Genomic DNA, 229886 nt, shown 5'->3' with positions numbered 1-229886 from the left:
TCTTCAGTTCCGGCCTAATATTGTTATAATTAGCCTACCCCCAATTTAGCACCTTCACCCGAGGACTACTCTTATCCTTATCCACAAGTACCTTAAAACTTATGGAATTATGGTCACTGTTCTCAAAATGCTCCCCTACTGAAACTTCGACCACCTGCTCTGCAGAGACCCGGCATGAACTCCTTCTCTGCTGTAAATGACTCTATGACAACTGATCACGCTGTTGCACTGCATTTGTAAACTGCTCAAAGACTACATTTCACTATCTGATTCCGTATTCAAATGTGTTGAACACCATGAATTTCTTGTACTTAGGTCATAGATATGGATTAAACTCACCACAGAAATTTAGGGCTCGTCCATTTCAGTCTAAGTACCCATTTTAATGGCGAATTAGATCTTAGTTACTACCAAACAACCTCTCTGACACTGAAAATTAACTTTTCCAAGTGAGAAGTCTCATCCCTTCAGCTTTTCATTGTTCTTGGATATTTAAAAAAAGTTAAGTTCAAACTTTTTTATCTTTATTCTGTGTTTTGTTTTCTCTCTCCTAAACAAATCTTTCTTTTCCTCTCCTTATTTTACATTCTGTACTTGATTTTGACATTGAATTCGCTATTATAACTTACACTTCCTGGTTCAGAAACTGCCCTGTTCATACAGGTTTCAGATGCCCTGTAGAGGGCCGTGCTATTAGATGTCTGATTTTCAGCACCTTGCAACAGGTCATAGAAATTAAATGGACAAGGGCAAGTCTAACAAACAGTGCTGTCTACAGTAAATTCTGTCCCCAAAATTTTTCTGTTAGTCTTTAAAATGCCCTTTTCCACCTCTAGCAATTAAAGAAATGCTTTTCAAAATTCATTGATTGTGGCAATATCTTTTCCTTTTGGCTCAGCTCAGGTCAAAACTGAAGTATGTTAATTTGATTCTGCAATAATCCTTTATGAATCTATCCACTCAAAGAGAATACAAAAGATATAAGAATATTTATGTTAAATAATTTATCAAAGTTAATGTTTCCCTCCTATTGAAAATTCTTTAAAACACATCTAAATGTGTAGTGGATTATAATCCTAGCCCCTTTTTGGCACTATCCCGGATCAGGCATACTTCTCAGATGAGGCACTCTCAACTGAAGGTTGAGAAAGACAGACCCCCTAAAGACATTGAATGGGTCTGAACGACTGATCTAACTCTCCCTGAAGGAAGGGAACCAGCTGGGAATACTTGCTGTACTCTGTTCTCTCAAGTTTAACCCCGACATTGTGATCAAACTTGCTGACAAGGGTGGTGCTGTTGTTGTCTGGCATACTGACCTCTACCATGCAGAGGCTGAGCGTTAATTCTCAAACACTTTTTCCTACCTTCTCCTGGTCCATGACCCCACCACCAAATATCAAGCAACTGTCCACAGGACTGTCACTGACCTCGATTCCTCTGGAGATCTTCCCTCCACAGCTTCCCACCTCATAATCCCGAAACCCTGGGCAGCCTGCTTCTACATCCTTCCCAAAATCCACAAACAGGACTGGCCCATCATTTCAGCCTGTTCCTGCCCCACTGAACTTATTTCTTCCTATCTTGACTCTATTGTTTCTCCACTGGTCCAGTCTCTTCCCACCTACATCTGTGACTCTTCTGATGCCCAACGTCATTTCGAGAATTTCCAGTTTCCTGGCCCTAACCGCTTCCTCTTCACTATGGACGTCTAATCTCAATATACCTTCATCCCCCACTAGGACAGTCCGAGGGCTCTCCACTTCTTCCTTGAACAGAGGCTCAACCAATCTCCATCTACCACCACCCTCCTCTGCCTGGCTGAACTTGTTCTCACATTGAACAATTTCTCCTTCAACTCCACTCACTTCCTCCAAATTAGAGGTGTTGCTATGGGTACCCACATGGGTCCTAGTTATGCCTGTCTTTTTGTGGGGTATGTCAAACACTCCTTGTTCGAGTCTTACTCAGGTCCCTTCCCCCAACTCTTTTTCTGGTACATTGATGACTGTATCGGTGCCGTTTCCTGCTCCCGCCCCGAACTGGAAAACTTCATCAATTTTGCTTCCAATTTCCACCCGTCTCTCACCTTCACATGGTCCATCTTCAACACTTCCCTTCCCTTCCTCAACTTCTCTGTCTCCATCTCTGGGGATAGGCTGTCTACTAATATTCATTATAAGCCCACCGACTCCTATAGCTATCACCACTACACTTCCTCACACCCTGCCTCCTGTACAGACTCCATTCCATTCTCCCAGTTTCTCTGTCTCCGATGCATCTGGTCTGATGATGCAACCTTCCACAACAGTACTTGTGATACATCTTCCTTTTTCCTCAACCAAGGATTCCCCCCCCCCCACTGTGGCTGACAGGACAGTTGACCATGTCCGACCCATTTCCTGCACTTCTGCCCTCACCCCTTTCCCCCCACCGTGACAGGGTTCCTCTTGTACTCACTTTCCATCACTCCCCCCAGCCTCCACATCCAAAGGATCATCCTCCACCATTTCTGCCAACTCCAGCATGATGCCACCACTAAACACATCTTCCTTTCCCCTCCCCTGTCAGCATTTCGAAGGGATCATTCCCTCCGCAATACCCTGGTCCACTGCTCCATCATTCCCGACATCTTGTCCCCTTCCCACAGCGCCTGCCCATGCAATCACATGAGGTGTAATACTTGCCCTTTCACCTCCTCTCTCCTCACCCCCCAAGGCCCCAAACACTCGTTCCAAGTGAAGCAGCGATTTACTTGTACTCCTTTCAATTTAGTGTACTGTATTCGCTACTCACAATGTGGTCTCCAATACACTGGGGAGACCAAATGCAATTTGGGTGACTGCTTTGTGGAACACTTCTGCTCAGTTCGCAAGTAAGACCCCAAGCTGCCGGTCGCCTGTCATTTTAATTCATCGCCCTGCTCTCATGCCCACATTTCTGTCCTTGGCCTGCTACAGTGTTCCAATGAAGCCCAATGTAAGCTTGAGGAACAGCACCTCATCTTCTGATTAGGCACTCTACAGCCTTCTGGACTCAACATTGTGTTCAATAATTTCAGAGCATGACTGTCATTTTATTATTTTTAATTTTTAATTTAATTTATTTTAGTTTAATTTTTTAACCATGTGCCTATCTTAAGCCTGTTTTTCATGCTTTTGCTTTTGGACAGAGCTGTTCATTATTCTGCCATTAACACTCTCTTTGGAATAATGCTTTGTCTTTTACTATTAGCACTCTCTTTGACTTTTTCTCTGTTACATCTCTGTCGTTCATCTTCCCCCCTCCCCCCTTTCATGTGCTCAAAGCCCATTACATTTCTAACTTTTGCCAGCTCTGATGAAAGGTCAATGACTTGAAAGGTTAACTTTGCTTCCCTCTCCACAGATTCTGCCAGACCTGCTGAGTATTTCCAGCACTTTCCGTTTTTATTTCAGCTGAGAATATTACCATCCTCCAGGTAGCCTTTACAACAAATTTCAGCCAGATTATAATAACCCAGATATTATGAGGGTCCGGGAATCTCTCCTCAGTAATGTACCTCCCCACCAAGGAGTGTACGGAGATGGGTTTGTGAGTTAGTGAGACAATATAAGTTCTAATTTATATAAAAATTTATTAAAAAACCGAACAAGCAATTTGCAGTTGGTGAGACAGTCAATCGCAATGTTAATAGTTCTAGGAAAAGAAAGAAAGTACAATGTTGTTTCTAGTAGAGAATTCAATTTTTAAATCTAAATATTGTTACAGCAAAATATTTAAGTAGGATATCCACAAATTATTAAGTAACATTTATCTTAAATCCCCGAGTAGAAGACTATAGAGTTAGCAAGATATTTCTGCCCCAGTTAAGCGGATAATTATCATTGCCTTACTCCAATAGTCATACCTTTACCGTGACACATGTTGGAATGAATCTAAAAATCCAATGCGTGTTTCCAATATTTATACTGTTTTCAAGTTGCATAACCAATTTCTTATGTATGGGGGTGTTACCTCAACTGTAAATAAGTTCAAGAAATGCTGGAACCACTCAGCAGGTCTGACAGCATCTGTGAAAAGAGAAGCAGAGTTAACGTTTCGACCCGAAACGTTAACTCTGCTTCTCTTTTCACAGATGCTGCCAGACCTGCTGAGTGGTTCCAGCATTTCTTGAACTTATTTCAGATTTCCAGCATCCGCAGTATTTTGCTTTTATGTAAATAAGTTCATCTCCCTTTATTTCCCTAATAAGGCTGTATAGCTGTTAATTTCTAGGTAAGGTCTGTCCTGTTTGACTCCGAAGAAAGGCAAGCTGCAAGCACTGTGATGGTTAATATCTCATTAGTCATCTAACTGTGTTTCATGCTTATAATTCAGTTTTTGGGTTTGGTTAGCTTTGACAAAAATTAAGCACTATCAGCATAAAACCATCTTATCAACTGTGACACTGTGGTATCTTTTGCAACAATTTGCAAAACTATCTTATCAATGTTTTGCTGTGTGGTGAGTAATGTTACATTCAGGAGTAAGCCCCTCTTATCAGAGCTGGCTTTATGCTCTAAGATGAGCAAGCTTCTTCACTGAGGCTTTTAGTATTATAGAGATGAATGTTTTTAACCTTTTCAGAAGATGAACCCATTTTAAAACTTTTTTCTATCCCTCATTCATAGAAAAATAATTCTTGTACCCTTATAACCTCTCTTATGGCTGGATTCCTTCACAAATGGATTGGACATTCTTCCACTATTTTTAAGAGAGAGGTACATTTTATATAAAATATTTAAAAATTGACATAAAACAATTAATAATAAAAAAATTTGGTAGAAAAAAAATCTCTTTACGTTGGCAGCTTCTAGCATTCCATTTAAGGATTGCTGAAGAACCCATGCCCTTGCATGTTTTGCTCAGTATTAACCAATTTTGGGGATTGGTCCTGAAACAGAAGTCAGATCCCTCATTAACATATGCAAAAGGTCGAGCACCTGGTTTAGGGGTTCAGAGGCACCTGTGTATCAACTGACTCAATACGGTGTGGACATACTTCAGGTACCCTGGGAGCACGAGAGACGGTGACTGAAATTGCTGCTTTTTGCTCTCCCCACCCCTCTTCTGCGCCCAAAAAGCACAATGGGGTCCAATTTCGAGGCCTTGGTCTTTTGTTTTATATTAATTGTATCTGCACTGCACCTGACAAACCCTAGCTTTTGAAAGAAATGCAATGAACTGGACTTTTTCTTAATAAACTTTCTTGTACCTACAATACCTGATACAAAGTAATGTAATATTTAATATCACATACAGAGATTTAAAATCTATCAGCTTTAAAAGGTGTTCCACAATTAACCAGACAATGGCCTTTATTTGCAGTCAGAAGTGAAGGAACGCCAGCAGCTGTCAACAGACTTTTAGTGGGCTTTTGAGTATCAAATTATGATATTTAGAGACCCGTTTCAGTGCTGTACCTTCTACGGGTCACCTGGGACCTGTGTGAACAGGGCAAGAAGCAACGTATCTCTCCAACCGATCAGACTGAAGAATCCTCACTGAGATACACAGGATGGAATTTTTCTGGCCCCGGGATGGCAGGCTCCACATCGGGACAGCCCCCCGATGCTTTCCTGTCAACGGTGATGTTTCCCGGGGGCCCGTTCAGTGGAGGCAGGCAGCCAATTGAAGTCATTTAGGGCCCCAATTATGGGTGAGTTAGAGGACACAGCGGCATTTTGCAGCAGAGACATGCCCCTACCCCCATATCCCTCCAGGGCGGAAGACACCAGCTTTATGGAGGTGGCTTCTCTGTGGCAATCCGGCAGACCATCAAAGCCAGAGGCTCCATCCCTCAAAGAGGGGGCTGCTGCCAGCAAAGGCCACACTGAAGACTCATAAGCTGCTGCTGGACCCAAGGGGACTGACGCCTTCCCACTTCTTAAGTTTTTTTTTTATTCATTCATGGGATGTGGACGTCACTGGCTATGCCAGCATTTATTGCCCATCCCTAATTGCCCTTGAGAAGGTGGTGGTGAGCTGCCTTCTTGAACCGCTGCAATCCATCTGAGGTAAGTACACCCACAGTGCTGTTAGGAAGGGAGTTCCAGGATTTTGACCCAGCGACAGTGAAGGAACGGCGATATAGTTCCAAGTCAGGATGGTGTACATCTTGGAGGGGAACTTGCAGGTGGTGATATTCCCATGCATCTGCTGCTCTTGTCCTTCGAGGTGGTAGAGGACGCGGGTTTGGAAGGTGCTGTCTAAGCAGCCTTGGTGCATTGCTGCAGTGCATCTTGTAGATGGTACACACTGCTGCTACTGTGCATCGGTGGTGAAGGGAGTGAATGTTTGTGAATGGTTTGCCAATCAAGCGGGCTGCTTTGTTCTGGATGGTGTCGAGCTTCTTGAGTATTGTTGGAGCTGCACCCATCCAGGCAAGTGCAGAGTATTCCTTCACACTCCTGACTTGTGCCTTGTAGATGGTGGACAGGCTTTGGGGAGTCAGGAGGTGAGTTACTCGCCACAGGATTCCTAGCCTCTGACCTGCTCTTGTAGCCACGGTATTTATATGGCTACTGCAGTTCAGTTTCTGGTCAATGGTAGCCCCTAGGATGTTGATAGTGGGGGATTCAGCGATGGTAATGCCATTGAATGTCAAGGGGAGATGGTTAGATTCTCTCTTGTTGGAGATGGTCAATGCCTGGCACTTGTGTGGCGCAAATGCTACTTGCCACTTATCAGCCCAAGCCTGAATATTGTCCAGGTCTTGCTGTATTTCTACACGGACTGCTTCAGTATTTGAGGAGTTGCGAATGGTGCTGAACATTGTGCAATCATCAGCGAACATCCCCACTTCTCACCTTAATATTGAAGGAAGGTCATTGATGAAGCAGCTGAAGATGGTTGGGCCTAGGACACTACCCTGAGGAACTCTTGCAGTGATGTCCTGGAGCTCAGATGATTGACCTCCAACAACCACAGCCATCTTCCTTTGCACCAGGTATGACTCCAACCAGCAGAGAGTTTCCCCCCGATTCCCATTGACTCCAGTTTTGCTAGGGCTCCTTGATGCCATACTCAGTCAAATGCTGCCTTGATGTCAAGGGCAGTCACTCTCACCTCACCTCTTGAGTTCAGCTCTTTTGTCCATGTTTGAACCAAGGCTGTAATGAGGTCAGGAGCTGAATGGCCCTGGCAGAACCCAAACTGAGCATCACTGAGCAGGTTATTGCTCAGCAAATGCCGCTTGATGGCACTGTTGATGACACCTTCCATCACTTTACTGATGATTGAGAGTATACTGATGGGGTGGTAATTGGCCGGGTTGGACTTGTCCTGCTTTTTGTGTACAGAACATACCTGGGAAATTTTCCACATTGCCAGTTAGATGCCAGTGTTGTAGCTATACTGGAACAGCTTGGCTAGGGGTGCGGCAGGTTCTGGAGCACAGGTGTTCAGTACTATTGCCAGAATATTGTCAGGACCCATGGCCTTTGCAGTATCCAGTGCCTTCAGTTGTTTCTTGATATCATGCGGAGTGAATCGAATTGGCTGATGTCTGGCATCTGTAATGCTGGGGACTTCAGGAGGGGGCCGAGATGGATCATCAACTTGGCACTTCTGGCTGAAGATTGTTGCAAATGCTTCAGCCTTCTCTTTCGCACTGATTTGCTAGGCTCCCCCATCATTGAGGATGGGGATATTTGTGGAGCCACCTCCTCCAGTTAGTTGTTTAATTGTCCACCATCATTCACGACTGGATGTGGCAGGACTGCAGAGCTTAGATCAGTTCCGTTGGTTATGGGATCGCTTAGCTCTGTCTATTGCATGCTGCTTATGCAGTTTAGCATGCAAGTAGTCCTGTGTTGTAGCTTCACCAGGTTGGCACCTCATTTTGAGGTATGCCTGGTGCTGCTCATGGCAGGCCCTCCTGCACTCTTCATTGAACCAGGGTTGGCCTCCTGTCTTGATGGTAATGGTAGAGTGGGGGATATGCCAGGCCATGAGGTTACAGATTGTGATTGAGTACAATTCTGCTGCCGCTGATGGCCCACAGCGCCTCATGGATGCCCAGTTTTGCATTCCTAGATCTGTTCGAAATCTATCCCATTTTGCACGGTGACAGTGCCACAGAACACCCAACTGATGTTGGGGCGGCACTGTGGAGCAGTGGTTAGCACCACAACCTCACAGCTCCATTGACCCAGGTTCAGTTCTGGGTACTGCCTGTGCAGAGTTTGCAAGTTCTCCCTGTGACTGCATGGGTTTCCGCCAGGTGCTCTGGTTTGCTCCCACAGCCAAAGACTTGCAGGTTGATAGGTAAATTGGTCATTGTAAATTGCCCCTAGTGTGGGTAGGTGGTAGGAGAATGTGGTAGGGATTATGGGATTAATGTAGGATTCGTATAAATGGGTGGTTGTTGGTTGGCACAGACTCGGTGGGCCAAAGGGCCTCTTTCAGTGCTGTATCTCTAAATAATTAAATACGATGGACGGTATCCACAAAGTGAAAGCAGGACTTCATCTCCACAAGGACTCTGTCGTGGTCACTCCTACCAATACAGTCATGGACAGAAGCATCTGCAGCAGGTGGATTGGTGAGGACAAGGTCAAATATGTTTTTCCCTTATGTTGGTTCCCCCACCTCCTGCTGCAGACCCAGTCTAGCAGCTATGTCCTTTAGTACTCGGCCAGCTTAGTCATTCGTGGTGCTCCCGAGCCACTCTTGGTGATGGACCTTGAAGTCCCCCACCCACAATACATTCTGTGCCATTGCCACCCTCAGTGCTTCCTCCAAGTGGTGTTCAACATGGAGGAGTACTGACTCATCAGCTGAGGGAGGGCAGTAGGTGGTAATCAGTAGGAGGTTACCTTGCCCATGTTTGACCTGATGCCATGAGACTTCATGGGGTCTGGAGTCGATGTTGAGGACTCCCAGGACAACCCCCTCCCTACTGTGACCACTGTCCTGCCACCACTGCTGGGTCTGTCCTGCCGGTGGGACAGGACATACCCAGGGATAGTGATTGCAGTGTCTAGGACATTGTCTGTAAGGTCTGATTCCATGAGTATGACTATGTCAGGCTGTTGCTTGACTAGTCTGTGGGACAGCTCTCCCAACTTTGGCACAAGCCCCCAGATGTTAGTAAGGAGGGATTTGCAGGGTTGACAGGGCTGGGTTTGCCGTTGTCGTTCCTGATGCCTAGGTCGATGCCAGGTGGACTGTCTGGTTTCATTCCTTTTTATTGACTTTGTAGTGGTTAGGTACAACTGAGTGGCTTTGCTAGGCCTTTTCAGAGGGCACGTAAGAGTTAACCACATTGCTGTGGGTCTGGAGTCACATGTAGGCCAGACCAGGTAAGGATAGCAGATTTTCTTCCCTAAAGGACATTAGTGAACCAGATGGGTTTTTACAACAATCAACAGTGGTTTCATGGCCATCATTAGACTAGCTTTTAATTCCAGATTTATTAATTAAATTCAAATTCCACCTTCTGCTATGGTGGGACTCGAACCCATGTCTCCAATTCAATACCCTGGGTGTCTGAGTATTTTTTTTTGTCTCCGAGGGTGGATCCATTTTGAGACACCTTCGCGTTTTCCAAGCTGTCTCATGAATGCTCACCTCTCTCGGTGGGGCTGCCAAGGCTTCATGGCAGCATTGGGGGCCTACCCACCGTCCTTAATTGGACGACGAACATGGAGGTAGCCAATTAGGAGACTGCATCCAGGAATATCCCTATGCTGGTCTCACTCCTGGCAAGTGTGGGCCCAGGACCCCTATTTGGGCCTGATGTCAGGGTCCCAAAGCCTGTGGGAGAATCCACACCAAAGATTCTAAACTAGGAAGTGTAAGTTAAATTATTAAATTCAATGCAAAATCATGTACAGAAAGTGACATAAAGGGCTGAATTTTACCAGCCCCTCAATGTCGGGGGTTGTGGTGTGGCGGGCCCGTAAAATACTTGTGGGAGCAGCCCGCCACGACCCCCGATGCCGAGAAGACCCTGCAGCAATTTACTAGTGGCGGTGGGGCCTTGGTGCGGACTCCCACCGCTGAGCGGCAGGGCCTTCATTTAAATATTAAAATCAATGCAATTAAATTTACATCTACTTACCTTGTCCCGGCGGCCGCCCCATGCCGATATTACGGCCGCCAAACGGAGGTGCCGCACCTTCGGAATTCTGTTCGGAATTCCGAGGTGAGACACTGGTGGGGACGGGGGAGGAGTGAAAATTTCAGAGTGGGAGCGGTGGGTATGCAGTGAAAACTGATTCAATTGGCTGAGGGGATGGTGGGAAGGGGTTGAAGGGCAAAGTTACAAAGTTCAGGTGGCAAAGTTGATGATTAGGAAGAAGAGGTTTTCTGGTGTGGAAATATCATGAACTGGCCATTGGGGGGCGGGGGGGGTGCTGGTGGAGAAGTACCGGTAAACGTTTGAAGCCCTTTGAAAATGGCATTGGCGCCTGCACGGTGGTGCCGGACGCCATTGCCGGGCATGGGGCAGCTGCCCCCTTTACGTCATCGGGAGTGGCTGCTCTGCCTCCTCCATTTAAATGAACCCCCACACAAAATATTGTGGGGGCTTGGTGGGGTCCTAATAAACTTCAGCCCAAAAAGTGGGTAAAAAAGATGGGATTAAGAGAAAGCGAAAAGAGACAGAAAAAGAGAAAATAATTATTTTAAATTTAAATTTTAAAAAAATCTCCAACAATAATTAAATTCTGAAAGAATGTGACTTCACATTTGTAAAATTACATTTTCAGGGCTAGAGAGGTTGTTTGACAGTAATTAAGACATGTCACGCCTTTAAAAATTCACTTACACTTCAGTGAACAAGCCCTAACTTTACCTAAGTGCTTTTCTGGTGTTTAGTGGTTAGCTCGTGGACATATACCACAACTTCACTCCCTTCATGTATTTTAATGCTGAATATATCAGTGAAATACTGATGAGGTGAAGTGTGTGGACAAGCAGGCAAATCAGACAGCAACTTCTGCATTTCCACATTTAACTACACGTTGCGGACTCTGGAAGTTGCTGTCCGATTTACTTCTTAATAACAGTGAGCACTGATACCCTCACTGTTATTTCTATTGCAAAATCCAGGCCATTGTATCATTTTAGATGTACAATTTAGACTTTCTGCAAAAGATATAGGATGCCTACAGATCTCACTTCCTTTGAATGTGGGAGGCTGGTATTTTGAAGGAGTATGCACAATTTAACATTTTTGGCCTTCTGGATGCAGTCATTAGCCTATCTGTAGGCTCCTAAAATCCCTTTTGTGTAGATCACCTAACATAACAACAGTCACTGCATTTCAAAAACTTTGCTGAGTGAACCTTTTTGAGAAGTTTCAAGCTGGTAAGGTACTATATAAGTGTAAATACAATAGTTATTAAAATTCTTACATTCGTACAAACTTCCTGTCAACTTTTCTATTATAAATTTCTATATCTGTATTTATAATAGGAACTCCCTATATAAACTCATTGTACTGTAATTACACTTTCCGACCAGTATTCCCTCGGTTTATGTCTCCCAGCTCCTTAACCTGGACTATAGAGAAGACTCCTATACTCTCTCTAATCTGACTTCTCTGCTTCCAAGTTGTCGTACATTTGGCTAATTAACTATAAATGATGTAAAATTTGAGGTTTAAATGAAAACTAGTTGATTTCTTGTACTGTTACAGGTGAAATAGTTGTAGAAACCGACAGATAATTGGCCTAAGTTGTGCAGATGTAATTCAGGAGCTGAGGGGACAAGCCTCGAGAGCATTGTGCCCCAGTCTTGGATGCAGTGCAGGAAACGATTTAATGAACTAACCAGGTCAGGAAAAGTGAGTACATTTGCTGATTCACCTACATCCTGTGGTTTATGCCATTCACTCTGTTTTGCCAAGCATACTTCATTACATTACTCCTCACGCCCTCTCAACTTTCAGTTTCCCAGCTCAGCCTTCACGTTCCTTGCACGTCATCATCTCCTAATTTATCCATCCACCATTGCCACTCACCCCAATGCTAATGCAATGTGATGCATCTTTTGCATAGTCACCCTCACCAAATGCACTGCATCCATTGAGTGAATACCTGACCTTCTCTCACAAATCTGTTTTTTCACCCCTTGTAGGAGGAAAGCGCAAAACGCAAGGGAGAGATAGAGTAGAGGTGTACCATTACAAATAGTGCAGCTAACTCATGCAGAGGAGGATGCCGTGGAGATAAGTGGCACATCTGTGTCCCTCTGAATCGGAGATGAAAAGACAAGGAACTCGTAGATAGCTGGTGACCAAATTACAAATATCCCTGACACACACATGCTAATTTTATTTCATCAATGACTAAACTATGAAAGGACTGAGTATGGTGATTGTTAATTTTGTTACTTTGCCATAACTAATTCATATCCCTTTCTTTTGTTTTCTAAGGTCTTCATGCAAGTGTCAATGGACATGCATCAGAGGATGTCATCCCTTCTGAAAGTGCACTATATAAGATGTACAGCCATGCACCAGTGCAAATACTCGTACTTTGGTGGGTCCACTTAGACAGTTATTTGGGTTTTCACCTGGTGTTTCACAATTCATAAGTGATCATGAGAAGAAACTGGTGGGACAACTGTGGAGAGTACATGCGGGGACAGGAGGCACAATCCCCTCCAAACTCTATTCAGCTGGACATAGATTCTGAACCCTGGGTGCTGTCACTGAGAAGGAGAATTCTAGAGGTGCACCGGCAACTTAGCCATGTAGCGACAGACATGCCATGCATATTGCCCACAACAGTAGCGAGGATGGAAGAATCCAATTTGATCACTAGTGGATTGATGAAACAGGCAATTGTGAGAATATCTGCCATGGAGACAGTGGCTGTGACATGGAACTTCAAGGTCCATACAAGCCATGACCATAGCTGAGCAGACTTGGATTGCCAACATTTCTGCCTCTTAAAACAGGATGACAGATACCTTATTCATGGCCTTACAGCACATCACTGATCTTCACCAAGCTGGTCAGCAGCAATGATGTAGCACTGGTCCAGGAGAGGAATGATGGTGAATGGGGGCATGGAAGTGGGAACTCCATTCAAAGCGCTCACATTTCTCACCTGCTGTCCTCCCCTGGCTTCTCTCAGCCAGTACTCAATATGCTGCCTTGTCTCGCAATGGCTGTGTCTGCCCCTACACAAGTGCAGGTGCAGCAGTCTTCAGCGAGGACCACATGGGTTCCGAAATCTAGATCATAGACCAAAAGCCTCTCGGCTGCAGGGCAGGGATCTGAGTGGCCTGCCTCTACCTCTGCTGAAGCCATACAGAATGTAGCATGTAGAAGCAGTAGAAATCATAAGAGAAAGCTATTGTAATTCATCATGGATATTTGACAATATGTTATGTTGTTAATATAATAAAATCAAAATACTGCAGATGCTGGAAATCTGAAATAAAAAACAAGAAATGCTGGAAATACTCAGCAGATATGGCAGCATCTGTGGAAAGAGAAGCAGAGTTAACGTTTCAGGTCAGTGACGCTTCATCAGAACTGGCAAATATCATCACATAAATTGATTGACTGGCAACATTTCCATGTCTTTTCCTTTATTGCATCCTGAGTATCTACTGGCCCTTTCATTTGTTTCATGATGAAGATCTTTACATGACAGGACCCATTGAGCAGATGTGCAATGCAAGTTTGATGGACTGTTCCGTGGACATTGTTGGGAGAAGTTGATTGGTGCTGGTGGTGGGAGTGGGCAGGAGGATTCATATTTTATTTTTCCTGTGTGAATTTTCCAGCTATTAGGACATCCTGGGCATTCCAGTCAGCAATGTACACAGCCTGATGAGCACCTTTGACCTCCTGCACTTGCAGTCCTTGCTGCTGCACAATATTATGTGGGGGGTAAAACACCACTATTATTCTGGACACTCTTGCTGGTGAGTACTGAAGGGTGCCTCCAAATGTATCTAGGCACATAACATGCATTTTCAATATTCAACTGGCTTGTTCTATGTTGCACTTAGTGGTCATGTGACTTTCATTGTAGTGCTCCAGGATATTGTTGGGATACCTCACTAGTGTTGTAAGCCAAGTTCGAAGCATCTCCTAAAACCCAGCCATTAAGTCTGCAGCTTGGAATGGAAAGGTCCAGAATGTTGGACTATAAAAGCATCATGGCTGCTCCCAGCGAATCTGGTATGTACCTGGATAAACCTCTTCTTGTGTTTGCACACCAATTTGGCATTGATGGAATAATATCCCTTGTGGTTGATAAAAACTCCTGGTTACTGTGGTGATGCTTGGATTGCCACATGTGTACAATTGATGGTATCCTGTACCTGTGGGAAGCCAACCTTGGGTTGGAATCCTTTCATCTACAAATGATGGACACACAGCAAACAATCCATTTAGGTGGGGTGTCTTCTCTTGGTGCACCTTTGCTGATGGCTGTGAAGGCCAATCCTTGAGAGGCAGGCTCTGCCACAAGTGTTGCACGTGAAGCTGCCAAGTGACGCTGTGAGTTGTTGTTTTCGACGCTGGCACCTGCTGCAAAACTGCTGTAGTAACTGGTCATTGTGGTAGTGCACACCAGTCCACAGGATGTGTCGCCATTTCCCTCTTTCACCACCTACTGACTCCCAGGTGTGATAGTTGGCATTTAGGGCCTTCATGTTATGCTTACAAGATCCTTGAAGCGGAGCTTTGGGCGCCCCACTGGTTGTCTGCCCTGGCTACCTCACAATACAGAAAGTCCTTGGGTATGCAACCGTCTTCCATCCTGCAGACGTGTCCAAAGACGTCCACCAAAGCTGGCTCTGTTTGATTAGTGCCAACCAGAGAGGCAGATATGAATGCCTACTCATTTTGGCCACAAAGTGACTCCTGACAATGCAGTGGCCCACTGATGTCATCAGAGCGCTCCAAGCTGCGCACATGCACAAATGGTCTCCTGCTGTCAGTGAGATGCTGCGCATGCGCAGCCTACATCTTGCCAGGACTAATTGGTGCATGCGCGGGAAAACGTCATCGCATAATGTGAACGTCATCGTGTAACTCCAACGTCATCGAGCAGCTGAATGGAGCACTTTGAGGCTGGAGCTCAATCCTCACCACTTGCTCCTCCCAACTCAGCTACTTGCTCCCATACCCCCCCCACAACTCAGCTACTCTCTCCTGCCCCACTGGCTGTTCTCCCTCCTCGGCCACTCGCTCCAGGCCTCGAAGCTTTCTCCCCCTCCCCCCACAGGCTGTTTCCCCCCCTCAGCCGTTCACTCCAGACCTCACCACTGCTCCCCCCCGCCCCCACTCCCCTCGGCCGATTGTTCCCTCTCCTCACTTCCTGTCCCACCCCGCCACCCTGCCCTCTGGCTGTTCGGACCCCACTTCCCCCCTCCAGCCCCTAGCTTTAGGCCGCACCGCTTCCCTCCTCTCGGCCACTCGCTCCTACGTCGCCTCATCACCACTCGCGGCCCGCCTTGCTTCTTCGAGCAGTGTGCAGAGAACGATCGAACATAGCAGCGAGTGGCTGAAAGGAGGGAAGTGGCATGGTCTGGAGCTAGCGTCTGGTGGGGCGGGGAATGGGGAGTGAGTGGCCGGAGAGCGGGGTGGCGGGTGTGGTGGGGCGGGAAGCGAGGAGCGGGGAACAATCGGTTGAGGGGAGGGGGAGTGGGGGAGCAGTGGCGAGGTATGGAGCAAGTGACTGAGGGAGACAGCAAGGCTGTAGCGACAGCTTAAGGGAAGGCAGCAGGGAGCCAGCGGTGAGAAGACGGGCACAGGAGGGGCTGATAGAGAGAAACGCAATGGCAGGAGGGAATGGGGGACTGTTGGGGGTGGGATGGAGGCGGTGATGGCAGCCATTGTGGGGATTTTCAGGTTGAAGTTGTTTTTCTGTGATAAATTGAGCAGCGCCATCTTTAATCCTGGCAGCTGCCTGAACGTCGCAGACTGACATTTCAGTGGAAGAGTCTGCATTTGCACCTGTGCTAGTACTGCGCCACCTAGTGATTGTGTTGTCAGCTTTTTGGCTATTATCGTCACAGGGGAGTTTACATAATTCCCAACCTTGGCAAACATCTCCTGCCTTGTGCAATTATGTGCAGTGGACTCGATATTTCTCTGGCAGTGCCCTGGAAGGACCCAGAGGCAAAACAATTGAGAGTGATGGTCACTTTCATTACTACTAGTAATGCATGGCTGCCAGATCCAGTAGGTGGCAGGTCTTCTTCTAGGAGGCTGCAGCAGTCTGCGACCGCCTGATGCAACAACCTCAGCCTGCAGAAGGACTGCTCTTCCGAAAGGTTAAGGAAGCTGAGTACCCTGTACATCTGTGTACGTGGGTTGTACCCATCCCCCCCACCCTCACTCCAGCGATCTCAGCTGCTCTCTGTTTAATAGCCTCCAAAGTCCTCCAAAACCTGTATGGTGACAAGAACTGTCTGCTAACTTTGACAGAGGGAACTGACTAAGCAGCTGTAAGAACTGAATCTTTATTGAGTTTGGGCAATCTTAAGTTGATAGTCCCCCATGAAGTGCTGCTGAAACTCATTGCCTTTACATTGTTCAGTTTCGCGAGCCCTGGGAAACCCATGCTGAAGCATTAACTCTGAAAGAAGACTTAATTCTATCAAAGACCCTCATTTGCCTGCAGTTAGCACCTTAAATGATGTCTTCATTGCCCATCCAGCTGTGCTCATGATTGTGCCAACTCCAGCAAAGAGGTTACTTGCAATGCAGCCAAACCTACAGTTCAGTGAGTTGGAACCGGTTTGCTGTTGTGATCCACTTTTCTTTAAATTTAACTACCCAGCCCCAACCCACCTGTTCTTGCCTGTAAATATTCCCCCATTCTGCCCTTACTTTTACATTTTGTTATGACCAGGTGGGAAAGGTGTCTAGGGGTCCCTTTCAGCCTTCACTTGATCTTGTTGTAACAGGGTTTAATTTTTAAACACACTGTGTTTTGAGCTCCCCCTTGGTGAATCCTTGTTCACTGCTTTCAGGCAAATAAATGAACACAAACAGGTTTCCTTAGGTTTAAAGAAGAAAAGTGAAATTTATTAAAACTTAAACTTTTTGGTTAACGCCTACGGATACATGCCATGTCCCACGCTGGCATGCATATGTGATAAACACATGCAAATAGAGACAGAAAAGAGCAGAAGAAAAATAAAGTAGAGAAGTTTGAGGCAACAAGAAGAGTTTCTTGTTTCTGTGCTTCAAGCTCACTGTAGTCCTTTTGTAGGCAGTCTTGCTTTTCGTTGCGGCACAGTATTCTTCTTAAAACTTGTTCACTGTAGGAGACTTTTCTCTCTGGGGGTTCATGTGTCTTCAATGGGTCTTCAGTTCCATGAGAAAGAGATGGGAGCAGACAGGAGAGAGATCTTTTCAGTCCAGGAGCAAACAGCTTTCTCAGTTTCAAACACTCTGTGGCAAGTTCAAATTCAAACAGCCAGTTAGTCATGTGACTAAAATGGTCTGACCAGGTTTTCTGCATATTGGAGAAGCAGGGACTGGGTCCTTTATTCCAACACTGTCTGCTAGCATGCAAAAAAGGTCTTTCTGGCGAGGGGTATGGCAATTCCTTGTGATCGGCCCTCTTTTCTTCCCAGTAACAAATTTAAGTTTTTAATGTTCATGTGGCGAAATAATGTGTCTCATTCTTGGCAGGCGGGGGCCTGCATGACAATTTCTACTATATTTTTATATTGTAATGGAAACTAACCACTGAATAATTGCCCAAGGTGTGCAGATGTAATTCAGGCTCTACTTTAAAATCATACATGCAGTTCTTATTGTTATATTGCCATTAGATGCTCCCATTATAATGGAAAATGCTTAGGTAAACTTATATAATTGGGAGGGGACAATATCTGTCAGTTTATTATTGTAAACATAGTACCAATAAAGTGTCCACCCCTGTAATTACAGTATGACAAACTTGTATAGGCAGTTTGCTTTATAAATGTGGAGAAAGGAATTTATAATGGGAATGTTGACAGAAGGTGCATGTGGAAGTTAACTTTTTAATATATTATAAAGATAAGAACAAAATGAACAACTTTAAACTGAAAGGTTATCGATCTGAAATAGTAACTATTTCTCTCTCCACAGATGCAGCCAGACCTGCTAAGAATTTCCAATATTTTCTGGTTTTATTTCAGACTTCGAGCATCTGCAGTACCTTGTTTTTGACTTTAAAATGGTGACTAAATTAATTCTGCCAGCCCTAGTCCAATTATCACCTGTCCACTAACACTGGAATTTAGAAGGTTAAAGGGTGATTTGATTGAAGTTTTCAAGATATTAAGGGGAATAGTAGAGTAGGTAGCAAATAATTTGGCTGGTTGGGGAGTCTATGGCTAGGGGGCATGTCTAAAAATTAGACTTTTCACCAGTGAAGTTATGAAACACTTCTGCGCAGAAAGGGTTTGGAACTCAATGGATGGCTGTTTGTTTACCAAAGGTATTAAGGAACATGGGACAAAGCTGGGTATATGGAGTTAGGTCACAGATCAGCTATGATCTCATTGAACAGCAGAACAGGGTCGAGGGGCTAAATGGTCTACTCCCTATGTTCACTGTTGCACCTGAAAATTACACTTAGTTTTGACTTGGCACTGTCATAGGAAATGGATTATGTGCATCATCCTGCCTGGTACCTTGTTTACAGTCATAAACTGACAGATTTTGTAATTCCCAGGAAAGTCACAGGATGGCAACATTCAGACGTAAACTGTTTCCATAGATATCGTCATAAACTAACAAAATAAATTAAGATTAATAATAATTAAAAGTGAAACCGTGCACTGAATCAACACAATTTGACACGATCTCTCGCGGAACGGCCTAATTTTAAGATCATAGCACTTTGAAAAACAAGGAGTAAATATGGCCAATTTAAATCGTTGACAGTATGTTCGCAAACAAACGCATGCTGGTACATTATATAGATTCAGATGAAAGAAATGAATAACTTGTTGACGCTGAAGTTGCTTGCTGTTTATGTCTGCGGTCAACAGAAGGAAATGACATGCAAATCACAGAGGGAAACGTAACAATCAGGCGTTGGGAGCCATAAGCATCCCTGTTGAAAATATTTTCTTGTTTAAAAAATAATAAAAGCGCAAACAAACAAAAAGCAACAAGCAAAGATGAACTAAGTATCAGACTGTGCAGAGTCCCGGCCGGGACAGCTCGTGCCGCTGCTCCTCGCGGTCGCCGCGCGCAGGAAATGGAGCGGGAGCCATATTTGGAGGCAGCGCAGTGAAGACGCAGAGTGAGAGGTTCGCGGCGGAGAAGCAGCGGTAGCTCCCGGTTCGTCAGTCCCGGGGATCTTGTTGTCCTCTATTAGAGTGAGCGATGAATTCGCAGAGTCGTGCGACTGCCAGCGGGGATATCCTGAGGAAGAACCCGCAGCTGGATTTTGAGCTAATTCAGAGGGTCGGCAGCGGCACCTACGGCGATGTGTACAAGGTCGGTGTTGGAACGGTTTTTACCGTCCTCCTTACCACCCCCCGGACCACCAACCACGATCAGCGGTTGTTGGCGGCGAGTCCGAGGCTGGGCGAGCGGCCTTCCTACCGGCGTATGTCTGTCAGTTAGGCTGCGGTGAATGGTTGTCCCCAGCCCGGACTTCTCAAACTTTACCGCTTCAGAATAGACCGGTTCCTCAGTTTGTGAATAGTTGGACATGGGTAACGTTCAGTTTATAGGAACAACAATTTGACAAAAGGCAGTTTTTTTTTACAAGAACTGTGTAGCCTTTGGATTGCCGTGTAAGTGAATTTGGGTATCGCCCTCGATTGAATAAATATTGTTGATAGACTAACAGTCGATGCATGTTGGTTTCACGACGAAAAGGCTAAATCCATATTGAAGTATAAATTGACGTGTTTTATAAAACAAATACTCGGCTACCTGGTGGGTCACAAAGGAGGATATGGAGTTAAAAAAATAGAATGATGGAAATTACTTGTTAGCCTTCGGGTTCATACTAACTCGTTCTTCCTCTCCCTACCCCACCACAAACCAAAAATAACTTGTTGCTTGTTCTAACCGCAACAGGTATTTCAGACGTGTCTTATTTTTGTGACGTCGCTGTACTTATTTTTTTATTTCGAGGGTCTTCATTTGCTAAAAGTTAAACGGAATTTTTCAAAATTTGCTTTTCATGAAATCAAGAGGCATTGAAATAGTGTCCATCCTGTAGTAAGGGATTGAGCCTGATGCTCTGTTAAAGAAAACCGGTTCCCCTTATGTCTAGTTTGTACATTGTTTAAAAATATTTGGGAGGTGATTGGAATTAATTTTAATACTAATTGTTTTTGTACTACAAGGGATGATATCATTATAATAGTGAGAAATAATCTTGCCTTAGAAGATCAAGATGTAGAATCAGTTTGGGTGGAGATAAGTAGCAAAGGAAAGAAGTCACTGGTGGGCTTAGTTTCTAGGCCCCCTAACAGTAGTTGCACTGTAGGATAGAGAATAAATCAAGAAATAATGGGATGTATAAGAAAGGTACTGCAATAATTGTGGGCAATTTTAATCTTCAGATCGATTGGATGTATCAAATTGGCAGAGGTTGCCTAGAAGATGATTTCATAGTGTATTTGGGACAGTTTCTTAGAACAATATGTTCTGGAACCAACCAGGGAACAGGTTATTTTAGACCTGGTAATGTGTAATGAGACAGGATTAATTAACTACTTCATAGTAAAGGATCATCTAGGCAAGAGTGATCATAACAACGATAGAATTTCACATTCAGTTTGAGGGCGAGAATCTTGGGTCTGAAACTAGTGTCTTAAACTTAAATAAAGGATATGAAGACAGAGTGGCCAAAGTAGACTGGGAAAATAGGTTAAAAGGTAAAATGATACATAAGCAGTGGCAGACATTTAAGGAGATATTTAATAATTCTCAACAAAGATATATTCCATTGAGAAAGAAAGATTCAATGAGAAGAGTGCACCATCTGTGACTGACTAATAAAAATGGTATCAAATTGAAAGAAAAGGCATACAGTGCTGCAAAGATTAGTGGTAAACTGGAAGATTGGGAAACTTTTAACAACTAGCAAAGGATGGCTTTTAAAAAAGGGGGAAATTAGATTGAGGGTAAACTAGCAAGAACTATAAAAAGACAGTAAAAGCTTTTACAAATATATAAAAAGGATGAGAGTAGCTAAAGTAAGCATTGATTCCTTAGAGAATGAGCCTTGGAAGTTAATAATGGGAAACAAGGAAATGGCACAGACTTTGAACAAGAATTTTGTATTGGTCTTCACAGTAGAAGATGCAATAAGCATCCCAAGGATATCACTGGAGAAAATGTACCAGGAAAACTAATGGGACTAAAGGCTAGCCAGTCCTCTGGATCTGATGGCCTGCATCCTAGGGTCTTAAAAGAAGTGGCTGTAGAGATAATGGATGCATTAGTTGTAATCTCCCAAAATTCCCCAGATTCTGGAAAGTCCCAGCCGATTGGAAAACTGCAAATGTAACACCTTTATTCAAAAAAGGAAGGAGACAGAATGCAGGAAACTATAGGCCAGTTAGCCTAGCATCAATCATTGGCAAAATGCTAGAATCCATTATTAAGGAAATAGTAATTAAGGACATTTACAAAATCGCAGTGCAACCAAGGCAGAGTCAGCATGGTTTTATGAAAAGGAAATGGTATTTGACACATTTTATTAGAGTTCTTTGAGGATGTAACAAGCAGGGTGGATAAAGGGGAGCCAGGAGATGCAGTGTATTTGGATTTCCAAAGGGCATTGATAAGGTGCCACATAAAAGGTTACTACACAAGATAAGAGCTCATGGTGTTGGGGGTAGTATATTAACATGGATAGAGGATTGGCTAACTAACAGGAAACAGTCAGGGTAAATGGGGCATTTTTAGTTTGGCAAACTTTAACTAGTGGAGTGCCACAGGGATCATTGCTGGGGCCTCGACTACTTGCGATCTATATCAATGACTTGGATGAAGGGACCGAGTGTATTGTAGCCAAATTTGCAGAAAATACAAAGGTAAGTAGGAAAGCAAGATGTGAGGAGGGCACAGAGTCTGCCAAAGGATATAGATAGGTTTAGTGAGTGGGTTTTATCTGGAGCACATGTGGAAGAGTCTGTCACTCTAGAATTGGCCTTTATAGCCATTCCAGGCGCTGCTGCACAAACCACTGACTACCTCCAGGCGTTTACCCATTGTCTCTCGAGACAAGGAGGCCAAAGAAGTGAGTGGGTGGAAATTTGGCACATGTAATATATAATGTGGGAAAAGGTGAAGTTGTCCTCTTAGTTGGAAGAATAGAAAAGCAGAATATTATTTAAATTGAGAGAGACTGCAGAATGCTGTGGTACAGAGGGATCTGGGTGTCCTTGTACATAATCACAAAAAGTTGGCATGCAGTTCAGTGAGTAATTAGGAAGGCAAATGGAATGTTGGCCTTTGCAAGGGGTTGGAGTATAAAAGTAGGGAAGTCTTGCTATAACTGTGCACCTAGATGAAACTGATGAAACACCACCTAGAGTACTGTGTATAGTTTTGGTCTGCTTTACTTAAGGAGGGATATACTTGCATTGGAGGCAGTTTGGAGAAGGTTTGCTAGGCTGATTCCTGGGATAAAGGTTGAGTAGGTTGGGCCTATACTCATTGGAGTTTAGAAGAATGAGGTGATCTTATTCAAACATAAAATTCTGAGGGGACTTGACAGGGTAGATGCTAAGAGGATGTTTCCCCTCGTGGGGAAATCTAGAACTAGGGGAAATAATAAAAAAAAAAAAGGGGTCCCATTTAAGATGGAGATGAGGAGGGATTTCTTCTCTGAGGATCATTAATCTTTGGAATTCTTTAACTCAGAGCAGTGGAGGCTGGGTCATCGAATATATTCAAGGCTGAGTTAAGCAGATTCTTGATCTACGAGTGAGTCAACGGTTACGGGGGGAAGGCGGGAAAGTGGAGTTGAGGCCATGATCAAATCAGCCAATATCTTATTGAATGGTGAAGTAGGCTTGAAGGGCTGAATGGCCTACTCCTTTTCTTACAATCTTATCTATTATCAGAATAAAGTGTAGCTTTTCATATTGATGTTGAATGCATCAATTGCTTAAATATCAACACAAACTAGGGGGTGTAGTAACTTCTTGCTTTGTACCTTGCATATTAAACTACTCAGTCATGCTGTTACAGTTTTTGAATTTTATCTGATTAGAATTGATGGTTTGGAGTTTGTTGTGGGGCTGAAGATGATAGCTTTGGTCTTCCCAATATCTAACTGGAGGAAATTGTGGTTTATCCAAAACTGGATGTCTGAGCAGTCTTACAACATAGGTAGTGAAGAGATAGATCTGGTGTTGTCAGCTTACATGCAGAAACTGATCTCCTGTCTGCTGATGTAATCAAGGGGCAGTATGTGAATGAGGAACGGATCAAGGATAGATGGTGTGGTGTTGGATAGAGAAGCCATTGCAGAAGATGCTGTGTCTATAATCAGATAGATGAGAGTGAAACCAAGGAAAGACATTCCCATTCATTTGTGCAGTGGAGAGTGAGGCATTGACAGAGGATAGTGGTATTGACCGTGTAAAGTACTGCAGAGGGAATAATGCATCTTGGTCATGTAGGATGTTTGTGACTTGGACTAGGGTTATTTTTGTGCTGTGGTGGGAGTGGAAACTTGATTGGGAAGATTTAAATAGGGAATTGTGGGAGAGATGGGCACGGAGTTTGGAGAGGAAAGGGTAGTTGGAGATGGGCCTGTAGTTTGTAAGGATAGAATGGATGGTATTTGTGTTAAACTGTCGTACAATAGGCTATTGTTTGCTTTTATCTTGTGTACCTACTGTTAGCATAAGTCTCTACAGAAGTAATTTTATTATTTTTTAAGGACTATGTTCTATTTGTGGACTGTTGTAAGGAATGTTCTAGTATATGTTGTGCTGCGATGGGTGTCTTGGCAGCATCCTTTAACTTTTCCCAGCCTAAAGTACACAAACATTTATGCAGTATGTTACCATAAATAAATCAGTGACTGTAATTTCCAGTTTTATTGTTGGCCTGTGATCATTTTATGCTTTTATTTTATACAAAATGTGTTTTCAATATTTTCAGGTTTTAATAACTAATCATTCGAAACTCGAGTATAGTAAAATAAACATGTACATAAAGATAACTATTTGAGCATTTCTTAAAACTATTTGTGGCATAGATTAATTACTTAATGTCTGAAGCATTAACCCGAGTAGTAGTCCTCATTAGTTTACAGGACTAGTTGCCCTGAATACCGATCTTGATATTCTGTAGAGTCCATCAATAATAATTCATGTTTTTATAATTGCAACATAAGGTTTAATATTCCTAATGTTTTTCAATGAATAGCAGCCTGTTGAAAAGCTATTACCCCAGTGTGCCAAGTATTACGTTCCCCCCACAGTTTTTTTAATTCTTGGGATGTGAGCATCTCTGGCAAGGACAGCATTTATTGTCCATCCCTAATTGCCCTTGAGCAGATGGTGCTGCTTTGAACTGTTCCAGTCCATCTGGTGTAGGTACAGCCATTGTGCTGTTAGGGAGAGAATCCCAGGAATGTAACCCAGTGACAGTGAAAGAAAGGCAATATATTTCCAAGTCAGGATGGTGTGTGACTTGGAGGGGAACTTGCTGGTGGTGGCGTTCCCATGTGTTTGCTGCCTTTGTTCTAGGTGGTAGAGGTTGAGAGTTTGGAAGGTGCTGTCAAAGGAGGCTTGGCGAGTTGCTGCCATGCATCTTGTCGATGGTAGGGGTGCCAATCAAGCAAGCTGCTTTTGTCCTGGATGGTGTCGAGCTTCTGGGGTGTTTTTGGCACTGCACTCATCCAGGCAAGTGGAGAGCATTCCATCATACTGCTGACTTGTGCCTTGTAAATGGTGGACAGGCTTTAGGGAGTCAGGAGGTGAGTTACTTGCTGTAGGATTCCCAACCTCAGTATATATGTGGCTGGTCCAGTTCAGTTTCTGGTCAGTGGAACCTCCAGGATGTTGATGGTGGGGGATTCAGCGATGGGAATACCGTTGAATGTCAAAGGAAGGTGGTTAGATTCTCCTGTTGAAGATGGTCATTATCTAGCACCTGTGTAACTGAAAGCATTGATTCCTGCTTGGTACATTTCTCTCTGGTATTGTGTCCATGCTCCTGTGTGGGACTAGATAGTTTACGAGGTTGCTTGATCATAAGGGGCATCACAGCCAGGTGAGAGTCTAGCCCTGTCTGATGTCCACACTTTCTAGCTGTGCTTCAGATAGCAATTTAGAGCAGCAATACTGTCTGGCTCTTTCCAGTGCAGAGATGTTGAGGCCAATTGTCCTCATATTACCACAGCCTGGATGGCATCAGACAGTTCATCACTGACTAGGGATCAAATCTAGCACCTTCCTGGTTTTTATGCTTCAGCACCACAGCAAACAATGCAGTCGTCACATTCTGAATGAGTAGACATTTAGTCTTAACTCATTTTATTATGATATTGAGGGTTAGTGCAGTTTCACATAATGTAACAAATATTATCTGTGATTGGGATCATGGTAATTATTTTGTTTGGCAGACAGTTGAGGTGCTAAGCATTTACATCTTTGATCCTCAAAGGAAAGGTGAGCCTTCTAGGTAGCTGTGAGGATGGGTGAATAATCAAGCACCTTAACTGAAGAAAAGTAAATTGCTTGATTGTCTCTCTCAATCATTGTGTTTGAGAACAACTTGGAAAATGGCTTCATTTTGATTTTTCTCCCCTCCTATTCACTCTTTTGGTGTGCCTCAACTCATCTGCTCCAGAAACCTTCGACCATGCCTTCATTACCTCTAGAAAGAAATATTCCAGTGATGTCCTGGCCAGCCTCTCATCTTGCACCCTCAAACTTGAGCTCAACGAAAACTCTGCTGCCCGTACCCTAACTAGCTCCCAATTCCCATTCACCCATATAATAAAAGCAAAATACTGCGGATGCTGGAAATCTGAAATAAAAACAAGAAATGCTGGAACCACTCAGCAGGTCTGGCAGCATCTGTGAAAAGAGAAGCAGAGTTAACGTTTCGGGTCAGTGACCCTTCGGAACTGTTCCGAAGAAGGGTCACTGACCCGAAACGTTAACTCTGCTTCTCTTTTCACAGATGCTGCCAGACCTGCTGAGTGGTTCCAGCATTTCTTGTTTTTATCCCATTCACCCATTATCCCTGTGCTCGTTGACCTAAATTTGCTGGCAGCAACCTTGAATTCTAAAATTTTCATTGTTATTTTCAAATCACTTCATCGCCTTGTTACTCCCTATTTCTGTAACCTCCTCTTGTCCTACAACCCTCTGAGGTCAATGAGCTCTTTCAATCTGGCATTTTGTACATTCCTGATTTTCTTTGTTTCACTATTGGTAACGTACCTTCAGCTGCCTGGGCCATAAACTCTGGAATTCCCTCACTGAGCACCTACCTACCTTTCCTCCTTTAAGGCACTCATTAAAACCAACCTCTTTGTCTAAGCTTTTGGTCACCTACCCGAATATCTCTTTATATGGTTGGCTCGGTATCAAATTTTGTTTCAGTATTGTTCCTATGACATGTTTATTTAGAGATACAGCACTGAAACAGGCCCTTCGGCCGACCGAGTCTGTGCCGACCAACAACCACCCATTTATACGAACCCGGCAGTAATCCCATATTCCCTATCACCTCCCTACACTAGGGGCAATTTACAACGGCCAATTTACCTATCACCTGTAAGTCTTTGGATGTGGGAGGAAACTGGAGCACCCGGCGAAAACCCACGCAGACACAGGGAGAACTTGCAAACTCCGCACAGGCAGTACCCAGAATTGAACCTGGGTCCCTGGAGCTGTGGGGCTGCGGTGCTAACCACTGCGCCACCGTGCCTTGTGACATTTTGCTCGGTTAAAGATGCAAAATGTTATCAATGCAAAAAGTTTAACTTCCTCCAGTATTTTTATGGTTCTGATGAAAGGTGACTCAGACCTGAAATATTAAATCTGTTTTTCTTTCCACAGATGCTGCCTGACCTGCTGAGTATCTCCAGCATTTTCTGTTTTTGTTTCAGATTTCCAGCAAGTAATTAGTGTAATGTGGAGAGTGGTACGATGGAATGGTACCATAAGACTAGACAAAGTCGTTCTATTTGTGTCGTGTTATTCAAAGGTCTTGCTGTTAAGATGCATAAGAATGATACTGCTGTGTAAATCATTGACCATGGAAAAAGAAATTTCCTTTTGTAAGATGTAATGCAAGAGAATGAATTTATCACTTTACCAATGTGATAATGTGCAGTTGCTTACCTCCTGTTTGAACACAGTGTATGTAAATGCTATGTGCTGCCAGCTGTAGTGTTTACATTGGTCAATGTATTGTGTTCTGCAGTTGATTTGGAAATAGAGTAAGTAAAGTGTACAAATAATCCATAATTTAATTCTAAATGCAAAAGCTATTGTAATCAAGATTTTTATTGCACTATATGAATGTACTATTTCTCAAGCTCATTTTTATTATACTCTTGTGCACACACAACCCCACACCTTTCTTCTGGGAGGGAGAGAGAAGAGCTGGTCTCAGTTGTACATTTCTTCATAATTATTAGTACCACTGTGCTCGTAATAAGGTCACTACTCTTTTTTTTTTTTCCCCTTGCTTCTCCCCGACCAAATCAAAAACAAGTGCCCTGTTGTAACATGAACTCTTGTATAATGGCCCAAGTGAATGTTTGTTTATTTTGAAAAGTATCAGAATTGAATGAGTGACCGCTGTAGTTTTTGGGGTTTTGAGAATTCTACATTTACTCAGTCCTATACATTTTATAAATCCTAAGGATCTTTCATCAGGATTTGATGTCAAAAACAATAACGTAGCTGTTTCATGAATGATATCTTGTCAGTGCCACATACCAAGAACAAATAATATATTCAAAATGCAATGCCTTAATGTTTCAAACATTTTCAAGATACAGGAAGTTTATCTCAAAAGTCCACAATTAAAATCAGTGCTGTAGAAATGGTTGGCTTGTTTTGCCTGTTTTTGGCTGTGTGGCAGAGTACAATGTTCTTGTCTAAAGTGATAAGTTGGTAACCATGCAATTCCTTTCATCTCAAGCCCTCAAAACTAAGAAGGTGGAAGAGTCTTGATATAGAAAGGGGCACATAGGGAGCATACTAAGGGGTATTTGGATTGCAGGTGGGTCATCTAACGAGTGGGATGTGAAAGTCCTCTCATCAGTGGAGAGGTTAAAAAAAGTTGTTTGGAAAACTGCCGATTATCCACCCTGCAGAGATAGCGTTGAGAGTGCACTTCAGGATTGGGAGTTGTGAAGTTTTAGTTGAATCGTTACTGCATTCGTATGTTATTTTAGAGATACCAAATAATTACAGTTTGATTCATTTGTATCAGTCCAAGATCAGATTTATCCAAACTCTTAGGCACAACGTAAAATTTTCTTCAAGCTCTTTCAATAAAGAATAATGTATGTATCTTATCTAAGTACCACTAGTGTATTTTTGACAAAACTAGGTGCTTGTAAATGAGGATTGGAGATACAATAATGAACATGTTGTTAACACCACTTAGTGGTGATTTAAGTATGATAGATTATTGCACTGTAACAAGTGTGCTAACTTTGTTTCTGCCCGAAATAACCAGTGTGCTAAATACGCTATAATTGGCAACTTTGTAATTGACAACAACAAATGGTTTACTGAATTTGCACAATCTAAACAATTATCCAATGAGTGGTTTAAGTAGTGAGAAGTTTGCAGCATGGAAATGGACCAATTAGCCCACCAGCTCTCCATATGAACCAACTAACCCCACACTTGTTCTGGTAGTTAATATTTCTCTGTCAAGTAACTATCTAATTTACTTGTAAAGAATTTATGGAATCTGTTTCCAGAATAGTTTGCCACAGAGAATTACACATTATAATACTCTGAAGAAATGTTTTTCTGATCGCCCCTTGAATTTCTTTTGTGATTATCTTAAATTTGTGTCGTCTTGTTACTGTCTCAGTGCTGTGGAGACAATATCCCTATTTATGTTAACCCTTCATAATTTTCTAGACCCTGGCCACACCCTAACCACCTTCTTGGTTCTAGTGAGAAAAACCTGTCTTTGCAAGTCTATCCATGATTCTAACCCCTCATCTCAGGTAACCTCTTTGCGAATCTATGTTGTGTCTTTACCATGTTTTAAAATGTATTTTATATTTATATAACATGTTCAAAAATGTACACAAATCAGCTGTAGCCCACCTGAGGTCTTCTACAAGTTTGACATCTTTATCATTTTTGTATCTGGGCATATAAGTATAAAGACTGTTTTGCGTGCTTATCAACTTGCATTTGTCACATTTTATGACCTGTATGTCTGCATGCCAAAGCCCCTCTGTTCCTCTACTCCATTTAACATCTTACCATTTAAGTTATATTTGCATTCCCTGCCCATGCTTAACACAATGTACTTGCATTTTTCTACAGAAACTACATCAGCTGCTCCTGCTACCCCATTTATATCCCCTTGCATTTGCTCGGAACAGAAATCACAATTCACCATACTTCCTATAGAACAGTACAGCACAGTACAGGCCCTTCGGCCCACGATGTTGTGCCGAACCTTTAACCTACTCTAAGATCAAACTAACTACCTACCCTTCATTCTACTATCATCCATGTACTTATCCAAGAGTCGCTTAAATGCCCCTAATGTATCTGCTTCTACTACCACCGCTGGCAGCGTATTCCACGCTGTGTAAAGAACTCTCTGTGTAAAGAACCTACCTCTGACATCTCCCCGAAACCTTCCTCCAATCACCTTTAAAATTATGCCCCCTGGTGATAGCCCTTTCCACCCTGGGAAAAAGTCTCTGACTATCCACTCTATCTATGCCTCTCATCACCTTGTACCCCTCTATCAAGTCACCTCTCATCCTAGTTTAATGTGACAAATCAAAATTCAGTATTGTTTCTTCCATTCCTTAAATTTGTATCTTTTATGTATATAATAAAGGCTGCTGCAAAATGGACTCCTGTGGAATATCACATCTTTGCGTTCCACAAACTTTTTTTAAATTGCTATTGATATCTGCCCTCCAATCATCCATCTCTATCCATGAGTCCATGTTCTCCTTAATTCTGTTTTTCTTTCCCTTACATCTGTTGTATAGTACCTCTGTCAATGCTATTTTCAAATTCCATGTAAACCACGTCATTGCATTTCCTTTAATATCTATCTTTCTGAAATCTATGCCGACTACAACAACTTGTATTTATATGGCATCTTTAATGTCATAAAACATTTTAAGTTGCTTCACTGGAGCATTATGAAGCAAAATTTGACACTCGGGAAGTATTAGGATAGTTGACCAAAAGCTTTGTCAAAGAAGTGGGTTTTAAGGAGCATCTTTAAAGGAGGAAAGAGAAGTAGAGAGGATTAGGAAGGGAATTCCTGAGTGCAGGGCCTTAGCAACTGAAGACTCAACCACCAACGGTGGAGCAATTAAAATCATAGATGCTTAACAGGCCAGAGGTAGAGGAGGGCAGAGTATCTCGGGTTGTGTGGCTGGAAGAGATTAGAGATCCCACGGAGGGATTTGATTGAAAAGAGGGATGAGACTTTTAATATCAGTGTTGCTTAACCATGAGCCAATGTAGGTTAGTGAGCACAGGAATGATGAGTAAATGGGACTGGTATGTGAGCTTTGGTGTTAGTCCCTTTTATAAGAACATAAGAAATAGGAGCAGGAGTAGGCCATTTGGCCCCTCAAGCCTGCCTCGCCATTCAATAACATCATGGCTGATCTGCCTCCGACCTCAACTCCTCTTTCGTGCCAGCTCGTGGCCCTCAACTCCCCGATATTTCAAAAATCTATCTACCTCCTCTTTAAATAATTTGTGATCTAGCCTCCACAACTCTCTGGGGTAGAGAATTCCAGACATGCACTACCCTCTGAGAGAAGAAATTCCTTTGCATCTCAGTTTTAAATGAGTGTCCCCTTATTCTGTAACTATGTCCCCTCGTTCGAGATTCCCCTACTAGTGGAAACATCTTCTCGACATCTACCCTGTCAAGCCCCCTCAGAATCTTGTACGTTTCAATAAGGTCACCCTTCATTCTTCTAAACTCCAATGAATAAAGGCCTAACCCGTTTTTAGCTGTTGAATCTTTTTTGAATTGCCTCCTATACCAGTATATCCTTTCTTAAATATGGGGACCAAAACTATACACAGTACTCCAGGTGCGGCCTCACCAACACCCTATACAGTTGTAACAAGACTTCCCTATTTTTAAAATCCAACCCCCTGGCAATAAAGGCCAAAATTCCATTTGTCTAAATTACTTGCTGCACCTACATGCTAACTTTTTGTGTTTCATGCACAAGAACACCCAGATCCCTCTGTGTTGCACTTTTTTGAAGTCTCTCCATTTAAATAGTAGTCTGCCTTTTGATTCTTCCTACTAAAGTGCATGCATGACCTCACACTTTCCTACTTTAAACTCCATCTGCCAAGTTTTTGCCCACTCACTGAATCTATCTATATCCCCTTGCAGATTGCACCTATATCACTACTGACCACCGCACTGATACCTTCCTTTATTAACAAAGCTACCCCAACTCCTTTTCCTTTTTGCCTATTTTTCCAGAACATCGAATACCCTTGAATATTGAGTTCCCAGTCTTGGTCACCCTGCAACCATGTCTCTCTAATAGCTATCAAGTCATATTTATTTCTATTTGTGCTGTCAACTCATCTATCTTGTCACAAATGCTGTGTGGATTCAGATAAAGAGCCTTAAACTTTGACTTTTTAACCATTAATACTCATTCTGGTTCTAATTTCTGTTGCACTCTTCTGCTTATATTTTCTGCCCCTTCCTGTCACATTTTGATTACTGTTCACCTCTTCACTACCCTGCACCTCTGCGCTCTTGTTACTTTTTGATTTTTTAAAAACTTCCTTTCAATTGAACTCTTCTTTTTCCCACTCCACCCCTTAGTTTAAAGTCCTATCGACAACCCTTGTTATGATTTGTCCCAGCATAGTTCAAATGAAGCCCGTCCCAACGGAACAGCTCTCTTCCCCAGTACTGGTGCCAGTGCCCATTAATCGGAACCCATTTCTCCCACACCAATCTGTGAGCCACGTGTTTACCTCTCTAATCTTATTTACCCTACGCCAATTTCCATGTGGTTCAGGTAGTAATCTGGAGATTATTACCTTTGAGGTCTGCTTTTTAATTTAGCCTCGAGCTGCTCATAGTCCCTCAGCAGAACCTCTTTTTAGCTCCTGTTTTTCCAGATGACTGGTAATTTCATCCCATATTGTAAACTCTACAACTTTGAAAATTGACAGGACATTTAACTGATGCATAAGTACCTGGATTAGCCCACTAGTGGCTTTTGGAGTGACACTGACAAAGTTAGCAGCTTTGGGAAATCGCCTAATTTCCATAATCTGGGCTAATGCCTTTGTAAGGGGTCAAAGAATATGAACTTACAAATTCTTCAGGGCACAGGCCATTAAGTAGGCTTGGACCACCCAGTTGGGCACCGCTTGTGCCTGCCTTCACTGGGTGTATTGACCCAGTGACAGATTCTCAGGCTGGGGATAAAGGCAGCCATTGCCTGGGAGTCCCCTCCCCTATCCACACACTCTTTTGCATCACTGTCCTTGTTCAGAGTAATTAGTGAGCTTGGCACCAATTCTCTAATTTGTTTACAAATTTCATCCTTTTATTTCATTTTCATTGGCAGTGTATAATAAGAACATAAGAAATAGAAGCAGGAGTAACCCATTCGGCCCTTTGAGCCTGCTCTGCTATTCAAGAAGATCATGCCTGATCTGATTGTGGCCTCAAATCCACTTACCTGCCTGCCTGCCTCCCATAATCCTTGACTCCCTTGTAGATCAAAAATCTGTCTCTATGTTGAATATATTCAATGACCCAGCCTCTACTGCTCTCTGGTAGAGAATTCCAAAGGTTTAGGACCCTCCTGAGAGAAGAAACTCCTCCTCGTTCTTAAATGGAAGAGCCCTTATTCTGAAACTCTGCTCCCTAGCTCCAGATTCATGCACGAGGGGAAACATCCTCTCAGCATCTACCCTGTCAAGCCTCCTCAGAATTTTATATGTTTCAATAAGATCACCTCTCCATTTTCTAAATTCCAATGAATATAGGCCCAATCTGCTTATCTTTCCTCAAAAGACAACCCCTTTATCCCAGGAATCAGCCGAGAACCTTCTGTAACTGCTTCTAATTCAAGTATATCCCTCCTTAAATAAGGAGACCAAAACTGTACATAGTACTCTAGGTGTGGTCTCACCAATGCCTGTACAGTTATACCAAGATTTCCCTGCTTTTATATTCCATCTCCCTTGCAATGAAAGCCAACATTCCATTTGTCTTCCTAAGTACTTGCTGCACCTGCATGCTAACGTTTTGTGATTCATGTAGAAGGACATCCAGATCCCTCTGTACCACAGCTTTCTGCAGTCCCGCTCAATTTAAATAATCTGCTTTTCTGTTCGTCCTGCCAAAGTGGACAACCTTATACATTTTCCCACATTGTACTCCATCTTGCAATTTTTTTCCCACTCACTTAACCTATCTATATCCCTTAGCAGACTCAGTCCTCCTCACAACCTGCTTTCCCATGTATCATTGTATCACCAGCAAATCTGGCTACAGTGCAGTTGGTTTCCTGCATCCGAGTCATTAATATAGATCTTAATTGGTGAGGCCCCAGCACCGACCCCTGTGGTACTTCACTAGTTAAAGTTTGCCGACCTGAAAATGCCCTGTTCATACTGACTCTATTTCCTGTTAGCCAATCCTCTATCCATGCTAATATATTGCCCCAACACCATGAGCTCATATCTTGTGTAGTAATCTTTTATGTGGTACCTTATCAAATGCTATGTAGAAATCCAAATACATTACACCTTTTGGTTCCCCTTTATCCACCCTGCTTGTTAAATCCTCAACTTTAATAAATTTGTCAAACACTGTTTCCCTTTCATAAAACCATGTTGACTCTGCCTGATTGCATTATGGTTTTCTAAAGGTACTGCTGCTACTTCCTTAATAATGGATTCTAGCATTTTCCCAGTGACGGATGTTGAGCTAACTGGCCTGCAGTTTCCTGCTTTCTCTCTCCCTCCTTTCTTGAATAAAGGTGTTACATTTGTGGTTTTCCAATCCACTGGGACCCTTCCAGAATCTAGGGAATTTTGGAAGATTACAACTAATGCAGTCACTTCTTTTAAGACCCCAGAATGCTGGCCATCAGGCCCAGGGGACTTGTCAGCCTTTAGTTCCATTAGTTTTCCGAGTACTTTTTTCTCCAGTGAAAGTTTGAAGTTCCTCCCTTAAATATCCTGTACTCTCAGTAAAATAAAAGCCAAATACTGTGGATGCTGGAAATCTGAAATAAAAACAAAGTGCTGGAAATACACAGGAGGGTCTGGCAGCATCTGTGGAGAGGGAAACCGAGTTAATGTTTCAGGTCTGTGACCTTTCATCAGTTCTGTATGTAGTGTAGCAACAATACCAAACCAAAGGATGTAAAAACCTGCTGTAAATACACCGAGCAAAAGATTGCATATCATTTGTAATCTGAATCATTAACCTCCAGCGCTATTAAAAATTGTAAGTGTTGATCAGTGAGTTTTATTTTTACGTGTTTCATAATACATCTAACATTTATTGTGTTTTATTTTTATTGAAGCACAAGTAGGCTGACATTGGAACTTGTGGTAAACATTCCCTAGCTGAGGTCAAGGTCATGACCAAAAATTAATTGAGAATTTTGGAACTCTGGCAGTAAATTTGTCTACAGTGTGTTGACCTAGGTTTTGAATTTCTATTTGTTTTCCATGTGGTTGTTAAGAGACGCTTCTCCTGTCGGTAATTTTACTGAAAGCTGATGAGTTCCATGTGTCACATCTTATGTATGCAAATTTATCTGTTTGGCTCAAATTTTGCATTCATAAAGCAGCAGTAAATTGCAAATGAACTGGACATAATGCAAATATTGTAAGTGAAATTGTTCTACCAGTAAGCATGAATTGCAAGCATAATGTTTTATTGCAGTGAAGCAAAACTGAACGCATTCAGAGGTATACTAGCATTTACTATTAAAAGATTTTAAGAAAAAGGTTGCAGATTATCACATTTTCAAATAATTTAGGAAGTGCTTCACAACAAATTAACCTTTTGAAATGATGAATGACCAGTTAATCTGTTTTTGGTGGTGGTTGGGAGCAGATTACGCTCCAAGATGACTCCCTGTTCCTCTTTGAAAAGTGCCAAGGAATCATCGATATCCACTTGAGGGGGCGCACAGCTTAATATCTCATCCAAAAGACAGCACCTACAATAATGCAGGTTTTCGAATATTCAAGTGTTTGTTTAGCTTGCATGCTCAAACCTTGGAGTAGCGATTTGAGTGAACAAGTTTTTGACTGATCATTGATGCAGCGAACCAAAATGTCACGAGGACTAATTACACACAAAATAATCAATGTTATTAGACAAGTTAAAGAATGACAATTGAAGGATAACATTGTACTGAAAAAAATCTTTGATTTGGGGACTGTAAAAATTTGATTTATCTGGGAATTTTCAAAAAGTTACATTTTATTAATTTCTTCAACTCTGTATAGAAGGAAATTACTGCTGATTTATTGGAGGGGGGGTGGTGGGGTTGTGCTGGTGGAAAAAGACATTCAAGAGCTTTGTCATGATGACTGTTCCTCATCCATACATATAAGGTTGCGTCATTGCCTCATTTTCTTTGTATTTAGTGTGTATTTGACTGGAGATTTTACCCGTACTAGAATCACAGAATTGTTACAGCGCAGGAGGAGGCCATTTGGCCCATCGTGTCTGCACTAGCTCTCCGAATGAGCAGTTCACTTGATGCCATACCCCTGCCTCCTTCCTGTAACTCTGCACATTCTTCCTATTCAGATAACTGTTTAATTCCCTTTTGAATACTTCTTTTGAACCTATCTCCACCACAATCTTAGGTAGTGCATTCCAGACTTTAACTACTCGCTGCATGAAAAAGTTTTTCCTCATGTCGCTATTGCTTCTTTTAGCAATTACTTCAAATCTGTGTCCTCTTGTTTTCGATCCTTTCATGAGTGGGAACAGTTTCTCTCTCTTTACTCTGTCCAGACCCCTCATTATTTTGAATACCTCTATCAAATCTCCTCAGCCTTTTCGAAAACAGTCCTAACTTCTCCGATCTATCTTCATAACTGAAGTTCCTCATCCCTGGAACCATTCTCATGAATCTTTTCTGCACACTCTCCAATGCCTTCAAATCTTTCCTAATGTGCGGCACCCAGAACTGGACGCAGTACACCAGCTGAGGCTGGACTAGTGTCTTATGCAAGTTCAACATAACTCCCTTGCTCTTGTACTCTATTCCCCTATTAATAAAGCCTAGGATACTGCTCTCTCAACCTGTCCTGCTACCTTCAATGACTTATGCACATGTACACCCAGGTCCCTCTGCCTGTGCACCCCCTTCAGAATTGTGTCCTTTATTTTATATTGTCTCTTCATGTTCTTCCTACCAAATGAATCACTTCACAATACTGAAATACTCAAGCAACTTTTAAGGTTAGTGTCTGCAAATACATTGTCTGTCATTTCTGGGTGAACTTCCCACCTCACCTCCACTTCTGCCTTAAACAATGACTTGAATGCAATGGTGAATCAGGAAAATATAATTTGTGTCCCTCCCATTTGGTAGGCTGCCTCTGGCAAAAATGTTTTCAACTCAGTTATCATGAATCATATAGATTTCTGTGCAGAAAAGGGGCTTTAATCTGTAAGATACTTCATAGTCTGAAAGGGTAATGAAAGGACTTTACCTGGAACTCCTTGCTGGAAGCCTGGTATAAAGTCCAAGCACTCCTTGCAGTTGTGAGGGAAGAGGTTTTGGTGTGAAAGTTTGGCATAGTAAAAGAAATGTACATTGTTCTTGCTCTGGAGGATGATGCCAAAGTAATAGAAAATTTGATCATAAGTGTGGGATGGTGTGGTAATGTCTAGTGGTGTGGGCAACAAGAGTAGTTGCAAAGCAGCCTCACTCAGACTTGAAGGTGAGGGCTATATCAATGGGGGATGTTGACTGACTTGGGGTTAAGAGCATTAAAAGCATAAGTAAGAGAACTGTTTAGTAGGTCAACAGGGATAGTGGTGAGGTAATGGATGGAGAACTAGAGAGAGAATTGAGAGTTGATGAACTGTGCTTTTATTGTTCATAACTGAATGAATCTCTAGGCATGTTTTTGATTTACCAGACTAATGATTGGAAAACCCAAAAATAAATTGCAACAAGTTTTGCATGATCAGATGGGTGTACAGTAATGTGCTTTATCCATAGATCAAAATATCAATTATGTTGGTTTAACTTGTATATATGTGTATGAAGCATAATTACAGTTCCCACCACTTAAAATGTTTGTTTAAAATGGGCAGTCTTTTGGGCCAAAAAACAGTAATCAATCATTTATTGGCAATATCAAAGTTCTTGGTTAGTGTCTTAAATGCTCAGTTTATTTTGGTTGGAAACAACTGTGCCTACTCACTAGTTCGCACCTCCATTAAAGTACACTGTAAGAACAAACCGAAGAAGCAAGTTATATAGTAGAGTACTGTACTAGTGCTACCACATTATACTGGCCATCAAGTATAACAAGCAAATTGTGTTCATACAAGCATGTTCACTATAAGGGGGTGGGAACTGTACTGCTTTGGAGAATATTGAGTTGTTTTGATGTCGTTTGCTTTTCTAGAAATTGGTCCCTGTGCAATTTTGAAGGCTCATTCTTGTTTTGTTCAGTGGCCAGATGTGGTTTGGTTATGGTCAGTGAAACAAAATTCAAATATTTAAAGCCCATTTTACACAATTGGGGATCAGAATAGGCATGGTTTTTACCTAAATCTGAATTGCTCTATCATTTATTCTGCAATCAATTCCAGCATAAAGTGAAGCTACCTTGTGTAGGTTTTATACGAAGACCAATTCCAGGAATGTCAATGTCAGCAGTTGCTGGACTCTGTTTTCTGTGCTCCATTGTCCATAGAATTTAAGAAAAAGGTGAGCATAGGAGAGTGCTGCATTATACATGCTTCCTAGTATAAATAGAACAGCATTGGCATAAATGCTTCAAAATAACAGCCACAGTGCTGCCCATTATGAGTTGGAGAGTTCCAGTCAATCTGCCCACACATTTGGCTTCTGAGCTTGAATTAAAGCATCAGGAGTCTGTATAAGCAAGATTTAAGACCTTCTAATTGGGTATGTTGCCATGTAAGGGATTACTTGGGTTTCTGTGTTTACTTTTGGATGTTCAGTGGTTCAGGCTAAGAAAAGAAGTCTGTTGCACTCATGTGGTTCTTTGCATGCTGACTAACGGGGCTTTGGAGAGTGAGGCAATGCAGATATTTTCCTCCAAATGTACTGTACTGCAAAGCAACGCATGTTTGAGTAGAATAAGTAGAAACAGATATAATTAATTATAAGCTGCTTTCAAGCAATAGTCAAAATTGTTCATGTCCAGGGGCGCATTTGTTATTTACTTTTCAAATTAGCACTGATGAATCTTGCATGAATTGCTTACAATTCGTGCTGGTTTGAAATGAAAAGTGTATAAATGGAAAGTCTCTGATGTTCTGTGCCCATCCTGAGGTAGAAACAGCTGATTTGCTAGGCAATAGTGTTCATGGTTGATTATTTGATTCTGAAATCTGATGGAAGGAACACAGCAGACATTCATATTTCCAGATTGCCTGAAATGGATTGTTATCTTACAGTTAAAGTATTGTCTACACTTTTGAGCACCCGAACTTGGGAAGGGTATAAAAGCTATGGAAAAGATTGTATAAATCCATTGGAATATTATTAGTGTGGTCATGAAAAAGACAACGTTAGAATAGCCGAAGTTTACAGCATAGAAGGCGGCTGTTCAGCCCATTGTTCCTCCCCAGCTTGCTGATTGTCATGCACAACCTGATAAAGCTATGTGCTGTCAGTGGGACAAACACATAGTGCGGTGCCCTCTACAGGGCTTCTGGGATACAGGCCAAACAACTGTATCTCTTAACCAATCAGATTGAAGAATGGTAAATTAGCAATGCAAACTCTGAACCAAAAGGTGTATGAAGTCACTATTCTAACTATGTCAAATAAGGTACAGAAAGCAAAATAGAAAGGGAAAGAAAAATTGGATTGAGAAAGATGTGATGGAAAGAAAAGGTTTGAAAAAAAACCTAATTTAAAAAAAAAGAATTCTAACAATTAAAAGCTGAATGAGACTCTGCACTGAAAGTTAATTTTCAGTGCCAGACTGGTTGTTGGGCTGTAGTTAAGACTTCTGTATCACCTGTTAAAAGGGTACCTAGGCTGGAATGGACAAGCCCTAAATTTTTGTGATGAGTTTAATCTGTATCTACAACATCATTACAAGAACTTATCACCTTTCAATTTGAGTGGGGATCCAGATAGCGCATTGCCACTTTCAACAGCTTATGGAGGAGTGATGCATTGCAGACAGGATTTCCTTGTTTAACTGCACATGCCTGCTCACTGGAGGTTGCTGTCCGATTTGCCCATAAATAACAGTGAAAGTTGTTACTTTCAATGTAGATTGTTTCCACCGTTGTTTATTCAGTCATTCCATATCTTAAAAAATACACTGTGTAATCAACATTCTCAAAACTTCCCTCTTGTTTTGATCTAAAATTTGTGTTTTCTAGTCATCAGCTCAACCAATGAGAATAGGTTTTTCCTAATTTTTGCGTAAACAAACTCAAATATGAGCACCCCAATTAGATGTTCTCTTTAACTTTTTTGTTTCTAGTTTCTCATAACTCTAGAGATGAAAGGTTTTAGTTATATTACTTGAATCTATTTTTGCACCCTCTCTACCAACTTGGTTATCTTTCCTACTGTAAAGCATTTAAAACTGGACGCAATATTCTAACTGTACTGCGGCATTGTCTGCCCTCTCAGATGGACGTAAAAGATCCCTTGGCACTTCTTTGAAGAAGAGCAGGGAAATTCTCCCAGGTGTCCTGACCAATATTTATCCCTTAGCCAACATCTGAAATAGACTATCTGGTGATGATCACATTGCTGTTTGTGGAACTTTGCTGTGTGCAATCTGGCTACCATGTTTCCTGCATTACATCAATGTCTGCAGTACAAAAACATATTTCATTGACTGCAAAGCACCTTGGAACATTCTGAAGTTGTGAAAGGCACTAAATAAGTGAAGTTCTTTCTTTAACTGCCTTGACCAATGATTTATACTAGATTAACATTGTTTTGGCTTTTGTGCTCTATGTCTCTGTGTATGACACCTAGTATTCCAAATACTTTATCTTGTACAGATATTTAACAACTTGTTCTTATTTTTGAAATCTTACAATTCAGTGTATTTATTTTATTCCTCTCTGTTTCATATTTTCTCCACATTAATTTTTGTGACTTATTTGCCCTATCTAACTTGTCTAAATCCTCTTGAAGTTGCTTACAGTCCTTTTCGCAGTTCATCACTACCTATTTTTGTATCACTTGAAAATTTTGATATTGTGCCCTTTGGCCAAGTTCAGATATAATTAATTTAAAATGAATAATTTAAACAAGATGCTAACTAGATTCTAAGAGAGAATAGGGATTTTTTTTTTAAAATCATGGCTAGGCAGTTGAGATCTGTTGCTTGCAATTCTTCCAGTATGTGGGAACATTGGGATAATTCTTGTGTCTTGGGGGACCATGTGTGTAGGAAGTGTCTCTGGCTGTTTGAGCTCAAACAGAGCATCAGGATGAGAGTTTCCTATATCATACGTTCCAGGAGGTGGGCACCCCACAGGCAGTGAGAGCTCGGGATAGTAGATGGATGGCAATGCGGACCAATAGAAGGCAGGAGGTGCAGGAGTCTTCGGGGTGTGTGCCACTCTGAAACTGGTACTTAGTTTTGCAGACTGCTGGGAGTGAAGATACCTTAAAGGAATGCAGCCTAGACCATGGCAGCAATAGGCAAGGGATTGCACAGGAAGGAACAGCAAAACGTGGAAATGCAGTCATTATAGGAGATTCCACAGTTAAGGAGACAGACGGGCATTTCTGTAACAGTCATTTACGGCACAGAAGAAGGACATTCAGCCCATCAAGTCCGTGCCAGCTCTCTACAGAGCTATTCAGTCAGTTCCAGTGCCCCGCTCAATCCCTGTAGCCCTGCAAGCCTATTTCTTTCAAGTGGTCATCCAGTTTCCTTTTCTATTTATTCTTATTGGCCCGCAATTCAATCGAAGAAAGTAGAGCATTGGGTCTGATGGGCTTGAGAAGGTAGAAAGAGCGTTGTAGTTTCTAGTAATTCTACCCAGATGAAAGAGTAAGCAAAATATCCAAGCCCTCTGAAGGGATTAACCAGAATACTGGGACATGAAGGAAAAGTGACATCGTATAATGTTCATCGTGAGTCCTGTGTGGTGTGTTGGCCTCCCTGGTGCCAGGGTACAGAACATCAGAGGATGCAGAATATTCTGCTGAGGAAGGGAGTAAGTCAGAAGTTGAGGTACAAGGTACCAACAACAGAGAAAGCAGGTATTGAGGCCCTATGGTCAGATTTTCAGGAGCTCGGGAGGAAGTTTAAAAAGTAGGACCTCAAAGGAAGTAATCTCTAGATTACTCTTCGTGCCATGTGCTAGTGAGAGTAGAAATAGTAAGATGGGGAAGACCGATGCATGGCTGAGGCATGGGCAGGGGGGAGGGCTTTAGATTCTTGGGACATTGGGACCAGTTCTGGGCAGGAGGCACTTATTTAAAAGGGATAGGGTTGTACCTCAATAGGACCGGGACCAATGTGCTCGCGGGGAAGTTGGCTGCTGTGTTTGGGGAGGGTTTAAGCTAAATTGGCAGGGGTTAAGCATCAGCATATAGAAATAGAAAAGAGGAATAGGCTGCATAAAGGAATAAGGATGTTGGATAGTTCTAGAGAAAGGGGTAGTACCATATTAGATAGGAGCAGACCAAGAAGGACCACGAGGAATACAAAGACAGCTTTTACAGTGCATGTATGCAAACGTACAAAGCATGGTGAATAAAGTTGGTGAGTTACAGGCACAAATAGCTGTGTAGGAATTTTATGTAGTGGCAATAATGAAAACATGGCTTAAGATGCTGAGGACTGGGCAAAGTGTTCAGTAAAGATATGGAAAGAAAAAAGGTGGGGGTGGCAGTACTGACTGGGGAAGATTATTGTATTGTTGAGGGGGCAAAGACAGGATCTATTTGGTTAGACTTGAGAAGCAAAAAGGGTATGATTACACTACTGGAGGTGTTCTGTAGGCTACCAAATAGTGAGAGAATGAGATAAAGAAGCAAATCTGCAGGGAAATCTGATGTGCAAGAACTGAGTGGTGATATTGGGGGACTTGAATTAGCCACATATTGATTGAGATAATGTTAGAGTAAAGGGTAAGGAAGGGGAGGAATTTCTGGATTGTGTTCAGGAGAACTTCCTTGACCAGTATGTTCTAGGTCCAACTAGGAAGGAGGCATTGCTGGATCTGGAGAATGAGGTAGACCAAGCGTCTGTCAGGAACACTTGGGTAAGAGTGATCATTGTATCAAGGTTTAGATTAGTAATGAAGAGATTGAAGCAATCTAAAGTATAACTTCTAAACTGGAAGAGGGCTAACCTCAATGGGATTAGAGGGATCCAGCCAGGTTAAAATGGAACCAAAGACTAATGGGAAAAACTGTGATGGGTGATCTTTTAAGGAGGAGATGTTGCCGGTATAGGCTAGGTACATTCCAACAAGGGTGAAAGGTAAGGGAACCAAAAACATGGCTCTTTGGATGATTAGGTAGATGGGGAAATATGATAAAACAAAAAAAAGGGTGTATGATGCATGTCGGCTAAGTTATTCAAGCGAAAACATGGTCAAATACAATAAGTTGAAAGGGAAAGTGAAGAGGAAAATGAGATTGGCAAAGAGAGAATGAGAATAGAATGGCAGTTAACATAAAAGAGAACCCAAAAATCATCAACTGACAAGTAAGTAGTAAGTGGGTATTAAGAGTGGGGTGAAGCAGTAGAGGCATAACGCAAGACTAGAATACTTAATGAGTACTTTGTGTTTACTAAGGAAGAGGATGCTGAGAGAATATAGGTAGAGGTTGCAGGGAGGTACTGGAAAGGTTGGTTATGCTTGGAGTAGATCAGTTGCCTGGTCTGGATGGCTTGCATCATGGGTTGCTAAAGGAAGTGGGAGTGAAGATAGTGGCAGAGCTTACCATAATCATCTTTCCTAGTTATGGGGGAGGTGCTTGCAGATTGGTGAGTGGCAAATGTGACACCCTTGTTCAAGAAAGGGTGTACAGACATTCCTAGTAACTACAGGCCAGTTAGTTTAACATGAATGGTGGGTAAGGTTTTAGAAACAATAATCGGAAAAAATCAACAGGCACTTGGAGCGGTTTGAGTTAATTAAGGAGAGCCAGCACAGATTTGTAAAGAGGCAGATCATACTTGACTAATCTAATTCAATGTTTTGATGAAGTAGCAGAAAGTTGAAGGAAAGCAATGGATGTTGTCCATATGGATTTTAAGAAAGCATTTGACAAAGTACCACATAAAAGGCTGCTTAACAAAATTTAGTGTTCAGCGTGGATAAGAAATTGTCTTAAGGGCAGAAAGTAACATTGTGGTAAATTGTTGTTTTTCAGATTGGATAATGGTAGATAGTGGTGTTCCCTAAGGTCCAGAGCTTGGGCCACTGCTTTTTTGATATATATAAATGACTTGGATATTGGAATGCTGAGTAAAATTTCAAAATTTGTCTATAATACTGAACTTGGAGATGTGGCAGACAGTGAGGATGCTGCCAGTTGACTGCAACAGGACATAGATAGGCTAGCAGAATGGGCAGATGGAATTTAATACTAACAAATGTGAGGTGATGCATGTTGGCAGAAGGGATAGGGTGAGGCAGTATAGACAAATGGCATCGTTCTAAAGAATGTACAGGGATAGTGACATGGGGGTTCATGTGCGTAGAGCTTTGAAGGTGGCAGGACATATTGCGAGAGTAGTTAACAGATCTTGGTCTTCATAAAGAGAGGCATTGAGTTCAAAAGCAGGGAAGTTATGCTGAACCTTTATAAAGCTCTGATTAGGCCCCAACTGGAGTATTGTGTCCAGTTCTGGTCACCACACTTTGGGAAAGATGTGAGGGTCCAGAGGAGATTTTGGGAAGGTGGTGGCATGGTGGTAATGTCACTGAACTAGTAATCCAGAGGCACAGAATAATTCCCTGGGGACACTGGTTCAGATCCCACCATGGCAGCTGGTGGAATTTAAATTCAATTAATTAACAAAAATTTGGAATTGAAAGCTAGTCTCAGTAATGGTGCCATGAAACTATCATCGATTGTCGTAAAACCTGGTCTGGCCTACGTGTGACTCCAGACCCACAGCAATGTGGTTGACTCTTACCTGGGCTCTGAAATGGCCTAGCAAGCCACACAGGGTAATTGGGGATGGACAACAAATACTGGCCTTGCCAGTGGCTCCCACATCCCATAAGAGAATAAAACATTTTTTTACCAGAATGGTTCCAGGAATGAAGTTGGGTTGGAGAACCTGTGGTTGTTCTTGCAGCAAATGAGATTGAGGGGAGATTTGATAGAGGTGTACAAGACAATGACAGGTTTAGGTAAAGTAGACAAAGAAAAGCTGTTTCCATTAGCTGATGGTGCAAGGACTAGGGGAAATAGATTTAAGGCTTTGGGCAAGAGATGTGAGGAAGAACTTGTTAATGCATCAAATTGTAATGACCTGGAACCCACTACCTATGAGGTTGGTGGAAGCGGAGGCGATTAATGATTTCAAAAGGAAATTGGATTGACACTTGAAGGAAATAAACTTGCAGGTCTACAGGGATAGAGTAAGGGAATGTGCAAAGACCCGGCATGGGCTCAATGGGCTAAATGGCCTCTTTCTGTGCTGTTATGACTAACACAAAAGTCTGAGTGTTTCCAGCCTGTGTCCTCAATACTTTGCTCTATGGCAGCGAGGCCTGGATAACGTATGTCAGTCAAGAGCGACGTATCAACGCATTCCATCTTCGCTGTCTCCGGAGAATCCTTGGCATCAGGTGGCAGGACCGTATCTCCAACGCAGAAGTCCTTGAGGCAGCCAACATCCCCAGCATGTATGCCCTACTGAGCCAGCGGCGCTTGAGATGGCTTGGCCATGTGAGCTGCATGGAAGATGGCAGGATCCCCAAGGACGTATTGTACAGCGACAATACTGTATCAGACCCACCGGCCGTCCATGTCTCCGCTTTAAAGACGTTTGCAAATGCCACATGAAGTCTTGCGACATTGACCACAAGTCGTGGGAGCCAGTTGCCAGCGATCACCAGAGCTGGCGGACAGCTATAAAGGCGGGGCTCAAGAGAGGCAAGTCAAAGAGACTCAGCAGTTTGTAGGAAAAGAGACAGCAGTGTAAGGAGAGAGCCAACTGTCTAACAGCCCCGACAGACTATTCCACTCTAGAATTGGCCTTTTATAGCCACTCCAGGTGCTGCTCCACAAACCACTGACCACCTCTAGAAGCTTCTCCATTTGTCTCTTGAAACAAGGAGGCCAAAAAGAAAGGAGGAGGAAGGAAAGATATGACTATGTACTATGGTCCTAACTGATCCCTGGGGGCCAACACTTTAGATCCCTCTAATCTGAAAAACATCTATTAACCACTTTTTTTCTGTTCCTTAACCAATTTCCTATCTATGCTGCTGCACTCTCTTGAATACCATGTACCTTAATTTTACAGTAACCTCATGACTTCTATTTGAAAATTCAATTACATAACATTCATTGCATTTCCTTTATGAATACAGTGTTAGTTCTTCAGACTAAATTTGTCAGACGTAACTTGCCATTTATAAGTCCATGCTGGCTGCTGTTAATGCATGCTTTTTTCTCCTTCCTACCCTGTGTGTGGTGTTATGACCGAGGTGGGAGGGGTGCACTGTTTATTCTAGTTCCACTTCTCCATAGGTCACAATTTTCCCACTTGCTGATACGGTCAATCATATACTCTTTTTTTTCCAGTCTAAAACACACTAACCAGGTTTCTTAAACTGATAATTTTGTTGTTCATTAATTATAAAAGTCTTAACCAGTAATGAAGTAAAGCATAAACACACAGATTGAAATTTTAAAGTTCCCTTTTTACCTTAGCCCCTCACATTCACACACACACACATACACTGGTTAACTGGGGGAAAAAGGGATTTGTGTTCAGAGCTCTGTTACAGATAAAAAAAAAAACCCACTTGGGCTGAATATTGCTCATTTTTGAAGAAAAATAGCTTGTTGTGTTCCAAAACTAGCATACAGTCTAGCCTCCGAATACGTGTAGATGGGTCGCTGCGATCTTTTAGAACAATTCTTTTCAGGTGACATTGAAAATTAATTTAGCAGGCTTTTCTTCAAAGACAGGAGACAAGATGAGTTGACACAATGGACTTCTCGGGGTCTTTGAGAGGTGCTGGAAAGTTGAGCTGTGTTGTTGTCTTCTCTCCTTTCTTGGGAATTCTCTTCGCCTTCTGCAGTCTTGACTCTTTAACATTCAGCAAGAATCTGGTTTCCTCTTCTGTGACACCATTTCAACAGACTCTAATTTTATCTCATTCCAGAAGGTAAACGCCGACTCTACAACCAAACGCTTGCGAGTCTGCTGCTGTCAGGTGTGTGCTGCTGCTCCCGGGCTTGTCCTGTCAAGGGGCGTGCGACTGTCACTTCTCTGACTACATCTTCCCTAGTTACCAGGGTTTCTGTTCTATTTTTTACTTTTCATGTGACAACCAGTAAACGTTGTTACCAAACCAGTTCTTTCAGTATCCACTTGATGACCCTCTTGGAAAAAAAAAGTCTGGTCTAACATTACTTCAGTTTGACTATGAATTGTTTTTAAAAAAAATATATTTTTAACAAAATACAGAAGCACTTTCATAACAGTGGGGGATAAAGTGCTTCCTGATTTCACTCCAAAATCACTGATTGTGCCCTCTTGTTTTGCATTCTCCCACCAGAGAAAATATTTCTCTATCTAATTTAATGAATCAATTATTTATTTAAACACTTCAATTAGATAATCCCTCAATCTTATAAACTGAATGGAATACGCATCCAGTTTATGCAACCTGTCCTTATGATTTAATTCTCAGCCCTGGTATCATGCTGGTAAATCTGCACTGTATATTCTCCAATGCCAGTGTATCATTTCTGAGGGTCGGTGCTCAAAACTGAGCACAGTACTGCAGATGGAATCTGACCAAGTCGCTATACAATTGAAGCGTTATTTTCTCACTTTTGAATTGCAACCTCCATGTGATAAAGACCAACATTCCTCAGCCTTTTTAATTATTATTTGTACTTGTCAGTCAGCTTTTTGTATACATGGACACCTAAATTCCTCTTGCTCCTCCAGAGCTCCTAATCTCTTATTTTCTTTTTAAAAAATCCCAATTTCCATTTCTCAGATCCAAAGAGCCCCTCCCCACAATGAACACCTTCAGCCATTGCTTTGCCTACTCATTTGGTCTGTCTTTGCCCCTTTTGTTATTTAAGTTTGCAGATGACACGAAAATTGGTGGTGTCGTAAATAGTGAGGAGGAAAGCCTTAGATTGCAGGACGATATAGATGGGCTGGTAAGATGGGCGGAGCAGTGGCAAATGGAATTTAATCCTGAGAAGTGTGAGGTGATGCATTTTGGGAGGACTAACGAGGCAAGGGAATATACAATGGATGGTAGGTCCCTAGGAAGTACAGAAGGTCAGAGGGACCTTGGTGTACTTGTCCATAGATCACTGAAGGCAGCAGCACAGGTAGATAAGGTGGTTAGGAAGGCATATGGGATACTTGCCTTTATTAGCCAAGGCATAGAATACAAGAGCAGGGAGGTTATGATGGCACTGTATAAAATGCTAGTTAGGCCACATCTGGAGTAATGTGTACAGTTCTGGGCACCACACTATAGGAAGGATGTGATTGCACTGGAGAGGGTGCAGAGGAGATTCACCAGGATCTTGCCTGGGCTGGAGCATTTCAGCTACGAAGACAGACTGAAAAGGCTAAGGTTGTTTTCCTCGGAGCAGAGAAGGCTGGGGGGAGGGCAGACATGATTGAGGTATACAAAATTATGAGGGGCATTGATAGGTTAGATAGGAAGAAACTTTTTCCCTTTGCGGAGGGGTCAATAATGAAGGGGCATAGATTTAAGGTAAGGGGCAGGAGGTTTAGAGGGGATTTGAGGAAAACTTTTTTCTCCCAGAGGGTGGTTGGAATCATGAACTGCCTGAAGAGGTGGTAGAGGCAGGAACCATCACAACATTTAAGAAGTATTTAGATGTGCACTTGAAACGCCATAGCATACAAGGCTACGGGCCAAGTGCTGGAAAATGGGATAAGAATAGGTAGGGACTTGATGGCCGGCACAGACACGATGGGCCAAAGGGCCCGTTTCTGTGCTATATGACTCTATGCTCACATCCACACATATTGCTGTGCCTCCTAAGTTTTGTCATCTGCAAACTTGGATATGCAACTCTCCCTTCCTTTATCCAAATCATTAATCATAGAATTGTTGCAGCACAGAAGGAGGCCATTTGGCCTGTTATCTGTGCTGGCTCTCTGCAAAAGCAACACACCTAGTCCCACTCCCCTGCTTTTCCCTATAGCCCTGCAAATTTTTTCCCTTCAGATAATTGTTCAATTTTTTATTCAGGCCTCAATCCTCAATTGAATATGCCTCCAGTACACACTCAGGCAGTGCATTCCAGATCCTAACCACTTGCTGTGTATATATTTAAAAAAAAATTTCCTCATGTCGCTTCACCTTAAATCGGTGTCCTCTGGTTCTGGATCCTTCGGGCATTGGAAACAGTTTCTTCTGAACTACTCTGTCGAGACCCCTCATAATTTTGTTATACTCTATCAAATCTCCTCAATCTTTTCTCCAAGGAGAGCAGCACCAACTTCTCCAGCCTATCCAAGTAACTGAAGTTCCTCATCTCTGGAACCATTCTCGTGAATCTTTTCTGCACCCTCTCTAATCCCTGAACATCCTTCTGAAAGTCTGGTCCCCACAACTGGACACAATACTCCCAGTTGAGGCCAAACTGGTGGTGTAGACAGGTTTATCATAACTTAATTGTGTTTGTACTCTATGCCTCTTATTGATAAAGCCCAGGATCCCATATGGCCTTTTAACTGCTTTCTCAACCTGCCTTGCAACCTTCAATAATTTGTGCACATGTACCCCCAGATCCCTCTGCTTCTGCACGCCCTTTAGAATTGTACCCTTTATTTTGTATTGCTTCTCCTCGTTCTTCCTACCTTCACACTTCTCTGCATTAAATTTCATCTGCCACTCTCCCATTCCACCAGCTTGTCTATGTCCTCTTGAAGTTTATCACTATCCTTCTCACAGTTCACAATATTTCCAAGTTATGTGTCATCTGCAAATTTTGAAATTGTGCCCTGTTCACCCAAGTCTAGGTTATGAATATTTAACAAGAAAAGCAGGGGTCCCAATACTAAACCCTGGGGAACCCCACTACATGCCTTCCTCCAGTCTGGAAAACAAACATTCACAACCACCTTCTGTTTCCTGTGACTCAGCCAAGTTCATATCTGCCACTGCCATCTTGTAATATTACAGTTCACATACCAAATGGATAAGTAAGATTCACAGGACTACAAGTAATATCCAAAGCAAATGTAAGTTTTATTTTAACATAACTAGAACACACATCTGACTCTGGGCTCCACCCACAACTAACTGGTCATGTGTGACACAGCATCACTTCCTCTGGTGATTTTCACTTATAGCTCTTAAGGTGATTCCTTTTTCAGGTTGTCCCACAATCGTCCTTGCTTCCTTTTTTGAACAAGTTTGGAATGTTTGCAATTCCCCAGTCCTCTGGCACCACACCTGTGTCTTAGGAGAATTGAAAGATTATGGTCAGTACTTCCGCATTTCCACCCTTAACTCCCTAAGTATCCTTCGATGCATCTCATCCGGTTGTGGTGATTTATCAACTTTTAAGTACAGCCAGCCTATCTAATACCTCTATCAATTTTTAGCCCATCCAGTGTCTCAACTGACTCCTATCTCACCACAACTGGGGCAGCATCTTCCTTGGTAAAGACATGCAAAATACTTATTTAGTACCTCAGCCATGCCCTCTGCCTCCATGGGTAAATCCCCTCTTTGGTCCCTAATCGGGTCTATTCCTCCTTTTACCACCCTTTTACAATTTATATGCCTTTTGGATTTTTGGATTCTCTTTTAGCCACGAGTCTCTTCTCATACTTTTTGCTTCTCATTTTTTCACTTTCCTCTCTAAACCTTCTACATTCAGCCTGATTCTTGTTTGTATTATCCACCTGACATCTGTCATTTGCACTGTTTTTCTGCATCATCTTGCTTTTTATCTTTTTCGTTATCCAGGGAGCTCTGGATTTGTTTGCCCTACCTTTCCCTCGTGGGAATGTACCTTGACTGTACCTGAGCTGTCTCATTTTTAAAAGCAGCCATTGTTCTGTTACAGTTTTGACTTCTAATCTTTGATTCCAATTTACTTAGGCCTAATCCATTCTCACTCCATTGAAGTGGCCCTTCCACAGTTAATTATCTTTACTCTGGATTTCTCCTTTTCCACAGCTGACCTAAACCTTATGATGCTATGGGCACGGTCTCCTAAATGTTCCCCTACTGTCAGTTGATTCAATTGACCCACCTCATTCCCCAGAACCAGATCCAGCAATGCCTCCTTCCTTGTTGGACTGGAAACCTACTAATGTAGAAAATTCTCCTGCGCACACTCTCCAGAAACTCTTTTACACTATTACTTTCCCAGTCTACAGTAGAATAGTTAAAGTCCCCCTCTCTGTAGTGTAACTAATATATAATGGGATCAATTGATCCCTGGGAAAATGCACTTGTCATATCCCTCCAATCAGAGAACAAACCCTTTACCCCTACCCAGTATCAGCCATGACTCAGTTGGTCACACACTCACCTCTGAGTCGGAAGGTTTTTTTTAATTTCCAAAATATACTTTATTCATAAAAATCTGCAAAAATTACATTGCCAAACAGTTTCAAACAGCACCAAAAAAATAGAAACATTGCAAGGGAGATCAGTTTCCTTCTATACTATCATGAGTTTCTTCACAACCCTTCCATTTCACTATTGTCATGCCAATTACAGTTTCACATTTACAGCAAAAGAAAACATCAACAATACAGTTCGAGGGGTTTCCCATGGATCCAGCCCCTTAGTTCAGCTTGGTGGGGGGACCTTACACTGTGGTCTTTCCCCATTGAGCCTTTGCTGCGGCTGCCCCAAGCTTTAGTGCGTCCCTCAGCACGTAGTCCTGGACCTTGGAATGCGCCAGTCTGCAACATTCGGTGGTGGACAACTCTTTGCGCTGGAAGACCAGCAAGTTTCGGGCGGACCAAAGGGCGTCTTTCACCGAATTGATAGTCCTCCAGCAGCAGTTGATGTTTGTCTAGGTGTGCGTCCCTGGGAACAGCCCGTAGAGCACAGACTCCTGTGTTACAGAGCTGCTTGGGATGAACCTCGACAAAAACGACTGCATCTCTTTCCACACCTGCTTTGCAAAGACACATTCCAGGAGGAGGTGGGCGACCGTCTCTTCCCCACCACAGCCACCGCGGGGGCATTGTGCGGAGGGGGCGAGACTTTGGGTGTGCATGAAGGATCTGACGGGGAGGGCCCTTCTCACCACCAGCCAAGCTACGTCTTGGTGCTTGTTTGAAAGTTCTGGTGATGAGGCATTCCGCCAAATGACTTTGACGGTCTGCTTGGGGAACCATCCGACAGGATCCACCGTCTCCTTTTCCCGTAGGGCCTTGAGGACATTCCGTGCAGACCACTGCCTGATGGACCGGTGGTCAAAGGTGTTTTCCCGCAGAAACTGCTCCACGAAGGATAGGTGGTACGGCACGGCCCAACTGCATGGAACGTTCCGCGGCAATGTGCCCAGGCTCATCCTTTGCAACACCGGGGACAGATAGAACCTCAGCACGTAGTGACACTTGGAGTTTGCGTACTGGGGATCTACACACAGCTTGATGCAGCCGCACACAAAGGTGGTCATCAGGATGAGGGCCACGTTGGGTACATTTTTCCCGCCTTTGTCCAGAGATTTGAACATCGTGTCCCTCCGGACCCGGTCCATTTTAGATCCCCAGACGAAGCGGAAAATGGCTCGGGTGACTGCCACAGCGCAGGAGTGGGGTATGGGCCAGACCTGCGCCACGTAGAGCAACAACGTGAGTGCCTCGCACCTGATGACCAGGTTCTTACCCACAATAGAGAGAGATCGCTGCCCCCACATGCCCAACCTTTGTCGTACCTTCGCTACTCGCTCCTCCCATGTTTTGGTGCACGCCCCGGCCCTTCCGAACCATATCCCCAGCACCTTCAGGTAATCTGACCTGACGGTGAAGGGGACAAAGGATCGGTCAGCCCAGTTCCCAAAGAACATGGCCTCGCTCTTGCCGTGGTTAACTTTGGCTCCTGAGGCCAGTTCGAACTGGTCGCAGATGCTCATCAGTCTGCGCACGGACAGTGGATCCGAGCAGAAGACGGCGACGTCATCCATGTACAGGGAGGTTTCAGCATGAGTGCCTCCGCTGCCTGGGATTGTCACCCCTCTTATGCTCGCATCCTTCCTAATAGACTCAGCAAAGGGTTCAATACAGCAAACAAACAAGACCGGGGAGAGAGGACAGCCCTGTCTGACTCCAGATTTGATCGGGAAACTTTCCGATTCCCACCCGTTGATTGAGACTGCGCTACTGATGTTTGTGTAGAACAGTTGGATCCAATTGCAGATTCCCTCCCCAAACCCCATTTTGGAAAGCACGTCCATCATGTAGGTGTACAATATCCTGTCAAAAGCCTTCTCCTGGTCCAGGCTGATGAGGCAGGTGTCCACCCTCCTGTCCCGTACGTAGGCGATTGTATCCCTGAGTAGCGCGAGACTATCAGAGATCTTCCTGCCGGGTACAGTACAGGTCTGATCGGGGTGAATCACCAACTCCAGAGCAGATTTGACTCGACTGGCTATGACTTTGGACAGAATCTTGTCAACATTAAGCAGTGAGATGGGCTGCCAATTTCTGATTTCTGCCCTCTTCCCCCTTCTGCTTGTAAATGAGGGTGATGATGCCTTTCCTCATGGATTCTGACATGCTGCCGGCCAGGAGCATACTCTCGTATACTTCCAGCAGGTCCGGGCCGACCCAGTCCCACAGGGCCGAGTACAACTCTACCGGTAAGCTGTCGCTCCCGGGAGTTTTACTCGTCTCGAAGGACTCGACGGCCTTTGTCAACTCGTCCAGAGTTAGCGGCTTGTCCAATCTCTCCCTCCTGTTGTCATCTAAGACCTCTGTGATAGATGACAGGAAGGACTGGGTGGCTCTGCTGTCTGTGGGCTTTGCGTCATACAGCCCAGCATAAAAGGATTTGCTGATCCTTAGTATGTCGGACTGCGAAGACGTTACTGAGCCATTTTCTTCCTTCAGGCTGCTGATAACAGAGCTCTCTGTGTGTACCTTTTGGAAGAAGTAACGCGAGCAAGTCTCATCCTGCTCAATGGAGCGGACTCTGGACCGGAAGATGATCTTGGAGGCCTCCTTGGCAAAGAGCGAGGCCTGCTGGCTCTTCACCTCTTGGAGGTCCTCTTTGACCTCGACCCCCATTGACTGCAACCGGAGTAGATTTTGCATAATTTTCTGGAGTCGGGACATTTCCCTCTGTCTCTCTCTCGCCCTCTGAACACCTTAGTGGATGAAGAACCTCTTGATGTTGTCCTTGATCGCTTCCCACTAGTGAACTGGAGACTCAAAGAGGGGTTTCACGGTCCTCCAACCTTTGTAATCCCTTTTGAGTTCCTCAACGTTCTCTGGGGTCAGCAGTGTAGCATTGAGCTTCCACGTCCCTCTGCCAACCCGCTGGTCGTCCTGTAAGTGACAGTCGGCCAGTAAGAGGCAGTGGTCGGAGAAGAACACCGGCTTGACGTCGGTGGATCCGACCGTGACAGCACGGGACACAAACAGGAAGTCAATCCTGGAACGTGCAGACCCGTCCGATCTTGACCATGTGTATCTGCGCTGCGCTCCGTCTGCAGGTTTGCTGAAGACGTCGTGCAGTTTGGCATCTTTAACTGTTTCCATTAGGAATCTGGACGTAGCGTCCAGTTTGCTGTCGTCACTGCCGGATCGTCCAGCCGCATCGATGATTCAGTTGAAGTCACCGCCTAGGATGACCGGCCTGGACATCGCCAGCAGCAGAGGGAACTGCTGAAAGACGGTCAGCCGCTCGCTGCGTTGTACCGGGGCGTACACGTTGATCAGCCGGAGCGGAGCGTTGTTGTACATCACGTCTGCTACGAGGAGGCGACCGCCCACCACCTCCTTAACTTCGGAGATGGTGAAGTTACCTCCCCGCAGCAGAATACCCAGGCCGGAGGAACGGCAATCATTACCCCCCCGACCAGATCGATGGCCCGTGGGACCACCATCGCGACCACTGCCTGTAGGTGCTGAGGTGTGGTATTCCACACTCCTGCAGAAACAGTAGGTCAGCTTTGAGCTTGGCAAGGTAATCCAAGGTTGAAACACATCGCGTAGTAGATTTAATGCTACGCACATTAATGGAAGCAATTCTTACACCCATTTTTTAAAAGTTATTTGTTGCTTCCCATACCATTTGTCCTCGCTAGTCCCAGTCCTTCGGGATGTTCCTGCATACCCATCGTGTGCGCAAGCAGTTTCACGTTGGTTGGGCTCAGAAACCCCTCCTGCTTTTTCATGCAGGGTTTGTGCCGCTCGGGTGACATCGGGGGGGGTCTTGTAGGCAGAGGGGATTGGATTGTCCTCAGCTGCTTCCATCTGTTCCTCCTCGAAAACATCACTGCGTCCGGCTTCCTGGAGCTCAGGTGCGCCAGACGTGTCTTTGCTCCCAGTGTCCCGGAGCTGAGATGCGTTGGCCACGTCATTTCGTGTGGCGCATTGGGGGTGGGGCACGCCGGGCCCATCACAGCTTCCAGTGCCCGGGGGCTGGGATGCTTTATCATCCATCTCGGAGTTCTGCCGCCTCTTTTGAAGGGGCTGTCGTTCCAGCATTCCCCCGTCCAGTGAAGAGGAGTTGTTGCAGTCTGATTCAGAAGATAGCCTCCTCTTGCCACTGGTTTGGGTGGTGACTTGTTGCGCTTTGGGGTGTTTTTTCTTTGCGGGTTTCCTCTGGACCACTTGCCACTGACCTGAAGGTTGAGAGTTCAAGTCCCATTCTTGGATTTGAGCGCACAAATCAAGGCTGAAACTCCAGTGCAGCACTGTCAGAGAGTGCATCTTTTGGATGAGGCGTTAAGCTGAGGCCCTCGCAGGTGGATGTAAAAGATCCCATGCAACTATTTTTTTAAAAAAGAGCTGGTGAATTATCCCTCGTGTCCTCATCGATATTCATCCCTCAATCGACATCACAAAAAGCAGATTATCTGGTCGTTATCACATTGCTGTCTGTGGGAGATTGCTGTATGCAAATCGGCTGCTGCGTTTCCTACATTACAATACTTCAAAAGTACTTCATTGGCTGTAAAATGCTTTGGGGTATCTGGTGAAAGGTGCTGTATAAATGCAAGTCTTTTTTTGCTCTCCGACTTCTACTTCCCAACCAATTATCAGCCCATGTCACAAGGTTGCTTCCAATTCAGTGTACTTTCATTTCTGCTGTTCTCCTGTGAGGATCCTTGTTAGATGTATTGGTTGAGTGTCAAATGCTGACCAAGCCACTGACATATCCCCTGTTCTTTGAATAAAGGTATGGAGTCTTTTGCATTTACTTGAGCAGGCAGATGATACGTTTGTTTAATTTTTCTTCTGAAATAATGGCTTCTTTCAGTGGAGCCCTCAGTGCTGCATTTAAATTATGCTGAGCAAAGTTCTCTGCATTTTGTGGTTGGATGTCTATCCATTCATTCCTAGATTGGCCATCTAGAATTAAAATGTATTGTACATTAGGAATATTCCATACAACATATATTCTATCTTGGTAACTGGTGTGTTTCAAAAATATAATGGATTAATATCATTTGCACTGTATTTTTTTAAATTAAAGTATTCTCGTTTTTATTACAGGCAAGGAATCTACAGACTGGAGAGCTGGCAGCAGTTAAAGTTATCAAATTGGAACCAGGTAAATCATAAATTTAGCAAAAATATGCCTTGAATTTTGCATAAATCAAATAAAATGGGTTATTCTTTTATAGGAAAACTGATGAGATTATGTAGGGTAATTTTCTAAATTTGCAAAGATAAAAGCTAATTTTTGTTTCTTTGATTCTGCAGCAGCTTTGGCAAACATTTACTAATATGGTTTAATTTTGTAGGAAACCTTGTAAAATATATGGGGAAATGTACTTTACTAAATTTTGACGGGTACATTTACCTAAATTTAGTTCTTAAAGAAAATAGTTTAAAACATAAACTATGGCATTCCTAGGCATATTCAGTAATTTGTTAGAAAAAGGTATAGAGCGAGAAGACTGGCAGATAGCTAACATAATTCCTATATTTAAGAAGGGGGACAGCGCATGCCCAGTCAGTTTAATATCGGTGGTTTGAAAAATAATGGAATCCCTACTAAAGGATCAAATAGAAGAACATCCAGAAAGGAAAAATATAATGAATTGTCAGCATGGATTTTGAAAGGGAAAATCTTGTTTGACAAACCTTATTGAATTTTTTGAAGAGGTAACAGAGAATAGACAGTGTAAGTGCAGTAGATGTAATTAATCTGGATTTTCAAAAGGCCTTTGATAAGGTGTCCCATAATAGACTAATGAATAAGGAGTGAATGTGGAGTCAGGGGACAAGTGGCAGAAGCTGGCTTCAAGACAGCTAGATATAGCTCTTGGGTCTAAAGGGATCAAAGGGTATGGGGCAAAAGCGGGAACAGGTTACTGAGTTGGATGATCAGTCATGATCATAATGAATGGCGGAGCAGGCTCGAAGTGCCAAATGGCCTACTCTTTTATTTTCTATATTTCCAAGACGAAGTAGAGTGGGGATTTATTCAGAGTGGCAGAAGGTGGAAAGTGGTATTTCCCAAGGATCAGTGCTGAGACTACTGCTGTTCAATATTTACACTAATGATTTGGACTTTGGAATCAAAACTACAATTTCTAAATTTGTGGATGACACCAAATTTGGTGGGTGGGGGGGGTGGGGTGCGATAGTCAATGCTGATGAGAACTGCAACAACTTACTGGAGGACATTAATAAACTTGCAGACCAGTTGGGCTGAATGGCCTGTTTCTCTGCTTTTGATCCTGTAATTACCTGAACTTCAGGCCTCCTTGGTCTCCTTATGTGATGCTCTGATATACTAAATTATCTTAGGGAGATGATGGGGAAGAGGAACAGTTGTTTTGCAAACACTTTTGAGTGATATGCTGCAATAGTATCCAGTAATCAAGTAAAGATATTGAACTGTACCAGCTATGGCTAATCAATTGAATTGAGTTCTGTTTCACATGGATTTGCCATTAAATCTTTCTTTTACAAATATAGTACAATGTCTTTGTGACAAATATCCAATTGCAGGTACAGTAGGAAGCTGTAAGGCTAACTGTATTGATATGTGTAACAATTCAGCAGTCATAACCAGTAAACTAATGGCTTTAACTTAAGAGTGCAGTGTTTTTCCTTGAATTTGGCATATCATGGTTGCTACTTGATGAAACATTTCACTGGGGAATCAAACCTTATGTCTGAAATTACACAACAGATAAAAGGCTCCTGTAGACTCAACATAATAACTTGCATTTATATAGCACCATTAGCATAGTAAAACATCCCAAGGGACTTCACAGAAATATTATCAAACAAAATTTGACACCTAGCTACATGTGATATTAGGACAGGTAGCGATGGGTCTTAATGGAGGAGAGAGGTGTTGGATAGGGTGGGAATTCCAAAGCTTGCCATCTAGTTGGCTGAAGGCATGGCTGCCAATGACGGAGTGATTAAAATGAGGGATGTGCAAGATGCCTGACTTGGAGAAGCTCTGAGATCTCCGATGATTTTAGGATTGGAGGACGAGAAATAGGGAGGGGTGAGCCCACCTCTTTTCTCTTTTACTCTTACCCCCCCCCCCAATTCTTATGTTCTTGTATTCTTAGAAGGCCATGGATCGATTTGAAAACGAGGGTGAGAATTTCAAAATCGTGGTGGTGTTGGGCTGGGAGCCAATGTAGGTCAGTGAGCACAGGGCTTGGTGAGAGTTGGGATGTAGGCAGCAGAGTTCAAGTCTATGGAGGGTGGAAGATGGGAGGCTGGCCAAGAGACTAGAATAGTCAAGTGTAGAGGTAATAAAGGCATGGGAGGGTTTCAAGTAACTGATAGGTTGAAACGGACGAAGAAAAGCGACGTGATGGAAATAGAAGTAAGGCGGTCTTAGTGACGGCATAGATATGTGGTTGGAAGCTCAACTTGGGGTTAAATGTAATGTTAAGATTGCTAATGGTCTGGTTCAGCCTCAACAATGACCATGGAGTTGGTGGTGGGGACTGAAGACAATGGTTATGGTCTTCCCAAAATTTAGTTGGAGGAAATTTCTGCTTATCCAGGACTGGATGTCGGACAAGCAGCTTGACAGACCAGAGACAGTGGCAGGGTTGAGAGGTGGTGGCAAGGTAGAGCTGGGTGTGAATAATAGGGTACTGCAAGGATCAGTGCTGGGGCCTCAACTATTTACACTCTGTTAATGACTTCTCTGAAGAGACAGAGTAATGTATTTAAGTTTGCTGATGATACTAAGCTCAGTGAAAAGTTAAGCTATGGGATGCAGAGAGGTTACAAAGAGATATAGACAGGCTGAGTGGGAAACAAGATGACAAATGGAGTATAATGTAGGGAAGTGTGAAGTTGTTCACTTTGGTCATAAAAATAGAAAAGCAGAATATTTTTTAAAAGGTGTGAAATTGGTAAGTATTGTTCAGAGGGACTTGGGGATAATCGTACAAGGAACACACAAAGTTAACGTGCAGGTGGAGCAGGTTATTAGGAAGGCAAATGGCATGTTGGTTTTTATTGCAAGGGGATTGGAGTACAGGAATAAAAAGTCTTAATAAAATTGCACAGGGCTTTGGTGAGACTGCACCTGGAATACTGTGTGCAGTTTTTGTATCCAAATTTAAGAAAGGATGTACCACCCCTGGAGGCGGTGCAACAAAGATTTACTAAATTGGTCCCTGGAATGAGGGGATTGTACTATGATGAGAAGCTGAGTAAATTGGGTCTATATTCTGTGGCATTTAGAAGAATGAGAGGCGATCTGATTGAGACATACAAGATTCTGAAAGGGTTTGATAGGGTAGAAGCTGAGAGATTGTTCCCACTGGTCGGGGAATCTAGAATGCGGGGGCACAGTTTCAGGATAAGGGGCTAATCATTCAGGGCTGAGATGAGGAGAAATTACTACACTCAAAGGATTGTGAATCTTTGGAGTTCTCTACCCCAGATGGTTTTGGATGCTCCATCATTGAGTACATTTAAGGCTGGGCTGGATCGATTTTTGGTCTCACAGGGAATTGAGGGATATGGGGAGTGGGCATGAAAGTGGGATTGAAGCCCAAGATCAGCCATGATCGTATTGAATGGCGGAGCAGGCTCGATGGGCCATATGGTCTATTTCTCCTATTGCTTGTGTTCTTGTGGGTGTCCCTTACTGACATTGAAGTTAATTTGCCACTTTTTAGCCCATTTTCCCCATCTTGTCAACATCCCTTTGCAGCCTCTTTTTGATCTTAAAAGAATTAACTATGCCTCCTAAATATGTATCATCTGAAAATTTTGACACCCCTTCCTTTTAGGCTTAAATTCAAATTCAAACCACCACTCACTTCCAACCACTCTGAAAAGGTGCCCATAACTTCTGTTTTCTTTCTTCTGACCAATTTCTAATCCAGAAGCAAAATACAGCAGATTTTGGAAATCTGAAATAAAAACTGAAAATGCTGGAAATATTCAGCGAATCAGGCAACATCTGAGGAGAGAGAGAGAGAGAGAGCACGCTAACTTTTCAGGTCAATAATCTTTCATCAGAACTCTCTTGTATAGTTCCCACAAGGTGTGAGACAGTGATCAGAAGCACCATTTGCCTTGACAGCCACAGCATAGCCCAATTTCTAAACTGGTTTACTGTCCTTGCACCCCCACTTCCCTCCAAATTACATATCCTTTAATCTTCTAGAGTAATTCTTGCATGGTATTTGGTCAAAGGTTTTCCTACAACAAATGCAGTACATATGATTTATTTCCACATTTCATCTCCTTAAACAATTCCATAGGGATATTTGAACATGATTGTCTCTTTTGAAACTTTGGCTGGCTCCTCTAACTAGTTCTCCTAATCTGGCAATGTGCAGACATCTGCACAAACACACCAAAGGCCTTTAATACTGCAGCATGCAATAGTCTAAACTATTGCTGTTGCTCATGATTGCTGCACAAAATACTTGTCACCTAATAGTGATACTTTCCAAATTTACCTGTAGTTCATGAAACCTACGCATAAAGACAGGCTGCACAAAGTCTCCCATGTTTATGGAAAAATGAAAAGCACGGTAAACTCAAGAAATTAAATAATAACCAGTCATTTGCCACTGAGCACGTGTTTGTACCTTTTCGGTACCAAGAAACACCAGTATCATCCACTTGCCCAGTCAACATTGGTAAATTTCCAGTATCAAATAACAAATAACACTGCAATGTAGCTGGCAACTTGTTATAAGATTGTGCTAACATTCATCAACATTGAAAGAGCATCGGTACTACATTCTATATAACTGTAGGGCAGATTAGAGATCATCTTTGTTCATTGTATAGTAATTGAGTATTTAATTGTATTCAGGTAGTGAGCATTAATTGGGGATTCACTTGGACTCCTGCATATAGCAGACTGAAATAGTGGTTGTTTGGGAGGTGCATGTTTGTCTCTGTAAATAAAAGCTTATATGTAAAGATTAGGATCCAGTTCTATCCTTCATTGCTTGGCTATCTGAAATAAAATATACTTCGGTCCATAGTGGAGTCCCACTTCCTTTGCCCCACCCATAGACAATGCAGATGCCAACCTGCTTTATCTAATCACAACTAAATTGGATTGTGGTGGGGAAGGGAAAATACTGCTCTAAATTGGAGTGTGGAGGGGATAAGAAGGGAGTGGAGAATAAACTGCTTGGTGGAATATTGTTGGACCAAAGGACTGTACACAGATATTTAACGTGAATCACCAAAAGCATTAATTATCAGCTCCTAGTGACTGCATAAGTGAAACCTTCCTTTTTTTAATTGGTCAGATGTTTTGAATAGGGTTCCTCATGGTTGCATCTCTATTCAGTGTGGTAATCAAGGTTGTGCTGACGTATGTGACTTATCAATGGCTAAACCTAAAATAGAGCGGGCATAAAAGGTCCACTAAGCCTTGTAGAACTATTGTATCATACACTAGTTGCAAATTTAGGGGTTGTGTTTCTGATCCCCTCCTGGCATGGGAAATTTTCTATACTTCAAGTGTACCCTCAGTTTTGCAAATAAGAATCCAAGCTTTAATTTAAAAAAAAATAGTATTGAGTAAGCAAAATAAAGTGTTTTAATAACTTTTAGTTAAATAGTTTTGACTTTTTAAATTGCGAAGATTTATTTGATAAAAATTGGACTTTCTATCTTTTTTATGTATTAGATGTTAAAATGTAGACTTCTTTGCTATCGCATGTTTGGTTATGTATGTTGGCAAGGTTGCAAAGGGAAGTTCATTTTAATCAAGAATTGTTTGAGGATACTTTGCCGATATATCCATAAATGTAGTTTGACAGACATGTACTTTCTGGTAAAAGCAAAATGCTGGAAATCTGAAATAAAAACAAAGTGCTAGAAATACTCAGCAGGTCTGGCAGCATTTGTGGAGAAAGAAACCGTTAATGATTCAGACCTTTCATCAGAACTCATGTACTTTCTTGTGTGTAAAAGCATTCACGGCTATTTCATACAGCTATTTTATGTGCTATTGCATTGTTTACTAATATTCGATAAATATGTCTTCTGATCAGTTTAGTTGGGATGAAGATTCTACAGGCTCTGGGCACTGGAAAGTTGTGTAGCAGGTTGTTATGAAAGGTGCATTTCATGACTGCATACAAAAGAAAGGGATAGCTCTGCTGACTTTTAAAGTACTGTTGCATTGCAAGAAACTACAAAAGTCAGATTTCTAAATAGAAAGCATTAACTCCTTGATTGATCCCCATTCTCTCAAATGGTGACAAATGGACATTTGTCCTGTCATTTAATCAGGCGTCATTTTAATATTTGAGAATTTATAACCTCCTTGTGTTGTAGCCACTTGAAAATGAATGCTGCAACTTCATGTTAGGAAAATATCTGATGGCCTTGTCGCTGCATAGGGAAGGTAAGTATACACCTTAAAGATGTCAACATCGTGTAATTGATTGCCAGATACATGCATCTAAGCAAACAGTTGACCAGTTTCTCAGGTGATACAAACAATTGATATCCCCGTAATTCTTTGTGCAATATTCATAGCCATTGCAATTATGCCTTCAGAAGGTTCTGATGACAGAACTTTCTCAGTTTGACTATTCATTGCTTGGCAGATATCTGTCTGTCAGTCTGTGTTTATTTGTGATTGACTAAAGTTTTCAATCTTTGGCAGAAAAGTGTTACTCTGACAGGTAATAAATGAGTTGGGGCTAAAAGGCTGTTGCATGAGCATCCATTCTTGTGTAAAATTCCTCAATCATGAATGTTTAGTCCAACCAAAGTATTATTTGAGATCTACTAGAGACTTATTGGCCTAGATTTTGTGATTAAGAATAAAGGAGAAACTATCCGTGCTCACTGTTGTTAAAGAGTAAATCGGACAAAAACTTCCGGCGACGGCACTTGCCCATTTAAATGTGGAAACTGGGAAGTTGCTGGTCACGTTTCCCTGCTGCCCCAGAAGCATTGCTGTAACAGTATCTTGCTGAGGGACTCAACTTTGAAATATGTGCAATGATGCGACATTAGGGTACTTATCCGCTAAACATGCTAGGAAAGGTTAGGGCTTGTGTATTCAAGTGTTATTACATTTTTAATGGGGTGATAAGCTGTCTTCATTGTGAAAGAACTTCTCTGGCACTGAAAATTTACTTTTACAAGTGTGGAGTCTCATTCCTGCAAATTTTAATTATTGGCGATTTTTGAAGAATTAAATTCGGATTTTTTTTTACTTTGGCTGAATTGTATGGCCCCCAAACGAGTGGACTGGTGGTTGGGGGGGGGAGGGGTCATAAAATTGAGTGGGAGGCGCGGGTGGCTGTTCCGACACCCTCCCGCCCCCACAGCAATTTTATGTAGGGCGACGGTGATGAGAAATGGCCTGCCCCACCCCAGGCCAATCAAGGCCCTTAAGTGGCCAATTAACTGGCACTTAAGGGCCTCTTCCCGCCGCTGCAGGTATTTTACCCTCAGTGGCTGGACGGCAGAAGCCTCAAGAACCCCGCCTGGTAAAACCAGGCGGCTTTCTTGCGGGGTGGGGGGGGGGCGGCACTCTGCTGATACCTGTGCCCCTATCGCCCCCAGTGGGTTTGCCACCAACTTTTGTGGTTGAGGCTTCCTGCCCAATGAAAAATTCTGGCCTTTGTCTCTCATCACTCAGTCATATCTTTGTTTCCATTTCAATCTCTGGATGTGACTTGGTGTTGTATTAACTATTCTAACCTGCAGTTGCTGGTTCAGAGTCTGTGTCTTAGCAAAGTTTCCTCAATCTAATTGGTTAAGGGGAGATGCAGTTTCTTGTCCTGTTCACACAAGTCCCCGATCCCCTGTAGAGGATGCTGTGGTATTTAATATTTCTAGCAAGTTCTAGTGCAAATTTCTCCTGTTATGTAATCAGGCTTCATTTTAATATTGATGGGAATTTATAACTTGCTTGAGTTCAGACCAATTGAAGCATGTCCAAAAGTACCTGCTGGGAGGAAATGCTGCTAGAGTCTTCAGTAAGGAAATATAAACCTCTGTGAAAAACGTTGCAATGAAACCAGACGTGACCGCATCTGTGTGGTTGCATGGTGCTGAAATATGACCTTTTGCAGGCAACCTAGAATTGGCAATGTAATTTTAAACCTTTTTTGGTGCCGTAACTACTTCATCATACTCTATTGTAGTGTTACCTTAATTGAAAATTGAGAATTTTGTTCTGTAACCACTTCTCAAAACAACAGTTTCTATATTTGCAATAGTTTCTGGTTGAATTGCTTGAATAGCTAAAGTGAATACAAATCCTAATTTTAGTTGAACTGGTTGGCTTGACCTAACAGTAAACAATTAAGGAGGTCATTTAAAACTGTTCTTTTCACTCGGGATTGTAAGTAATTTTGTAAATTTATTGAATAAAACTACATGTCACTTGTGCTTCAAGAGTTCGTTGAGAATAAGTACAAGCGTTTACAGTTGGTCAATGTAAGGGCTGGGCTGTAACTGGTAATATTAAAAGCATGATTGAATTGTACTTGGGAAGTGTCTCATCAAAAGCTCCAAGGACATGTTGAGAACATAGTGGCTCATTCCCACTGACCGATCAGAATATTTTGTTTTCCCACAGGGGACAGTTGTAGGAACTTGCATAATGTTTCCTACATTTTACTGTTGGTCCAGTTTCTTTGATTTAATAATATTGCTGACATATCTTCTGAGCCAAGATAGTAGGTAGTGTGTGAGAACAACTCAGATTGACAAATAAAAACAGTGCTAGAAATACTCAGCAGATTGACTGACTATTGATTTAATTTTTCATACTGAAGCTGAGACAATGGCCTCAGTTTTTTTTTGTTTTTTCTTTGCATGGGGCAGCGGGAAAGGTGTGTGGAAGTAGGGGTAACAAACCCAGCCAGGTCGAGCAAGTAGAGGCCCTGATAATCTTAATGGCAGAGCCTCCTATTTTATGGGCCTCTCTGGCCCCGATCAGGCTCCTGACAGGACTGACCTGATAGGGAAGTAATTGCATCTCTCTTGCTCAGGCTTTCAACTAAATTTGCAGATCTGACCCTGTTGATATAATTGGGTCCAATCTTCATATTTAAAGTAGTACCCCATTTCCTTCCTTCTCAATAGACCAGGTTAAGATCGAAACATGGGAAGGTAGCTCTGTCAGTCAGGTTAAATTACTGACCTTATTTCGACTGCCCTTCTACCCAGTTTCTGTCAGTCAGGGGCAGTATAGATGTTGGAAGGTGGGATTAGATTGGGTGGCTAGTTTTTTCAGCCGGCGCAGACCCGATGGGCTGAATGGCCTCTTTCTGTGCCGTAACTTTTCTATGGTTCTAGTTAAACTCCAGACCATTATGTGGATAATTGAGGACATCAGTATCACATTCCATCATTCTATTGCACACAGCAATTTACTGAATTTATTTTGTTTACATTTTGAAACTTTTCTGTTCGCTATATTACCAAAATATTTGTCATTTATGCTTAGTAGCTTAATTCAGCGTTAGATCAGACCGTTATCCTCTGTCATGACTATGCAGCAATTATTCCTTTTCTTTGAGACTCTTGTGCTAAGACATATAAATAGAATTACTTTAGCCTTAAATGACAAATACACATTTAACTAATAAGAATTCATTATGAAAAATTGCATGGGGAAGTGCTTTGAGTCTGTGTTTGTGACTCCTTTCCCACAGTAATGAACAAAGTAATGTGATGTATTTAAGTATTAATTTTCATTTTTGTAGTTTAGTGAAACTTGTCATCTCTAGAAAAGGTGCAGTACCAGCTGCTCTTTTATGTACGTCTATCGGCTTCATTTGCTGAAAGGCAAAGCAGTGTAATTTAGTTTGCTCTCTGCAGCAATTTTGTAACACCAGATTGCAGATAATTCCTTGAGATAGCGTTATTTCTTTAAAGTTTTATACAGTGGTTAGTTTTCATTGGTAATCTTTAAAACTTAAATAGAAAAAAAAAGAGGTCTAATCAATATTTTTCAGTATGGTTTCCTGGGACTAGACAGTTCAGGCCAATTTGAAATTACTTTGTTCATTGTCTTGGGAGTGGTTCCACTACATTAGAGAGGCCACCAGAAGAATCAAGCATGGTGGGGGAATCCTGCTCAAGGATCTTCATTCCAGCATGAAAATTGAATTTTTTTAAAACAAAAAGTTAAAGAAATTTCAGACAAAGGTGTTCAATGCTCTTCTATAAGAGATTGAGGAAGAGAGTGCTTCGAAGAAAATAAATTCTCTTTCCACAATCTTCCCTCCCTTTCCCTTCAGGCATTGTTTCCCTCTCAGATGAGGTGTAATCTCATTGTCTGGCTTCTTGAATTGATTGCATTTTCTCAGATTCAGTCTGCATCTGGACATTTTTTTTGATCAGCTTTGTTTCAAAATGAATACAGTAGTGTAGCTGGTTTTAGCAACTCCAGTATGAATAGTGTTCTGTCTCTATTTATTAGCAGGCCAGCATTGCTCAAGCTTCTCTAGTCTGAACAATATCTTTCATTGGTTTGAACATAGAGCATTGTTTTAAGTATCTGACTGCTAATGCACCCCTTTGTATTTGAATTCACATGCTTTTAAATGTCAGAATTTTTTGCGCATTTTTCTTGACTCTACCGCATTTTATTTTTCTGTATTTCACCCCTATCCCTCAATCGTTAGAACAGAGCAGCTAATAGCCCACCTCTTTTAGATTTAGTAGTTCTCCATTTTTTTCAGCCTGAGACCCTCTGCCTTCAGAGCAGGCTCAACAAGCTGAATGACCAACTCCTCCTGTGTTCAGCTTTTTCTTTGCACTCTCATTTTCCTATTCATCGTCTGTAGTTGCCTCATTTCTACTTTTTTTTTTGTGTATAATTAGCCCATCGCCATTGGTGCTGCTCATGATGAGTCTTTTTCCTATAATTGTGTCTCTGTTTTGCAATTCTTTATGTCCATAATTACTGCCTTTGTGCTTCCCTAATCTGTGTCTCTGGCACCGATCTGTCTATGCAAATAGTGATTGATGCCATATTTTCTTCCGTCCAATGTTGCTACCTCTCCTGCCATATATTTGTTTGCTATGAACTATTTATGGTTATAGGCTTTTCTGGCAGTTGTGATCTGTCTTGCTGATGTGTCATTATCTTGATGTGTTGGGGTAAGTATACTTCTACTTCGAATGTGATACATATATATGATATTGATTTCTATCCGTCACCCATCTGAGACTGCAGTCTCCTTGTGCGCCATTTATATATCTGTATCTGCTACGTAATGTGTTGTCCGTTCGTGATCTGCTATTGCTTCAAATGTGTTTCTCCCTTGTGTGTAGTCACCCCCCCCCCCCAATTCTGCCACTAACCGCCCTCCCCCCCCCTCCCCACCTCCCCAAACAACGTGCCATAAATCCATCTCTGTGCATCTTTGTTTTTTTACCTTCCCTTTGTGATTATGTGCAGGCATCATTTCTGGTGTGTGGCCCCAAGTTCTGCATGCATTGTGGCACTGCTGCAATTTTCAGTGATATCTTGATGTTTGCCAGAAGGCTGCAATCAAACAGGTGAACAGAGCAAAAATTCGATTGCTGGCTTGGACAAAGAATGTGTTTGTCTCGAGTACCTATTCACTGATCTGTCATTTTGGCTGTCTGTTCTGTATTTTCTCCACTTGTTTTTGTATTCTGTGTCCTGGAGCTGCATCTTCATTTTGACCAATGCCTGGAATTGTGTTCAATGTTTATGGTCCTGGCAAATGGGTATGAAGTGAGGCAGATGGCAGCAGGGGGTGATTTTTGGGGTTGGGGATGGGGAGGGATGGAAAAGGGAACAGCAACACACCCATTATTAACTTGTCTTTTTAACTTAAAAATCCCATACTTATGTCAGTATACTGCTATGTCCAGACTTGCCAAGAGAGTGTGGGAAAATGGCGCACTGACACGGAACACAAAAGTCCGAGTGTATCAGGCCTGTGTCCTCAGTACCTTGCTCTATGGCAGCGAGGCCTGGACAACGTATGTCAGCCAAGAGCGACGTCGCAATTCATTCCATCTTCGCTGCCTCCGAAGAATACTTGGCATCAGGTGGCAGGACCGTATCTCCAACACAGAAGTCCTCGAGGCGGCCAACATCCCCAGCTTATACACACTACTGAGTCAGCGGCGCTTGAGATGGCTTTGCCATGTGAGCCACATGGAAGATGGCAGGATCCCCAAGGACACATTGTACAGCGAGCTCGCCACTGGTATCAGACCCACCGGCCGTCCATGTCTCCGCTTTAAAGACGTCTGCAAACGCGACATGAAATCCTGTGACATTGATCACAAGTCGTGGGAGTCAGTTGCCAGTGTTCGCCAGAGCTGGCGGGCAGCCATAAAGGCGGGGCTAAAGTGTGGCAAGTCGAAGAGATTTAGTAGTTGGCAAGAAAAAAGACAGAGGCGCAAGGGGAGAGCCAACAGTGTAACAGCCCCAATAAACAAATTTCTCTGCAGCACCTGTGGAAGAGCCTGTCACTCTAGAATTGGCCTTTATAGCCACTCCAGGCGCTGCTTCACAAACCACTGACCACCTCCAGGCGCTTATCCATTGTCTCTCGAGATAAGGAGGCCAAAGAATGTCAGTCTAATTCAAAATTTGCAGTGAAGACAAAAACAAACTGGCAAACTGACCTAGGCAATTTAGCTCAGTGCCACCAGTGATGAAAGTATTGAATGGCAAGTTTTACAGTGTTACTTATTAAGACTAATAGAATCAAGCATTACTGTTGGATTTTAAACGCGTCTCCAGCTATTACAAAACCATTACTAAATTGTGACAGCAGTATATATGTGTGACTGGAAAAAGTTCAAAATGGATAAGAGCATAAGAAATGGGAGCAGGAGTAGACCATTCAGCCCCCCAAGCCTGCTCTGCCATTAATATGATGATGGCTGATCTTCTGCCTCAACTCGTTTTCCTGCCCACTCCCCTTATCCCTTGATTCCCCAAGAGACCAAAAATCTGTAGCAGCCTCAAATATACTCAATGATGGAGCTTCCACAACCCTCTGGGGTAGAGATACTGTTCCCTTGAATCATAAAATATGCACAGAAGGAGACCATTCAATCAATTGTGCATGTGCCAGCTGTTTGAAAGAACTGTCTAATTTAGTCTCACCCCTCTACCATTTCCCAATAGCCCAGCAGTTTTTATTTCCTTTGCAAGTACTTATCCAATTCCCTTTTGAAAGTTATTTTTTTCACCCTCTCCCATTTGTCCTACGTAAAACCGACTACAGTTCTAAGTTTTCCCAGTTCTGATGAAAGGTTTCTGGCATCTGCAGTATTTTGCTTTTTTTTTCTCCTTCACCTCTGCTCTAAAGGGAACCTGCTCTATGCTTCAGTGTTCACAATGCATCAAGAATGTATATGGATGTTGCCTTTGTCCTCCTTTATCGACTTTTGAACATCTTAAATGTTATAACTGTACCCAGTCAAATTATTTGTAGCTTAACTGAGTGGCATTTGTAATGTGGCTTTTAAAGATGATTGTGTTAAATGTGTCAGGGCATCAAGAAATACAGTTGGAAAGAGATGGAAAAATAATAAATCCATGCACAACTAAGTTGAAAGATGGTAACAATTGGGGTTCCGGAGCCGTGCTGGGGCACTGAACGCAGGGAAACATTTCTGATAAATGTATGAAGTATGAATACAAGAGTCTTTCAGTTCGCCTGTCTTTAAATAATGTGAGGAAAAAAATGCAGGATGCCTTAAAATACCATAGAAGAAAGCAAAAATTGTTTGAATCACACCCTCAAGATACAACCAGCAGTTTTTTTTTCAGGATCTCAATTTTTTTTTTAAAGGGGCTTTTGTGTATTCTGTTAAAATAAAACCTTTTAACTTGGTCTTCTCAAAGATAAAATATTTATTGGCATAAAATTATGTAACTTGTATCTTCTCACTGTTTCCCCTTTCAAAAGAAAAGTATTTTCTCTACAATGAACTATATTTACAAATCAAGTTTAATAACCAGTTTACAAAGTCTTTCTGATCTCCTGACGGGTTTTGGTGTAGCTAGGTTTTGGACTGCTTGTTCAGAACTTAGAAGATCGTGCTTCTTTCTCAAAAATTGATACTTAAGACACTAAAGTCTGAACTGGTTCAAACTCTGGCATGAGCTCATGATCAAGTGGATCACAGTCATATTTTGGTTCATCCCTTGTTGGGATCATGTGATCCAATGGATGTTTCTCATTGACCATCAATCCCAACCAAATATCTTTTGATTCCACACACACTTCTACTTTTCCACATCCCACTTGTGTGACTTGGGGGGTACTCAAAACATGAGCATGTTGACTTTGCATGAAACTGCGCGCTCATTTGTTTGTGTCAAATTGATGTTTCCGACTGAACTGTTTGCATTCAACTTTAGCAGTCAAGTTGGGTAGGGCCAGACTCAAATCTGTCCTTAACCTTCTCTTCATTGAAGCTCAACTGTATAATCCTGTAGTGGAGTGTGGAGTTATTCTGTACTTCAACAGAAAAATAGCCAACACCATGTAGCCCTTATTTCTTGAGTGCATCTTTAACTATCATCACAGATCTTTCAGCTGCTCCATTTGATGCCAGATGATCAGGTGGAGTGAGGGTATGTTTGATATCGTTTTGCTTCATGAAATTTTGAAGTGAAGCAGAATGAAATTGAGGACCGCTATCTGAGACAAGCTTCTCTGGTAGTCCATGACCAGCAAAAATGTACCTGAATTCGTCTATTGTCTGATCAGTATTTGTCTTTTAACTCGTGCTTTACTTTGACCCGCTTCAAGTGGCTGTCAATAAGTACTAAGAAATTGTCATTTTTCCTTCTCACCAAAGTATATATCAACTCTTTGAAATGGTCAGTCGGCCACGACTACAATTGCAAAGGAGTTTTAGGCAGCTTGTTCGTACAGTTTTGGCAGACAGTACGTTTACTAACCAATGATTAAGCCAGGGCAATGAACAAAACTTTGAGCTATGGATTTCATACTGACTATTCCTATGTGTTCAGTATGGAGTTCTGCCATAATCCTATTTTTCAAAAAACGAGGTACTGCTACTCTATGACCCTACTTTATACAGCCCTGTTCACATGACGACTCATTGCGATGATTGTGGAACTGTTTGTTCCTCATCTATACAGTGTCTAATCGAAAGATCAGGTGCTGCTCCTCGAGCTTGCGTTGATGTTCACTGGAGCAGGCCAAAGATATAAATGTTGGCATGAGAGCAGGGCGTGGGTGCTAAAATGGCAAGCAACCAGAAGCTTGGGGTCATGCTTTCAAACTGAGCGGAGATGTTCCGCAAAGCGGTCACCCAATCTGCAATTGGTCTCCCCATTATCGAGGCGACCATATTGTGAGCAGCGAATACATTATACTAAATTGAAGGAAGTACAAGTAAATCGCTGCTTCACCTGGAAGGAGTGTTTGGGGCCTTGAATGCTGAGTAGATAGGCGGTGAAAGGGAAAGTATTACACCTCCTGTGATTGCATGGGAAGGGGGGTGATGGAGTGGACCAGGGTGTCGTGGAGGGAATGATCCCTTTGGAATGCTAACAGGGGAAGGGAAGGTGTGTTTGGCATCACCCCTTAGACAGCACCTTCCAAACCCGCGACCTCTACCAACTAGAAGGACAAGGGCAGCGAATGCATGGGAACATCACCACCTGCAAGTTCCCCTCCAAGTCACACACCATCCTGACTTGGAACTATATCGCCGTTCCTTCACTGTCACTGGGTCAAAATCCTGGAGCTCCCTTCCTAACAGCACTGTGGGCGTACCTACCCCAAATGGACTGCAGCAGTTCAAGAAGGCAGCTCACCACCACCTTCTTGAGGGCAATTAGGGATGGGCAATAAATGCTGGCCTAGCCAGCAACGCCCACATCCCTGAATGATTTAAAAAATTTTCTAAAAAACACTGGAGGTGGCGGAAATGGCAAAGGATGATTCTTTGAATGTGGAGGTTGGTGGGGTGGAAGGTGAGGGCAAGGGGAACCCTGTCGCAGTTCTGGGAGGGAGGGGAAGGGGTGAGGGCAGAAGTGTGGGAAATGGGTCGGACACGGTTGAGGGCCCTGTCAACCACAGTGGGGGGGAATCCTTGATTGAGGAAAAAGGAAGACATGTCAGATGCACTGTTGGCCTTGCAGACTGAACATTGAGTTCACTAACTTTAGAGCATGGATAGCCTTTTTTTATATTATATTTTCATTTTATTTTTTTAAAATTTTTTTTAACTGTGCCTGTTTTTCATGTCGACAGAGCTACTCGTTATTCAGCTATTAACACACTCACTGCAATAATGCTTTGTCTTTCACCACAAGTATTAACACACTCTTTACCTTTGTCCCATGACAGCTTTGTTATTTAATCTCTCCAGCCCTCTGCTCTATCACACACCTCTCCTTTTGTTCTCTCTCCCCATTACCACCTGCTCCTCCCCACCCCCTTCACTTGCTTAAAACCTAATTCTTTTCTAACCTTTGCCAGTTCTGATGAAAGGTCACAGACCTGAAACGTTAACTCTGCTTCTCTCTCTACAGATGCTGCCTGACCTGCTGAGCATTTCCAGCACTTTGTTATTTATTCTTGATTCCGAAGATGATTCCAAGCACTTCCTTTTCTATCTGCGCATAGTTGCGTTCACCGTTGGTCAGGATATGTGACGCAAAATACTATGGGCTTTTCTTGACCATCATCCATGACATGTCTGATCACTGCTCCAACTCCATAGTTTGAAGAGTCACATGCTAGCTTCTGGTCACGATTTATATCATCATAAATGAGTCATGTTTCACTGGTCAAGCTTCAGTCACATGAATCATAAACATTCTGTACTTTAGACCATTCCCATTTCACGTCTTTATTCAGCAACTTGTGTAGTGAGCAGAAATTGCGAGTAGTATTGTGCCATGCCTAGAAAAGATCTAAGCTCAGACACATCTTTTGGCTGTGGGACATTAATTATAGCCTTCATCTCTTTCACTGGCTGTAGTCCTTTTTCATTGATTCTCAGGCCAAGGTAAACGACCTCAGATTGCACGAAAGCACATTTGCTGTTTTTCAACTTCACATTGTGATCATTGAGCCTTTTTAACACTTTGCCCAACCCTTGAAGATTCTCTTTCTCCGTTAGGGTTGCGATCAATATGTCATACTGATTACACAAGCAATGCAGCATTCCTTGCACAATCTTATCCATCGTAGGTTGGAAGATTTTTGGAGCAGACTTCACATCATGGGGTAGCTTCTTGTAGGAGTATAACCCCATGTGTGTTTATCATGAGATACTAGAAACATTCGCGCCACACAAGTGCCAGGCAATGACCATCTCCAACAAGAGAGAATCTAACCATCTCCCCATGACATTCAATGGCATTACAATCGCTGAATCCCTCATTATCAACATCCTGGGGGTTACCATTGACCAGAAACTGAACTGGAGTAGCCATATAAATACCATGGCTATGAGAGCAGGTCAGAGGCTAGGAATCCTACGATGAGTAACTCGCCTCCTGATTCCCCAAAGCCTGTCCACTGTCTACAAGGCACAAGTCAGGGGTGTGATGGAATACTCTGCACTTGCCTGGTTGGGTGCAGCTCCAACAACACTCAGGAAGCTCGACACCATCCAGGACAAAGCAGCCCACTTGATTGGCACCTCCACCACAGATGCACAGTGGCAGCACCTTCCGAACCTGCGACCTCTACCACCTAAAAGGACAAAGGCAGTAGATGCATGGAAACGCCCCCACCTGCAAGTTCCCCTCCAGACCACACACAATCCCTACTTGGAACTATATCTCCGTTCCTTCACTGTCGCTGGGTTAAAATCCTGGAACTCCCTTCCGAACAGCACTGTGGGTGTACCTACACCACATGGACTGCAGCGGTTCAAGAAGGCCTCTCACTACCACCTTCTCGAGGTCAATTGGGGATGAGCAATAAATGCTGTCCTAGCCAGTGACGCCCACATCCCAAGAATGAATAAAAAAAGATACTGCTGATGCTCTCGATTCACGTTAAGCTGTGCATAAGCATTTGGACAAATCCAACTTCGTGAATATCTTCAATCCTTCTAACTCTGCATACAAATCGGTTAGTCGTGGATACTGCCCATCATCCACTGCTTGGTTGATTGTAGTTCCCATGTAGTGTTATGGTTTTGTCTGACTTGGGCACTACTACATCTGGGCTTGCCCAGTCACTAATCAGTTTTACAATAGCGCACAGTTCCTCTCTAACAACTTTAGTTCCTCTTCAACGTGGGTTTTGAGGGCCTAAGGAACAGGCCTAAACTTGCAATATATTGATTTTGCATCAGGCCTAATTTGGATGTGTGCATTCACACTGATTTATATCTTCATAGCTATCCTCAAAAATGTTCCTGTAACTATACAATGGCTGATCAAGCTTCTTGGTTGTCCCAATGCGGAAAAACATGCTACAAGTCTAACTTCAGCTTATGAACCTAGTCTTTGCCCAGAAACGTTAGTTTGTTGACTTATCACTCCTACAACTTGAGGGACTTGCCCTTGTATTGGATATTGCACTCCATTTGTCCACGTGTTTCTAACGCCTCACCAGAGTGGGTTTTGAATGGAACTGTGTTCTGTTAGAGGTATGCCACCGAATTTGCTAATGCATGTCACTACTCCAAAATGGAGCAATTTGTAGCTGTATCAATGCGCATGTTGATCTGTTGATTTACCAGCACCTTTGTACAAAAGTCTCTGCCATCTGAGTGATTGTTAGTGGCATAAATGCTGCATAGTCCTAGCTCCTCTCCGCTTTGGCACTCTGGATTCACTTCATGATTGTGAACGCCACCCTTGTGATATCACTGTTTTCCATTGTCACTGGAATAAGTTCCCTTTTCTGCTTCGGCCCTTGCTTGGCAAGCAGTTGCAATGTGACCTTTCGTTTGGCAATTAAAGCGCTTGGCATTTCTGTATTGAAATGCTTGTACTATGTGGTTACCCGTATAGCGATAACAAGTCACTAAATTGTTGTCACTTGCACTCTTCTGACTAGGTCTGTCCACTTTAGGCTTGGCGAAAGCATTCTGACTGTGGACAGAAGCTATACTAGTCACTGGCATAGACGAAATTCCTGAGCGTTTCTTGATGCCATCGCTATAGAAAAAGCAATTTTGCATGCTATCTCAAATGTTAAGATTATGTGTGTTTAGAAACTTCGATTGGATTCTTTCATCCATAGAGATCTGTCTTGGAGTGCATGGTCTAAGAATGTGCCAAAGTTGCAATATAGTGATAAATTTTTAAGTACCACAATGTACTCGCCAGCTGTTTCACAACGTTTCTTATTTCTGGTCCCAAATTTATAGCTTTCTGCTATCTCTAGTGGTTTATGGTTGAAATGTTCCTCCAACTTTGTTGTTTTAGAGAGCATATTTTGCCGCCTTGGGAGCAAGAAGGTTTGTTAGTGTGCCATACGCTTCCGGGTCAATTTCCATAGAAAAATTGCTTGCTGCTTGCGCTCAAGAATTGCCATATTCTGAGTCTTGACCTCTTTGCTATCACCTTCCAGTTCAAAATGTTATTGGCTCTGAAAAACATCCATTCTTTCAATATATGAACTGAGTAGTTCTCGAGTCCTCTCAAATATTCCTAGCCTTGTGATGTATCCTGTTTGCAAATTGACGGTAACTCGGTAAACACTTTACTACGGCTGTCCGTAACGGTGATACCTAAAACCAGTCAAGACAGTGGTTGAAAATATTCTCTTACCCAAATGAGCACTTTGAAATCGATGCACACGAGCACCCTGTGGCATCCCAGTCAACTGAGAAGACAGCTCGAGGCTAAGGCTGCACACAAACCAGCCAAAATCTCCCCCATCCGAGTAGATAGCTCATCAGAAGTTGGCTAATCTTGTTCACTGCAGTCCTGGCTGTTGTTTGCTGCCTATATTGACAGACTTTTATTTCATCTTCATCTTTTGATGTATTTTGGTGGCATGAACAGATGAAGGGGCATCTACCTGAATAGTTAACTCTTTCTTTCTGCACAGATGCTGTCTGACCTGCTGAGTATTTCTAGCATTTCTGTTTTTAATTGTTTTTCATTTTTATGGGATATCTGTAAAGAATGGCGCACTTTTTTTAAAGATTGCTGCCAGAATGGAAAGGTGCAAAAGAGGGAGAACCTGTAATTATATAGTGGCATATCAGAGGCTAAAGCTGTTTTAGAACAGTGACTTTTTATTTCTTTGTTGAAGTGCAGTTACTATCAGGTAGGCAGAAAGAGCTACCACGCAGCAAGGTAACACAAACCACAAATGAGATTCATAACCAGTTGTCTGTGTTTGGTGGTTTTGTTTGAGCCAGGAATGTTTAGAGATCGTGGGAAACGCCCTGCTCTTCATAGTGTCGTGGTTTATGTAGAAATTTTTAAAATCCCATTAGAGCATATAGTCAGATTCTCAGTTTAACATCTCATTCCAAAGATGGCACCTCTGACAGCATATCACCAACTTTGTTGTTACACTGCAGTGTCAGCCCTACATAATATGCGTAAGTCTGACAGTGGGGCTTTAACCCCAATCTTCTTACTTGGATGAGAATGCTACAAACTAGTCAAAGTCAACTAAATAAAATTACTTTATCTGAGCATTGTTCCTGTCCAGGTGCGAAAAAGATATTTTGCCATTTCCATCAGGAAAGACACTGGGCAATTAGATTTGTAATCAACAGAAAACTTTTTCAGTACAAAGTACTTCCATTCTTAATGCCCATGTAGGTATTCACTGAATTTCTCTGACTTTTACCTGCACAAATAGATTTTGGGTCTATACATATTTATGTAATGGATTCCTTGATGCTTTATCTCCATAGTTCTGCAAACATTCTATCTAATGCAGTGTTTAGGCTTGGTAGCATGCATGAATGACAAAGGTGTCTTAAATCTGCCGTGTTGATCCAGATTTTCAATCTGGATTTCTGGTTGAGAGAGAGATGGTGACTAGTTTTATTAGGATATGTGTTCAGTTGCTCGATAATAACATCTATAAATGTTATGGAGAAGAGTATTACTTGTAAACAGTATTATAAAATGTAGTGATGACTGTGTAAGCATTGTGTTGAGGTGATATCGATGGTGTTCAGAGTGATCTTAATTTAAGTAACAGATGGTTTTAATGTAGATAAATGTAAAGTAATACTGAAAATATGTACATGAACAATTGATTCCTATTAATGGATGTGGAAAAGGAAATTGATTGGGATGTAATATTTCACGAGATATTTACAGCCTTTGGGATTCGACATCAGAGTTCAATAATTTTAGATCATAACTCTTCTCCTTTCTCCCCCGCCCCCCCCACCATTTTTCTTTTTTTGCTTGTTCGCTCCCCCCGGCATTTACACCTCACCCAGACACATCTTTTGTTTCTTTACTTGGCTTTATCCCATGAAACGTTTTGTCATTTAATCTTTCCTGCCCTCCACCCTATCACAGCTTTTCCCTTTTTGTTTTCTTCTTCACCCCCCTCCCCCTTCACTTGCTTAAAACCTGTTACATTTCTAACTTTTGCCAGTTCTGATGAAAGCTCACAGACCTGAAAAGTTAACTCTGCTTCTCTCTCTACAGATGCTGCTTGACCTGCTGAGTATTTCCAGCATCTTCTGTTTTTTGTTTCAGGTTTCCAGCATCCACAGTATTTTGTTTTTTTTATTTCCACTAAATGTGCCTAGTTAGTCTGAGTTTGTTTTCATGGAGGTTAATCATATGCTGGGATGTACCTCAAAGGTTTTTTTTTTGAATATGTCAAACCTGTATTGCATTTTGGAATACTGTGTAGTATTGGATTACGTGGAATTACATTGACCTGTTTCTGTGCTGTACATTCTTTTGGGCCAGCTGGTCCATTATGCTCCACTCAACCCTCCCCATCATCCTTCATCTAACTCTATCAACATAACCTTCTATTCTTTATTTCCCTTGTGTTTATTCAGCATCCCCTTAAATGCTGTTTTGTCTCAATGACTCCATGTGGTAGCAAGTTCCACAGTCTCTCCACTCTGGGTTAAGGACAACTTTTTTTTATTAAATTGATGACTTCCCATGGTATTGCTTAGTTTTAGAAGTTATCAATGAACTGGCTAAGCTGGCCCTGAGGGAAGATGATTTTGGTTTTGTACTCTAGTTTCCACAAACCATGTGACTGATGCCAAGTGGTTTTCATCTACAAAAGATGATGGGCACGCAGCATACAATCCATTTAAGTGGGGTGTCTTGGTGCACCTTTGCTGATGGCTGTGAAGGCCAATCCTTGAGAGGTAGATTCTGCAACATGTGCTGCACATGAAGCTGCCAAGTGATGCTGTGTGGTGGTGTTTTTGGCGTTGGCGCCTGTTGCCAAGCTGCTATAGCAACTGGTCATCGTGGTAGTGCACACCAGTCCACAGGGTGTGGCACCATTTCCCTCTTTCGTCAGCTAGTGACTCCCAAGTGCGATAGTCGACATTCAGGGTCTTCATGTCACGCTCGCAAGCATCCTTGAAGCGGAGTTTTGGGAGCCCAGCTGCCTCACCGTACAGAAGGTCCTTGGGTATGTGACCGTCTTCCATCCTGCGGATGTGTCCGATCCACTGAAGCCGCCTCTGTTTGATTAGTGCCAACACACTTGGGAACTCTGCCTTTGAGAGGACTGCCGCATTTGTGATTTTGTCCTGCCAGGATATACCCATAATGCACTGCAGACAGCGAAGATGGAAATTATTGAGCTGCTTTTCCTGTAAGTGGCCCATGTTTCACAGCCGTACAGCAAGGTGCTGTAAACGCATCCTTATCAACCATCAGCTTGCGGTCCTAAGATCAGCTTGGTGTTGTTCCATGCACGTTTCGCAAGTTGGCCAAAGGTGGTAGCTGCTTTCCCTATGCATGTATCGAGCTGTGCATCTAGGGACAGATTGTCTGTCACCGTGGACCCAAGGTAGCAGAATTTGCTAACCACTTCCAGTGGGGGGCTGTTTAGTGCAATCGGGGCAAAGATGCAACACCTTGTCCCATGACCACTGTTCTTGATGCTTATAGTCAAGGCGCACAAGTTACAGGTATGGGAGAGACGGTCTGTGAGTCTTTGTAATTGAGTTTGCTTGTGAGCTACAAGCGCAGCATCATCAGCATAGCAGAGTTCTCTGATCAGGACGTGATGTGTTTTTTGTTTTTGATTTCAGCCTTGATAGATTGTAGAACTTGCTGTCTGCCCTAGTGTGCAAGTAGGCTCCTTCCATGGCTGCAGGGAAGGCGAAGGTCAGGAGCATGGTGAAGAAGATGCCAAACAGATTGGGGGCGAGGACACAACCCTGTTTCACTCCATTCTTCACTCCAAAATTGTTGGAAGTGGAGCCATCAAACTGTGCAGTGCAGTGCATGTTGTCATGGAAAGAGTCATAGAGTTATACAACATAGAAATAGGCCCTTCTGCCCATTGTGTCTTTGCTGGACATCAAGCACCTAACTATTCTAATCCCATTTCCCAGCACTTGGCCTGTAGCCTTGTATGCTGTGGTGTTTCAAGTGCTCATCTAAATACTTCTTAAGTGTTGTGAGGGTTCCTGCCTCTACCACCTCCTTCAGGCAGTGCGTTCCAGATTCCAACCACCCTCTGGCGGAAACTTTTTTCCTCAAATCCCCTCTAAACCTCCTGCCCCTTAACTTTAAATCTGTGCCCCCTGGCTATTGACCCCTCCGCTAAGGGAAAAAGTTTCTTCCTATCTAACCTATCAATGCCCCTCATAATTTTGTATACCTCAATCGTATCTCCCCTCAGCCTTCTCTGCTCTAAGGAAAACAACCCTAGCCTTTTCAGTCTCTCTTCATAGCTGAAATGTTCCAGCCCAGGCAACATTTTGGTGAATCTCCTCTGCACCCTCTCCAGTGCAATCACATCCTTCCTATAGTGTGGTACCCAGAACTGTGCATAGTACTCCCAGCTGTGGCCTAACTAGCGTTTTATACAGCTCCATCATAACCTCCTTGCTCTTATATTCTATGCCTCGGTTAATAAAGGCAAGTATCCTATATGCCTTCCTAACCACCTTATCTACCTGTGCTGCTGCCTTCAATGGTCTATGGACAAGTACACCAAGGTCCCTGTGACACCCTGTATTTCCTAGTGTCCTACCATCCATTGTATATTCCCTTGCCTTATTAGTCCTCCCAAAATGCATCATCTCATACTTCTCCGGATTAAATTCCATTTGCCACTGCTCCGCCCATTTTACCAGCCCATCTATATCATCCTGTAACCGAAGGCTTTTCTCCTCACTATTTACGACACCACCAATTTTCGTGTCACCTGCGAACTTACTGATCATACCTCCTATATTCACGTCAAAATCATTAATGTACACGCCAAACAGCGAGGGTCCCAGCACCGATCCCTGCAGTACACCACTGGTCACTGGCTTCCACTCATTAAAAACAGCCCTCGACCATTACCCTCTGCCTCCTGCCACTAAGCCAATTTTGGATCCAATTTGTCAAATTGCCCTGGATCCCATGGGCTCTTACCTTCTTTACCAATCTCCCATGCGGGACCTTATCAATAGCCTTACTGAAGTCCATGTAGACTACATCAACTGCTTTACCCTCATCTACACACCTAGTCACCTCGAAAAATTCAATCAAGAGCAGATAAGATTTCAGTGGACAACCAATTTTTTTCCAAAATCTTGCAGAGTCCTGCTCTATTGATGGTGTCAAATGCCTTAGTGAGATCTACAAAACTAAGGTAAAGAGGTATACTCTGAACTTGATACTTCTCTTGTAGCTGGCATTTGGAGATCATCATATCCATTGTTCTTCCGCACTTGGTCTGCAAGTAAATGGAGTCTTTGAAGTATGACCCTAGCAAAGGCCTGTAGTAGTTGCAGTCTCCTCCGTCGCCTTTTTTTTTTGTATAGTGTGATGATTTTGGCATCACACATCTCCTGTGGAACAGAGCCTACTTTCCAGCAGAGGAGGAGAATGTCATCAAAGTGTGGCAGTAGATGGGGCTTCCATGCTTGAGCAGTTCGGCTGGGATTCCGTCCTTGCCCGTTGCCCTGTTGGTCTATGGCCTTCTCGAACTCCAGTGATGGGGGTTATTCATCAAACTCATGCATGACAGGAAGTTGCGGGAGAACATTGAGCGCAGACTGGGAGATGTCCAACTCACAGGAGTATAGCTCACAGTAGTGTTCAGCCCAACGGGGCATCTGTTTAGAAATTAGAACAGAAAGTGCTGGAAATACTCAGCAAGTCAGGCAGCATCTGTGTAGCGAGAAACACAGTTAAACAGAAGTAAACAAAGACATCTGTTTACTTCTGTCTGTGAGTACTTCACCATCTGCTGACTTCAGGGGAGCAACTTTGGTGATGGCAGGGCCAAGCACAATCTTGTTTCTTTCATACATAGCTCATAGATTTCCTTTGTCACATGCAGTTTGGATTTCTTGACATAAGCTGATCCAGTGTTTGTGCAGTACCTACCTTTTTAAAGGCCTGCTCAAGTCAGGAAAAAAAAACCTGACCCGAACCTGACAGAACCACATCAGACCAGAGCCTGACCCAGCCCAAGTCCCTCCATTTTTTCCCGACTTGACCACTGGAATGTTCACTTTACCGACCTTCCGATTCCGAAGCTGCAGCATGAGCGTGATGACGTCATAGTAACGCTCACTGGTTTCCCTCCTTGACGTCCCGGACTCAGAGCTCGGGTAGGCTTTTCAACTTTTGACATTTACTAAACTTGACTTCCCAGCAGAGCAAAATGTAATGCTTACTGTGTGTGCCCGACCTGATCCGACCCCGAAAGCCAGATCCGGAAGAGCGACCCGACCTGAACCCGACACATGTCGTCAGGTTCGGGTCAGGTAGCAGGCCTTTAATCTCCCCCCTCCTTTGCATGGCTGTCTGGCTACTTTCAGGTAATGCAGTGTCTTAGCTGTTGGGTTTATGTTGTGCATCATGTAGGCTTTGTTTTTTGCATCAAAGACCTATCATCTCAGCTGAGTCGGTCTCAAACCAGCCATTGTTGTAGGGTCCGCCTTTACCAAATGTTGCATTTGCTAATTCATAGATGATTGAGCTTGGTAACTTCCAAGCTTCATCAGTGCCGGCATCGATGCTTCCCATTGAGGCTTTGGTGGGTAGCAAATATTTCAGTGACCGTGCAAAGTGCTTATACAAGGGATATTGATGCTTGCTGGGCCGTTGTGTTTGGAGCTGTGCAACTTTCGGGGTGTACTTTCACTCTGCTGCTGATGAGAGTGGTCGGTATCGCAATTTGCACTATGGTAGGTGTGGGTGTGAAGAAAGCTGGCAGATCGTGCCTCCTCATGATGACCAGATCTAGTTGGTGCCAATGACCAGACCTTGGGTGATGCCACGATACCTTGTGGTGATGTCTGCCCTGGAAGAAGGTGTTGGTGATGCAGAGTTCATTCAGGGCACAAAGCTCAAGAAAGTATTGGTCACGGACCTGAAACGTTAACAGTGCTTCTCTCTCCACAGATGCTGCCAGACCTGCTGAGTATTTCCAGCATTTCTTGTTTTTATTTCAGATTTCCAGTATCTGCAGTATTTTGCTTTTATTTTGTTGTCCATTGTCGTTGATCTTGCTCACGCCATGATGACCAAGGCACGTTAGTCATGAATCACTGCCTGCCCCAACACGTGCGTTGAAGTCACCCAGGATGAACATCCTCTCGCCATTTGGGATGTTTCTCCAAACGCCATTTACGGAGTCATAGAAATGCTGTTTATCTGAGATGCTGGCCTTCAGAATTGGTGCATAGACACAAATAATGTTGACTCTGCCTCCACTGGATGGTAGCCACAGGGAGGTGAGGTGCTCAGAGGTTGCTGCTAGTGGCTCAATTGACTGTCAGCCGGTTGCTCACTGCAAAGCCTACACCATGTTCACGGCGATCTTCAGTGCTCTTACCATGCCAGTAGAAGGTGTAATTAGCCTCTCAAATAGAGCCTATGTCAACTAATCTGATTTCTTGTAGAGCAGCAATGTCAATACCAAGCTTTGGTAGCTCATGGTCAATCAAGGCTGTCTTGCGAACACTTGCTGTGGAGTGTCGGTTGCTGTTCATTCCAAGACGCACAGTCCTCTCATTCCAGCTTCCAAGCCGAAAGGTTACATTTCTTTGTTTGCTGCGTAGCCTAGGCATGGTTTCAGGAGATGCAGATTTGCCTAGCATCTGCAACCCTCTCTCAACCTCGTAAGCTGGTATCCAGAGGAAAGACAAAAGCCTATACATCTGGGGCCTATTCAGTTGCAGGAGTTGCTGGAAGATGCTAACTTGAGGGAAACACCAATCACCTAATGGGACACCAGTCCATATTTTGTCAGGTTTACTCCCTTAGCTCTTGATGTTGTTAATGTTGAAGGCACCAAATGGCAGGACCCAAGATCGGCACAAAAGTAGGGGTGATCTTGTCCTCCAGGTGTCCGAAGGGAGCAGCTACAGGTCGCTGTTTCCCACCTCCAGGTTGCCACTTCCATCTTCCAAACCCTCCAACTACTACACCCTCAGGTGGTCAGTCTGAGATGACTGTAGGTCGCTTAGGAGTGAACTCAGCGCAGGCTAGTGATTTTTCTGGCCAGGAATAGGCTGAAGCAAAAACCAGTATAACCGGTGGCCAGTCATAGGCTCAGCAGGAGATTGGAATCTCTCAATCACATTAGTGGTAGGAGAAGGGCAGTAAACTGATCAAAGAGCAGCAATTCAGAGACAAAGTGGGGTCTTGCATTATAACCAGTGTAGTCCAGAACAAAAGCGTCCTCTTGATGCTGAGAAGTGCAGAAATTTGAAGCTAAGTTTCAAAGAAGATCTAGATCTAGATTTTTCCAGATCTTTTCCACAGCTCACTGAACAGAAAAACAAACAGGCAGCAGATTATAAACGGATGCAGTCTTACATTTTTTCCAATGTAGTCCAAAGCAGAAGCATGATCTTGATGTCCAGTGAAGCCAGGAATTTGAAACCCGATATGAGAGGAAAAAAAAAACATAACCAGGTCTTATCCAGATCTTTACCAAGCTCACAAGGCAAGGATGGGGTTTGTACCATCAGATAGAGGCTGTTTAAACTAACTTGAAGTTTGGGCTAAAAATGCACCCACTGTTAGAATCAGGGAAACTTGAACAGCAGAAGAGAGGATTTAGTGGGGAGGAAGAGCAATGGATACCATGGTAGAAGTGAACAGTGACTAGCTCCCTAGGGACAGGCAAAAATAGAGCAGATCTATTATACACCTTCATACGAATATAGAACATTTCCTTTTTTCCTCTTCATTCGCTCATTTATATTTCTCTCTTCTGTGTTCCCCTCCCTCTCAGAAGGTGCTTGTTCCAGTTCCGCAGGTGGCAACAGACCTCTTGTGCCTCCCCCAAGTGGTTATTCACTTTTGAGGTTAAGATATTATGTTGGCAGGCTGTAACTGAAGAGAGCATCACAACCAAGTTGAATCCAACATCCAGCAATCATTGAGAGGTGAGGAGCAGAAAACCCAGGTTGATAGCCCAGGAGGGATGAAACAAGGTTGAGAACTAATTCCACACTCACTAGGAATTGAGCCTATGAGATGATGATCGCATGGTTTAGTAAAACACTAGGTATTCTCCATCAGGTTATTGAGGAAAATAAAGCAGTCAGTATTAATGGTAGGCTTCTTATGACTCAAATTGTGGGCTTCTAAGTTACCTCTGTAATGAAATTCAGGCATTTATTTAACAAACATTGTGCATCTTTAATTTGAGAAAATAAATCAAGCCTCAAACAAGACTTTGTCATGAGTAGCAAAGAGATTTGCAGCAGAACATTAATTCTGAATCAATTTAATACAATTAAATCAGTTGGATAAATATCTGAGTGCAGAATTGAAAGTAGATAGAGATTATATGATACTTTTTAAAACTTGATCGTTCCTGAAAGTTTGGAGCATTGGAATAATGTTGTATGTAAGGTTAGATGGTATTTTGTAGTTTTCCTTCATTTATCTTTTTGTAAGGGGTGTCAGGTGGAAATTAAGTAAACCGTCAGTAGATGAGAAGAGTTGTGTAGAATCCATGACTGATTTATTTAGTTAAATAAAAGCAAAATACTGTGGATGCTGGAAATCAGTAATAAAAACAAGAAATGCTGGAAATACTTAGCAGGTCTGGCAGCATCTGTGGAAAGAGAAGCAGAGTTAACATTTCGGGTCAGTGACCCTTCTTCGGAACCGTTCCGAAGAAGGGTCACTGACCCGAAATGTTAACTCTGCTTCTCTTTCCACAGATGCTGCCAGACCTGCTAAGTATTTCCAGCATTTCTTGTTTTTATTACTGATTTATTTAGTATTTTTATGTATTGATATCTATATCTTCATTTTGGCCATATCCTTTTTTTTTAACCTTGTTCTCTGCATAGAAATGTAGGAATTGCTAGAATATTTTCAAAAGTCCACCTAGTTTGCTTTCTGCCATCCTGGTACTTATGTGATAAAACAATAATGGTGTTAGCAACTACTCATGGCAATCAGTCTCTTGATTAGTTTACAACAGACCCAGATATGAGGTGAGCAAAACCCCCAGCAGTGGACAAATTTAAGAATCATAGATCCAAAATCACCTGTTGTGCCCAAGCATGCTATACTTGCCATATGCAGTGTCTCAATTACATATATACTGTATCCCAAAATATATTCCAAAAGAAATTTATCTAATTTGCAGGGGGGTGGGACCCAAAGTAGTAGTCTCTCCGATGAAATAGTTGAGGCAAATGTAGAGGTTAAAAGCAAGCAAGTCCAGTAGGCAGGCTGGGCAGGGGCAAGGACAGGGAGCGTGGAAGGTATGGTAGGCAAAACTGCATTTACTTTAATGCAAGAAGCCTTACAGGGAAGGCAAATGAACTCTGAGCATGGATCGGTACATGGGATTGTAATATTATAGCCATTACGGAAATGTGGTTGAGGATGGGCAGGACTGGCAGCTCAATGTTCCGGGGTACCGATGCTTCCGGCGTGACAGAGGTGCAGGTAAGAGAGGAGGGGGAGTTGCACTCTTGATTAGGGAGGACATAATGGCAGTACTTAGAGAGGATATCCAGGGGGAAACGTCCAGCGAGGCCATGTGGGTAGAACTTAGAAATAAGAAGGGTGATCACTTTGATGGGATTATACTATAGGCCCCCCAATAGTCAGAGGGAATTGGAGGAGCATATGTGTAGGGATATCACAGATAGGTGTAGGAATTATAGGATTGTAATAGGTGATTTTACCTTCCTTAATATTGACTGGGACTGCTTTAGTGCTACGGGATCAGATGGGGAAGAATTTAAGTGTGTCCAGGATAGTTTTCTGAAGCAGTATATGGATGGCCCTACTAGAGAAGGGGCTACACTCGACCTCCTCTTAGGAAATGAGGCTGGGCAGGTGGTTAATGTCAGTGGGGGAGCACTTTGGGACCAGTGACCATAACTCTATTAGCTTCAAGATAGTTATTGAAAAGGATAGGACTGGTCCTCAGGTTGAAGTCCAAAATTGGGGGAAGGCTGATTTCGATGGCATGAGACAGGAACTCTCAAAAGTTGAATGGGAGAGGCTACTTACAGGTAAAGGGACATCTGGCAAGTGGGAGGCTTTTAAAAGTGAGATCGGAAGAGTTCAGGGCCGACATGTTCCTGTTAGATGGAAGGGCAAGGCTGGCAAGTTTCGGGAACCTTGGTTGACGAGGGATATTGAGGGTCTGGTCAGGACAAAGAAGGAGGCCTATGTCAGGTATAGGCAGCTGGGATCAAGCGAGTCCCTCGAGGAGTATAGGGGATGTAGGAGTACACTTAAAGACATTAGGAGGGTGAAAAGGGGCCTGAGATTTCTATGGCAGATAAGATAAAGGAGAATCCTAAAAGATTCGATAAGTATATTAAGAGTAAACGGGTAGCTAGGGAGAGAGTACGTCCCCTTAAAGATCAGTGTGGTAATCTATGTGTGAAGCCACGGGAAATGGGCGCAGTCTTAAATGAATACTTCTCGTCTGTATTTACCGTGGAGAAGGTCATGGAAGCTAGTGAGTTCAAGGGAGGGAGCGATATCCTGGAGCATATCAACATTACAAAGGAGGAGGTGTTGGAGGTTTTGAGGTGGATAAATCCCCAGGGCCTGACCAGGTGTATCCTAGGATGCTGTGGGAAGCAAGGGAGGAGATTGCTGGGTCTCTGGCAGAGATTTTTGTATCATTGTTAGCCACAGGTGAGTTACTGGAAGACTGGAGGGTAGCAAATGTTGTGCCTTTATTTAAGAAGGGCAGCAGGGATAAGCCAGGGAATTACAGGCCGGTGAGCCTTACATCAATGGTGGGAAAGTTATTGGAAGGGATTATGAGAGAGAGGATTTATATGCATTTGGAAAGGCAAGGTCTGATTAGGGATAGTCAGCATGGCTTTGTGCGTGGGAAATCATGTCTCATGAATTTGATGGAGTTTTTTGAGGAGGTGACCGAGAGGATTGCCGAGGGCAGGACGATGGATATTGTCTACGTGGACTTTAGCAAGGCCTTTGACAAGGTCCCGCATGGTAGGCTGGTCCAGAAGGTTCGAACACATGGGATCCAGGGTGAGCTAGCCAATTGGATACAAAATTGGCTTGGTGATAGGAGGCAGAGGGTGGTAGTGGAGGGTTGTATTTCAGATTGGTGGTGACCAGTGGTGTGCCGCAGGGATCGATGCTGGGCCCTCTGTTGTTTGTCATATATATTAATGACTTGGATGTGAATGTAGGGGCATGATTAGTAAGTTTGCAGATGACACCAAAATTGGTATAGTGGACAGTGAAGAAGGTTGTCTGTCTAAGGTTACAACAGGATATAGAGAAAGTGGGCAAGGGATTGGCAAATGGAATTTAATGCAGACAAGTGCAAAGTGATGCATTTTGGGAAGTTAAACCAGGGCAGGACATATACAGTGAATGGCAGGGCCTTGGGGAGTGTTGTATTCTGTATGACCACCGTACAATCCTTGAGAAAATGAAGTCCCATCTTCACACTGAGGATACCCTCCATGGTGTTGTGCGGCGCAACCACTGTGCTAAATGGGATAGATTCAGAAAAGATCTGGCATCTCAAAACAGGGCATCCATGAGGAGTTGTGGACCATCAGCAGCAGCAGAATTGTATTCAGCCACAATCTGTAACCTCGTGATCTGGCATAACCCTCACTTCAATGTATGAACATGGAGCAGGAGTAGGCCACTCGGCTCCTTGAGCCTGCTCTGCTATTCAACAAGATCATAACTGATCTGATTGTTACCTCAACTGCACATTCCTGCCTTCCCCCGATTACCTTTCACCCCCTTGCTTATCAAGAATCTATACCTCTGCCTTAAAAATATTCAAAGACTTTGCTTCTACTGCCTTTTGGGGAAGCGAGTTTCAAAGACTCACGACCTTCTACCATTACCATCAAGCCAAGCAATCAACCCTGGTACAGTAAAGAGTACAGGAGAGCATACCTAAAAATGAGTTGTCAACCTGGTGAAGGTACAACACAGGTCTACTTCATGCAAAACAGGGGAAGCAGTACGCAACAGATGAAGCTAAGTGATCCTACAACCAACTGATCAGATCAAAGCTGTGCAGTTGTGCCACATCCAGTCGTGAATGGTGGAGGACAATTGAACAACTATCTGGCAAAGACATGATGGACCAAGTAGCTTCGTTCTGTTCCGTAAACTTTCTATTATTCTAACTAACCAGAGAAGGAGGCTCCGCAAATATCTCCATCCTCAATGATGGAGGAGCCCAGCACATCAGTGCAAAAGTCAAGGCAGAAGCATTTGTGACCATCTTCAGCTAGAATTGCGGAGTGGATGATCCATCTCGGCCTCCACCTGAGGTCCCCAGCATCGCAGATGTCAGTCTTCAGCGAATCCGATTCAGTTCATGTAATAGCAAGAAATGGCTGAAGGCACTGGATGCTGCAAACATCCCAGCTGCAGTACTGAAGTCTTGTGCTGCAGAACTTGCCATGCCCCTAGGCAAGCTGTTCCAGTACAGCTATGTAATTGGGATTTACCTGACTATGTGGAAAATTACCCAGGTATGTCCTGCGCACAAAAAGCGGGACAAATCCAATTTGGCCAATATTGGATCAACCGATTGGTCATCAGCAATGTGATGGAAGGTGTCAAAGACAGTGTTATCAAGCACCACTTAAACAGCAACAACCTGATCACTGCTCAGTTTGGGTTCTGCCAGGGCCATTCGGCTCCAGATCTCATTACAGCCTTTGTCCAAACATGGACAAAAGAGCTGAACGTGAGGTGAGAGTGATTGATTGCCCCTGATATCAAGGCAGCATTTGACCAAGTATGGCAGCAAGGAGCCCTAGGAAAATTGAAGTTGATGGGAATTGTGGGGCGAAACTTTGCACTGGTTGGAGTCAAATCCTAGCAGAAAGGATGATGGTTGTGGTTGTTGGAGGCCAATCATCTCAGTCCCAGGACATTGCTGCAGGAGTTCCTCAGAGTAGTGTCCTAAGTCCGGCCATCTTCAGCTGATTCATCAGTTATCTTCCTTCCATCGTAAGGTCAGAAGTGAGGATGTTTGATGTTCAGTCCCATTTGCAACTCCTGAGACACTGAAGCAGGCCGTGTCCATATACAGCAAAACCAGGCCAACATTCAGACTTGGGCTAATATGTAGTGCCACACAAATGCGAGGAAATGTCGATCTCCAGCAGAGAGAATCTACCCATTACCTTCCATTACCATCACTGAATCCCCTACTATTAACATCCTGGGGAGGTTACCATTACCAGAACCTGAACTGGAACAGCCACATAAATATTGTGGCTACAAGAACCGGTCAGAGGCTGGGAATTCTGTGACTAGTAACCCATCTCCTGACTCCCCAAAGTCTGTCCATCTACAAGGCACAAGACAGGAGTGTAATGAAATACTGTTCACTTGCCTGGATGAGTGTGGCTCCAACAACTCGGGAAGCTCGACACCATCCAGGATATAGCAGCCCACTTGATCGGCACCCCATCCGCCACCTTAAACGTTCACTCCCTCTACCACCGATGCACAGTGGCAGCAGTGTGTACCATATACAAGATGTGTACAATATACATGGTGCACTGCAGCAACACAGCACCTTCTGAACCTGTGACCACCTCCATCTAGCAGGACAAGGGCAGCAGATGAGTGGGAATTCCAACACCTGCAAGTTCCCCTCCAAGTCCCACACAGCATCCTAACTTGGAAATATATCGCCGTTCCTTCACTGTCGCTGGATCAAAATCCTGGAACTCCCTCCCAAACAGCACTGTGGGTGTACCTGCACCAGATGGACTGCAGCAGTTCAAGAAGGTAGCTCAACACTACCTTCTCGAGGGCAATTTGGGATGGGTAACAAATGTTCAGACTCCTGACTTGTGCCTTGTAGATTTTGTCAGGCTTTGGGGAGTCAGGAGGTGAGTTACTTACCACAGTATTCCTAGTCTCTGACCTGCTGTTGCTGCTGCAGTATTTATATGGCTGATCCAGTTAAGTTTCTGGCCAATGGTAACCACCCAGGGTGTTGACGATGGGAGATTCAGCGACGGTAATGCTGTTGAATGTCAAAGGGAGATGGTTAGATTCTCTCTGGATATGATCAATGTCTGGCAGTTGTGTGGCATGAATGTTACTTACCACTTGTCAGCCCAAGCCTGAATGTTGTCCAGGTCTTGCTGCATGTGGGCACAGATTGCTTCAGTATCTGAGGAGTTGTGAATGGTACTGAAAACTGTGCAAACATCAAAAACATCCCCACTTCTGACCTTATGATGGAGGGAAGGTCATCGATGGAGCAGCTGAAGATGTTTGGGCCTAGGACACTACCTTGACTAACTTCTGCAGCAATGTCCTGAGGTTGAGATGATTAGCATCCAACCACCCCAACCTCCTGTGGGGGAGTCCAGAACAAGAGATGTAATCTTAAAGGCAATTCAGTGGTGATGTCAGATGGCACTTCTCCACATGAAGGGTAGTGAAACTCTGGAACTCCTTAAAAAGCTGTTGCAGCCAGGTCAATTGAAAATTTCAAAACCTGACATTGATTTTTTTAAAAAAATTAACCTAGGATGTTCAGTGGTGCTGAACCTCTGCAGGTAGATGGAGTTAGGATACAGAGCAGCCATAATCTAATTAAATGGCAGAAAGGGCTTGAAGGGCTGAACGGCCTACTTCTGTTCCTATTTTCCTACATTATTTAGTCTCTTGAGAATCCTGAGAACAGCAATCTTATCACCTCTCAACTTCTCTTTTCCAGTGAGGATAATCCTCACGCTAATCATCTCAACCTCAGGATATCGCTCCATTGCCTTGTGTGTGTATCTTCACTATCGGTGACTTGTACTATGTTGTACCCGGTGCTGCCTTTGTCATGCCTTTCTGTACTTTTCATTGGATCAGAGTTGATGTCTTTGCTTGATAGTAATGGTCTGAGGGATGTACTGGATCTTATGACAGTTTGTGATGGTATACAATTCTGCTCCTGATGGCCCACAATGCCTCGTCGATGCCAAGTTTTGGGCTGCTAGCAGTGTCTCTAGTCTGTCCTAAGTATGGAGGTGGTTCATTGCTAAATTATGAAATTGTCCCTTTTGAATATTGTATCAGAAAATAAAAATTGCAGAAGTTTTCATAATTGTGAAATATATATACTGTCTTGATATTGCAGCTATTCAATTTTGTAAATAGCTGACAGGTTTTGTATGCTAGTGTTTGGAAGACTTTCTCAGGAATTTTTGCACCAACGCCAGAAAAATGCAATGTAGAATTTTCCATGGGATCTACAATTTGTACTTATTTGAGATATTTCTGATTTCTATAACTGGAAAAGTAATGGCAGACCTTTCTTTTGCAACTTTAGTGTTTAAGTGGAGTGTCTCATGTGTCCACTTGAATTTTAGACTTTCTGTTGCAGAAATTTATAATTTTGAAGGGAAGGTCCCTCTGAATTATGTGCGCACTATTGAAGCCACAGTCAAAATTTGATTTCATCAGTTTACAGTGAAATAGTGATCTTAACATGCAATGCTCATTGAATTTGTTGCATCATCCTTCGCTATCACCACATCGATGTACCTGTAAAACCAGTTTAGCATTTTTTAAAATTTAGTGGCATGTTATTGAGGGCTGTGAATGTGTCATTTGTTAAATACCAGCCATTCAAGACCACAACTGCATAATCTATAGGATTAGTAGGCAAATTGTCTTTGGTAACCACAATTTCCTCATTCTGATCTGGTTTATGTTCTTTTGCAGTTATCTAAATAATAATGGAGACCATCTTCACCAATAATTCTCTTGCATCACCAGATTGAGCACGTCTTTGGTTTAGTGGTAGCATTCCCACATCTGAGTCATAAGGGTTCAAACTCTATTCCAGACGGGCCCGAAGTGATTAGGTTCTAAATTCTGGATTGACATTTAGCGGAATACTAGCGTCCTGTCCCTCTGTCTCCCGCCCTTATTGAACAAAATGTGAGAGCCCATAAACCACCCCCCCACCCCCACCCCTGCCATATAGGACCAACCACCCTATGAGCTGTTATAAAGATGGATACAGAAGTGGAAGAAGTATTTATGTCATTACTTGTCAAGCTGTTAATGAGCCTGCAGTTCTTTCTGATACACTATTCATTCCCTAAGGGAAAAGCGTGAAGATAGGAAAACGATGTCACTTGCGTACCAAGCTTCTTTAAAGGTTTACACCGTTTGTGTGAAGGAAATAGCTAAGAGTAGACTATGGGCAAATCCATCACTTATTAGACCAGCTTATTAAGTACAGTAGAGATTTATTTTGATCCTATTACTTTGTTAGGAATGCCATATGGTTTTCTGTGCTTATTATTCCTTGGAGCAGGTGTTAGGCTGACAACTTACGAAAGAGCTTAATACCAAATTTAATTTTAGAAATGAGACATGTAGAAGTTTTGCATTTTGCACTTGGCACAGTGGGTTTATTGGGATTCTATTATGGAGGAAACTAAAACAATGCATATTGAGTTGTAGTGTAATGAAGACTTTATAGCAAAAATGCTCCTGTAGTTTCACTTGGCAGTAGTTCACGTGGAAGTATTCTGCAAGCTGTTTCCTTAATTTCAGGACTCGACACTAACCTTAGGGTTACTTATCACAAATGACCCAAAGCGACTTTAAAAAGTCAAATTCAATATATATGTGCAATCATGGTAAATTTGTGTAGTAAGAACGATTGTAAAGCCTGTTTGCTCTTTTTTGGGGGTGTAAGAAAAGAGGATGGTCCCAAGTAGAAACCTTTGTGTTTTCTAATTCTTAAATTAACATGAATAATGCAGAGAAGACTGGCAAAGGAAGAATGAGAATAGAATGGCAGTTTAATGTTCTTTGGTAGAAGCGGAGATGATAGAGGTAATAGATGGGGTGAAAATTGATATCCAGCCTTTCCAGTACATCTTGCCTGTGCTTAGAGTGGACAAGTCATCTGGTCTGGATGGCTTGCATCCCAGGTTGCTAGAGGAAATGGGAGTGGAGATAGCAGAAGGGCTTGCCATAATAGTGCAGTCTTCCCTAGATATGGGCGAGGTGCCGAGGATTGGAGAGTCGCAAACTTGACACCCTTGTTCAAGGAAGGGTGTAAGGACATTCCTAGTAGCTATAGGCTAGTCAATTTAACATCAGTGGTGGGTAAGGTTTTAGGAACATAATTGGGGGGGAAAATCAGCAAGCGCTTTTAGAGGTTTGAGTTAATTAAGGAGAGCCAGCATGGATTTGTAAAAGGCAGGTTGTGCTTGGCTAATCTAATTGAATTTTTTGATGAAGTAACAGAGAAGGTTGTTGAAGGGAAAGCAATGAATGTTGTCTATATGGATTTTAAGAAAGCATTTGACCAAGTACCCCATAAAAGGCTGATTTACAAAATTGAGGCTCATAGTCAGTGTCAGCTTGGATAAAAAATTGGCTTAAGGACAGGAAATGGCAAGTAGTGGTAATTGTTATTCGGGCTGGAGGATGATGGACAGTGGTGTTTGCCAAGGTTCAGTGTGAGGACCACTGCTTTTTTTGATGTATATAAATGACTTGGATATTGGAATACAGAATAAAATTTTGAAATTTGCTGATACCAAACTTGGCGTGGCAGTGAGAATGACATTAATTGACTGCAACAGGACATAGGCTAGTAGAATGAGCAGATGGAATTTAATAGAGAAGTGTGAGGTGCTGCAGTTTGGCAGAGATAGGGGAGGCAATATAGACTTAATGGCACAGTTCTAAAGGGTATGCAGGGACAGAGGGACCTCTGGGTTCATGTGCATCGATCGCAACATTCCTAAATGCCTTAAATTATTGAAAATGCAGATTAACTGTATCGGAAGTAACAAAGGGTAGAGCAAGAAGCCCAGTATTGACTGTTCACCTTTATTTACTAGGGTATGCTCCCTTATTTGGTGGGTTGGTCCAGAGAATGCTCATCTATTTTTATTTCTCCTACATGTGGAGTGTGGGATCACTTATTTATTAAATACTCTGCCAGCATGGCAGAGTTCCAGAGATAGGGCAAAACGATTTTGTGTGTGAAAAGACTGAGAATGAAGACCATAAAGCCCAGTACTAATTCTGCATTAATTTTAGCAATTTTATCACTACTAAGGGAGCATGTACGATCATTATTTATTCTTAATTGTGGGCATGAGGAAATCAATTTTTTATGATGGAGAAATTATTTATTTACTAAACATTATTTTAAAGTCAAAATACTAATTGTAGATTAGTTATTTGAGGAGGAGGGCTGACCCTACATTCACAGTTTATAGTGAGCAGAATGAGGAAACTGGCTGGTGATTCAAGGCTTATATGAAAAATGGAGGGATAGTGACACCTGTGGGGTGGAAATATGTACAGCAAATGTTACACATTACTTCTTGATAAGTGCACAAAATGGCACAAACCTGTTTAAAAATTATTAGAATTGAAAATAGGTGTGGCAAATGTAGTTCCAATTTTTGATACATAGATGAACAGCAGCAACATATTCAATATTGTGCATGCAGAGATCTAAAACTTGCATTTATATAGCACCTTTTACAACCACTGGACGTCTCAAAGTGCTCTACAAGCAATGAAGTACTTTTGAAGTGTAGTCACTGTTGTAATGTAGGAAACGTAGCAGATGATTTGCATACAGTAAGCTTCCACAAACTGTAATGTGATAATGTCCAGATGAATGTCATTGGATGAGAATGGTGTGGTCAATCTTTTCAAAAACTGCAGGCAGGTTGAGAAAAAAAGAGGGATAGTTTACCAAATTCAGTCACAAGATGTCATTTGTGACCTTTGTATATACTTACATTAACTCAAATATATTCAGAGGTACTGTAACATATTAACATGCACTTTTTTTTTACAGGAGATGACTTTTCCATTATACAGCAAGAAATCTATATGGTAAAGGAGTGTAAGCATGCCAACATTGTGGCCTACTTTGGAAGCTACCTAAGGTGAAAATGGGAAATGTACATTTTTATATTTAGAAAAAAGTTACATTATATGTTTTACTTAACCAAATAAAGTTATTACAAGTTTTTAGTTCAGGGCTACTGATTATTGAAATCCACTTGCCAGTTAAATTCTTCAACGATGGAAAATTTTCATCCGCCATCAATATACCATTCCAAAAATAGTTTAATTCAACATACAGCACTCTCTTCAAATGAATACACTCCATCCAGCTGAGTTAATTTAAGAGCAATAACGCAGCTTCAGTCTTTGAAATGAAGTACCACTGTTTCTAAATTTCATGTACAGTGTTACCAGATCTTCAAGTATTTCTGTTTATGGGACCCAAGAAAAATATTGAGACAGATAAAGAAATTATATTCCTTTAATTATATATAATTAGAATTATATATTGTAATTATCAGATCCATTATGGTTAGTAGACCTTTAAATTGAGCATTTTTTTATTGGGGGAGTGGATTCTGTGGGATTCGTTTCAAATTGTTGCGTGGTACAGACTTCAGAGTTGTAAAATAAAAAAAAGAAAGGGAAATAAAATATGAATATCTCCAAAGTAGAACAGTGAAAAAGTAAAATTGTGAAGAACAAAGAAATAAAAATAGAAAAAGCAGTTAGCAAAAAAAAACCGAGAAAGAAAATAAACAGCAAAATTTAACAGAACTTTTGGATGAAAATATTTACTGTGGGTGCACATTAGAGAATATATCAAGTCTGAAAATCATTTACCTTTTCCTCCTACATTCATGCAAATATATATGAGGAAAGTATGGAAGGTTTGCAAGAGGTCTTTTCGTCTTTAGTTTTGAACATGAAAAATTTGTTAAAGTTCTAATGCAATCAAACAGTGTAAGTGTGGCTGGTAAAGCAAAGTTTGCCAAGTATTTGCACTTTGTTCTAATGTACCATTCCACTACCAATGGGGTTGGGCAAATTATTCCATTTTTAATGTATTCTTTTTCTCCTCTTGCTCCCTTTTTGTCACTCCCTTGTTTGAAAATCATCTTGCATGCATTCACTTTCTCCTCTTCTCAATCCGGCTAACATCAGAAACTCACTGTGGACCCAGTGTAACATACCCAGTCAATGCACCAATGCATCACTAAATTATTAGATCATGCATGTGATTAACCAGCAGTTTACTGCAAATAAATGAATATATGTTGACTGCTTAGCTCCTACATTTAATGGCCTTATTTTATGTAAACTGCCAGTCCCTAATGTGTACGCTGTCTATTGAGATGATTACTTTTTAATATTGGTATGTTATTTGCAATGTTTTTCTTTCTACTGACTTAATAGTGCTGATTCAGAAAAAAGGTTCAGTGATGCATAAGGTAGCATTGTGCAAAGTGACCAAAATACTTAAATACAGGTTATAAATTGTCCCTAGGTTTGAATTGCAACCCTACATTCAGGGAGTAAAGAACTTTGAACTTATTCATAAAGAGTTGAATAGCAAAATCATCAATGTAACCAATATATATATATATTTTTCCCCTGTTCTTCAATTGTCTGAATGGTTTATGTGAAGAATTTAGCAGTGGGAATGACCTCATTCTCTCGTGCTGTAGATTGATTCCGTGTTGTGCCTTGTACAGAATTTAATATATAAAATGGTCAGTAATTATAATGAAAAACAATCCTTGTTAATGCAACTGTGGTCTTTGAACATTTAATTAAATTGTGCTAGCGATAGCTGAAATGTTATGCAAATCTCAATCTCTGCTATCATATAGTGACAGACTTCACATTTTAAAATCTTATCCTTTTTATTTGTGTAATTGGTTTTTGAACTGTCTGCTGGATATTTGACCGTGGACAGATTTAACTTTGCTGCTCAATCATCAGACTGATTCCGCAATATCTTGTAATGTGTGTATTTCATTATAATTAGCTAAACAATGATTGTATTGTAAATGAGAATCTGCATTGTTCCATGGTTACAAACTTTATAAGAGCATCGTTATATTGGATTCATAATCAAAGCTAAAGGACCACAAATTTCTTTTGTTATTACTTAGAGTAAGACTTTATGATAGGAAGTCCTAGAGTTTATGAACAATAACCTCATCCATTTATGGTTAATTTTTCAATTACAACCTGTTATGACAATGTATTCTCAGAAATGGGTAAGATTTTTTTCAAGAACGAATTCAGGGAAGGAAATTTCCGTCACAGAATTTTTGAGTAGACCCCGAGAACCCATGTCTAAGTATGTCCGTCTCTCTGTAGGTGGGAAAATGGCATGTATCATAGGCAGTCACGAAAGTTATGTTTACAGCTGAAACATTTAAATATTTGGAGGCTATGTTACCATGGAAATTTTGATCTCGGAATGCCATTTTCTTTTTACTCAGCAGAGGAAAACACATGGAAACCCATGACCGTGCTTAAGAGTCTGCAAGCCAATCCATTGAGAAATGTACATAGGTAGAATTTCTGATTGCCCATTCTGGAGCGCTCACTCTCCTAGAAGAGAGTCATAAGAGCTCCATTGCATGTTTACTGGGAACTAACCAGCTAAGATGATTCAGGATTTCAGTAGAGAGCACTGATCAGCTTCTAGCTGCTTGTCATTTATGCTACATCCTCGCAATTGCAGAATTATATTTGAAATTGATTAAATATTTCTTCATTACTTTGGTCGTTAACTGTTATATGTTAGGCATGATGTGTACATACTTTTTACAAACTCCACCATGTGAAACAGAAATTAACCTTTTTCTACACTTTTAAATTATAAAGGTGAAATGGTTGTTCACAAACTGCAACTTTCATCTAGAAAATACTACTATACTGCATGCATTATATACAGTTTTCTGCAAGGTTTTTTTTTTGTAATTAAGTGCATTCTCCCCGAAAACCTAATTCAAGGTTACAGTAAGATGTTTATTTTCCTGGCTATGATTTTGTAAGTCTGCAAGAGCAAATCCTTTCTAAAATAAAAGGAAGGGAATGGTTCTTCCTTAGTTTTTTTTAGTTCAATTAATGGCACCCTTTCAAGATAAATATTTGCTGCATTTAATCCAGGTTTTGCCTGAGCTTGCTGCAGATTTTTAACATTTTGTAGTGTAATAGCGAAGTTGTTGGGGATAGGGGAGGAGAATGAGTCTCGGGAATTTTTTTTTCAGGCATCTAAATGGGCTCCCCCTGTGCTATAGAATTCAATGATTACATAGAAACATAGAATGTTTACAGCTTAGAAGGAGGCCACTTGGTCCATCGGATCTGCGCCAGCCAAAAAATGAGCAACCAGCCTAATGCCCACTTTCCAGCATTTAGTTTGTAGCCCTGCGGGTTATGGCACTTCAGGTGCACATCCAGGCACCTTTTTAAATGAGTTGAGGGTTTCTGCCTCTCCTACACTTTCAGGCAGTGAGTTACAGACCCCCACCTCCCTCTGGGTGAAATTAACTTTTCCTCATCTCCCCTCTAATCCTTCTACCAATCACTTTAAATCTATGCCCCCTAGTCAGTGACCTCTCTGCTAAGGTAAATAGGCTCTTCCCATTCACTCTATCCAGGCCCCTTACAATTTTGTACATCTCGATCAACTCTTTCCCCCAGCCTCTTCTGTTCAAAGGAGAACAACCCCAGTCTATCCAATCTTTCCTCATAGCTGCAATTTTCCAGTCCTGGCAACTTCCTCGTAAATCTCCTCTGTACTCTCTCTAGTGCAATTATATCCTTTCCGTAATGAGGTGACCAGAACTACACACTTCCCAAGTTGTGGCCTAACTAATGATCTAGTTCCATCATAACCTCCCTGCTCTTATATTTTATACTACAGCTAATAAAGGAAAGGATTCCACATGCCTTCTTAACTACCTCATCGACCTGTCCTGCTAACATCAGGGATCTATGGACATTCACTCCAAGGTCTCTCACTTCCTCTGCACCTCTCCATATTCTCCCATTAATTGTGTATTCCTTTGCCTTGTTTGACTTCCCCAAATGCATCACCTCACACTTCTCTGGGTTGAATTCCATTTGCCACTTTTCTGGCCACTTGACCAGTCCATTGATATTTACCTTCAGTCTACAGCTATCTTCCTCGCTATTAACCACTTGGCCAATTTTTGTGTCATCTGCGAACTTCTTGATCATGCCCGCCTCCCTACATTTACGTCCAAAGGCATTCTCATTATTGGCATAAAGCTTACTGGGAAAGTTCACAGCTGAATCCTGCACTGCAAGCAATTGTCACCTTTTGGGGTGGAGAGAGGAGGCGAACAGCAAATAAAACCAGTGAGACGCATTCACAAATTCCAAACTTCCTTTTGTAACAAAAATAACTAATTCAAGCCCAGTTGTATGAGTTTTTCTTTTCATTGCAAAGATAGAGATGGGGGAGCAAACAAACTTTATTATGTTGTGTTAATGGCAAATAAAAGCACAAATTGTTGTGCACTTTCACTACACAAATATTAAGTTTCCATGTAAGTAGGGGCGATCGATTGAAAAGTTTAAATGGTAAAGCTCATTTATGCTTGCTCATTTGTCTGTTGTTAAGTACATGAAATAATATTTGAGCAACCATCCCCTTTCAGAAGAATTTAGTATTTTTTGGAAAAACCTAAAATTTCCTTTACACCTCTCAGTATTGTCCCATTAATTGTGTATTCTTTTTGCCTTGTTTGACTTCCCCAAATGCATCACCTCACACTTCCCTGGGTTGAATTCCATTTGCCACTTTTCTGCCCACCTAGACGTTGAGCAGACTTTAGATGTGTCTTCACCTCAAAAATTGAACAACCTTTTAAAGGCCGATGCTTAAACATTTGTCAGAATTGTCATCTGGCTTCAGTGTTCTGTTTTGGATATTGAGTGACTTCCTCTCTCAATGCTCCCCGTTTCCTGTGACAGTGGGTGTGTTGGACTGTGTGCTTATGCGTGACTATTAACTTTTCAGTAAGTTTCAAACTTTTCCTTTTTTTTAAACCTTAAATGATTTCTTCTTGGACCTTCTAATTAATTTCAATAATAGATTGGTGGGGATATTATCATTGAGGAGAGGAGCTGAAAAATTGGTTAAACATCCTATTTCTTTAAGCTGAAGTGACTTTTGCTGAAAGTGTGCACCTATAGATATCTAGTGAAAATAGGATTGGGCTTGGTTGTATCAACAGCTCTCCATTACCAAGACCACCTATTTCTATCTCCATAATATTGCCAGTCGCTGCCTCTGCTTCGGCAGTCAACTGCCAAAACCCTCATCCATGCCTTTGTAACCTCTAGACTCTTATTCCACTGCTTTCCTGGCTGGCCTCCCATCTTGTACCCTCTAAATTTGACCTCATTGAAAACTCAGCTGCCCATATCCTAACTCTCATCAAATCCCATTCACCCATTACCTCATGTTCACTGACGTGCATTGACTGTGGGTCTGACAATACCTCAATTTTAAAATTCTCATTCCTTTCTTTAAATCCCTCCATGGCCTCCTATGTCTGTAACCTCTTCAGCTGTGCTCATCCAATTCTAGCCTCTTGCGCATTCTCAGTTTTCTTTGGCTCCACAGTTGGCAGCTGTACCTACAGCTTCCAAGGCCGTAAGCTCTGGAATTCCCTCCCTAAACCTCTCCACCTCTATACTGCTCTTTCATCCTCAAAACCTACCTCTGATCAGGTTTTTGGGCACTTATCCTAAATATCTCCTTAAGAGGTGTGATGTCATTATTTTTGATTGCTTTTGTGCAGCATCTTAGGACATCTTAGTACGTTAAAGTCCTCTGGTGAAGGTGCTAAATTGGGGGAAGGCTAATTATAACAATATTAGGCAGGAACTGAAGAATTTAGATTGGGGGTGGCTGTTTGAGGGTAAATCAACATCTGAAATGTGGGAGTCTTTCAAAAGTCAGTTGATTAGAATCCAGGACCAGCATGTTCCTGTGAGGAAGAAGGATATTTTTGGCAAGTTTCGGGAACTTTGGATAACGCGGGATATTGTGAACCTAGTCAAAAAGATAAAGGAAGCATTCGTAAGGGCTGGGAGGCTAGGAACAGACAAATCCCTTGAGGAATATAAAGACAGTAGAAAGGAACTTAAGCATGGAGTCAGGAAGGCTAAAAGGGGTCATAAAAAGTAATTGGCAAACAGGATTAAGGATAATCCCAAGGCTTTTTATACATATATAAAGAGCAAGAGGGTAACTAGGGAAAGGGTGGGCCCGCTCAAGGACAGAGAAGGGAATCTATGTGTGGAGCCAGAGGAAATGGGCGAGGTATTAAATGAGTACTTTGCATCAGTATTCACCAAAGGGAAGGACTTGGTGGATGATGAGCCTAGGGAAGGGAGTGCAGATAGTCTCGGGCATCTCATTATCAAAAAGGAGGAGGTGTTGGGTGTCTTGCAAAGCATTAAGGTAGATAAGTCCCCAGGGCCTGATGGGATCTACCCCAGAATACTAAGGGAGGCAAGGGAAGAAATTGCTGGGGCCTTGACAGAAATCTTTGCATCCTCATTGGCTACAGGTGAGGTCCCAGAGGACTGGAGAATAGCCAATGTTCCTTTGTTTAAGAAGGGTAGCAAGGATAATGCAGGAAATTATAGGCCGGTGAGCCTTACATCAGTGGTAGGGAAATTATTAGAGAGGATTCTTCGGGATAGGATTTACTCCCATTTGGAAACAAACAAACTTATTAGCGAGAGGCAGCATGGTTTTGTGAAGGGGAGGTCGTGTCTCTCTAATTTGAATGAGTTTTTTGAGGAAGTGACGAAGATGATTGATGAAGGAAGGGCAGTGGATGTTATCTATATGGACTTCAGTAAAGCCTTCGACAAGGTCCCTCATGGCAGACTGGTACAAAAGGTGAAGTCACATGGGATCAGAGGTGAGCTGGCAAGATGGATACAGAACTGGCTCGGTCATAGAAGACAGAGGGTAGCAGTGGAAGGGTGCTTTTCTGAATGGAGGGATGTGACTAGTGGTGTTCTGCAGGGATCAGTGCTGGGACTTTTGCTGTTTGTAGTATATATAAATGATTTGGAGGAAAATGTAGCTGGTCTGATCACTAAGTTTGCAGACGACACAAAGGTTAGTGGTGTTGCGGATAGTGATGAGGATTGTCAGAGGATACAGCAGGATATAGATCGGTTGGAGACTTCGGCGGAGAAATGGCAGATGGAGTTTAATCCGGACAAATGTGAGGTAATGCATTTTGGAAGATCTAATGCAGGTGGGAAGTATACAGTAAATGGCAGAACCCTTAGGAGTATTGACAGGCAGAGAGATCTGAGCATACAGATCCACAGGTCACTGAAAATGGCAACGCAGGTGAATAAGGTAGTCAAGGAGGCATACGGCATGCTTGCCTTCATCGGTCGGGGCATAGAGTATAAAAATGGGCAAGTCATGCTGCAGCTGTACAGAACTTTTAGTTAGGCCTCACTTAGAATATTGCGTGCAATTCTGGTCGCCACACTACCAGAAGGACGTGGAGGCTTTGGAGAGTGTACAGAAGCGGTTTACCAGGACGTTGTCTGGTCTGGAGGGCATTAGCTATGAGGAGAGGTTGGATAAACTCGGATTGTTTTCACTGGAACAACGGAGGTGGAGGGGCGACATGATAGAGGTTTACAAAGTTATGAGTGGCATGGACAGAGTGGAGCTTTTTCCCAGGGTGGAAGAGTCAGTTACTAGGGGACATAGGTTTAAGGTGAGAGGGGCAAAGTTTAGAGGGGATGTGCGAGGCAAGTTCTTTACACAGAGGATGGTGAGTGCCTGGAACTTGCTGCTGGGGGAGGTGGTGGAAGCAGGTACGATAGCGATGTTTAAGAGGCATCTTGACAAATACATGAATAGGATGGGAATAGAGGGATACGGTCCCCGGAAGTGCAGAAGGTTTTAGTTTAGGCTGGCATCAAGATCGGCGCAGGCTTGGAGGGCCGAATGGCCTGTTCCTGTGCTGTACTGTTCTTTGTAAAGGTGCTACCTAAATGCAAGTTGTTGGTATGTCTGTGGTGGGGTGGGGGTGGGGTGGGGGGGGGGGGGGTTGGAAAACATGCCAATATTTCTTTTATTGGGTAATAGTGGATAGTTGAGCAAGGTAGAGAATAAAGCCAATTCCATTATTAAGAAGGGAGTCCAATTTCCGGAGAAAAAGGGGGAATTTGGCATGAAGAGAAAGGACAAATTAGAAGAACTGGACATTCTGTCCTCCTACAATGAACAAGGGCTAACTTCATTGAGCTTGACTTCATAGATTTTCACCAGACTTTTATAAGTAACTTAAGACGCTGAGTTTGTTTTTAGAAATTAGCATGTTGGAAACTTCCCATTAGTGGGCATAATTACCAACCTAATTCTCCAATCATGGCATTGAAGTTACAACATGCCAAAAATAATTTTTTTTTTATGAAAGGGCAATCGTGTTTGACAAATCTTAGTTTTTTGAGATTGTATCTAGCAGAATGGATGAGGGAGAATCAGTGGTTGTGTTGTATTTGGATTTTCAAAGACCATTCTATACTCTACTACATGAGGTTAATACATAAAATTGGGCTTGTGGAATTGTGGGTAATATATTAGCATGAATTGAGGATTGGTTGGCGGACAGAAAACAGGACTAAATAGGTCATTTTTGGGTTGACAAGCTATAACTGGAGGGCTACTGCAAGCATCAGTGCTTGGGCATTAACTATTTACAATCTAAATGACTTAAGATGAGGGGGCCAAGTGTAATGCTTCCAAATTTGCTGATAATACAAAGTTAGATGGGAAAATAAGCTGTGAGAAGGACACAAGGAGGTTGCAAAGGAATATAGACAGGTCGAGTGAGGAGGTAAGAAAATGGCAGATGGAATATAATGGGGCGAAATGTGAAGTTATTCACTTTGGTCGGAAAAATAGAAAAGTATATTTTTTAATGGTGAGAGATTGGGAAATGTTTGTATTCAGAGGGACCTGGGTGTCCTTGTACATGAATCACAAAGTTAATGTGTAGGTATTTATTTTATTTATTTGTTTATTTAGAGATACAACACTGAAACAGGCCCTTCGGCCCACCGGGTCTGTGCCGACCAACAACCACCCATTTATACTAACCCTGCAGCAATCCCATATTCCCTACCACATCCCCACCATTCTCCTACCACCTATCTACACTAGGGGAAATTTACAATGGCCAATTTACCTATCAACCTGCAAGTCTTTGGCTGTGGGAGGAAACCAGAGCACCCGGTGGAAACCCACGCCGTCACAGGGAGAACTTGCAAACTCCGCACAGGCAGTACCCAGAATCTAACCCGGCTCCCTGGAGCTGAGAGGCTGCAGTGCATCAACAATTGGGAAAACAAATGGTCTGTTGGCCTTTATTGCAAAGGGATTATAGTATAAAAGTGAAGAAGTTTTACTGCAATTGTTTAGGACCTTGAGGTGTACAGTCTTGTGGCCTTACCTAAGAAAGGATATTCTAGCTTTGGAGGGAGTGCAACGAAATTTCACTAGACTGACTGATTCTGGGGATGAGGGGATTATCCCACGAGAGAATGAGTAGGCTGGGATTATATTCTCTGGAATTTAGAAGAATGAGGGATGATCTCATTGAAACATATATTCTCAGAGGGCTTGTTAGAGTAGATGCTGGAAGGATGTTTCTCGTGATTGGGGATTCTAGAACTGTGTGGGGGGTGGGTGGGTGGTGTGTCACAATCTCAAAATAAGGAAGAATAATGACTCGGCCATTTAGGACTGAGATGAGGAAAACATTTTTCACTCTGGGTTGTAAATCTTTGGAACTCTGTACCCCAGAGGGCTGTGGATGCTCAGTTATTAAACATATTCAAGGCAGAGATTGATAGATTTTTGGATACTGAGGGAATGAAAGGAATAGTTCCGGAAGGTAGAATTGAGGTAGAAGATCAGCCATGATCGTATTAAATGGTGGAGCAGGCTCGAAGGGCTTTTGTTCCTATTTCTTGTGTTCTTAAGTTATCACTAGTTAAGTAAATATTTTTAAAATGCTGTGCAAGAGCTACAGTAAGATGAGGCATTTTCTGTCATACAAAACGTTCATACAATAAGTAGTGTTTGTTTTTTAAGTCACTTATTGTGTGTGTGGTATCTGAAATTTACCTTGCTTATTGAAACTATTTACTCAGTTGTTTCCATCTGCACTCTGGGTGTCTCACCATTTAAAAAAAAATACTTTTCTACTTTTCCGACCAAAGTGAATAACTTCACATTTTGCCACATTATTTTCCATCTGCCACTTTCTTACCTACTCACTCTACCTGTCTATATTCCTTTGCAACCTCCTTGTGTCCTTCTCGCAGCTTATTTTCCCAACAAACTCGTGATTGTATTTTTTGTTTTGGAAAATATTTTACTGTGTGGGTTGCTTTGCTTGTTTAATAAATATTGTTGTAGAGTCTAATGTGTTGTAGAGTCTAATGTGCTGTATAGAATTTTTTCCTAGCAGTTTGATTAAGGTAAAATTTAATTTATCAGAGTTAACTTTTTTGCGAAAGGGGCACTGGTGATTTGATTTGTTCCTTTCCCTGTCCTCCGCCATTTTAATATGGCCATATTGTAAATAATATAGATTAATTTTCATTTTGTATTTTGTAACTTGTGCTTTAAACATTTTCTAAAAGGTGTTTTATGTTTTTTAGTCGTGAAAAGTTATGGATTTGTATGGAGTACTGTGGAGGTGGATCGCTTCAGGATATGTACCATGGTATGTTGCTTGAATTCTCATTGTTCTGCCCACCTCCTCCTCCCCCCCAGCACTGGACCAATTACCTCCCGAACCAATCAGACCCCCTCCCAACGTGGTTGCCCTCCTTCTAGGTGCATTTGAGCCACTAATCTGAGATCCAATGCTGGCAGCTCGATCTTTCGTTCTGCTGTCTTCTGCAGCTCACCAATTCAATATAATAAGGCCTGAGGCCCAATATTGGGTGTGCTTTGGACCTTGGCATTCAGGTGCATCAGTTGCACTCTGCATGCTAAAAACTAAAATTTCTAGGCCATCATTCTTCAGGTATACATTAAACTGAGGTCCTGTTGGGTGTTTCACGTGGATGTTAAAAAGCCATTGACACTATTTGAAAAGCACTGAGTTCTTGTTATTTGTTTCAACCAACCCTACTGAAAGCATTTACTTAATTGCTGTTTGTGGGCTCTCGCTACATTTGCCTATGTAACAATGATTGTACTTTAAAATAATTTATTACATGTGAATGATGAGGAAAAAACCTGCTAATGCTGGCAATACACTGATCAGTTGGCATCTGTAAAAAGAACACAGGTTAATGTTTTGGGTGTTAGAAGGGTCTAATACCTATGATGCAGTCTTTGTGTGTAAACTGACTTCTATACAGCTTGTGTTTATTTTTCTGAGACAATCCCTAATTTGAAATTGAAACTGGAAGCTTCCAGTTTCATTAGGGAGTCAAACCCACGTTAGACAAACAAGCAGTCCTATGACTAAGGAAAAAGTAAAGTTTTTTTTTAAACCAAGGACCTATGAAGGGGGGTTTGGGTTTCAGTTTGGCCAGAGGCTTTTTTTGGAAAAGGTGGAAGGCAGCTGAAAGGATGTGTGTGTTTTGTAAAAAGTCAGCTTTTGGGGAGTTCTGAAGGATGCTGCAGCGGATGGAAAATCTAAGAGGTAGGCTGAGAGCTGAAGTTTTGGGCTTCCAGGGAGGCTGCTTGCAATAGAATCAGACGACAAAGCAGCTGGTTAAAGCAGTTTGACTGCAGGCAAAGGAGCCCCGACCTCCCCCTCCTCCCCCCGCCCCCACCTTTCCTCCCTCTCTTTTCCCCCCCCCCTTTCCCGTTGCTCCGCCCTCTGATACATCGATTTATGATTCAACTGTTTATATTCAATTTATGTTGGTTTTGGCTTGAGCGTTCAAGTACACTTTAAAAACATGAGATCTTGTTCATTTCGTTTTAGGTTTCCTAAATTGGTGTCAGTTGCTGAATTTGATTCTTTTGGTTGGTTGGTGGTCTCTATGGGAATCATAACACACCCAAAATGTTAGCACGTCGTCTTTTCACATGCTGACTGGTTTTATATTTCCAGCATTTGTAATTTTTAAAATTTAATTATGTAAATTGCTTTTGAAACCTTTCTGTTCAGGCTCCAAATAAATGCAAGTCTGACCTTTTAATGTCACTGAAGTTCATGGCTTTCCTTTATCATTTAATGTTTTATTTTCTTCTCTTTTGTTTTAGTCGATTTTGAGGCCTCTGCCCTGCATTGATGGTTATCAATGCTGTGGTATGTCTGCAGAATCGAAAGCTTTATTTTTGTATAACTTATTTTACTTTAGGTAGTGATAATCTGCTATCTAAAGCACTGTGCAGTATCACAGGTCTTCACTCCGTTGGCACTTGAATATTCCCTAGGCGCCCTCCCATATCTTCCTGTCTTCTCTCTGCTCGTTTCCTGTTTTTCAAATTGATACTTTTGTTTCTTTTCCTTTTGACTCCTGGTTTGTGTTTTTTTTCACGCAGTTGTGTTCATATTCACACCCAGTTATCCCCATTTCTCCCCTAATTTTGTGCACTGCACCCCATATCTCGCTCTCCTGTCCCCTGGTATTGTGTTTTCCCTTCACTGATGCCATGCCCTTTTTTCCATCTGTTTCTCTATTCCGACCGCCGCACCCCTCCCCAACCCCACCCCACCAAACCCAATAATTTGCTTTTCTTTCCCCTGTCCCTTGCTTAGTTCGCCTTCAACAATAATATAACTATATACTTTGATTTATCTAGGTTGAATGTACCTTGAAAGGACTTGGTCATGTTCCATTTTGTTAAGTATCTGTAGAAGTAGACTAATTGCGAATAGCCTAAAGTAACTCAATAATTGTTATTCACCAGTAACCGGACCGCTGTCGGAACTACAGATAGCTTATGTTTGCAGAGAAACCTTGCAGGTAGGATAATGTGTGTCTTATATTTTGAATGTTACGAATTTATTACCAGCAGTTAGAATGATGCATAATAGTGATATTATACTGATATTAGTACCCATATTCAAAAAAGAACAAAACTGACCAGAACAACTATAGGCCATTAATCCCAATGTCTAATATTTTATCAATAATTATAAATAAAGGAACTGATTATTAGGAGAAAATACCACATCTTTCTAGAAGACAATAGCCTAGAGCTCACTGATGAACATAATGGGAGAGAAGGAGGGATTTCCTGAGTTGGCGTTACTGGCAAGGAGTGTTGTCTGCAGCTTGTCTGTGCTTGAGAAATGGATTATCCATCCATTTAAAATGAACAGCAGCCTCCGATTTCCCACCGTGCATCATCAGTGCAAACTCACATCAGCCCAAAAATTGTGGATGGGAGACTGATTTCAACTGAGAAAGTGCAACTGAGAGGACAGATTGAACTAGTTTCCTTTTTTTTTTTTAAAACAAAGAGGAGGAGGCTGAGGGGTGACCTGATGGCGTCTTTATGAATTATGAAAGGGTTTGATAGGGTCGACATAGAGATGTCTCCACTTGTGTGGTAATTGAAAACTAGGGACTATAACTATAAGATAGTTATGAATAAATTCAATGAGGAATTCAGGAGAAACTATTTTACTTAGTGGTTAGAATGTGGAACTCGCTACCACAAGGAACAGTTGAGGCAAATAACATAGATGCATTTAAGGGGAAGCTGGATAAATACATGAGGGGAAAGGAATGAAGGTTATGCTTAACAACGTTAGATGAAGTATGGCGGGAGGAGGCTCATGTGGAATATAAACACTGGCATGGACCAGTTGGCTGACTGACCTATTTCTGTGATGTACATTCTATGTAACCTGTCACCATTCTGTATAAATAGATGCCAAAATGAATTTTGAAGATGATCTGTCTGTGCAGTCTCTTTTTTTTCTGAATGAGTGCCATCCCAAATAGACCTTTACAACTTGATGTGTTGAGATTTTCAAAAGTCCTTTGATATAGTTCCTCACAAAAAGCTGCTGTGTAAACCTAAGGCAGTGAGAATTCAGGATATAATCCAGAAAAATGAAAGAAATTAGCTGAATTCCAACAGGTAATTGTTCAGGAAGTGATGCTAGGATGGGGGTGAGGGTCAAGGTGGAGAGGAAAGATAAATACTGGGTGGAATGACCCCGTGTCTGTTTAATGTCAGACTATTTCTAGCTTCCATGCATGATTTGAATACAGAAACTCAAATCAGGTTGGTCAAGTTTGTGGCAGACATTGAGCAAGGAAGGTAGTCGAGTCTGGAAAACTATGGGCCAACAAAAGGACCTCGATAAAACCTGTATATGGGTGGAGTAATGTGTTTGATGGGATTCAACACAGCTAACTGTAAGGTCTTGTCTGGTGGCAGAGCAAAAAAGACACAAACTGAGGCTGAAGTTGAGAGTTGTGGAAGTGCTAATGGACTTGACACTTGACTGCTCCACAGTGACTTGACCAATTATCAATCAACAGACTGATGTATTATATTGCTGAGTCAATAAAGAATGTCATAAAATGTCATGCTGAAACAATACAGTGCTCAGTCAATACCTGTACTGTGTTTTGTTTTGGTTATTTAAAACACGAGGGAGACAGTTAAGCCCTTGAGAAAATAGGGACTGAACTTTAGCATCAAGATTATTCAGTTATGTGGAAACATTAAAGAAATGAGAGGGGACGTTGGAGAAAAAAATACAAGATAGCGAACTGTAGAGATGATAAACCTAGAACATTATTTCAGGATGTGCTATGAAAGCAGAACAAGTGGGAAATTGTTAAAGACCAGTTTAAGGTTGATGTCACAGAGTTTTTATAATTTTTAGTGGATAGTGGAGCCAGAAGCCTTAGTGATGAATGTTAGTGGGGTGGGGTCCTGCAGAGGTTTTTTGATGGACGAACTAAGAGGAGACGTGTCTGTCCTCGTCGGTAGTTGTGCTTTAATATTGTCTTTTTGTAATTTTTTGTTTGTACTTAATGACATAAAACTTATTTTGTAGGGTCTGGGTTATTTGCACTGTAAAGGAAAAATGCACCGAGATATAAAGGTAAGGCTAAATTTGCGTTGTAGTTTTAAAGCTGAAGATTCATCTTTTACAAGCTTTTATTGCCAAATCAAACTGTATGCAACTCATGTTAGAGTGGAAATGAGCAATTTGATGGGCTGTATTGTTGAACAACCAACTTGACTGTTAAAAGTACAGAAAATAGTAGTCACTTCCTTGTACATAACAGAAGAATCAAGAGTAGCATTAGCAGAGGCCTGAAGAAAATTAGCTACCAGCTCTCTTGGAAAACTATGGTTTAAGAAAATAATCTGCTGTACATTAATTATTTACTACTCCATCCCTAAAACTGAACTGTTTTCTTTTAGGGGGCAAACATTTTACTGACTGACCATGGTGATGTAAAGTTAGGTGAGTATTATGGCCCAGGGTTTGGAACATTTATCAAATGTGTGTTAGCTATTAAAATTTTATAGTTGATCTTTCTTCTTCTTTGGCCTCCTTGTCTCGAGAGACAATGGGTAAGCGCCTGGAGGTGGTCAATGGTTTGTGAAGCAGCGCCTGGAGTGGCTATAAAGGCCAATTCTAGAGTGGCAGACTCTTCCACAGGTGCTGCAGATAAAATTGGTTGACAGGGCTGTTACACAGTTGGCTCTCTCCTTGCACTTCTGACTTTTTTCCTGCCAACTGCTAAGTCTCTTCGACTTGCCACGCTTTAGCCCCGCCTTTATGGTTGCCCGCCAGCTCTGCGATCGCTGGCAACTGACTCCCACAACTTGTGATCAATGTCACAGGACGTCATGTCGCATTTGCAGACGTCTTTAAAGCGGAGACATGGACGGCCGGCGGGTCTGATACCAGTGACACGCTCGCTGTACAATGCGTCCTTAGGGACCCTGCCACCTTCCATGCGGCTCACATGGCCAAGCCATCTCCAGCACTGCTGGCTCAGTAGGGTGTATATGCTGATGGTGATCCTTATAGGTACTGAGTTCACTTTTTTGTTCCCTTGTTGTAAATATGATTGTCCAGCTTTTTGCAGAGAATGAAAGATCAAGTCCGTTTTAAAAAAATATTTGGGTTAGTACATGCTATGCTGTATCGTGTTAGAATGGAGGTTCATATTCACAAAGCAAGTTCATTTTTGTTAGCTTCCAGTGGAGGTCCCAAATGAAAATGGGAAGAGTGGATTACTAGTCAAGCTGTAAAAGCAGTGTTGCACCTCTCAGTTGCTGACCAGAGCTGAGTTGGTAGTGGTCTGAAATAACTGATTTCCCAATCTCTTTGTTGAGGAATAGTAAAGGGAATATATTAGTGAACCAATTACTGTCAAAATATATGGCAAACAATTAGAATGTTGTATGATACTATAGATTCCTGGAAACTTATGCCTTGGTCACTCCAATGGCAGAGCACTTGCATTTTTGTGGACCTGGATGTTTAATTCTTTCCTTATCGTCTCCATCTCCCTTCCTGGTCCAGGGTCCCACCTCCATTGCAGCACTCTTGCTGCCTACCCGAGCTAAAATCATCATTTTAACACAAATGAGTATTGAGTCTGGGATCTTTTTGATCTTTATGGCTCAGTGGGACAGCTGTTCATGCATTTACCACTGCACCACTGAGGAGTTTGCAAACTGGTTGTCAGTTCTCAAGTGCAGTAGACTGGTTTGAACCCACAATTCCTAGGCTGTAGAGTGCAGGAAATTCAAACTTTAGGGTAGTATGGTATTCAATTTTGGATGTTTTGGGGTGGAAAGAGGAGAGAACGAAAGAGATTGGAATAAATTGAGGAAACTTGACACTCTGTGTCTTTTGTAGAGGATTATTATTGAGGGATTATTGCCGGAAGAACGTGGAGGCTTTGGAGAGGGTACAGAAGAGGTTTACCAGGATGTTGCCTGGTCTGGAGGGCATTAGCTATGAGGAGAGGTTGGATAAACTCAGATTGTTTTCGCTGGAATGACGGAGGTGGAGGGGCGACATGGTAGAGGTTTATAAAGTTATGAACGGCATGGACAGAGTGGATAGTCAGAAGCTTTTTCCAGGGTGGAGGAGTCGGTTATTAGGGGACATAGGTTTAAGGTGAGCGGGGCAAAGTTTAGAGGGGATGTGCGAGGCAAGTTCTTTACACAGAGGATGGTGAGTGCCTGGAACTTGCTGCCAGGGGAGGTGGTGGAAGCAGGTACGATAGCGACATTTAAGAGACATCTTGACAAATACATGAATAGGATGGGAATAGAGGGATACGGTCCCCGGAAGTGCAGAAGGTTTTAGTTTAGGCAGGCATCAAGATCGGTGCAGGCTTGGAGGGCGAATGGCCTGTTCCTGTGCTGTACTGTTCTTTGTTCTTTGGATCATTTTGAAGAATGACCGCAGAAAATGTGAAACATCTGAAATAGAATGCATTTCAAATGAGATTTACATCTTTTCAGTGTACCAAACACTTTTAAATTCGTTGTTAGGTTCTAGATCCCAGATATAACTTAAAATGTACTATGCAAAAGGAAAATATTTGTTGAAAGTGGTTTTCAAAGCTGTGTGGCACAATAGCGCACTGCCCACATGGCTATCTGTTATGCTACTGGGCCACCCAGACCAGGAGAATCTCCAGGTCATTACTGTTTCTCTGCTGAATTAGTTAATCTCAACTGGTAAGAGGCTTTACAGTTGGCTATGATGTCCATGGCTAAGTGGGGAAGTGTGAATTTCTCTTTTTCTCCCCCCCCCCCCCCCCCCCCCCCCACACACAAATGATTCCAGGAAATTGCATGCATAGATAATACAGAACAAGTTTGGCTGTAATGCTTCCCATTGTCAATTAGCCTGGTGATACTAACTGGATTTGTGTATAACTATATGTAGTGTCTGTATTAGTTTATTTTCATCTCTCTGTTGAAAATTTTCAATGGAGTATCATTCATTTAAAACTATTTCTAACTTGGGAAAACTTTGCAAAAGATATTCTGTCTTTCCTCTCTTCCTTTTTAGTCTCCTTGACCATGCTCTTCCTGTGACTGAGCACATAAGTAGACTGCCTGCTTCAAGGTCTTGACTGCTTGTGCTCTTAGCACAGCTGCTAGAAAGTTTTCAGGAATGGCCTGGTCACAACTTGCCTTAATTTTTTTTTATCCTAGTGGGGGCGGAGGAGACATGTATATCTTCTACAGGCCCTTTTCTTGTGATTCATTAGTAAGACCTCTGGTTTGCATGAAAAAAGTAGATGTAATTCTCCAAAGCATTGAGAAAATGCTGGAATCTGCTTAATTAAAATGGAATTTGACATTCATTCACCATGCAGAATTTGAGATGCATTCACCAGTGTGTGGGAGTGAAAAGGAATGTGGTTGTGGTATGGGATTCTATAGTCAGGCAGATAGATTCCGTTGTCTTCAGCCATGACCTGGAGTTCCAAAGGTTGTGTTGCCCGCCTGGTGCTAGGGTTAAGGACATCTACTCGAGGCTGGAGAATGTAGAGTAGGACGGGAATCCATTTGTCGTGGTCAGTGTAGGAACCAAAGACATATGTGAAACTAGGAATGAGGTATACTGAGAGTTTGAGGAGTTAGGGTCCAAATTAAAATGCAGAACCTCACAGGTAATAATCTTTGGATTGTCACCTGAACCATGTGCAAATTGGCATAGAGCCAAACAGATTAAAAGGTTAACTGCATGGCTGAAAGAGTGGTCTGGGAGGCAAAGACTTTGATTCATGGGACGCTGGCACCAGTTATGGGGAAAAGGAGAGCTGTTCTGTTGTGATGGTCTCCATTTAAGCCGAGCTGGGACCATTATCGTGGTGAGTTGAATAACTAGGGTGATAGGGTTTTAAACTAATGAGGGTTGGGGAGGCATGGTGCGAGGATTCAGGAAAGGGTAAAGTCAAAAGTAGTAAGAGAAAAGTTAAGGCTGTAGAGCAGAGTAGTGATTTAGGTAAAAATAAGCAGAGTGGGGCAGGAAGGGACAGAGAGCTTAACAAAGGTAATAGGGCATTAGTGACTAAGGTGATATCAAATAGAAAAAAGTTGAAGCTGCTGGCATTATGTCTAAATGTGTAAAGCGTTAGCAACAAAATAGATGAATTAATAGCACAGATGGAAATAAATAGCTTTGATCTAATAGAGACATGGTTGCAGAGTGACCAAGGTTAGGAACTAAATATTCCAGGACACTTGACATTTTAGAGATGGGCAAAATGGAAAAGAAATGGCAGGGTTGGGGTAGCCTTGGTCATAAAGGATGGGGAAAAAAAACAGAGAGAGAATCTTAGCTGAGAATATCAAGATCTAGACTCCGTTTGGTTGGAACTAAGAAACGATGAGGGTCAGAAAACACTTGGAGTAGTTTATAAGCCACCCTAATAGTTGTAGTGTCGTGCAGAGTAAAATCGAGAAATTGAGGTGTGTGCAACAAGGGTAATGCAGTAATCTTGGGGGACTTTAATCTTCATATAAACTGGGAAAACTGCTTTTGCACTAATTGTGGGGGAGAGGATGAGTTCATGAAATGAAATTCAAGATGGTTCCTTAACACACTGATCTAGAAAACTATATAGGGAAACATGCCATTTTAAATCTAGTATTGTTCAATGAGACAGAAGAATATAAGAAATAGGGACAGGATTAGGCCCTTCAGCCATTCGAGCTATTTAATGAGATCTTGGCTGATTGTCTACTTCAACACCATTTTCTTGCACTAACCCCGTAACCCTTGATGTTTTTAATGGTAGAAATCTGTTGATCTCAGTATTGAACTTACTCAACGACTGAGCCTCCACAGCTCTCTGGGGCAGAAAATTCCAAAGATTCAGCACCTTCTGAGTGAAGAAATTCCTCCTCATCTCAGTCCTAAATGGCCTGCCCTTACTCTGAGACTCTGTCTCCTGGTTCCAGACTCCCCAACCAGGGGGAACATTCTTCCTGCATTGAACCTGTCGAGCCCTGTAAGAATTTTGTAGTTTGAATGAGAGCACCTCCTGGTTTTTCAGACTCCAGAGAATAAAGGCCCAGTCTATTTAATCTTTCCTTATAGGACAATCCCAGAAATTAGTTTGGTGAACCTTCGTTGCACTCCCTCTATGGCAAGTAAATCCTTTCTTTGGTAAGGAGACCAGAACTGCACACAAGGTAGTGTCCTAGGTCCAACCATCTTCAGCTGCTTCATCAATGACCTTCCTTCAGTCATAAGGTCAGAGGTGGGGGTGTTCGCTGATGATTGCACAATGTTCAGCATCATTCACAACTCCTCAGATACTGAAGCAGTCCGTGTAGAAATGCAGCAAGACCTGGACAATATCCAGGCTTGGGCTGATAAGTGGCAAGTAACATTCACGCCTCACAAGTGCCAGGCAATGACCATCTGCAAGAGAGAATCTAACAGTCTCCCCTTGACATTCAATGGCATTACAATCGCTGAATCCCCCACTATCAACATCCTGGACCAGAAACTGAACTGGAGTAGCCATATAAATACCTTGGCTATAAGAGCAGGTCAGAGGCTAGGAATCCTGCAGCGAGTAACTCGCCTCCTGACACCCCAAAGCCTGTCCATCATCTACAAGGTACGTCAGGAGTGTGATGGAATACTCTGCACTTGCCTGGATAGGTGCAGCTCCAACAACATTCAAGAAGCTTGACAGCATCCAGGACAAAGCAACCCACTTGATTGGCATCCCATCCACAAACATTCACTCCCTCCACCACCGACGCACAGTGGCAGCAGTGTGTACCATCTACAAGATGCACTGCAGCAATGCATCAAGGCTACTCAGACAGCACCATTCAAACCCGCGACCTCTACCACCTAGAAGGACAAGGGCAGCAGATGCGTGGGAACACCACCACCTGCAAGTTCCCTCCAAGCCACACACTCCCTGGCTTGGAACTATATCGCCAATCCTTCACTGTCACTGGATCAAAATCCTTGAATTCCCTTCCTAACAGCACTGTGGGTGTGTACCTATGCCACATGGAATGCAGCGGTTCAAGAAGGCACCTCACCTCCACGTTCTCATGGGCAATTAGGGATGGGCAATAAATGCTGGCCTGGCCAGTGATGCCCACATCCCATGAAACGAATACAAAAAAAAGTACTCCAGGTCTGGTCTCACCAAGGCTGCATATAATTGCAATAAGACATCTTTACTCCTATACTGTAATCCCTTGTAATGAAGGCCCACATACCATTTGCGTTCTTAATTGCTTGCTGTACCTGCATGATGTTAGCTTTCAGTGACTCATGAACAAGGACACCCAGATCCCTTTTGAAGTTCAACACTTCCCAGCTCTCTCCATTTAAGAAATACTCTTCATTTCTGTTTTTCCTACCAAAGTGGATTAGTTAATTGATAACTTTATTGTAAAGGAACATCTGGGGAAGAATGATCATAACATGATAGAATTTTATATTGAGTTTGAGAGTGACCGAAACTAGGGTCTTAAATTTGAACTACATTGGTATGAAGGGCGAGTTGGCTATGGTAAATGGGGAAACTAGATGAAAAGGTATGGTAGATAAGCAATGGCAAGCATTTAAAGAAATAGTTCATAATTCACAACAAATGTACGTTCTCTGAAGGAATAAAAACCCCAAAGGGAAAGTGGCCCAACTGCAGCTAACAAGTTCAAGATAGTTTTGGATTAAAGAAGAGGCTTACGATGTTGCCAAAAAGAGTAGAAAACATAAGAATTGGGGTGTTTTTACAATTCAGCAAAGGCTGACCAAGAAATTGACTAAAGAAAATAGAATGTCAGTAAGCTAGCAAGAGACATGAAACCAGATTTGGAAATTTTTTTAGGTATGTAGGAAGGAAGAAATTAATGAAAGTTAACATGGAACCCTTTAGAGTCAGACAGGAGAAATAATGGAGAATAAAGAAATGACAGACATTAAACAAATACTTTCAGTAGAAGACATTCTGGAAATAGTGGGTAACCAAGGGCCTAGTGAGAATGAGGAACTTAAAAGAAATTAGTGTTAGTAAAGGAATGGGACTAAAAGCTGGCAAATCCCCTGGTCCTGATAGCCTACGTCCTAAGGTTTTAAGAAGTGATTGCAGAGATGGTGGGTGCATTGGTTTTGATCTTTCAGAATCTCCTACATTTTAGAATGGTCCCTGCAGATTAGAAGGTTACAAACGTCACCCTTCTATTCAAGAAAGGAGGGAGAGAGAAAACTGGCAACTATAAAGCCAGTTAACCTGACATCAGTAGATAAAATTCTAGAATCTATTATTAGGGTAACAGGGCAGTTAGAAAATCACAGTATGATTGGGCTGAGTCAACACAGATTTATGAAAAGGAAATAGTTTGACAAATCTATTTGAGTTTTTTGGGGTTGTAACTAGCAGGATAGATGAGGGTGAATCAGTGGATGCAGTGGATTTGGATTTTCAAAAATCATTCAAAAAGGTGCCCAGTGGGAGGTTATTACACAAAATTAGGGCTCAAGGGATTTATCATAACATATTAGCATAGATTGAGGATTGGTTAAGGAACAGAAAACAGTAGGAATAAATGGATCATTTTTGGGATAACAGTAACTAGTTGGATACCACAGGAATCGGTGCTTGGACCTCAGCTGTTTACAATCGATATCCATGATTTAGGCAAGGGGACTGAGTGTAATGTATCCAAGTTTGCAGAAATTACAAAGCTAGGTGGAAAAGTAAGCTGTGACAAGGTTGCAAAAGGGTATAGAATGGTTAAGTGAGTGGGCAAGAAGATGACAAATGGAATATAATAGAGAAATGTGAGGTTATTCACTTTGGTTGGAAAAAGAGTTTTTTTAAATGAGAGACTGGGAAATGTTAGTATTCCGAGGGTGTCCTTATACACAAATCGCCAAGTTAACATGCAGTACTAAAAGCAATTAAGCAAGCAAATGGTATGTTGTAGTATAAGCACAAGGAAGTCTTGTAGTACTAGTCAGACAACACCTGTGTAGAGTTTTGGTCTCCTTTGATTCCTGAGATGGCGGGACTGACGTATGAGGAGAGATTGAGTCGGTTAGGATTATATTCGCTGGAGTTCAGAAGAGTGAGGGCGGGATCTCATAGAAACCTATAAAATTCTAACAGGACTTGACAGGGTAGATGCAGGAAGGATGGTCCTGATAATGGGGAGTCTAGAACCAGGGATCATAGTCTAAGGATATGGGGTAAACCTTTCAGGACTGAGATGAGGAGAAATTTCTTCACCCAGAGTGGTGAGCCTGTGGAATTCGCTACACAGAAAGCAATTGAGGCTAAAACATTGTATGTTTTCAAGAAGGAGTTCGATATAGCTCGAGTCTAAAGGGATCAAAGAGTATGGAGAGAAAGCGGTTACTGAGTTGGATGATCAACCATGATTCTAATGAATGGCGGAGCAGGCTCGAAGGGCTGAATGGCCTACTCCTATTTTCTATATTTCTTACTTTAGGAAGGATATACTTGTCCTAGAGAGAGTGCAGCGAAAGCTCCCTAGACTGATTTCTGGGATGAGGGGATTATTCTATGAGGAGAGATTGAGTAGGCTAGGCCTAAATTCCCTAGAATTCAGAAAAAGGAGAAGTGATCAAATTGGAACATATAAAATTCTTTCTGGGCTTGACAGAGTAGATGCTGGGATACTGTTTTCCCCTGACTGGCGAGTCCAGGACTCGAGATCACAGTCTCCGAATAATGGTTAGCAGTTTTGACTTGGATGAAAAATTTCTTCACTGACATGGTTGTGAATCTTTGTGGCATTTTCTACCCCAGAGGGCTGCAGATGCTCAGTTGGTATGTATATTTGTGTTGGTATTTACTAAGGAAGAGGATGCTGACAAAATATTGGTAGATGTGGAGATGGTAAAGGTAGTGGACAGGGTGAAAATTGTTAGGCAGGGTGTACTCTGTTTAGAGTAGATAACTTGCCTAGCCTGGATGGCTTGTATCCCAGGTTGCTAAAGGAAATGTGGATGGAGATAGTGGAAGGGCTTGCCATAATCTTCCCTAGATATGGGGGAGGTGCAGAGGATTGGAGAGTGGCAAATGTGACACCCTTATTCAAGAAAGGGTGTAAGGGTATTTCTAGTAACCACAGGCTGGTTAGTTTAACATCAGTGGTGGTTAAGGTTTTATGAACAATAATGGGGAAAAATCAACAGACACTTGGAGAGGTTTGAGTTAATTTTGGATAGCCAGTATGGATTTATAGAAGGCAATTTGTGCTTGACTAATCTAATTGAATTTTTTGATGAATTAACAGAAGGTTGATGAAGTGATGTGGTGGATCTTGTGTATATGAATTTTTAAGTGTTTGGCAAAGTACCACATAAAAGGCTGGTTAACAAAATTGAGGCTCATGGAATAAGAGAGTCAGTGTCAATTTGAATTAAAAAATTGGCTTAAGAGCAGAAAACAGCGAGTTGTGGTAAATGGTTGTTTTTGAGATTAGAGGATGTCGACAGTGTTCCCCAAAGTTCAGTGCTAGAACCACTGCTTTTTTTTTGATACGTGTAAATGACTTAGATATTGGAGTACAGAGTGGCAAATTTTGAAATTTCAATTATACAAAACTTGGAGGTGTGGCAGACAATGAGGATGATACCAATCGATTGCAGCAGGACATAGATAGGCTAGCAGAATGAGCAGACAAGTGGCAGATGGAGTTTAATAGAGAAGTGTGAGGTGATGCAGTTTGGTAGAAGGTATAGAGAGAGGCATCATAGACTCAGTGGCACAGTTCTAAAGAGTGTGCAGGGACAGAGGGCATAGTTCCAGAAGACATTGAGAGAGTAATTAGCAGAGCATATGGGATCTTGGGTTTCATAAATCGAGGTATTGAGAAAAAAGCAAGGAAGGTTTGCTGAGCCTTTATAAAGCTCTGGCTAGGCTGCAGCTGGAGTACTGCATCCAATTCTGGTCACCACGCTTTAGGAAAGATGTGAGGGTCCTTGAGAGGCTGCAGAGGAGATTTACTAGAATGGTTCCAGGAATGAGGGATTTTAGCTAGAAGGTCAGATTGAAGAAGCTGGGATTGTTCTCCTTCGACCAGTGCAGATTGAAGGGAGATTTGAAAGAGGTGTACAAGATTATTGCAGATTTAGATAAGGTAGACAAAAAAAAGCTGTTCCCTTTAACTGATGGTATGAGGTCTAGGGAACACAGATCCAAGGTTTTGGGCAAGAAATGCGGGGGGATGTGAGGAAGAGCTTTTTTGCATAGCAAGAGGTAATGACCTGGAACTCGCTGCCCATGAGGGTGGTGGAAGAGGAGATGAATGATCCGAAAAGGAAATTGGATGGGCACTTGAGGGAAATAATCTTGCAGGCCTATGGGGATAGAGCAGGGGAATGGGACTGACTGGGTTGCTCTCAAGAGATCCAGCATGGACTTGATGGGCTGAATGGCCTCCTGTGCCATAATGGCTATATTCAAGACATACATTGATAGATTTTTGGATACTAAGAGAATGGAGGGATATGGGGATAGTGTGGGAAAGTGGAGTTGAGGTAGATGTTCAGCCATGATTTTATTAAATGGCATTGCAGTCTTTAAAGGTCGAATGGCCTACTCCTGCTTTTTCTTGTGTTCTTATAAGTTGGTGGGGCAATTTATATATGAAGAGAATCATAGAGTGCAATCCTTAAACACTCTGGAATCTGATGGAATAGAAACTTAAAGGCCTAGAATTTGCAGTTGTAATGGCAAAGCTGTCGGTGTTTGCTGTCATTACTGTATAAAACTGACAGCAACTTCTGGCATCAGCACATGCACAGTTAAATGTGGAAATTGGGAATTTGTCATCACTGATGCCCTGCCTCTCCATAGGATACATTGTTGCAGTCTGTGCGGATGGAATCAACACAATCACTAATTTGATGTTAACTTTAACTATTTACGCACTATTCTCGCTTTTAAAAAAAAAAGTAACCCTTGTTGAATGAGGTGTAACTGGGTTTTTAACAGCATACAAAATAATAATTACTGCTGAACAACTTGTCTGGCTATGACCAAACTAATTTTACAAGTGTGGAGTCTCATTCCCTCAGAACATTTAAAAATTACAGATTTTAAAAATTGCTTGTTTTAATATTTCAACTTCTCCCTTAATCCCATTTCTATGTTCCAACCTTTATTTCACTTTCTGTACAATGATTAAAATGTGAATTATATGTCCTGCTTTTTACCTCCTGCTTTGCTGTCTGTGAATTCTTCAATCTGGTGGGCTGATCAGCCTGTCTGCTCTGTTTTGGGCACTACAAAGCTTCTGTAGATGATGCCAAATTTAAATGACATCAGAATAGAGAAGTCTGCGCTTTAGAACCCATTAAATCTTTGTAGGAAGCTTTTTTTGAAGTCCGTGATGGGGACTGCCTCTTCACCACTGGCCTGAAAATCCAGGCCAATTTGACTTTGTCAGTCATTGTAAATCAGTGGAATAAAAGCAAAATACTGCAGATACTGGAAATCTGAAATAAAAACAAAGTGCTGGAAATATTCAGCAAGTCAGGCAGCATCTGTGGAGAGAGAAGCAGAGCTAACGTTTCAGGTCTGACCTTTCGTCAGAACTGGCAACGGTTAGAAAAGAATTAGCTTTAAGCAGGTGGGGGTTGTTGGGGAAGAGAACAAAAGGGAAGGTTTGTGATGGGGCAGAGGGCAGGAGAGATTAAATAACCAAGCTGTCATGGGACAAAGGCAAAGAGCGTGTTAATACTTGTGGTCGAAGACAAAGCATTAGTACAGAGAGAGTATGAGCAGCTCTGTCCACGTGAAAAACAGGCACATGGTTAAAAAATAAAAGAATAAATCAGAACAATATTTTTAAAAAGGGCCAGTCATGATCTGAAATTGTTGAACTCAAGGTTGAGTCTGCAAGGCTGCAGAGTGCCTAAACAAAAGATCAGGTGCTGCTGCTCGAGCTTGCATTGCTGTTCACTGGAACATTGATAACTCAGTAAATCAGTGGTCTTGATCATTACTTTTGGAAAGCAGCAAGTTGAAGTTAACGTATTATATTTTGAATTTCAGCTGACTTTGGTGTTGCAGCAAAAATAACTGCTACTATGGCCAAAAGAAAGTCCTTCATTGGAACTCCATACTGGTAAATAAAATCATTTGTATGTAGTTTTGTGTGCACTTCTTAATGTCAATGGAAAGAACTGTCACTTGATCCTAGTCAGGCACTGATGCACTTCAAGGATGTACAATAGAAACTGAGAAAAATTATGGCACAGAGGAGGCCATTCAGCCCCTCGTGTTCATGCCGGCTGAAAAAACTAGCCGCCCAATCTAATCCCACTTTCCAGCACCTGGTCCATAGCCTTACAGGTTACAGCACTTCAGGTGCATGTCCAGGTACCTTTTAAATGAGTTGAGGGTTTCTGCCTCCACCACCGTTCCTGGCAGTGAATTCCAGACACCCACCATCCTCTGGGTGAAGATGTTTTTCCTCATGTCCCCTCTAATCCTTCTACCAGTCGCCTTAAATCTGTGCCCCCAGTAATTGATCACTCCGCTCGGGGAAACAGGTCCTTCCTGTCTACCCTATCTAGGGCCCTCATAATTTTGTACACCTCAATTAAGTCACCCCTCAGCCTCCTCTGTTCTAAGGAAAACAACCCTAGCCCATCCAATCTTTCCTTGTAGCTGCAACTTTCAAGCTCTGGCAGCATTCTTGTAAATCTCCTCTGTACTCTCTCCAGAGCAATTATATCCTTCCTGTGATGTGGCCAGAACTGTATGCAGTACTCCAGCTGTGGCCTGACCAGCATTTTATGCAGTTCTAGCATTACATCACTGCTTTTGTATTCTATACCTCAGCCAATAAATGAAAGCATTCCATATGCCTTCTTCATAACTCTATCTACCTGTCCTGCCACCTTCAGGGACCTGTGAACATGCACTCCAAGGTGTCTCACTTCTTCTACCCCTCTCAATATCCTCCCATTTATTATATAGTCCCTCACCTTTGTTTGCCCTCTCCAAATGCATTACCTCACACTTCTCTGGATTGAATTCCACTAGCCACTTTTACACCAACCAACCAAACCATTGATATCATTCTGGAGTCTACAGCTATCCTCTTCACTATCAACTACACGGCCAATTTTTGTCATCAGCAAATTTTCCAATCTTGTCTCCCACATTTAAGTTCAAGTCATTAATATATACCACAAACAGCAAGGGACCCAGCACTGAGCTCTGTGGAACGTCACTGGGAACAGATTTCCATTCACAAAAACATCTGATGACTTCTACCCTTTGTTTCCTGTCACTGAGCCAATTTTGGATCCAACCTGCCACAATCCCCTGTATCCCATGGGCTTTCGTTTTACTGACCAGTCTGCCATGTGGAACCTTGTCAAATGTCTTACTAAAATCCATGTAGACCACATCCACTGCACTACTATCAATTCTCCTTGTTACTCCCTCAAAAAACTCAATCAATTTAGTAAGAGATGACCTTCCATGCTGTCTATCCCTGATTAATCTGTGCCTTTCTAAGTGGCAGTTTACCCTGTCCCTCAGAATTGATTCTAGTAATTTACCTACCACTGAAGTCAGAAGGTTCGGCCTATAATTATTTGGCCTATCCCTCACCCTTTTTTAACAATGGTATAACGTTTGCACACCACCAAACCTCTGGCAACTCGCCCGTATCCAGTGAGAATTTGAAGATGATCCTCAGCGCATCCACTGTTTCCTCCCTGGCTTCCTTTAACAACCTAAGATATAATCCATCCTACCTGGCAACTTATCCACTTTCAAGGATGTCAGACTCTCTAGTACTTCCCCTCTCAATATTCTTATCATATCTAATATTTTGCACTCATCCTCTTTAGCTATGTCTGCATCAACCCTCTCCTTTGTGAAGTCAGAGACAAAAAACTCATTAAGAACCCTGCCCACATCTGCATCTATGCATAAGTTCCCTTATACATCTCTGATCGGCTCTACCCTTTCCTTAGTTATCCTTTTGCTCTTAATGTACTGATAAAACATCTTTGGGTTTTCCTTGATTTTTTTTTTACCTGCTAATAATTTTTCATGTCCTCTCTTTGGATTTCTAATTTCATTTTTTACTTCACCCCTGCACTTTCTATACTCCTCTAGGCTTTCTAAAGTATGTTTAGTTTAGTTTAGAGATACAGCACTGAAACAGGCCCTTCGGCCCACCGAGTCTGTGCCGACCATCAACCACCCATTTATACTAATCCTACACTAATTCCATATTCCTACCAAACATCCCCACCTGTCCCTATATTTCCCTACCACCTACCTATACTAGGGGCAATTTATAATGGCCAATTTACCTATCAACCTGCAAGTCTTTGGCATGTGGGAGGAAACCGGAGCACCCGGAGGAAACCCACGCAGACACAGGGAGAACTTGCAAACTCCACACAGGCAGTACCCAGTATTGAACCCGGGTCGCTGGAGCTGTGAGGCTGCTGTGCTAACCACTGCGCCACTGTGCCGCCCCAAAGTATGAAGTTTTTTGTGACCGTCATAAGCTTTCTTTTTCTGCTTTAATTTACTCTTTAAGCTTCTAGATAACTGGGGGCTCTGGATTTGGCAGTGCCACCCTTTATCTTTGTAGGCACATGCCTACACTGTGTGCCTGTCGTATCTCGCTTTTGAATGTCTCCCGCTGGTTTGCCACTGATTTTCCTTCAAGTAGCTGTTTCGCCAGGTCACCTGTCAGCTTCGTAAAATTTGCCTTCCCCCAATTTAGAACAATAAATTCAAATGTGAGGTGGTTGAGGAATTCCCATCTCTTAGTGTTATTTAACTCAGAAATTGTATGTAATAAAAAATGTATGACACCATAATCTTCTACACCTAATCCCACTCCAAAAGAAAAATACTACTTCCAACTGTTCATGTCGCATTGTGATCTTCAAGTATAACATTCATTAGGTTGCATACTTCTAAATGCTTCAAAAATAGTTTATTTTATATGTTGCACCTTTATGTCCTCTTGAAGTTTGTTTTATCTTTGCAAAAATGTTTGTTACCACGTATATGCGACTAAAGTTTCATTAAACGTGTACTGCAGTCATTGATATTTCTGGTATTTCTGGGTGAAAATTTATGAATGTGATTGAATTGTAAATTAATTTTAACAATCAGAATTGAAAGCCTTTCTGTAGTATTCTAAGTTGATCAGACACATCAAATTAATTGATTAAATCTATCATGTATAAAATTTCTCTCTAATCTACTGTAAATGTGCAATAATCTCTCAAATGAGGCTGTGATGTATTTCTGCAATTTGCACAAATACATTTTTGGTGAAAAAAATCCTACACCATGCATATTATGAGTGGTTAGAAAGGTTTAAATTACATTTGTAAAATGGCTAATATATTCTTTTATGTTAGGTTATGTTTGTAACTTACTTGAAAATATATCAATTATTTTATATGTTGCATTTTTGTGTCCCCTTCAAATAAGCTTCACAACCCACTAATTTATAATTTGTGAAAGGCACAAGTATTTTCATTCACTGATACTATGTATATTTCAAAAAATATATAGTTTATATGTATATTATACATCTTTTGACTCCCAACTAGCAAATTATTTATGTTGTTGAAGTCTGTTTTGTTGAGTCTGAGGTCAGTATTTTTTTATAGGATGGCTCCAGAAGTTGCTGCAGTGGAGAAGAATGGTGGATACAACCAACTCTGTGACATCTGGGCAGTTGGAATTACAGCAATTGAACTGGCTGAACTGCAGCCTCCAATGTTTGATTTGCATCCTATGAGGTATTTTAATTTTTAGACTGTTAGTAGCTCTATGGAAATGACAAGTCCCTGGAGCTGGTCAGGTTTTTTTACGTTTTCAGCTCTCACTAAGGCCCTGGAACAAACCTGACAAAATTACTCTTACAGGTGCCATTTTATTGCTGTAATATACGTAAAGAATCAGGAAAAAGTGTTGAGCTTGTTCAGAAGAGCATTGAAATATCGCATTCTACTCTGTCGTACGTTGCGATCATTCCCTCTAACATCCTGGTCCAATCTTCCATTTCCCCCCCCCCCCCCCTCACCCACTTTCCCTCCCGTGGCACCTTTCAATGCAAGCTCAGGAGATGTAACACCTGTTATTTCACCACCTCCATTTCTACTTTCCAGCCCCAAACACTCCTTCCAGTTGAAACAACGATTTTAAATGTACTACTAATAACTTAGCTTACTGTATTCTGTGCTCATAATGCTGTCTCATCTCCATTAGAAAGGCTAAACACAGCTTACATGTTTTGCTAAACACCTCAGTTCAGTTCACTTCCAGTTGCATGCCATTTCAATTCTCTGTCTCCACCCTCCCATTCTGACCTCGGTCCTCTGCCTCGAACACATTTCCAGTGGAGCTCAGTAGAAGCTTCAGGAAGAGCACCTCGTCTTTGAATTAAGCACTTTACAGCCTCAGCATTGAGTTCCACAATTTCAGATCATAATGAATGTCCGGGTTACTATATTCTTTGTACCGAATAAAGATGATATTCTGTGGGTTAAGATAACTGGAGTTTATTTACAAACATCTAGCATCTATGGCTTCCACTACAACATTCCTCAAGAGGTACCGTACAATCAGTGACATTGCATCCTGTAATGAGGCTTACAGTCTATTTACGCAACCTGTATCACATACAGCATCTCTTTTCACACACCGCCATCTCCCCAGAAAGGTCTCTGACTTCATTTATCAGGTTAAGTAACACTGTGGCGTTTTCACGACTCTGTTGCAATGCGTTCTTCTTTCACTTGAAGATGTTTGAGGTTTTGAGTCTTTTACTTCTTCCTCACTTTCTTGTATTTGAGCGCAACTATTCGATAACCCAAGTTCTCTATTCCTGTTTTCCTCTGGGTTATCTGTTGACTGCAGCATCACTGCTTCAGCAACTCTCTCTGATTCTCACTGACCTGAAACATTAACTCTGCATCTCTCTCCACAGATGCTGCCAGACCTGCTGAGTATTTCCAGCATTTCTTGTTTTTTTGACTGATTCTCTTGTCTGTCTTCCATTTGTTTTTTCTGTGGTGCTAGTACCAATGATCTTCTGTTCCTCCTTATCTCCTGATCAGTCTGGACAATGTATGATCGTGGATATGGTGATTTCTCTATCACTTCTCCATATCAACTCTAGTCTTTAACCCAAACTGATTCTCCAGGTTGGATGTCTGACAGATTTCTCATTCTGTAGCATCTATCATAATTCTGTGCCTGAATTAACTGCTCTCTATCCTCTCTCTCCCTCACTTTTTCCAAGTTGTCGGCGCTAATTTGTGGCTTTAGTCTATTTGGGAGTATAGGAAGTTGTGTCTTCAAACTTCTTCCTATTAACAATTCATATGGTGTAACAATTCATATGGTGTAACAATTCTGAAATGGTGTAAATCAATAGCTTAACAGTGCCAATTGAAAATCTTTGTTTTTCGTCAGTAATGTGGAGGATGGCACCAAAATGCATGATGACATAAAATAGACTTGCCAAGTGGACAGATAAATGGAAAATGAAATTCCATATAGCAAGCAATGAGGTGCTCGTCTTGTAGGAAAGCATTTATTCCTTGAAACATGAAACTAATTGGTGTAGAGGAGCAAACAGGTCTGCCAGTGCAGATATATAAATAGTTAAAAGTTGATAAGGCTATAAAGATTGCAGACAGAGGGCTCTGCTTCATTTCTAGAGCAATAGAATGCAAACGCAGGTAAGTAATGTTAAACGAAAACAGAAAATGCTAGAAATACTCAGGTCAGGTAGCAGCTGTGGAGAGGAAAACAAAGTTTGCGTTTCAAGCCTGTGACCTTTCGTCAGAATTGTCCAAAGTTAGAAATGTAATGGGTTTTGAGCAAGTGGGGTTGGGGGGGGAGTGGGGTGGAGGGTGGTGGAAGAACAACAAAAAGGAAGGTTTGCAATTGGGTAGAGGACAGGAGAGATTAAATGACAAAAGGTTTCATGGTACAAAGGCAAAGGGAGTGGCAATGGAACAAGTAAAACAAAAGATGTGTGTCGTTGAGGTGTGAATGCTAGGATAGCAGCCATCCAACCATAAAGTAAAGGGATTAGGAAAGGAACAAGGGAGGAAAAGAAAGAACCAGCAAAAAAAAGAAAAAAATGGGAGCTGAGGTTATGATCTAAAATTATTGAACTCCATGTTAAATTTGGAAAGCTGTAAAGTCCCTGTCGAAAGATGAGGTGCTGTTCCTTGAGCTTGAGTTGAGCTTCATTGGAACACTAACAGGCCAAGGACACAGAGGTCAGAGTGGGAGCATGGTAGAGAATTGAAGTGACAAGAAGCTCAAGGTGACATTTGCGGACTGAATGGAGGTATTCCGCAAAATGGTCATGATTCTGCATTTGGTCTCCCCAGTGTAGAGGAGGCCACATCCTGAGCAGTGAATATGGTATACGAAATTGAAAGTACTACCAGTAAATTGCTGTTTCACTTGGAAGAAGTGTTTGGGGCCTTGGATGGTAAGAAGGAACGAGGTAAAGGGGCAGATGTTGCATATCCTGTGTTTGCATTGAAAGGTGCCATTTGATAGGAAAGGGGAGAGGCATTGGGAGTGGCTGAGGAGTGGACTAGGGTCCCACAGAGGGACTGTCCCTTCAGAATGCTGAAAGGCGAGTGGAGGGGAAGATGTGTTTGGTGGTGGCATCACGCTGTAGGTGGCGGAAGTGGCAGATTATGATGAGTTGAATTATGAGCCAGGACCGGCATGTTCCTGTAAGGAAGAAGGATAAGTTTGGCAAGTTTCGGGAACCTTGGATACTGAGGGTATTGTGAACCTAGTCAAAAAGAAAAAGGAAGCATTCGTAAGGGCTAGAAGGCTGGGTACAGACAAAGCCCTTGAGGAATATCAAGAAAGTAGAAAGGAACTTAAGCAAGGAGTCAAGAGGGCTAAAAGGGGTCATGAAAAGTCATTGGCAAACAGGATTAAGGAGAATCCCAAGGCTTTTTATACGTATATCAAGAGCAAGAGGGTAACCAGGGAAAGGGTTGGCCCACTCAAGGACAGAAGAGGGAATCTATGTGTGGAGCCAGAGGAAATGGGTGAGGTACTAAATCAGTACTTTGCATCAGTATTCACCAAAGAGAAGGACTTGGTGGATGATGAGCCTAGGGAAGGGAGTGTAGATAGTCTCAGTCATCTCATTATCAAAAAGGAGGAGGTGTTGGGTGTCTTGCAAAGCATTAAGGTAGATAAGTCCCCAGGGCCTGATGGGATCTACCCTAGAATACTGAGGGACGCAAGGGAAGAAATTGCTGGGGCCTTGACAGAAATCTTTGTATACTCGTTGGCTACAAGTGAGGTCCCAGAGGACTGGAGAATAGCCAATATTTTTCCTTTGTTTAAGAAGGGTAGCAAGGATAATCCAGGAAATAATAGGCTGGTGAGCCTTCCGTCAATGGTAGGGAAATTATTAGAGAGGATTCTTTGGGATAGGATTTACTCCCATTTGGAAACAAATGAACTTATTAGCGAGAGGCAGCATGGTTTTGTGAAGGGGAGGTCGTGTCTCACTAACTTGATTGAGTTTTTTGAGGAAGTGACGAAGATGATTGATGAAAGAAGGGCAGTGGATGTTGTCTACATGGACTTTAGTAAAGCCTTTGACAAGGTCCCTCATGGCAGACTGGTACAAAAGGTGAGGTCACACGGGATCAGAGGTGAGCTGGCAAGATAGATACAGAACTGGCTCTGTCATAGAAGACAGAGGGTATCAGTGGAAGGGTGATTTTCTGACTGGAGGTATGTGACTAGTGATGTTCCGCAGGGATCGGTGCTGGGACCTTTGCTGTTTGTAGTATATATAAATGATTTGGAGGAAAATGTAGCTGGTCTGATTACTAAGTTTGCGGACGACACAAAGGTTGGCGGAGTTGCGGATAGTGATGAGGATTGTCAGAGGATACAGCAGGATATAGATCGGTTGGAGACTTCGGCGGAGAAATGGCAGATGGATTTTTATCTGGACAAATGTGAGGTAATGCATTTTGGAAGATCTAATACAGGTGGGAGGTATACAGTAAATGGCAGAACCCTTAGGAGTATTGACAGACAGAGAGATCTGGGCGTACAGGTCCACAGGTCACTGAAAGTGGCAACGCAGGTGGATAAGGTAGTCAAGAAGGCATATGGCATGCTTGCCTTCATCGGTCGGGGCATAGAGTATAAACATTGGCAAGTCATGCTGCAGCTGTACAGAATCTTAGTTAGGCCACACTTAGAATGTTGCATGCAATTCTGGTCGCCACACTACCAGAAGGACATAGATGACTATGTGGGGGGTAGGATCAGTAAGTTTGCAGATGACACAAAGATTGGCCGAGTGGTTAACAGTGAGGTGGAGTGTCTTAGGTTACAGGAAGATATAGACGGGATGGTCAAATGGGCAGAAAAGTGACAGATGGAATTTAACGCTGAAAAGTGTGAGGTGATGCACTTTGGGAGGAGTAATGTGACACGGAAGTATTCGATGAATGGCCTGACACTGGGAAGTTCCGAGGAACAAAGGGACCTTGGCGTGTTTGTCCATAGATCACTGAAGGCAGAAGGGCAGGTTAATAGGGTGATGAAAAAGGCATATGGGACACTTGCCTTTATCAATTGAGGCTTCGATTGCAAAAGCAGGGAGGTCATGTTGGTGTTGTACAGAACTTTGGTAAGGCCACAGCTGGAGTACTGTGTGCAATTCTGGTCGCCACATTAAAGGAAGGATGTGATTGCATTGGAGGGGGTGCAGAGGTGATTCACCAGGATGTTGCCTGGGATGGAACATTTAAGCTATGAAGAGAGGTTGGATAGGCTTGGGTTGTTTTCGCTGGAGCAGAGAAGACTGAGGGGTGACCTGAACGAAGTGTACAAGATTATGAGGGGCATGGACAGGGTGGATAGGGAGCAGCTGTTCCCCTTTAGTTGAAGGGTCAGTTACGAGGGGTCACAAGTTTAAGGTGAGGGGTGGGAGGTTTAAGGGGGATTTGAGGAAGAACTTTTTTGCCCAGAGGGTGGTGACGGTCTGGAATGCCCTGTCTGGGAGGGTGGTAGAGGCAGGTTGCCTCACATCCTTTAAAAAGTACCTGGATGAGCACTTGGCTCGTCATAACATTCAAGGCTATGGGCCAAGTGCTGGCAAATGAGATTAGGTATACAGGTCAGGTGTTTTAATGCATCGGTGCAGACTCGATGGGCTGAAGGGCCTCTTCTGCACTGTATTATTCTGTGACATGGAGGCTTTGGAGAGGGTACAGAAGAGGTTTACCAGGATGTTGCCTGGTCTGGAGGGCATTAGCTATGAGGAGAGGTTGGATAAACTCTGATTGTTTTCACTGGAATGATGGAGGTGGAGGGGTGACATGATCGAGGTTTACAAGGTTATGAGCGGCATGGACAGAATGGATAGCCATAAGCTTTTTCCCAGGGTGGAACAGTCGGTTACTAGGGCACATAGGTTTAAGGTGCGAGGGGCAAAGTTTAGAGGGGATGTGCGAGGCAAGTTCTTTACACAGAGGGTGGTGAGTGCCTGGAACTTGCTGCCAGGGGAGGTGGTGGAAGCAGGTACGATAGCGACATTTAAGAGGCATCTTGACAAATATGTGAATAGGATGGGAATAGAGGGATACGGTCCCTGGAAGTGCAGAAGGTTTTAGTTTAGGCAGGCATCAAGATCGGCGCAGGCTTGGAGGGCCGAATGGCCTGTTCCTGTGCTGTACTGTTCTTTGAATATGGAGGCTGGTGGGGTGAAAGGTTGAGGACAAGGGGAACCCTATCATGGTTCTGAGAAAGGGAGGAAGGGCTGAGAGCAGAAGTGTGTGACATAGATTGGACTTGGTCGAGGGTGCTGACAATCACGGTGGCGGGAATCCTCAGTTGAGGAAAACTGAAGGCATATCTGAAGCACTAGTATGGAGCGTTCCATCGTCCAAATGGATACAGCAGAGACTGAGAAACTAGGAGAATGGAGTAGGGTGCCGGATGAGGGGTAGGATGAAATGAAACTGTGGTCCAGAACAGCTTTGAGATAGCGAGTCGGTGTTTTGTTCCAGACTTCCAGCATCTGCAGTCTTTTGCTTTTGTGTAAGTAATGTAAAACTTCTAGGAACTTTGGTTCGATCATACTTGGAGCACTGTGCACAGCTCTAGTCTCCATACTATTGAAAAAAAATTGAAGTACTGGAGAAAATATAGGGAAAAATTACAAGGGTGTTAACAGAATTCAGAGGATGCAACTATCTGGAAAGATTGAATTTGTTGGGGTTGTTTTCTTTAGGAATAGACTTAAGGGAAGACCTGATGGAGGTTGTTCAAATTATGGGGTGGGTGCATGTAGAGAAACTTTCCACTTCTGGATAACTCCAGAAAAAAGGCACAAATACAGGCACTAAGAAATCAAATTTAAAAAATTGTAAAGAATATCTTTGCACTGAGTGTGGTGAGGATGTGAAACTTGTTGCCGCATGTAGTGGTTGAAGCAAATAGCATTAATGCACTTAAGGGGAGGCTTGATGCATGTGTGACAGAAATGGGTATAGACGAATACAGGAGCAACGTGGGAAGAGGTAATTGGATTGGGAGGAAGTGTATAAATGCTCATACGCACCAGGTGGGCTGAATGAACTGTTTTTGTGCTATCGATCCTGTGTAACACAGGTTCTTGCAATATTCAATTATCAACTTTGCATCTTGATTTTTTTTTTTACACCCATTACATTATTGTGATCATGTTTCTCCTCATAGGGCATTGTTCTTAATGAGCAAGAGTGGATTTCAACCACCTAAGTTGAAAGATAAAGTGAAATGGTGAGTATATGCACTTTTTGTGCCCAGCTGGCATTTATTGCAGAATTGATGCCAGGGAGAAGGTTGAAACTATTTCAAACTTAATTCACAGTATAAATACAAATGAAGAAGGTGGTTGCTGCTGTTTGGCCCATCTTAGTTCATCTATTCAGAGCAACACTACTTTTACGCCATTGTAGCTTCCAATTGTTTCAGAAATTATTTTCAGGGTTTTGGCCTCCACTACTCTATCCAAGAGTCCAAACTATTTGATCATTCAATGTGAAGAAGTACTTCCTGAGATTGATCCTAAATTTTCTCTTTACTAGGTTGAACTTGTTGCTGCTTGTTCTATTTTTGCAATTTATCTTGAAGTTTTTTTTAAAGTAGGAGTTCTCAACCTTTTTGCTTCTGATGACCCCTTCTCTGTTACAAAAAATTCCGTAGAACCCCTGTAACTCAACTTGAGTGTTTCTCTGTATAAAAATAGTTATACAATTAAGCATATATATTACTATTTTTGTTTTACTTTGTGAAACTTGTTGCTGGTACTAAGCAACAATTCTGTCAAGACGTGGAGGTATTTTACACAAGCACATGTGGATGGTGAATGCTCAACCTGGCTCAGTACTTTTTCATTGATGTTGAAAGTTCAGCTTAGGTTGTGCTAAATGGGGCTAACACTCAGTGCTGCACAGGAAGCAGTGTTGAATTCTTCAGAGCATTCACTCCAAAATGTCTCCAATGATTCACTGAACTTAGATTATGAACGTGGAAGTGAATTGGGCTGGATTAAAGAAAACTCAAAATAAATGCTGCTGTCGAAGTCAGTGACCACACAAAGGGACTTATCTAATCATGTGCAAATGGCTGACTCCCAGTTGAGAACCACTGATCTAAAAGATCACCCCTAAGTTTTTCCTTTCAAGGCTGAGAACCCTAGCTTTTTCAGTCTTTGCTCAAAATTTAGACCTTTTAATACTAGGAATTGACCTTATGACCCTTCTCTAAACTGCTTCCAGTGATTAACTGTTTTGGTGACCAATACTCAACACAGTGCTCGAGGTGTGAACTGACCAGAGCACTGTACAGTTTCAGCAGCGCTTCCCTTGACTTGTACACTATTTTGGCTGTATAGTTCAGCATTCTGTTTTCTTTGATGACTGCTGTCTTGTGTTTTTTTTATTCATTCACTGGATGTCTTTGCCAGTAAGGCCAGCATTTATTGCCCATCCTTAATTGTCTTTAAGAAGGTAGTGAACACAACTGAGTGGCTTGCTAAGATATTTCAGAGAGCAGTTAAGAGTCAACCATATTCCCAGATCAAGTAAGGATGGCAAATTTCCTTCCCTAAAAGACATTAGTGAACCCAATGGGTTTTTAACTACAATCCTGTAGTTTCATGATCACTGGATTTTGTTGTGTTGAGTTGAGAATTATGGGCCCCTTTCAATTTCATCTTTAGACACCATTTGTGGAATGCATATATTCCCCATTTTTTTTCTTCCTTTGCAGTACTTTAGAGATGTTTGCATTAAATTTCATCTACCTTAGTTCTGCCTACTTAGATGCTTGGTCCAACTCATTTGCATACTAGAAATTGTAGGGAGTTTAAAGTAATGTTAATATAGCAAAAGTGTTGGTGAAACTAATAGGACTAAAAGTTGACAAATCCCCTGGACCTGACCACCTACACTGAAGGCTTTTAAAACCGATGGCTGCAGAGATAGTGGATGTATTGGTTTTGACCTTCCAGAATTCCCTAGATGTCATTGACTGGAAGGTATCAAATGTAACTCTGCTGTTCAAGAAAGGAGGGAGAAAGCAGGTGGCTATAGGCCAGGTAGCCTGACATCAGTGGTCGGAAAAATCCTAAAATCTATCATTAAGGACATGGTAACAGGGTACTTGTAAAATTGTCAATGGTTAGACAAAGTGAGCATGGTTTGATGAAAGGGACTTCATGTTTGACAAATCAATTTGTATTTTTGAGGGTGTAACGAGCAGGATAGATAAAGAGGAATCAGTGAATGTAGAACATTTGCATTTATAGAAGGCATTCAATGAGGTGTTGCATAAAGTTACATAAGATTAGGGCTCATGGGGTTTGGGCTAATAGATTAGCATGAATTGAAGATTGGTTAACAGTCAGAACAGAGTAGGAATAAATGGCTTATTTTTGGGATGGCAGGGTGTAACAAGTGGGTTACCAAGGGTACTTGTGCTTGGGCCTCAACTATTTACAATCTATTTCAGTCACTTGAATGAGGGAACTGAGTGTAATATCCAAGTTTGCTGACGATACTAAGTTAGGTGGAAAGTAAGCCGTGAGGACGATGCAAAGAGGCTGCAAAAAGATGTAGAAAAGTTAAATGATTGGGCAAGAAGGTGGCAGATGGGGTATTATGTGGGGCAGTGTGAACTTATCCACTTTGATAGGAAGAATGGAAAAGCAGAATATTTTTTAAGAGGTGAGAGACGAGTAAATGTTGGTATTCAGAAGGAATGAATTGGCTGTGAAGTGCTGTGGCTTGTCCTAAGGATGTGAAAGGGTATATAAATACGGGTCCTTTCTTTCTCACAGGAATTTATCAAATAACTTCTGGAAGTGTACATTTGAGAATTCTGATGTTCTAAAATGACAAATGAGATCAAATATTACTAAAACAGAGATGGAGCTGCTACCTTTTTTCAAATCTATTCATAGTGTATGCTATATATCTTTTTATGGGAACAAATTATTTGTCTTCCCTCAGGTGTGAGGAATTTTATAGTCGGCAACCAGTCACTTGGAACTAAAACTGTAAATGTGGCATTTCTTTCTGCCTATCATGCTTAACTATGAAAGTAAGTGGAGTACAGTTAAGCACAGTTGCAATTGAAGACCATTACAAGGCGACAATTACTACTGATATCATTATTGAAAGTGGTTGGATTTTTTTTACCAACTGGTGTAATATCTAAATTCACTTTTTTTAGGAGCACAACATTCCACTCTTTTCTCAAAGTAGCGTTGACAAAAAATCCAAAGAAGAGACCAACAGCTGAGAAGCTACTAACTGTAAGTAAATTTCTGCTTTAAGCAGAGAATTGATCTTAATTAAAGTAAGAATTCACCTAACTTTTCCTCTGATCCTAGGAAATGTATCAAATTTTAAGGCAGCATTGCACTTTTTTAACAATTCTATATATATTTATTGATCTATAATCACTTGGCTTCCTGCCAATTACTCCTTTTGGTGGAAGGATGGGATGGTTTTGCTGTGGCAAATCCATTTTATCAGTGGTGCCTTATGATTAGGAGGTGCACTTTTTATTTAGGTAGGATTGGCTGGACAGCTTATCCCCCTCGCTCACCCCCTAGGATATGTTACTTTATGACTCTGAAGTGCTTCATATTGATTGGCCATGAATTTATTTTATTGAGGCCATTCGAGTTCAAATGAGAGGTGATGGTTGGCATGTTGGGGAAATTAACCAATAAAAGTTGCAGACTGCATTTGGAGTGGAGCTTACAGGAAAATATGGCCCTTATTATCTCCCTTCTTATCCCCTCTGCCAATTGATCATCCCTTGGGTTTGGGGCTGAGGATTGGGTGGGGAGAGGGAGAAATGGAGTGAGGGGAGTGAGAAAGCAGACCTGGAAGAGAGAGTGAGGGAAGACTGAGGGTGGATGGGGTTGAAAAGGAGGACTAAAATATTATAAAAACAAGAAATGCTGGAAATACTCAGCAGGTCTGGCAGCATCTGTGGAGAGAGAAGCAGAGTTAATGTTTCAGGTCAGTGACCCTTCTTCAGAACTAGCAAATATTAAAAATGTAAAAAGTTATAAGCAAGTAAAGCAGGGGAGGGGCAAGAGATAACAAAGGAGAAGGTGTAAATAGGACAAGGTCACAGAATAGTTGACCAGAAGGTCGTGGAGCAAAGGCAAACAATATGTTAATGGCATGTTGAAAGACAAAGCATTAGTACAGATAGGGTGTTAATGGACTGAAAATTGAACAGCCGCAAGTACAAATATGAAAAAAAACAGTGGGTAAGCAAACTGAACAAACTAAGATGAAATAAAATAAAATAAACACAAAAAAACAAATAGGGAAAAAGAAAAAATAACTAAGAATAAAAGTAAAATTGGGGGCCGTCATGCTCTGAAATTATTGAACTCAATGTTCAGTCCGACAGGCTGTAGTGTGCCTAATCGGTAAATGAGATGCTGTTCCTCGAGCTTGCGTTGATGTTCACTGGAACACTGCAGCAACCCAGGACAGAGATGAGAGCAGGAGGGAATATTGAAATGGCAAGCAACCAGAAGCTTGGGGTCCTGCTTGCGGACAGAGCGGAGGTATTTCGCAAAGCGGTCACCCAGTCTGCGTTTGTTCTCCCCAATGTAGAGAAGACCACATTGTGAGCAGTGAATACTGTGTACTATCTTGAAAGAAGTACAAGTAAATCGCTGCTTCACCTGAAAGGAGTGTTTGGGGCCTGGGATAGTGAGGAGAGAAGAGGTAAATGAGCAGGTATTACACCTCCTGTGACTGCAGGGGAAGGTGCCATAAGAAGGGGACGAGGTGGTGGCGGTAATGGAGGAGTGGACCAGGGTGTGTCAAAGGGAACGATCCCTTCGGAATGCTGACGGGAAGGGGGGGGTGGGGAGATGCATTTGGTAGTGGCATCACGCTGCAGGTGACGGAAATGGCAGAGGATGATACTTTGGATATGGAGTCTGATGGGGTGGAAAGTGAGGACAAGGGGAGCCCTATCGCAGTTCTGGGAGGGAGGGGAAGGGGTGAGGGTAGAGGTGCGGGAAATGGGCCGGACACGGTTGAGGGCCCTGTCAACCACAGTGGGGGGGAATTCTCGGTTGAGGAAAAAGGAAGACATATCAGAAGTGCTGTCAGAGCAGATGCGTCGGAGATGGAGAAACTGGGAGAATGGAATGGAGTCCTTGCAGGAGGCAGGGTGTGAAGAAGTGTAGTCGAGGTAGCTGTGGGAGTCAGTGGGCTTATGATGGATATTAGTAGACAGCCTATCACCAGAGATGGAGATCGAGAAGTCAGGGAAGGGAAGTGTCAGAGATGGACCATGTAAAGGTGAGAGAAGGGTGGAAATTAGAAGCAAAGTTGATGACGTTTTCCAGTTTGGGGCGGGAGCAGGAAACTCCACCGATACAGTCATCAATAGAACATAGAACAGTACAGGCCCTTCGGCCCACGATGTTGTGCCGAACCTTTAACCTACTCTAAGATCAAACTAACTACCTACCCTTCATTCTACTATCATCCATGTACCTATCCAAGAGTCGCTTAAATGTCCCTAATGTATCTGCTTCTACTACCACCGCTGGCAGCGCATTCCACGCACCCACCACTCTCAGTGTAAAGAACCTACCTCTGACATCTCCCCGAAACCTTCCTCCAATCACCTGAAAATTATGCCCCCTGGTAATAGCCCTTTCCGCCCTGGGAAAAAGTCTCTGACTATCCACTCTATCTATGCCTCTCATCATCTTGTACCCGTCTATCAAGTCACCTCTCATCCTCCTTCGCTCCAATGAGAAAAACCCTAGCTCCCTCGATCTTTCTTCATAGGACATGCCCTCCAGTCCAGGCAGCATCCTGGGAAATCTCCTCTGCACCCTCTCTAAAGCTTCCACATCCTTCCTATAATGAGGCGACCAGAACTGAACACAATATTCCAAGTGTGGTCGAACCAGGGCCTTATAGAGCTGCAGCATAACCTCGCAGCTCTTAAACTCAATCCCCCTGTTAATGAAAGCCAACACACCATACACCTTCTTAACAACCCTATCAACTTGGGTGGCAACCTTGAGCGATCTATGGACATGGACCCCAGATCCCTCTGTTCCTCCACACTACCAAGAATCCTGTCTTTAAGCCTGTATTCCGCATTCAAATTCGACCTTCCAAAATGAATCACTTCACACTTTTCCAGGTTGAACTCCATCTGCCACTTCTCAGCCCAGCTCTGCATCCTGTCAATGTCCCGTGGCAATCTACAACAGCCTTCCACACTATCCACAACTCCAGCAACCTTGGTGTCATCGGCAAACTTGCTAACCCAGCCTTCCACTTCCTCATCCAAGTCATTTATAAAAATCACAAAGAGCAGAGGTCCCAGAACAGATCCCTGCGGAACACCACTGGTCACCGAGCTCCATGCTGAATACTTTCCATCTACTACCACCCTCTGACTTCTATGGGCCAGCCAATTTTGTATCCAGCCAGCCAACTTTCCCTGAATCCCATGCCTCCTTACTTTCTGAATGAGCCTACCATGAGGAACCTTATCAAACGCCTTGCTAAAATCCATATACACCACATCCACTGCTCTTCCTTCATCAATGTGTTTTGTCACATCTTCAAAGAATTCAATAAGACTTGTGAGGCATGACCTGCCCCTCTCAAAGCCATGCTGACTGTCTCTAATCAAACCATGCTTTTCCAAATAATCATGAATCCTGTCTCTCAGAATCCTCTCCAATAATTTGCCCACTACCGACGTAAGACTGACTGGTCTATAATTCTCGGGGTTATCCCTATTCCCTTTCTTGAACAAGGGAACAACATTTGCCACCCTCCAATCATCCGGTACTACTCCAGTGGACAGTGAAGACGCAAAGATCATCGCCAAAGGCGCAGCAATCGCTTCCCGTAATATCCTCGGGTATATCCCGTCTGGCCCCGGGGACTTATCTGTCCTCATATCATTCAAAATTTCCAGCACATCCTCCCTCTTAACCTCAACCTGTTGGAGCATATCAGCCTGTTCCACGCTGTCCTCACAAACGACCAGGTCCCCCTCTCTAGTGAATACTGAAGCAAAGTATTCATTTAGGACCTCCCCTACCTCCTCCGACTCCAGGCACAAGTTCCCTCCACTATCCCTGATCGGCCCTACCCTCACTCTGGCCATCCTCTTGTTCCTCACATAAGTGTAGAACGCCTTGGGATTTTCCTTAATCCTACTCGCCAAGACTTTTTCATGTCCCCTTCTAGCTCTCCTAAGTCCATTCTTCAGTTCCTTCCTGCCTACCTTGTAACCCTCTAGAGCCCTGTCTGATCCTTGCTTCCTCAACCTTAAGTAAGCTTCCTTCTTCCTCTTGTCTAGCTGTTCCACATCTCTTGTCATCCAAGGTTCCTTCACCCTACCATCCCTTCCCTGCCTCATCGGGACAAACCTATCCAGCAGTCGCAGCAAGTGCTCCCTAAACAATCTCCACATTTCTGTCGTGCATTTCCCTGAGAACATCTGTTCCCAATTTATGCTCCCCAGTTCCTGCCTAATAGCATTGTAATTCCCCCTCCCCCAATTAAATATTTTCCCATCCCGTCTGCTCCTGTCCCTCTCCATGACTATAGTAAAGGTCAGGGAGTTGTGATCACTATCACCGAAATGCTCTCCCACCGATAGATCTGCCACCTGGCCTGGTTCGTTGCCAAGCACCAAGTCCAACATAGTCTCCCCTCTAGTCGGCCTATCTACATATTGAGTCAGGAAACCTTCCTGGACACACCTGACAAAAACTGCTCCATCCAAACTATTTGCACTAAGGAGGTTCCAATCAATATTAGGGAAGCTGAAGTCACCCATGACAACAACCCTGTTACTTCTGCACCTTTCCAAAATCTGCCTCCCAATCTGTTCCTCCATGTCTCTGCTGCTATTGGGGGGTCTATAGAAAACTCCCAACAAAGTGACTGCTCCTTTCCTGTTTCTGACTTCCACCCATAATGACTCAGTAGACAAACCCTCCTCGACGACCTCCCTTTCTGCAGCTGTGATACTATCCCTGATTAACAATGCCACTCCCCCACCTCTTTTACCTCCCTCCCTATTCCTTTTGAAACATCTAAACCCCGCAACATCCATTCCTGCCCCTGTGATATCCACGCCTCCGTAATGGCCACAACATCGTAGTTCCAAGTACTGATCCATGCTCTAAGTTCATCACGCTTATTCCTGACACTTGTGTTAAAATAGACACACTTCAACCCATCATACTGGCTGCAACTTTGCCCTGTCAACTGTCTAACCTTCCTCACAGACTCTCTGCACTCGGTATCTGCCTGTTCAACATCTACCCCATCCACTGATCTGTGGCTCCGGTTTCCATCCCCCTGCCAAACTAGTTTAAACCCTCCCGAAGAGCTCTAGCAAACCTCCCGCCCAGGATATTGGTGCCCCTCCAGTTCAGATGCAACCTGTCCTTCTTGTACAGGTCCCACCTTCCCCAGAAGGTGTCCCAATGATCCACATATCTGAATCCCTCCCTCCTACACCAGTTCTGTAGCCACGTGTTCAGCTGAACTCGCTCCCTGTTTCTAGCCTCACTAGCACGTGGCACCGGTAACAATCCTGAGATTCATACTCTGCTCGTCCTGCCTTTCAGCTTCCAACCTAACTCCCTATATTCGCTTTTCAGGTCCTCATCCCTTTTCCTAGCTATGTCATTGGTACTGATATGTACCACGACCTCTGGCTGCTCCCCCTCCCCCTTAAGAATCCTGTGGACTCGATCCGAGACATCCCTGACCCTGGCACCCGGGAAGCAGCATACCATCCGGGAGTCTTGTTCGCGACCACAGAATCTCCTGTCTGTTCCTCTAACCATTGAATCTCCTATCACTATCGCTCTCCTATTCTCCCCCCTTCCCTTCTGAGCCACTGAGCCAGGCTCAGTGCCAGAGACCTGGCCACTGTGGCTTTCCTCTGGTAGGTCGTTTTCCCCCCCCCCGCCCCCCCCCACAACCGTATCCAAAACGGTGTACGTATTATTGAGGGGAACGGCCACAGGGGATCCCTGCACTGTGCGCCTATTCCCTTTCCCTCCCCTGACGGTCACCCAGCTACCTTTATCCTGTAACTTAGGTGTCACTACTTCCCTATAACTGCTCGCTATCACCCCCTCAGCATCCTGAATGATCCGAAGTTCCTCCAGCTCCAGTTCCCTAACGCGGTCTGCGAGGAGCTGGAGTTGGGTGCACTTCTCACAGGTGAAGTCAGCAGGGACACCAGTGGTGACCCTCACCTCCCACATCCTGCAAGAGGAGCGTGCAACTGCCCTAGCTTCCATCCCCTCTGCACTAAATTGACGACAGAGATTTTTAAAAAAAGGAAAACCTTACCTTACCAAACCCTCCACACAATAGGCCTTTTTTTTTGGTTAGAGGAGGAGGATGGGTGGGAGACACTACACGTGTAGTGTTTCGGGTTTAGCAACTGCCCGAATATATAGGTTTACTTACCCAGCAGTCCCCTTGTCAGCCGAAACAAAAGGTAAGTTATTTTAAACTGAAACTCACCTTCCCAGCTGACACCTCGCTCGCACTATCGCTGCTTCAGAAAAAGCTGCTGCAACAAAAGGTAAGTTATTTTAAATGTTATATCAATGTACCGGAAAAAGAGTTGGGGGAAGGGACCTGAGTAGGACTGGAACAAGGAATGTCCGACATTTCCCACAAAAAGACAGGCATAACTGGGACCAGTAAAGGTGAGAGAAGGGTGGAAATTTACCATTTCTGCCACCTCCAGCGTGATGCCACTACCAAACGCATCTTCCGCTCCCTTCCCCTGTCAGCATTCCAAAGAGATCGTTCCCTCCATGACACCCTGGTCCACTTGTCCATTACCCCCACCACCTCGTCCCCTTCCCATGGCACCTTCCCCTGCAATCGCAGGAGGTGTAATACCTGCCCATTTACCTCCTCTCTCTCCTCACTATCCCAGGCCCTAAACACTCCTTTCAGGTGAAGCAGCGATTTACTTGTACTTCTTTCAATGTAGTAGACTGTTTTCGCTGCTCGCAATGTGGTCTCCTCTACATTAGGGAGACCGAACGCAGACTGGGTGACTGCTTTGCGGGACACCTCCGCTCAGTCTGCAAGCAGGACCCCAAGCCTCCGGTTGCTTGCCATTTCAACACTCCCTGCTCCTCTCATGCTCACATCTCTGTCCTGGGATTGCTGCAGTGTTCCAGTGAACATCAACGCAAGCTCAAGGAACAGCATCTCATTTACCGATTAGGCACACTACAGCCTGCTGGACTGAACAATGAGTTCAATAATTTCAGAGCATGGCGGGCCCCCCATTTTACTTTTATTTTTAGTTATTTTTTTCTTTTTCCTTTTTAAAATTTTTTTTTTTGTTTGTTTTATTTTATTTCATCTTAGTTGTTCAGTTTGCTTATCCACTTTTTTTTTCATCTTTGTACTTGCGGCTGTTCAATTTTCAGTCCATTAATACCCTATCTGTACTAATGCTTTGTCTTTCAACACACCATTAACATATTGTTTGCCTTTGCTCCATGACCTTCTGGTCAACTATTCTGTGACCTTGCCCTATTTACACCTTCTCCTTTGTTATCTCTTGCCCCACCCTGACTTTACTTGCTTATAACCTTTTACATTTCTAATATTTGTCAGTTCTGAAGAAGGGTCACTGACCTGAAACGTTAACTCTGCTTCTCTCTCCACACATGCTGCCAGACCTGCTGAGTATTTCCAGCATTTCTTGTTTTTATTTCCGATTTCCAGCATCCGCAGAATTTTGCTTTTATTTATTGAAAAGGACAGTGTTCTTCTGTTGATTTGATAACTTGGACAAAATGATATATATCTTATAAATGTAAAAACTTGAACTTGACTTTCATATCCTTAGGATATCCTAAAAAAACTTCATAGCCCTTGGGTTACTTTGAAAGAGTATTCAATGTTCTGTCAGCAAGTAGAGAAACCGTGTGCTGTACAGCAAGGTTCCACTAATACAAAATGAGATAAATTATCAGGTAATCTTTTTGGTAGCGTTGATTGAGGAATGAATACTGAGCAGGACTTTGGGAAGGACACCTGAACTGTCTGCTCTTCAATAATGCTGTGGGATTTTTATGTCAACCTAAGTAAGCAGTTGGGAATCTGTTTAATATCTCTTGCAAGCAACACCTCAAACAACACAATGTTCTGTTGGCCTCGATTGTGCACTTAAGTCATGAAGGACTTGGATCCAGAGCCTCCTTACTTCGGCAAAAGTGCTACCCAAAAGAAAAGGGAGCAGCAAAGTCTGGAATCTGTGGAGAACTAGAAAGGGATGGAAAAAGCAATGAAATCCAGAGGCTGATGGGTACCTGAGAGTGAAGAGCAGCATTGAAGCTGGGATAGCGGAAGACCTAGAGTTTGAGGTGGATGAGCATTTGGGGTTTGAGATTAATATCTGAATGTGGCTGGGACTGGGCATAAATGAGAAATTGAAGAAATCAGAGTAAATGAAACAGGACAAATAAATGCTTCAGAGAATTTGCAGTTAGACCAAGAAAGAGGAAGCAAATTGTGGACCTTGGGGATTGCAGAAGTTTAGGAATGGGGAAGTCGGGGTCTTGGTATTACGATATGACATCTGGGAATTGTGCCATGGTTATTTGGCTATATTTCACCACCCTAAAAGTAGAATTGTGCTCCTTTCACATCCATTATCTTTGTGTGCACAGGAGCTGGTTCTATTTGTTTGGCTTAGATATTGTACCTCAACTGGGTATGGGATGAAGGCAACGGAGTTATTGGAATAATTAGAAGATGTAATAGGTAATTTTGTGAGCTTTTTCTTCAAATTGTTTAATTCTATTGATATGTTTATTTCAATGGTATGTATTGGCATGCATGACAGTGCATGACCCTCATGACAGTTGTATCTCGGAGGGGTTTCTTTGCTGAATGGATTTCCACCCGCCCCCCCCCCCCCACGTAATTGTTGAAAAACATTCAATAGAGTATGTTTTACTCATTTTCTAATTGGCTATTTTTTACTTTTGCTTTTCATAGTTAAAGCTGAGGAAGAAGAAAATTGGCCAACTTGGTCATATTGTAGATGAGACTGTTGCAAAAAAAGAAAATTAAGATAGAATGTCTGATCAAATGATCACTTACAATTTGGTCCTTCTGGCTGTGCACTGGATGGCATATTGTGTTGGTAATGGTATTGTTACATTTCAGGATTTTTGATCATTTCTTGGAGAGGATTTAAGACTCAGTTATGTTTAATGTTTTAAAACACTGATTTTGCACAATTTTCTAAAACAGCAGACTGAAGGATCTACATGTTAATGGGCTGGATATTGAAGATGTGTATTAAGGAGAGGCAAACCAGATTTTTTGGGATATATGCATTGCTAGCAAAACAGAAATTTAATGATGATTGCTAGTTGCCCTTGAGAAGGTGGCAGTGAACCTTCTTGAGCCGCTGCCATTCATGTGATGAAGGTCTATCCACAGTGCTGTTAATTAGAAAGTTCCAGGATTTTGACCCAATGATGGTTAAGGAAAGATGATATGTGTCCGAGTCTAGATGATGTTTGAGTTGGAAGTGGTGTTCCCATGGACCTGTTGCTTTTTTTGTTCTTGGTGAAGGTCGCAGGTTTGGGAGATGCTATCGATGAAGCCTTGGAGTTGCTGCAGTGCATCCTGTGGATAGTGCACCCTGTAGCCATGGTACATTAATGGTGAAGGGAGTGGATGGTACTGGAGGTTTAGGGGCATTCAACCAGCTCAGTCTGGGGCAGAAGCTTGGTCTAGTGAGAGGAAAGTTGCTCATCCTGAGCCCAGAGCCAACTAGGATCAGAAAACTGACTGAAAAAACTAAATGATTTTGCTAAAAAGGATTGTGTGATTTACTTTATTATTGTCCTCGAGGAGAGTTTAGTAGTGGAATCATGGTGAGATTTGATTACAACTGTTACTCTGCACATTAACATAGCAGCTGAACAATTTGTATCTGGGTTTGTCTCTCTGAAGTATTTTAGTCCACCTTGGGGAAGCGTAATCCTCCTTAGATACAAGAATGGTGCCAGAGGACTAGAGAATTGCAAAATGTTGCACCCTTGTTCAGAAAAATGTGGAAGGATATGCCCAGCAACTACAGGCCAGTCAGTTTAACCTTGATGGTGGGAAAGCTTTTAGAAATGGTAATCTGGGACAAAATTAACAGTCACTTGAACAACTGTGGATTAACTAAGGAAAGCCAGTATGGATTTGTTGAGGACAAATTGTGTTTAATTTGCTTGAGTTTTTTGAGATAACATAGAGGGTTGATGAGGGTAATGCGGTTGATATGGTGTACATGGACTTCCAAAAAATGTTGTCTGAAGTACCACATAACAAGCTTGTTAGCAAAGTTGAAGCCCATGAAATAAGAGGCAGTGGCAACATGGATATGAAGCTGGCTGAGTGACAGGAAACAGTGTAGTTGTGAATGGCTGTTTTTTGGACTGGAGGAAGGTTCCCCAGGGGTTGGTATTAGGACCACTGCTTTTCCTGATCTATATTAATGACCTAGACTAGTGTAGAGGGCACAGTTTCAGAATTTGCAGATGGCATAAAACTTGGAAGTATTGTGAACTGGGAAGAGGACAGCAATAAACTTCAGGTGGGTATAGACAGGCTGGTGGAATGGCTGGAAATGTGGCAGGTGAAATTTAGTGCAGAGAAGTGTGAAATGATACATTTTGATAGGAAGAGTGAGCAGAGGCAATATAAAATAAAGGATATAATTCTAAAGGGAGTGCAGGAGCAGAGGGACCTGGGGGTCTATGTGCATAAATCATTGAAGGTGGCAGGGCAGGTTGTGAAAGCAGTTAAAAGGGAAAATGGGATCCTGGGCTTATAAATCCAAGTACTCGGTTTGGCCTCACCTGGAGTATTTTGTCCAATTCTGGGCATCACAATTTAGGAGGATGTGACGGCATTAGAGGGTGCAGAAACGATTTGAGAATGGTGCCAGGGACTTCAGTTACGTATATAAATTTGAGTAGTTGGGGCTGTTCTTGGAGAAGAGAAGGTTGAGAGGAGATTTGATAGAGATGTTCAAAATCATGAGGGCTCTAGACCGTAGATAGGGAGAGACTGTTCCATTAGCGAAGAGTTAAGAACCAGAGGAAACCGATTTTAAGGTGAATGACAGAAGAACCAATAGTGACATGAGGAAAAACACTTTTGTACAGCGAGTGGTCAGCATTTGGAATGTATGGCCAGAGAGTCTGGTGGAAGCAGATTCAATCGTGGCTTTCAAAAGAGAATTGGATAATTACCTGAAGAGAGAGAATTTGCAGGGCTATGGGGAAAAGCGGGGAATTGGGACTTGCTGAGTTCTTGCAGAGAGCTGGTATGGGCATGACAGATCAAATGTCCTCCCTTTGTGCTGATTCTGAGAGCATGTGTAACAGGTGTGATGGCTAATTCAGGTCTCAAAACCCTAGGTTAAACCCCTGGGTTGCCCTGTTTTTCTGCCTGTGTCCTGACTTGCACCAAATGCTTTCCATCCATCACCCCCATGCTCAATGACCTGCATTGGCTCCCGGCTAAGCAATGCCTTGATAAACAGTCATTCTTGTTTCAAATCCCTCTGTGGCTTTGCCCCTACCTACCTCTAATCTCCCCCAACCCCACAACCCTACAATATCTGTGCTTTTCTATTTCTAGTCTCTTGAACATCCCCAATTCTAATTGCTCTACCATTAGTGGCTATGCCTTCATCTTCCAAGGCCTTAAACTCTGAAATTCCCTCCCTAAACCTCTCAATCTATGTACCTCTCTTTCCTGCTTTTAAGGTGCTCCATAAAACCAACCACTGACTAAATTTTGGTGATCTTCCCAAATATCTCTATGTGGCTTGGTATCAAATTTTGCTTTATATTCTCATAAAATAAAACATTCCAAGGCGCTTCATACTAAAGGCACTAAATAAATGTTGGGTTACACTATTGGACCATTCAGACATGGTTCTAAAAAGAAGTCGTTCAAAGTGCTTACAGCTACATTGCTGTAGCTGAAAGGATGTCCAAGGATAACTGGAACTTGTATTTGCACTGTTATGACCAGGTGAAGAACGGGTCTCTGGCTCTCCCTTTTGCCCCTTCTCTGGTTTGATCGCAACAGGGTTTATCCTTTTTACACAGTGATTGAACGTACTACCTCAGTGAGCACTTGTTCCTTTTAATATAATTGTCAAAGAACCAATCAGACAGGTATTCTTGAGCTTAAACAAGGAAGATGTAAGTTTATTATCCTTAACACTCTAAACTGGTTAAAATTACTAAAATACGTTTCGCATCCACACACACAATCACACGAGAGCCACATACACGCACACATAGATTACAGAGGGAAAAACAGGGTTGGGTGGTTGGATTAGAGTCTGTAATAAATGGAATTTAAATACTGAATCTCATTCCCAGAGTCCTTAGTTGAAATTGGAGTCTGTGGTCCTCGCTGGGCCACGTGCATGCTTGTAGGTTTACTTCTCAAGCTCCGGAAGGCAGAAAGAAGAGGGCATTTGATCCTTGTCCCCTGGTTGTTGGCTGTGCTGGTTTGTAGGTTTGAGGCTTTAGCAGTTACAACCAAGGCTCCCCTGGATCTTTACGAGAGAGAAAGAGAGCTGCCTCCTTGATGGCTTTCAGTTACTCCTCTGCTTTCTCACTGACAAAGCTTAGCCTCTCCAGAGCAGCACTGCGGTCACATGAGATTTCCAAACCTCTTTGTTGGGCAAATGAGGCCCTTCTGGAATCTTCTATGAGATTCAAGGCAATACACCTTAAGCTGTTCAGTTACACTTGGAGGGGGTTGGCTCTTTCAAAGTCAATGGGTGTCAGTGGCTCTTGATGACCAAGTTGACAAAACCATTTCAGGGAATTTAATCAGAGAGCACCCCATTGTTCTGGCTAGGTTGAATCAGTCATGTTGTCTCACATCTAATCCTTTTGGTGGTTCAAATGTAAATTTCAGTGGCCATCTTGGTTGCCAGGTTGCTCTTTTAAAAAGAAGTTATTTGTAAGAATTTCCAGCAAAAGTCTATGGCAAGGTTCCAATCGATGAAATTAATATTTCCCATTTGGCATGTGGGTTTTCATGACAGCAGTATTTACAATGTGATGCAGTGCTTTGGCAACATTTTGTATCTCAATTGGGTCCTGTGTTAGTTATAAATCATAAATCTATAACGGAATTTGATTATAAAATGTATTGTTTATATGTACACCAACCTTTTATTCCATATCCAGTTTTTTAAGAGTTAATGATTTTTTTTCTTCAGCATTCATTTTTAGCACAGCCGATCTTATCCAGATCATTGGCAGTAGAGTTGTTGGACAAAGTCAATAATCCTGAAAATCACCATTTCGGTGAGGCAGATGATGATGACCTTGAGGTATGAAATGCTGTAAAGTTTATGGTTTTAATTATTTGTTTTCAAAGCTCCACCTTTATACTTGGCTTGGTCTTAAACCAAGCATTTCAAATTGAAGGCAAAAATAATTTGGATTAACTGAAAAGGGTGGACACTGGGAAATAAACCAAGGGCACCCAGGTAGTTATTTGCATCATCAGAAGAGAAATCAAAGGCAGGGAAACAGGTGTATAATGCAGAAGACAGAGTGTGGAGTCAAGCCAAGAACAAATGACACAGCTAACTAAAGCCGAGATGAGGCTGGGCTGTGTTGTGCCCAAACCTGAAATGTCAGTTAAGCTGCTTAGTTGCCATTTACTGGATGGAGTAGGCTATGTTATAAATAAATATTATAAATAAATAAATAGCCAGTTAAATGAAAAACTCAAGACCGTTAATTTCTAACTGTTCAATCTGTGCATTGTAGCAGCAAATGGGAAGGGTGTATTAATGGACCAGTGAAACTGATCAGTGACCGCGGATGGAGAATGTTTTTATCTAATAAGTCTGTGGCAGGCTAAGGGTTCATTGTTAGCAATATGCTTGTTCTAGTTTCCTGAGGAATTTACATATGTAAGAGTTAACATTTTTGTATCGTAATTTTCTCTTCCCTTATCTTGTAGCCCCTCTCTGCTGTTCCTCATACCATTCGATCCAACAACAAGAACACAAGAGCAGAAAGGACACGGTCAGAAATCAACTGTAAGTCTTTGGTTTAATAAGTCCTTTACTTGGATAATTATTGATGCACTATAGTCTGAACTATTTTTGCAGTATTAACAGACCATATCAATATACTCTGGAGCATTGTTTTCAGATTGAATTTAACTGAATAACTAAAATCTCTTGCCATTTGATTTTTGAAGAAGAATAATTGTGGAAAGATACTAATTTGGGCATGGCTGAAATATAAACAGATGCATAGAAATTGCATGGAGTGAAAGGATGTGGCTAAAGTTTATTGCTGGTGGGTATTGTCAAAAAGCTTTCATTTTGTGCGTCTCTATGCGTGTAAGGGATGCCAGTGATGATTGGTTCCTTTATTGGAAAAATGTGCATTTTCTATATCCACTGTTTAATGAGCTATTATTGGGTTCACTGCAATATTTTTTACAAAGTAAATTGAACTCCATAGAGAAGTGCTGATAAAAATCTAAAGTTTAATTTATCAATTCATGGCATTTCCTACTGTGCATCCTTAATGTTATGCTGGATAGCATCCTGACTGTTATGTCTTGATTTGGTATTTCAGAAATGTAGAAACTTTTGAGGTTGCTGCACAGAAATTAGCTTCACCTTAACATCACTTGATTGATTATTACTTTGATATATGTTAAACCATATTTTTGTTTATTTAAGTGCACAATATTGGTTGTCGATAGAAGATTCTACTAGAAAATGTAGACTGCAAATTTAGTTTCTCGAATGTATATTTTTATAGCTGCACCTTAGGGGCTGCTGACATTTTTTTCAACTTACCGCCGATTTTCAAAGATGGCGGGCGCACACACGGGATTTTCCCCGTGGAGCTGCCGCAGTATCCAGTGCAGTGACTCATTTATATGGCCAGGGCAGACCCCGCCCCGGCGATTATGTGGAGGGAGCAGGCACTCCATCCCCATCAACAGTGTCCAGCGCCACTGCGCAGGCACCAGTGACATTTTTAAAGGGCTTAGAGCCCTAAATGGCAATTAAAATTTTTAAAGAAGCAGTGGATTCAAAAGCACTAAAAATAATTTTAAAAATCTTTCCAGCCCCTCTCCCATCCCCTCAATACCCTTGCATGTCATTCCTGCCTTCTCCCCCCAACCTCACCAAACTACTTACCTTCAGTACCTGACCCAACCCCCCCCCCCCCCCCCCCCCCCCCCCCCCCACAAAGTTCAGAAACTTTTACCTTTACCCTTCCCATCACCACCTCAACCAATCAGGTAAGTTTGACCCTCTTCTTACTCCACCCCCCCCCCCCCCCAAAGTTCAGAAACTTTACCTTTACCCTTCCCATCACCACCTCAACCAATCAGGTAAGTTTGACCCTCTTCTTACTCCCCCACCCCCCCGCCACTAAAATACTTACCACCTCCCGCCAGTGTCCCGCATCGATCTTTAGTCGGTGATTCAACAGCGGGTGAGTGCCAGCCACCGACTGTAATATCGGAAGTGGGACGAGGTGAGTAATTATTCATTCATTTACTTATCAGCATATTTAAATGGATGCCTATTCACCGAGTGGCGGGTGGGTAGCGAGGAGGCCTCGCTGCTGCGGGTAATATAGGGCATTCCCAGCATTGCGGCCCATGGCGGGCCTCTCCCGGAGTTATTTTCTGGGCGCCCCTGCCACGACCCCCGCGTTGGGGGGGGGGGCAGTAAAATTCAGCCCAGAGTGTTGATGGATGGTGCAAGCACTTACTATTTTGTCATAGAAAATTTCACCAACTTTATGGCACTTTTTTTGTTCATTTGTCATTTAGAAATTGTAATGACTAACTAAAGCTTAATGTAGATCAATACCATTTCTGACAGTAATTTCACTTATCCAGATTTATGTTTAGGACTTTAAGATTAGAATATTGTGACTATGTAGAAACCAAGCTCAGTCGTCTTTGGTACTTGGTGTTAGAACTTATGCTATCTAGTATAGCTTTAATGAGCGTTCCGCAATAGCTTTTATAGGAATTTTGAATAACGTTGATCAGAACTGCTTCACTTATCGGAGTGAAAATTCGACTGCATTTGCTCCTGGCACATTGAGAATCCAAATCGTAATTACATGTTCCCAGTTTTTGCAAGTTCAAATCTTTAATATTTAATAAGGATTTAAGCCCAATTTCCAACTAGTAACGGTAATTCACAGGTCGTCTTTTCAATTTGGTCATTCTCTACAGTCTTGGATCTTGATTTCTGATTATGTTGAATTATTGGCACTACATTTCAGAAAAAAGGGTCAAACATTTCCTTTCAATGAAATATAGGGAAGATGGTGCTGAGTAGAGTTTGTCAAACTCTTTGTAAACTTGATTTTAAAAATAGATACAATTGCTCTCATGCCACATAACCAACTTTGTGTGTTTTACTTAAACATCCAATTACACCTAGTTTTACCATATTACTAAGCATGGTTCAGTTGAAGGCAATATAATAAAGTTCATACTAATGGATGGCTCAACTATTTGTCAGCTTGGTTAACTTTCATTTATATAGTGCCATTAACGTAGTAAAATGCCGAAGTGCTCCATAGGAGTGTTATGAACAAAGTTTGACATTGAACCGCATAAGGAGATATTGGGACAAGTGCAGTCAAAGAGGTAGGTTTTAAGGAATGTCTTAAAAGAAACAGGGGAGGTGGAGAGGTCGTGATGGCATTCAGAGCTTAGTACCAAGGCATCTGAGCCAGAATTGGAGGAGCACAGAGATTTTGGAGGATTATAGGATTGGAGGAGGCTACAGAGACACGGAGGGGCAAGGCCACAAAGGTTTCAGCACAAGAATGCAAATTTTAAAACTGAGGCATTGCCAGACCAGGAGCTAATATGGGTTAGCGAGCATAGGAGTTGATGGGTGAATGGAACTTGGTGTGAATCACGATACGGGCAGCAGAGTTTTGGATAAGGTCATGCTTATGGGGGTTGGAAGTTAATAGGCTGGCCAGGAGAGCTTTGGAATAGTCAAGTCTAGAGGTAAAAAAGGCATGGATGGGAGTTTCAGCTGCAGATGAACTGAGGCAGTGGCAGAAAAGGACAATGTTACAAAGGTGAAAGGAGACAGTCAGTGAGAGTGGATATGTAGTTGGAAGCTCATCTTGGGGTCATATAGGGCACCAAGATTGCAAATCGCCTGATTCAGGCCTCAGACTATTGCCAGGGAAATGGGTGGAGTCAGTGACTAGGGAATGGAGTTTGTGGTAGAGATCGAAGATTTAGTTGTTGGAAATTCCTGCTCATTCTATGCTGGCTGTCTGACAAGAGTGTGATGATTCAGCCAGTGGAGGAGTTGAGGGAGGTGGTGATGTGATAGAGCTGGGTGTTGTCAGCTTACTTGTGAACTTGATGTGTTTTTGGATCATGTTGTGTTTTCAGGTGATGTTGCTAAGGACAACATGTAGGTAGATGAGAAGTAGGAGGGGGCTAAGAATAGATCCTTGGGGGGTTGCAGTGGGAGCTGGAAGAGAAGCCATTGCAGCTGATCTGGCTGCGACTGGATAGATAAGAATGGAACCAGGTGACGGCAGTCCCACCTAGCTGTATGATGGAGAAGAGGTGTTGGAGGAGGGTGCTGTGATCAGTCGTGTCAAAGGCTGCAGATGGGTTGAGAAGGATGAAGAAGAATAGTTTATCATTGTCTCACACTCATAGGATGTCATTTGTGACTTTGATAAGGGCCTTTTCAGTTCTATGGCAGGGACTGATTGGAGGTGTTCAAGCATGGAGTTGCAAGAAAGATGAGCACTGATTTGGGTAACATCTTCGAGCCCCCAATTATATGTTACGACCGAGGCTGGAGGAGTGCACTGTTTATTCTAGTTCCACTTCTCCACAGGTAATGACATATTTACGTTTTCCCACTTACTGGTATAGTCAATCATGTGTTTTATTTTGGGAAAAATAAAGTATACCAACAGGTTTCTTTAATAAAACAAAATTACCAATTTATTATAAAGCAAGTTTTAACCAGTAATGAAGGAAAGCTTATGCACAAATTGAAGTATTTAATCCCCTTATTTATCCATGCTCCCCTCTCTCTCACATGCGCGCGCGCGCACACACACACACACACACACACACACACACACACACACACACACACACACACACACACACACACACACACACACACACACACACACCGGTTAACCGGGAAAATAAAAGGGGATTTTTCTTTTAGCTGTTGCAAAGAAAACAGAAGGGAAAAGCAAATGCTTAGGCTGAAAAAAAGGTATGGAAAGGTGTCCTTTGCTTCGGTTTTGGCGTCCCAAATTCGTATAGGTGGCTGTTACTAGGATCTTCCTAGAACAGTTCTTTCCAGGTGATGTAGATCAGTTTGGTTAGGCTTTCCGAGCGATGCAGCTACAGAGGCTCCAGATAGGTCATGCAGCAACAAAGTTTCAGTTCCCACACAGTCAATGTGCAAGGTTTCTTTAAACATGCAGGATTTCATCAAGTACCGGAGGAAATGGGAATCTGACACACTGGATGCAGGGTTTGTTTTGAGAGAGAGCTGAGCTGTTGTTCTTCTGGAAGCAAGAAGCAACTGACTGTTGTAACAGTTCAAACTGAAACTAAAACCTTCCAGAAGTCAAGTCTCCTGACATCGATAAATCTTGGCCCGTCACTTCTTTGTAGACATCTCCCCAAATCAAAAATAACTCCTGCTGGATGGTTATCCACAGACAGGTGCCTTCCAGTAAGACTTGTTTACTAGCCAAGTCCAGGAATCTTTTGATGACTTCTTTTATAAAACAGAACCCACACAAAGTTCAGCAATCTCCAAGTTTCCAGATGAATCAGTGTCCATAATTCAAATACAAGTCCTTAACATATTTTACAAAAAAAATTGAAGCAATTTTGTAACACTATGGAGAAGGAAGGGAGCTTGGAGATGGGTGGCAATTTGCAAGGACAGAGGGGTCAAGGGTAGGTTTGAGTCTAAGTCGGGAAATTTTAGTTCAAGGCCCAATCTAGGTTTGAACACAAACTTTGGTATCTCTGTATAACTATCAGTGTGCATTGTCAGAGGTGGATCTACTTCAGATGAATATTAAACAGAAATCCATCTGCCTATTTCGACGGTTCTAATGAATATTGCAGCTCTCTTGAAACTATCTCAAGAACAGGGTGTTCTGAATCCTGGTTAACATTCCACAATCAACATTACAAAAGAGCATAGCTGGCATTTACTGTTCTCATTTCAGAGTACCGGCATCCGCAATATTTTGCTCTTCTAACATTGCTGCTAGTGAGCTCATACTGTGCAAGATAGCTGCAGCATTTGGCTTCACAACAAGTCACAGTGCTTCAAAGTAATTCATCTTATGTGCAGATCTTAAATTTGGATCACTAATTTGAGCTCTCCAGTAATATATTTGATGCAGTGTGCCCATTAGTAGGATATGAGTCTGTTTTGTGAGCTTTGAGCGGTAGCACTCGTCTCTGACCTAAGACCGTGGGTTTAAGCTGCACTCCACAAAGGAACACTCAATCCAGGCTGGCACTTCAGTACAATATGGACTGAGTGCTGCATTGTCAAATGCACCATCTTTCAGATGGGATTTTAACTGAGGCATGCTTGCTAAGGAGCATGTAAAAGATCCCATAATAGTATAAAAGGACATAGCTGGCCAACATTTATCTCCTCCAACACCACTAAATTAAATTATCTGATGTATATCATTGCTGTTTGTGAGACTTTCTGTGCAGAAATTGCCTTTTATATTTTTCATGACAGTGACTATACTTCAAAAGCACTTTGGAATGCCCTGAGAATGTAAAAGGTGCTGCACAAATATAAATTTATTTGTATTTGTTGGCGAATTGAGTTGTTGGTCGTTTCTTTATGAAGTCTGATTAGGTAACCTCACCTAGTTTCTAGTAGGCATGAGTGCACAGCACAAGTCTACCTGTAATAATGCACAAATTAGAATTATATTTTCAGCCTTATTCAGACCTGAAGCATGGTAAGGAAAGGAATGGCAGGATGGGGTGGCGGTGGTGCAGCAAGGAGTACTGTTGAGGTTGGGGGTTAAAATATATTGTCACAGCAAGGAGCTTTACTCTGTGCTCTGCAAGTTTACACTGCTGACTGTGAGGCATGTCTGTTATTGCAAAGATTATTTTTCTTCGTGATGATGCTCCGAATCTTGAGCACAAAACATCATTGGAGTTTTTTTGGAGCTAATTGTAACAATTATTTTGCAGTTGACAAAATGCAGTTTGAACCTCCTTTAAGAAAAGAAACTGAGGCTCACTGTGAAATGGTAAGTCTGAACCTCTTCATCCTTCAGCTATTCAGAGATTAATTTAGTCTGTTGCAAATTATTGCCAAATTGCTGTAAAAATAAAATGAAGGTTTGCCATTTTCATCTAGAATAATGAAAAAGAGCCCTGCATGCATAGGAATGGTGTTATGGAAAATTTGAATCCTTGTTCCCTTTGTGCATCACTACTCTCTGTAAGCCATTTATCAATCTGAGCTAATATTTTGATGTCTATCCCATGGGTATGCACCAACCTAATCAACCTGTTATGCAAGACACTGTTGGATGCTTTTCTGAAATCCAGATAGGTAACGTTTACTGCCTCGCCCTTATCTAAGGTGACTTATAGTGGCACAACTGGCATAAGTTGGGACTAAATTCAGCTAAGGCTAACTTTCCCCACGGAATTTAGATGTGATAGCTATGTGAAACATGTTATGAACTTGTTGTTTTGCAGCAATATTCATGATGTCATGAAGCATATCCCATTCTGCAGGGTATTAACGATTTTAGCCATAATGAATATATTCTACCCTATATCGTAGGACATTTCCTCTTTATTGCACTAAAATTTGTAAACTGGTAAAAGGTGAAGTCCCTGAAAATAGAGTAGAAATGGGCTGAAATAAAAATAAGAAATGCTGAAAATAGTCAGCAGGTCTGGCAGCATCTGTGGAGAGAGAAGCAGTGTTAACGTTTCAGGTCAGTGACCCTTCATCAGTTTCGCTGACCTGAAATGTTAACACTACTTCTGTCTCCACAGATGCTGCCAGACCTGCTAACTATTTCCAGCATTTCTTGTTTTTATTTCAGATTTCCAGCAGCTGCAGTATTTTGCTTTTAGTAGAAATGGGCTGGTTGGTTGCTCAGTGTTGGAGCATGATTGTCTCAGCTAGGAGCTAGATCTCATACTAATGTTGACAGTCACACTTAGTCTTTTTAACAGCAGAGATCTCATTATGTAGTCGCTGAGTAACTGTGGCCTGTCCGAATTTCTTGTCTAATCTTCGGACTTGACACAGTTCTCTTGCATTTGGTAGGTGTGTCTTGTCTTTGGCCTCCTTATTTCGAGAGACAATGAATAGGCGCCTGGAGGTGGTAGGTGTACTCATGCTGGAATTCACCATCTTTTCTCTGTGCTGGTAAATCCCAGCTGGAGAATGTTGTGGTGTTATAACCCATAGTGCTGGTGAAAATTTCCTATTAGAATAAAAAACCCTGAGCTATAGAAATGAAGGAAAAGAGAAGCAAATGGATGATGGGATATTGAGAGAAGAAATCGTTGAATCAAAGTGTTAATGAAAATAGGTTCACTTGATTTTGGATACGTGATATATAAATTAACTTGCTTGTACTGGTTATTGGTTATAATTTTACCTAATAGACTACATATAAGAGAGTTTTTTTTTAATTATAGGATTAATTGTGTTGCCCTGATCTATGCCCTGAGCAAATTTGGGAAATTTAATCCACAAACACAGGCTCCAATTATTATAGGGATGAAAAGCTGAAAAACCTGATGTTACAATGTTGCAACTGATGTAGGAAATATTTCAAATTCACATTTGTGTGTTTATGCTTTAATATTCGATTCTGTATTTAGTTCGTGAATTGTCCCATGTTAAACCAAGCCAAATAACATTAAGAAAACAGCCTGAATAAAGTGCAGCATTGGGTGAAAATCATTTAGCTCTTAGTTTACCACCGATCAAGAAATGAGTGACTGCACAAATGTGTCTAACACTACTTTATTTTCTAAATCTAAACATGGAAAGATAACATTGTTTGCAGAGTAGTTATCACAAATAGTACAATAATTTGATTTTGCAATTACTGAAGTTCAGCTTTAAGCTGGATTCACCTTGAAGATGGGCCAGTTCATTATTATAGTAATTTAGCCTTAACTGGATTCAGGTTAATGTAAATGAGTTCAGCATTCTATTTTGCGGTTTAAATCACATGTAGCTTTTTTCAGTTTGTATAACAAGGTAAGCAATCCCACAATATGCTTGGTCACTCTGACAAGCAAAGTTGAAACCTTCTCCACAGTGTACTGGTTCAGTGTCTCTAATGTGCTGGTTGCTACATTTAGGTTATGGTTTCTATAAGTCCTTCACAATCATCTTTTGCTCTTGATTGTTCAGGTTTTGACTTTTCTATTATTTACCTATTACTGTATATTTCCTATACTTTAAAAACTTGTATCAGTAAGTCACAGCTGGTAAATTTCTGTCTAAACTCAGCTCTCCTGATTTATATCTTCTGAACCAATCTCTTTCTTTACCTATCTTTCCTCTTGAGCCTTAGTATTAGCCCAGCCTTTTTCTGAATGTATTTGAAGCTGTCGTCTTATATCTGAATATTGAAGCAAACCAGAAGAACATGGTTTAACTTGCATACCTGTTACAAATTTGTGTTTTACTTTATAATTGCTAACAAAATTGTAATCCTTTGATATCTTACTGTTCAGTTTCATAGTACCAAATATCTGGATCCATGCTGACAGAATAATACATTCAAGCAAGTGTTGAATGACTCCATCCTGCAAACTTGTCAATTTTGAGGGCTTTTGGAGCATAGAGGTCTCTAATGACTATTGAGGTCATACTTCGTATTTCCTTATAAAGAATTGCCTCCAGCATTAATGGTTGTAAATAATTGAAAAGTTTGATATAGTGTCCTTCCCCTTCAGGCTTTGGTCATCTGGCTTTTCAACACTAACATTTCAAACCATAGATATTACCTTTTTAAGATCCCCAAATGGAGCTTTAACTGTATTGTATTTTGTTTGGATAGTAAGAAAACCATTTAACCATCATGATTAGAGAATGTATTGCATAGGTTAGCATGAAACAGTTGATTTATAACATTCATGAAATTCTATTTTGACAAAATTGCTTAAATTATTTTTATTGACCATTTAGGCTTGGAAACCAATTATCCACTACTCCATTGTTTAATTGGGTTTTCTTGAATTGACTTTTATCCGTTCTTGGTTCACATCATGATGATTGTCCTTGTATATCAGATGGAACAGCTCATTTCAAATGTCTCCTCATTAGTGGTTTAATGCCTTGAATCTATACTATTGGCAACAGGAGAATATGGTAGACTTAATTTGTATTAAAAAATTTTTTAAAACATTGATTTTTCTAGGATTATTTTTCTAATCGCTAATACTGTACAAGTTTACGGAAATTTTGTTCAATATATTGTACAGGAAGTAACCAAAGGAACAGTATTTGATTCATCATGGAGCCGATTTTCAGATGGAGGAAATAAGTAAGTAATAAGTAAATGACAAGCATGTGGCTATCTCAAACGTCCTTATTTTGGAAAGATGAATAATTTTGTTAGGATAGCATTACACATTTACATGCTGTGTTTGAATATTTTGATTCCAGTTGTCCCCATGATTTCACAGGCAATGAATACCTTAGATTATAAGATTGGATTCTGAGCAGAGACAAGGCACAATGCAGGGGGAATAACACTGTTGGAGAGCGGTGCAAGAGAACTCTGCAGTAGTCTGTTTCAGAGCATCAAATTCAGCAATTTTTAAAATTGCTGATGGTAAGTTGTGTGGCAGATGAATCATAACATGGATGAATGTAAACATGCATATTGAAACCAGAAACGTGGCATTTTTATGATAAAGTCCATTAGCAAAGGTAGAAAATGATTTGGTTGTGATTATTGGCGCCTCACGATCAACATGAAGCTGTTATCAACTAGGCTAACCTGGTGTGAGGATGCTTCTCAAACACAGCATTTGTTTATAGCTGGACAAGTTACTCTTGATGTTGAATTGATTTATTATATGGTCACTTTACAGTTCAGTTCCAGCACACTTAAGTTGCCTTCACAGTTGAATGATGGTTTCTGTAAGCAGATCCAGTTTCCTACAAATCAAGACCTGCAATCTGTGTGCCATGAATGGGATAGCATGCCACAGGACTAACAATTATCCCTTAAATACAGTATAACACACCAGAAAAGATATTGGATGCCCATTTGCACTCCCATATATTTTAAGACTGTTCTAATATTAAGACTGTTAAATTGAGGCTAAAATTGATCAGGTTTATTCACAAGTAAGATAATTACCTAGAAGCAGAAGTATATGGTGAGAACTGATGCACCTACTTTTAAAAGAAAAAGCACAAAGCTTGAATTAGTTTGCAAAAGATTCAAATATCTTCTCTAACATATATTTTGCACTGTTATGTAATCTGCATGACTTTTTTCGTAGACTAGCCAATTTGATGACACTGAGAATGAGGCAATTTTATTTCCCTTCACACAAAATCCAAGAGTCAGTTCCTGAAAATAAATTATGAACTAGTACCTGTTCAGTTCAGTTAAATTGCTGTAGCAGATCCTTTTATGCCAAAACGAGCTTTTCAGCTAAGTGTTAATTTTGAGGCATTGACCACCTTCCTCTCCCGATATCCTTGATGGGTTGAACATGATCATCAAATTTGTGTAATGTACCCCAGTCTGCACACAATACATGAATAATGTTAAGAAGTAATGGCTCATTCTTCAAATAAACAGCAACAGCTATTATTTGTATAGCGTCTTTAATGTAATAAAATGTCCCAAGGCACATCACTGGAGCATTACAAAATAAAATGACACCAAGCCACTTAAGGAGATATTGGGTCAGATGACCAAAAGCCTTGTCAAAGAGGAAGATTTTAAAGAGTGTCTTAAAGGAGGAAAACGAGGGAGATAGTAGGGAGGGTATTTCAGAGCTTAGGGCCTAGGCAGCTGAAGGCACACCCACCACTTGTGGAGTGATTAAAATTAGGGATGCACAAGAGGCCAGAATTAGAGGAACACAGATATCTCGGAGGCTTGTGGGGCTGGAGGAGATTACAGAGCTATGGAGGGGTGAGGCCTTGGGGGGGATTTGAAAATCAGGATGATGATTTTATAATCGAGATGTTGCTTGACCGGGAGCCAATGTGTAGGCCAGTGAGCATAGGGAAACGGAACTTGGTGCGAGTTAGGACACAGGCAGTAGAGTTTTGAAAGACCTCAAGTTTACGGACAGTAGAATGTGAGACACCAGTGAGGAGTGCGATGGAATAGGCAATTCTAGAGGTAACGAACGCACGAATAAGGATTTCAGCAGCAAATGAGCTGAGACTGGGCGAAGTCGGGTGATGTTACGGATGTGGCAATAAGCAGTTTTAGTGATGGCACAAGTATGAAGTCAGAAGCTTCTCTTGGGATCAAATGTGACACCGAGCTTGTTTAATCTTAGACTGTTGCCAGGGAAAAGGATGGATTCGGTAGCTCAGGAATGGAGTTTGGAGCAGGACCAGAAAACAATGACTTTGATATTCCCAATATTTAATTGAAAGAAATTTCTGTTATCCAGTTGAGGGCGGCACAGTGGTGCAGTGGTTAGCACCGCAGCCTCACAGCTCCAGGGACCCGGGTTCGATTCCGGGTACTGCCTGTGTGGAGTTTGCAAGTTCTCCCTGTGTCTGCGTGGGTTTTCTCCGGGTGCTCCGGTTTCCTCCCACAAGCCAAAAGACTTGCAGGTTGATAGGTAAATTGGCCATTATAAATTGTCACTAGTATAGGTAGGTGGTAGGGAAGTGTAGGGACAGGTGGGGATGTTTGGTAGGAATATGGGATTAGTGTAGGATTAGTATAAATGGGTGGTTGATGTTTGGCGCGGACTCGGTGGGCCGAAGGGCCTGTTTCAGTGCTGTATCTCTAATCTAATCTACTGGATGTTGGATAAGCAGTCTGATTAAACAGCAAGGAGGAGTTGAGAGAGGTGGTGGTGGTGAGGTAGAGCTGGGTGTTGTCAGCATACATGTGAAAACTAGTGCTGTGCTTTTGGATGATTTCGCAAAAGGGCAGCATGTAGATGAGAACTAGGAGGGACCCAAGGATGGATCTTTGGGGGACACCAGAGGTAATGGTGTGGGAACAGGAAAAGAAGCCATTGCAAGTGATTCTCTGGTTACGATGAGATAGACAAGAGTGGAACCAGATGAGAGCAGTCCCACCCAGCTGGACGACATTGGAGAGGTGTAGATAGAGGTTGGTGTGGTCAACTGTGTCGAGGCTGCACACAGATCGAAAAGGACAAGGAGGGAAAGTTTACATTTGCAGTCACATTGAATGTCAATTGTGACTTTGAGAGCTGTTTTGGTACTGTGGCAGGGGCAGAAACTTGATTGGAGGGATTCAAACTTAGAGTTCTGAGTAAGATTGGAACGGATTTGGGAGGGTCAGGGACTTTGGAGAGGAAAGGGAGGTTGGAGATGAGGCAGTAAGTAGTTTGCAAGAACTTGGGGTCAAGGGTTGGTTTTTTGAGAGTGATGATGGCAGATTTAAAGGAGAGGGGAGAACACCTTGAGAGAGAACTGTTTACCATATTTGCTAACATGGGAGCCAGGAGGGGAAGTTGGGTGGTCAGCAGTTTAGTTCGGAAACTGGATCGAGGTTGCTGGAGGTGGATCTCATGGACAAGTTGAGCTCAGGGAGGGTATGAGGGGAGATAGGAGAGAAACTAGAGAAAGATACAAGTTCAGGGCTAGGGCAGGGGGGAAGCATTATAGGAAGTTTGGCCAGGTGGGCTAGTGGAAGGGAGGGATGTGACAGAGGCAGCTGATTTTAGTAACAAAGGAGTCCATGAGCTCCTCAGTTATTGTTGGATGTGAGGGGAGAGGGGTAATTAATTTACTTCTAGATAGAGGGCTTCACAAACAAAGATGATTTTTAATTGAAACCTTAGTTATATCAAGACAGTTTCATGTATTGACTAAAAGAAAAGCAAATGCTGGAAATCTGAAATAAAAACAGAAAGTGGCGGAAATACACAGGAGGTCTGGCAGCATCTGTGGAGAGAGAAGCAGAGTTAATGTTTCAGGTCTGTGGCCTTTCATGTGTTAACTGCCGCCTTGGTTCAAAAGGCTAAGGAAAGCTTTTCCCAACTACAGATTTGAAATTCATATTTTCAAGAAACCGATGAGGAATGCCCTGTGTTTGAAGCCTGGTCTGTGCTCAGCAACTTGACCTCCAATGGTGATTGATCTTTGTAGGAAGGAGAGTTTTCTTATGCTAGTCCTAAATTTTTCTTTTGCTATTTATGAACTTGTGCCCCTCTTGTTCTTAAATTTGAAGTTCTAGATTTACTGTAACAGCTGCTTGCATTTATATGACACTTCAGATGATGCATGCCAAGGTCACAGAATTGCTACAGCACAGAAGAAGGCCATTCAGCCCATCATGTGTGTACCTACTCTCCAAATGAGCAATTTACCTAGTGCCATTTCCCCGCCTTCTCCCTGTAACCCTGCACTTTCATTCTTTTCAGCTAACAGTCTAATTCCTTTTTGAATGCCTCGATTGAATCTGCCTGCACCACAAACTCAGGCAGTGCATTTCAGGCCTTAACCACTTGCTGCGTGAAAAAGTTTTTCTTAATGTCGCTTTTGCCGATTACTTCAAATCTGTACCCTCTTGTTTTCGATCCTTTCACGAGTGGGATCAGTTTCTCCCTATCTACTCTATCCAGATCCCTCATGATTTTGAATATCTCTATCAAATCTCCTCTCCGCCTTCTCTGAGGAAAACAGCCCCAACTTCTCCAATCTATCTTCATAACTGAAGTTCCTAATCCAGGAACCATTCTTGTGAAACTTTCCTAAAGTGTGACGCCCAGAACTGAACGCAGTACTCTTGCTGAAGCTGAAATAGTGTCTTATGCATGTTCAACGTAACCTTGCTTTTGTACTCCGTGTCCCTATTAATAAAGCGGAAGATACTGTCTGCTTTATTAACCGCTCTCTCAACTTGTCCTGCCGCCTTCAATGACTAATGCACATAATACACCCAGGTCCCTCTGCCCCTGTATCCCCTTTAAAGTTGTATCCTTTATTTTGTATTCTCTCTCCATGTTCTTCCTACCAAAATAAATCACTTCACATTTCTCTATCCAACTTTATCAGCCACTTGTCTGCCAATTCCACCAACCTGTCTGTCCTTTTTGAAGTTCTACACTAGCCTCCTCACAGTTCACAATGCTTCCAAGTTTTGTATCATCCCTAAATTTTGAAATTGTGCCCTGTATAGCAAGGTCTCGGTCATTTAATATATATCTGGAAGAGAATGGGGCCCAGCACTGACCCCTGAGGAACTCCACTACAAACCTTCCTCCAGCTTGAAAAACATCCACTAATCACTACTGTTTCCTGTCAAACAGCCAATTTCGTATCCATGTTGCTACAGTCCCTTTTATTCCATGAGCTATGACTTTGCTCACAAGTCTATTGTGCGGCATTGTATCAAATGCCTTCTGGAAGTCCATGTACGCCATATCAACAGCATTGCCCTCATCAACCCTCTCTGTTACCTCTTCCAAGAAAATCTCTAGCAAGTTAGTCAAACACGATTTTCCCTTAACTGGTCCATGATGGCTTTCCTTAATTAACCTGCATTTGTCCATGTGCCTATTAATTTTGTCCCGAATTATTGTTTCTAGAAGTTTCCCCACCACCAAAGTTAAACTGACTGGTCTATAGTTGCTGGACTTATCTTTACATCCTTTTTTGAACAAAGGTGTAACATTTGCAAATCTCCAGTGCTATGGCATCACCCCTGAGCCTAAGGAAGACTGGAAAATTATAACCAGTGTCTCTTCAGTTTCCACACACTGTTCCATCCGTATCCTTGGGTGCATCTCATCTGGCCCTGGTGCTTTATCCACTTTAAGTATAGACAGCCTATCTAATACCTCCTCCTTATCAATTTTAAATCCTTCTAGTATATTAATTACCTCCTCTTTCCCCGTGGCCTCGGTAGCATCATCTTCCTTGGCAGAGATGGATGCAAAGCATTCATTTATTGCCTCAGCTAGTCCCCTTGTCTCCATGTGTAAATCCCCTTTTAGGTCCCTAATCAGTCCTACTCCTTTTAAAGACCGTGGGATTCCCTTTTGTGTTAGCTGCCAGTCTCTCTTCATACTCCCTCTTTGCTTCTCTTATTTGCTTTTTCAATTCCTATCTGGACCTTCTATATTCAGCCTGGCTCTTGGTTGTATTTTCCACCTGACATCTGTCGTAAGCTCACTTTTTCTTCTTCTTCTCTATCTCTTTTGTCATCCACGGAGGTCTGGATTTGTTTGCCCTATCTTTCCCCTTAGACGGAATATACCTTTATTGTGCCCGAACTATCTCCTCTTTGAAGGTAGCCCATTGTTCAGCTACTGTTTTTCCTGCCAATCTTTGATTCCAATTTATTTGGCCCAGATCCATTCTTGCCCCATTGAAGTTGGCTTTCCCCCCATTTGGTTAATCTTACTCTAGATTGTTCTTTGTCCTTTTCCATAGCCAACGTAAACCTTATGATACAATAATCACTGTCCCCTAAAGGTTCTTCTATTGATATTTGATCCAATTGGCCCACATCATTCCCAAGAACCAGGTCCAGCAGTGTCTCGCCTTTCATTGGACCGGAAACATACTGCTGTAGAAAATTCTCCTGAACACACTGTAGGAACTCTTACCCCTCTCTGCCTTTTACACTATGACTATCCAAGTCTCTATTCGAAGTCCCCCATTATAACTACCCTATATAATTCCTGCAGCTCTCTGTAATTTCCTTGCAAATTTGTTTCTCTATATCCTTTCCACTTGGTGGCCTATAAATTACACCAAGTAACGTAATTGCACCCTTTTTGTTCCTCAGCTCTAGCCAAATAGATTCTGTCCTTGACTCCCCCTTTTTCTCCCTTTCCTTCCCCTCCCCTCCCCTTTTTCTCCCTTTCCTCCCCCCATGTAGCACAGAAATAGGTCCTTTGGCCCATCGTGTCTGTGCCAGCCATCAAGCACCTATCAAGTGATCTAAATACTTCTTAAATGTTGCGATGGTTCCTGCCTGTACCACCTCTTCAGACAGTGTGTACCAGATGCCAGCCACCCTCTGGGTGAAAATATTTTTCCTTAAATCCCCTCTAAACCTCCTGCCCCTTACCTTCAATCTATGTCCCCTGGTTATTGACATCTTCACGAAGGGAAAAAGTTTCTTCCGAACTAATCTATCAATGCCCCTCATAATTTTGTATACCTCAATCATGTCTCCCACCACCCCCCCCCCCCCCCCCCCCCTAGCCTTTTCTGCTCCAAGGAAAACAACCCTAGCCTATCCAATCTCTTCATAGCTGAAACGCTGCAGCCCAGGCAACATCCTGGTGAATCTCCACTGCACCCTCTCCAGTGCAATCTTTTCTTTGGCCTCCTTATCTCGAGAGACAATGGGTAAGCGCCTGGAGGTGGTCAGTGGTGTGTGGAGCAGGTTCTGCCTGCCTATAGTGTGGTGCCCAGAACTGTACACAGTACTCCAGCTGTGACCTCAAGCATTTTATACAGGTCCATCATAACCTCCCTGCTCTTATATTCTATGCCTCAGCTAATAAAGGCAAGTATCCCATATGCCTTCCTAACCACCTTATCTACCTGTGCTGCTGCCTTCAGTTCTCTATGGACAAGTACACCAAGATTCCCTTTGACCTTCTGTACTTCCTAGGATCCTACCATCCATTGTATATTACCTTGCCTTGTTAGTCCTCCCAAAATGCATCACCACACGCTTCAGAATTATATTCCATTTGCCACAGCTCCCCCCATCTTACCAGCCAATCTATATCGTCCTGTAATCGAAGGCTTTCCTCCTCACTATTTACGACGCCACCAATTTCCGTGTCATCCACGAACTTGCTGATTATACCTCCTATATTCACGTCTAAATCATTAATGTACACTACAAACAGCAAGGGGCCCAGCACCGATTCCTGTGGTACACCACTGGTCACAGGCTTTCACTCGCAGAAACAACCCTTGACCATCACCCTCTGCCTCCTGCCACTAAGCCAATTTTGGATCCAGTTTGCCAAATTTTCCTGGATCCCATGGGCTCTTACCACCTTAACCAATCTCCCATGCGGGACCTTATCAAAAGCCTTACTGAAGTCCATGTAGATTACATCAATTGCTTTACCCTCATCTACTCATCTAGTCACCTCCTTGAAAAATTCAATCAAGTTAATTAGACACGATCTCCCCCTGACAAAGCTATGCTATCCCTGATTAATCTCCACTTGGAGAGGCAGGGATTAATTCTGTCCCTTAGAATATTTTCCAATAGTTTTCCAACCACTGATGGACTTTGCTACCCTTTTCTTCTTCCTTCCCTTGTGTGTGGTACTGGGAGTAATCTGGGATTACTACTTTTGTAGTCCTGCTTGCTAATTTTCTACCTAGTTCCCTGAATTCTGATTGCAGGATTGCATGCTTGTCATTCGTACCAATGTGTACCATGACTGCTGGGTGTTCACCCTCTCCCCTCAGTGTTCCGCAGCTGTTCAGTGACATCCTTGACCCTGGCACCAGAGAGGCAATACACCATCCTGGATTCACGTTTGTGGTCACAGTAACAGCTGTCAATTCCCCTAACTTATGAATCGCCTATTACTATTGCTCTTCCAGTCTTGGTTGTACTCTGCTGTACAGCTGAGCCACCTGTGGTGCAATGGACTTGGTTCTGGCTGCACTCCCCAGTTGAACCATCACTCTCTGTATTCAGGACTGAATACTGGTCGAAAGTGGGATGCACTTGGGGGACTCTGCCTGTTTCTACTTCACTTTCTGGTGGTCATCCATTTCCCCCTTTCCCTGCATACTCTAGATGTGGTTACCCCACAATGAATAAACATGCTATCCATGAAGCTCTCAACCTCATGGATGCACCGCAGGGACACCAGCTAGCTGCTCAAGTTCCGAAATGCAGAGCTCGTGCTGCTGCAACTGACTGACACTTCCTTCACAAATGCTTATCCAGGATATGGTAAGCATCCTGGAATTCCCACGTAGCACAGGATGTGCACCCGAGAGTTTGGAGCAGCCCTGCCATTCCTCTATCTGTTGGCTGATGAGCCTGGCTACTGTTGATGAGCCAAGACTCACTGATTTATTCCCTAATTTAGAAAAGATAAATAGGAAATACTCACCAGCCAATCACCTACTTGCTTCCTTGTGATGTCACTCCTCTATTTTTCTTTCTGAATGCAGGCGCTCAACCTACATACTGGCCGCGGTGGTGGCTAGCTCGGCTCTGCTCTCACTGTTACCTGTCGCTCCGAGTGAACTCTCGCTCTCTTCGCTCTGTTTTTAAGCCCCGTTCTGCTCTTGCTGTTTCCCGCCGCTCTCCAAGTCAGAGATGAAGAGAGGGTAGCCCATTAGCCTTAAGGGAGAACAAATAGAGACGTTACAGGGGTAATGAGCAGGATGCAAGATTAAAGAAAGAACAAAATTGCATTTACTGAGCATCTTTCATGATCTCGGGGGCCTTCCAAAGTGCTTTACAGGCAATTAATTACTTTTGAATTGTAGTCATTGTTGTACATATAGGGAAATGCAGCAACCATTTTGCACACAGCAAGGCCTATTAAACAATAATAAGATAATGACCAGATAAACTGTTTTTAGTGCTGTTAGTTGAGGGATACATAGGACGGCGGGGAGAACTCCCCTGCTGTTCTTTGAAGTGGAATCTTTTATCTCTGCCCGAGAGCAGATAGGGCCCCAGTTAACCTTCCCATCCGAAAGGTGGCACCCCTGACAGTGTAATAACTGCACCGGAGTGTCAGCATAGATTATATCTGTGGAGTGGGACTTGAATCCACAACCTTCTAACTCAGATGAGAGATCTACCACCGAGCCACAGTTGACACTATTTTTAAAACAGAAGTTATGAAGTAAAGGTTTTACTGGGGACAAGGGCATCAAAGGTGGAGGAGGAATGGTTGAGCAGGTGGAAAGCTGCAGAAGTCTTGTGCCAAATAGAAGGCTAAAGGCTTGGCAGTTAGTCTGAAAGTGCATTTGTCGTACCACCTTTATACTTTTGGCTGATTTAGTGTTGCACCAATCTGTGGTAGGAAGTCGCTCGTGCAATGACTTGTACAATATTTCAGCTAACACTTGAGAGTAATACTGATTGCTACATTGTCGGATAGAGATGCCCAAAAGTATGGTCTGATCAGAGCACTATACTGTTGAAACAAGGCTTACTCCAACTTTTACTTGACTTTTTTTTTAGCTATATTCTTCATATTCATTGCTTTGTTTGTTGCTTGGTAGTGATAGACTCAGAGCCCAATATATCCTAACACGGTCGGCATCTCTCAACTCCTTTAGATGTTTAGCACCATTTATACAGTACTCATCTATTTTTTTTTTGCTTATGTGCAGAATCTTTATACTTGTCCTTATTAACACTCATCTGCCAATGTTCCACTCACTTATGCATTTTATATGGCTTGTTTTGTATACTCTTGAGTGGCTTCTTGGATTCAAGATCTTTCCCATTTTGGTTTCTTCTGTGAATTTTAACAGTAGCCGTGGAGCTTAATTACAGTAAGGCATCCTAACACTACTCTTTGGGCACACCAGTCAGCACATCATCTCACTCCTGTAACTAGTAGCTGTTGCTTCCTAATGATATCAAAATGTCTCAATTATAATCTAATCTGCTGTAATTGGTTATTTTTAAAACATCTGAGTCTGTGAAAGAGTAATATGCTTCATACTGTAACCTGAAGTTATGTGATAAATGTAGAAGATGCCAGTTGTGGGGTAAAATGATCTTTTGCTGCCTCTTATTATTATTTTAATATACCAGCAGCTGTAGTACAGTTAAATTCTAAGCATGGCATTCTGTTTGACCATTTTTATGCATGAAGGACATCTTGTGCACATCATACTCTACAATCTCTTTCCCTCCTTTCTGTTCTGATTCCAAAGGAGCCTTCTTAAATGTGTTGAAGAATTGCAACAACGGTAACTCAATCGCTTAGTCAGTAGATGCCATATCTCCATCTACTGTAATGCTTGTGTTTTGTGGTAGACGCAGTGGTGATTCTAGAGACGGATCAGGTCCTAAACAAGAGTTTATCCCATTGGTTAGGTTGTGGCAGCAATTTTTTTTTTCTCCTACTTCCAATTCCCACCTACCCACAATTATCTATCTAGAACCTTCCTCAAGGTAGATGTGATTCGTGCTGTAATTTTGTGTCAAATAAATAAAATATTCAACTTTTTAAGTAAGATCTAATTGCATATGTATTGTATGGTGCTGGCAAAACTAGTGGATTATGGTCATTATCATGTCCTTTTTTTTACCCTCCCCACATATAGTAAGAAATTTATTAATAAAGAAATTGCTGCTAAAAGTATTGGAGAAGGCAGCATAAGTTATTGAGTGGTAGAATGCAGAATTGTGGTCTCAATTTTCTGTTTGTGATCTCCGTGAAACAGAACCTGAGTAAGTTATGCAATGAGAAGGGTAAATTAATGTAGAGCTTGCTCATGACGTGATAGAATGTCATTGTCAAGCTTCAGGTATAGCCAGCATACCACACTCATAAATGGCAGGAAGAGGGACAAAATTGAAGAATTCCCAAAACTGCATTTCAAAAATGTGCTGATATTTTTAATTTACAAATTAGCAGATAGGTTCTATGCAATTGTGGATTATGGCATAATTAAAATATAGGTTGTTATCCAACAATTCTGCAACTTAAATTCCAAATTTTAGTGTTGGGGAGGGGAAGAAGGATGCAGTGTCTTCATCTGAGAGCCGTATCCCCTGTGTTCACTTACTGTGAAATCTTTTCAAACAATTTAGATGGAAGTACTCTACAGCAGGTCTTCATTTCCATTATACACCATATTTTGAGTCAATTATTCAATATATTTAAATGTTGATTCTTGAATATCGTGGTGGTGTGCATGCTTTAGTAACTTAAAAGCATCTGTTCTCCATTAACCTACTTCCAAGGAATGTATTCTTTGTAAACTAATGTGGAATGCTAATAAATCTTTTAGGGGACACCTAGCACACCTGGAAGAGGACTTTGAAAATGAACTGTAAGTCTCCTTGTTATGCAGATTGTTAAATTAAGGCAAACTATAATGAACAGCATAATGTTAATACCAAAATATTTGCTCAGAACAATAAAAACGGTTAACTATTGCGCATATAATGTAGTGGTTTGAATTATTAACTTCTTATAAATTTGTGGGGAGTGGCAAACTTGTTCTTAGGCAGGCTTCATGTTAGCAATTGCATTACTTTGGCAGGTTTCAAACAAGGCTGCAGATCATGCCTTTTCATAACCAGGTTATGAAAAATGTGGAAAACATAAATAATGTAGCTTCGTATCAGTGTAGTGGCAGAGTATTCTTGATGTCAGCTTATCAACTGTAGGATGGAGAATGAAGAATTGCATACAGTAGTTTGAGATACTTTGTGTAAGAATGCAGACTAAAATTTAGAATCATATTTGGTCATTGATGCAGTCTGTGACACCTTCCAAACCCACAACCTCTACCATCAAGATGAACAAGGACAACAGGTGCATGGGAACGCCACCACCTGCGAGTTCCCCTTCTAGTCGCACGCCATTCTGACTTGGGAATATATCGCTTCTGTTCCTTCACTGTCGTGGGTCAAAATCCTGGAACTCCCTAATAGCACTGTGGGTGTACCCACACCATATGGTCAGCAGCGGTTCAAGAAGGTGACTCACCACTACCTTCTCGAGGGCAGTTAAGGATGAGCAATAAATACTGGCCTTGCCAATGATGCCCATATTCTATGAACAAATAAAAATGTGGGACTGGTGGTCTGCCTTCCTTCAAATTACAGTAAGAAGGGAAAATAAATGTTTTCCTGTATTCAGTTTTTATGTCAGAACAGATTTCTCTGAATGTGAATGAAGTTTGTGCAACTGAGCTTTTGTTGATTGTGCATCTGATGTATAAAATGTTATGGGAATTATTATTATCTTAGTTTTGTAACTTTTTGTAATCTGTTTGAACTTTGTTAAACTACTTGCATGTTTTCCATAAGGTCAACACTTAAACGAGCAGTTCCACCTCCTCTTCCTCCAAAGGTGAGTCCTCTTGCAATGGATTTTGTTTTTCTCAATTACATTTTTTAAAAAAAATTTAACTTGCTGGTTAACATTTTATAATACTGCATATGTTTAAAGGAGATTATGGGCAAGTACATTTGTGAAAAGCTGATTGCTCTGGCAGGTAATTTGTCACACCATACCATTCCTTAATAAATTGAGATTTTTGAAATGTATGAGCTTGAAACTTGTGCCGCCCCCTCCTGCCCAAAATTTTGGGCATTTTAAAATCAAATTTCGTTGTTTGTGCCTTTTCGGATAGTAACTTATCAGCTGAAATGCTGTACTGTATCTGCTGTAGCTTGACTGCTGTCAAAATAAAATTCCAACAGGCTGTCAAGCCTACACTTAAAAGGTACAACTTAATGAGTGCATTTAAGGGCCATCACCATTACTGTACATCAGTCGTAGCAAGATTTCCTGAGATGAATCACCTAGCCATGGTAGATGCCCATAAAGTATCTCCAAATAAAGGAAAAAGTATCTGTTTTATAGAAATACTTGTGGACAGGGTTTCTGAATGGAGTCCTGAAGCTTCCCTGTTGACTCATTGGCTAAATGTAGTGGAGTGACATCAGTCAGAAAACTTTCCTCAGCTTATAACTTATTTAGATAACAGCCAGGTAATTAATTGTGCAAAGAATTTTGGGATGTTTTAGTGAACGGAGGGGACTATAAAATAAATGCAAGTGTCTCTTTGCTTCACAGAACAGAAACCTTCCTTTGACAGACAGGTGTGGATTTCTATTCTCTTTCCCCCCCCCCCCCCCCCACCCCAAAATGTTGATCACTTTTTAAAGAAAAGAACACTCTACCACAACTGCTCTGAGACTCCAAAGGAAAATTCCACATTTTAACCTGAGATGGGCTTGGCAAAAGTGGATTGCCAAAGTAAATCAATGTCAAAACTGTGGAAGGCATTCAAGGCGGAGATGGAAAGGGTTCAGAGCAAATATGTTCCCACGAAGAAAAAGGGAGGGACTCTCACATCTAGAGCCCTGTGAATATCTAGGAGCATACAGGGTAGGATAAGGCAAAAAAAGAAAGCTTATCAGATACCAAGAGCTCAATAATGCAGAAAGCCTAGAAGAGTATCAAAACTGCAGGGCTAAAATTAAAAAGGAAATTAGGAGAGCAAGGAGGCCATGAATAAGTTTTTTTTTAAAAGCCATATACAATGTGCTGTAAATCTGATTCCCTGAAGATTTCACTTCAGCCACTCTGCTTACAGCAGAATAACTGAGTTAGAAACTTATAGGTCACTCTTCGGTGCTGTAAACAATGTTGCTGCCAAAGTAAAAGACAACTTTTTTTTAAAAGGTATCTTTGATATTGATCGGTTTACCTTCTCCTTTAATGCATACAAGCATTGTGGAAACTTGATCATGTTTCATTGACTACTTTTGGTCCCAAAGGATTGCATGCGTATCATTGGTTTATTTTTCATTGAATTCTTCAATAATCCTCACACTTGTTGAAAAGATGCAATGGGCGGAACTTGCAACTTTGGGAGTGTAAAACAAACTGTATTGAATCAGCTGCACGTTAAATACAGCACCTGATTTTCCTTTCCACTGATTTCAATGGGTGCCTAATCTGATGACGCCAGTCTAATGTCCCTGCCATGGTTGAAAGTTTTGACTGTTAATTCAAAATTGAAACTGTTTGTTTTTCATAGCACATTCTTGATAAATTGTTATCTTAACTACAGTTTTCCTATTTGGAAATGTATTTGAGTAAGGAAATGAACCAGCTAAAGCTACATGTTTCTTCTTATTGAGACCAATTTGTACTGTTTCAGCCAAGAGTGCATAGTGCTTCCGATGTTCCAGATGAAGAGAGATCACAGACGGTCAAGAGGCAGCCTTATACAGAAAATGGACCATCAGCTGTGCCAAGAAGACAGAGTACTCCAACATCGCTGTATCAATCGGAGATTCTTGAACCATCCCTTCCCAGTAGCATTAGTAGCCCTGGATTGCTTGATACTAGAGCTAATGACTCGGGTAATGAAATTAAATGTGGAATGGGAGTTCACTATATTGATGATTGCAGAGCTGCTTACATAATTTCTCCCAAGTTATCTTATATCCCCAAAGTCGCACAGACAAAGTAAGATATTTCTTGTTATTGTATAAGTGTGGTTTAGCTTATCTGAATTGATTGAGCTGTCCATACTGCGCATTCCTGGCTTTGTTTGCAATCAGTACTGATGTCATCTTTTGGAAGAAATGTGCTAAAATGGAGATTGTTCCATTTGCCCAATGTCAGTCTCTGACAGACAGCTGAGGAAAGTAAGACTCGTAATAGTACTACACACAGGACACTGATGTATTTTTTCCAAGTTGGATGGTAAAAGTGTTGTGGATATCTTCTGCTAGGTTACCACACTGGAAAAAAAAACTCAACTGGGAACACTTTCCTTTACTGTTGGGCAGTGTTAATTTCTATATACTAATACTGCACTGACCACCATATTCGATCAATAAATTCTAGAGTTCTGTTCATTATGCAGACTTCAGAGAGTAAAACCAGTTGATTTGTGGAGAAATTCGAGGTGCTAGTTTCCCTCCGTTGATTTCCACCACGTCCTTGGAGAGTCAGTGGGTAGATAAACTCTCAAGTATCTGGGTCTATGAATATGTTGAATAAACAAGGGCAGGGATCCAGTGTGCTGGATTTACACTGTACTAAGGTCTCTCCCATTCAGGTTTCAAGCCCTTGAAACCCCTATCCTTTGAACATTTTCAATTTAAAAGAGGGATCGTTGCACATGGAGGTTGCTCTCCCTAGAAAGAAGCCGTGCAATTCAAAGGTCTTAAAAGTAAGAATTGTTACGACTGCGGCGGGAGCAATACACTGTCCATTCAGTCCCATCACTCCACATGTCGCAGAATATTATTAAGCTTTCACACCCAATCGGAAAACAGCCAAATTAAATACCCTGGTAACCCCAGAATGAAATAGATCAAACCAGGTATCGTTAGACAACAACAAATTAACTATTTATTAAAAAACTAAACCTTAAACACTATTATGATAAACTTATGTCTAAAGACCTTATAATTTATTTTAATCTAACTCCCCCATTCATTCTCATACTCACTCACTCACTCTCACACACACTCACTCTCACACACACTCACACACACAACTGGAGTTTTAAAAAACTAACTGTCTCAAGAATAAATAAAATAAAGTCTTTGTAGGTTACGTTCCTGATGGATGATGTCTTCTAATGTGAAAAATATTGCTACTTGACGTCTTCACGTGGATTTGATGAAAATAATCCTTTAGTAAACAGGCATTCAACTCTTCGACTGGAGTAGGCGTTAAACAGTTCTTTGAACGATGAGCACGGCAATACAAATGGATTCTTGAAAAAGGCTTTTCTTTTACTCGGAATTAACTAGGCTTGTAGCTCATTGTCGACTTTCTGTCAAGAGGAAGTAGACACTTTCTTTTCTTCAGTACGCTTCACTGGAAAGTCTCTCAAAACTAACTGGTTTCTGCCAGTTTTACACACAGCCAAGTGGAAACATTACCATGTGACCCATCTCTCTCTCCTGCTGTTGCCCAAGTAACAAAAATGCAGCTGTGGCACAGTGTCTCAGAAATTCCAGACCTTTCTCTCCCTTTAAAGTGCACTTTATTTTTACGAAGTCTTAAAGGCACACACACTGTTTTTAATCCAAGGAGAAAAATAATACAAGTCCGTGACAGGATCAGCTAACACTTTTGAGTTATGCATAGGGTAAAAGGGTCAAAGTCAATAATACAATATTGCACGAGGAGCAGGTCTGATGGGTCCAATGTTCACTTAACAAAACTTAAACATTCCATGTGCTGAGATTGTCCCATAATGCAACTTCTCTGGCTATGCAGGGCTGCATTGGTGGCTCTTGTTCTTGGCCAACCCATCCTCTTCATGCCACCAATTAATCTCACTGCACCCCCCTCTCCCCCAAAGTTTGGGAACCTCCTGAATTAAAGTATCCAATGGTGTAATGAAACCAGAAACATTGGTATTTATGATTTGAGTGGGGTAAACAGTAGGATATTACTATCGGTCATAAACGCTAGGGTCGATCTGTGTTGCATTAATTGATAGATGCATCTACATCAATAGAAGTCTATTGAGATGTTTTAGTTAAAATATTGATTAACCAAAAATGCTTAATTAATTAAATTGGGTTGTAAGAAATTTAATGCACATGGTGCTAAACCATGTTAAGTTTAGAAAAGGTGTCCATGCTTTTGGTCTTTGTGGGCTGCATAGGTCCCTGGAACTTTGTGGGACATTAATGAAGTTTAAATTCATTATATTTTGCATAGATACTCCATTGTCTATGTTGCAGACATCAGCTGGTTGTGTTCTGCTCAGCAGTTATCCAACAGTGCTTAAAAAAAAACCTTTTCAAGCCTCCAGCCCCACAGAATTAACACAGGACGAAACCAGTGAGCAAGAATTGAAAAAAGTGCAAATAGGACTGAGTTGGCTTTGTTTCAGGGGCTGGATTTCCAGAGCTTGCCCTGGGTTGTGGTTTGGGCAGCATTATAAAGTGCAGCAGTTTGTGATTTTTTTTGGGGGGGGATAGCAGTGGGTTCTAAGTTGTTGAAATTGTAACCTGTCACAAGTAGCCCAATGTGAATAGAATAAAGCAGTTTCTTAATTTAAACTTTTTCTTCCTTTACATTGCTGAATTTGTATATTGAGTAGATTTAGAAATAGGATAGTTTTAAAATCATGAACAATTGTGGAATTTTAAAATATAACTTTTATGTCATATCTAAAAAATGTATTTTGGTAAAATGCCTTGACCATGAGGTGGTTTTTCTAATATGTACAATAACATTTTCAAGCTGTTGCTGTAAGTTTTTGTATTTGTCGCAATTACGCACAGATAATTAATAATGGCTGTGTACATGAATAGCGTTGAATATATGGGGCGGAGACACTCTGCTTTCATGTGTGGAGCTGGTTCTGCATAAAGTTACTTTTCAGTTGCTTTTTGGAAAGGTTGGTGTTGGTTGCAGTAAAATGTTTTTTATTTGTTCAGGTGTCGCAGAAGGCTCTTCAAGCTTGAATGGTGAAAGTTCTGAGCATCCTCCAGCATTACCTCAAAGAAAAGAAAAGAGAGAATTTCCTGTATGTTGCTTTTTTATTAAATCAGTTTAATAAATGAATGTACTTCTTGCAGTGCTATTTACAAGTATTAGTTATGGCCATTATTTTTATAGTAGAGATGTATCCCAGGTTTCACAAATCAATTTTTAAGGATTCTTGCTGGTTCTACAGAAGTCATTGTGATTCTTGTGCTTTTTGAAAGATACCAGCATGTCATAGAGTTATACAGCACAGAAACAGCCCCATTGTGCCCCATGCCGGCCATCAAGTACCTATCTATTCTAATCTCATTTTTCAGCATTTGGCCCGTAGCCTTGTATGCTCCGATGTTTCAAATGCTCATCTAACTACATCTTAAATGTTGAGGGTTCCTGCCTCTACCATCTCTTCAGGCAGTGTGTTCCAGATTCCAAACCCCCTCTGGGTGAAAATACTTTTCCTCAAATCCCCTCTAAACCTCTTGCCCCTTACCTTAAATCTATGCCGCCTGGTTATTGACACCTCCGCTAAGGGAGACAGTTTCTTCCTATCTCCCCTATCTATGCCCCTCTTAATTTTGTATACCTCAAACAGGCCCCTCCTCAGCCTTCTCTGCTCTAAGGAAAACAACCCTAGCCTATCCAGTCTCTCTTCATAGGTGAAATGCTCCAGCCCAGGCAACATCCTGTTGAATCTCCTCTGCACCCTGTCCAGTGCAATCACATCCTTCCTATAGTGTGGCGATCAGAACTGTACACAGTACTCCAGCTGTGGCCTAACATTTTATACAGCTCCATCATGACCTCCCTGCTCTTATATTCTGTGCCTTGGCTAATAAAGGCAAGTATCCCATATGCCTTCCTAACCACCGTATCTACCTGTGTTTCTACCTTCAGTGATCTATGGACAAGTACACCAAGGTCCCTCTGACCCTCTGTACTACTTAGGGTCCTACCACCTATTGTATATTCCCTTGCCTTGTTAGTCCTCCCAAAATGCATCACCACACACTTCTCAGGATTAAATTCCATTTGCCACTGCTCTGCCCATCTTACCAGCCCATCTATATTGTCCTGTAATCTAAGGCTTTCCTCCTCACTATTTACGACACCACCAATTTTCATGTCATCTGTGAACTTACTGATCATACCTCCTATCTTCACGCCTGATTCATTAATGTACACTACTAACAGCAAGGGTCCCAGCACCGATCCCTCCACTGGTTGCAGGCTTCCAATCGCAAAAACAACCCACGACCGTCACCCTTTGCCTCCTGCCACTAAGCCAATTTTGGATCCAATTTGCCAAATTTCCCTGGATCCCATGGGCTCTTACCACCTTAACCAATTTCCTATGCAGGACTTTATCAAAAGCCTTAGTGATGTCCATGTAGACGCTCATCTACACACCCAGTCATCGCGAAAAATCCAATCAAGTTTGTTGGACATGATCTCCCCCTGACAAAGCCATGCTGACTATCCTTGATTAATCCCTGCCTCTCCAAGTGGGGATGAATACTGTCCCTCAATTTTTTCCAATAGTTTTCTTACCACTGATAGACTCACTGGCCTGTAATTACCTGGTTTATCCTGCTACCCTTCTTGAATAATGGTACCACGTTTGCAGTCCTCCAGTCCTCTGGAACCTCTCCTGTGGCCAGAGAGGATTTGAAAATTTGTGTCAGAGCCCCTGCTATCTCCTCCCTTGCCTCACATAACAGCCTGCGTTACATCTCATGTGGGCCTGGGGATTTATTCACTTTTAAGCCCACTAAAACAGCTAACACCTCCTTCCTTTCAATGCTGATTTGTTTGAGTACATCACGATCCCCCCTCCCTGATCTCTACACCTACATCGTCGTGCTCCATAGTGAACGCAGATAAAAAGTAATCATTTAAAACCTCACCTACATCCTCCGGCTCCACACACACATTGCCACTTAGGTCCCTAATGGGCCCTACTCTTTCCCTGGTTATCCTGTTGCCCTTAATATGCTTATAAAACGCCTTGGGATTTTCCTTTATCTTGCCTGCCAGTGTTTTTTTCATGCCCCTCCCTTTGCTGTTCTAATTTTTTAAGTACCCTCCCCCGCCCCCCCCCCCCCCCCCCCCCTACACTTTATACTCCTCTAGGGCCTCTGCTGTTTTCAGCCCTCTGAATCTACCATAAGTAAAGAACACCAATTCCTCTTTGCTCCTTACAAGAATACTTTTTATGACCAATTGGAATACAAATATATTAATCTCTTGACAAATGTTTGGTTCAGATAGAGTGATGGGCACAAGAATGCATCTGTTACATTTGTTGTTGCACTATTACCATCCTGACAAACAGGGAGTACAGATGACTTGGAATCTCCAGCTACTCTCTGTTTAGCTTTCCACGTATAAATTGGCAGCCTTGGTGGCTCACAGGTGTTGGAGTCAAGTGATTATAGTGTGTAGTGTTTGAGTTGATGCCTTTTGGATTGTGTTGCACCTTTTAAGAAACTTAATTTAACTTTTTAATGTTGTTCAAATTTTTAATTCTTCTGTAGAAGCCAGCAATCAATGGCCTTCCTCCAACTCCGAAGGTCCATGTAAGTAAAATATTTTTGAATGCATCATTCCCAGCCCTTAATTGCACTAAAAAATGGTAATTTATAAGCACTTAATGTATTTGAAACAGAAAATGTTGGAAATACTTAGGTCAGGCAGCATCTGTAGAGAGAGAAAGAGAGTTAACATTTCAAGTCTGTGACCTTTTCGTCAGAACTGGCAAAGGTTAGAAAGGTTTTAAACAAGTGAAAGAGGGGAGTGGGGAAGAAGAACAAAAGGGAAAGTCTGTGATCGGGTGGAGAGCAGAAGAGATTAAATAACAAAAGGTTTCTTGCTACAAAGGCAAAGGGACTGGTAATAGAACGAGTAAAGAAACAAAACGTGTCTGGATGAGATGTAAGTGGCAGGATAGCCACCGTACGAACACAAGTAAAGGGATTAAGAAGTTTGGGGGGTGGGGGGGCGGAAGGTGATGGAAATGAACCAACAGGGAATAAAAACACCAAAAAAGAAAAAAGGGGGCAGAGTTTATGATCTAAAATTATTGAAGTCCATGTCGAATCCAGAAGGCTGTGAAGTGTCCAGTTGAAAGATGAGGTGCTGTTCCTCGAGCTTGCTTTGACTTTCAATTGGAGCACTCTAGCAGGTCAAGGACAGAAAGGTCAGAGTGGGAGCAAGGTGGCGAATTGAAATTACGAGAGACAGGAAGCTTGGGGTCGTGCTTGCGGATTGACCGGAGGCGTTCTGCAAAGCGGTCACCCAGTCTGCGTTCAGTCTCCCCAGTGTCGAGGAGGCCACATTGTAAGCAGCAAATACATATCCTAAATTAAAAGACATACAAGTAAATTGCTGTTTCACTTGGAAGGAGTGTCTGGGGCCCAGGTAGGCCCCAACCCCTCTTGCCCTCGTCTCCATCGATAAAAGCAGTTTTTGCTTGTTTATGGAGTTTGAATTTGTTCCAAAGAATGAAAATGACCATAACAAGTAATTAAATATTCTAATTGTAGATTGAGTAATTCCCTCAAAGGTTAACTGATATGCTGGAGGTTACTTTTCTAACATAAACAGGTTGATTCTTAAATGCATTTACTTTATTTTTTAAAGAAAGCTTTCAGTCCTTGCAATACTAACTGGCAAATTTTTGAATGTCAAAACTCTCCAAATATAGATGGGAGCCTGCTTTACAAAGGTATTTGATGGATGTCCTTTGAAGATAAGTTGTGCTACATCTTGGATACACCCTGAGACAAAGGGTAATGCCAGCTAATCAAGAACTGCTAAGACACAAACGATTTACAAAATGCTGTACAGTATTTATAGTAAAATATTAACTTTGGCCTTGTATTTTTCTTTAAATTAGACCAGTACTTAATCTTTGGAACTGAAGAAGGCATTTATACATTAAATCTGAATGAATTGCATGAAGCTTCAATGGAACAAGTAAGCACAATGAGTATTATGGATGGATTACATCCCTCTGTCTTGGGAGAGAAGAGGGGTTAGAAGTACAACACTGATCTCGAGTCCCATATTTTGAAAAATGGGATAATGACGATACAACTCCCTTATTCACTCAAGTTTGATTGAATAACTTTATTTACCTCTTCAGTATTTCCCAGTTGATACTAATACAAATATATTTTCCCAGCTTTTTCCCAGGCGATGTACGTGGCTGTACGTTATTAATAATATTTTAATGTCTTTATCAGGTATGTAGCCGTTTGGTCAAATTTTAATAGCATAAACTGTACTCTGCTTTTAAAGTTTTATTTCATGTCATTGCAGGTCAGTAAATAAAACAAAACGTGGGAAAGCAAGATTTGTAGATGCACTTTAATTCATTTTGTCCATGTTCCCATGAAAATGACTATCAATTTAACTGATGTGAAAAGCTGATGGATTTTGATTTTTAATTTTCCAATGTTATCACCAATTTGTGAAAGTGTTCTATGTCATGTGCAAAATTGATTTTTAAATCAATTTGGGCGGCGCAGTGGTTAGCACCGCAGCCTCACAGCTCCAGCGACCCGGGTTCAATTCTGGGTACTGCCTGTGCGGAGTTTGCAAGTTCTCCCTGTGACCGCGTGGGTTTTCGCCGGGTGCTCCGGTTTCCTCCCACAGCCAAAGACTTGCAGGTTGATAGGTAAATTGGCCATTATAAATTGCCCCTAGTATAGGTAGGTGGTAGGGGAATATAGGGAAGGAGGGGATGTGGTAGGAATATGGGATTAGTGTAGGATTAGTATAAATGGGTGGTTGATGGTCAGCACAGACTCGGTGGGCCGAAGGGCCTGTTTCAGTGCTGTATCTCTTTATATATAAAAAAAAATCTGCAGGTTTTAATGTGCCTGAATCATTGGGTGGAAATTAGTTATGCTCTGTTTTTTGGGCCTTCCAGTTTGTGCGTGTACCAACTGGGAGGCTTGTAATTGATATTCTGGCCTATTTCAGTAATTGTCAGCATTCCAATTTCAGTCCACTTGCTTTGCTGGCAGTGGACCTCGGTAACTCCATGTGTGTCATCATTAGCTCTCAGAAGTGCTGTGTAGCCAGGAGGAATTGCATATTAAAAGAAAATTGTAAATTACTTATTTTATTAGTCGTAGCCACTTGTTAGGCTACACATTAGGAAAACCTGAGTAGAACAGACCTGACATCTGCCTTGCTCAGGTCAGCCCAACTTGGCAGAAGAATCCTAATACTGGCGTGGGGTCCCTCATTAACATATGCAAAGGGCCTAATGCCTGTTTTTCCTAGCTGCCCAAAAGATGGCCGTACGCAATACCCGGTCAGGCATTCTTGGGGTGCTGTATTCATTGGTCCCTAAAGTTGTCCCTTGTGGCCGTTTTATGCCCCATGAGCCTTCTCTCTGACTTGGATGTAAATATCTATATGTCTACTTGCTTGGAATATTGAACAACATACATAGCGAATTGGATTGTAACCTTGTTTCTGGGGTTAGATTGATTTTCTTTTTGCAAGACGGTTAAAACACAATATCTTGTCGTTCGTTTGTACCGAAGAAATAACAATACTGAAATTTATTGAGGATGCTGGGAAAGACTTGAAGCATTGCAAGTTAAACCGGCAGATTGACCTTTCAATTCATTCTTTTATATCTTTTTTGAAACAAATTACATTTTCTTTCCCCTTCAGCCGTTCTGTTGGTGTATGTATAATCTTGTAAAACAGCAGTGATTCATACTAGGAAGGTACTGGTTTTGAACTCCAGAATGCATTGTGAATTGATCTCAGGCAGGAAAGTAATGTGCGCTATTACCCATGGTATCTCAATCAGGGCTTCAGTTAGGTGAAGATTTTGCTCCCCTAGAGTAATTGAGGAAAAAGAAATCAGAGTACCTGAAACTGATTGTTAACCACTTACGACTTCTGGAATGTACGCATGTTTAGGCTTGTGTATAAATAATATGTATCAAGAATGACCACTTGGCTGAGATATTGAAGTTCTCCCCCTTGGACCATGCTCCCAAGATAAGTCACTTCATTCAAGATGAGGAATAAGGATGAAAATTGGGAACAAGTCATAATTTTTCCAACATATATAGGATTTGTAATGTGAATCAGTCATTGATACAAGTTCACTTTCTGGCAGGAGTCACTGGCCAGAAATGTGAACCTTCGTTCTGCCCCCGTTGTTTAAAAAAACAAACAGACCACATTGCTGCCCTTAAACCCAAGAGCTCTAAAGTCACTTCTGTTCCTTCTACTTTACCTGACATTAATTCACTCTGCATAGACCAGGGATCAAACTTGGGATCTTTGTAGTTAATACCATCACATGCATTGGGCCATTGGGATGCCCAGAAAGCTTGACTAGCTATAGTCACAGAATAGAAGAACACTGGGAGAAGGTCATCTGCTCAAGTTTTGACCAGAATCAGTACATTATAGGAGAAGCAGAAAAGTGGGCAAAAATTGCATTGGATGAATTGGATTGGACTGGCAAATTATAGCATCATGCCAATCAGCATTTGATTGTATGTTTCAATTTACTTTTATAAAATATACTTTTCATCTGTGCTGTGATATTCTAAATTTAAGTAGCCTTTTGAGATTTGAGACTGTTGTAGGTGTTTGCCGTATTAAACAGGTGTAGGAAGGTGAGAATTTTAACTTTACTATTTTAGAATATGTATTTTGTCATTTGCACTGAATGTAGATTTAACTGAAATAACCTTGTGCTTTTTCTTTCTTTTACTATTTGTAATAGTTGCTTGTCTGAACACTTTTTGTGTGTGAAATTAATCAAACCTCTTGTGTTCTCCACTTCCCATAATGGCTTCGCTTGGTCTCCTAATTGCACTGATCACTGCGTGCAGAAGGTAATCGCAACTTAAGAATTTTCAGCCTTCACTGTACCTATGTATGCTTTTATGTGAAGTCTTACCTGCTCAAAAAGTATCAAAATACAATATTAAAATGCAAGCCTACAACTTCATACCTTTTCCTAAATTAGTCCTGTGTTTACCAAGTACCAAATCTTGGTCTGAAAAATAACAATTTAAGATAATATGCTCGTAACCTCCCACCTGAGTATATTCAGCTTTCTTGTGATTTAATTCCTTTTGGTTTTTCTTTTTCTTATCCTTTTTTTCCCCACCTCTGCATTTATTTTCAGTTAAATTTGATTCTTGCTACAAGGTTGGATTTTAAAATGCCTTTTACTGTTCTCTACCTTTACTTCTGTGTTCAATGCTAATTGCCTGGAGCATTTTATAAACTTTTATTGTTGTTGCACAAGTCTTGAACAAAACTTTTATTTTCCACTGTTAGTGCCTCCTAAACTCCCCTTTAAAATCTGTGTGCTGAAACAGTGTATTGATTTAAACATGCCTGCTGTCAGTAAATTTGATAATTACATCCATGTTATATTGCTGTACTTCATTCCAATGTAATGTCACTGACAACAGCAGATCTATTCCACTTATCTGAAGTTTCAGCAGCAAACATCTTCATTCTAGAAGATAGAATTACATCTGTAATTCAGAAACTATCATCTGCTTTGCATACATCCAGCTTCTTTGTGTTAAATAAGATTTTCTGAAAGGTTATGGTTCACAGTTTATTTTTGAAAGTAAATCTTTTTTATTCATTCATGAGATGCGGGCATCACTGGTAGTGCCAGCATTTCTTGCCCATTTCTAATTGGCCTTGAGAAGGTGGTTGTGAGTTTCCACCTTGAACTACTGCAGTCACTGTGGTACAGTATTCCCACAGTGCTGTTTGTGTCGGGAGTTCCAGGATTTTGACCCAGTAACGATGAAGGAATAGTGATAAATTTGCAAGTCAGGATGGTGTGTGACTTGGAGGGGACCTTGGTGATGGTGGTGTTCGCATGTGCCCGCTGCCCTTGCCCTTCTAAGTGGTGCAATTTGCAAGTTTAGGAGGTGCTGTTGAAGACTTGGCGAGTTGCTATCTTGTACATGGTACACACTGCAGCCACATTGCACCAGTGGTGGAGGGAGTGAACGTTTAAGGCTGTGGATGGTGTGCCAAACAAGCGGGCTGTTTCATCCTGAATAATGTGCTTCTTAAATATTATTGGAGCTGCACTTATCCAGCCAAGTGAAGTGTTCCATCACACTCCGACTTGTGCCTTGTAGATGGGGGAAGCGTTTGTGGAGTCAGAAAGTGAGTCACTCACTGCAGAATACCCAGTCTTTGACCTGCTCTCATGGTTACAGTATTTGTGTGGCTGGTGCTGTTGAGTTTCTGGTCAATAGTGCTTGCCCTCCAAACCCCTGGAGGATGTTGATGGGGGATTTAGTAATGGTAATGCAGTTCAATGTCATGGCTCTCTTGTTGGTGATGGTCATTGCCCAGCACTGTTGTGGTGCAATGTTACTTACCACTTATCAGCCCAAGCCTGGTCTTTTTCCAATGTTGACTACATGTGGGCACGGACTGCTTCATTATCTGAGGAGTTGCGAATGGAACTAAACACTGCAATCATCAGCAAGCATCTCCACTTCTGACCTTATGATTGAGGAAAGGTTATTGATGAAGCAACTGAAAATGGTTGGGCCAAGGACATTGCCGTGAGCAACTTCAGCAGTGTCCTGTAGCTGAGATGATTGGCCTTCAACAACCACAATATTAATCTTTTCTGCTATCTATGACTTCATCCAGTGAAGAGTTTTCTCCCTGATCCCCAGCAATCTGAAACGATAAGTCTCTTTCTCTTTCTCCATGGATACTGCCAGACCTGCTGAGTATTTCCAGCATTTTCTGTTTCTATGACAAATAAAATGTTAAGGCCCACATTTTTGCTGTATGCAGTACTCTCAGCCATTTCTTGATATCACGGGTGAATCGAATTGGCTGAAGACTGCATCTGTTGTATTAGGGACCAAAAGACCCAGCTGAGATGACTCAACCGCTCGGCACTTCTGACTAAAGATGATTGCAAACACTTCAGCCTTGTCTTTTGCATTTGTGCTGGGCTCTGCCATTGTTGAGTTGGGGATGTTCATGGAGTCTCCTGTTAACTGTTTAACCATTCATGATTGGATGTGGCAAGACTGCAGAGCATTTTTTCATTCACTTATGGGATGTGAGCATCGTTGATCAGGCAAGCATTTATTGCCCATCCCTAAATGCCCCCGAAGGTGGTGGTGAACAGCCCTCTTGAACCAAGTTGGTGTAGGTACACCCCCGCTGCTGTTGAGGAGAGAGTTCTACGATTTTGACCCACTGACTGTGAAGGATTGGCGATTATACTTCCAAGTCTGGATGGTGTGCGCCTTGGAGGGGAATTTACAGGAGGTGGTAATCCCAAACGTCTACTGCCCCATTCTTCTAGGTGATAGAGGTGGCAGGTTTGGTCTGATCTGTTGGTTGTGGGATCACTGATGACTTATGCTGCAGAAATAGAATGCTGTATCTGTTTAGTATACATAGTTTGGCACCTCATTTTCAAATAACCTGGTGTTGCTTCTGGCATGGCTGTTCTACCTTGCTCATTAAACCAGAGTTGGTCGGCTGACTTGATAGTTTTGGTGGAATGAGGGATATGTTGGGCCATGAGATTAACTAACTGGTGGTGAATCTAATTCTACTGCTGCTGATTGCGTACAGTGCCTCATGAATGCCCTGTTCTGAGCTGCTAGATCTGTTCTAATCTATCCCATTTAGCATGATGGTAGTGATGCACATTATGAAGTCGTCCTCAGTGCGAGGAGGGAACTTTATTTCCATAAGAACTGTGCAGTGACCACTCCTACAAATACTGTCATGGGCACATTCGTCTGTAACAGGTGGATTGGTGAAGATCATTGGTCAGGTTTTTCCCTTGTGTTGGTGTTCTCATCACCTGCAGCAAACCCAGTTTGGCTTGTGGTTCAGGAATCGGCCAGCTCAGTCAGTATTGCTGCTGCCAAGCCACTCTAGGTGATGGACATTGAGTACATTTTTGCTATCCTCTGTGCTTCCAATTGGTAGTCAACGTTCATTTGAGGGAGGGCAGAAGGCACAGGATGCCTATGTTTGACTGGATACCATGGGGTTCGTTCAATGTTGAAGATTTCCAGGGCCAGTGCTTCATGACTGCATACCACTGTGCTGCCACCTCTGGTGGGCTTGTCTGGAAGGTGGGGCATAATATCTAGGAAATGGTGATAGAGGAGTCTGGACTGTTGACTGATGGGTATGATTCTGTCATGTTGCTTGACTATTCTGTAGGACAGCTGTGCCAATTTTGGCACAATTCCTAGACCTGGCAGGATGGACTGAGCTGGATGTGTTTTTTTTTGTGTCCGAATCCAATATCTAGGTTTAGTTACTTCAATGACGACAACTAAAATTTATATAGTGCCTTTAATGTAATAAAACACCCCATGGCACTTCACAGGAGCATTATAAAGCAAAATGTGACACTGTAGTACATGAGGTATTAGGTCAGATGTCCAAAAGCTAGGTCAAGGAGTGTCTTAACGGAGGAAAGCAAGGTAGAGAGGTGTAGGGAGGCAATTCCAATTGGGGCCAAGGCAACTGAAGGCATGGCCACCAGTGGTGGAATGATTAAAATCAGGGATGGAGGAGCACAGAGATCTTTGAGGATTGTGGGGCTGGAGGAGATGACCAGGATAGAGAGGGGCGAGGCCATGGAGGGATTTGAAAACAACGATGAGAATTTTAAAATCAAGTCGTTACTTGACCTGGAGCCAGTGTACGTCAGTGAGCACAGGGGTGATGGGGAAATGGGACTTGGTATGAGTTAGGACACGGGCAGCAGAGTTTTGGACAACCTCCGGTTTACAGAGGGTAGAATGTGGGAAACCAGCCAAGAGTGCGATGGAATAGGCAAGGCTAGAGGTAACGAGGGCATGAATGAAGGTTTCAGTAGCAGATGAGCTGAGATAGGGGTGAAGTCAGGTGATATGGAGGTGGAAATAGGCAGTCTTAGTGATGACAGAAATATGAGGTGGGAAGCTCATCCTGGGATCAACTATTACACCAAGGTTGCGAACAGACTGGCTTAATCTTAGAATGTTGCCAGGAAGAGGGATAGAGTTGGTAGATAGGGAATGGAGTTTGGAGTGGGAATTGAAAACATTGGCTTCTGTCTTCCCAATATTTAATTGGAGGAAATTTCTGCTCATCCAGTACTGGATGTTGGATAAGTAGTCTTGATAATTTCACAACATTGACAGACCCTTTTTTGTAGCAATTTGATACTAGCTAGACTAGCGGAAGCTAGAAACGTAAGAACGAATGGCAAGGTATTTAAAAAGGAAAAGAGTAAGTAAAGTGAGTGTTGGTCTTCGAGAGAGTGAGAATTGGGAGTGAGTAGATAATAAGGAAATGGTGGATGAAATGAACAAATATTTTGCTTCTGTCTTCACTATAGAGGATACAAAAAACATTCCAGTAATAGCTGTAAATCAGGAGGTGGAAGGAACTTGGTGAAATTACAATCACCGGGGTAGCTGTACTGACCAAACTGATGGAGCTGTGGGTTGACAAGTCCTCGGGACCTGATGGGCTTCATTCAGGGTGTTAAAAGAGGTGGCTAATGAGCTAGAAGATGCGTTGGTGTTAATTTTTCAAAATTGGCTAGATTCTGGAAAGGTTCCATCAGACTGGAAAATAGCAGATATAACCCCTCTATTCAAGAAGGGGAGGAGGCGGAAAATAGATAACTATAGGCCAGATAGCTTGATGTCTGTTGTGGGGAAGGTGTTAGAATCGATCATTAAGGAGGCTATAGCTGGGCACTTAGAAAAACTGAAGGTAATTGAGAACAGTCAGCATGGATTTGTGAAAGGGAGATCATGTTTAACCAATTTATTGGAGTTCTTTGAAGGAATAACATGTGCCAGGGATAAAGGGGAGCCTGTTGACGTACTGTACTTGGATTTCCAGAAAGCATTTGGCAAGGTGCCACGTAAAAGCTTCTTGCGCAAAGTAGAAGCTCATGGTGTAGGGGGTAACATATTGGCATAGATAGAAGATTGGCTGGCTGGCAGAAAACCGAGAGTTTGCATAAATGGGTCCTTTTCTGATTGGCAGGATGTGACGGGTGGAGTCCCACAGGAGTCTGTGCTGGGGCCTCAACTTTTTACGATTTCTATCAATGACTTGGGTGAGAGGAGCAATGGTATGGTGGCTAAATTTGAAAATGACACAGATAGGTAGGAAAGTATGTTGTGAAGAGGACATAAGGAGCTTGCAGACCGATTTAGATAGGTTGTGAGTGGGCAAAGATCTGGCAGATGGAATATAATGTGGGAAAATGTGAAGTTCACTTTGGGGCAGGAATAAAATAGCAGAGTATTACTTAAATGGAGAATGACTGCAGAACTGCGAGGTGCAGAGGGCTGTAGGTGTTCTAGTGCAGTTATATACAAGTTAGTATACAGGTACAGCAAGTAATAAAGAAGGCTAATGGAATGCTATCCTTTAGTACGAGAGGAATTGAAAATAAAAGTAAGGATGTTAGATTGCTATGGGACAGAAATTTACCTCACTAGACATTAATTTTGAAAAATAACTATGGAAAGGAAAGGCCTCTAGGGCCAGCAAGTCTTTTTCCTTTCTCTTACAGATCAACCATCTGCACACTTTCTCAACAGTCTCTTAGTCCTTTTGGAAGTGTGTCTAATTGTCTGTCGAATGCATTTTAGATTAGATTAGATTAGATATACAGCACTGAAATTATGCCCAATTCAATGCCCTTTCCTGTTAACTTGTCTATGGTTCAATTTCTTTTCAATAGTTTTACCTGACTTGCTCCTAAATTTCCAATTTTTTAACTGGTATGCTCTGGTATTTGAACCCTTTACTATAGTGAATGGTTTGCTTGGATCAGGTATGTCGATCATTTTCATAGTCTTGAAGATTTAAGTTAAATAATCTAAACATGCCCCTTATTAGAAACCAAGCCCAACTTAACATTTCCTCATATCCTTAATCTTAATGGTCAGAATTATCTTAGTTGCTCATTACTTTCTCAGAGGTTATGAATACCTTGCTAGTGATTAGGTGAACAGGACTGCACCGAGTATTAAAGATAGGGTCAGATTAACGTATTGAACAGAAACAGTAGTCTCTAGATTTATACTCTATGCTCATGCTTTTTCAATTGAGCATCTTATTTACTTTTAATACTATAGCTAAGCACTGTGCTGACAGTTTCATAGATATTATTCAATATGGCACCTGATGAGCGCTCAGTACCACTATTCCATTGAACACTATTTCCTTTTCAGTTTCTTGCTCCATTGCTATTTTTATGTTTCTCACGCTACTTCAGTTAAAGGTGCATTCGATATGAAAAAATGTTGAACAAAATATGATCAAGCAAATGTAATCTATTCTGAACTATCTGTTCTTGTTTATGAACATACCACAGATGTAAAGTTACAATTTGTCTTTTTAGAAATCTTAATCATTCCTCACAGTATATTATTCATAAATAATACAGATTAAAGCAATATATCTCTTGGCTTGAAATCTCTGATTTTCACCAGAAAAAAAAGAGCAAACTTAGTATCTTAAACAATTATATCACATAGTCATAGTCATTTACATCACAGAATGAGGCTGTTAGGCCTATCAAGTCCATGCTGGTTCTCGGTAGAGCAGTCTGGTCAGTCTCATTCCCTCACTTTATCCCTGTAGCCCTGCAGCCCTGCAAGTGTCCATCCAATTTCCTTTTGAAATAATTAATTTCTCTGCCTCCACCACTCGTAGGCAGAGTGTTCCAGGTCATTACTACTCGCTGTGTATAAAAAAAAACTACTTCCTGACATCCCCTCAGCATCTCTTGCCCAAAACCTTAATCTGTGTCCCCTAGTCCTTGTAACATCAGCTAATGGGGACAATTTTTCTTTGTCTACTTTGTCCAAACCTGTTATAATCTTGTACACCTCTATCAAATCGCCCACAATCTCCTTTGCTCCAAGGAGAACAACCCCAGCTTCTCCAACTGAACCTTGTAGCTAAAACCCCTCATCCCTGGAACCATTTTGATAAACCACCTCTGCGCCCTCTCAAGGACCCTTATCTCCTTCCTAAATTGTGGTGACCAGAACTGGACGCAGTACTCTAGTTGGGATCTAACCAGAGCGTTATAAAGGTTCAGCATAACTTCCCTGTATTCAAATTCGATACCTCTATTTATGAAGCCCAAGATCCCCCTTCAATATTTCTTGCCACCTTCAAAGATCTATGCATGTGCAACCCCAGGTCCCCTTTCCACTCTTTAGAACTATGCCATTAAGTCGATACGATCTATCCCAATCCCTTAAGCCAAATTGCATCACCTCTCACCTCTCTGTATTAAATTCCATTTGCCACTTGCCTGCTCATTCTGCTAGCCTGTCTATGTCCTGTTGCAGTCAATTTGTATCATCCTCACCGCCATGCCTCCAAGTTTAGTATCATCCACAAATTTTGAAATGTTACCCTGCATTCCAATATCCAAATCATTTATTTATATATAATCAAAAAAGTGATCCGAGCACTGATCTTTGGGAAACACCGCTGTCTGCCATCCCTCAGTCTGAAAAATAACCATTTACCATGACTCCATTTTCTATCTAAAAGTAAATGTACTAAAAGACAATAATGTATTTTATTTTATGAAAAACATTTTAAAAGTTAATTTTTTTTTTAAAAAGCTTAAATTTTAGAATTTCCAAATCATGGAGAATTTTTTCTGATGTGCATTTATCATACATTATGGCTCAAAGGTTGGGTTAGTTCTGTATATAAAGGTACTGTGTGCCAAGTGATTTTAGTTTTGGTGTGTGGAATCAGTGACAATTCAAAGCAACAATTTGCATTTTAGTAGTAATACAGGAAACATCCCAAGGCACTGAACAGAGGTGTAATCTGACAAAAACAGGTGACAAGGTGAAGGAGGAGATAGTAGGAGGATAGAAATAGGGTTTAAGGAGAGCCTTCAAGGAAGAAAGGCCATGGTTGCCAATTCTAGGGAGGTGTGGCAAGGGGAGCAGATGCACTAGAGGGCAGGGTCAGAGGAATGAAAAGATCTGGGGTGGGGAGGGGGTGCCTGTTGAGCTGGAGAAGATTGGAGATATGAAGGGATTAAAATCGGAGGCATCAACAAAAGAACAAAGAACAGTACAGCACAGGAACAGGCCATTTGGCCCTCCAAGCCTGCGCCGATCTTGATGTCTGCCTAAACTAACACCTTCTGCACTTCCGGGGCCCATATCCCCCTCTTCCCTTCCTTTTCATGTATTTGTCAAGACGTCTCTTAAACGTCGCTATCGTATCTGCTTCCACCACCTCCCCTGGCAGCAAGTTCCAGGCACTCACCACCCTCTGTGTAAAAAAAAAAAAAAAACTTGCCTCGCACATCCCCTCTAAACTTTGCCCCTCGCACCTTAAACCTATATCCCCTAGTAACTGACTCTTCCACCCTGGGGAAAAGCTTCTGACTATCCACTCTGTCCATGCTGCTTATAACTTTGTAAACCTCCATCATGTTGCCCCTCCACCTCCCTCGTTCCAGTGAAAACAATCCATGTTTATCCAACCTCTCCTCATAGCTAATGCCCTCCAGACCAGGCAACATCCTGGTAAACCTCTTCTGTACCCTCTCCAAAGCCTCTGCTTCCTTCTGGTAGTGTGGCGACCAGAATTGCACGCAATATTCTAAGTGTGGCCTAACTAAAGTTCTGTACAGCTGCAACATAACTTGCCAATTTTTATACTCTATGCCCCGACCGATGAAGGCAAGCATGCCGTATGCCTTCTTGACTACCCTATCCATCTGCGTTGCCACTTTCAGTGACCTGTGGACCTGTACGCCCAGATCTCTCTGCCTGTCAATACTCCTAAGGGTTCTGCCGTTTACTGTATACCTCCCACCTGCATTAGACCTTCCAAAATGCATTACCTCACATTTGTCCGGATTAAACTCCATCTGCCATTTCTCCGCCCAAGTCTCCAACCGATCTATATCCTGCTGTATCCTCTGACAATCCTCATCATTATCCGCAACTCCACCAACCTTTGTGTCGTCCGCAAACTTACTAATCAGACCAGCTACATTTTCCTCCAAATCATTTATATATACTACAAACAGCAAAGGTCCCAGCACTGATCCCTGCGGAACACCACGAGTCTTATTCCTCCATTCAGAAAACCACCCATCCACTGATACCCTCTGTCTTCTATGACCGAGCCAGTTCTGTATCCATCTTGCCAGCTCACCTCTGATCCCGTGTGACTTCACCTTTTGTACCAGTCTGCCATGCGGGACCTTGTCAAAGGCTTTACTAAAGTCCATATAGATAACATCCACTGCCCTTCCTTCATCAATCATCTTTGTCACTTCCTCAAAAAACTCAATCAAATTAGTAAGACACGACCTCCCCTTCACAAAACCATGTTGTCTCTCGCTAATAAGTTCGTTTGTTTCCAAATGGGAGTAAATCCTGTCCCGAAGAATCCTCTCTAATAGCTTCCCTACCACTGACGTAAGGCTCACCGGCCTTGCCACCCTTCTTAAACAAAGGCACAACATTGGCTATTCTCCAGTCCTCTGGGACCTCACCTGTAGCCAATGAGGATGCAAAGATTTCTGTCAAGGCCCCAGCAATTTCTTCCCTTGCCTCCTCAGTATTCTAGGGTAGATCCCATCAGGCCCTGGTGACTTATCTACCTTAATGCTTTGCAAGACACCCAACACCACCTCCTTTTTGATAATGAGATGACTGAGACTATCTGCACTCCCTTCCCTAGGCTCATCATCCACCAAGTCCTTCTCTTTGGTGAATACTGATGCAAAGTACTCATTTAGCACCTCGCCCATTTCCTCTGGCTCCACGCATAGATTCCCATCTCTGTCCTTGAGTGGGCCAACCCTTTCCCTGGTTACCCTCTTGCTCTTTATATATGTATAAAAAGCCTTGGGATTTTCCTTAATCCTGTTTGCCAATTACTTTTCATGACTCCTTTTAGCTCTTCTAACTCCTTGCTTAAGTTCCTTCCTACTGTCTTTATATTCCTCAAGTGCTTCATCTGTTCTTAGCCTTCCAGCCCTTACAAATGTTTCCTTTTTCTTTTTGACTAGGCTCACAATATCCTGTGTTATCCAAGCTTCCTGAAAGTTGCCAAACTTGTCTTTCTTCCTCATGGGAACATGCTGGTCCTGGATTCTAATCAGCTGACGTTTGAAAGACTCCCACATGTCAGATGTTGATTTACCCTCAAACAGCCGCCCCCATTCTAAATTCTTCAGTTCCTGCCTAATATTGTTATAATTAGCCTTCCCCCAATTTAGCACCTTCACCCGAGACCTACTCTTATCCTTATCCACAAGTACCTTAAAACTTATGGAATTATGGTCACTGCTCCCGAAATGCTCCCCTACTGAAACTTCGACCACCTCGCCGGGCTCATTCCCCAATACCAGGTCCAGAATGGCCCCATCCCTAGTTGAACTATCTACATACTGTTTCAAGAAGCCCTCCTGGATGCTCCTCACAAATTCTGGCCCATCCAAGCCCCTAGCACTAAGTGAGTGCAGGTCAGCAAGGACATGGGTGATTGAGCTGAAATTGCTGTGGGACGTAATACAGCAGCAGAGTTTTGAATGAGAATGTGGAGATCGGAATCCAGGATGGAGTTGGAGGAGATTGGAATAGCTAGGTTTGGAGGCAACAAAGGCATGAACAAGGGTTTCAGCAGCAAATGTGCTGATACAGAGGTATGCAATATTTGAGGTGGAAATGGGCAGTCTTTATGATGGAGAACATATGGAGTTGAAAGCTCTGCCCGGAATTGAATAGGATGCTGAGGAATTTGGGGGGATGAGGGGGCAAGGGGAGCGCTGTCGTTAATATTGAGGAAGAACATGACAAAATACAAGCTGGCATTGATAAACTTGAAGAATGGATGTATAACTGGCAAATTAATTTCAATATATACAAGTATGAAGTGGTTCCTTTTGGTAGGAAGAATGAGGCCAACATACTGCTTGAATAATAGTCTAAATGGGGTAGAGGAGCCTTGGGATTTAGGAGTACAGATAAATAAATTACTAAAAATAGTAACGCACGTTAATAAGGCTACTTTTTTACAAATGAGAAACACGCATTGGGGCTCACTTCTGGAGTAATAGAATTGAAAAGCTGAGAAGTTATGTTAAATTTGTATAGAACCTTGGTCTGATCACACTGAGTACTGTGCACAGTTCTTAACTCCATGTTATGAAAAGGATAAAGAAGCACTGGATAAGGTGCAAAAAAATTCACAAGAATGATACCAGAATTGAGAGGTTATACATATCAGGAAATGTCTGAACAGGTTGGCTGTTTTCTCTAGAAAAGAGAAGGCAGAGGGATAATCTGATAGAGTTCTTTAAGATTATGAAAGGGTTTTGATAGGGTAGATGTAGAGAAAATGTTCCCACTTGTGGGGGGTCCAAAACTAGAGGTCACAAATATAGGGTGTAGTCACTAGTAAATCTAATAGGGAATTCAGGAGAAATGTCTTTATCCAAAGAGTGGTAAGAACGTGGAATGTGCTACAGCAAGGAGCAGTTGAGGCAAATAGCATAGATGCATTAAAGGGGGAATCTAGATAAGCACATAAGAGAGAAAGGAATAGAAGGATATGCTGATGGAGAATCCCAGGGTTATCTTTGCTCTCCTGGATGATCCTTGATTTTCAGGTGTAGGCCTTTGGAAGAATGACAGGCAAGACGTAGAGGCTACCTATGGATTTATCTAAAAAGGCAAGCAGAGGAGTAGTGATATATTGGGAGTTTAAGTACCCAAGAGGTGAGAATTAAAAATTACATGCCTGGATGAGGGGAAGGGGAGGATAGAGGAATGAAGGGGTTGGGAGGGGGAAGAAAAGGTGGAAGTAATATGTCTGGAGCACCAGCCAAAATGCAGATGTGAATTCAGATCATGTGGACATGGCAAAGATTAGGAGGGGCATGTCCTTGTCATAAACAGAGGACAAGGAGGAGATGATTTTGGACAGTCCAAAGTTAAAGTTTGAGGTCTTTTGGTGGGATGAAGCTGAGAGCTTGATGGCATGGAGTCAGCTTGGTGCATCACTGAACCAATGTTCAGAATATTTGTGGTGAGAATGTAGATTTCAGTTGTCAGTCCTTGACTTTTATTTTCACATTTCTCTACAATTGCAGGCAAAACCTTTCAGCTTTATTCACACAACCTGGTTGCCTTATTTGAACAGGCAAAGAAACCAGGGTTAGCAACCCACATTCAAACTCACCGTTTTCCTGACAAAATAATACCCAGGTAAGGAAACTGCATTCTGTAGAATTGTGTGATTTTAAAATCCTGCAGTGCCTTGCACTATTTGAGTATGGAGCAATGTAAAATATGTTTTCTTTATTCAGTAACCTCATCTCACATTTTTATAGTTCAGCCCTCTTTAAAATAGTTCCAGGTACTGGTGCTGACGTGATCTGCAATCACTTGTCTGCCTGACTCAATGTATAGGATAAAAACAAAATACAGGAATGAAGCAGATCAGACAGTACTGTTTCATGGGTGCAGACTCTTAACCAGAACTGGAAGATCATACCGACTAACAGCATTTAAAAAGAAACAGGGAAGGGTGAAAAATACAAACACATATAGAAGAAGAATTAGAATGACCTATAAAATGCAGAAGTGATCATGATTAGCAGAAGGCATAGTGAGAGAAATAAAAGACACATACTTGACCATACAGACATGTTTAATGTACTAAATATTGGAAGTAAATATAGGATATAAATCTGCAGCATGAGTCATAACCTATGGCTGTCTTATAAAATGTATCTGAAATAGAACTGAAATCTACCATGTATGTTGTTTCCAGGAGGTTTGCTTTAACTACAAAAATTCCAGAAACGAAAGGTTGCAACAAATGTTGCATTGGTGCGTAAAATTCTCTTTTTTTTAAATGTTTGCTTGGAGCATGGTAATTGTTAAATGTACAAAACTGTTTTTGTTTTAGAAAACTTCTTGAGGATATGAATGTGTGTCTATTATTGTTCATCTGATCATACACTATAAGTCTCAGCCAGTGCCACTGTGATCAGTTTGCTGGGAGATGTGCAAAAATGGTCTTTTGATCTTGCTCCTCTTCCTTTATTTGGCATCCCCCCAAAGCACAGCATCTGAGATCCGGAAGTGTAGGACCTCTGCACATCTTTCTCTTGAAAATGCCTGTTTTGGGAAGCACAGGAGGTTAGATACTGACCTTGCACCATAAATAGGAATATTGTATGATTGGTTAATATAAGAAAATTTAATTTAATGAGTGCGCTACTGCATTGAAAGCAAGTTTCTATCATTTTGAAAAAGTGTTTTTAGTTTTAGAAAACAGTAACAACATGTTGCCATTGTTCTCTCTTCACCAATTGTAGTGCGAAATCCATACACTGGATATAAATACCTCTGTGGGGCGCTGCAGTCTGGTATTGTCTTACTTCAGTGGTATGAACCAATGGAAAAGTTCATGCTGATCAAGGTCAGTATTTGTTTTTAGATTATGTATATGATATTTACTAATTTAGCACTGAATTTCTTTTAGATCATAATATTAAAAGGCAAAAACTTGTTGGATCTAAATGTTGGAATACTTAAAAGCATACACCCATATTTAAATTTTATGCTCCTGTAAAGCCATAAATCTTGGGTGTTGGTATGTTTGTAATGTTTAATTATCTGTTCAACTTGAAACTGTGTATTTTTCTACTTAACCTTGTAGTACAGTCTTCAGCCAGAATTGCTGAGTGGATGATCCATCTCAGCCACCTCCTGAGATCCCCAGCATCACAGATACTAGTCGTCAGCCAATTCGATTCATTCCATGTGATATTTTTAAAAAGCTAAGCGTATTGGTAGAGCAAAGGCTATGGGCCCTGACAACATTCCAGCTGTAGTGCTGAAGATCTGTGCTGCAGGACTAGCCATGCCTGCAGCAAGCTGTTCCAGTACAGCTGCAACCTGACAAAATGCAAAATTGCCTAGGTATGTCCTGTCCACAAAAAGCAGGATAAATCCAATTTGGCTACTGACTGGAAACTTGACTGGACCTGGTCACGTAAGTACTCTGACTACAAGATCAAACTCACTGCCTTACTTTCCAAAGCCTTTCCACCATCTACAAGGCATGAGGCAGGAGTGTGAAGGAATACTTTCCACTTGCATAGATGAGAGTAACTCCAACAACAGTCAAAAAGGTTGTCATCATCCAGGACAATGCTGTCCACTTGATTGGCACCCCATCCACCACTTTAAACATTCACTCCTTTCACCACCGGTGCATGTGGTTGCAGTGTGTACCATCTACATGATGCACTGCAGCAACTTACCAAAGCTTCTTTGAAAGCACCTTCCAAAGTTGTGACCTCTACCATCTAGAAGAACAAGGTCAGCAAGCACATAGGAGCCACGCCACCTGCAGGTTCCTGTCCAAGTCTCTCACTATCCTGACTTGGAATTATATCGCCATTCCTTCATCGTTGCTAGGTCAAAATCCTAGAACTCCCTACTTAACAGCTCTGTGCGTATGCCTACACAACAGACTGCAGCGGTTCAAGAAGGCTCATCACCACCTCCTTGAGGGCAATTAAGGATGGGCAAAATAAATGCTGGCCTAGCCAGCAATGCCCAAATTCCATGAATGAATAAAAACTGTTTTGAATGTATGTTATAATACTGATTTTAGGTTCACAAAATCTTGATTTTTTAAAAAAATGTTGTTCTTCCAGCATTTTGACTTTCCACTCCCAGACCCTCTAAAAGTGTTTGAAATGCTTGTGGTACCTGAGCAGGAATACCCAATGGTCTGTGTAGCCATCAGCAAAGGCAGTGAACCCAGCCAGGTGGTCCGGTTTCAGACAATAAACCTGAACTCCTCTTCCTCGTGGTTTACAGAAGTTGGTTCAGGTATGCCATTTGCTAACAGATTATCACAATTTTTGTAATGATTATTCATTCGTGGGTTATACTGCACAATAGTTTAAAGCTCATTGAGCAGTTGAGTCCGGTGATTAAAAAAAATTGGAAAACTAGTTATACTGGCTTGTTGATGCAGATCTAGCCATTAAATAACTGTATGCAAGTTTTGGTTACATTTGCTACTACAATACTATATTTTGCCATTGAATTTGTTAGCATCAGAGCCAGTTACTTAAGTTTTGCACTGTTTTCAGTGTACCCCATTGATTAGGCACAGGGAAAATAGTTTTTTATGTACAGCATCTAATAGTTTGTAAACAGGATAATTTATCTAAAAGATCTTTCTGTCTAATAAATTAAATGTTTGCAATTTCATGAATGCATCACCAGTCATGTATGTATTTATTGTTGTAGCTGGCTGCCAGTTGGATACCATTCACGTAACCCAGCTGGAACGGGATACAGTTCTTGTCTGCATGGATCGTGAGTACCTGTCATGTTTTAATAATTCTGGGAATATTCCCATCCCTTTGTGTATCTTTGTTCTGAAACCAATAATATGAGACAATTTATCTTTTGCTCCAATTTTCATAATTGTAATTATTTCTGCATAATTTTTGTTTAAGTAAAATAGTGTATGTAATACATATACAGGCAACCTGTAAAACAAATTAAATCATGTTTTTCTTAAAGTAACTTGCACAAAGCAGTAGAACAGATTTAGTCTGGTGAACCGCCTTTGCACTCCTTCAATAGCAAGTATATCTAGCTTTAGATGAGACTAAAGCTGTACACAATACTCCAGGTGTGGTCTCAACAAGGCTTTTTACAATTGCAGCAATGCATCTTTACACCTGTACTCAAATTCCCTTGCAGTGAAGGCCAGCATACCGTTTGCCTTCCTAATTGCTTGCTGCATCTGCATACTAGCTTTTAGTGACTCCTAAACAAGGACACCCAGGTCTCTTTGGACATTAACACTTCCCAACCTCTCACCATTTAAGAAATACTCTGCCTTTCTGTTTTTTTTTCTACCAAAGTGGATCACTTCACTCTTCACATTATATTCCATCTGCCATGTTCTTGCCCATTCACCTTAGCCTGTCCAAGTCCCCTTGAAGCCTCCTTGCATCCTCCTCTTAACATACATTCCCACCTAGTTGGTGTCATCAGATTTGGAAATATTGCATTTGGTCCCCACATCCAAATCATTTATATCGATTGTGAATGGCTGTGGCCCTAGCACTGATCCTTGCAGTACCCCTTTAGTAACAGCCTGTCATCCTGAAAATAACCCATTTATTCCTACTCTTTGTTTTCTGATTGTTAACCAATTCTCAATCCATACCAGTATATTACCCCCAATCCCATGTGCTATAATTTTGTTTACTAACCTGTGTGGGACCTTATCAAAAGCCTTCTGAAAATCCCAAATACACATCCACTGGTGGTTCTTTATCTATGCTACAAGTAACATCCTTGAAAAACACCCAACAGATTTTTCAAACATTATTTTCCTCTCAAAAATCCATGCTGACTCTGCCCAATCATATAATTTTCTAAGTCTCCAGTTATCACATTTTTCCTACTACTGACATCAAAGTAGTTCCCTGTTTTCTCTCTCCCTCCTTTCTTAAATAGTGAACATAAGAACTAGGAGCAGGGGTAGGCAATTCAGCCCCTCGAGCCTGCTCTGCCATTTAATACGATCATGGCTGATCTCATCTTGGCCTCAACTCCACTTTCCTGCCCGTTCTCCATAACCCTTCAACCCATTTCTAATAGTGGTGTTACATTTACTACTTTCCAGTTTGCATGAACCCTTCCAGAATCTATAGAATTTTGAAAGATAACCACTAATGCATCCACTATCTCAATAGCCACCTCCTTCAACACTCTAGGATGTAGCTCATCTGGTCCAGGGGATTTATCAACCTTCAATCCGGTTAATTTTTCGAGTACTACCTCTTTATTAATAATTTCTTTCAATTCCTCATTTTCACAAGTCCCTTGGTTCCCTACTATTTCTAGAAGATTGTCTGTATCTTTCTCCGTGAAGACAGACACAAAGTAATTGTTCAGTTTCTCTGCCATTTCCCTATTCTCCATTATAAGTTCTCCTGTCTCCGCCTATAATGGACCCACATTTGTCCTTGCTAATCTTTTCCTTTTCACATACCTAAAAAGCTTTTACAGTCTGCCTTTATGTTTCTCGCTAGCTTGCATTCATGGTCTCTTTTCCTTTATCAGTTTTTTGGTCATCCTATGTTGGGTTCTAAATTGTTCGCAATCCTTGGGATTACCAGTTTTTCTGGCAACCTTTATAAGCCACTTCCTTTGATCTAATGCAGTCTTTAACTTCTTTTGTTAGCCATGGTTGATTCACCTTTCCTGTTAGGTCTTTGTGTCTTAGAGGAATGTTTATTTGTTGTAGACCATGTAATACTACTTTAAATACTAGCCATTGCCTGTCTTTTGTCAAATCTTTGTGTATTTTCCCAATCCACCATAGCCAACTTGCGTCTCATACCTGCATAGTTTCCTTTGTTCAGATTTAAGACCTTAGTTTCAGAATGAACCATATCACTTTCAAACTTAATGTAAAATTCTGTCATGGTCACTATTTCCCAAAAGCTCCACCCGATCCGTAGTTGGTTCTTCAACCTACTGCTCCAGAAACTCATCTCTTACACACTCCAGGAATTCATCCTCCACAGCATTAGAGCTGATTAGGTTTACCCAGTCTATATGTAAATTGAAGTAGCCCATTATTACTGTATTACCCATGTTACATGCAATTCTAATTTCCTGATTTATACCGTGCCTAACATTGCAACTATTTGGCCTATGAACAACTCCCACCAATGTTTGCTGCTCCTTGCTGTTTTAGCTCCACCCAAATTGATTCTACATCTTGATCCTTAGATCTAAGATCCTCTCTCACTAATGTACTGATCTCATCCCTGATTAAGAGTGCTGCCCCACCTCCTTTTCCTTTTTGCCTATTCTTTCTAAATGATGAATATACTTGAATATTCAGTTCCCAGTCTTGGTCACCTCGTAACCACGCTTCTGTAAAGGCAATTAAATCATACCCATTTACCTCTTTTTGTGCCTTCAAATCAGCTACCTTGTGCATTCAGATAGAGTGCTCTTAACTTTGTCTTTTTAACATTATTCCGCATTCTGATCCTATTTGATGCTTGCCTTCATTTAATCTGTCTTCTAATTTCACTTACTACCTTTCTACTTCCTGTTGCCAGTTTTGCTTCCCTCCAGTCTTCCCTTCCTGCCACACTCATTATCAATTCCCATATGGCTACCTTGCTTTCTTGCCTTCTGTCTCTAAATTATCACATCTTCCCTCACTTGATCCCTCGCCCCCACTATTTAGTCCAGCATAATCTAATTCAACATTTAGTCAGTACAGGAGCTGTGTATATTTGTTATAGGTGATAGGAAATATATTAGGGTTTTGATCATGGTAAATACCAAGATTATGAGAGCTAAGTTTTACATACATATAGTGTTCAATGGAGTGATTTTCTTCATAACTAAATATGTTAAATGAAAAATAATTTTAATTGCAACCAGGAACAAAGTTATGCCTAATTTAGTCTATAAAGCTAAAATATTTTGTGCAGTTTAAACTGCTGTGATTTTTGTAAATTACAATGAAAATTGTTGCTCAATTTTAAGCAAAATTACGAGTGAAAATAATCCCATGATACGTTAGTGTGTAATTGTTTCTAGTATCTAAAGGAGGACTTATTTTCCTGTTAGATCTAAATTGGAATTAATCTGTAACTTTTATTGCATGGCTATTAAATGAGAATGTATTTATTTTAAAAATTTCAACCCTTTTTGATCTTCTGTAGTTCAAAATGCCTTGTTAAATGTCATTGATGCTGTAACAACACATACTAAGAATTGTGAGAACATTAATATTTTGGGCTTCAAAGACATTGTGCCTTAGCCTAGTAAAATATGGGTACATGACGATGATTCATCAAATAGCAGGTTCCATTTTCAGTTGTGTCATCAGTGGGCGATGTGGAATTGTAGGTAAGTTCCTATTCTACAACTGGAAGAAAGTGGATCTCTGTCGGAATTGCATTTGACATTGCAAACGTTTGAAAGAATTTGCCCGTGTGTCATCTCAGTAATATATGTTCTGGGAATTCAAAAAGATGAAACCTGAATATTAGGTTATTACACTTTAAGTATTTTACCTTTTTCCCTTGAGCTTCTCAAACCTAACAGAGTAGGCTGACAGCCTGTCTGACTTGGCACTGCCACAGACTTGATGGGGCCCAATGAGAATGCAGAACAATTTACAGACTCTGAAGATTTACTTTTATTTTCTCATTCAAAGAAAAAAGAACATTTTTCTTTGCCCATTTGAATTTTAATTTATGATTTATGAAGTTCTGGCTATGGAAGAGCACCTGACCTCTACACATCATCTCCCAAATAAGCTATAATTACTGGCTCTACTTTGTAGAGTCCCCCAAGCACAAGCCCACATGCAACAACTGCAAGGGCCCTGTAGAATTCTACTAGTAACCAGTCCCCAAGTAGAACAGTTACCATTAATCACTATTTGTGTGAATGCAACCAATTTACAATCCATTCCTAAGATCTGCCCCACATTCCTAGAATCATAGAATGGTTACAGCACAGAAGGCAGCCATTTGGCCCATCTTGTATGTGCTGGCTCTCTAAGAGCAACTCAGCTAGTCCCACTTCCCCACCTTTTCCCCATATTTTTTTCTGCTCGGATAAATATCCAACTCCCTTTTGAAATCAACAATTGAATCTGCCTCTACCATACTTGCAGGCAGTACACTCCAAATCCTAACCACTCACTGCATAAAAGTTTTTCCTCTTATCGCCTTTGGTTCTTTTGGTTCACCTTAACTCGGTGACCTCTGGTTCTTGACACATTTATCATCTGTTGCTGCAATTACCCCAGTCAACCTAGAATCATCTGCTATTTTTGTAAATGTAATTCTTTTTATAATCTGGTACTAGCGTCACATCTTCAGCAATATTAGCTTGACTAATTTTGTTGAATCTAATTCCATGTTTGCTGTCTCCCAGGTGTTTTCCATGTGGCGATATGATACCACATGAGGGCGCACTACTCAGAATTAGATCTAGTCCATGATTTTTCCATGTGGCTTTTAACCTATTGTATAAGGAAATGGTAATTTATAATGCCTACAAATACTTCAGCCTTAACGCCCCCCCCTCCCCACCCCACCCTTGCACAATAGTGGTAGATCACCATTGGTCCATTCCTGGTTCTAATACCTGGGAAAAATAAATCTCCCTTAACACAAACACTGCCATATCGTGATGATATGGTACTAAAAGAACAGAATGGAGAAATAGCTGATTGAAACATGCTTGTTGAAATGAGAACATACATAGAAAAATGTGCTTGTGGATGTTAGCAAACATGAAATTGGTAATTTTGGTGAATGGAAGCTTTGTAATAAACACTAATTTTACTATTTTTGGTGAAGTTTGCTAGGAACAAGTACCTTGTTAATTATCCATGGGTAAGTGCGATAAATGGATCAAATTAAGCCAGGAGGCATCCAAATAGCCTAAAATGTAACCCCTCAAATTTGTCCACATTGTCTTTTCCCCTAAATTTCAATCATCTCTTTTGCCCACTGTAGGGTGTTAATCTACCCAAATGCCAAAAATATAACTATAGACATCTACAGTGCAGTAACCAAAGTCAAAATACACTCTAAATCTCACTAGTTACTTGCATATACAAATATTTGAGGCAGTGTTCTAAAACTATAAAGACGTAATTGAGATCTTCAGTAGATTATAGAAAGAACTCGCTGTACTGTTCGTAGCACTGTTTGAATTTCATTAAAGAACTCCTACTACCTACATCTGAATCTAATAATTTATCAAGGAAATTTGACAACCATGGCAATTTTTGAAATGTCAATCTAACAGGGATACCTTTGAAGCTGTCATTCATTCTTGAGTTAATCTAGGATTGCATGGGATCATGATTATTCAAAATAACTTGTCTGAAAAATTCAAGGTGGAACTTGATGCATGGTGGATTTTTGCTGTTGCACTTCTGTAATACATTTTCATAACTTAAGTTTTGTAACTATACACATTTTATTCTATTTCAGAAAATGTGAAGATTGTAAATCTACATGGTAAATTGAAATCAAGCAAAAAGCTGGCATCAGAGCTAAGTTTTGACTTTTGCATTGAATCAGTAGGTAAGTAAATCACCCACTGGTTTGATAAATTGTGGAAATAATAAATACATTTATAGAGTAAAATCTATTTCTGTAGCTTTCAGAATGCAAAACAGTTTTAAGATAGGCTAGTAGATTGGACAGGTAGAGGTCAAATGAAACTGCAGGGAAATGAGGTACATTTTTGGAGGAAGAATAAGGAGAGGATGTGTATGCTAAATGGTAAAATTTTGAAGAGTAGAAGCTTCAGGGGTTTAGATAGTCATTATCTTTAAAAGTGGGACGACAAGTTGCTAAAGCTATTTAAACAAAAAAACACAGATGGGAGCCTATATTTTATAAATGGGGTGCAGAGTACAAAATCAAGGAGGTAATGCTAATTCAATACCTATCAGATAGAAGTTACAATATTTATGAAGGATCATCTTGTGGAGGCAGAGGGCACAGCTGAGGTACTAAATGAGTACTTTGCATCTGTCTTCACTAGAGAAGAGAATGCTGCCAACTCACTAGTAAAGGGGGAGATAGTAGTGATATTGGATAGGATAAAAATAGAGGTTAAAAGGTTAGCAGTACTCATAGTAGAAAAATTACCCAATTAGGAAGGTGCATCCTAGGTTGATAAGACAAGAGTGGAAATTGTGGAGGCTCTGGCCACAATCTTGAAATCCTCCTTAGATATGGGGTTGTGCCAGAGGATTTGAGAATTGCAAATATTACACCCCTGTTCAAAAACGGGAGATGGATTTTTTTTAAAACCCAAAAATTATGGGCCAGTCAACCAGATGGTGGGGAAACTTTGAACAATCTGGGACAAAATTAATTGGCAATTAGAAAATTATGGGCTAATAAATGAAAGTCAGCACAGATTGTTAAAGACCAATCTTATTTGACTAATTTGATTGTGTTCTTTGAAGTAACCAGGTCGATTAGAGTAGTGCAGCTAATGTGTATATGGACATTCAAAAGGTAGTTGACAAAGTGCCACATACTAAATTTGTAAACAAAATTAAAGTCCATGTGATTAAAGGGACTGTGGCAGCATGGGTGCAAAATTGGCAGAAAGCAGAGAGTAGTGATGAAAGGTTATTTCTCATACTGGAGGGAAGTATACAGTGGTGTTCCCCAGTGGTTGGTATTAGGTCTACTTTTTTGATATTAATAACATGGACTTGGGTATAATTTCAAAGTTTGCTGGTGACACTACATGCAGAAATGTAATAAACAGTGAGGAGGATAGTAACATCTTCAGGAGGACATGCTGCTGAAATAGGCAGACACATGACAGATGAAATTTAATGCAGAGAAGCATACATTTTGGTAGTAAGAATGAGGAGAAGCAGTATAAACTAAATGGTGTTCAAAATCATGAAAAGTTTTGACAGAGTAAATAAGGAAAAACTCTTCCCAGTGGCAGAGGATCAATAACCAGAGGAGACAGATTTAAGATGATAGGGAAATGAACCAGAGGCAACATGAGGATTTCTTTTGTTTTAATGCAGCGAGTTGCGATCTTGAATGTACTGCTTGAAAGGATGGTGGAAGCAGATTCAGTAGTAACTTTCAAAAGGGAATTGGCTAAATACTTGAAGGGAAATCATTTACAGGACTATTTGGGGGAAAAGCAGAGGAGAGGGACCACCTTGTAAAGGTTCTGGGCAGTTCTGAACCTTATTTGGGTTCTTGAAACAAAAAGCAATTGCAAACATTAGTTTTGATCTAACAAATTAGAGGATTTATCAAGTAACAGAATTATACTTAACCAAAGTATTGGAGGTTTTGGCAGGCTTAAAAGTGGACAAATCTCCAGGTCCGGACGATTTTGTCCCAGGATGCTGTGGGAGGCGAGGGTGGAGATTGCAGGGGCTCTGACCCAAATTTTTAATTCCTCTCTGGCCATGGGGGAGGTGCCAGAGGACTGGAGAACAGCTATTGTGGTCCCACTATTTAGAAAGGTTGTAGAGATAACTCAAGGAACTACAGACCAGTGAGTCTCAGGTCAGTGGTAGGGAAACTATTGGAGAAAATTCTGAAGGAGGGAATCTATGTCCACTTGGAGAGGCAAAATTTGATTAGGAATAGTCAGCATGGCTTTGTCAGAGGGAGGTCATGCCTAACAAATTTGATTGAATTTTTTGAGCATGTGACCAGGTGTGTAGATGAGGGTAGTGCAGTTGATGTAGTTTACATGAATTTCAGCAAAGCCTTTGACAAGATCCCACATGGGAGACTTATCAAGAAAGCAAATGCACATGGGATACAGGGTAACTTGATAAGGTGGATTCAAAATTGGCATAGCTGTAGGAGACAGAGAGCGATGACAGATGGCTGTTTTAGTGACTGGAAGCCAGTGTCCAGTAGCGTACCACAGGGATCTGTGCTGGGTCCCCTATTGTTTGTCATTTATATAAACGACATAGATGACTATGTGGGGGGTAGGATCAGTAAGTTCGCAGATGACACAAAGATTGGCCGAGTGGTTAACAGTGAGGTTGAGTGTCTTGGGTTACGGGAAGATATAGACGGGATGGTCAAATGGGCAGAAAAGTGGCAGATCAAATTTAATGCTGAAAGGTGTGAGGTGATACACTTTGGAAGGAGTAATGTGACACGGAAGTATTCGATGAATGGCCTGACACTGGGAAGTTCCGAGGAACAAAAGGACCTTGGCGTGTTTGTCCATAGATCTCTGAAGGCAGAAGGGCAGGTTAATAGGGTGGTGGAAAAGGCATATGGGACACTTGCCTTAATCAATCGAGGCACAGATTACAAAAGCAGGGAGGTCATGTTGGAGTTGTTATAGAACTTTGGTAAGGCCACAGCTGGAGTACTGTGTGCAATTCTGGTCGCCACATTATAGGAAGGATGTGATTGTACTGGAGGGGGTGCAGAGGCGATTCACCAGGATGTTGCCTGGGATGGAACAGTTAAGCTATGAAGAGAGGTTGGATAAGCTTGGTTTGTTTTTGCTGGAGCAGAGAAGACTGAGGGGTGACCTGATCGAGGTGTACAAGATTATAAGGGGCGTGGATAGGGAGCAGCTGTTCCCCTTAGTTGAAGGGTCAGTTACGAGGGGTCACAAGTTTAAGGTGAGGGGCAGGAGGTTTAAGGGGGATTTGAGGAAGAACTTTTTTACCCAGAGGGTGGTGACGGTCTGGAATGCACTGCCTGGGAGGGTGGTAGAGACGGGTTGACTCACATCCTTTAAAAAGTACCTGGATGAGCACTTGGCTCGTCATAACATTCAAGGCTATGGGCCAAGTGCTGGCAAATGGGATTAGGTAGACAGGTCAGGTGTCTTTAATGCATCGAAACAGACTCGATGGGCCGAAGGGCCTCTTCTGCACTATTATTCTGTGATTTAGGCGATTAGTTTAGAAGTCGCACACAGTCTTTACATCCCGCAGTGCTTAGTCACAGAGCAGCACTAGTTTTGGCCTCTTCTTACTACTTTCTTCAGTAAAGCTATGTGCCAAAGGCTATTTGTGCGTTGACTTTTAACCTTTTCTTGGACGTTTAAACCTCTAACCGAATGACCCTCCCCAGTTCTTTTGGTCTTGGGTGCAGTGATCTCTTTGTTATTGCTTTCTTAAAGTGGCAGACACTTGGGGTATTACTATCAATTACACAGTCCCTTTGTTCTGGAGAGATGAGGGACCCCATGTTTTACAGGAATTAGGGACGTGTGGTTTCTAGGAATCCTACCTTATCACTAAAGCTTAGAGACCACATGATTTCCAAGTATCTGAACTCTGGGGAGTAGAATGGTTTTCAGGAAAATATCTGCACTTTTATTATCTTCTACATTAAATTATTAGGGTACATACTGTTTTCAACCATGCCAAAAGTAAGAAGGTACATAATGTCAAAGCTAGTACAAAACTATAACTAGTGCATGTGACAACTAGGATGTATAATGATAAATATATAAATATATGGTATATAAAATATGGCAGCAAGATTTCAAAACACACTTGATTGATACATGTGCATGAATAAATGAATCAGAACATAGTTCATATTCTTACAAACTGGATAGCTCAAAGAGCCAGCACAGGCACGATGGACTGAGTGGCCTCCATTTGTGTTACGTTATTCTATGATTCTAATATTAAATTCATGGAAAAGGTGCAGAAGAGCTTCATTAAGATGACACTAGGTTGAGAGGCTTTAGTTCTAAGGAGATATTGGAGAAATTTGGGCTCTTATTGCTAGAACAAGTAAGGTTAAGAGGAGTTCTGAGAAAGCTGTTCAAAATTGAGACTTTTTAGTAAGGTTAAAAAATTATTTTCACTGGTAACTTAGTAGCTAGAGGGGTTAAATTTCAGATCATCAAAAGAATGAAGGGAGAGACAGGACATGAATTATCCTTCAGAAATAGTGAAAGCAGAATCCATAATAGCTTGAAAAAGTGAAGAAATATTTGAAAAAGAAAGATTTAACAGGGTGTAAGGGGAAAGGAAATGGAACAAAATGGATATATCGTACTATAAAAATTCTATGACTCAAAATATACTTGAACATTAGGTATTCAAAGAATATTGAACATAAAATATTATGAATAGGATTGTCAATAACCAAAAATACTCAATATATTGCTGTGAATGTTTTTTAATTATAGTGCAATCATCCAATGTTTGAATTGTGTATTTTAGAATTGAGAAAACCGTCTGCTTAGTCTTGTAACCTTATAGTAAAAACTGGATACTAAGCAGATTCAAATATGCAAGATGTATTTTATTTATGCTAATACACATTTTCACCCACCCTTTCCCAACCCCACCTTTTCAGTGTGTCTTCAGGACAGTATACTGGCCTTCTGGAAGCATGGTATGCAGGGCAAAAGCTTTAAATCAAATGAAGTAAGTCCAATCTAATTACTTCCACAGCTGAATAATAGTTGATTGCCTATAGCAGTTCCTGTTTTGATTTGACTTTTGTCTCTTCTGAACAAAAGCTGTTTTTTATGGTCATTTATCATTCAGTGTGCATCAACATGTATAAACACACACCATGAATTACTGTATGTTGTTTCTTAGATTTATTTTGCCTCCCCATTTCTTAAGACACTGATTCATGCCCCTCTGGTCCCTTCCTCAATGCTCAGGAGAAAACAGGAAATGGAATTTGGAAAATTTGCCCTCTTGGGGCAATTAACACTAAGGCAGGCATGAGGGCCTAAATAAGGTCTCAAAATTCTGCAGTTTTTTCCTGTGAGCTCAGACAGTGAGCATCATTTGAGTATTGAATGCAGCTAGAGAGCAGAGTGTAAAGGGAGTTTGGTAAGTGAGTGGATTTTAAGGGTTAATCTCTCTGAAGTCTAGTTTTTGTTTTGTTTATATTTAGCAATTAAGTGAAATTACTATTTAAGTTAAGAGATAAGTACGGTTTCTTACAGTTTTAAACAGGGGCTCTGAGTAGCGGTAGCTAGCTTAAACTGGTTTCTGAGCTCTACCAGAGCTGACACAATATTGTTCACGGAGCATAAATTCAGGGGACACTCAGTGTTGCTTGTCTGCACTGAGTGCTGCTGGAGGGCACAGAGTGTGAAGAAGAGAGTTTGGTAAGGAAGGGAACTATAAGAGAAAATAAATTTGTCTGCACTGAGCTACTTTGAGTGCACAGAGTGTAAAGTGGGAGTTTGGTGCACGAGGGAGGGGCTGCTTTCTTTTTCTACCTTTGTTCAGCCTCCAGGAGCTGCCTCGCTCTTCGGTACAGGGGAAGAAGCTGATTGGTGAGTAACTGGTAAGTTATTCTACTTCTAATTGTAATAATTAGTTTTTAAAGTTATGGTATGGCAGGTCAGCTCGGCCAAGTAGAATGTACATTCTGCGGTATGTGGGAAGTCATGGATGCACCACATGTCCTAGATGAAAACATCTGCAGGAGGTGTCACCAGCTGCAGAAGCTTGAGCTCAGGGTTTCAGAAATCGAGTGGTGGCTGGAGTCACTGTTGTGCATCCGCGAGGCAGAGGACTACGTGGGTAGCACGTTTAGGGAGGTGGTCACACCGCAGGTTAGGAGCATGTAGACTGAGAGAATGGGTGACCGCCAGGCAGTCTAGGAGAACCAGGCAGGCAGTGCAGGAGTCCCATGAGCCTGTCTTGCTAATCAGTTTTCCATTTTGGATACTGGTGAGGGGATGGTTCCTCAGGGGAGTGCAGCCAGAGCAAAGTCTGTGGCACCACTGGTGGCTCAGCTGCACAGGATGGGAGGAGGAAGCGTGGAAGAGCAATAGTGATAGGGGATTCGATTAGTCAGGGCATCAGACAGATGTTTCTGTGGCAGTAAACATGACTCCTGGATGGTATGTTGCCTCCCTGGTGCCAGGGTCAAGGATGTCAGAGTGGCTGTAGGACATCCTTCTGGGGAGGGTGAACAGCCAGAGGTCGTGGTCCACATTGGTACCAATGACATAAGTAGGAAGAGTGATGAGATCCTGAAAGCAGATTTTAGGGAGTTAGGAAGGAAATTAAAAAGTAGGACCTCAACAGCAGCAATCTCAGGATTACTCCCAGTTCCACGTGCTAGTGAGCATAGGAATAGGGGGACTGATCGATTGAACACATGGCTGGAGAATTTGTGTAGGAGGGAGGGCATCAGATTTCTGAGGCATTGGGACCGGTTCTGGGGCAGGTGGGACCTGTACAAGATGGACGGACTACACCTTAACAAGACTGGAGCTAACATCCTCGCAGGGAGATTTGCTAGTGCTGTTGAGGGTTTAAACTAGCTTGTCAGGGGGACAGGAACCTGAGGGATAATTCAAATTGGAAGGAATTAAAGCTAGTAAAAGTATGTAGAAAAGTAGCAAGTGACATTAGAAGGCAGGCGAAACAAAGGCAAGCAACAAAGTTGACATTATTCTGCATTCTAAGGACGACAAGGTTAAGGGCATTCTACCTGAATACCTTGCTGCGAAGGCTGCGTGCAGATGATTTACAGGCACAAATAGAGGTAAATGGGTATGATCTAATTGCCTTATAGAAACGTGACGACAGGGTGACCAAGACTGGGAACTGAATATTCAAGGTAGACATTTAGGAAGGACAGGCAAAAAGGAAAAGGAGGTGGTATTGCGCTGATAATAAGGGATGGGATCAGTACCTTAGTAAGGGAGGATCTCAGATTGGAAAAACAAAATGTGGAATCTGTTTGGGTGGAGCTAAGAAACAGCAAGGGGCAATAAACATTGGTAGGAGTTGTTTATAGGTCACTAAACAGTGGTAGTGTGGGGCATGGTATTAATCAGGAGATTAAAGAACCATGCAGCATGGGTAATACAGTAATTATGGGTGACTTCAATCTGCACATAGACTGGGTAAACCTAATGAACACTAATGCTGTGGAGGACGAGTTTCTGGAGTGTGTTAGGAATGGCTTTCTAGAGCAGTATGTTAAGGAACTGAGTAGAGAACAGGCTATTTTAGATCGAGTATTATATAATGAGAAAGAGCTAATTAATTAATCTTGTTGTAAAAGAACCTTTCGGGATGAGTGACCATTGTCTGATAAGATTTTGCATTATGTTTGCAAGTGAGGTAGTTCAATCTGAAGCCAGCGTGTTAAATCTGAACAAAAGAAATTATGAATGGCAAATTGGCTGAGGTGGATTGGGAAAATACATTAAAAGGTATGACTGCATAGACAATGGATAGTCTTCAAAGAATTATTACATAGTTTACAGCGACTATACATTCCTTCAAGGCACAAAAACCCCAGAAATAAAGACGGTCAACCGTGGCTAACAAAGGAAGTTAAGGATTGTATAAGATTAAAAGAAAAGGCCTATAAAGGTGCCAGAAATAGTGGTAAATCTGAGGATTGGAAGGATTTTAGAATACAGCAAAGGAGGACCAAGGAACTGATAAAGGGAGAATAGAATATGAATGTAAACTAGCAAAAAACATAAAAACAGTCTGTGAAAGCTTCTATAGTTACGTAAAAAGGAAATGTTTGGCTAAGACAAATGTGGGTCCATTACAGACAGTCAGGAGAATTTATAATGCGGAATAGAGAAATGGCAGAGAAGCTAAATGATTACTTTGTGTCTGCCTTCACTGAGGAAGATGCAAAAAATCTCCCAAAATTAGAGATCCAAGGGAATAGGGAGAATGAGGAATTGAAGGAAATTAGTGTTAGTAAGAAGGTTGTATTGGAGAAATTAATAGGGCTGAAGGTTAAGTCCCTGGGACCTGATATTCTACATCCCAGAGTGTTGAAAGAGGTAGCTATGGAGATAGTGGAGGCATTGGTGATCATCTTCCAAAATTCTATGGATTCTGGAGCAGATCTTGCAGATTGGAAGTTAGCAAATGTCACCCCACTATTTAAGAAGGGAGGGAGAGAAAAAACAGGGAACTACAGACCTGTTCGCCTTACATCAATAGTAGGGAAAATGTTAGAATCTGTTCCAAAGGATATGATAAATGGACACTTGGATAATAATCTGGGCATAATCAGCATGAATTAATGAATGGGACATCATGTTTGACGAACCTGTTGGAGTTTTTTGAGGATGTAACTAACAGAATTGATCAAGGGGAGTCAGTGGACGTAGTATACTTGTATTTTCCAACCACAGGAGGTTGTTTAGCAAAATTAAAGCACATAGGATAGGAGGTAATATACTGGCATGGATTAAGGATTGGCTAACAGGCAGAAAACAGAAGGAGTAAATGGTTCATTCTCGCGTTGGCAGGCTGTGACTTGTGGGATACCGCAAGGATTAGTACTTGAGCCCCAGCTGTCCACATTATATATCAATGATTTGGATGTGGGGACCAAATGTATTATTTCCAAGTTCGCAGATGACACAAAACTAGGTGGGAATGTGTGTTGTGAGGAAGAGGCAAAGTGCCTTTAAGGGGATTTGGACAGACTTAGTGAGTGGGCAAGAACATGGCGGTTGGAATATAATGTGGAAAAATGTGAGGTTATCCATTTTGGCCGGAGGAATAGATGTGCAGAGTATTTCTTAAATTGTAAGAGATTAGAAAGTGTAGATGTACAAATGGACCTGGGTGTCCTTGTCAATAAGTCACTGAAAGCTAACATGCAGGTGCAGCAAGCAATTAAGAAGGCTAATGGTATGTTAGCCTTTATCGCAAGAGGATTTGAGTACAGGAGTAGTGAAGTCTTGCTTCAGTTGTATACAACCTTGGTTACACAACACCTGGAGTACTGTATGCAATTTTGGTCCCCTTACCTGAGACAGGATATTATTGCCATACAGGGAGTGCAACGAAGGTTCACCAGACTTGTTCCCGGGATGGCGGGACTGTCCTGTGAAGAGAGATTGGGGAAACTGGGCCTGTGTTCTCCAGAGTTTCGAAGAATGAAAGGTAATCACATTGAAACCTACAAAATACTGAAAGGCATAAACAGGGTAGATGCAGCTAAGATGTTTCCCCTGGTTGGGGAGTCTAGAACCAGGGGACACAATTTCAACATAAGGGGGAAGCCACTTAGGACAGAGATGAGGAGAAATTTCTTTACTCAGATGGTTGTGAATCTTTGGAATTCTCTAGCCCCAGGAGCTGTGGAAGCTCAGTCATTGATTATGTTTAAAGCAGAGATTGACAGATTTCTAATACCAATGACATAAAGGGATATGGGGATCAAGGCTTTGCAGTGAATGATCATCCGTGATCATACTGAATGGTGGAGCAGGCTCAATGGGCTGAATGCTCCTATGCTCCTATGAATGACGGGGATCATGGCCAAGCCCAAAACTGTCCTTGCTCAATATCTATGCGCACATATTTTCCATTTTTGTTCAAGTCATTTGTGTTATTAATACAGCAGCCTTTAATCAGAACCTTCCTATTAGTTATTTGGCGTACATATTCCGAAAAGGTAGATTATGATCTTCTTTTGCAGGTTATGGAAAACACGCAGATTCACTCGTGTACAACGAACCTTTTGTCCAAGTAGGATTAATCAGCACAAAAGCTTTTCTTAAAGCAGTGTTAGTAGAGTATACAAATGAAGTGATGAAATATAAACAATCAACAAGAGCCTTGGTAACAACAAATGGAATGTTGGTATCTGATTCAGGGGACTGGTAGTTTGACTATAAATAGAGTGTAATATGACTGCTTTTTTTAAGAACAGACATTTGAAATTTGAACAGTATGCTGTAGATTTTATCATCTTTGCAATACGCATTAGATTATTAATCATTGACTGGGATTGTGGGATCCAAAATTTTAAACTGCCAGACTGAACTACTGTACTTCAGATCAGAATAAATCATGTGCTCAGCACTACATCAAATGTAGCAATGTTGGAGATGGGCACAGCCACACTTGGTCTCCTACTCAGACATTGCATTATACAATGTTTTTCAAACTTTTGTGTGGTGAACTCCGCACAAATACTGGTGCATTTCTGAGGGCCCGTGACCTACCTTTGCAGTGGAGGCAAGGCCATTGAATATTTTTAAAGGCTTTAGTTAGATAGGTTCTTAATTGACAAGGGAGTCAAAGGGTATAGGGGGTAGACAGGAAAGTAAAGTTGAAGCCAGTCAGATCAGTTATGATCTTGTCAAATGGCAGAGCAGACTTGAGGGGCCGAATGGCCTACTCTTGCTCCTAATTCTTAAGTTTTTGCACTAGATTTTTCTATGATTACTGCCCCTTCACTGAAGACAGTGTTCTGTGTTAAGTTACAGTTCTACAGATGGTAACAGCTTTTTGATGTCACGGCCATTCTGAAATGTCTGAACCACGATATAAAGTGTTGGGAATTTCTTACTGTACCAAAGCGATCTTCAGGATTCCTGGGACATAATTAATTCCTATTTCAAACTGATGAATTTTGCACTGTTGAACTGCAGCAAACTAAGTATCTAAATTCATCTAAAATAAAATCTGGCATTAATGAAAGAAAATGACTTTTTAAATCACTGCAGCATTACTGAACAAAATTGATGTTTGGTAGAAACACTAGTAATTGGTTCCTAATTGTGTATTTATACAGCTTATGATTAGGCATGTCATTTGGTGCAGTTAAACAAATACTCAAGTTTCTATATTTATAGCATGTTGTGCAATTTGCTGTTCTGGTATTAAAATTTTGCATGAAAGCCTCAAAAACAGTGATGTAGGTTTCTGAGCAGACCTGAGTTGTTGATAAATCACTTGCCCTCCTCATGGAGCAGTTGTCAAGTTATTTTGGGGCTTCTTGTATATTTCAAGGCCTGTGTGCATACTTTACACTGCATTTGTATTCTAACCATTACTTTAACTGTTGAAATTTAGAAATGTAACCAGTTGCTTGCTAAACCTTTCACTTCAGGTTACCCAGGAGATATCCGATAAAAGCAGAGTTTTTCACCTCTTAGGATCTGATAGGTAAGAAGAAGCCATTATTTATTTCGCTAATTACAGACATATTGGTGTTTGTACAACTGAATTATTGCACATATGCAATCTTGATACAATTGGCAATTATGTTAAACACTTCCATTCCAGATCCTTATACCAAGGCCCAAGAGAAAAGTATACCTTGTAACATTCTCCTGTGCATTTTACTTACTTGTTTTCATCTGTGAGCATGACCTCTCAAGATCCTGTAGTTACTGGCAGCTTTTCTAATCTTAAATGTTATTATGCAGTTCAAGTATGTCATCAGTTTTTTTAAATCCCTAACCCAAAAAGTGGCCAGTACAGAAAATGTTTCTATTCATTCTAATATTTTTGTGAGGTGAATAAATCAACAATATGACCATCTCTTGGTCCATGCTATTTTTGAAACCATCACCAATAGCCAAAATGGTTGTTTTTGTTTTTGAAGAACGACTAGGAAAAAAATGTTTCTCTTCAATACCTCAATGCCTGAATGATTTAATTTGTACAGTCCTAAAATAATCCTGTTTTCAGTCAGTTAAATTAGTAAATTTGTAATGCTTATTACAAAATTTACAACTCAGATTTGTTCTACCAATTATTTTTGCCTTGACTTGAGTTTTTCAAGATCTTGCATTTTTTTTTTAGCTGCAGAGCTACCAACATGGGAATTTAATCTTGTGCAAATAGTGGTTGTCTTAAAACAGCTACAGTGCTCACTCACCACCATCGTTTCCACTAAGCTGCACACATGCGCAGCTGCTTGGAAGATGCTGCGAAGGCTTTGCTCCATGTTAAATATCGTGCCTGCAAACAGCCGCACAAAAAAGTTTAAAGGTACCATGCATTGAAAAAACTGGCTGCGTACAACAACATTTTACAGGGAACATTGGTCACCACCCCTATGCAGTCTCTTCGCATTAGAACAATTGCATTCTTCATAAAAGGAGTGGAAAGTGGACCGAATCAATAGTGTACAATAGAACCTATAACTTAGTGCCAGAAAGTTGTTCAAGGTGTTTGCCTAGCAACTGCCTGCAGAACACCTAGTTTGCATGATTTGCAAGTCCACTTACATTTGCTGTAATTGCTGTAAAACTTTGACTAAATATCAACTATTTTCAGTTCTTCAATAAAACCATTTAATTAACATATGTTAAGATCTTGTTTCTTGGGATAGCTTTTGCAGATTAATCTAGAAGTTTTTTCTGAAATTTTGTAAATAAAAGCAAACATTTTGATGGCTTTGATGCACATGAATAATTTGTATGAGAGATGTGGATCTATTTAATAATTGCTCATCCATATGTGAAAACTGCTTATGAATATTCCAAGTCAAAAACCGCCAGTTAGTTTTTTGTTTTCATTCTGTCTAGGGGTTCTTTGTACTATGATATGTCTGGGCCAACAGGATCTGGGTTTCTCACAATGTTACTACACAGCTAGCCATTTGTAGATGTTTAGAGGATGGCCGAAGTCTACCTGTTCTGCTCTCTTTCTCTGTGTCTCATTCTTCCTGAGGAAGTTCCTCATCTTCCAGACATCCATATGATGGTATGATCTGGCTTAGCTGTTCTCTACTGTTTCATAAATCCTGTGTTGCATTTGTCCACTTTCCTGCACACCCTGCGTGGGGGGTGGGGGCTGCTCCAAATACTACAAGTGCAATCTTAGAATTTAGCTTTTCAAGTCTGGTAGGTGAAGCACTTTTAGGCACTTACTTCCCAGCCAGATGGCTCATTTGGGCAAATTGATTTGAACTGAGTTCATGCAGTAAGTAGTTTGCATATTCCCACTTGATGGAATGGGATAAACTACAAAAACCAGTCTTAAAATGTTCAAAAATCAAATATTAAATCACATATCTGTTCCAGTATAAGGAACATTTAACTTGGGTTAAATTATTGCTATAAATCAGAAACTGTTTCATCTTAATGTGAACAGTTTCAAAATAGAATTATAGTCTTGGTCAAATAACTACTTGTAATTTTGAGGGAATGTTAAATACATTGACAACTGCATCAAAAGTTAACCATTTAGGTCTCTTTCTTCCTTTGACATCATGTTTTAAGCATCTGAATGAGTTAAATTATAACTCCTTTATGGTTGGGAAATGTGGCCTTGTAGTACACACATCTCACACACATGTATTTGACCTATGATAAATACTTGTCTGATATTGGAGATGCACAACAGCCCTGAAGCGTGACTCAGTCATATAGCACTGAAGGTGGGCCATTATGTCTGTGCCGCCTCTTTGGAAAAGCTGTCCAGTTAGTTCCAGTCCCCTGCTTTATCCCCATAGCATTACAAACTTCCCCTTTTTAGGATATATCCAATTCCCTTTTCAAAGTATCTGAATAGATTTTTACCCTCTTTTGTAACTGTGAATTTATGTTAGAGTTGAGTGTCTATGTTGGAGAATGGAAAGGTTTTCCCACTTTTGACTGAATCAACCATGGCTAGGTGCAGCATAAAGCACCTTGTCGCAGTAGTGTGCATTAACCCCAAAAGGGGCATGACGATAGGGAGTAGACATGTGGAGATCAAGCTTCTACCCAGGGTGTAATGGTAATGCTGTTGTGCTTTGATACTACTGCTCAGACATTAGCATGTCAAGTCTTATACTGAATAAAATATAACCACGATCAGCAATATCAGCATTATCACTTCGAATCATTTCAGAACTGGAGTATGAAGGGTTAAAGGGTTAATTGACTGTGAAACCCCCGAATTCCAACATAACCCCTCTTGCACCACACCAATACCTTTTTTTACAATGTTTGTCGGTGTGCTTTGTAATATGCTCGGCACTTAAAGGCTGCATTGTTATGTCAGCATGTCAGTACTTCTGAAAGTAAAGAGTTAAAAGGAGAAAATAAGTTGCACCAGGCTTCAGTTGCATACTTTAGCAACTGATAGATCTGCTCTTAATGCCAAAGCAATCTGCTCCCTCGAACAGCGTATGATGCAGGAATACCTAAAGGTAAAGCTAAAACTTCAGACCTAGTGTATCTGTAGTAAACTTAATGTCACTGAGATGTATTTTGTAGTAAGTTACAAAATGCTAATTATTTTTTGGAATTATACAATGGGGGATGTTTGCATGTAAACTCCTGCAAGATGTGATGCATGTTTGTCTTTTTAAAAACTAATTTACTCTTGCAGCACCGTAGAGGAACTTCTTAAAAATGTGGAGTTGAACAATTCCGATTGCAACAATCATGTTTTATAACTGTGATTAGATTTTATTGAAAAATACAAGGCATAACTATAGTGTTTATTTTTATTATTGCAGGGTTGTAGTGCTAGAAAGTCGACCAACGGACAATCCTACAGCACACAGCAATCTCTATATCCTAGCTGGCCACGAAAACAGTTACTAAGCAACACCGAGAAACTTAATCACAGTGATTGATGCTTGAAATGGGACAAACATAACTGCTTCCAATAATGGAGATACAGTGTTGAGGGAAATATAAAACAAAATAGAAGTCAAGCTGTGGCTGCTGTGGCCTTTATTTTTTGTTATACTTTTGATTCATATTTGATTCTATTATGGGGTAGATTTCTTATGCAAACTAGTAAATTTGATAGCTAGATGTGGCTTTATTAAAATAATCAGCCACTGTGTGGTTGGTCTGTCATATCAAATTTGCTTCATAAAAGCCATCACTAACTATTTTGTAACCAATAACAAAATATAGTTTCTAATTGTAAAAGCACAGTAATTCACAGAAAAATGAAAATATACAGCAATCTTAAAGTGCCACATGTTTTCTCATACTTACCTTGTCTTTCTATTTTATAAATATTTTGCAGAGAAATTTGGTGTTTCATATTGTTCTATTACATATTGTCTAAATCAACTTTTATTACTAAATTTATGCCTTTGGAAATCTCTTGCCTAATACAATTTTATAGGATTTTTAAATGCACCAGCTGCGAGACTGTACAGCTTGAAAATCTCTGCCATAGTATAGTGTTAAACTGAATATTTAAATGCTTTATTTATTAATCTGCCAATTGTAAGAAAGATTGTATACTTATGGGGGGGAAAAGAGGGTAATGGCATCCTATTTAGTTACATTTGTGTTGAAGATTAGAGGTGTAAGGAAGGGAGAAAAATGTTCTTTTAGCTATTTGTGTGCATTGCATATTGCAGTATATAATATGGACCTTAAACTCTTACACTTTTTTGTACAAAGGCACCATATGAGCACTTTCTAGTACAACTTTTAATTTGTAAGGCTTAGCTATTTAGATGCCACAGTAGATTTTTTCATACATTTTAATCTTTCCATATATAATGTATAGTGAAGGTGTTTTTTTTTATACACGTGCAGTAATTATAGTCTGAAATGGAGTGTAATACAGCTGGTCAAAATTAATGTCAAACATTGTATATATCAAACAGAATACTCTTGCTATTTTAATCATAAATGGAATAATCATCCCATTTCATCTTTTTTCAATTTTGGAATTGGAATATGGTTTGATTCAAGCAGTGGACATCTTTAGTTACCATTTTCAATTTCTACCTCACCCTTGAATGGCATCTACTCTCCACTTTCAGTTTGAAGACTTTTCAACAAATTTTTCATTATCCACATTCTTAAAATTAGTTGTCATACTAAAAGCTGGAATTCAATAAAATAAACACTACTTGTAGTATAAAAATTTGAATTAATTGATAGCTCTGTAATATGCATCTGTAAATAATGTAAAATAAAATGTTCAATGCATTTATCATCATTGATTTGTCAATAAGAGCTATTCTACTGTTATATTACAATATAGCTCGCCGTAGGAAATAACTTTCTGTAGAAAATGCTTTAATTTCAATTTACAAATAGTACTTGTGTTTTCTGTACCCCACCACCCTATTCCTTGAGTTGGATCTAAATTTTGTGTCAATGTTTCAGCAATATCTTAGTACATGGTGTATTTTGTTTTTAGGCTTTTGCTAGCTCTAGTTTAAAATTGCCAATTAATCTATATTTGTAGAACTTTGTTAATGAAGATTTTCTTGTTTCAGCATTCACAATGATGTACAACTAGACATGTAATCACCAGGTTAATATTCTTATCAATCCATCGCATTCTATATTTTTCCTTTCTTAAAACAATTATTTAAGGAATACACACTACTAAGGTTTACTATATTTTTGAAAATGTTAAATTTCATTGGTGATTAAGTGCAAAAGAGCTGTTCAGCATTAAATTATTCCTCTTGAGTAGCAGTAAGAAACTAATTTGTTCAAGAACTCAATATGCAAAACCCTGTAATAGGATTTAAGCAAGTTAAAAAGGGGAGGTGGGGGGCGGGTGGAAAAAAGAACAAAAGGAAAAGGGCGGAGGACAGGAGATTAAATGACAAGATTTCATGGTGCAGGGCCAAAAGGAGAGGTAATGGGACAAGAAACGAAAGATGTATCTAGAGGAGGTATAAAGGGCAGGATACTTAATAGCTGCCAAAAGCAAAGGGAATGAGAGAGAAACGAGGGAAAGAAACCAAACCAGCAAAGAAAAACAAAACTAAACAAAGTGGGGAAGAGGTTACTGTCAAAAATTGTTGAACTTAAATATTGAGTCCAGAAGGCTGTAAAGTGCCCAATCAAAAGATGAGGTGCTGTTCCTTGAGCTTGTGTTGAGCTTCATTTGAAGACTACGCAAGGCCAAGGACAGAAAGGTCAGAGTGAGCAAAAGGTGGAGAATTTAAATGACAGGCAACCTGAAGCTCAGGGTCATGCTTGCGGATTGAACGGAGGTGTTCCGCAAAGCAAAGGATCGCAAGCTTCAACAACTCATGGGCACTAACAACCCTCCAGATCCTTTGTCCCCTTCTCTTCCCTCTGACCCCATCCCCTTTTCCAATCTCACCCCTTGCCATGTATTCACGATACTTTCTGACCCTGACCAATCTGTCCTTAGCAAAGGCCTCAGCTTCGTCCCCTTACGCCCCCATCTCAAAGAATTTCAAGCTCAGCACGATGTTACGCTCTTTCTTTGCCTCTGCACCCACTTCTTTGACCAGGTGTCTTCCCCCCCCCCCACCCCCCCCACACACACAGTGGACCTTTTTACCTGTCTCCAGTATTCTCCCTCTTCCTGAACCCTATCCTGTCTAGATCTTTTCATTAAGAACTGCTGGTGTGCCATCAGCCATCTCAATTTCTCTGCTCCCCTCACTCACTCATTAACCTGTCTCCATCTGAACTTGCTGCACTCCATTCTCTCCGGTCCAACCCTAACATTGTCATTAAATGTGCTGATAAGGGTGGTGCGGTTGTTCGGCTTACCGACCTCTACCTAGCAGAGGCAGAATGCCAACTCTGACACTTCATCTTACCTACCCTTGGATTGAGACCCCACCACAGAACACTAAACCATTGTTTCCAGGACTGTCACTGGCCTCATCTCTGTAGATTTCCCTCCCTGGTCTCCAACCTCAATCCCCAAACCCAAACAGCCCACTTCAACCTTCTTCCCAAGATCCACAAATGGGATTACTCAACCAGTCCCCATCCAACACCACACTCCTCCACCTGGCTGAAATTGTTCTCACATTGAACAACTTCCCCTTCAACTTCACTCACTTCCTCCCAAAAGGTGTTGCTATGGGTACCCACATGGCTCCTAGCTATGCCTGCCTTTTTGCGGGATAAGTGGAACATTCTTTGAACCAGTCCTACTCGGGCCCCCTCCCTCACCTCTTTTTCCAGTACATTGATGACCGTATTGGTGCCATTTCCTGTTCTTGCCCTGAACTGTAAAATTTCACCGACATTGCTTCCAATTTCCACCCGTCTCTCTCTCCTTCACATGGTTCATCTCCGACTCTTCCCTTCCCTACCTTGACTTCTGTTTCCATTTCTGGGGATACGCCATCAACAAATATTCACTATAAGTCCCTTGGCTCCCATAGCTATCTTGACTACACTTCCTGTAAGGACTCTATTCCATTCTCCCAGTTTCTGTGTCACCATTGCATCTGTTCAGAAGATGCAACCTTCTATACTAGCACATCTGACATGTCTTCCTTTTTCCTCGACTGATGATTCTCCCTCACCATGGTTGAGGGGGCTCGCGACCGTGTCTGTTCTATTTCACTCACTTCTCTTGCCCCTTCCCCTTGCTGCCAGAACCATGATGCGGTTCTCCTTGTCCTCACCTGCCACCCCACCAGCCTCCATATTAAATGGATCATCGTCTGCCATTTCTGCCACTTCCAGTGTGATGTCACCACCAAACACATCTTACCCTCCACTTTCAGCATTCTAAAGGGACCATTCCCTTTGCGATACCCTGCCACCCCCAATGCCCCCTCCCTTTCCTATGGCACCTTTCCAAGCAAGCTCAGGAAATGCAACACCTGCCCTTTTAGCTTTTCCCTTCATTCTTGTTTAAGGCCCCAAAAACTCCTTCCAGATGAAACAGCAATTTACTTGTATTTTAAATTTAGTACACTGTTTTCACTGCTCACAATTTGGCCTTTATAGCCACTCCAGGCGCTGCTTCACAAACCACTGACCACCTCCAGGCGCGTATCCATTGTCTCTCGAGATAAGGAGGCCCAAAAGAGACACTGTTTTCACTGCTCACAATTTGGTTTCCTCTAGACTGGGGAGACCAAATGCAGAGAGGGTGACCCCCACTTTGTGGAACACCTGCATTCAGTCTGCAAGTGTGACCCCAAGCTTCTGTTCGCCTGTCATTTTAATCCTCCATCTTGCTCCCACTCTGACCTTTCTGCAACTGGCCTCCTGCAGTGTCTCAATGAAGCTTGAGGAACAGCACCTCATCTTTCAACTGGCACTTCACAACCTTCTGGACTCAACATTGAGTTCAACAATTTTAGATCATAACCTTTGTCCCCATTTTGTTTCCTTTTGCTTTGCTGGTTTGGTCTTTTTTTTCTTTCACTTCTCTCATTTCCTTTTCTTTGGTTTTGGACAACTATTCAAGATCCTGTCATTCACTCCTCCAGACACATCTTTTGTTTCTTTTATTGGCCCATTACCACTTCCTTTAGCTTTGCACCATGAAACCTTTTGTCATTTAATCTCTATCACTAACCTTCCCTTTTATTCTTTTTCCCAAACCCCCTCCTCCCTTTCACATGCTCAAAATCTATTGGATTTCTAACTTTTCCCAGTTCCGTTGAAAGGTCAGGTCTGAAACATAATCTGTTTCTCCCTGATGCTATGGACTTGCTCAGTATTTCCAGGATTTTCTGTTTTTATTGCTACAAAATTCTTCACACCTGCTCTTGCTACACTGCTGTTGCTTCACAGACAATACAGCATAGAAAAACATGAGAATGAGACAAATGAGAGAATTTCATACTGAGTTGCATAAATACAAACTTAAAAGTAGAGATGTAGGCCTGAATTTTAGTTGCGCACTGCAAATCACGGCAGCCGCTGCTGAGTCCGTGCCATTTTGCTGGGGAACTTATTTAAATAGAAGGGGCGAAACAGCTGCCCCAATGATGTGGAGGGGGCGGCTGTTCTGTCCCTGGCAATGGCATCCGGCGCCATGGCACAGGCACCATTTTTAAAGGACTTCAAGCCCTTACCGGCAATTTATTATTTTTTTATTTATTTATTCTGAGATACAGCACTGGAACAGGCCCTTCGGCCCACCGAGTCTGTGCCGACCAACAACCACCCATTTATACTAACCCTACAGTAATCCCATATTCCCTATCACCTCCCTACACTAGGGGCAATTTACAATGGCCAATTTACCTATCACCTGCAAGTCTTTGGATGTGGGAGGAAACCGGAGCACCCGGCGAAAACCCACGCAGACACAGGGAGAACTTGCAAACTCCGCACAGGCAGTACCCAGAATCGAACCCGGGTCCCTGGAGCTGTGAGGCTGTGGTGCTAACCACTGCGCCACTGTGCCGCTTTACTTTAAATAAAAACTGTCAATTGAACATCAAAGCCCTCTTCAACCCAACCCCCCCCCCCCACATGATCGAATATATTAATTTCCCTCTTCCTTTCACATAATCATTGCCCTTCAATCCCTTCCCACCATCCCCTCAGCCAATGGAAACACTTTTTTTCCCTGCTTCTCCCTGCTCTCCCCCCCACACCGAGCGGCGTGCTGAAGGTGTGGGAGTTCCTGTCTGCAGCTGGAATATCGGCGTGGGACGGCTGCCGGGACAAGTAAAATTCAGCCCTTAGTTCTCTTTTTTTTTTCTCAGGAATCTAACCCAGTTCAGAGTTTAAACCAGTCATTTTTAACAAATTCAACTCGAGCCACATGAGCCTCCCTCATCCATTTCTATTAACACCAGAGGAGTAGCAGTTAACATGATATAGAACCTTATAGGTCAAAGTTTGTAAGAGAACATTTTAGGAAAGATCAATTTTCCATAAGCCAGGTTTCAAACAATTTGAACAGAAAAATGAGAAAACATTACTGGACCAACCACTGCTCACCATTAGATGGTGTGACCTTGTGTACCACCCGCCAACCGCTAATTGCGAACTTACAGGAGGAAAAAAAAAAACACTGATCATTTTTAGGGAAAATGGTAGGAAATTTCCTGGCACCGCAGCTTCACAGCTCCAGGGACCTGGGTTCGATTCCGGGTACTGCCTGTGTGGAGTTTGCAAGTTCTCCCTGTGTCTGCGTGGGTTTTCTCCGGGTGCTCCGGTTTCCTCCCACAAGCCAAAAGACTTGCAGGTTGATACGTAAATTGGCCATTATAAATTGTCACTAGTATAGGTAGGTGGTAGGGAAGTGTAGGGACAGGTGGGGATGTTTGGTAGGAATATGGGATTAGTTTAGGATTAGTATAAATGGGTGGTTGATGTTCGGCACAGACTCGGTGGGCCGAAGGGCCTGTTTCAGTGCTGTATCTCTAATCTAATCTAAACCCACCAGATCTCTTAGTCTCCCATTCATAAGAAGCAGGAGTAGGCCGTTCAATAAGATCATGGCTGATCTACCTCAACTCCACCTTTCTGCACTATCCTAATATCCCTTAATTCCCTCAGTGCCCAAAAGTCATCAATTTCTGTCTTGAATGTACTCAGCAAACGAGTATCCACAGCTCTCTCGGGTAGAGAATTCCAAAGAATCACAACCCTTTGAATGCAGAAATTTCTCATCTCAGTCCCTTTGTGTAATAACTTCCTGTGTATGTCGTCACCTTCTCGAATGCTTTTTTGAAAGTCCAAATATAAAACATCCACTGGTTCCTCTTATCTACCCTGCTAGTTATAACTCGAAACTAATTTCCTTTCATAGATCCATGTTGATTTTCTAAGTGCCCGGTTAACACATCCTTAATATATTCTAGCATGTTCCTGACGACTGAGAGGAAGCTAGGCCAGTTAGCCTGTTTTCTCTCCCCCTTCTTAATAGAAGGGCTATATTTCTATTTTCCAAGCCCCGGGGCCATTCTAGAATCTAGGGAATTCTGGAAGATCAAAACCAATGTGTCTGTTATTTCTGTAGCTTTTTTTTTTGAATTCCTAAGATCAGGCCCAGGGGATGTCAACTTTTGGCCCCATTAAATCTCTCCAGTACTCTCTTTAAAATTGATTTCTTTAAGTGTTTCATTCTCAGTAGACCCTTGGTTCCCCCCGACTTCAGGAATGTTTTTTATGTCATCTATCGTGAAGACAAATTGTTACGACCAAGGCTGGAAGAGTGCACGGTCTTTCACTAGTTCCACTTCTCCACAGGTAACACCATATACTTAAATGTTTTACTCAGTTACTGATCTGGCCAATTATATACTCTATTTTTGTTTCAGAATAAAATCCACCAACCAGGTTTCTTAGATTAATAATTTTGTTTATTAATTATAAAACAAGACAATCAATAAAGATGCAAAACATTAAGATGCAGGTTGAAATATGAAAGTTCCTTTCTAATTAGCCCAACACACTCACTCACAGGTTAAAGAAAATAAATAAAGGTCTTTGCAGCGATCTCTTTACAAAAAGCCAAAAAAATACTTTGGCCAAATATTTGTTAATTCTTGAAGAAAAAAAGGACGAGATCTGCGATGTTCTCCATTAGCCCTTTTAGTCTAGTGTCTGGATACTCGTAGCTGGCTTGTCACAGGGATGTTTTTTAGAGCAGTTCTTTTCATGCGACGTGAGGATTAGTCTGATAGACTTTTCAGGAGAAAGGTGGCATTAGTTTCTCCAGACCACACACGATTCTTAGGGTTTCTCAAAGGGATGGGAAAGGATAAGCTGGTGGCTTCTCTCTTTGGGTGTTCCCCAAATGACTCAAAACAATATCCAAAATGAAACCAACTCTTGACCACCATAAGTCTTGATATGTCACTTCTCTGTAAGCAACTCCCCTAGTCACCAAGGCTCCTACTGTTTATTTAGCTTAACACATGTGCCTTCCAGTAAGGGTTTGTTTTTAAACAAAATCTCAAGTCCTTCCAGTGACCTTTTTAAAAAAAAAAAATAAAGTCCAGCATCAATGGAATCTCTTCAGTCTTTCAAATGAATCCATTTCCACAATTTTTAAATGAGTCCTCAAAAAATATTTTTAAAATGGAAGCAGTTTCATAAAATACAAAGTATTTAATATCTCTGCCATTTACTAATTCCACAGCACCCACTATCACAAGTCCAAATCTGCCACCAGCCTGTGCACATGATCTGGCTTGATTGTCACTAACCCTTCATCAGACTGATCTGCATAAGACTCATCAACTGCTATCTCCTGACCCAGTTCCTAATCACTCAGCTATCCTCAGCTCAATGCTTGTGGATATCAAACTGCTCCCTTCTGTCATTCCTGGTTGGTCACCAATATTCTGTCTGAATAAGTTAAACTATTGTACAGCCATTACACTATTCCATTCCTACCTGTCACAACATAGCTAGCAGGTATCTCAAAATGTTGCTTTCTCCCCTACCCACACGAGCAGTGTTTGAGTGTTTAGTTTAGTTTAGAGATACAGCACTGAAACAGACCCTTCGGCCCACCAAGTCTGTGCCGACCATCAACCACCCATTTATACTAATCCTATACTAATTCCATATTCCTACCACATCCCCACCTGTCCCTATATTCCCCTACCACCTACCTATACTAGGGACAATTTATAATGGCCAATTAACCTATCAACCAGCAAGTCTTTGGCATGTGGGAGGAAACCGGAGCACCCGGAGGAAACCCACGCAGACACAGGGAGAACTTGCAAACTCCACACAGGCAGTACCCAGAATTGAACCCGGGTCGCTGGAGCTGTGAGGCTGTGGTGCTAACCACTGCGCTGCCCATCAAGGTTCTATCTTTGGCCCCTTCCTATTCATGCACATTATGTTTCTTGACTATATTTTCCATAAGGTCATCTTCCATATACATGTCAAAGCCATCAGTTTTACCCATCTGCCCCCATCGATAACAGTTTTGTGTTTGTGTCTGATATTAAGTTGTGGATAAGTCTGATATTTCTTTAACTAAATATTTTCAAGATTAAGCCCAACTTGTCTGATTGGAACCTCTCCAACTTATTGTCCAGTTGTAACCCCCTCCTTAGCTATTCGCTCAAGTTAAATCTGTCAGTGTGCAGC

General features: G+C 41.8%; 1 protein-coding gene across 1 annotated transcript; it reads left to right on the top strand.

Annotated features, from left to right (window-relative positions):
- The first annotated feature begins 19008 nt into the window (after nt 1–19008).
- On the top strand, nt 19009–222066 carry map4k5 (mitogen-activated protein kinase kinase kinase kinase 5). Its single transcript, XM_068039086.1, has 32 exons — nt 19009–19447; nt 56269–56326; nt 95631–95721; nt 106355–106419; nt 108573–108628; nt 110686–110733; nt 111060–111102; nt 122687–122759; nt 126298–126429; nt 133409–133471; nt 136430–136511; nt 149543–149656; nt 150298–150376; nt 156586–156644; nt 159865–159926; nt 171554–171595; nt 172581–172623; nt 174446–174650; nt 177705–177793; nt 180288–180329; nt 181457–181541; nt 181649–181728; nt 181937–181997; nt 196943–197057; nt 197626–197684; nt 198176–198279; nt 199526–199703; nt 200130–200198; nt 205889–205981; nt 210752–210822; nt 217262–217317; nt 220610–222066. Exons 1-32 carry the CDS (start codon nt 19334–19336, stop codon nt 220695–220697), a joined length of 2619 nt encoding a protein of 872 aa, XP_067895187.1. The 5' UTR covers nt 19009–19333; the 3' UTR covers nt 220698–222066.
- The last annotated feature ends 7820 nt before the right edge of the window (nt 222067–229886 follow it).

The sequence above is a fragment of the Heterodontus francisci genome, chromosome 9 (genome assembly GCF_036365525.1).
Source record: "Heterodontus francisci isolate sHetFra1 chromosome 9, sHetFra1.hap1, whole genome shotgun sequence".
Taxonomy (NCBI): domain Eukaryota; kingdom Metazoa; phylum Chordata; class Chondrichthyes; order Heterodontiformes; family Heterodontidae; genus Heterodontus; species Heterodontus francisci.
Note: the sequence above shows the minus strand (reverse complement) of the source record. Positions and strands in the feature narration are given on the sequence as shown.

Coding starts and splice junctions, on each gene's coding strand:
- map4k5 (XM_068039086.1), top strand. CDS start 19,334: ATGAATTCGCAGAGTCGTGCGACTGCCAGCGGGGATATCCTGAGGAAG. Junction 174,651..177,704: donor TACTAGAGCTAATGACTCGG/GTAATGAAATTA, acceptor TTATTTGTTCAG/GTGTCGCAGAAGGCTCTTCA. Junction 177,794..180,287: donor AAGAAAAGAGAGAATTTCCT/GTATGTTGCTTT, acceptor ATTCTTCTGTAG/AAGCCAGCAATCAATGGCCT.